This window comes from Balaenoptera acutorostrata, chromosome 16 (genome assembly GCF_949987535.1).
Source record: "Balaenoptera acutorostrata chromosome 16, mBalAcu1.1, whole genome shotgun sequence".
NCBI classification, from domain to species: domain Eukaryota; kingdom Metazoa; phylum Chordata; class Mammalia; order Artiodactyla; family Balaenopteridae; genus Balaenoptera; species Balaenoptera acutorostrata.
Genome location: NC_080079.1, coordinates 4500070 through 4786106, shown reverse-complemented (window position 1 = coordinate 4786106; position 286037 = coordinate 4500070). Strand labels below are relative to the sequence as shown.

Here is a 286037-nt window from a genome sequence, read left to right as displayed (position 1 = left end):
CACTCTAACATACCAGCAGCATCAGTCAGCGTCCTGGAGAGAGCCATGCAGGGCACTCAGAAAGATTGATCTGAAAACCATTAAAGGAAGGGACCGTTATGGAGGTGTGGGCTGCATTAAGGGACCACCAAGGAGGCTGAGGCCCCAGCAACTAGCAACAGGGGGAAGATAGAACCTTCCTGGGCCTGAAGAGCCCGGGAGAGAGTGGAATTAGCCGGGCCCCGGAGAGCCTGGTGGTGAAAGAGGGAGCGCAGAGGCCCCAGCAAGCACACAGAGGAAGGCATGCGTGCCACAAGTCTAAATATCTTCAAGTGATATATCCAGCTACCAAATTGTTAAATAAAACTTGTCTTATCCTCCTACCATGATAAATACATCTGCATAAAGACAAAATAGAAAAATATAAGTAAAGCTACAGTTGTATACGTCTAAAGCCAACAAAATACCAACAGTAACTAAATTTAATTACTATTACCCATTTCTGAGTATTCTGTTGATAGGCTAGCAATATATGGATGAATAGCAAAATGCCTACATAATCCATACATTTTTTTTTTTAAATAAATTTATTTATTTATTTATTTTTGGCTGTGTTGGGTCTTCGTTTCTGTGCGAGGGCTTTCTCTAGTTGCGGCGAGCGGGGGCCACTCTTCATCGCGGTGCGCGGGCCTCTCACTATCGCGGCCTCTCTTGTTGCGGAGCACAGGCTCCAGACGCGCAGGCTCAGTAGTTGTGGCTCACAGGCCCAGTTGCTCCGCGGCATGTGGGATCTTCCCAGACCAGGGCTCGAACCCGTGTCCCCTGCATTGGCAGGCGGATTCTCAACCACTGCACCACCAGGGAAGCCCCCATTTTTATATTCTTAATCCACAAGATCTATTTTCCATGGCTTCATTTTAGGAAAATCACAAATTATGTTTCATATTCAAGAGTTTTACATTATTTCTATTCTGTTGACAGTAATGCCAAATGAGACAACATTTCTGGAGTTACTGTAGTTCTTAGTTATGTCTTTTCTTAAGTTCAATTTGGAGACAGTTTGCCCTGCTGAGGCTGTAGCAGCTGGAATTGGCAATAAAATTTTAAGCAACGCTTAAATTCACAAATGAACCATAAAATTTACATATTGTATTCAAAAATTATAATGGGATCTCCTATGATAAATTATCCTTACTGAAAATAATAACTCACAATATGTTAAGCTTAGATAAATTATTCTCACTTATTAAGCAATTTCATGTATCTTAAACCAACATATAGATGTACTCAGTGTTAGTTTTTCCCTTCTCCTTCACATTTTTAAATGCTGGAATTCTATTTAAAAAAAAACTGAAATAGTAGTATGGAGCTCAGCTTGTTCAATTCTCTTTTTATTTGACATTATAGTTTTATTTACAGACTAAATAAATAATCATTTCAGGAATATTTTATAGAAATGTCTCCTTCATAATCATGCAAAATATTTATTTTTTTGTTCTAATTTTCTGATATGCATTTTGGAATGTCACTTTAGTTTGTATTTCACCTGCAGTTTCTTTCAATTTATTTTTTTCCTAAAAATTGTTAAAACATTTTTAATCCTTTAAAAAGTGAAAATAGCCAAACTATGATCTACTTGACCTTTTTTGGTGTAATTTTACTAACATGAGTAACAGCAAGCAACTGTTTATAACAAATAACTGTGAGCATCGCAAATTCAAAATTAATCTGATTTTTCATGACAGACCAGATTCTTTATTCAGGAATCTTCTGTTCTCATTCCTTAACTGTCCAGAGTGTCTCTTATCTCACCTAAATCAAAGCTAAGTGCTTTAACAGCATGTATTCAACATTCCATTGTGTGTCTAAAGTGGTTGCAAAGTCACATTTGACATGCGTTTTATCAAAATGTTCCAGCATGGGCAGATGCAGAAGATACCACTTAAGACCTTAGAATGGTCCCGAAGAATGGCGTGGCTTTGGCTAAGCTGAGGCCATGTCTCCTGGTGACGAATGTGTCAGTGGCTGCTGTGTGAGACCCACCAGAACCGAACATCAGAACAGGAGGAGAAGTCAGGAAGTGGTCCCCTGGCACCACCGGCGGCTGATGCTGCATTGTGCAAGGGTCTCCACACTGCTGCCCCCGAGAGGAAGGACTTGATGAGGAATTCATCTGACTTTTCTCTGACTTTTCTTGGTCGTGGTACAGCCGCCAGATCCAGACGGTGGAGGACCGGGCTACCTTTCACCATGGGAACTCAGGGGAGAGTTGTAGAGATGTCTCCTGGGGCCTGAAGGACTCAGTCACCGGACAGATGCTGGTGGGTATGCAAGTAGGGCAGGAAAAATCTTTTCCCTTTACCCTCCTAGGCTGGGGCCCCAGAGTCAAGCTGATCAGAGATGTTAACAAGGAAAAAAAACGTTTTAAGGGAGATCACAATGAAGAATATGGCTCTTGGAGATGGCCAGAAGATTGAGGTTTACCTACCATCTTAGGTTAAACAAAGAAAAAGGGGTCGGGCTTCTGGATGTGGAGGGAAGCCCTGGGAAGGGGAGGAAATGGGTGCCATTATGGGCTGCCTTGTGCAGACGCGAGTTTCTTGGGTGATGGATTTGTCTCCAGGGGTAGCTCTCCTCCTGGTGGGAGAAGCCTTCATAAGTGGAAATTTCCTTTACAAAAGGGGAAGTTTAACTCTATTTTTAGGCAGCTAGGGAGAGGTAAAGAGCTTTTCCTGCATCTGCCTATTCTCAATTGCCCTTAGCTCAAAATAATTGCTATGCCAAAGAGACACATTTTGGGTGGCGTGTTCCAGTACACTTCTCAAGTGAGAGGTGATCATTTGTTCCTTAGTACGTTGATGTGTATGCAAGTTTGTGACATGTGCCCTTGTGTTTGTACAGGGCCCGTGTCAAAGGAGCAGAGTCCCAGAGGGACCCACCACCTCCAGGGAAGCATCTGGCAGCAAGGGGGTAGAAATACCCTGTCCTCTCTCCCCCACAGAGGGGAGGTTGGCCTCCTGAGCACAGAGCAGGACAGAGAGAGTGGAAATAGATTAGGTGGCGGGGGGTGACAAACAGGGAACAATGACCCCATAGTGCTCATTGCTTGTTTCTGTTAGGGTCTTCTGACCTTCACATAATTACATTTTGTCTTTCTCAATTTAGGACAGCGTAAGAATGAATTTTTACATTCTTGTGGAATGAAGGAAAGTAAAGCAATTTCCTCAGACGGAGGATCCGACACCTGAGAGCTCTGAAGTGAGGGCTCTGCGTTTTAGAACACCTGGGGCGGAGCGGGGTACCACCAGAGGGTTGCCAGGGTAACAGCCCACAAGAGAAGAAGGAGAATTATTGCCGATAGAAGTTCATTGCCTTTGCAGCACCCTGGAACAGCCCCTAAGAGTTTTCACAGACTTCCTGTGGTGAACCGCTCAGAGTTCTACAAAAAAATCCCCCAAATTAGTCCCAGGACCTAACAGCACAAATGCAGAGGCGTGAGACAGTTTGGTTTTTCTCACAGAATATGCCTTGATGGAAAGGAAATTGAAGTCTTTTACTTTTGCATAATTTTGTAAATTATATGTACTTGCCAGTTTAGCCTAAATTAGTCTTTTCCTCACCCTGATCTCCATTTCATTTAAAAATAGTAATACTTGATGTGCAACTCTGGGTTTTTCAGACTGCTTGAGGCAAACAGGCTTGACTCTGTTGCCTAAACGTCTGGCTTGTAGAGTCCACAAATGGTTGTATAATCAGAGAGCATTATTTGTGGGTTTAAGTGGAAAAGAAATACCCGCCGGACTCATTGCTTCACATGGCTTTCACAGGCCTTTACGTTGATCCGAGGGGTGATTGCCAGGCTGCATGTTCATTCAGGGTTTTCAGTGTCTGAGGGAGTCAGCTGGGGAGAAATAGTCACCAGAGTGCTCAGGCCCCGAAAGGAGACCCCAAAGAGGCCCCAAACTAATGGGGTCTGCAGTGGGGCTCCACGCTGTGATGCCCCAGCGTTTGACCCTCCCCTGCTTTTTGTGGGTCTTGATTTTGTGTTCCCAGCAGAGTTGAGCACCCGCCGGGACAAAGCAGGGATTCCCTGCCCGTCTGGGACCTGTCCTGCCACTCAGCCAGGCAGACACCCGCCCCTGTCAGCAAGTTGCTGTGGGTGACAAGGACTCTGCCGCCAGAGGGAATCCTATTCTCTGTAACCCCCAAGGGCTCTTAAGCTGTCCACCTCCTCTCCGTGCAGCTCAGTTTCTATGGGTGTAAAATGAAGGGGCAGGACCACCATGACCTGCGTGGTCCAACGTGGTGGTCCCCAGCCACACATGGCTATTTAAAGAAGTTAAAATTAAATAAGAGCAAAAACTCATCTCTTCAGTTGCCCTGGCCACGTTTCCAGTGCTCGACAGCCACGTGTGGTTGGTGGACACGTATTGGACGGTGCAGACAATAGAACATTTCCATCACCGGCAAGAGCTCTGTGAGACAGCCCTGACCTAGAGGCCCCTGAGCGCGCCCCGCAGGGCTGGACCTCCACCCGCAGGCTGGGTGAGTTCCGCCCACCTCCTGCTTCCTCCTCATGGGGTGTGGCGGTGTGCAGGGAACTCCTTAGCGCCCGTGGTTCAGAGTAAGTATGAGTACCAGTGACCATTAGCTTTGTTATTGTTTGGCGTTCTCAGTGACGCTGCCCGTGAACAAAAACCCTCAGGAGACCTAGAAGAGGACATTTCACTGGACCAGAGAACGCCAGCCTGAGAGGGGAGACAGACACCCAGAAAAGCTACTGCCTGTGACGAGGAGAGCTAAGGGTTGGGGGGACCAGGGGAGACCACTGCTCACCAGCCTCGTGGGGGAAGAAGGGGGTGTGAGCAGATGCGGGGGGACAGAAGCAGGGGGGCAGTGATGCTCTTCAGACCTGGGGTCTTGTCCTCAGATGATGTTTGAGTGTGAAGTTACAACGGTTGTTGACCAATGAAAATTCTCTCACTTTCATGGGGCCATCCCAGCATCCATCAAGACAGCAGACCGCCTGGGTACCACAGACAGGCCCAGGCCCTGTGGTCCAGAAGAGGCCCTTGGGTTCCCAAAGCGAGCCCTAGTCTGGTGTCCATATGTGCTCGAAAAGCAGATCAGCCTCGCGAGCCAGACAACCTCATGTCCACTGGAGGCAGAATCGCAGAGGCCCAGAGAGCTGAGCCTGGATCCGTCTCTGCCTTCCTCCACCGCAGCCGCTCCAGAACGTGACCCTCAGGCCCAGCCTCTGTTGTAATTTCTCGCTTTCTTTCCCTTTCTCTCAAGCCCTAGCTGGCCTCAAAACGTCCTTTCCCACACTCATCGTGGCCTCTTCAGAGTCTGGAAGGGAGGGGAGCCCGGAAGCCCAGGTGGTCCATCCTTCCCCATCAGTACTGCTGCCTTCTGCCCCGTTGGTGCCAAGAGGAGTGCCCTGGGGGGGAGGTCAGTTTACATGCCAGGTTCCCAGGGCACGGGTACAGGAGACTCCCCCCGGGCCAGGGCTTCCAGAGAGGTACCGTCTCTCAGTCCCCAAGCAGAGGCAGTGCCGGCCACCTGGGAGCTGTAGATTTAGGAACCTTGATTCAACCTTTGCCTTCCCTCCGGCTGAAGCCTGAAACCCCATCTATTTGAGCTTTAGTTGTACAGCTTTAGAATGTGCTATCCTTGTGGTAGTTTTAAACTACGTCCACAGGTTTGCCAACACTATTCTCAACAGGTGGAGTCAAATCCCTTTCCCCTTGGGCACGGGCTAGACTTTGCCATTCGATTCTAATGAATAGAACATGGTGGATATGACTAGGCTATAAAAGACATCAAGGACTTTTCTTTAATTTTTATTTTATATTGGCGGGTAGTTGATTAATAATGTTGTGTTCATTTCAGGTGTACAGCAGCACATCTACTAAAACTGAAACAATACAGAGAAGATTAGCATGGCCCCTGCCCAAGAACTTTCTTTGTTTTCTGTTTTGGCTCCTTTGCTTGGGGGGAAGGGCAGCTGCCATGTTGTGAGGATGCTCAAGCGGTCTTTTGGGGCGCTCCACGTGGTCAGGGGCTGAGGCCTCTTGCCGGTGGCCACGTGAGGGCCTCATCTTAGATGTAGCTCCTCCAGCTGCAGTCCAGCCTGCGGACAGGTGACTATGGCCCCTGCCAGCCCCGGAAATCCCTGTGAGTCCTTGTAAAGCCCCTGAATTCTTGACTGCAACCTCAAAAGAGCCCCCAAGATAGAACCATCCAGCAAGCAATGGCCAAATTCCTGACCCACAGAAACAATGTGAGATCATAAATGCTTTCTGAGGTTTTAAGATGCTAAGTTGGAGGTCAGTAACTAACAGAGTGCTAAATTTAAAAAGAGAGCCTGATCAAAATCAGCCGAGAACATTCCTTTGAATATTTCTTAAGGGGGTGCCTCATTGGAAACTAACATGACATCCCTCTTCAGTAACTCGGCATGACCAGGGTCCCGCTCGAGACTGGGGCATCTGAGCGCTGGTTGAAGTAGTCGCCTTGTGTTTCAAGGTGCCGCCGCATTGGATAACTTTGCATCCACATCTTTAGGTGATAGGATCCTACTTCCCTGCTTCCAGGAGAGGCCTGCGGGCTCTCGGGTTGGATCACTGCCCACACTCACTCTGGAGCATGCACTTGGGAAGAACCATGGCGAGGGGCATTAATCGCAGGCTCTTTCTCTCTTAGGATGTTTTCTGACTGAACTCGTGTAAGTTGCATAAATTAAGGACTTGCTAGAGACTGCTCAAGTTTCATCTTAAAATGTATTTTTTAAAATAGATCTTTATTGGAGTATAACTGCTTCACAATACTGCGCTAGCCTCTGTCGCACAACAAAGTGAATCAGCGACATGCACTCATACATTTCCATATCCCCTCCCTCTTGAGCCTCTCTCCCACCCTCCCTATCCCACCCCTCTAGGTGGTCACAAAGCACCGAGCTGATCTCCCTGTGCTATGTGGCTGCTTCCCACTAGCTATCTATTTTACACTTGGTAGTGTATATATGTCCATGACACTCTCTCACTTCGTCCCAGCTTCCCCTTCCCCCCGTGTCCTCAAGCCCATTCTCTATGTCTATATCTTTATTCCTGTTCTGTTCATCAATGTATTTTAAATTGCAGTGAATACTGGGCTTAGCAATTCGCATGCCTCACTTCATGTTGACAGGTAGTTTTTCTTCAAAAAGAGAGTTGTAGAATATTTTCAGTTTCCTTTTGGCAGTTCTTAATGTAGTTTTGGGGCGGGGAGAAAACACTTCATTTTGTCTAACCTACTGTTGTCCTAAAGAACATGATTTGGAAAATAATGGTGTTGGATCCATAAACCTGGCAGCTTCCCTGAAGGTTGTGCTTTTTTATCAACTTGTATAGGCTTTAATGTAATGGATGGTACACTTAAAAAGCAAAGGGAAATTAAATTATGGACCCATAATTTGAAGATGGCCTGGGTAAGCTTTTCTTGTCTGAAAGTGGAAGCTGAGACGTAAGATGAGCCACTCCAGGTCACTTGGTGGTGGTTAATGCGGGGCTGAGATGGACACCCACCTCCTGGGTGCCCCTGGGGTGAGACTGGGGGGCTTCCCTAGGTGTCAGCTGACCCATCATCCCTGATGGGGGTGCCAGATAAATGCAGGATGCCAGGTTAAATGTGAATTTTTGATAAACAACAAACAATTTTAGTGTAAATATGTCCCATTTTTTATTTACCTAAAATTCAAATTTAATTTGGTTTCCTATTTTTATTTGCTCAGTGGGGCAACTCTACTGCCCGGGCCCTGGGTTAGCCAAGGCCTCCAGGGGCAAAAGTCTCCCCAGTCGAGCTGCTTGGGTTGTCAGGTTTCCACTGTCCTCTGTCCCCTGAATGAGGCACAGATGAGATCCAGACATTGGTCCACAGGAAGCAGAGACAAGGACAATATCTTCATGAAAGTGTTTAAGGAGATTCATGCCCTCCGTCCTCACGCCCACTCCCTCTGGTACTCAGCCTAGTAATTCTTTCTTTTTGAAAAAAAAATTTTATTGAAACATAGTTGATTTACAGTGTTGTGTTAGTTTCAGGTAGACAGCAAAGTGACTCAGTTATACATTTATATACATCTATTCTTTTTTTGATTCTCTTCCATTATAGGTTATTATAAGATATTGAGTATAGTTCCCTATGCCATACAGTAGGTCTCTGTTATCTATTTTACATATAGTGGTGTGTATATTTTAATCCCAAACTCCTAATTTATCCCTCCCTCCTTCCCGCTTTGGTAACCATAAGTTTGTTTTCTCTGTCTGTGAATCCATTTCTGTTTTGTAAATAAGTTCATTTGTACCACTTTTTTTTAGATTCCACATATAAATGATATCATATGATATTTGTCTTTAAACAAAAGTGGTTGCTTAATTCTTTCTCTAAACAACACAGATGCCTCAGCAACACCCAAGGTTCTCTGCAGGAGGCTCCCCCAGGGAGCGCAGAGCAGGCGTGTCTCTGCCTACCGGGCTCAGAGCTCTGCGGAGCTCATCCTGGCAGGGACAGGGGGCTGACCTCTCAGAAATCGTGGCCCTGAGTCACCTTCCAGGGACTGGGTGAGGGACCTCCTTAGAGAGAGGAGGCAGGTGCCAGCTGCCTGCCCACCTCCAGGAGGGGCCCTACGTCTGGCCACAGCCACGCTGATGGCCCACTTGACCTTGAGCCCCTGGAGAGAAGGAGCCATCTCTTTTGTGTCTTTGGGTCCTAGCACCCGGCACGATGCTTGGCAGGCCAGGGGGTCTGTGATTCGTGGCTAGGTGGTGGATAGATCAATGAGAAAGTCTCTGGCAATAGATCCGGGTCTCTTACCCCCCTCCTCACCCCACCCTCATTTGCACACCATGAAGTTCCATCTTCAAGGCCAGAACTGGTGGTTCTTTCCCCTCTGAATCTCTGGGGTCTAGTCCTCAAAGTGAGGACGCATCCCTGAGGGAGGGTTGATGGAGCTGCTCTGTGTGGCCTTTCTCTGCCTGTACAAGGCACCCGTCTCTGGCTTTGTGGAGGCCAAGAGAGACTCAGAACAGGCCGCCCAGTGTGGGAAGCCTGTCCACACTAGCTGTGTGATCCTGAGTGAATCCCGGACTCGGTTTCCCTCATCTTCCAGGGCGGCCTGTTTGGCGCTGACCTTTTACAGCTTTAGAGTCAACAGCAGCAGCGCCAGCAGCCGGAACACACGTGGCCCTCGGGGCCAGGTGGCTGCAAATAGGGCCGGGCTGCCACATCCCTGGGGATTGTGGGAGAGCCCACTGGCCTCCGAAGAGTGTGAAGGGGGGAGCCGTGTCCCGAGGCAAGCTCTCCCTCATTGATCAGGAAAGTGGTGTCAGGGGCTACGGAAATAGGCTGGGTGGGCTAGGCCCAGGGCTGAGGGCAGAGATGCGGGTCCTGGGAACCCAGCCAGGGGCTCCCTGAGCTCATGCATCTTCTGAAATCAACACTCCCTGTCACCATGTCCCAAAGAATCCCGAGGACCAGGTGGGGTGGAGGAGGGGGGCATGAGTCGGGGCAAAAGGCAGAGCCCCGAAGGCAAAGTCAGGGCAGCTTCTCCAAGAGGCATTTGATTAATCTTCCTAAAGACGCCAGCCGGCCACCTGCCCCTCAGGTAAACAGGACAAAAGACACCAGTGTCCCTTGAGACGTGTCAGATGGCTTGGAGTCAGCCCCATGGACGCCTGTCTGGGATACGTGGGGTCGTTTAACTTCCCATCACCAGTAACACACACACACACACACACACACACACACACACACACAGGTCTCTACACCAGTGGACCTCACTCTGGTGGTCTCGCCCCCAGGGACATGCAGCCATGTGTAGACATGTCCTTGGTTGTCACAGCTTTTAGGATAAGGAGGTAGTGCTACTGGCACTGAGTAGCGGTCAGGAATGCTGCTAAGTATCCTAGAATACACCGGACAGTCCCTGGACAGAGAATCATCAGGCCCAAAATGTCAGTCATGCTGGGGTTGAGAATCCCTGCTCTAAAATTATGAAGCTGCCTATAAACTTTTGCTAAAAAAGACTGGGGTTTCCAAGCAGCTTCCCTGGAAAGACCATGCCAAGTCTCTACAAATCATACATCTGCTATTAGCATCAGTTTATGTAGATACCCATAGAAAGATGTCTGTTTTTGATGAAGCTAGCCCTCTTTCTCAACCACTTTGTAAGTGAAGATTCTGTAGGGACACAGACACACACACACACACACACACACACACACACACACACACAGATCGAGATGCACAGCTCATTTTTTTTCTCCCAGTGGAAACCGTTAAGTCCAGACCCTTTGGCAATGCCGAGAGCAATTGCAGAGGCACATTTAAAGCCCTTAAAAACTGCCAGTAATTAAGGAAGCTAGAAAAATGCTCAGGAGGCATTCTTGTGAGGATGTAATTCCTTTCACCCTCACGTGCAGAATGGAAATACGAATGTGGAGCCCATTTTCTGTTTGGCATTCAAAATCTTTTCTTTGGGTTGAAACACTCAAACTTTAAAAGACGGATGAAAATGTAAAGACAATTGAAATGTCATTTGACAGATGGCAACATTTGTCTTTTCACTAATTTAGACTAATTTTTCACTGCAATTACACTCCACTGTCATGGAGATTCTTGCTGGGGTCACCTTGCTTTTAGTACAAATGAAGGACTCCAAGCAATTTTTGCACAAAGGAAAACATTCCACCTTCCTGGTTTGGGGACTTTGCTCCCTCATTTTCGTCTGAAAGCCTGAAGAAAAGCAAGATGAAGGGAGTGTACAATTTTCTCACCGCAGTGACAGTCATACTTTAAAATCATAAAAACCCATCATTTAATGTGGAAAAGTTTAAAGGAGAAATTCTTCTTCATTTCTGCAGGCTGGTGGTGTGAATTACAGGACAGAGCACACTTGAACTGACTCGTGCTGGTTACAACTGGTTTTCTGCTTAAAGGGATATAACAAAAAGGAGCCTCCAAACATTCTCGTTTTTCTTTTCTTTTCTTTTTTTTTTTTGTGCTAACAAGCTTTTCAAATTCTCAAGATAGCAGTCAAGAAGTCCTGATGAATCTGTCCTACTAAAATTATACAACAGATAGGTCCTTGGACACCAGCCTGAAGTAGTTTTTTAAGGGAAGAAACCTGCTCCTTCACTAGATGTTTTTCTCGGGGAACAGGCACTCAAAGCGGGCATCTGAGGAAAAGCTTCTTGTACGTTTTGTGACGGCAAGAGGTGCAGTAGCCATAAGACTGGGGCAAGTGGGATGGTTGGGATCCAGATGGAGTATGAACAGCTTCAACTCAAAGGGAAAACTCCAGTCCCCAGAGGTGCGGATCCGTGGGAGGGAGCTGCCTAGGTCTCAATTTAGGGAAATAGAGGACACAAGGAATCCACTGGTTTGCCAGAAGTTGACATTCAATAGGAAAAAGAAAAGTCAGCCCAGTTACACAGCCTCTGCAGGAGAGGATCACCTCCTGTGGCTCTCTCTGGACCACTCCCAGTGCCTGCTTCCCAGGCCGCCTTCCTTTGCGGGAGGATGCTGGCTTCTGCTTCAGTTTCAAAGCATCACTTATCCCACAGATCCTTAGCTCCCAGGTATTTGTATTAATTTCATAATGCTGAAAACCCTACCTTGTTCTTAAAAAGAAGGCGGTCACTGTGCTTTACTAAATAGTTTTTTATTAATCACAATGTCTCAGCAAGATTTGTCCTTTGGAGAGCATGCAATTTTCACTGTGTGCTTCCTATAACTTCCTTCTAGGATATATAAGCTATGATATTCTTAAATATAAATTTAAATGTTTTTAAATTTCTCTAGCCTCTCAATTTGTAATAGGAATGGACATTCATTTCCTAAAGATTAAAACAAGAAGCAGCGAGGAGTTATTGGGGCAAGAGGGAGAGTTTTCATTTCACTCCGTCAACAATCCCAACTTTTAGATAAAGGTGTTTCTTCTCAGCAAGCTCAGAAATCCCGTGAGGAATCACCATCAGAAGTTTCATTTTGTTTGTTTTGGGGGCTTCTAAAATCTCTTATACGAGGGCAGGGTAAGCTGGTGGCCCCGCTAGCTGGGTCTTCCTCCTGCGTTTGTGAAAGATCAAGGAAGACGGACGGGGCGGGTTTGGCTGGTCCCCTGTCAGGGTGATTTAAGGGACCTTGATGTGGCTTTCACCAGGCAGCCAGGTGAACCCAAAAGCCCAGGTCGATAAAGACATTGGCGCTGTCCCCAAGCTCTGCATCAGGAGCCATTTTTCTCTTAACCGCAGGGAACTGACACTTCATATCTGTGGAGAAACAGGCAGAAGCCATAGAATCAACCTGCTCAAGGTTCCAGGGCTGACAGGCAGCAGACCCAAGGCCAGGCTCAAAGCCCGGTCACAGGCCTGGACTTCCCAGCGTGGCCTCCTTCTCCACGCTTGGTTGTCACTGGGTGTCATTGTTCCGCAGGCAAGTCACTTGCTGCTGGGTAACCTGATCCGGGGAAGCCAGCTTTGGAAGCGGGAGGATGGTGACCGCGGGACCTCTTGAGGACCTCGTACACACTCAGCGGTGTCCGCAGGGAGAGCCCCTAGTCCAGGGTGACACACCTGGCAGCGGGAACTTGATTTCAGGTGTTCACTTGCTTTAATCCTGGTCTACTAAGACTTAGATGTTGAGTGATCTTTCTCTGCCTGCAACAGAAGTTTCCTCTTTCTGCTTTATGAACATGTGCTTTGGAAGAAGGAGAAAACATAGACCAGGAGCCCAAGATTAAAATTAATGTGATATTTGGAAATAGGTGCAGCCTGTATGATTAAGGTTTTCTGGGAGACACTGAAGTGACTTGCAAAACAAAGTGTGTGTGTGTGTGTGTGTGTGTGTGTGTGCGTGTGTGTGTGAGAGAGAGACAGTATGCCTGTATGTGTGCATGCGTGTGAGTGTGTGTGTGAGAGAGACAGTATGCCTGTATGTGTGCATGCGTGTGAGTGTGTGTGTGCGTGTCTAATTTTGAAAGCTTTGACCCTTTAGAGTGCTTTTCCAGGAAGGGTTTATCCCACAGCTGTTCCCTCCGTAAACCTGGAACGCAGGTGAGTATGTGGATGTTTAAGGAAGACTTGTGAGATGCCAGCAGAGTCCTGGGACAGAGTGCTGTCTTCGGTTTTGTGTCCTTCCTAGAACTGTGTAGCCAGGAGAGAGCACCTAACAGAGGGTGAGTGAACCAGTGGGTGAAGGAAAGATTTGTATAACGAGCGATGGATGTGATCCTTCCCTCTGAAGGACGTCGCAGCCTCTGTCCAGACCAGACAGCACAAGAAGAAGAGAGAGGGTCCACCTGTAACTGAGCGGGACCCTCCGGGGCCTTCCCAGGACAGACCCCCTCCATGTCATCTGCCTGCCTCTCATCTGTAGAAAAACTTTAGCCAAAGAATAAATGTAATCAGAGAAATGAGAAAATGCAGAAGCCCAGCAGAGACCCTCCTGCAAATTCTGCATAAGGTGCTTTCTCTTCCCTGAAGGTGAAAGAGAAGAACAGGGGTCCCAGGGCCATACCACGTGGTGGAGGTGAGCGGTCAACCTGGGGAGACCGCCTAGAGCCTGGAGACCCTGCGAGGGCAGAAGGAGTGCCTCCCCATCCCTGAGAACACCCTGCAAGGCATTTTGTCAACTTCCGGGGCCACCAGCTTCCCCTTCACCCCATCACCACCACCCCCGCCCCCCTGGTGTAGCATCTCCAAGTTCACCAGTTAGCCGAACAGCAGACTACTTCTCCCTCACAAACAGAATCTGGGGACTCAGCATTGTCTTTATTGCTCGACAGGCCGTGTGCTTGTTTAGTCTGTTCACAGGGGCGCTAAACCTGGGCTGGGGCTGCCTGGACTGACAGGGGAAGTGAGTCCCTGTCGGGGAGTCGGTTCCAGGCACCCAAGTCCCCCTCAGAAAAGGACAAAGCCCCAGGCTTCTCAACTCTCTGGGGGCCTTTTCATCCCTGTCATCTCCTGCTTAAATGAGGGGGCAGCAGAGGAAGAGATTAGCGGCTTTCCGTTTACAGGTAAACAGGGAGCGATCTCTATCGAGGCTGTCACTCAGCCTTTCTGCAGCAGCTCACCCGGCGCGGAAACTGATCTGGGGGATCTTCAGCTCTGTCTTTCCAGGACAGCCCGCTGGGCGTGAGAGCAGGCTCCCAGCACTGCGAGGGTCCTTGGGGGCTGCAGGGGGCCTCCCACTCGCCGCCCGACTCGGGGCTGCAGTGTCGGGGGCACTGCTTCCTGGGGCCCTTGGTGGAGAGGGTGTGTTTTGGGGGAGGGGGCCTCATGATTGTGGGCTCAGCTCTCAGCCCGGCCTCTTCTTGGGCTCTGGACGATCCTGGCCAAGGAATGTCTTCCCGCGTCTTCCTCCACCACCCGTCCCCAGACTGATGACTCCAGAAGCTGCAGCTAGACCATTCTCGGGGACCCCGGTGGCACAACCATCTTCCTCCTGGGTAGCCCATGTCCCAAATGCACCTGAACTCAGCATGTTCCACGGTGAACTCTCCCCCGCCATCCGGGACCTGCCCCTCCTTCAGCCACCCTCCGCCTTCCCCAGAGGCCACAAGGGCTTCCCTATCTCCCACTCCCTTCCAGCCCACCCCCAGAGCCCAGCAGTCCCATCTTCTTGTCTTGGCTAAACCATGGTCTTCCTTGCTGCCCCACATCCTTCCGTGGCTCAGACCCTCACCTGCTCTCCCAGCCCCACTGCCCCCTCCTGCTTGCTCCTCCCCCCGCCCTGGTCATCACTGAACAGTGGCCAGAGCATCTGCACAGAGGCCCAGATGCCCGTCTAAATAAACCACACTCACAGCCACCCCTCCCAGCTCAGACCCCACAGGACCTCATGCATTCAGGGCCGATCACAGAGGAATCCAGCCTCCACTTCTGCCTTCTCACTGCTCTCTTCCTCCAGGCTGATTTCCGGCCACCCTCCCCTACGTGGAGCCCCCAGAACCCAGCACAGTCCCTCACCTCAGGGGCTTCGTACCTGCTGCTTCTTCTACCTGCTTCTTCCCTAGCTGCCTGACTAGTTGCTACTGGCTTTCACATCACCTCTTCCAGGAAGCCTTCTCTGATATGCTCCTCCATCCCACCCCACCCCATCCCCTGAAAATGCTGCATTTTTGTCTTTTGTTCCCTAAAGGGTAGCAGGCACATTCTACCCAAGACTATGTTTGTCTCTGTTGGGGCTCACACACAGCAAATCTGTTGTTTCTTAGATTTGGAGTAAAGGAGTCCATCACCAGGTCTCAGGAAAAAAAATTCACCAGGGTTAATAGCACTGCAGCCCACAGGATAACTGTGTTTTAAATTAAACATCTTAAACAAATCGGGCATTTAAGAGGTTAGCTGTGACCCTGGTATAGCATATATGTGTATATGTGTGTGTTATACATTTGATTATACATTTACATGTATACAAAATTATTAATTTTATAGCCCATCTTTATTACATATATACCACATATACACATATATAACACACAATTTTACATACATAAAATTATGTGTCATGCATGTATGTAATAAGATGGGGTACCAGAGCTCTGACCTTGGAAAGCAAAGCTCTGTGGTTTTGTTTTACTTAACCTAACACCTATGTCCCTTTGCAGAGCATCTCTTAACCATGGGACTGGGTGACGTGCTATGTACATTCATCTCTTTTAGTTTCCACGTACTCTCCTCAAACCCCAGGTGCTCAGACAGCATTCCTTCAGCAACTGCTGGATTATATTTCACTCCACAAGAGATACTCTGCCTTTCTTTCCTCTAATAATTTTCGTTTAGGATCTACTTGGAACAAGAAACGGGGATGTACTGCCCCAGCTGGACCGTGTAGAACAGGCTGCCTGTCACCTGGAGCCATTGGTGGGTGGGGATCCTGAGAAGACAAAGCTCAGCCAGTGAACCCGGGGCCGGGAGGCAGTTTTGAAATAGTGCGCAAGCCCTGCCTCTGGCTACGTTTCTGGCTCCGTCCCCGCCGCTCACCCCACCCAGCACAGACCCGGTGCCCAGGGACACTCAGGCATCCTACCCCGCTGCCACCCATCCCCACTGTCAACCTCATGCGGAATCGCCATTGGTTGAGGGCGTCCTCCTGTATTGCACCCACTCTGCTGGACAGCAGGACGCCAAGACCAACAAGACCCCATACCTGTGCCCACCAGCCTGTGGGTAGAGGTGGGGTTGGGAGCTACAGGCCCTGAATGACAACACTGTCATGTGACAAGGGCACCCAGAGGTGCCAGGTGCCCTGGGAATCCTCGGGAGACCCCCTGGCCTGGCCTCTGCTCGCGCGTCTGAGAAGTGCGGTCTCTTCCATCCGACCCCAGCTGATGCTTCCTCCCTCTTAGGCTTTCCATCGGGGCACCTGCACAGCTCTCACCTCTCACCTTGGTCCTCCCTGCCCCATGCCGTAATGAGGACCTGGGGAGAAGGGATCCGCCATCCTCCCTTCAATCCGAGGGGCCAGGAGGTGGGCTCCAGAGCCCCCTTACCCACCCACCCCCACCAGCTGTGGAGCACAGATGGGAGCACTGGTGCCTGGGGGCTCCAAAGAGCTTGCCCAAGAGCCAAACAGCGAATGCGGTGTGGCCTGAACCAGACCCCCGTTCTTCTCCATCCTCCGTTCACTCGACAGCAGCCCTTGTGGGCACAACTGTGGTCCAGGGGCCATTTCGGGCACAGGTTTTAGAGCGGGAATGTGGAGACAGAGAATCAGACAAACCGGAAGATGAAGTGCTGGGGATGTGATGGAGGGGGTAACGGGCAGAGAGGGGGTGGGGATGTGATGCAGGGGGTAACGGGCAGAGAGGGGGTGGGGATGTGATGCAGGGGGTAACGGGCAGAGAAGGGGTGGGGATGTGATGCAGGGGGTAACGGGCAGAGAGGGGGTGGGGATGTGATGCAGGGGGTAACGGGCAGAGAGGGGGTGGGGATGTGATGCAGGGGGTAACGGGCAGAGAGGGGGTGGGGATGTGATGCAGGGGGTAACGGGCAGAGAAGGGGTGGGGATGTGATGGAGGGGGTAACGGGCAGAGAGGGGGTGGGGATGTGATGGAGGGGGTAATGGGCAGAGAGGGGGTGGGGATGTGATGGAGGGGGTAACGGGCAGAGAGGGGGTGGGGATGTGATGGAGGGGGTAACGGGCAGAGAGGGGGTGGGGATGTGATGCAGGGGGTAACGGGCAGAGAGGGGGTGGGGATGTGATGCAGGGGGTAACGGGCAGAGAGGGGGTGGGGAGGCAGTACCTGCTCAGAGGCCTGGGGGGAGAGAAGGACAGACCCGTGGGAGAGGGACGAGCACAGGGGAGAGCCGGCCGCAGCCCCTGCAGCGTCCGTCTGTCCTCACATCCCTCCCAGGACCTGCCCAGCAACCTCTGGGGTCCGCAGCAGGCGGATGCGATGCATATATGTCCTCTGAATCCCATGAAAAGTACAGAAAGTCAGTGCCGTTCCATGGCCTACGTCACAATAAGGTTCTCTACGTTACAGCAATACCGACTCCTCTGGGGTCCTTGTTTATAGAATTAACCTACCTGTGTTCACTCAAATAAATCATACATGGACATTTAACACCTAAAAGAAGGAAAGACACCAAAAAAAAATAAAAGAAGAAGAATCTACCTTCCTTCCTAGGGTTCTGTTTGAGAGAATGATAATCTTCAAGAGCTATAAATTTATGGGAAATTTCTATTGAGAAAGAATTTAAATGGAGTCTGTGAGAAATAATTTTTCAAGAAGAAGAAATGCGAGTTTTTCCCTCAGGCCAGGGGATGTTTCAACCCCGCCAAAGGCCATCCATCAGAGCCTATTAGGTGAAATGAATCTCCCCAAGCAGCTGTAATCCCATCAAAGGGGGAAAGGGTGGGAGGCAGCTGGTGTGACCGCCCCACCCCAGGTCTGGGAAGGAAGTCGTTTGTTCACAACGCAAACAAGTTTTCACTCTAGGAAGGATTAGCAAGACTCACGCTAACCCAACGCTCCCACTCACCCCCCAGAAGCTGCTCTGCTCTGTTCCAGAAAGACCGGCAATGCCTTTGAGAATATTTCACTCAGGGAAAATCCCCAGCGTCACGAGATTCTTCCTGATTGCTTTCCTTAAAAGAAAGGAATTAATTATAAACCGGAAGACACGTTGCCTTCCACTGCATCAGCCCTCAAGAGGGGCCAGGGCACAGGTACCCCCAGAGCCCTTGACGATCAATACCAAGTGAAAACTCGTTATAAAAATAAATTAGAAAACAACTCCTAAGCACTTGCTGTTGGGGGGCTGTTCTTCTTCTGCTCTTTAAAGCCCAATAAAACAATTAACTTTTACATCTCAGTTCCCACTGCTAGAGAGCTGGTTTCTCCAAGCAGCGCCCTGGGCCGCGCGAGCCTCTGTTAGAAAGAAGTGAGCCCTGCAGGGGGGCAGGGAGACAGCCACGGGCCACAGGCCACGGGCCACAGGCCATGGTCTGGCCGCTGTCCCCCGGACTCCCAGGGCTCTGCTGGCAGCGACTGCCCTTCACGGGAGGGCAGACGGTCAAGGTCCAGCTGTGGTCGCCATCCCTCAGGCAGAGAAGAAAGGAGTTTTTATAAATGTCACTACCTGAGATGGATGAAGTGAACACTCAGAACTGAGTGTGCACGTGACACCAAGTGCTCAGAGCACGCGGTTTCCAAGTTAATTCTCAGTGTGGTCTGTAAACCCCCGACCACTGCTCTGGGGCTGGGCCCTGTCACCTTCTGTCTGCAAGGCACCGTGGGACTTGGCCGGGCCGAGGATGCACCTCGGCTGGGCTGGTCGGCAGGGGGTGACTGCCAAAGCTCTGGGGGGCAGGGTGGTGGGCAGGCCCCACCGGTCCACGTGAAAGAGAAGGGGGGATCGGACGCAGCCTCCAGAGCGCCCCCAGCCCCAGGAGCACCCCGTGGGCTGAAGTGAAGTTCAGGGGGAGAGAGGAACAGGCACACAGGACTGGAGGGCCGCCCTGGCTGGGGTGCGACACTGGGGACTCAAGGGCAGTAGGGCCCAGGTGGCCGGGAGGAAGCAGGGGCTGAGGTCCTGTGAGGTGGGGCTGGGATGGCCCTGCGTGGGGTGGTGAGGGGGCCTGGGGCCGTGGGTGGGAGCAGGGCAGCGTGCAGGCAGGGCGAAGGCAGGACTGCTGCCGGGGCCCCCCAGGAGGGGTGGGTGGGAGAGGGGCGGGTAGGACGCACCTCCGAGATGCCTGTCTTGAAAATTATTTCATTGATTCATGTTTAATCCAATCAGCTTACTCTGTGCAAGAAGGAGTCCCAGCCCATCACAGTGGGCACCCGAGAGATGCAAATAAAATGCTGAGGGTGCACAGCAAAGGGGGCCCCAGAGGGCTTCTTGGAGGAGATGGCCTATTCTCAAGGTCTTGAACATACTGTGGAAGAATTAAGAATTAGATTGTCACAGGTACTGGGTGAGGTTAAGGGGAGGAGGGAAGGAGGGGCGTTTCCAACACTTGGAATCTACAAGGATGTAACAGGCATGGGATTTTAAAAGGATTTCAGCAAAAATCAACTGCACAGTGACACCCATTAATGGTGATGGAGACTCATCTCCAGGTTTCTGTTGCGGCAGTTGACCTTTCGCATCGTAGAGGAGTGACGTCAGTCTAACTGCTCAGTGGCTGTTGCCAACATGAGCCCCATCCGTCTCAGGATGCAGGGATCTGCATTTCCTCCCGGCTCCATCACCCAGCGCCCGCGTCCTATGCGCACTGGCCTGTGTTCTCTGGCCGGGGGAGACGGAGAGGAGGACCACACCACTCCCGGCTCTCCCGTTGTCCACCCCGGGAGCCGTGGTCCAAGGAGGGGCAGGACAACCATGTTAGAGGTTTGGGGTCGTTCCACATTTCTTACACAACTTTCTCTCATTAGTTATCTGCTGCTTTTGTCAGCCACCCATCATTTTCCAGACAAGAGGGGGCCTAAGGGGAGACACAGAAATCAGGAGAAGTGAACTGACCCACAGTTATGACGGATGTGGTCCGAGAGCACTTAGAATCCGTGAGCCCCGCTCTCCCTCTTGGCAAGCGCTCCTTCCCGCTGCAACAACACAGGATCTGCTCCCTCCAGCCCTGTGGGGATGGGACCCTGCCTGCCAGCATGCTCCCTCCCGCTCCGAGAAACCAGCCCTGGGTTACTGGCAAAGACAGCTAGAAAATGAACAAGGATCCAGCTTTAAAGACAAAACCAAACCAAAGGCCAAGCATTCCCAAAAAGGGTCAGTCAGCATTCACCGAGGTCCGCTTCATGGTGTGGGTGTTACACACACACACACACACACACACACACACACACAAGACTCTAATGTCAAATAAATTGGAGAGGGTGTCAGTTTAGCTGAAGGGACGGATTCCTTCGCTGTCTGACCTCCGACCTCTGGAAACTTTAGAGGGTAAATGTGACTCTGCAGGGGAGGACCAAGCAGAGCCCTCTTTGAAGGAGCCTCTTTGAGGACAAGGCATTTCCAAAATCACTGGGGCTGGGGCGACATCCAAGTAAAGGCAGGTGGGCTTCTGCTCCCCCATGGCTCACGTACCGGAATGGTCCCTTCCCCGGTTCGGACCCAGGCCCCGCTGGTGCCTCGACTCCTGCTGAGAGCTCAGGACCCCCTGCCAGTCCCGGGCGCTTGCTTCTCAGCGGCGCCGGCGGCCCAGGCTCCAGCCACGCACTCGCGGGCTTATACTGCCCTCTAGTGGTAGCGCCTTGAAAGGGCCGTGGGATGCCGAGGCGGGGTCCCGGGCCGCCCGGGGGCTGTAAGGATGTTGTCGTCCCGCCGTCTCTAATGCCTCCACAGTGAATCCATAGAGACTATCACCTGCTTATGCTCCACCTTTCAAAAAGATAAACATAATGATTTGACTCTAATAGAAAGCGGAGCTGCGAGAACTGAAAGTAAGTTACATGAGAGTGTTTCAGTGACTCACCAGAAACAGTTTCCAAATCGCCCGCTAGGAGGCAGTGTTGCTCCCACTGAGAACGGCAGAGCAGGGGCGACGCGAAATAGTCAGTTAAGGGCTTTGAGGGCAATAGGCTGTCCTCACAACCCCTCACCCTGCGGGGGCCTCACAGCAGCTGCGGGCGGTGCCTAACTCCCCGGGCACGGCTGTGCTTCCGTAAAACTGTGTCCGCAAAAGCAGGGGCCTGTCTGGACTTGGCCCACAAAAGGGAAGTCGTTTGCTGACCTCTGGCCTAGAGCTGCAGCTTACAGACGAGGAAACTCGGCGGGAGGGTCCCTGGTAGGGGCGGGGGGAGGAGGCAGAGAGTGGCCAAGGCCAGCAAGTGAGATCCTGACCCCGTGGGAGCAAAGCCAAGTTCCCTGAGCCTCCCCGCCGCCCTCCCCCCGAGTTTCCACGCTGTCCCTCAGCTGTGCGTGTGTGTGTGTGGGGGGGGGTGGGATGTGGATGGGAGGGTGCAGAGCTAATTACATCTGCAAGAATCCTATTTCCAAATAAGGTCACATGCGCAGGCACCGGGATGAGGACTTCCAACATCTCTTTCTGGGGGACAATTCAGCCCATAACAGTGGGGCTCTCGCCTGGATTGCCCGAGTGGATCTGGGGTTCCCTGGGCTCCGGCTCACCTGCAAACCGTGGCCTGAGATGCACCAGCCAATTTGTGCATCTCTGTTCCTGGATATAAAGGGTCCCTTAAAAAGCCGCTCTTTCTCACTATTATGGGCCAACTTTTGATAAGAAGCAAGTCAACATCAGTTAATAGGTAACACTGCGCTGAAGGCAAGGGCCACGTCTTGTCCATCTCCGTGTCTGCCCACGATACTTCGCAGATCCGGGGGGCCCCACAAAAGCCAGTGGGCAGGGCGGCTCGTCCGAGGTGCAGTGGCTGGTTTCTTAGGGTGAGCCACAGAGGGTTGCTGGGGCGGGAGTGGTCGGGGGCTGCCCGTGTCGGGCTTCTAGGAGAGTTTACCGGTTTGATTCATCCTTTTTTGGCAGATATTTCATGGCTCACAGCACGTCCATCTTCTCCATGATGAAGTGTGTGAAATGCAAAGGCTCTCAGCTCCTCTCTCTGTTTCTCCTCCTTTGCTGACAAAAACCATAAGATGTTCAAGGCTTCTTGGAAGATTTGTGACATTCGCAGGTCCGGCAGGTGAGAATTAGTTGGGTTCTACTTAAGAAACCTAGATCGTCTGCTCGAGCTGTTCAGAATAGCAATTTTCACATTTTATAGAAGGATTTATAAAATCACCTTAGAACTGTAAAAATGTGTCCTGGAAAATACCAGAGATGTTTTGAGATTTCTGCGTGTAACATATTCACTGATAATGTTATTCATAATGTTCTCTTCATGGAAACAGATTAATGGGATCATTTGTGAGGTTTTACCAAAGAAGGTGGTTGGAAAAACAGGGAATGAAAAAGCAGGTTGCTAACACAGGGGTGGGACAATAGCATCCAGTTGGAGTCAGCTAGGACTTTTGACCTTGGGCAGCTCAATTTTGACCTTTTGGGCCTCAGTTTGCTCATCTGCCAAATGGGGTTAGTAATGGTTCAGTCTCCCAGAGCTTTTGTGGTGGTGACAATAAAAGATGCTTAGGGGCTATGGAAAAGTGACCTAAACCATGGACAGAAGGACAGAATCTGTGATTGTGGCTACCTTGGTGAGGGAGGAAGGGGAACAGAACCGGGGATGGGGTAGAAAGGAGGCTTCCATGGTCTTAGCAATTTTTTGTTTATTTCATGTAAAAATATTAGAAGTGAATGTAACAGACTTTTTAAATAGCTTTATGGAGATATAATTCACACACCATACAACACACCCATTGAAAATGTACAATTCAATGGTTTTTAGTATATTCACAGATAGGTGAAACGATCACCACAATTTTAGAACATTTTCACCATCTCAAAACGAAACCCTGAACCCTTGATCAGTCTCTCCTTGATCCTTGTGTCCCCCCTCCCAGCTCTAAGCACACTGATCTACTTTCTGTTTTTCCTGATCTCTCTATTCTGGACATCACATATGAATGGAATTCTGCAATATGTGGACTTTTGTGTCTGGATTCTTCACTGAGCATCGTGTTTTCAAGGCCCATTCATGTTGTAGCATATGCCAGTACTTCACTCCTCTCTGTGAATGACTAATATTCCACTGCATACTTACACCACATTTTGTTTATCTATTCGTCAGTGGATGGGCATTTGGATGGTTTCCACTTTTTGGCTATTATGAATGATGCTGCCATGAACATTCGTGTACAAATTTCATGTGGAAATGTGCTTTTAATTCCCTTGGGTGTATAGCTAGTACTGGAATTGCTGGGTCGTGTGTAACTCTGTTTACCTGTTCCAGCAGCTGCCAGACTGCTTTCCAAAGTGGCTGCACCACTGCACATCCCCACGAGCTGTACACGCGGGTTCTGAGTTCTCCACACCCTCAACCACGCTTACTGTTCTCTGCCTCTGATTCCGGCCAGGCTAGTGGGTGCAAAGTGGTGTCTCATTGTGGTTTGATTTGCATTTCTCTGAGAGCTGATGATTCTACCTGCCCCCTGAGCGCTGGCTCTTTGCTTTCTCTGGTTGAAAAGCATCAAAACATCACCGTGTGGGTGAAATTGGGCTCGTTGTGAACACTCTGAAGCGTAACTGGCAACTCTGCTCCCAACAGAAAGTCTCAGGCAAGGGAGCAGGTGTGCCAGTGGTTAGAAAAGGAGGCTGTTCGCCAATGGTGTCTGGTCTGCGTGTCCCTCGGAGGAACCGCGGGAGCCTCAGTAAATTCTCTCGTTCTCATCTGGGGCCAACAGGCTCTCCCCATTGACTCCCTTCCCTCCACCATCACCCTGGCTGTGGTGCTCCCTTAAAAATCATGGCTGTCGTTGCTTTGTGACCACCTAGAGGGGTGGGATAGGGAGGGTGGGAGGGAGGGAGATGCAAGAGGGAAGAGATATGGGAACATATGTATATGTATAACTGATTTACTTTGTTATAAAGCAGAAACTAACACACCATTGTAAAGCAATTATACGCCAATAAAGATGTTTAAAAAAAAAAAATCATGGCTGTCTTTTCTCACCTTCAGCGGATGGTGAACAAGATACGAAGTCTCCCATGAAGTTTCCATTAGATTCCCTCTCTTCACAGCTTGGGTCCCAGGCAGGGACAGCCCCGGGCTTTGTGCTCACAGCTCAGACGTGTGCCCTGCGAAAGGCCTCTTCAATCTCCGCATCTCCCGAGCCCGCGCTGACTCCTTCGAGAGGGACAAGTTGCTCCGTGGTGTCCTCTAAGCGACGGAGGCGAGCACGTGCCAGCCTGTGGATCCAGGGCATGGGCCTCCGACTGCCTGTCAGCACAGGGCTTCTTCCCCTTTGCTGGAATCCATCCTCCTCTGGAGGATACAAATCTGTCCTCCTCTCATATCTGCCCTTTCGCTGTCAGCATGCCTGACCCCAGATTAAGCCCAATCTCCCCACCCTCTTACCCACCCAAAGGCTACCTGCAACATCATGGTTAGGAACAAAAAATCTGCAGAACTGCCTTTTTCAAACCCTCATGAAAGACCCCAATGGACCTAATCAACATTTAGATGTAGGAGTGAGCCAGGGTCACGGAAGGCCTCCCGTCATGTGAATGAGGAAACCGAGGCCCAAAGAGGAAAAGCTGCAGCTCAAGGTCACACAGCTGGTTAGCTGGAAGTCCTCGGCTGGAGCCAAGCTCCCGATTGTGGGCTCATGCACCACCCGCACTCCCACCACATACAGGAGTGAGCAGTGGCCAACGTTAGCTCCCTGCTGCCTCCTCTTACCCCACTTGAGAGCCAGCACCCAATTCATTGCTTTCCTTTGTCCAGCGCTCTGCGGGGCTTATCACAAAACACAGTTACCTTTGAGAGGCCCGTCTGCTCAAGTTGACCATGCCCCCCATAGATGAATGGGTCTAAAAAGCCTGTCTTGGTCAGCTTAGGCTGCTATAATGAAATATCACATTCTGGGGGCGGCTTAAACAACAGACATTTATTTCTCACAGTTCTGGAGGCTGGAAAGTCCAAGATCAAGGTGCCTGCAGACTCAGTTCCTGATGGGGGCTCACTTCCTTGTTTCCAGAAAGCAACCTGCTCATGCGTCCTCATGTGGCCTTTCCTTGGTGCTCACGGAGGGACAGAGAGTTCTGCTGTCTCTTCATTTTTTTTTTTTAATTTTATTTATTTTTGGCTGCACTGGGTTTTTGTTGCTGTGTGCAGGCTTCCTCTAGTTGCAGTGAGCGAGGGCTACTCTTTGTTGTGGTGCGCGGGCTTCTCATTGCGGTGGCTTCTCTTGTTGCAGAGCACGGGCTCTAGGCACGCGGGCTTCAGGAGTTGTGGCTCGTGGGCTCTAGAGCACAGGCTCAGTAGTTGTGGCGCACGGGCTTAGCTGCTCCGCGGCATGTGGGATATTCCCGGGCCAGGGCTCGAACCCGAGTCCCCTTCATTGGCAGGCGGATTCTTAACCACTGCGCCACCAGGGAAGCCCCTCTCTTCATTTTCTTACAAGGGCCCCAACCCCATCAGGAGAGCCCCACGCTTATGACCTCATCTAAATCTGATCACCCTCAAAGGCCCACCTCCAAGTATCATCCCACTGGGGATTAGGGCTTCAACATAGGAACCTGGAGGGACACAGACATTCAGCCCACAACAGAACCTCACGCAAAGAATGTGGGAAACGTTCAAGGTCATCCTGGAATATACCTCTTGCCACTGGGGATTGTAGCAAATAAACATGGGAGGCCATTTACAGCTACAAATGCTACCAATAAACACTTGTAGCAGCCGTGGCCAGCATCTGCCCGACAATGACCAGTTTGGATCAGCTCTCACTCTGGGGATTCCCCTCTACAGCCGGGGTGGATGTCGTCTTTTTGCTCTCCCAGCTTTGCCGCTGGACTCAGACCCAGCAAGCTTTGCAACTCAGATTTTACCTTTTGTCTATGATTCTGACTACGACACTTAGACCTACTGACCTCGTGATCAATGGATTGATTTTCCCCATTTCCTGATCTCTGCCTTTGTAAAAAGAATGAAAGAAGGTTGGTCGTTATTTCTGAATATGAGTGTAATGCGTGCCAATTGTAGGAAATACAGGAGAATGTAAGAAAAAATAAAATCCACTGCCCCTCTGCACCTTGGGATACCCCCGTTAGCAGTAGAACTCCTGCCTTTTTCACACAATATTATGTGTACATATTTCCTTCTCAATCATCGTTTTCAGTTGCTTTATCACATCACATGATGTGGATATAATTACATTCTCCACATCTCCATCCCCTGTAACTGTCACTCTCCAGAGAAACAGAGTAAGACATGGCTGTCTTACTCTGTTAGTTGGGACCATGTTCTGAGGCTTTTTAAAGACACAGACTCTCACTTACATCTTGGAAACTGTCTTGGAATCCTAACCTTCCTTTTCAAATATCATTGCAGTAGAGTTCTGGGTTCTGGTCAAAACTATCTTCATCACAATAGTAAGATGTCATCTGCCTTTTGAACTGCGTTGGTACTTGCAATGGTGGGTAAAATTGCTTTGCACTTTAGCACAAATGAAGACACTCATCAAACTGCACCAGACATTACCATGCTCTTCACCACCATGTACTTGCAGTGGAGAAAAAAGCCAGTTCTAGTTAAGAACACCTCTGATTGAAATGAAAATATGCACACAGCATGTTTGCGGCATACCCAAGCACTGTGAGCGTCTCCAGGGAAAGCACTTGTGAGGTTGGTTGAAACGTGAGCTAAACTTACTGCCTCTTTCATGCAGTGCCATTTCTATTTGAAAGAATGACTGACAAACTATGGTTATTCAGGCCAGAGTATTTGGCAAACTTTTTCTCAAAAATGAATCAAGTGAGTCTGTCCCTTCAAGGAAAACAACTGACGGTATTTGTTGCCAAGGATAAAATTTGAGCTTTCAAGTAAAAGATTAGAATTCTGGAAAACTTGTATTTGCCATCCTGAGCTTCCCAGCTTCCCAGTCCTTCAAGACTTTTCTGATGAGATTGGTGGCAATATTAACAAATGTGAATTTTTGATGTTTATAATTAATGTGTCAACATTTGGAAGATCTGCCTAAGTCAGTGAACCAGTATTTTTCAAGTGATCAATATTTGATGCTACAAAATCATGCATGGTTAAATGATCCAGTCACAGTACAAAAGAGACCAATGCAAAGGATGCAATGTGTTAATGTAACAGAGAAGGAAAAATTCACTCCTATAGTTTCAGATTCCACGTGGCAACTGACCTTAAAGCAAAGACCCATAAAGGGCCATAAAACACTCCTCTCTGTTCTAACCATATCTCCATGTGAGGTTGAGTTTTCTTCAGCCAAACAACTGATGACAGATGGAAGACAGAAGCAGATGGGAGAATCTAGCCATCTTCTGTTAAGCCTGATATTTAAGAGATCCACAAAAATACAAAAGAATGCCACTCTTCTCACTAAATTATTTCTTGTTTTAAAAAATATAGTTATTTTTCTTTCAGATATGTTGTTCGTATTAACATGTAATGGATTTGTTGGGGTTTTTTAATAAATAAAAAATGATCATTGTGAAAACTTACCAGTTTTCATTTCTAATGTGGTAAATATCAGTACAGTCAGCCCACATAAACAAAAGCTCTTGAGGGTCCTCCAGCAATCTGTAGAGTGCAAAGGAGTCCCCCTGAGACCAAAGGTTTACGAACTCCTGATCTTTAGCCATGAGCATCTTAAATGCCATCCATCTCTATGACCCTCTGAAAAAGTGATGCATCATTTATCTTGCTATCAAAATTCTCTACAAGTTTTTATTTGATCGAACGAGTCCATGACAGCCAAGTTTTCATGGAGGCATTAAGCTAGATGTTTGCATTGAGCCGCACTGGGGGTGGCAGTTTATCAGGTGGAGTGGCATTAACTGACTTGGGTCAGAGTACAGCCAAAAAACCTTCCAAAGGCACTGCATTCACAGCAGGGTGTGAAACATGCGTGGGTTGGTACGCTCAGTAAAAAGCCACACAGTTCCCAGACACATGACCTCAGAGTTTCCTCAACAGTACACCACGAGCTCCTGGGCACTCATTTGTAAATAAAATATGGAGGAGTCTGGAAATTTGAACATTTTTTCAAAGATTTCTCATTCTGGAATATGAAGCGAATTTTTCTTATCCTATCAAGTGTACCTGATTGTCGTCATCATTCATTCATTGCCCTTTTTCCTGAGGTTCTTGTGTGTGCTATTTTTTTTTAAATTATTTTATTGAAACATAGTTAAATTTAAATGTTGTGTTAATTTCTGCTGTACAGCAAAGCAATTCAGTTATACATATATATACATTCTTTTCCAATATGGTTTATCACAGGATATTGAATATAGTTCCCTGTGCTAATACAGTAGGACCGTGTTGGTTATCCATCCTATATATAATAGTTTGCATCTGCTAACCCCAAACTCCCAATCCATCCCTCTCCCTCCTCCCCTCCCCATTAGCAACCACAATTCTGTCCTCTATGTCTGTGAGTCTGTTTCTGTTTCATAGATAAGTTCATTTGTGTCATATCTTAGATGCCACATATAAGTGATATCAGATGATATTTGCCCTCCTCTGTCTGACTTCCTTCACTTAGTATCATCATCTCTAGGTCCATCCATGTTGCTGCAGACGGCGTTATTTGACTTTTGTGAGGCAATTGCTGTAAGGAACGTTTCAACAACACTATACAGCAAAGTAAGACCCCTGCAGAGCAGGCTTGTTATACCCCTCCTGGAATATAATAGCAGCATTCGCAAAAACAAAATTTTTATAGGAACGGAAGTTCCCTGGGAAACACTTATCACATGTGTCCTGCATACTTGGAACCTTGACCTGTTCACATTTTGTGTTTATGTAAAGGTTTCTTTAAACAATAAACTGAATGAAATTAAGAAGAAAAAACCAAGAATTTAAAGGATCCTGAATCTTCCTCTACCCTTTTATTTCTTATTTTCAAATGAGGAAGCAGGGATTAGAAACCCTCGACTTCCTAGACCTGAGCTTCCCTTGCTTTCCGTGGAACCCGAGGGTTGGATTAGACCTCCCTAAGGTCACAGAATTCGGGTGGAGCAAAGGCCATGTCTTTCTCGGGAAACCTTCCCAGTTAGTCTAGGTTCACCTTCAAGACGCTCCCAAAGAGGTTCTGCTGGAAAGCCTCGTCAGGGTGGACTCAAGGTCTGTCTGTCCAGCTGGGTTCCCACCTTCTGCCACCCATCTTAAATAGACTTAGCGCTCAATAAATATTTGTTCACTGTGTATTCACTAAAACCTAAGTCTCAGCACATAAGCACGTGCTTTCTGCACTTCCTCACCAGCCTTCAACAGAATACTTAACCTCTGTTTAGCACAGTGATGGAGCCATCAAGAAGAGGTTAGTCGGGCTTCCCTGGTGGCGCAGTGGTTGAGAATCTGCCTGCCAATGCAGGGGACACAGGTTCGAGCCCTGGTCTGGGAAGATCCCACATGCTGCGGAGCAACTGGGCCTGTGAGCCACAACTACTGAGCCTGCGCATCTGGAGCCTGTGCTCCGCAAAAAGAGAGGCCGCGATAGTGAGAGGCCCGCGCACCGCGATGAAGAGTGGCCCCCACTTGCCACAACTAGAGAAAGCCCTCGCACAGAAACGAAGACCCAACACAGCCAAAAATAAATTAAAAAAAAAAAAAAAGCAAACGTCTTCATTAAAAAAAAAAAAAAAAAAAAAGAGGTTAGTCTGCCTTAAGTACATAAAGATAACACTCAGTGTGTAGTGTCTGGTGAACATAGTTAAACTTTTAAGCCAAAGGAGAATGATTCAGCACTTCAGGAATCCAGCCAACTTACCAGGAGGACACCTGATGGACGCCAAGGTCTAGTGCGTGGATGTGCTCTTGGGACATTTTACAACCCTTTGATACAGACACAAGGGGCCACCGTAAGATTATCGGCCCCCAGGGCACGTGCCCCACCCAAGACATGGCAGACAGTCTGCGCTGGCATCTCTGCTCAATGTCTCCCTTGCTGTGGGATTGTGGACACACCATTTAACCAGTGTAAGCCTCAGTCCTCATCTGTGAAATGAGTTAATTCTAAACCAGCACCTGCTTTTGCCAGGAGGATTCAATGGATTCTCGCCTGTAGAGCATTTAGGGGAAGCACACATTGAGAGACGGTGACGTTTGCTGTGACCACACTCTTCTCTGGAAGACCCACCATCTGTGCAGTGAATTAGAAAAGCAGAAACCCCTGCTTGCTTGCGGAAGGGACCGTTTTGTGGGCGTGCCCTGCTCCAGGACAGCCAGAGGGGCAGAGCATTCTACAAAGGGTCAAGGTTACAAATTATTAAGTCTACGCCTCTGGGTGAGGAGTGGGAGACAGAGGTAGGAGGGGTGTTCATTTTTAAAGTAGTTCATTTAAAAGGAATAGTCGTAAAATACAACGTATTTCTAGCTAAATTTTTGTTGTTTAACTAAACATGTAAACATTTTGAAAATGAAACCTTCATGGTCTGAAGCCTGTCACAAAGACAGATTCACTTTTCTTTTTTTGTAACTAGGACGTTGTCTGGAATTCTAAGTGATGCTCTAAGAATTTTCAGAGTCTGCGGGCAGCGTGACATCACAGAGCAGGAAGGGCGGGGAGAACAGCCTGGCCTGACCTTCCGTGCAGTCGCGTTCAGGGCATTTAATATTCCACAGACTCCCCAGGTCTCGGTTCCTCCTTGGGCTCGGCTTTAACAATCCAGTGACCCAGGTCACCATGAGCAACCTGGGCCTCGCTTTCTATTTTACGAAGCACAAAGTTCTTAGGTCACGGGGCGTTGCCTCATCTGAGTGTGTGTGGGAGGGTCATGTCGGGGGACCCCGCCCTCTCCAGCCCGGCTGAGGATTTATTTGAAACAAATTGGGTGCTTTTGCCTGAGCAAGCTGCTCTTCTGTGTTCTGAATGAACCAGATCCAGATCCACTGTTAGACACACAAGTGCGGTGAAATGTGCGGCTTAGCCCCACGGGCAATACCGCGAAGGCCATGCCTCCTCTCGGGCAGAGCTCACAGGCAGGGACCTTCTCCTCTGTCCCCTCGGTCCACCCTCAGCCGGATGCAGACAAATGTTTACGGAACCGAATCAAACATTAGTAAAAAAGAACAGGGGCCCGGAGACCTGTTTTTCGTGCTGCTTTGCTACTTGCCAGTTGTGGATACTTGGGCAAGTTTATTAGCCTCCCCAGGTTTAAGTTGTTTGTTGCTCATTTACAGAACAAAAGAATTATTAATGTGGTAGCTAAAGGGGCAACATTCTCTAGCTTTTAAAGTTGCCACCACCACGCTCTGCAGGCTCCCAGTTCTGTGAGGAGAGGGATGGCCATCAGTTATCAAGGCCCCGAGTTCTTTACATCCTTTATCACAGTTCATTCTCACATTGCTGAGAGCGAAGCCTGGTACTGTGATCCCATTTCACAGATGATGAGAATGAGGCTTGCTGAGATTAACTTCTCCACCCCAGGCAGCCTGACTGCAGACGTTCCCTGCTCAATCCCACACCGGTTGTCACTTCTATTATTTATTACTTATTTTTTCATCATGAGAAAAGCTCAGAGAAGGGGGGGACTGCTGGCTTCTTGCGGCTCCTATGAGATGTCAGAGCAGTGTACAAATGGAGCCTCCAACTGGGTCCTGTGTCCTGGGTCGGGGGGTGTTTGGGGGTGAGGACAGGGAATGAGACCCAGAGAGCAGACCGCAGCCCCGGCTGCTAAGGAGGCATCAGCCCTCCACGCCCCTGGCGGGGGGACCTATGTATCCAAGGCCCTCGGGGGGGATCTGGGTCCCAGGGTCAGGAGACCCCCGTGAGGCTCAGGGACCGAGGAGCCTGGCTTCTCTCCAAGCTGGAGTTTCAGAATCAGAAAGCCTCCTGACTCCTAGACATCCGGTCCCACACACGCCTGCTCTGTGTCCTGGTCCAGGCTGTAGAAAGACATCAGGTTAGACAGCTAAGAACCTGGCTTCAAGTCTGCACTCAGTGGCTGGTTTCAGTGAAAAAGAAGGATGCACTGTGGGTGGGCGATGGGCCGGCAGAGGGAGAACCTGTTCTGGAACTTTGCTTGGCACCTGCCTATGCTTTGCAGAACTGCAGGTTCCTAGGGCTTCCAAGAGGCCAATCAGAAGGCAGGAGGCTGCTGATACGTCTACCTGTATGGCTATGTGCCACGGGTACCAATCCTGTACGGCCACGTGGGGCTGGCTGCAGGATGGTTAATTAGACCCAGAGAAGTGGCATATCCAAGGAGACAACTCCCCCTGCCCTGCCTGGTCCACCGGCTTTGGTGAGATGATCAAATCAAATTGTAATGATGAAGGCGAAGCTTAACTGGGGGTTAAGGCCCCTGTCTGCCACCGTGCTTTGCAAGCATCAGCCCATTAGAGGAGCACCATCACTTTGACATTAGTGTAAAGTACGACTTTCCCTACAATCATTATCACAGACTCTATGTTCTTATAAAACTAAAGAGCATGATATTTTATATGGTAAACTAAGCTCATCATAACAGGACCACGTGGACTGGTTAGGGGTCATATCACGACCCTTGAAACATTCATATTTCATGGAACAGTTTGGACCCCTTCAAAATAGTGTTTCAAGTGGTTCCATCCATTACAAGAAAAGTAAGAGAATGCACATTTATTAGTAGTTTTTAGAACAGCAAATTACTATTCAACGGCACTTTTTTCCCTGAAAAAAAGTCAGTCCCCCTCCCTGCCCCACGGACATTCACTAAAAGACCCATCTCGGGGGCCAGGGCAGGAGGTCAGAGTTGGGTCGTGCCACATTGCCTGTAGTTGTGAATAGTCAGCAAGCCCTGTCCTCCCTTAAGAAGATTTCCACTGAACACACAGGCAGCTTCTTTACTTTCTACCTTCGGACGTAGTAAGAGAGCAAAGCTCTTCATGTCCCGAACTGTGAACTGTAGTTCCACTTACCTGATTTTCCCGTGTCTTAAATGGTTCCTCAAAGACCATTTGTGATATAAGGATTAAGATAGTTTGTCCCCTAAAGAAACCGAGCTCTGCTCCAATGCTGAGATGAGTAAACACAGTCTTCACCAGCTACAGAATCCTTCGTACTGATACAGGATGTGAGGGCAAATTTGTTTCCTCTTTGTTACTCATCCCTATTATCAAAATATGATATAAAATTCAAACTTCCAAAGAACATAAATGTTTTTAGCTTCAAAGAATTTAGAACAGTTTCACTGTGGGTAATCATATTTTTAATATGCTCAGTTTCACACTAAGTTGATTTATTAGAGTAATTTTGACTTTAGTAGGATTTGGCAGAGGGAGGTTATGGAGAACTGACCTTTCAAAGGATGAACACAGTTTTGTGACTAAGAACGGATTTCACACGGAATTAGTGACTGCTTTTTGAATGTCTGTCTTGACTGTTCAGTTGTGATCTCCGTGGGGGCAGGTACCTGGCTTAGCAAGGCATTAATCACATCGCAGGTATTCAGTGCATGTTTCTTGAATGAAAAATGTTATTTCTAAGACAGATTGTTAAAAAGTAATGGGTAAGAAGATGGTTAATCTCTGCCAGTTTCATAAAGGATGTATCTTTCTGTCCAAAGAGCTGCTGCTTTGTAAATTACACTAAGGGAATTCTGCTTCTTTTGGCTCTGGTTCCATCAAGACATGAAAGGTGATTATTTCAGAATTCTGTCAGTGTTCTGTCAAGCCCAAAAGATTCTCAAAGTGATTTTCCGGGAGAATATCCTACTGGCGAAGTAGGTCGAATCCATCTGGTGTCTTTTAAAATATTTCAGGTCACCCATTGTCCTCTCATGAGGCCATGAACTCGTTCCACCCACCTGTTCTTAGAAGGCAACCCATCACCTGTGCTGTGCACCTGCCCTGGCCCTGAATCAGGGTATGCCTGCAAGCCATAGAGCTGGAACCCATTTCTTAGCCTCTGGCTGGGCAGGAGTCTGCTGATGGGTGATACACTCCCACCTGACCATCTACACCTGTGTCGGTGACACTGCAGCAACTAAGCAGAGGGTTGGTTGATGGGGTTTTTAGAACTTACCACAATATGACATTTCTCTTTTGACTGAATTCACCACAATCTTTTTAAAGCAAAAATATATTTAACCTTCTTAGCATGAGGCTGTAGGGCTATAATTTTAATCTTTCCTTGATCTTCTTCCTTCCTAATCTTTTCCCTACAAAAAAACCCATCTTGGAAACTCAAAAATGAATATCAGCATTTCTAGTCACCATTGGGTTTAAGTTATATTGGCGGTTGAGGGTCCAGAGGACCAGGTCGTACACCCCTAAGTCTCTCCTTTTGCTTCCAACACCTGGTCTGGGAAAAACAAGTTCTGAATCTCTCTGTGCCTGGAAGTCTTCATTCATAGAGTGGAAGAAAAATGCGTGGTCTCTCCTGAATGAGATCATAGGTACCAAAGTGCTTTGAGCAACTCAAAGGGAAGATGTGTAACCCAAAGCTTTATTACCTAAGAGATTGAGACCCGGTCAGAAGGGTCCGTAGGCTCACAATCATTCTGCTGCTTTGAACACTACAAGGACTGGAGAGCTTTCTCTTTCATCTTCCCCACCCTCGTGGGAAGAATCCTTTTGCAAGGGTACATCAGTTATGAAGAACATAGTGTCATGAGATACAAAAACTGTCACGGAATGACAGTCAAACAGGGCTGCACTTTACCTGCAGACAAGCCAGCCAGTTACCACTAGGGGAGCCGGCACACAACAGAGTAGACCTAACCACCAAATGCGGGTACAGAGTTCAGAATAAAATTCCATCCCTTGGGGCATATTCCATGGGCTTTTTCTGCTCCTGCTTCCTCTGGTGTCTGGCCTTCTGGTAGAAGATGATGACGACCACGGTGACTACGTTTAGAAGAATGACGAGCAGAGAGAGCCAGAACGAGTATCCGTAACTGTGGGACGCTCCTCGGTGAGTGGCTGCCGGATAAAGTGGGTAGAGCCTCTGGGCCAGCTCTTCTGAGAGGTGATTGGACTGTGTGTTCCCCACAAAGAGCACCATGGTTATGAATATGGAGGATGCTGAAAGGAAGAAATAGTTTCATAGGTAACACGGTGATACATTTTTTAATGTCACTGTTTTCCTTTACCACACGTACTCTATGGGTACTCACTGAATATCTACACTGGGATTTACTCTCTTTTAAGCATTAGGGAGAATGTAAAAGAAATGAAAGACGCGAGCTAGATTCTAGGCTCCAAATGCTAAAGCTGGTGCAGGGCAGTTGCGGACAGGGACAAGCATTCAGCTCAAGTCCTTCCAGAAGGAGCTGCTCTGCCCACTTCCCTGGGCAATAGCAGGTGTGCTGAATGAGTGATGAATAAATGCTTGAACACGGGGGTCAACGGGGAAACTATCTAGAGAGGCCAGCGGAATGGGAAGGCCGAGGGAGGACAGATAGAAAAGGCAGCCCCAACAGAGACTCGTGGTGGATGATGAACTCAGAGCATTCGGGTCTGTGAGGCACAAGCTCATCTGACGGGGAGGGGTCCTGAGGGTCCTGAGCACTGGTTACAGAGGATGAGCCCACCTGGAGAGCCCTGAATGCCGGCTCGGGAGCTGGGATTTCATTCTACACACAACGGAGTACAGCATTTAACCAGGAAGGATCTCTTTACTAAACTCATTTTAGAAGAGCCTTTTAAATTGTTTACCTTCCCTTTTTTATTCTTCACAACGTCCTTCACTAGAGAGCATTCCTCCATTTTGACTTTGGAAAGCTCCTTTGGCCTAGTTACGGAGCGCAGCTCTGGAGTCAGAGAGAGCAGGGTTCAAGGGCTCCGGCTACTGGCCCTGGGAGACGAGCTTAGCATCCCCAAGCCTCAGCCCTCATCCTCCAAAGGGTGCGAGCTAGAGACACAAAGTAGATTCGTGGCTGCTTAGGACTGGGGATGGGCTGGGGTGGGGGGGGAGTTTCCTTTTGAGACCATGAAAATATTCTAGAATCAACTGTGGTGATGGTTGCACAGATCCGTGAACACACTAAAACCACTGAATGGCACAGGTTAAATAGGTGAACTGCATGGTATGTGAGTCATATCTCAATAAAACTGTTTAAAAAGGCGGGAGGAGGAAGGTCAGGACGCAGACATTCCAGACTCCTGATGCCACCGGCGCACCATCGGGTGGAGCAGGGCCTGAGCGCGCCGGGTGGCTGTCCGGGAATCCCCAGGACGGAGGTCCTCTGGGACCCAGGCTGCGTGACTCGTCATCTGCTGACATTTACCCAGAACTAGAAGGACATTTTGGCATCAAACTTGTCCTGATCGTAACCCACACCCAGGGAACGGCCCTCCAGAGGCCCTAATGAGAGGGCTTCTGCGTGAGGAGTTCTCACTCTCCGTGATGACGGTCTTTCATCCTCAACCTAATGGTTTTATTTTTTAATCATAAAAGGAGTGGGTACATACAAACCCCCTGCTCTCTGCGCTATGCGTCTCACACCCCTTAATTATCCTTCATTGTGCTCTTGGGAGGTTTCTAATGAAAGCTTAGTCATAAAGGGGTAGGATGGAAATGGGTTAAATGCTTTTTCCTGAAGTGGATGCTTTGATTTGAATTGGGAGAGGCCGTCAGGGACACGGATGCTGACCTGAGCCCCCTGAAAAGGGGCACGCCTCTCACAGCCTGTCGTCCGGCTTCTGGGACGGAAGATCCACTGGGCCTGGAGGGAGCCCCTGGTAGAAGGAGGAGCCCCTGAAGGCTCAGGACACTGGCTTCCCTCCCCAGCCTGTCCCCATCGGGCCGTGTGAGCTGCCGGGTTACGCTCTGCTCTCGGTTCCTGGGCTGAGGATCAAATGTGTTGGGACACACCGTCTGCAAGGTTCTCTCCGGCTCCATCGTCTCTCAGACTACAGTTCTATCCCCTGGGGTCAGGGTTGGGCCACGCCAGGCTGGGGTCAGAGGGCACAGGGGCCCGGGAGGTGATGCTGGTATTTTTCTCCTCAAAGCAGAATCCCAGGGCTCCCCTGGTGGTGCAGTGGTTAAGAATCCACCTGCCAACGCAGGGGACACGGTTCGAGCCCTGGCGTGGGAAGATCCCACATGCTGTGGAGCAACTAAGCCCGTGCGCCACAACTACTGAGCCTGCACTCTAGAGCCCGTGTGCCACAACTACTGAAGCCAGTGCTCCTAGAGCCCAAGTGCCACAACTACTGAGCCCGTGCACCACAACTACTGAAGCCCATGTGCCTAGAGCCCGTGCTCCGCAACAAGAGAAGCCACCGCAATGAGAAGCCCGTGCACCACAACTACTGAGCTTGCACTCTAGAGCTTATGAGCCACAACTACTGAGCACGCGAGCCACAACTACTGAAGCCCACTCGCCTAGAGCCCGTGCTCCACAAGAGAAGCCACTGCAATGAGAAGCCTGTGTACCTCAATGAAGAGTAGCCCTCGCTTGCTGCAACTAGAGAGAGCCTGCATGCAGCAACGAAGACCCAACACAGCCAAAAATAAATTTTTTAAAAAAGCAGAACCCCCTCCTGATCCTTCAGAAACAAACTAGCGAACCACTCCCTCTTCTTCCTTGCAGCCAAGGAGAGGGTTTCCAAGCCCAGCCTGGAGAGGGGTGTGTGGCCCTTCCCTCTGCCTCCAGGACCCCTGAGGGCAGCCTGACCCCTGCCCTCTCCCCACGGTGACCCAAGGCAAGGACACAGTGATGGCATCTCTGTGGCCAAAACCCTCTGCAGGTTGAGCCTCCCATGAACTGAGTTTTCATTAAGTTCTCCGACCAAACTCGGGGCCCAAGTCTGCCCTATCAAAGCTGGAGGCTGTGAGGGCCTTCAGAGGCAAAGCCAAATGCTGAACAGAGAGTCAAAGTCAAAGTCTCCGAGTGTGTTTCTGCCCAGCTCACAGCCTCTCTGTGTGTCAGAACTTGCCCCAAGCCTGGGAGGGAACATGGCGGGAGTTTGCTGCCTGGCAAACAATTTTTTGTTGTTAGAAGCAGGTGGGGACCAGGGTGAGGGAGGCTGCAGGCCCCATTTTCCATGTTTTCCTCCACAAACGTGCCCTGTGCAAAGCCAGCTTAGACTTGACCATGGAGAAAGAGGCTGAAAGCCTGGGGCTCCCTCCTGCCGAGATGGAGGGATGCGCTCCGAGCCCTGCAGGTGTAGATCGAGGAACGGGGCCCAGCTTTGTCCCGCTGGGCCCACATCGGACCTTCCCGTCTGGTCCAAGAGCCCGATGTTCCTCTCGGATCCATCCTCCCCAGCTCCCAGGTGGTCAGTCCTCTGCCAAGGGGCTCAGTCAGTGAATTCAACCCTGCCGGCCATGGAGCTTGCTCCAGAAATGGAGAAGGGCAATTCCAGTGAGAGTCAGATTTGGGGGGAAAAGTCATCTTTTCTCCTGGGGTTGCTGCATTGGTGATGGGCCAAGAAGGGCTGGCAGCCCTCTTGCCTTTAAGAGGACCAGCCCAGCTGCTTAATGATAGAGGGAACACTGGAGGAAAACAGAGTTCTGACGGTGCTGGCTGAGACCCTGGATCCAGCTGTACCTGAAGCCACAGTGTCCCTTAGCTTCTTAATCATATAAGCAAAAATTAAAATAATCTATTTTTTACCCTGGCAATGAGTGCCAATGAGTCTTGCCTTTGCTTTGGTTGACGGAGGTGAACTACCGTCCTAGAAACAGCTTGGGGCAAGGAACCTGGGCATTTGGATGAGGATCTCTGAGTTTGGAACCAATTCCCCCAGCTCCACTGTGAGCCAGGAAGCAGGAATACTCATTCAGCAGGACTGTTGTGACTGGCGCACAGCAGATGCCCTTTAAATTGGGGCATTTGTTTGTTTTTACCACTGGGTAATAAAAGCACAGAAAGAAAGGAAAGGGCTAGTCGTGTGTGGGTGTGGCTACACCAGCCTGACACCAAACGCTCAGAGCTGGGGGGTGAGCGTGCGACGTGGCCATGGTGCAGGCTTGCCCAGGGCAGCCCAAGTTTCCACCATTGTGGTGCACGATAGTTATGAACTGCGCTTGCTTGATCAGTGAGTTGCATGGCTCTCCCTTGTATCCATGCTGGGCTGGGACTGGCTCACACATCTCCTCAACCATTAGCTTGAAAAAGGCCGCAGTGGAAGTGTTGACACACTCGCACCAGCCAGGGCTGCAGCCAGGGCTTCCCTCCCGCGAGAGCCGCGTGTTCGTTCTCAGCACCGCTGGGAACCACAGCACAGGGGCCCCTCCTGCCACCTGCACCGGCCAGTGTGAGGACGGCCTCTCGGCAGGGGGACGGGAGAGAGCTGCTGCCCAGAGCCCCTCCTCTGAGGCTTCCTTACAGCCTAATATCCAGGGCACCTTTCTTTGTCCCTGAACATTCCTGGTCTGTGTTAAAAATGCACCACCGGCCTTCCTTGGTGGCGCAGTGGTTGAGAATCTGCCTGCCACTGCAGGGGACACGGGTTCGAGCCCTGGTCCGGGAAGATCCCACATGCCACGGAGCAGCTAAGCCCGTGCGCCACAACCACTGAGCCTGCGCTCTAGAGCCTGCGCTCCGCAACAAGAGAGGCCACTGCCATGAGAGGCCCGCGCACCACAACCAAGAGTAGCCCCTGTTCGCCGCAACTAGAGAAAGTCTGTGCGCAGCAACGAACACCCAACGCAGCCAAAAATAAAATTTTAAAAAAAATTTATAAAAATAAAGTAACTTATTAAAAAAAAAAATGCACCACCTGTGGCTTACACGCGATCACCTCCAGAGCCGTCTGGTTAGCAGGATGGGCTGCTTCTGATCCGATCTCGAGATCAGGTTCTCATGGTGGAGGGAGGGAAAGAGCAGGAGAAACCCGGCTGCCCGGCAGGGGCAACGAGGCTCCCACGTGACCGCGTCCCTGGGCAGACACAGTGGCCACAGAGTCCAGAGACCCAGAGAAAGTCCAAAACACTGTGACTCAAGCTGGGCCCCACTTCCCATCCCCCACCCCAATACCTTTCCCAGCAAACAAGTCACACAACCTAGCAGCACCGCCCAGCAACATCCGGGACTCACAGGTTGCCCACAAGAAGGGCATTGGCCCCAGATTCTCCAAAATGGCATTCTTGGTGGCTCTCTGTGCCACGCTCAGGTTTAGATTTTAAGCCAAGTTGACTGCTGTTCTATGGGGACAAGAAGGAGACTAAATAACACACATGCATGTGTGTTCACGTGTTGACTTCCACACATCACGTGGAGCCTCATTTGGAGTCAAGCACACGGCAGGAGCCCAGTGAATGTTTTGTGGATGCGTGTGTTTTTTGTTCAACTCCTTACGCCAGATACTCCAAAGCAAAGACTGGGTATGTCATATATTTTAACACCTAACACGCCTTCCTCACCTCACTCTGGTCTCTTACCTGGGCACCTAAAACAGAATTTTATTTCCAAAGATACTGAATAAATGCTGTAAGTTTACAAAAATAAACTTCAGCCCCCAGCACGCAACTCAGCACACAGGAGGCCCTCTTAACACCCATGGCTCGACCGTGACCGTGTGTGTCCACGTGTGTGAGAGGGAAGCAGGGGGACGGAGGCAGAGAGCACGTCGTCTCGGCCAATACTCACCGCTGAGTCCGCTCCAGGTGTACACCCCCATCGGTCCCAAGAACGTCTGATAGGGGTTGCTGACGGTGTTGTAGAAGGTGAACCCAGAGCTCAACAGTGAAGTCAACAAACTGAGGACCAGGAACAGGATGACCACCAAGTGCAGAGTCTTTGGGGAAGAATTGTTCAATGTCCCTAAAACTAAAGCAATGTTTGGTAAGCACGTGGCACCAAATGCAAAGACCAACTCTGGACCGGAGGGCAGGTCCACCCTCACGCACCCCATTCTACCTCCTTCCCCATTCTACCTCCTTCCCCATTCTACCCGCTTAGGCACTGGGGTTAGAAACTGTCAGTCTTTTCATAAAATTTGCATACTTCTTAAGTGTAGGGGAGCTCCAGACATGGATATGCACTTGTGTAACATGAAACACAGGTGCCCTGGGCCGTTTGCCATCAGTTCCTGCTTTTGCTGTTCTCCTCTTTCTAACCACCAGCAGGCAGCCTCCCCAGGCATCTGTTTCCTCCGCTCTGTCCTTTGTTTACAAAATGAGCAGACACCAGAGACGCGCTCTGCCCCCCACTTACCTGGAAACCCAGCCATGCGTTTATAAACATCTCCAAGAGCAGCCAGTGTGTTTTAGGCCCTTAGGAGATTGCCAGCACATTCAATAAAGTGTTTACCAAGAGGTTCTGTGAAAGTCACAGCGACAGAAGGAAAAAGGTAAATTGGGAAAAAGATTTCAGAGTTCTTGGTAATGTAGTAACACCATCACTGGGAATTACAAGGTGTTAGAACCATGATGGGGGTGGGAAAGAAAAAGTAAAAGCTTCCTTCTTTCCATTCTTGTTTTTCAGGTCCCCTGGGAGAGAGCAGGAGCCTCTCACATCTTCACCCCAGAGCAGCTTTAAAGAACAGAAACCAGAACGGCCATGGAAACCTTCTTGTTCCTCTGTGGATGGCGCATTTTCAAGAAAGGGGCCCTGGGAGCCAGAGGAGATCTGCAGCCTCCTCCTGAAACGTGTCCTGGCAGCAAGGAGTCCTCTCTTTGCAAGGTGGCCTTTTCCATCACTGCGTCTCCTTAGTCATTTAAAGGTTTTTCATTCTGCGTCTCTACAACATTTACCCTGGATCCTAATCCTCTTTTGGAGTGACGCAGAATCCACTCCCTCCTCTCCTGCCTGGAGCCTTTCCCAATATTTGAAAAGGGGTATAAACCCCAATGTGTTCTTCATAAGACGTGATTCTAAAGGTCCTGCCAGCCTGGTCCCGACTCCGCACACATTTAGTCTGACTTTACCTCCCTACCCGTGCTGGCCAGATGGGCTCAACTCTCCCGATAAGATGTGACGATACTTGTGCGGGGTCCATCCTCTCTCCATCTCTGAATACCCACATGTTATTAGTTCAGATGTTTTTCTTTTTAAATCAGCGGTACTTTGCGAGGGAGGTAAATTTCCTGTCATCGGACAGAGGGTGGGCATGAAAGAGATTTGGCCAGCAAATCTGCCTTCACACATCTGGACGTTGGGGATCTGGTTGTAAAGACCCTCGTGTGTGAGAGAATTCATCCCGATGGCCACATCACGTGGCCAAGCCCAGGGCTGGAAGTGTCTCCAGACAGAGCAGGGATAGAATGCCAAGAGCACAGGGCTGTCCAGCAGGCAGGAGGGTGTGGCCAGCAGACAAGAAAGGAGTCAGGAAAGACAAGGGGCGGGAGAAAAGAAATGTGGGTATGTCCTCCCGTGAGCACAGCTCCAGCCCTTCAAACCCCATGGGAGACCAGAGAGGACAGAAGAGGGAAATACCAGTTCAGCAACACAGAGGCCTTGAGTTCACCACTCAGTGAGACGGGCCTGGGTGCAAAGGTCAGCGCACACACGTCCAGTCTGCTCGTCCCTAGCAGTGCCCAGCCCTTGTCACTGTTTCTGTTATTAACCCATGGGAAGGGCTAAGTTCTCAGCTCAGCCCCCTCTGTTATGCACTCCAGGTAAGAACTCTGAAAGGCATTGATTAAACTGAGAATGCGGTCCTCTCTGCCACCCCCTGTTGCCTGCATGGGGATGGGTGGTGCCCAATGGGCCCCCTGCCCTCCGGGAAGCCGTCTGGGCTGGGACAGTTCCGAAGGCCCTGCCCTCAAGCCCGAGGCTCTAGCTCCTTTGCCTGGCTCACCCCGGAGATGCAGTGGTGAGGGCTTGGCATGGCTGTGATGTAGCACACACCTATTTTGCAGCTCGTGGAAGATGACACCAGAATAGGAGAAACAAGAAGCAGGACACACCTGTTCAGAGGTGCAGGGTCAAATGCTGCAGATGTTTCCAAACTTAGTCACCACCGGCAAGAACTGCTCCTGTTTGTACCACACTCCCACAGCCTCTGCCTGAGCATGAAGGAGGAAACTCCAGCATCGAATCAGAAGTTTGCTGGGGACTAAATGACCTCTGTCCTTAGCCAATAAGACAAAATTTGGATACTTAACTAGAAAATAAAAATTTCAGCGTGGGTAAAACGTCCTGTGTGCAAGGCACCAAATTGCCCTGGGGAAGCTTTCTTATTAAAAGCTGTAAATGGATGTTCATTTGCAAATGGTGAACATTCCACCTTTTCAGAGTATATTAGAAAGTGACAGTCAGGTTTGGCTTTCTTTTTGACTGTTGGTAAGATCTACTAGACATCAGTTCTCAAAAGGGAGTCCATTTGGAGTCTACTGACTCACACTTTTCTATGAATTAAGGTGACAATTTATCTTAATTTTAACTGCCATATTTCCAAATTCTATTTCGGCCTTCTGAATTCCCTGCCACACAGGTATGACAGCTATATCTCCCCTCCCCTTCCTGGCTCAGAACTCAGACAATGAAAGCTGGAAATTCAGTGAAAGTTGGCAAGAATGAAATCACAATCAACCCCCACAGCATCTGACAGCTGCTCTCTGCCTACAAAATTAGCAAATACATTCTGTTCTTTTTCCTTCCTTTGAGGGGTCAAGCATCGGAATCGAGAAAGCCACCTCACAATTGACAGTAATCGCTCGGATTCTGGCAGCCCCGGGGAAAGAGGCCACGGCTCCTGCAGCTGGGAGGCCGAAATGTACTGGGTGGTGGGCAGTGCACACATGGGGGTCATCCGGACATCCGGGCTTCCTGTGCCTGGACATTGATACTCAAGCCCCACTGGCCTTCTAGCTCTGCTTTTCAGGAAGTCCTTGGAAATTGAGGGAGAGCCGGTGGCTTTTTTGTGCGGAGGAATGGCCTCCACCCCCTCCTCAAGCACCTGGTCACCAGGGGGCCTGACCCAGTGGAGCTTCTCAGTCCCTGGACCACAGTGTATCCCTGGAAGGGCTCATTAACTCCATGGATCCCAGAGTGTGGCCTAGGAGCTCTCCCAGGACATCCCAGCTGATGGCTTCAGCCTCTAGGAAATTGACGAGGGTTGTCTCGGAAAGAAGGATGGGGGAAAGCTTTTTCTGCCCCTTTATACTCCACCTCCCAGTGTGGTCACGTCTCTGGGGACAAATGATATGTCGCTCCCACCCCGGGGGGAAAGTATGGGATATGTATGGGAGGACACTTAGGAGTAGTAAGAAGGGGTTTTTTGTAAATTCTGGAGATACAAACCTCATTTCTTCAGTTCAGTCATTCTTGCAGTTAATTGATTTTGGCAGCCGACTCACTTTCCTCATTATTTTTAGCTTGAGCCAATAGTACAACTTTGAGTTCCCCCAGAACAAAAGGGGTAGGTAGTGAAAAGAGAGTAGTGGGCAGGGGGAGGCACATTTGGGGTGAAACTCCCCCTTGTTCTCATAGTGACCTGCACACACCTTTGTCCTACAAGTAGTGCCGGCTGATGGATTTAACTGATGGGGTCGGGGTCTTTCTCTAGGAAGACTAAGTGGTGAGTCCACCCAGCTCTGTGCAGTTCCGCTTGGGATCCAAGCCCCTCACTCACATAGTAGCTGCTCAGGAAGGTTTTTTTGAACCAAAATTAAATATCCAGAATCTTTGGAGTAGCAAGGCAACGTGCTCACTGGTGGACACCTGGCACTTCTCATCTGGGTGTTGGACAAGCTGGGATGCCTCTGGATGCGGCTAGTAGAGCTCCTGGTGAGCCTGAGCTGCCCGAACAATCTAGCTACACCACGGAGAGTTCCCTCCCCAGGTTGGACTGATTCTTTTCCTCACCAATTGGCGTATTGTAGGCTGAATTATTTTGGCAAGTTGAACTCAGCCATCATCACTTCATTTCAAAATCTACAGCCCCAAATTGGCACCATGTGATAAATCCTATGTAGAAATATAGCAGAGCTTTGCAACATTCGTAACTCTTTGGAGATTTCAGTGTGACCTCATCCTAGCTAAGAAACTGACATGGTTAACTTCTCATACTAAAAGGCAATCCACCACGGCAGGGCAGGAAAGTGGCATTTATACGATGATTTTGTTGTACTGCCAATGGTTGGTTTCTGATTGGAAATGAGCCCGTGGGGTCCTAAAGAACCTGTCTCACTGCACGTTTGCAGTTCTGCTCCCGGGGGACCATGTCCACACACCTGCACCAGCTGAACCACCATCTACATTCGGGTTACGTGACTTTTCCCTCTCCAAGAAGACTGTTTGCAAGTGTTCCCAGTTCAACGACTGCTAAAACCATCAACACTGAAGACCCCCTGGGCTCTGAGGTGTCCCTAGACAATTTTAACGCCCTGCAATTGTGCAGCATCTCAGTGCCTGGGAGGTCGTTTATCTTCTACAGCCCCTGGGGTGACTGGATACGGTGACTTGAAGTTGCAATGTGGCTCTCTGGGGAAAAGAGTAAAAGTAGGAAAAAGAAAAAAGAGTAAAAATAGAGAGCCAGGCAAAGCAAATGCAAATATTTCACCTCCTCTGTGGGCCCACTGGGCTGCCCTGCCGCCTTCAGAGCTATCCTTGACCACAGCTGTCCCTGCCCTCCCAAAGCCACTGTGCTCACATCACTCCCATGGGGTTCTAGAACCAGGCGCTGACCCACCCGGGCCTCTTCGGCGCTTCTCTGGATGTAAGGAGTCAGGGATCTCATTGAAGCCAGTTATCTCAAATCGGAGCCAACTGGTTCCAAACAGACACTGTATGAAAATCAAAAAATTCACAGGCTGTTTTCTCGTATTTTAAAAATTTTACAAGTGTCTGGAAATTCAGGAAGTAGAACAAGTTTTGGTTTCGCAAATGCTATTCACAGAACTGAAAATGGGAGTGAATCTTTGAAAGTCTTCTTTTCTAGTCGCCGCAAAGAGAATATTCCTCATTTTCCTGAGGACCTGAGGCTGGTACCAGAGGAGATGTGTAACACTGCTAAAATACTGGGGGAGACGTTGCTTTTGCTAAGGTCTAAAAGGCAAATTTGTAATTTGGAAATATAATTATGTTGCTCTGGATTTAAGGAAATCATTTCATTAATAAAGTCACAAATTAGAGCTAGAACTTGGAGCTAATGTCAAAAGCTAATGTCCCACCATTATGCAGGGCATGAGGGCTAAACATTACATTTGTATAAGGCAGAAAATGATGTATGTTTATAAGGAAAGAGGTAATGACTGCATAATACCTGATAAAGCCTGTGTAGTGAGCTACACGCAGCACCCTTTGAAACAAAGTCCATTTAAGGTGGTAAACAAGTTACAAATTTGGTTTTAAATTTAGAAAACATAATGGTATATATTCAAACTTCAAATGCCAAACAAATAGCTAAATTCAACTTATCATTCTCAAGGAATTTTTGTTTTCCACCCATTAAGAGTAGGACATTAGTGTGTATGAAATCAGAAAAAAATTTAGGAATTCCTGTAAAATATTCGATTAATAGACTTAATGGAAATTTAATATCAATTCCAACAGCAATGAGATATTGGAGGTAAGACTGCAAATTCAAATCAGTGAAAGAAATGAACTTGAGATATAAGGATAAGAAATTGTCCATACTTTCCACTTTATTTTTTCCTTGCGTAGATGCCAGTAATGAAGTTCTGGACAGAGGTTCTTGCTCCAACTAAAAATCCATAGTCAATACAGTTAAAAATGTTCTCCCTACTGGCTGTAGAATACCATGTTGGTGCTCCATATTTTTACTTAACTATTTACCTATCAATACACTCTGTAGTACTGTTTAAGCATAGCCTCTGCTAGAATGATTTAGACTGTTTTGCTAATAGACACAACCAGAACCGAGGAAGCTGAAATAATGATTCAGTGAACTTTCAAAATTAAAAATATGCGTTCATATCTACAGCCCAGCTAAGTTCACAAGGAAATTACTTTTGAAGGGCTATTTGGCCCAAATACAGGATGGTATGAATCTTACCCAGTTAATTCAATCTCACTGTATCCATTCAAACGAGTTATGATTTACCTTCAAAATTTTTGTCTGATTCTGCAAGTCCATGATTCAATTCTTGAATACTCTTCCCACGAAAGAGTCCGTAGGTGATGATCACACTACCATTCGAAGAAGTGTCACTAATGCCAACTGTACTGCGGACCCATTCTTGAGTTGTAAGAATAGAACAAATTACGATGGAAGCCCCCAAGCTTGTGACAAAGCTGGATAAGAACATCAAACTTTTCGTTGCCGTAGGCATCTTCTCAGGAAAATAAGGATCCTAGGGTAAAAAAACAAAGATCTTTTTATAATATTTCTGGACCTTCTCATTTGGAGTCCAGTATTTAGAAATGGAGTCTAACACTTGCTTGTAAGATATAAAACGTTGCTCTCCATGAGGAAGGGTCATACTAATGAACGTTGGACTATGAACATGGTCATAAAGATTTACAGTAGCTGAACTTTGGTCTGGAGTAAGAGGTTGCTATGGTTACAGCCAACCAGCAGGAACAAGGGGGTAGGCATGGTCTTTCCAAGACTTCCTCAATCACAATTAATTTATAACTCTTTTTCAAGTGCCTTGGAATAAAGTTCAGCCTACCACATCAGGAGAGAACTAGAATTCCTAAATAATGAGGGAGCAAAGGATCCGCACCCCCCAAATGTTGCTGATTCTAGCAGCTGACAACACAGAGTCCCACCTACCAAGGTTAATGACTTGACCCTAACAAGTGTTCCAAAAGGAAACCCTAAGGAGATGAAGCCCTTGCTAAAGATACTGGAGAGTGAAAAGAGAAAAGTTGACACCTTATTTTTAGACCTTGATAAAGAAGTGCACCTTTCAAATTTCCTCTTTCAAATTGGATCACACCTGCACATTAATTTTTTTTTTAACATCTTTATTGGAGTATAATTGCTTTACAATGGTGTGTTAGTTTCTGCTTTATAACAAAAAAAAATCAGTTATGCATATACATATGTTCCCATATCTCTTCCCTCTAGCATCTCCCTTCCTCCCACCCTCCCTATCCCACCCCTCTAGGTGGTCACAAAGCACAGAGCTGATCTCCCTGTGCTATGCGGTTGCTTCCCACTAGCTATCTATTTTACGTTTGGTAGTGTATATATGTCCATGCCACTCTCTCACTTTGTCACAGCTTACCCTTCCCCCTCCCCATATCCTCAAGTCCATTCTCTAGTAGGTCTGTGTCTTTATTCCCGTCTTGCCACTAGGTTCTTCATGACTTTTTTTTTTTTCCCTTAGATTCCATATATATGTGTTAGCATACTGCATTTGTTTTTCTCTTTCTGACTTACTTCACTCTGTATGACAGACTCTAACTCCATCCACCTCATTACAAATACCTCCATTTCAGTTCTTTTTATGGCTGAGTAATATTCCACTGTACATATGTGCCACATCTTCTTTTTTTTTTTTTTTTTTCAAACATCTTTATTGAAGTATAATTGCCTTACAATAGTGTGTTAGCATCTGCTTTATAACAAAGTGAATCAGTTATACATATACAATATGTTCCCATTTCTCTTCCCTCTTGCATCTCCCTCCCTCCCACCCTCCCTATCCCACCCCTCTAGGTGGTCACAAAGCACAGAGCTGATCTCCCTGTGCTATGCGGTTGCTTCCCACTAGCTATCTATTTTACGTTTGGTAGTGTATATATGTCCATGCCACTCTCTCACTTTGTCACAGCTTACCCTTCCCCCTCCCCATATCCTCAAGTCCATTCTCTAGTAGGTCTGTGTCTTTATTCCCGTCTTGCCACTAGGTTCTTCATGACTTTTTTTTTTTTCCCTTAGATTCCATATATATGTGTTAGCATACTGCATTTGTTTTTCTCTTTCTGACTTACTTCACTCTGTATGACAGACTCTAACTCCATCCACCTCATTACAAATACCTCCATTTCATTTCTTTTTATGGCTGAGTAATATTCCATTGTATATATGTGCCACATCTTCTTTATCCATTCATCTGTCGATGGACATTTAGGTTGCTTCCATGTCCTGGCTATTGTAAATAGAGCTGCAATGAACAATTTGGTACATGACTCTTTTTGAATTATGGTTTTCTCAGGGTATATGCCCAGTAGTGGGATTGCTGGGTCGTATGGTAGTTCTATTTTTAGTTTTTTAAGGAACTTCCATACTGTTCTCCATAGTGGCTGTATCAATTTACATTCCCACCAACAGACACCTGCACATTATTTAAATTATAAGTTGAGAGGTTTCATCTCTCTTTCTCTTTAGTTCTCTGATGGAAGTGGTTCTGAACATTCCTGCTTTAAGTCTTTGTGACTCCATTCTCCCTGTTGAGTGGCGAATAGTTTGTAAATGATCATTTCTGGTCCTCAGAGAAAGTCCCCCATTTGGCAAGAAGATCATTTCTCGAGATAATAAATAGATATTCACAGCATATTATGTACACTTCTTTTTATTATATTCTTTATCTGGCTATAAAGTAATATTGTATATGCACATTTTCATCCTGTACTTTTCTTGGATAGCACTTAACTTACTTGCGGAATGAGTTGATAATGTCTGTCTTTCCCACTAGAATAACTAGACTATGGACCAGGAGGTGGACATGTTTGTTTGGGTCACCACTAGCCCCAGGGTCTGCCAAAGAGCCTGGCACAGCAGACACTCAGCAAATATTTGTTGAATGAGTTACCGGGGATATATGCACAAATACTCCACTATTGTGGACATTTATATTGCTCCAAACTTTAAATTATGATTGAAAAAGAACAATGCATGAACATCCTTCTAGATAAACCTGCATCCATATCTCTGAATATTTCCTTGCTTAGATTTCTAGATGGGAGTCAAAGCATGTGAACGTTTTCTGAAGCTGTTGCTATGCATTGCTAAGTTGCTCATCAGAAGAAGTTGTGCCAAGTTAACCACACACCCTTAACACAGTGAATGTGCATCTTTATCTTCACAGCGTTGCATATTATGGGGAAAACTAGTTTTTTCTACTTAAGTCTATTCATTTTAACTACATTTTTGGGGATAGGACAGAATTTCTGTAGTTATGTCCTTCTAGCCTTCTTCCAGTCTGAAAATAATTTTATATCATGATGCAAGCGTTATACATGCTCATTAGAAAAAATATCAAATGGAACTCACAGAAAAAAGGAAGAGAGCAAATATAATTTAAAAATTCATCCTAAAAGAAATAACTGTGTTCATATTTGGGCAATGACTTTTATACCCATATTCTTATGCCCATACACGTTTATATTAAAATCAAGTTCTACTCCGTGTTCTATTTCGTAATCGTCTGTTAAAAATCTCAACAGTTTGTCATAGGACTCCCTTTCATGCCAATACATCAGGTTTACCATTGTGTGAAGTAATCAGAATTTATTTATACATATCCTTCTTAGTGGCCATTTTAGTTTTAAGAGTTTTTTATATGGTACATTCTGCATGTAAGTCCTTTACTAGATATATGTTTTGCGACTATTTTCTCCCAGTCTCTGGCTTATCTTTTCATATTCTTTGTAGTATCTTTTGAAGAGAAAAATTTTCTAATTTGGATGAAGTCTAAGTACCAATTGTTTTCATTTTGTGGATTGTGCTTTAAATGTCATATTTAAGAAATCTTTGCCTAACCCAAGATTACAAAGGTATTTTTCTCCTATGCTCTCTTCTAGAAGTTTTATAATTTTAATTCTTACATTTACGGTTATTTGCTTATTTTGAGGTTTTTTTCTTAATATAGTATGAAGTAATGGCTGAGATTCATTCTTATACATGTGGGTATGCAATTGTTTAAGCTTGATTTCTTGAAAAGATTACCCTTTCCCTGATAGATTGTCTTGGCATGTGGCATCTTTGTTGAAAATCAGGTGACCACACTGTGTGGGTCTCTTTCTGGGTTCTCTATTACAAAGTCTTTCTTCCCAGCTCTGTGTCAACTCCAGGAACTGTTTGTCACACTGCTTTCCAGTGGCTCTTTTCCTGTGACCTCAGATGGCTTCCTCTCACCCTTTTGGACCAGCAACCAACCAAAGATTTGAGGGATCTCCCTGCAGACCTCTAGAGCTTGCCTGGGCAGCTATCTCTCTCCAAGACTCTGCACCACCAATTTTAGCCACTTTTGCTTCCCCAAACTCTGATCTCTTTCTCTTTGACTCCAGATGATTACTGGCTCTTCCTGGTTTCTTCTCTTGCACCATTGCCTGTGAATTCCTCCTTGGAAACTCCCTGGTGCAGTGGTCAGTAAAACTTCATTTTTTTCTTTTCTTTCAAGAATTAAAGTCCTATTCTGCCTGATGTCCAGTGTCTAGAAACCCTTTTTTTATATATATAATTTTCTGTTTTATTACTGGAGGGCCAATCTGGTCCCTGTTCCTCCATCAGGGTCAGAAGAAGCAGTCAGCTTTTATTCTTGAATGATAGTGTGGCTGCTAAATTTTCTTCCCCTCACAATTTTGTGCGTGTTACTCTGTTGTCTTTGGACATTGAATGTTGCTGTGGAAGAGTCTGAGGTCGGCTTTATTTCTTCTCTCTGATTGTGACTTTCTTATTCTGATAGCATAGTTATAAAAGCCTTTATTCATGAAATGCAGTAGCTGACCTGAATACATTTTGTAGAGATTGTTCTGTATCATTTTTTTTCTCATTCTTAGACTGTCTTTTCAATCTGTTCACTCAATTCATGGCAGATACATTTTTTCTGTATCATATTTCTGAATTGTGAGCCCCATTCGCTGAAATCTTACCTTGAGACACATCAGTCATTCTTGGGTTGGGTTATCTTTGACCTCCACATCCACCATCTCTCTCTAATTGATTTGGTCTCTTTACCTTCTTCCTCTGCACTCACCATAACTTTCCTCTGTGGGGATAACTAGTCTTTCAGTCAAGTCTTTTTCTAGCTTATGTATTTAATCTGAAATTGTGTGGTTTGGAGTTTCAGTTCGTCTCTATTGTTTTATTATCTCATTATTCATTTCTTATTTTAACAAATTCTTCTTATTATAAGTCTTTACATAGCATAATACATGCAGAGGAAACTGTTCATTGGATTGTGTTTTCCCAACCCCAGAGGGTTTACTCTGTCTTTCTTTCCTTTGGCTGTATGTTTACATAGTCCCCTTGGCATTTCTTTTTATCTTGCTTATGCTTAACCTGGGCAGTTCTGTCCAACCATTGCTTTGTTCTAATACATTGTGAGTGATTTCTGCTGATATTCTTCTTACCTTATCTGGGCTCACTTTGTCTTATCTTCACCAAGCTTCAGTTTTTGGCTGGATGACTTTCTTTCACTTTTTCCCCCCGAATGCATCCAGGAGGAAAGAATGTACAGAGCTTTGACAAAATACCTAAATCAAGTTGACTTAAGCTCACATACGTTTCAGGTAGGGGAAGTCCCATGCATAACCTGGTACAGGGCCTCAAACGAGGTCACCTGTCTTGTTCTCTTTCCTGGTTATGTTTCTTTTGGATCTGCTCCTGAGTTCATGGACTTTCATCCTTGTCGAGAACTTTTATCCTCTCAGCTTTAAGTTATTGCAAAAAACAATTATATGCCTCTACCCCAGAAATCTCTTGGCATTTTATTAGCTCTAAAGCTCTCACACACATACCTCCTAGAGTTGGGGGGAGGTGGTCTCGCTTTTGATTCATTTGAGTTTGGGGGGGCAGAATCTGTGATCTTGCTTCAAGTCAAGAACCTTTTCCAACTAGGTTTGGGAATCTCAGAGGGCTTGACATTGGGGACCGTCTCCCCCTCTGTTAAGAGTGAAAGATGTCCGGGGACTCCTCCAGGGGCAGGGGCTGCATGAAGTATGGGCTGAGATAGACAGAGCTGGGTGGGGCGGACAAAAGAAAAGTGATGTCAGAGCCTGTGGTATAGAGGCTGCTGCAAATAGAGCACAGTCCGGAACACAAAGACTTCATAGACTGGAGAACAAGACCAAAATCTGGGATGAAGTTCATGTCAGCTCCTGGGCAGTGGCCCTGGCTCCAGACTTCCCACAATTCCATCATTCCAGCTCCACCGGTGCCAGTTTTGACAGATGTGAATTTCCACCTCTAATTCCTTAATATTTTTTCTATATTCATATTTTTACAAATTAATTGACTATGATACTATCTCCATTAGCCTACTTGTAATAAAATCTCAGATGATGTACCAATATGAAAATAAATACATGAAAATAAATATGCAACTCATATATGAAGTTTAAAAATGGCCGTTTTGTACTGTCTACCATATACAATCATCTCTTCCTTCCTCCACAATATATCGTTACTAAAGGATTCTTGCTTTGGAAAGTGCTAGTCTAGCTGATAAAGCACTGGGACAAGCTGTTAGCTTTCTTGTTTATTTCTACAATTTGAGGCTGCTGATTTCTTCTTTTGTTTGTCATGTGGGTTATTAAAGGTTAACAATTTTTTTAAATCGCAATTATACATCTTACAGCACCTAGAACTCTAAAGAATATAACAGGATTTATTTTACTATTTTTAATTAATTCATGTACATTTTCATTTTTGTTATAAAATGTATGTAGACTGTGTGTACTTTGGGATCATTTTAATAGAGAAGCTGCCTAGACATATTCATAGTTTTCCATTAAAGAGGCAATTTAAAATTTTTAATTATTAATTTTTTAATTTTTTATTAAAGTATAGTTGATTTACAATGTTGTGTTAATTTCTGCTGTACAGCAAAGTGACTCAGTTATATACATATATATTCTTTTTCATATTCTTTTCCATTATGGTTTATTACAGGATATTGAATATGGTTCCCCGTGCTATACAGTAGGACCTTGTTGTTTATCCATCCTATATATAATAGTTTGCATCTGCTCATCCCAAACACCCAATCCATCCCTCCCCCACCCCCTCCCCACTGGCAACCACAAGTCTGTTCTCTATGTTTATGAGTCTGTTTCTGTTTTGTAGATAAGTTCATTGTGTAGTATTTTAGGTTCCATATGTAACTGATATCATATGGTATTTATCTTTCAAACAGGCAATCTTTTAATACATAAAAGCCTTTCTTAACATTGCAATACTTCCGGAAATTAAACATTTAAGAACTAAATTTCTATCCTGCTTTAATAGCTGATAAGAAATAGCTGTCTATCTCCTATTTACCAAGAGACTTTCCTTGGTATCTCAGTGCTGTATTATATTCTATTACCAACATTTTTCCTCAATTCCTGAAGCAAATCAAAAGTATACACAAGGCAAAACCTAGGTGGATACTAAACCATTCCACAAGTAATAATGTTCTGTGGATTACAGACACGAATTTCATAGTGGAAAATAAAGAAATTGTCATTTCATTCTGCCAGAAATCCACTGAAGGTCTTCAAGTTTCTCAAAGAAGTTGAGGAAAAAATACACTTTTGCCAAAGCATAAACATGATTTTTTGAGTGGGGAATAGGAGGGAATTCCATGCATCCCTCGAAGCAGATCTTAGAAGGTGCTGAATTGTTTTATTATCTGGCCTTCCAATGGTATTTACTCCAGTTTCTAGATGTCAGTTTACTTAAGGGGTTGAATCAAACTTTCTTAATCATATAAGAAGAGAAGTAATTAATGCTATTTGTCATTACAGGTGGAATGGTAACTGCACTCATACTCACATAGTGAAAACTTATCTCCAAAGAATCACTCACACACACACACACACACACACACACACACACACACACATATTGCTCATCTATTTTTAAAAAAACAACCTGGATCCAGTGACCAAGAATTCTATATTCACACATATACTCATATACTTGAAATGACATATGAATGACATATGAACAAGGATATTCCACATAGCTATTTTTGTATTAGAAAATGACTGGGAATAACCTATGTGGTCTACAACAGAAGCAGAGTTAAATACATTCTGGTGCAACCACATATTGACTCCAGAGGCTAAAATGAACGAAGTAGGTCTATAAGTACTAGTATGGAAAAATACCCATATCTTGCAATTTAGTTAACAGAAAATTCATATATATATATACATATGTTTGCAAATGCCTAATATTCCTCTGGAAGATTAGACAAGAAACTGGTAACTAACTTAGTCTCAAAAAAGGCGAACTGGTTGTCTGGGGAACAAGGAAGCAAGGAGACGTGTTTTTCATTATTTCACTTTTTTAACCTTTTTCATTTTGAGCCATGTATATGTGTTTCCTATTTTTTTTAAGTATAAAGTTAACTACTATTTAAATAACATAACCACATAACTTTACTAAACTAATTACAACTCTAAACAGCACATAACATAAAACTTGAATTGCCACACACACACACACACACACACACACATACACATGTATATTAGTTCATTCATTCAAAAATCATTCACTCTGCACCATTCAAGGTGCTTGATAGCGGCTAAAGATGCAAAAATGACTTAGACCAAGCCTTGGGGGAAGGCATCCATATAGATAATTACAAAACAATGCAATAAGTATTTAAAATAAATGTAGGAAATCCTGTGTTAGCCATGACAGAGTAAGGATATCAAACTTACCTTCCCGCCATATAAAAGTGTATAAAACTAGAAAGACACACATGGTAAAGTTTTTTCATTTTTGTTTTGTTTTGATCAATGGAAGGCTGTGATCCTTGAAAGAAAGGAAACATATGACATGATTACAACATTAACCCCAGCATTCTGCCTGGGAAGTTTTCTAAACTGCAGCACAGAGAAGTAAAGCCCAAAGAGACAGCAGCTTTGTGTCTGAGTAGAGGAACAGAAATCAAAGTTTGTGGCTACTGGGGAGGCTGGAATGTGTGAGACGGGGTGCCAAAGCAGAATAAATCTGTGCAGAAAAGAAGTTCTAGAGGTCTGCATAAGAGTTCCTGAAGTCTTCCATAGAATACTAACTTGTACATTATCAGGATGAAACTTCAGTGAAGTCTGTCATAAAACTGGGGCTACTCTCACCTATAAGAATTTCTACAGACTTATTCTAACAAAAGATCAACCAATCTAAACTCTCAGGAATGCTGCATCCTGCAAACGATAAAAAAAAAAAAAAAAAATTAGACCTGCAAAGGAGCAGGAAAATAATCAGGACAAAAAAACTCAATAGATGCACATTCAAAGATGACATAGATGTTAAAATTAGCCAAAAACTTAGAAGTGCTATAATGAATATATTCAAGGATTTAATGGAAAAGCTGAATACAATAAACAAACATATGAAGAAACTTGGCAGAGAAATAAAAATTAGTTTTAAAACAACCAAATAAAAATTCTATGACCTAAAAATACAATATCTGAATGAAAATTTCACTGGGTGGACTTCAGAGAAGATTAAGCTCTGTAAAAGAAAAGATTAGCAAGCTTAAATATATAGCAATAAAAACTAGGCAAACAAATACAGAGGGAAAAAATGGCTTAAAAGTTTAAAGAGCTTCAGTGACTTATGGGACAATATTAGATATACCATGTACATATAAATGAAGTCCCAGAAATGAGGGCAGGCAGAAAACATTTTTGAAGAAATAATGGCTGAAAAATTCCCAAATTTGATGAAAACTATAAACTGATATTATAAACTATATTATATACATTATGAGCCAAGAAGTACAACTAATCCCAAGTGTGATAGAGACAAAGAAAACTGGACTAAGACATATTTTAATCAAATTTTTTAAAAAACCAATGAGAAAATCTTCGAAGCAATGAGAGAAAAAAGATACATTACCTAAATTACTGATATAGGTAATAAAGCATGAACCTCAAAGAGGTTTTGCTGTGTGAAAGAAGCTAGAAATAAAAAAGTATATTCTGTACGATTCCATTTATACGAAGATCTAGATCAGGTTAAACTATCTATGGTAATAGACATCAGAACAGGTGCTGCCTTTAGCAGGACTGGGAGATTTTCTGGGAAGAGGCATGAGAGAACTTTTTGGGGTGATGTAAATGTTCAATATCTTGATAGATGCATTTGTCTTTATTTATTAAACTGTACATTTAGGATCTCTATAATACATGATATATTATTCAACAATGAAAAGTAATCCAAGAAAAAAAGGGTAAAGGAAAATTCCAGCAAAGGGTCTGTCCTCATGATTTCACTGGTTAGTAAATGTTAATACTTGGGCATAACTTGGGAAAAGAGGAGGGAGAAGGATAGATGGGTAATGTAAAAATGGAAAGTTCTGGATCCACTAGAGTTACTCATTCTGGCACATTCTAGAGATTGGAATAGCCATCCATCCTGAGTTTTCTCTATGTGGGGACAGGTCCTGAAATCAGTTTTCCTGGGCTTCCCTGGTGGCGCAGTGGATAAGAATCTGCCTGCCAATGCAGGGGACACGGGTTCGATCCCTGGTCCAGGAAGATCCCACATGCCGTGGAGCAACGAAGCCCGTGCGCCACAACTACTGAGCCTGCGTTCTAGAGCCCGTGAGCCGCAACTACTGAAGCCCGCGCACCTAGAGCCCGTGCTCCGCAACAAGAGAAGCCACTGCAATGAGAAGCCCACGCACCACAAGGAAGAGTAGCCCCCGCTCTCCGCAACTAGAGAAAGCCTGCGCGCAGCAATGAAGACCCAATGCAGCCAAAAATAAATAAGTAAATAAATAAATAAAAATTAAAGGAAAAAAAAATCAGTCTTCCTTCCTTGCCCTGCTCTGTAGCCAACAGTCACCAAGACCTTCTGATTTTATCTCCTAAATTTGAGCAATTTTATGTTAATGTTTCTGGACAATGTTTAAAAGCAAACTCTGATTTCTCTCTACATACCAATTTTGCCTTTTTTGCTTATTCTTCTAGAGACCATTTCTGTCCTCAGCATTTTAACTTTGATTGGCATCTGTTGAGCCCTTAAAGCATGATGGGCATTATCTGGGTTACTGCAGAGAAATCCAAAGGCCCGGTCCTCCAGTAAAATGGAAGACGAGACACATAACTACAGTTAACATTACCAGTCACAGGAAAACTGCCTCCAGCTGTGTTTTAAAGGAAAGGAGCTGCATGGCTTGGTGAAGAGGAGGAGGTGAGAGACAGGTGGGAGGATGGCGTATGTGAAACCGATGGTGGTTTAAACAGGAAGTGCGTCAGGGGCTAAAGAGGAAGCTGTGGAGGTAAGAAGGGCCATGTCCTGGGGTCATAAAAGATGAGAGTACGTAGGTGTTCAGGATGGCAAGAGGCTGCGGGTGGTCCTCAGAGCCTAGGAGGGGAATAAGGGAACTGATTCTGACGTCAGGAGGGGCCTGGAGCCCATGAGAGGTGGAGGGAAGATGGATGTGGAGGATCCAGGGGCTTCCGAATGGGAATCAGCACAACCCTGGATCGATGTCTCCGACAACACACTCTTGTACGACGATGATGAATGTCTTTAGACTTCAGAGCTTGAGGGATATTGCTTAATTCTGGGAAGAATCGCGGGGGTCCAGCAGAGAGGATCTCACCCGGAGAGAGGCATCATCTGCCCCTCATCATGTTCCCCAGCTGCTGACTTTCCAACAGCAGATGTCTGACAAGGGCAACTTGTTTCTCTCTTCTTGCATCACAGTCTCTGCCTCTGCAGCCCTGCAGGGTTAACAAGCAAAACTGTGCTCATCAGAGTTTGAAGTGATCGCCTCCTGTACAGAAGGCTGGCTCTGGAGGCCACCTCGCAGGGATATTGACAGCTGGCTGGAGTCACTGGGCTACCTAAGCCCCACCTGACCGGGGCTGTTCCCCCAGGGCGCGCTCAGGAGGGAGCCGCCCACCTGCTGGTCTCCAGGGTGACCGGCCTGCCTGGCGCTGGGGCTGGCGCCCCTCCTCTGTTCTGTCAGCCCACAGGCTTTTATTGGGCACCTCCTGGCTATCCTGTTGCGTCAGGAGCTGGAGATGGAGAGGTGATGGGGAGAGGCATAGCGTGGACTGTCTTGGAGCTCACAGCCCAGAGAGAAGGGGAAGGAGGGGGCCATGACTGACACCCTACAAGTGAATGCACCTGGTGAGAGAGGAGCCGAGGGGAGGGGCGCAGGGTGATTTTCCAGAGGCAGTCAGGAAGAAGGTGCAGGCCAGGTACCAAGGAGGGGAGTCTCAGGTGGGAAGAGCTGGGCTCTGACCCTGAGAGAAGGACCTGGGGGCTGGAGCCCAGGGAACGGGGTGAGGGGCTCAGGAGCAGCTGAGATGTCAGGCAGAGCCTCCCACGAGTTTGGATTTTATTCGGAACGGAGGTTTTTAAGCAGAGGGCTGGCAGGACCTGGTTCCATTTGTAGGGGTCCTCCTGGATGGTGTGCTTAGAATGGATTGCCTAAAAAACAGTGAGTCAGAAGTTGGCGGACCACTGCAGTCATCAGATGAAGGCAGTGGAGTGGGGAGGAGGGGCACATTCAAGAGGCGCTTTGGAGCTAGACAGGAAGTAGACGTAGGGATGGATTAGAGGTGGGAGGGCAGGTGGAGACAGGATGCCTGCCGAGAAGCAGAGTCAGAGCAAGAGTTGGGTCTGCCATGGTAGACAACCAGGAGGATCAGAGCCTGGAGGAGACCACCAGACGGGCTGTGCTTTTCTGGAGCTCCCTGCGTAGACATGGTATTTAAAGTCCTGGCGCTGGACGAGATCCCCCAGGGACAGCATGGACAGGGCAAGGCAAGAAAGCTGAGTTCAAGTTCTCCACTCTTTGAGCCCTCTTTACACCCTGTGGAAGGGAAGTTGCATTGTGGACGGTCTCAGCCAATAGGTGGCCATCCTCCTCAGCCTTTGGGGTCTACAGCTCTGTCCAGAACAGGTCCCAAGTGTCCCAGAAGGTGGTCTGCTGGCTACTGATACAAGGTGGGGTAACATACCCTGAATATCACCTTCTCACCATTGGCTCCTTCATTCACAAGCCATAATGAGTGAGGTCCCTGCAACAGGGATGCACTATCCTTCATGAGGGCGGGGGCCTTGGACCAACGTGGAGGGCACAGCAGGAAGGCTCAGAACCAAGATGAGACAACATGTATCCTTTCTGCCCTTCCCCATGGAATCTCCTTTACTCTGAAACCTCCCTAAATAGCTTATAAGAGTTCACCTGGAAAGCCGTCCCCCAGAACAGCCGGTCCAGACCCCTCTGGCAGTCGCTCTTCCTCCTGCGTGTGCTGGATATTGCCTTAACGACAAGTAAGCCCTTCTCAACATCCACCAAGTGGCCACCCTTATTCCCGCTTTACAGAGGAAGATACCAGCTCAGGAGATTTCCCGGCTCTCCCTGCTTCTCCGAACCAGAGGCAGTACAGGGTGCCTGCCCTCTGCTCTCCCCGACCGATTGCATGGCCCAGAGCTGGCGCCCAGCCACGCCGCTTCCTGGTGTCCAGGGCCAAGGCTGGGTAGCAAGGGCCTTTCCCGCTCGTAAAAGTGGCTGTCACACCCTGACCCCCTACATGATGCCTGGGTCCCGGCCAGGGTCTCCGCGTGGGGCTCCAGCCCGGGTTAACAACGTCCAGGCAGGCCGGGTCCCGGCCGGGCGCCGGCCATCCCTGCGGGGCGGAGCCGCGGCCTCAGGTGGGGCGGGCGCCGGGTGCGCTCCCCGCGCCGGACACCAGGCGTCGCCCCCGCTCCTCGCGGCGCCGGGCCCGCCCCCGCCCCCGCCGCGGAGCCCGAGCCGAGCGGCGCGGAGGAGCAGCGGGAGCGGCCGGACAAATTTCCTGCTCGGCTGCGGGCGGCGCGGGTGCGGCGGCGCCCGGACCCCGCGGCCTCCGCGCGTCCCCACGACCCTCCTGCGCGCCCGGCGGGGACGGCGGGGCGCCCCGGAGGGCGGCGGGCGGGCGCCCGGGAGATGCGGAGCCGCCGCGGCGGCGGCGGCGGGATCGGCGCGACCGGACCGGCGCCCCCGAGGTGAGTGCGCGCGGGTTGCGGGCCGGGGGCCGCGCGCCCGGGGCCCGAGGGCCGGAGCAGGCCGGGGACGCCGCCTCGGCCGCCGCCGCGGGAGGGGCCGCGCCGGGGTGCCGGGTCCCCGAGCCCGGTCCGTGCCGGCCCGCGGCGCGCCCGGCGCCAGCGTCAAGGGACCGCGCGACCCCGGCCCTCGGGCCCCGGGCCCCCCCAGCCCAACTTGGCGACCAGGTTGGCAGCTGTCGCGCTCCCTCTGGGTAAACGGACCGGAGGAGCGTGTGTGTCTGCGGGTGGCGACGGCGCTGGGGGGACGGCGACAGGGAGCACGCGTGTGAAAGCAGGCGAGACCCAGAGCGGGTGCCAAGCGGGTGTGTTGGGGGCTGCCGCACGCAGGGGGTCGAGACGAGACGGGCGCCTTTGGAGGAAGCGACTCCGAGTTGCACCAACTCCGGGAGGGGCGTGGGCTGCTGTCCAGGCGCCCCTTGCCTTCCCGGGGAGGGGAGCGGAGTGGGATGCCGCTGGGGGCTCAGAGATGCGGCAGGGAGTGCGGGGGACGCGGGCAGGCCCCGCTGGCCCAGGCCGGCCCGCGGCGTCAGCGGGGTGACCTGTCAGAGTTCCTGGGCCAGAGGGCAGCGCAACGCCAAGCCCGCGGGCTCCCCGGGACCATCTGGGAAAGGCCGGACAACCCCTAGGATGGAGAGGCATAGCCAAGCCCTGAGTGATTGTGCTGGACTTGACCTAAATTCCTTCCTGGCGTGGCAAACCCTTCTAGAAAGGTGAAACAATTATACTGGCAGAATTGTGATATCGATCTGTCTCGGAAGAGGACCTCTCTACCAGAGTTTCAACCCAGGAAACTCAAGGAAAGAGGAATCCGGCTCTGTGTGTGCTTGTATTCTAGAGTGAAAGGTAGTAGAACTGGATCAAAACTGGCAAAGGCTGGTCCCATGTTTCAGAAGTCCCTGGGCCCACGTCCAGCCAGCTCCTGACCCCCGGTGCCTCTTGACCCAGGGTCCCTGGAGGTCTTTGTGTCTGAAAGGTCAGTGAAATCCTGCCTCTGCAAAATAGACTCATGCCCATATAAACTGTGGCAGGGAGAGGGGATAAAGGGAGGGCCGTGCCTTTTCAGAATCAGAGCTCTCAGCCAAAGGAGGGTGTGAAAGGGTGGGTGCCGGTGGCCTAGGCTGGCTCCTGACTGCCATGGTCACACATCCTTCGTGGTATGGGGCAGAGCTCTGTGTGCGAATAGGACTGAGGTCTGGGCTTTCTGAACACAGGCTCTAAGCCTTCGGGGAGCAAAGGGCCAGGTGGTGACATGAAACAGGCCCTTCCCCGACGAGACACTGCCTCTGACCATGACCTCAGGGGCTGAGGTCTTTGTTCATCGGTGTTAGTGATGCCTGTGAACCAGCAACTGCCCCTCCCCTCCCCCCAAAATCCCCAGACTTTCCATGTGTCAGCGAGACCTAAGAGCTAGATTTGTCCCTGTAGAAGGCCAGGTCGTTAGATGGATCCAGACGGTTTTAGATTTAAAGCCATACCTACTTAGCGCCCCCAGCCAAGTGAGTTGTGGGCAGTGGTTGAGGAAGTTCACTTTACTGTCACTGTGAGGCCTCCCGGGGCCCCTGTGGAGGCACAGAGGGAATGCGAAGCGTTGTGGTCAGGTCCGCAAGCCCTGCACGGGGGCCACTTCTCACTGCTGTGGAGGGACACCTGGCCCCGAGATGGCCTGGGTCAGTGCCTCCAAGGAAGCCTGCAGAAGCCCCCCGGAGCTCTGTGTCCTCGTGCTTTACCCCTTCCCGTCCAGGGATGTGTGTGTGTGCAGATCATCCACCCCTGAGAGCGGCTGCAGCAGCCGTAGGATGGGGGTCCGGGGTCCGCAGAGGGGGCGTATTGAAGGTGGATGTGTGAGGGGTTGACAGCGCTCGATGGTTGGTTAGCAGTGAAGCTGGAATGTGAAGGTGGGTCTCCTTTGAACTGTGCCCCTGTTGGTCCACTGGTCTCTCCTCCTGCTGCCATCATCCCAGTCCAAGCCATCCCCCTTTTAGCAAAACCCCCTCCTTCCAGGTCAGAGGCACGTCCTAGCCCAGACCAGTCCTCTGCGATTCCCAGGCTCAGGTGCCCACTCTACCTTTCTTCTGGGATGTCAAATGCCCCCAACTCAACACGTCCCAAATCAGACTTGTGAACTCCCCTGACCCAGCCCAACACTTTCCTGATGTTTTCTTTATCCGTCTGATCACAGCAGCCTCCACCCTGCTGTGGAAAGACAGGCTGGATCGTTTCCCCGAGGACCATACTGTGTCCTCCGTGCCCAGCCAGGCAGGTACCTGACACGAGGCTCTGATAACTATCATTGGACGAATCGAAACATTTTAGGAGCGCATCTGCGGATGTAGGGGAGTTTGTGTCTCTTTAGGGGATGTCCGTTGTGGTTGATAGGCAGCCGCTCATTTTTATTTTGTTTAATGTAATTGAACTGGATCCTGGAGGGATAAGAGAGGTCTGTCTAGGGACCACATTGACAGTGCTTCTGGAGATGCCCGACATACTTGCTAAAATGACTGTCTGACCTGGACCAGAGCGACCCCAGATGACCTCCCAAGGAGGCGGGTTGGAGATCAGTCAGGAGCCCCATGGACGCCACCCTCCGTTCCTTTATTTGACATGTCTTTTTCATTTATAACGTTTGAGTTACACTTACAGAGGTTCTGCTGTCAAAACAAGAACAAATATATCCATTAGGATAAAGACTGGCCTTCTTAATATTTGATTATCACTAGGAAGAAACTGCGTGTTCCAAGATCGCCTTCAGCACTTCTCTTGGCGTGCCGTCTCCTAGTGAAGCGATGGCTCTGTGCTCCCTGAAGGCACCCCTATGCTTTCCGGAGTCTCAGGGATGGAGCCCGCCCAGCCCCCTACTCTGAATCTCCTTCCCCTTTATCTCCATCTTCGGGACTCCTACTCATACCTCAAGGCCCACTTCAAATGCCTGTCTCCACAAAGCCTTCCTAACCCCTCTCCATAAGAGATATCTCTCTTCCTTTTAGTTCTGCAGAAGGTTACCTGTCCTGAAGCAGCTATGAGAATCTATTTTGATTTCCAGTTGACTTGTTTATCTCCTCTCCCAGGTCATTTGTGTCTTCAGGGTGGAAGGTATGTCTCTGAGAGCCTGGACTTTGGGTTCAGGTATGGATTCAAATCCTGGTTCTGGTATGACCTTGGCTGAGTTTTTTAAGATTCATGCCTCAGTGTTCTCTCCTCTAGAATGGGAATGATAATCTCTACTTCACGGGACTGTTGTGAGAGTGACGGTTGACGCATATAAAGTACCAGGCACATGGCTGGCGCTCCGTAAATTGTGGTCATTAGTCCCCTCCAATACCCGAGGCTGTGTATTGCATGCAGTAAGAAACAGTGATGTTTGAATGAATAAATGAATAAGCTCAGAATCCACATGAGTAGATAGATACCTTTTGTGTGCCTTCCACAGTGCTAGATCAAATCAATACGGTGGGACATGCCAGTTAACTTTATTTTTCGCGTGATAATTTGAAAGATGATGTAAAATTTGCGTGATTAAGTATTTCAATCTGTGCTCCATGAACAAATCCATTCTTTAACACACGCCATTGACTCTTCAATGTTCGAATGATCTGGTAGGCGGAGATGCAGTGTTTTATGTGCATTAGCCTGGGTTCATGGGCTGGATTAAACCAGGCTGTGTGCCAGATGCAAGTGAGCCAAACCGGCATCGAGAAGTGGTGTGGTCTAGAACCAGCGTGGCCCCAGGGTCAAGAGAATGGCTTCTAGACTAGAAAACAAAGGCTATGCAACTGTGGACTGCCCCCCAAACCCTCAGAACTTCACTTTTCTTACCTCCAAAGAGAGACGTGTGGCACTGGGCCATCTCTGAGCCCCTCCTAACCCCAGTGTGCTGATCGATTTCACCCATCCACGCTGGTCCAGGCGGTGCTGCCGACCGCACGCCCGGCTGCATCCACAGCTGGGCGGCCTCCCGTTCCCGGTTCATCACAGGGGCCACATCCTCTCTGCGCCGGGTACCAGATCCACCCGGAGTAGGATTAGGCTCATGGGTGTATTCAGCATGGTGTTAGTTTTACATGCTGACCCCAGACATACCGAAAGGCTTTTTTTGGAGAGTTAACTTCTCACTGTTCTGTCACTTGGGTTTTTCTCCAAAAGCAGAGTGCTGGATAACATTCTAGATGGTTGCAATTTTAGATCAGCTGCACCGGAGGAAAACGGGTTTCCTTGAGTTTTACTAAATCCTCCAACAGATACGCAGGTGTACAGTTGTGGGGCTGGGGGAGCGTCTGCCGGATTCAGGCTGGGAGACCCCTAGTTTGGGGATTACCAAGCTGGCTTCCTTTTCTTCTCTCCGTCTGGCTGCCGTTCCGTTCCCCAAACCTTGTCCATCAAGGGCCGCCCCAGGTGTTCTACCTGGGGAGTTTTGATGTGGTTCGCAGCCTCTTTGAACTCACACGGCTCCCGGCCCAGAGCCAGAAATGTGAGCCTGATGTCTTTCTTTCAGTTGTGCAAATACTTCAAAGGAGTTGTCAAAGCTTACGAAATAAAAAAATGTTAGCAATATCTTTCAGAAAAACAAACATACCCTTTTATATTGATTCCCAGCGGAATAAGAAGCAAGTAAATATATTTTTTTTAACGTGTGTTTTTAAATAGGTTTCATATATAATCAAGAGTATGTTGGATGCGCGATCCAAAAAGGTGACAACGTTTTCTTTCTCCCTGAAACAAATATAAACTCCAGCAGGGGACAGAGGAGAGTTTGAAGGAAAAAAATGATCCTTGGTTATGTGCTAAAAACCTGAAGCGTTTTGGGCAGGTGTTTTGCTGTTCTGTGTATTGGGTGGGGAATGAAGAATTGATAGGAAAACTTGTCTGGACCCCAAGCCTGGGTTCCAGCAACGCTAAATATGATCTGGCAGAAAGGCTCATGCCGGAACGAGTGTTCAGCGTTCAGCCACGCTCCCCGGCAGGTGCACTCGCTGCGTCATCCTCTCCAGGGATGCTGGGTTGCTCGCCAGGTGCCTGGAGCTCACAGGGCACCCAGGCTTCCAAGAGAAGTGGAAAGTGGAGGAGTGGAGGGAGGGGAGGAAGTGACAGACCCGAGTGTGAGCTGTCTGTCCCGGGCGGTGGAGGAGGCTGTATGCATAGGGCTCTCCCAGCTGTGATTTTACTCTGTCTGAGAACCAGCAGTGGATCTAAGCCCCGGGCTTTGCTTTTCACTGGCAGGTGCCCAGCCCAGGACTCAGAGCACAGACTTTGGAGCAGAGGGATGGGGTCAGGCTGGGGCTCTTGACACTGAGGCTCTGGGCAAGTGACTTACTGTCTCCCAGTGTGATCCCTCCTCTTTCTGATGGGGACAATGACACTTCCCAAACAGGGCTGTTATGTGGATGGATTGAGGTCACGTATAGAGAGCACGGCCTCCTGCTTACCAGACGGTCACTGGTACAGCTATCATGTCCAGGAGTCCAGGGGCGACAGGACCGGCATCAAAGGCTCGAGATGATCTGAGCTCTGATTTCTGCTCAGCTACACTTGCTTTGTCCTCAAAGCAAGTCACTCCATTTCCATTCTGTAAACACAGGCAGTTTTGGTTATTAATGTCCTTAAATCTATTTGGTCATTTCCAGCTGAACGTTAGTCAACGATTTTTGTACTAGGGAGCAAATTACTTCCATTTTTCTTCTCAGCTAAGATTTTTGAATGTCCTGTCGCCTAGCTACTTGGTTACAATGTGTTATTCTGAGTGACCTTTGTACTCAGCCTTGTTATTTTGTTTCTGACCCCAAAAGGACTTGGCGTTTTCAGGCTGTGTCCCAGGGACGGTGCTTCCGTGGGTCTGCTCCGCTGAGTTCAGCAGACTTGGCCTTGACTCCTTTGTCAATACGCACGAGTGCCGGGGGTGGGAGCCCGCTGGGGCAGAGCCCGGCCAGTGCCACCTCCTGTCCCAGCAGGTACCCCGTTAAACCGTGGGAGCTCCGGCCTCCCTTTCTTCCTCTCTGGTTCAAAAGGCTGGCCTCAAAGGGGGACACCCACCTACATGATTTGATGTCACAGCCCTGGGGCCTCCCCTTCCTCACTCACCAGTCTGGCTGGTTTCTTGTCACGGGATAAAGCTTTTCTCTGGTCGTTTGAGATACGGCTCAGGAGGGGCTTTGAGGGCTTTGAGGACACCAGTGGTCAGTTTTTCCTACGTCACAATTTTTCCCAGGGCTGGCCTGCTCTTAGCCATTTTATACTAATCCACTTGTTACAAAACAGGGAGACTATCAAGATACTAAGCTTTTTATCTTCTAATGATTGTCATCTGAGGAGGCCTTCAAATTTTTCATTCCGGAATGGGAGCCCTGGATCCTAGTACCTGTAGGCAAGAGTTAAGGACCAAGGCATAGCCTGAGACGATTTCAGAGAGCAAGGGGGTGACCTGTTACTTCCATTAGGGCACGGAGCTAACAGACCCAAAGACACTGCATCTCAGAAGCAGAAGCTCTCTCAACAATTCCAGGGGAACAGGGGTAGGGAATCAGTATGAATTAACAAAAAGTCAGGATATTTGTATCCTTTTATGACATTCAGGGATTTACAGTAACTCAGTCTGGGCTCACAAAATGTTGCCTTAGGGCACTTGCTTTAATGACTAGAAAACACATAAATGCTCTTTCAAAGAGATTAAAATACTTCAGCTTCTTAAACATGTAAAAATAAACCCATCTTAGTTGCACTATGACATTGGCTAATCAAAAGAAACTCTCCTTTGCAACCACATTATTTCAAGTCATCTCAAAACCTGCCTGGTTACTAATAAAAGTATTCCTTGTAATGAACGCTTTTCTTCAGTAGGTGGTTTTTCTGGCTCTGAAAGTGGCCTTAGTTTTATAAACAGCCCAACATTTAAGTCCTGGACATCAAAATGCTTTGAAACAGTCACCCCGTCCTTCAAGTTCAAATACAGTTGGCTCAGCACTGTCTCCTCCTGAGCTTCTGGCAGCACTTCATTAAGTGCATCAGTAATTCAATAAATTACTTTTCGCCAGTGTTGCGAACATCAGCTAAAGTTCAGTCATCTATTGGAGATGGTATCAGTCTGCTCATTTAAATTCCTTTGAGCAAAGTCCTGATTTTGGCCCAACATAATGTAAAAATGCAAGAGCCAGAAATTTAATAATTTTGCACAGAATTGGGCCAAGCTAGGCCTATTCTTAGCCAGCCAGTGATATTCTTTCAAAGGATATTTCTTGGTTTTAATCAAATGTGGGTTGTATTTAAAAGAGTCTGTAAGGTCGTATAGAAGGGACAAATGGGGATTTAAACATTTATTGCGTATCTACGATATACTTGCACTGGGCTTAACACTGGTGTTACAAAAAGTCACAGTGCCTGTTCTATGGGTGCCCCACACCCATAGGAGGGCAAAATCCATCATTTCCAGGGCATATATAATGCAAAGGTGGATGCAGAGGTGGAACAGAGCCGTCAAGACGGGCATTTGAAGCAGGGGCCTGGAAGGGCTTCACCAAATAGAGCAGGCTTCGTTTTCAAGGATGTTTTCTTGGCAGCCAACAGGGCTAGAACATTCCAGACAGAGGGACCTCCGTGTGCTTGCCCAGCGGTGAAAAGTAGCGTGACTTATCTGAGGAACAGCGGGTATCTGAGTGCAGCTAAAGCACAGGGATGATGAGACTGGGACAAGACAGATGGAAAAGCTTGGGATTCTCCAGACACTTCTAAGAGTCTGGGTTCTGTGTGATGGCCCAGCAGTTCTCAACCTGTTTGAGCTCATGTCCTCCTTTGAGATTCTGAGGAAGACTATAGACTCATCCTTGCAGAAAAATGCATGTGTCTACAGTTCATTTGTTTTTACAGTTTCACGAGTCTTGCCTGACCAAGGCCCTGAGGTTTTTGGCTAGGAAGACTGCTTTGCACCTGGGCCAGAGGCAAGATTAAGGGACGATGATAAAACCAGATTGTAGGCTGAGTTGGAGGTGCCTTTGGCGGGGAGCCAGGGAACTTGGTGACTAGAGGCAGGTGATTCTACTAGGGAGAGTCTGCCCAACACGGCTTGAGGACAGTTTTCCATCTTGAAACTGGTAATGACAATGTTTGTGCATCACCCTGCTAACTGTTTATCTTTCTTTTTATGAGAAATTTGGTTACAGCGTACATTGTACGTGGGGGACTGGACAGTATTCCTAATAAAATAACATGAAATAGGTCATTTAATGGTGGCTGTTGTCATCAGAGAAGCCGGCTCAGAGGAACTGTGGTAGGAAGGGCTCATGAACCTGCGTGTGGCCACCGTTGGCCTCTGACAGGTATAGACTGGGAGTCACCCACTCTCTCCCTGCACCCAGGACTCTTGCCTTGCAGACCTCAGTCTAGCTTGCTGCATCACATTTTAAGTTTCCTGTTTAAGTGGAGAGAAGCCAGATTTGAAGCAATGACGTTTATTAAAGGAGTGGAACACAGCAGCTGGGGGAGAGGCTCAAAGAATCATGGTCACTTACGCAAACCAAATCTGAGGGGTGCTTAATGCAGCTGGCCCGCCCCAGCTGGTCAGCATCCTGGCAGATGTAAGAGAGGAAAGACGCTCACTTCCAAGAGCGAAGAAGGCCGACTGCCCCCGAGGAGGAGCTTCTGACAGAGGTTGAGTGCCTTTGCCGTTTTCTCAGCCAGCCGGAGTGAGAACCTTCCCTGTAGATTTCCACGAACTGGCCCAACTGGGAAACTCAAGTTCTGTCTTCCATGCCGGGGAAGGGGAGTTTTCCTGAGGGCTCCTTGGGCTGTAAAACACCCTTCAGAGTCACGGAGGTCAGGAATGATGGTGAGGCCCCCAGTTGCATTGCATTAAAGATTCATTTTCTCAGGACTTCCCTGGCGGTCCAGCGGTTAAGACTCCGCACTTCCACTGCCGGGGCCGTGGGTTCGATCCCTGGTCGGGGAACTAAGATCCTGCGTGCCGTGCAGCCAAAAAAAAAAAAATTCATTTTCTCCCTTCATTTTACAAGTGGAGCCAGGTCCAGGTACCTTTGTGTGCAGAACAGTGCCCAGGACGGACATACGACCTGGCTCAACACAACCATGGTTTTGTGCTCGGGAAACTGAATTCACTGCACACTAAAGAGGCACCCCTCCCACGGATTTTCATCAAATAAAAAAGAAAACACTTTTACTCATTTCTAGTTATTTTCTCAATAACCTTCCTCATTTGTTTTTAGGTAACTAGAAATACGTTTTCCGTAGAAGTCCTTCAGTTTACCAAAAACCAAAGCCAATTCTGTGAAATAATGTCATTTGCAGCTACATGGATGGACCTAGAGATTATCATACTAAGCGAAGTAAGTCAGAAAGAGAAAGACAAATATCATCTGATATCACTTATGTGTGGCATCTAAAATGTGACACAAATGAACTTATCCACGAAACAGAAACAGGCTGACAGACATAGAGAACAGACTGTGGTTGCCAAGGGTGGGTGGGGGTGGGGGAGGGATGGAGTGGGAGTTTGGGATTAGCAGATGCAAACTATTATATATAGAATGGATAAACAACAAGGTCCTAATGTATAGCACAGGGAACCATATTCAATATCCTGGGATAAACTGTAATGGAAAAGAAAATAAATGAATAAATACCAAAGCCAAGTCTACCTTTTTGCTTTAGACATTTTCTCTTTGAGAAGTTTGGGGGACCGTGTGAGCTCCCTGTTTAGAGTCTGAGGACAATGCCCGCCCTAGGTGAGCAGCCTGAGACTTGCCGGGGTCACAATGCCTGTTCCTGGTACCATGTCCTGACCCGGACTGAGCATCTTTTTTTTTTTTTTTTTTTTTTTTAATTAATTAATTTATTTATTTTGGGCTGCGTTGGGTCTTCGTTTCTGCGCAAGGGCTTTCTCTAGTTGCGGCGAGCGGGGGCCACTCTTCATCGCGGTGCGCGGGCCTCTCACTATCGCGGCCTCTCTTGTTGCAGAGCACAGGCTCCAGACGCGCAGGCTCAGTAGTTGTGGCTCACGGGCCTAGTTGCTCCACGGCTTGTGGGATCTTCCCAGACCAGGGCTCGAACCCGTGTTCCCTGTATTGGCAGGCAGATTCTCAACCACTGCGCCACCAGGGAAGCCCGTTTTTTTTTTTTTTTTTTTTTAATGTAACTTACTTTTTATTGAAAGTATCTTGCATTCGTGACTGATGCTTTCTGCGTTACATCACACATTTTAACATTAAAGGTTAAATTATTTTTACATGCAAGTAGTGTTTATGGGTTTCCCCACATAGGATTACTGATTATAGAAAGATGACACACCACATGGGTCAAGTGTCTTTTTTAATTGAAAAGCCAGCAAACTGTCTAATTCTATTTCCTCTCAAACCACAGACTGAGTAGTAACTGAGCCTCTAGCCAACATATTCAAAGCTGAGAGGATTAAAAATGCAAAAACACGTCTTCAGATCCAGTTAAGGGAGCCCTGCTACATACAGGCTAATCAATACCAGTGGAGTCCAGGAAGCTGGAAGACATTCTGATAACCCCCCTCTGATAACATTTACCTCAAGTAGCCTTTTTCCAGTTTCCAACTCATGAATAAAGATAATACGTTGTTAATTCTATTTCAGAAAAGTTTTTGCAAGTTGTTTTATTTACAATGCCAACTTTTAAAAGTCACTAAACTGAAGTTAACTGGACAGTAAACTAGGCAGAAATTGCTTTACAAAAAGAGGGAAAGCCCGAAATGCCACTTTCTATAGAGAACCCACAGTTCAGTTTTATTCAGAGCAAAGAAAAAAGAACTTTTGATCATACTAGAAGAAACTGAGCCATAAGTTTGCAGTCTGTACTGAAACGACACATGCAATGAGGACAACATTCTGCTAATACAACTGATTTGCTGCTGCATTTGTGGACTGTTTTTCTAATATCAACAATTATAAACAAAGCAGTGCGACTAGTATTTGGAACAATCGTTACAGTGTTACAGCATCAGACACAAAATTTCACTTCTCCTCACACCACTGGTTCTCTTTGCGTACCTGGGCTTCCTCTTCTTCAGTAAAATCATTTTTGATATTGAATGTCTTTCGAATCTCCTCAGGAGTTTTCCCCTTGATCATATTGGCAACAGTCTTGCAGGTAACATCAAGCAAACCTTTGATGTCTAAGTAGTTTGCTGCCAGTATCAGCTCAAAAAGTGCTCCTTGGGCTTCCCTGGTGGCGCAGTGGTTGAGAATCTGCCTGCCAATGCAGGGGACACGGGTTCGAGCCCTGGTCTGGGAAGATCCCACATGTCGTGGAGCAACTAAGCCCGTGAGCCACAACTACTGAGCCTGCGCGTCTGGAACCTGTGCTCCGCAACGAGAGGCCGCGATAGGGAGAGGCCCGCGCACCGCAATGAAGAGCGGCCCCCACTTGCCGCAGCTAGAGAAAGCCCTCGCACAGAAACGAAGACCCAACATAGCAATCAATCAATAAATCTTAAAAAAAAAAAAAAGTGCTCCTTGGTCAACTTTCAGGAATTCTTGATCCCAAGCAGGGATGTCATCTGTTCGCTTTCTTTGTTCTCATCATCCTCAGGAGGACAAGGATCAACCTTGTGGTGGGTGCACCACTGAATGACCTTTCTTAATATTGCTGCATTAACATTTGGCAAGGGGACTGGATCATCTCCTTCATCATCCATTCCCAGATCTTCCAACATGGTCTTAATCGTCACAGATTGTTTCACAGTTTCAACATCAACTTCAAATATCTCTCCATCAGAGCTCTGCAACTTAATTGAAGGCACGGTGTTAGGACTCAGGGAGATGGCGGGCCAGAGGCTGATGAGAGCAGGGCGGCGTCTGCAAAAAGAAAAACAGAAAAGCGGAGAACAAGGCCAACCAAGCATCCTTTTCCTGTTCTCACCACCCTGGTGGGCTGACCCCTTTATCCTCCCTCCTGTGTCTGACACCCTGTTCAGTTTTGGGGCTTCGGGAAATGGAGGCCCCTCATCTGCTTCCATCACACGAAAGCCTAGCTTATCTCTGTCTGTTTCGACAGGAGTTGAACGTTCCACCCTCGAGCAGAGTCAGGAGGTGAGGAGCTATGGCCTTGCTGCTGGGCCTCCATCTTGTGTCTGCTTGGCCTGAGTCTCGCCAGCCTGTTCCTCTGGGTGTGGTTTCGGCCCGGCCAGCTGCATCCAGGCGGCATTTTAGAAGGCAGTCACGTGTGTTTCTTGCACGTGGCATGCTTTTGTTTAGCAAATGATTTATCGTTTGTTATAGTAAAATGCACATCCTGATTGGGCAGGCTGTGCCGGGCAGAAATCAATGACATCAATCCTGGTTATTTTACTTTGCAGTGGATTTTTTTTGTTGTTTTGTTTTGTGTCAGCATAGCAGTGATTTGTGAGTGCTTTACAGAGATTATGCCTTCTTTAGTGACTGGCAGCTTGGAGATTGCAGCAGCCAGGCTCGATGTGCTGTGTCCATTTTCAGACCTGGCAGGCAGGGAGCGTGGCCATGCTTCCCAGAGTGACTTCTGAGCCGATGGCCTGAACGATGTTGGGTGGGAATTGCCTGGCTGTGTGGATGTAATGGGCTTGATTGATGGCAGCTATATGCATTGAAACGTGTGGAGTGATTGGTATCTGGTACCCTGGGACTCGACCCCTGTTGCCAATGATACGAGACATCGGTTAGGCGCCCATGAGGAGAGTCCCTTGGCCCCCCTGGAAAGGGGCAGCCCCTGGAGCCTGAGGGGGGCCTGCCTTCTGGGAGGAGCCCCTTGCTGCCTCCACTCTGAGTCTGGCTGAGGGTCCACTCTGTTCCCCACCCCCAGCCAGGGTACGTATCCCCAGGGAGCTGGTGGGTGTGCAGCTGCCCTGAGGTCACCACACTCCCCTCTGATCACCGGTGCTAGTTGGTGGGGGTCCCGGTGGCGGGGCAGAAGGAGCAGCTCCCATTACTGACGTGGCTGTAGCCTCCCGGGCCTGTCTGTGGGAGGGTCTGCTGGAGGGTCTGTACCTGGGTGTGGGCTGACCCTTCTTCCACGACTCCCCTGGCCTTCCCGGGGGGGCCCCAGTGCAGGGGAAGGTGTGATGTTGCCCCGCAGACTGGGAGAGGTGGGCTGTGTATTGTCAGGGGTCTGAGGGTGTCAGAGGTGGAGACACGGTTCATTCCACTCGGGTTCACAAGAGGCCTCCTTGACTTACGTAACCGAAGGTTCGGGAAGAGCGGGATCCAGTGGCTCAGCGTTGCCGTCAAGGTCCGCCGTCCTTGCCCCTTCGCCTGGACAGGCTCTTTTCCCAGCAGCCTTTCATTCCCCCAGGAGAGAGCCTTTCCAGCAGGTGCAGCCATAGGCTGCCAGGTGGGTCTCCTTGGCTCTGATGAGCCAGGCCTCGGCCACTTGCCGTCCCCAAAGCTTGCACCGTGGCCAGGGCTCACCCTCTTCTGACTGTCCAGGCTTGGGCCGCGTGTCCTGCCAGGGGTCGGGGGTGGAGCAGCTCCCTCCAGATCACCTTGGGGCGGGGTGGCTGGGGCCTTCTGCGGGGGGGAAGAGGCTGGACCACTCAGGGAGCAGGATGCGAGGACCCCTGGGCCTCCTGGGAAGGGTCTTGGAATCAGAGGAGGGACTTGGGCTCCATCTTGGGCTGGGGGAGGTGAAGGGGAGTTCTGAGGAAGGGGAGTGCTGATGGGGGAGGTGGCTGATGAGGGGTGGGCTGGGGGTCCAGGGGGCTCTCAGTGGTCGCCTCCAGTGGGCCGTGCATCAGGCAGGTCCCAGAGGGCAGGTCCCAGAGCATCCTTCATGCTGTGAGGTCGGCAGCTGCATTTTTCACAAAGCTCCCCAGGGAATCCCGATGTGTGGCCAGGTGGAAGACGTCAGGGGCTTTTTGCAGGGGCCCAGGAATGAGGTCAGGCCTCTCCACAGTGACAGAGGGCAGAGGGTGCCCCGGAGGTATAGGCGGCCCCGTGGCTGCCTGGGCAGGTGGAGAAGAGGCACCGATTCCTCGCAGGGCTGACAGCGGGATTGAGATGGTACCTGGTACCCATGGCTCTCAGGACTGAAATGTGACCGTCGTCGGGAGGGGGCCAGTCCTGAGTGCCTGCACCGAGGGAGACTTGTATCCCGGGCGAATCCCCTTTGTTTGTGCTCTGCTCCCCTTTCAGTCCGGCCGCTTCTGTCCTAAATGAGAGCTCTTGGATAGACTAACCCATGACGAGGTGTTAGGGACTCAGTCGGGGCCAGTTTCAAGCATTGCTTTTTATAAGACGACAGCTCGGGAAAGCTGAGGCCTAAACAGAATAAACGGTGGAGGGTGGGATTCCCAGCAGCGTGCTGGTGATGGTGGAGGCTCCTGCCCGCGGCCCTGAAGCCCCAGGAGACTTGTAGTTATGTACGTACGTCCATTCACTCGTGCGGTCAGCAAGTATGAACGGGAGCCCTACTCTGTGCTGGGCCTCCGGCGCTGAACAGAATCCACGGGTCCTGCCCTGCATCCTCTACCTGGCGCCTGGGCTTCCACGTCTGTCTGTCTGTCTGCCCCCAGGGTTCCCCTAAGAGGCCAGTGGCGCCCAGCTCAGCCTTGCTCTGGGGACCGTGCGTGGCGAGGGGGCCGCCCCGAGGTCCTGGTGTCATCCACGTGGGACTGAGAGGCTCTCCTGGGCCGGGAACCGTGCCCGCGTCCCTTCCCCGTGGATCCGGAGCGGCGTGTGTTCATTAGGGGCCCCGTTTCCACGTGGGTGTTGATGGCTGAGTGGCTGCCGCCCGGGACTGAAATGTTGCCAGCCTCTCTTTAAAGAGCCCATCTATCTTGTAGTGAATACAGACTCCTGCGACTCTCTTCCTAACCTTAACATTCAAAGGAGGTCGGACTCTAAGGCCAAAGTGGGCGGCAGGGCCACCCATTGGCTGTGGCCGGGCTTGTCCCCCCCAGGCTCCCCTCCTGCTCGCCACTTCCCCCCTCTGCTCTCTTGTGTTTCCCCAGTCTCAGCTCCACCCCTGGGGCTGCTTCTTCCAGAAGCCCAGGCCCCGCTGAGCTCAGCCTCCCGCGGTGGGGACACTCGCGCTGTGGAGTGAGGGCCCTGACCCCAGGCACCGGCCCCGCTGGTGGCAGTGGCCATGTCAGCGGCTGTGGCCTCGTGCCTCTGGCAGCTTTCCCGCCCGCTGCATGCCTGCCGACCAGTGGCCCCGAGAGCTGGCACTTCACCTTCAGAATGGCTGGCGTGCCGTTCTTTTGAAACGAGTAATAGCAAAGCTAGTTCAAGAAATGCCCATTGTTTCCTCCCTCCTATTGCCCAGTCTCCAAAAAATGAAAAGATCCGATTGCCTCATCACGTGAGGAGGCCAGGGGGACAGGCTTCCGGGAACAGGGGCCGCCCCAGGGGCTGCAGGAGAGACCCTGACTCAGGCCTGAGGAACCACAGATACCCAGGGCTAAGTGCTGCCAGCCTGGCAGAACTGAATAACAGAATGATTTTGCCCAGCTGCTCCTGATTCGAAAATCATTTTGGATTCGTTTTAAGGGCTCCATGGAGAGTTTCTACTTTGGGAAAAATTCTATCAAGATACCCTAGCATTGGAGTCACAGTCTTTCTTTAATGCAGTGTCCAAACCACACACATGTTACTTCTTGTTACCTCTGGCAGGATCTGGATGAACCTGGGATTGGAGCTGACCTTCAGGTGGGGTGCCCACTACCTTGCACTCATCTCCCGCCGCCTGATTTCTGGTCGGTGGGAGCTCAGCCCCTTAAACGAGCAGCGCGGATCCTGATGAAACCCGTGCGATCGCTGCACTGTCCGGCCTGTCTGGCAGGAACTATTTCCCTGCAGGAGGCCTAAGCTGGAAAATATCCATGACGAGTACAAGGAGTGTTTGTGTGGAGGTTTAAATGCTGTGTCAAAATGCATAAAAAATACAATTAACCACGGTGTGAGGTGGACCATGTCTCTGGGAAACTGAGTGTCTGAACAAATCAGAGGAGCACGTGACAACAAACTCTGAAGTGTTTTTATCGAGAAAGAGTTTGAGCTGGAAATGGGGTTGAGTTATAGGGTCACAGGCCTGCTTCTTCATCAGGAAGGACAAGGGGATGTTTTCAAGATGCGGGATTGGGCAGATGTGTGTTTGTCAGCAGGATTTTACCACTGGCCTACGGTCGGTATGTTCCTTTCTGCCCAACGTCCCTTCCTGTGTTCAGGGGGGTATTTAATGACCCAAGCAATAAAAACTGCAAGATTAACCAGGACAACGTGGGTGAAGTGTTCAGTAGGGTTCCATTTGGTCACAGAACATGGAAACATTGGCATGGACCCCCGTATCTTAGTGCTTTCATCTTTCCTAAAAACTACGGGTAATATATAATTTTTAAATCTAGAAGTTATCTAGTACCACTGTAGCTGAGCTCGCTAGAAAGTAGCTGCTTTAATGAATGAGCAAAGTGAGAAAACCTCAGCCCTCAGTACCATTTCTATTTTAAGCAGAGGCATTTGGAGGAGTCCCTGGGATACTTTGCAATGCACATTCCCAGGCACCGAAGAGGTTGCTCCGTGGACTAAGCAAATGCAGCCTTCGGCAGTTTTGTCTCAGCTCACCTGTCTGAAGCTAGTACGTCTGAGGCTTGGCTGATCCACTTCCATGGCTGCCAAGCTGATGTCGGCTGTGGGCAGGAGGCCTCAGTGCCTCCCCGTGTGGACACACATATCCATAGGACAGCGTGAGCATCCTTACGACTATCAGCTGGCTTCCCCCAGAGAGAGTGGTCCCAGAGGAAGCAAGGCAGAAGTTGCAGCATCTTAGCCTCAGAAGTCACAAGGTCTCTTCTGCAATATTCTACTGGGCACACAGGTTAGCCCCACTTATGCAGAGAAGGATGACCAGCCCTTTCCGCAGAGCAGGTGTTGGTGAGGAGCCTTCATTCGCTTATTATCCTGGGTGTATTAGTTGTGGCTTTTAGCTGTACACCACAGAACTGAGAAAAGAAACTGGACAGAAGGTTACTGAATAGTCCTTAGAATCAGATGGAAGACTGGAGAACCAGTTTCAGAAAAGGGGCAGGAACCCAGGAGGCTCACAGCCTGAACCACAGTCAAGGCCAGGCCACAGGAGGTTTCGATGAGGATGTGGCCTGTGGTCCGTGGCTGCTGGGTCTGCTGGACATCGCTGCCACTGGGCCCTCGCAGCTGTGGCCTCTGCAAGCAGCTCCAGAACAGCCCTGGATACACAACTCACCCGCAAGAGTCAGTCCTGGGTAGGATCGATTGTTGGAGCCTGTGTCGCCTCCCTGGCCAGAGTTTGGCTGCCGGTGCGTGGCAGGGAGGGCCAGGTAGGATCCTGCACTGGGAGGTGGAGAAAGTAGGACGAGAGTTGAGGCTGCTAAGGGCAGCCCCCAAACACAGGCATTCATGCTGCCTGGTTCGTACTGAACTCAAGAGCTATTTTTGTCTCCAAGTAAACCCAGTATTACATATTAATATATTCCTGAAAAGTTATGTTAATTTGAATCGTGGTTTATATACACTGGCTAAGCTTAATACCTTCTAGAAGTCTGTAGATAATCCTTTTGTAAAGCAGCTAATCCTTTTAGGGAACAAATAATCACTTCTTAACAATTTTTTTTAAGGTCAAGACTCTATATATTGTGTTTTCTCAAGGCAGAGTATGCAACTTTTAGGTTTCCTCCTTTGCTCATAGTGAGGAAATGTTACAGCTTTATAGATAACTGTTTGCAGCGTCTCGTGCTGTGTGAAAAAAAAAACACTGAGGTTTTTTTTTTTTCATTTTCTCCTTCTCTACTGTAATTGATTGTCTTCTGGAAGGAAGTAGAGGCTATTAAAATTTTTAAAGAGCTTGTTTTTATTTTGTTCTCACCCATGAGGCTGTTTTAATATGAGCATGTCTAGCCGTGAACGAGTAAAGAAACAAGCGTTTATAGTTGTTCTGTCTGGGAAGTCAGATTTGGAAAATTCACCTTTAATATTAGTTTTTTTCTCTCTGTGGGGAGCTTTCACATCACAGCAGGAATATTTGGTTCCATTTCCTAGAGCTGCTTTCACGTTTCCTGGTTAACTGAGTGCAGGAGCCTGGACAGCAGGGACGTGGGAAGCAAGACAGAGACATGGGCTCTGCTCCTTGTGGACTGGTCACAGGTTGCGTGTGTGCAGAGTAATCCTGGTGGTACAGGGGCAGGAGAACCAGCAGGTGGGGAACGGGAAGCAGCCGGGAAGCGGCTGTCGTGATCTAATAGGGAGACAAGAGAGACAGAGACAGAGAGAGACAGAGATGAGAGAGAGAGACACAGAGAGGCGAGAGTGAGACACAGAGACAGAGACAGAAAGAGAGAGACAGAGACAGAGAGAGACAGAGAGCTAGAGAGGCAGAGATGAGAGAGAGACACAGAGAGGCGAGAGTGAGACACAGAGAGAGAGACAGAGAGCTAGAGAGACAGAGATGAGAGAGACACACAGAGAAGCGAGAGTGAGACACAGAGAGACAGAGACAGAAAGAGAGAGAGACAGAAACAGAGAGCTAGAGAGACAGAGATGAGAGAGAGACACAGAGAGGCGAGAGTGAGACACAGAGAGACGGAGACAGAAAGAGAGAGACAGAGAGATACAGAGGGACTAATAACAGCTGCCATTCAGGGGCCTCCACGTGTCAGGCGTGCGCATAGCTCTTGTCTCTTTCTTCACGGAGTTACAGGAACAGGCGGGTTTACTGGAGTGGCCTCCGCCCCAGGGCAGGTCACACACCTCCAGGAAGGTGGCACGTGTGTTACTATGTCAGTAAGACTAATTCAGCTACCTTTTCCTCCAGTGTTGGAACCCGTAGGTGTCATTGGTTGACACTAAAGGAAATACTGACTTCTATTTTCAGAGGCCGTGTTATTAAAAAATACATTCCTTTAGCTACTGGAATCATACTCATTGTGACAGGATGCCCCCCTCTGAGAAGGCACAGGAGGACACAGCGGATTCACTTCGTGTGGCTGAATGTTCTTAAGCTGAATGTGTGTAAGATGTCAGGCCATCTTATGGTTGGCAAAACTGAGGCTTGGACAAGTGACGTGAGTTGTTCCAGGGCCATGTCCCTAGAAGGTGGCAGAGCTGGGCTTCCAACCGGGGTCTGTCCGCTTTCTAAGCAGGGCCTGTCGCCAGACCTGCACACTGGGTTGTGATGAGAAGAACAGCTTGGCGGGGATGGGCCTGGAAATCCAGGCAGCTTGTTTTGACCCTCTTGCTGCAATTCCAGACCATGATTCTGAGATGGCCACATCTCTGAATAAAACATGTGGCTAAAGAAAATACAATAAGTAACACTTGTGAGTGGATTATTTTGGTCCTTTATATCAGAATACAGGTGATTCTGATTCCGTGGTGGGACATAGAGTGAATTACTTTCCTGATTTAATTTTACTTTTAGGAATGAACAGTAATATCCATTTATCTGGTGCATTTTAATGTGTTATTTATTATGATTATTATATTACTATTATTATTTAAATGGATTTTTCCGTATTTTATATTGTATTTCGGTATAAAATACAAAAAGCACCATCATTTTTTGTCCAAGAAAATTAATGCACTCTGCAAAAACTATCAGAGGGAATATTGATTTCCTAGGTACGATAACCCCGGATTACTTTTTTTCTCAAGATTCGTAAATTGCATTAATGGTAGCCTTCAGATTTATAGTTAAAGCAAAACGTCAAAGAAGATTTATTTGGGATATTGGCTGTTTTTCACTCATTTCCCAACCATTCTCATGCAATATCTGAACAGACTTTAAAATTCCTTTCATTTAACAGAGAAACGATCCTCTGAGTTGCTCTTGTTTTGTTTATCCAATTGTCATCCTGTGCTGGCTTCCTGGCCTGCTCCCCCTTTCAGTAAATCGTGTTTGTTATTGACAAGTCTGTTTGTTTCCTTAGAGCTTGGAATTTCTGAGCGGGAAGGAAATAGTAGAAAACTTAGTGCAGATACAGCAATTCTCTCTTCTTAAATGCACATGTTACTATCCGTTTGTATTGATTCTATCCGGCCCCCTTTTGGAAGTTTTCCAGTGCCAATCCGTTCCCTTTTTTTACGTCTTTACTGGTTTTTCTCTGTGCGCCTAGAACCATTTGTTCTGGGTGTGTGACAGAGTTGCTGTGCTGGGTTAGACAGCATGCTCGTCTGATGCTGAATCCACCTACAAGGCTGAGTGAATAGGAAACATCCTACCCTCAGTACAGACTTGGAGGTGTATACTGGAAATGTGTATCTATCTTTGAAATAACATTTTGGAAAGCACAGTGTTAGGTAGATAAGGACTGCACCAATGTCACATCAGAAACAAAAATAATGGGACTTCCCTGGGAGTCCAGTGGTTAAGACTCCGTGCTTCCAATGCAGAGGGCGCGGGTTCGATCCCTGGTCGGGGAACTAAGATCCCACATGCCGTGTGGTGCGGCAAAAAAATTTTTAAAAAAAGAAAAGAAAAGAAAAAAAAAATCATAGCATTTGGTTTCATAGTGTTTTTTGTCCAGCCCAACTTTTATAGCTGAACGAAATGCTGAGAGCAGTGTTGGAGGTCAAGGTCACCATAAATCAGCTTTCACACTGGAGAACGAAAATTAACTGTATAGTCATGCAAAGTGACATGTCTGTTAAATACAGAGATTGTTGTGAATAGATTTATGCATTCAATTTGTTTGCAGTTGTCAAAAGCACATTAATTGTAAGCCCAATGACACTGTTTGCTGTTTCAAATCACTTTTAAATTACACATGTGCTACTTAATCTTAAAAGCAAAATTAAACCTTGGATTGGCATACATTTCAGGTTACAACATTAAGCCACTGTATTTGGGGGGAAGGAGTTTAATATGCATTGTAAAATAAAATTAGGAGGTGCCTTACATTCATGGTGGCTTATGTAATTAGATTCTGTCAACTGTAATTTTTCAGGTTAATTTCTTCCATGATGTGTGCTGTGTAAATAATAAAGTTATCAATCCCGATTCATGTTAAAATTATTATATAAATCCTTAGTATTAAAGCAATAAAGTATTTTAAGTAAATTACTTGGAAGTTTGAGTTGTATGGTAAATAGGTAAAATTGATTTTTTTTTTTAGAAGTAAGCAAAGATGGATATTTTATTTGTTTAACAAATACAGGTGTTTATTGAGTCTCTACCTGGGCCAGGTGCTGGGGACCCAAAGGTCAGGAAACCGTGGGCACCGCCCTCAAGAATCTGCTAATCTAACATGGTATTTCCAAAGGGTTCTCTGGGACATGTATCCCCTCCCCAAGTGCCATGTGTGGTCAGGTGCACTGAGAGCTATAGCTGCATCAGGTGCCACTTGAGAAGGTGTGAGGACACCAGCATTTCCAAACTGTTTTGGCCACAGAGACTCTTCTCCCCGTAACATCGCTGATCATGTTGGTCTGCACTAGGGGATTCTTAACCTGGGATTTCATGGGCGTCTATGGATAGAATTCAGAGGGTCTGGAAATTTAGATGGGGAAAAAATTTACACTTTATTTTCATATATCTGGCTTCCTTTGTCATCCTATATTCCTCATCCCTTAAAACACTTTTTTATGGTGGGAACAATATATATATATATATTTTACTTTATGATTAGTTTTTACTTATTTTTTTACTGAAGTCTAGTTGATTTACAATGTTGTGTTAGTTTCAGGTGTACAGCAAAGTGATTCAGTTATACATATATAATTATTGTTTTTCAGATTCTTTTCCCTTATAGGTTATTACACAATATTGAATAGAGTTCCCTGTGCTGTACAGTAGGTCCTTGTTGGTTATCTATTTTATATATAGTACTGTGATGTATATGTTTATCTCAAACTCCTAATTTATCCCTCCCCCCACCTTTCCTGTTTGGTAACCATAAATTTGTTATGTCTGTGGGTCTATTTCTATTTTGTATATAAGTTCATTTGTATCTTTTGTTTTAGATTCCACACATAAGTGATATCATATGATATTTGCCTTTCTCTGCCTGGCTTACTTCACTTAGGAACAATTAAAAACAATTTTTTTCAGCATTTAAAAGTCACTCTTTTTGGTGTCCAGCTCCATGAGTTTTGACAAGTGCATAGAGATGCGTCACCACCAGCACAATCAAGACACAGTCTTTGCCTCCCCAACTAAAACTACTCTTATGCTGTTCCTGTACAGTCAGACCCTCCAACTCCACCCCTAACTCCTGGCAGCGATTGATCTGTTCTCCATTCCTAGAGTGTTTGCCTTTTCTAGAATGTTCTATAAATAGAATCATACAATATGTAGCCTTTTGAGTCTGGCTTCTTTCACTTAGCATATGGGTTTAAGAATCATTCTTGCTGTGGTGTGTATCAATATTGCTGAGTAGTATTCCGTGTATGGAAGTACTCACTTGTGGTTAACCATTCTCCAGATGGGGAGAATTTGGGTTGTTTCCATTGGGGACACTTATGAATAAAATGGCTATAACATGTGCGTATAAGTTTCTGTGTGAATCTAGTTTCGTTACACTTGGATAAGTAAGTAGGATGGGGTTGCTGAATCACATGTATGTTTAACTTTATAAGAAACTTTCAAACTATTTTCCGCAGTGTTGTACTATTTGCTTTTCCATCAGCAGTGTTTGAGCGTTCCAGTTGCTCTGCATGCTTGCTAACATTTGCTGTTGTCTGTTGTTTACTTGTCTAATTTTGCCATTCTTATAGGTGAGTAGTAGTAGCTCATTGCAGTTTTAATTTTCATTTCCCTAATGACCAGTGGTTTTGAGCAACTTCTCCTGTGCTTATTTGCCAAACTGTACATCTTCTTTGGTAGTGTCTGTTCAAATAATTCGCCCATTAAAAATATTGGGTTGTTAGTCCGATATATTTTATTTTATTCAATTAAAAACATTATTCTGAGAATAAGCTTCACTAGATGGCCAAAGGGATCCATGTCACCAAAAAGATTAAGAACCCTTGGGAGACATACTAGCTTTAAAATATCTTCATTATTTACATTTTTGCATTTTCTTGTGGTAGAGCTACCTTGCTCAAAGACTGACTGCCACACCGTTTCCAAGGTAGTAGCTTGCACACAATAGAATACACGACCATGCCATCATTCTTTCTTTCTGTTCTGAGTACATTAAATAGGATTTCACAAAATCACTCTCAACTGTGGGCGGGATCCCCTATGCCTCCCTCCTCTTTGGTGAACTGTAAAGCATTTCTTCTGTTTTTATTTGTGAAATTCCTTAGCCATCCTTGATTCTTTACCCAAAAGGAAGGAATTCTAAATTGCAGGAAAAACGTGAACCAACATATTCCAGGAGAATGGTCCTATTCCACCTTTTAAGTTAAGACCTCTTTCTTAAGGCAGGACGCAAGTGTGTGTGTTTCATCACTGTTTGTGATTATCTCCGCGGCACTGCAGGCTGACATATTTTTCTGCCTTGATCTCTGTCTTTTTCATCACAACAGAACTCATCTCCCAGCAAAAATGTTTTTTTATCTAGTGGAGCTATTTTTTTAAAGCCTCTGTGGACTCTTTAAGTGGGCAGCTAAATACTGACTCAGTCTTATCTGAATCTACGGGTCAATATCATCTTCAGTGGCTAAAGTTTTTAGGAACCATATGCTTATTTATGATCAATATATCCGTTTTGTGGTTCTCCTAATAAGGAATATAAGGAAGATACAAGGTACAGAAATTTGTGCCAAAATCTTTTATTTTAATTCAATGAAAGGCCTTACGTAGGATTCTCTTCTTCCCCATTGGAAGGAAAAAAAAAATTGGAAAAGAAAAGTAAATGCACTGTATGTGCTGAAAATTTGGCAACACGCAAAAAATCGTGCCATGGTGAAGATCTCTGCCATGTGTTAGTTACTGCTTGAGAGTGAGTTTTAGTGATAAATAGATGCCCTATATTTTATATTTGGCACACTTAGCATATGCAAATATATATATGTTAAGTGCTTATCGTTTGGGAAATCGGAGACGTAAAAATACATTCTGACCTTCCAGCTGTGCACAATCCCTCTGGGAAAATGAAGAGCCACACAGGTAAAGGGACAAGGACAGTCACCACTGCAGTTTTTAGTGTCACTTCTCTGTTTTTCTCTTAGAGAAGGGAGGGTGGGAAAAGGCGCTTTTGCTCATTTGCACACGTGTGTGCCCACGGCCACTCTCCCACTCGTGCTTATCAGTTTCCTATTGCCGATGTGATAAGTTCCCACCAATTTAGCAGGTTAAAGCAATACCCACTTCTGATCCCACAGTTTCCATGGGTCAGGAGCCCAGGGCGCAGCTTCTCTCTGGCTGGTTCACTGCTTGGAGTCTCACAGGATGAGATCAGTGTGTCGGCAGGGCTGTACTCCTTGCTGGAGACTCTGGGGTGTGTCCGCTTCCAAGGTCATTTAGACGAGGTCCCCTTTCCATGCTGGCTGAAGGTGGAGGGTGGGCCTCAGGTTCTAGGGGCTCCTTGGCTCCTGGCCCCCTTCCCCCATCTCCAGAGCCAGCAGGGTGGGGGAAGTCCCTCCCCTGCTCCCACCATCTGTGCCCACCCTCTCTGCTCCTTTCCTGCCTTTAAGGGCTCGCATGACTGCACTGGACCCACCCGGATAATCCCGGATGCGCTCCCTATTGTAAAGTCGGCTGGTTAGGAACCGTAACCCCCCTGCCAAGTCCTTTCCGAGCAGCACCTAGACTAGTGTTTGATGGGTTGGAATCTGGGGGATATTTTTAGAATTCTGCCTCCCAGCCCCCTGCACGTGCACATTAACATCAAAATAACAAAATGTCAGGTTCTCCGGAGGGACTGTTGCAGCAAAGGGATTCGTTTCCCTTTCGGAGACAATATGTGCGGAGATAATTCTGTGATATTTACACATTCGGTGTTTACGCCTCGCAGATTTCATTATCATATCTTTAGGAATACTCTTTACATAAATTAAGATGATTTGTCTATTTCCTGAAAACATAGCAACATGCCACACATTCTGGATGAAAATGAGGGATTGTTTACATCATGGGCCAAATTAAACTCTGGGAGAATTCTGAAGTAGGATACATGGAAATGTGCTCAAATGTGTGGCATATTTTAGGTTTCCTAGGAATTTCCTTTCAAGTCTTATCGCAAATTAATATTACAAAGCTATTTAATTATAATATCATCTAATATCCTAATATGTATCTGAGGTCCCCTGGCATTTAACAGAGAAAGTAATCCTAAACACACATTGTTTTCCTACATGGGGTTGCCCAGGACAACCTCTATCACCTGGGAAGGACGGATCTACCCCATATGGTAGAGGACGGGGGCGGGGGTCAGAGAATTTGGATTCTGTTTTCTTCCCCCACCCCTCCTGGCTGGGCTATTTGGGGCAAGTTCTGTGTTCTCAAGCCTCAGTGTTAACCGTCTGGGAATAATAATCCTGACTAGACTTTAATGAAGTGACGTCTAAGAAAACAATTTGTGAATTAGGAAGAGTTAGACACCTACTAGTTAAGCAACCAAAGAGAGAGAGAACGCAAGTGATTGAAAGTCACTCAGCTTTCTTTCTCACACTCATTCTGACAGATTCTGGAACCAGTATAGAGGAGGTGGGGTTTCTCAAAGGAAGGCTCTTGGCAGGGGATAATCTTGGAATCAAAAACAAAAACGCTGGGGTTCGCCTTCCCTTTTTCTCAGCACTAGAGTGGGTTCATTGAGGGGAAGGGTACCAGGTCCGTCCTCAGCTCCCTGGTCTCCATGTCATTGCTTCCCTGTTGAGAGCCCGAGTGTGAAGCTCTTATGTTAAGAGGATATTCCTGTCCTTTAATGTGTTAGAATTTTACTTGCTTTGGAGAGAGAGTCACACACATTTGCCTTTTGGGACATGTCTTTGAAATCCATCCTCAAGAAGTAAGATACTGTCTGCAAACTGAGCTTGGCTATCTCTCCAAACTGAGAACCCTAATCTACTCCGTGGCTAGCCTGGGGATGGTTTGAGTTTCCCGGAATTCCGCATCTTTTCCCAGGGCTAAGCACGTCTGTAGGAAACGTGCTGGCCCTTCCTCACCTCCCTAGCTCAGCCTTGGTTTAGGAAACTCAGAAGCTGACGCCATGCAGCATGAACAAGACACCTCTGTCCCATGTTTGCTTTCATGGGGAAGGAGACACTTGTCCTCTAGGGACCCAGGCTCGGGAGGGAGCCAGGTGTCTCTGAGGCTGTGGCCCAGGGCAGCACCCGCTGGAGGCCTCCTTCTTTAGACCTGTGAGGAGGGGACTGCTCTGTCCTTCACTGGCAGCGCTGAGCGTGGGGCTGGCATCTGGGGCCCCGCGATGAGCATCCTTCCTGAGAGGGAATTTCCTGCCAGCCCTGCCCCCCTCCCCCCGCTGCCCTCCCCATCCCCGCCCCGGCCCCCATGTACCTCATGCAAACCCTCTAATTAGCGGGTGCCCCCATCTTCATCTGCCCTTCTCTCCTCCGGTTTCCATGGAGAGGCCGGCAGTAGGGACACGTGACTGACGGTGCCGCCCTTCCCCTGGAGCAGCGCTCTGGGTGCTGTCGGGGGGTGAGGCTCCCCTCCTCCTCCCCCCGCCCCTCCCCCACCCCCATACAAAGCTTTATGACACAGGCCCTGCCCCCCAAGCTGGTGCCTAAAACCTGCCGCTCTGTTCTTTGCTCCCAGTTCTGTCCCTGGGGATCCCCCCTTCTCCCACAGGACCCACCCCGTCTCCACCCAAGGGCACCTTTCTCTGACCCATTCTGCAGGGCACCCTGGCTTGGAGATGGGTCTAGCTCCCTGGCAGGGTCAGGCTGGAGGCGTTCGGGGGCTGTGGTCTCCCTGCAGTGCCCAAGACAGGGTCTCCTAAGAGTCCAGAGGGTCACAGAGACTTCCCGCAAGGGCCTCCTGGAAGGAGCACCTGGTGTCGGTCATTAAGCCTTGAAACCACATGATTTCTTACTCAGGCAGTAACCCTCCTCCTTGATGTGCAGGTGGCAGAGGCCTCTGAGCCTCAGGTATGCGGCCTCTGGGGCACACTGTCCTGGTGTGACAGAGCATTGTGTGTGTGTGTGTGTGTGTGTGTGTGTGAGGGGACGCTCTTTCCTCAGCTTCCCAGACTGCAGCCCAGCCCTTCACGTTTCACTGAACACAACCCACCTCTTATTTCTTACTTAAATTTGAAAATTACTCTCTGTAAGATAACCCAGGGGTATCTGATGTCATCTTTTAAATGGTGACAGTACTGTATCCTCCGTGATACTTAAAAACAATTTTACAAACCTCACCAATCACAGCACGGTAGAGGTGATCCCATAGTGAAGTTCATGTCAAGACTGTTTCATAAATGGGTACAGATTTGGGGTTTAGCTTTTTAAAAAATGTAGTTTGAAACGACATTATTTGAGCTGTTTATTCAATATTTGTGGTATTTAATTAATAGCGGCCAGTGTGTATATATGTACACACACACACACACACACACACACACACACACACACACATACATGTCTGAGTTTGCCTGGACCATTAACCCTATTGAAGAGATAACTGATTCTGACACCCAGGCGGTTGGGTGTCGTAACCCCCGAACTGCTCACTCAAATTGCTGACTGTGCGGAATCATTCCCTGGCTGATCTAGCTGCAATTAGCTGAGAATTTCTAATTCCAGTTCAGCTTAAAGATGACCAAGTGTTGTTGTCATCCTGTAAAAGGCATGAATAATGATTCTTGAAACAGTGAAGGCGGCCTGTGTAGGAAGTGACAGGGGTGTTGAGAGCTGAGACTCGTAATCCCTACATCTACGTCCTCCGCCCTCCATAGGCAATTCTGTTCTCCTGCAGACAGAACTCTGATATTTTTATTCCTGAAGAGGCTTGGCAAGCAAACACAATGCAAAAGTAAAGGTGCCGATTCCAGTGATCTGGCTGCAAAATGTTTATTAATGGGATTCAGGTTTTAAATATGTGATTTAAATTGTATTTATTCAGATGACAATGCCTTTTGAAAAAAAATCTGCATTTTTCCCCACCTCGGGAAGAAATCAAAGGCACTTTGTCATGAATCATTTGGCTAAAATGTCTCTCCAGCACCCTGTACAGTTCACTCATATCGGAATTGGTGAAAATCGGGTGATTTGCAACTCTGCACTTGCCCAAATTAAACCACGAGTGTAATTTGTAATTAGAATCCTGGACTTTCCGAGCTGAAAGGAGGTTCTAGCAGTTGCCCAACCAGGGATGGCATTTTGCTGATGAGGAAACAGAGGTCCCAGGGTCGTTTCTCACCTAGGTAGAATCAATATCTCAGTTGGGAAAAAAGGGGGAATTCCATGAGAATGCCTTTTTAAAAAAAATTGAAGTATAGTTGATTTACAATGTTGTGTTAGTTTCTGGTGTACAGCAAAGTGATTCAGTTATACATATATATATATATATTATTTACATATATATATATATTATTTTTCATATTCTTTTCCATTGTGGTTTATTACAAGATATTGAATATAGTTCCCTGTGTTATACAGTAGGTCCTTGTTGTTTATCCATTCTATATATAATAGTTTGGCATATGCCTTTTTAAAATAAGCTGCTTTTAAGTTTGTGTGTATACATACGTGCGTGGAAACTCCATGGCTCTTACTTACAGATATTAATAAAGATGTATGACTAATATTCAAGTAGATGATACTATCTCATATTCTTTTAAAAAAGCTTTCATTCCCCTATGTCTCCGAATAGCAGCCTAGTAGGGTGCAAAGCTGGTTAAAAGTCAGGAGCCCTGGTATACTCGCCGAGTCCCGCCATGACTGTTGTGTGCAAAATTGCTTTCGTGTTGGGCCTCAGTTTCTTCACTGTGAAGGGAATTGACAAACAAAATCTCTCAATGAAATAATAGGTGTGAACAAGCCAGCATGGCAGCCCCTTAATTAGGGGGGGTGTACCATCGAACTGGAATCCTCTAAGTTCTAATCATGGAGCACAGCTCAGTCATGACTAATTGTTGGTTAAATGGACATTTTTAAAGTGATCTTACACTTTCTTCAATCCAGAACATTTTTAGAGTTGATATTACTTTTTTGTTTTATATGTATAAGGTGTAGAACATGATTTGATATGTATACATTATGAAATGATGACCACAATCCAGCTAATTAACATACACCTCACCTCAAGTAATTACCTTTTGTGTGGTGAGAACACTTAAGATCTACTCTCTTAGCAAATTTTAAGTATACGATACAGTGTTATTAACTACAGTCACCATGCTGTGCATTAGATCCCTAGAACTTATTTATCTTATAACTGAAAGTTTCTATGAAACGACTTCTCCCCATTTCCCCACCCACAGTCCCTGGCAACCACCAGTCTACTATTCGCTTCTATGAATTTGACACTTTTTAGATTCCACATATAAGTGAGATCATACAGTATTTGTTTTTCTGTGTCTGACTTATTTCACTCAGCGTACTGCCTTCCAGTTTCACCCATGTTTTTGCAGACGGGAAGATTTCTGTCTTTTTTAAGGCTGAGTAGTATTCCATCATCTCTCTTTCTCTCTCTTTCTCTCTCTCTCTCTCTCTATATATATACATATATAATATATTTGCGTGTGTGTCTCACATTTTCTTTAACCATTTGTCCATCAATTGGCACTTAGTTTGTTTCCGTATCTTGGTCATAATGCTGCAGTGAACATGGAGGAGCAGATATGTCTTTGAGATAATGATTTCATTCCTGTTGGATATTTACCCAGAACTGGGGTTGCTAGATAGATACAACTTTTAAAATTTTTTCACAGCTTTATGATACATTTCACATGATATTACCTCTTAATATTCTTTTTTGCTACTGATGGGAAGTATGTAAATTGATAAAAATTAGTATCATTGCTTCTGCATTTGGAATTGGAAAAACAGAAACAGAGCCAGTCACCTTTGTCAAGGCATTATGTCCATCCTCAAGCCCCAAATATGTGCTCTCTGACCCTGCCTGGACCTGCACATCCCAGGGCGCTCCATGTTGATGTGAGTTAGGATGTCATGTTATCAGACCTTCCGTGAAGAACTCGAGGAACCCGACATGCAAAAGCCTACTACCGCAGAGGGATGTTTCCCTCTCTTGGAACAAAATTGTATGAATGCCTTTCTGAACAAAGGCTATGAACTAATCCCCATCGTTCATTATCTTTAAATAGCATAATAACATTCCAGTAAAATGCTTTTCCTGGTGTTTCGGCAAGTGAAATCACTTGCTTGTGCTTCACATTATAGCTTTTTCAGTAAAATATGACTTTTAGAACTTTTCACTCCTGCGAACAAAAGGGACTCATTCCATCAATTATAGACTTCTTCTCGGTATCTTTTTTGAAAAATTCTTTCATCTTTCTTTATTTTTCAAACATCCTAGCCTCCTGTAGCAAAAACACCCAGGACATGTTAAACTTTATCTTTGGAAGATGACTGCAGTGTGTGATTTTCCAAAAAAAGGAATCTTACATTTTAGGTCTAGTTATTCCAGAAAAAAAAAAAAAAAAAACAAGAAGAGGCCCAAGCGCAGAATTGTTTGTGATCACTGGCAATTGCAGCGCACATTTTGAAGGTTCAGCTGAGCACAGGTCACTGTATCTCCATGTAGGGGATACGAGGGGAGAGAAAGCATGGCCCGGCCCTCACTGGGATTCCAGTCCAGATAGGAAGGCAGTTCAGATACATGAAAAGTGGGAAGAACAACCATGGAGACGTATTCCACACAGCCAGGAAGGGGGCAGCTCCTGGAGGAGCAGAGAGAAGAGACGGACCCCAAAGGCGAGGCAGCTGGGAGCAGGCGACCGGGGTGGCGGGCACTGCAGCCCACCCAGGCTTCTGGTCTATCCCGTACACCCATCCCCAGAACATCTTTCTGAAAACTCTGCCCTGACCTTGGTGCTTCCTTGACTAAACACCCTGGAGGCTCCTGGTCATCTTCATGCAAGAATCCCATCTGCTTAGTCCCAGGGACAAGTTCCCTACCAGGCCCCACCTCCCGCCTCCCACCCCGCCGTCCCCCGGGCGCGCTCTGGTACTCAGAAGGGGCCCAGCGTGTGCTTGGGAATGGACAGATGAAGGGCTTCCCACGTGAGCCCGTGCAGAGCAGAACATCGGCCGGAAGGAGGCACTGAGCTGGCCAAGGCAGACATCTGTCCGTAGGCACTCCCGGAACAAGGCTGGCCGAGATGGGAAAGAGCAGTAGGGTTGGTGTAAACAGGAGGGCCTGCGGTGTCTGTGAGGTCAAGGTCAAGGTCAGGACCACTGAAAAGGCTGTGCTTGCACCAGGCTGTGGAGGGTGCACTGACTCTGAATGTCTCCAAATGTTAAAGTCAAGAACTTCAGATTAAACTTTCTTTCCAACTAGAATCTCCTTCTTCTCCATCCCCGGATTCCTGGACAGCCACCATTCAGCGGGAACAGCACAGATTTCCTGTGTGCCCATTCTGTTCTGTGCCCGCCCCGTAGCCGCAGGAGGGTCACAGGGCACAGGCCAGGCAGGTGTGGTCCAGGGACCGGCAGAGCCAGGCTGGGAGGAGCCAGGCCGCCCCACTCACAGGGGCCGCCCCACTCAGGTTCAGCCCAGTGCAGCCCGGGTGGGCACGTCTGATTTTTCAAGAGATGCTGGACATCTTTTTTGTGTGACATGCTACAATTTAAAAATGTGGACAGGGCTTCCCCGGTGGCGCAGTGATTAAGAATCCGCCTGCCAATGCAGGGGACACGGGTTCGATCCCTGGTCTGGGAAGATCCCACATGCCGCGGAGCACCTAAGCCCGTGCGCCACAACTACTGAGCCTGCGCTCTAGAGCCCTTGAGCCACAACTATTGAGCCCGCGTGCCACAACTCCTGAAGCCCACGTGCCTAGAGCCCGTGCTCCGCAACAAGAGAAGCCACCGCAGTGAGAAGACCGTGCACCGCACCGAAGAGTAGCCCCCGCTCACCGCAACTAGAGAAAGCCCGTGCGCAGCAACGAAGACCCAACTCAGCCAAAAATAAATAAATAAAATAAATAAATTAATTAAAAAAAATAAAATAAAAAATAAAAATGTGGACAACTGAATAAAATATTCTTTTACACCAGGTGAGCTAAACAGGCTGTTTCCCGCCTGCATTTGGTCTCTGGGCAGTCAGCTTTCCACCCCAACTGATGCATTCTTCATTCATTTCTTTACCTCCGGAAATCCATTCCTCTGCCCTTTCCACAATCTAACTCTGCCTCCTCCATCTTGCTAAAACCACTTGGGCCAAGTCCCCGTGGGCATCCTTGAAGGCTCTGCCTTTACATCCAGGCTCCTTTGGTTCGTGGACACAGGCCCGGGGGCCCTTACCTACAGACAGGTGATTTGCAGAGCGGGGAACAGGTAAGCTGGTAAGACAGCCCACTCCTCCCCCTGGGCCAAGTGCAGAGCCATGGCGAGACTGTGCACTGTGTCACCAGTGGGAAAAAAGGCAAAGGAAATGGGCAAAATGTTGACACTAATCTGCAAAGCTGAGTGTCTTTTTATGATATCTCACAGGGAGAAAGTAGGTCAGCATCCCCCAATGCAGGCCACTTCTCCTGCAGTCCAATCAAGAGTGTGTAGATGCTCCACTTGACATGCCAGGGATCAGCGTGCCAGAAGTAATGAGAGTGAGGGGAAATGAAAAGAGAGCCTCATGTTCCAGGAAGGCATTTTCAGGAAAGGGAACCAAGGAATCTCACTCTGTCTACTCACTAGCAGCTCAAGAGGCTGTAAAAACCACTAGGGATGGAAGAGAATTGGGGAAAAGAGGAAGTCAGGGGATTGGGTGCTGTGTATCTGCCTGTCTGAAGTGAAATTGTATAAAATAAAAATTTTTCTTTAAATTATATGATAGCTTTGATTTTAAAAATTGAATTAACTAACAAGCCCATGCCTTTGATAGGTCAACTTGATCGAATTCAATTTGACCCTTTGTCTTTAGACCTGAAAGCCAATGCATACAAAGTGTCCATCAATGGATGGATGAATAGATAAACAAAACAAAGTCTATCCATACAGTGGAGTATTATTCAGCCTTGAAAAGGAAGGAAGTTCCGACACAGCTGCAGCGGGGATGGACCTTGAGGGCACTGTGCTCAGTGAGATAAGCCAGAGAACAAATACTGTGTGATTCCCTTCAAGCGAGGTCGCTAGAATGTCAGATTCACAGAGATGGAAAGTAGAAGAGAGGTTCCCGGGGGCTGGGGGAGGGGAATGGGAGTTGTTTAATGGGTGTGGAGTTTGACTTTGGGAAAAATTCTGGAGATGCTAGTGGTGAAGGTTGCCCTGTGAACGGACTTAATGCCACTGAACTGTACACTCAAAAGGGGTTAAAATGGTAACTTTTATGTTAAGTATATGTTACCACAATTTTGAAAAGAATCCTGCAAGAGCAGGAACCTGAGGGTGGCGTCTCTGATCACAAGGCCAAGACGTCTTTGGGACTTGGAAGTCATTTTGATCACACAGGCCGGGATTCTTGAGTGATTTTCTTCTTCCCTCTTCGGTCTAACAGAAACCTCAATGATTTTTTTTTTTCTCAGTTTTATCCTTCTCTTGTTACTCTGCCAGGTATCACCACATCCTGTCCTAACGAAAACAATCAGGTTCTTTAAACTAGAAAGAGGTCTTTTAAGGAAACCTTCCCTATGTGTGCTATTCCAAACAAAATGTGGTCATGTCTCTATCAACTTTTGAGAAATGTATTATTTCTGAATACTGCAGTGGTATGTGCTCATCTCTAAAAATCGAGACCATATCAAGATGCTTACATTCTTTCTCCTGTCTAGTCTCGGCTCCTCTGGGACATCTGTATTGAGGAATAACGCCTTGCTGGTCCCTTCTTAGCCGCTCTCTCCCATTAGGCCCAAGGGCCCGGGGATCCCTCCGGTTCCGGCTGCGTTTCCATCGATTCCTGAAGTTCCCTGCCCTGTCTTCTCCCACACGGAAGGGCGGGCAGGGATTGGGAGCAGCCCACCTCCGAGTCCCCGTTTGGAGGACGCGCGGGGCAGGCCCCTCCCACACGGGGCCAGGCTGCCGGCACGCGAGGACCCCGACTGAGGCCCCAGGCATCCGGAGTCTTGCTGCCGGGAGTGGTCCGGAGGCCTCCCCGGCGGCGGCGGGAGAGCTGCACCCGCTATCGTTTTCTCAGGCAGATGGGGTTGGAGAGACTTGTACCACTTTATTCTGCAGTTGGCCAGCACTTGCCACATGGGTTTTGTCTGTCCTCCCATGTCTCCTAGTTCTGGGCGTTCCCAGCGCTCACATCTGCCAGAACAGAGCTGGGGAGGCCTGCTCTGCAGCAGCTGGGCAGGCGGACTGGCCTGGCGCTGACCGTGCCGGAGCTGGGCCTGCCTGCTGGCCTGGGCAGTGGGGCTGGGGGGCGGTGCGCACGTGGCAGGGCAGTGCTTCTCTGGCTGTAGACTTTGGGGAAGGAGGAGAAGGGATCCGCATGGGTACCGGGGCTGTCCCCGCAAGCTGGCGAGCTCAGCGCTGTGGAACTCACGAGCAGGCGAAGGTGTTCCCATCAGGGAAACACATCAGCCAGTGGATGGGGTGGAGGGCGGCAGCAGATCAGGGCCCTCCTGCTGGGAAGGCTGAGGTCCAGCGGGGCAGAGGGCCTGGTGGGGATTCAGGAACGAGACTGGGGGATAAAGCGGGACTTCGGATTAAGAGTAAAACCTTAGCTGCTGTGTCATAATGACAGTATGGTCACTATGAGGTCAGGGCCAGATGAGCAGCCCTGGGAGGTAGACATTGATTGGACGGGTAGATGGTAGGTGAGTGAATTACCCCTGGATGCATAGGTCGATGAAGCTAGAAAAGTAGCAAAGATCAGATCATGAAGGCCTTATAAGGAGCTTGAGGAAAGTCTGAAAGCCATTTACAGAGTGTAAGCAGGAGATCTGAGTATATGAAAAGTGCTGCTGGTTCCATGTGCATGAGAGGCTGATGGAAGCAAAGACCACTTGGAAGGTTGATGCAGTGAGAGATAATAGCGCCCTGCAGTTAGGTCAGTGACAACGGGATGGAGAAAGTGGGCCAATTCCACAAATTTCAGGAAGCACAATTCTCAGATAACAGTGCCTTAGATGTTTGGGGGAAGATTGGGAGACACCAGGATGACCCCCAGTTGATTAGACAGCTGGGGGGACAGCGGCACCTTCCACGGGGGCAGCAGGAAAGGGGGATGGTCAGGTTTGGGGAGAGGAAGGATTATGGTGACGGTCACAGTGCTGCAGACTTGGTGGCCTTGATCTTCCGGCAGCCGCCTCCTCTCCAGGACCCTGACGGCAGGCCCCGCATTGCCCTCGCTCCTTCCCTGCCTCCCCAGAGCCTAGCTCAGGGCGCTTGCAGGTGGGCTCCCTCGTGAATGTGGAGCTGGGATCAGACCATCTCTAAAAGCCTTCCCCTCTGATCTGTGCCACTCGTGTGACACGTCCGCGGGGCAGAGCGTGGTCACTTGAGGAGCTGGCGGGTCACCACGGAGAAGCCTCCGGGGCCAAGTGGCCGTGTCTGGCTGCCTGCCTCAAGCCCGGGCCGTGGGCCAGCCGGACTCTCGGCTCCTCGCCCCGAGGCCCCCGCCTCGCTCCCCGCTCTGGGCACCTGCGTGAGGAGGCCCCTTGCTCACGACAGTTGTCGCCAGCACCGAAGGCTGGGGTAGCTACTGTGGACCGAGCGTGTGCCTCTCCCTCCGCAAGAGCAGGGCTTGGCAGTTAACCGAAGACTCGCGGTCCCGACACATCCTCCGGGAAGTAGGTCCTGGGTGCCCAGGGCAGTCACAGAGGCCATCGAGGGTGACATGTTTGGGCTGAGCCGGGCTTTCCCTCAGAGCTCCGAGGGTGGAGGCCGTGACCATTTTGTTTTCCTGTCGGTGAGGCATTTCCTTCCCGAGATTCATCGCCCCCTCCTCGTGTGCTTGCACAGAAATGCATTGTCTGCTTTATCCGTCTTCCCTCCTGACCCCTGCGTTCTCCCCTGGCCCGACGCTGGAGTTGAAGAAGAGAGTGCGGTGGGTCACCTCTGGGGGCCACGTGCTGACCTGGGGTGTCTCCTCGGGCTTCTGAGAGAGGCCTGCTGTGCGGCGGCTTCACCTGGAGGTGAGGGCGGCCCCGATGGCTGGGACGGGGCAGGGAGAAGGCTGGAGAAGGACGTCAGACCCTGTGGGGAGGCTGGTGAGGTCTGACAGGCCAGGCGAGGCGTCTTCCTTCCAGGGTCGGGGGTGGGGCTTCTCCAACAGCCCGAGTTACACTGATGATTCATTGCTGTGACAGAAGAAAGAGGGAGCTCCTTGTTTCTCACCGTGATTCCAGGAATATGTTTGCTTCCCTCAGCACTTCTGAGACAGTCAGAGACGACTTCCAGGGTCCCCAGCTGACCTTCCAAACGAAGTAGTTGAGCTGCGCTTGGTGGGCTTCTCTTGTCAAGGTCCAGTTAGAAAGATGAGCCAGGACATGGAAGCAACCTAAGTGCCCATCGACAGAGGAGTGGATAAAGAAGATGTGGGACATCTACACAGTGCAACGCCGCTCAGCCATAAAAGGGAACAAAATAATGCCATTTGCAGCCACATGGATGGACCTAGAGATGATCATGCTAAGTGATACTGACTTACTAGTCAGACAGAGAAGGACAAGTGCCATACGATATCACTTACATGTGGAATCTAAAGCAAGATACAAATGAACTTATTGACAGAACAGAAACACACAGAGGCAGAAAACAGATTTAGGGTTACCAAAGGGGAAAGGAGTGGGGGGAGGGATAAATTAGGAGTTTGGGATTAGAAGATACAAACTACTATGTATAAAATAGATAATCGACAAGGACCTACTGTATAGCATAAGGAACTCTACTCAGTACTGTGTAATAACCTATGGGGGAAAAGAATCTGAAAAAGGATCAATATATATATATATGTATAACTGAATCACTTTGCTGTACACCTAAAGCTAACACAACACTGTAAATCAACTATACTCCAATATAAGAAGGTAAAAAAAGGAAAGATTCCACAAGCTCAGCTCATTCTGAGAAAACCCACACCATAACACTTTTATTTTTTGAACTTTCCTTATCTTGCTTCAAAGTAATTTCAATTTTCTCGATATCCTGTCCCAAAGATGCGGTAACATAGTTGGTGCTCTATGTTGGGAAAATTGTCCCTGGGGCAAATTGTAGTGGTGTGAATGAAATGATGGTTCTCCTCTAAATGATTCCATATTTATGTTAAAAGATAGATACGTAGAATGCATTGAAATCCTCAAGTGATTAAAAATAAATGTGTGTATCAATTTAGTTTCATTATCAAATTAAATAATTTATTTATTTGACGGGAGACTCTGCCACAGGGCCTAAACACAAAGAAAAAGACGTGTCAAAATTCATGGCGGATGAATGGCCATTTGTGCCTATATTGTTTGATGGGTACTGATCACCTCCTAAGTGACCAAACCTGCTCAAGGCCGTAGGAGGAAAGAGATGAAAAATCAGACTCTCTGCCCTCATTTCAGGGCCAGTGAGTAAGAACACGTGCACAAAGATGTTTACTGTGGCAAAAAATTAAATTAAATTACAAATATGAAGGCCCATCAATAGGGAAAGGTCGATAAAAGATTGTTTCCACTTCTGCATCATGGGCCAAAATGTTGCCCTTCAGAGGCGTGCGTTGGACCTCTAGGGGCTGACAGGGTGGGGTGCCTGCGACGCTTCATAAATGAGAAGAACAAGATACACCAATGTGTTGTCATCTCCCCAAAGCCTGCACCTGTGAGCACTTGTCTGACTCTAATTGTGGGCGAGGACAAAGGTGTGCAGGTTATTACGTATCTGTACCGGACCACATACACTCAGGAAAAGTCCCTGACTTTTAAAATTTGGTATACAAACTAAAACGGCCTTACCCTGTAACCGGGATGGGGAAAACATGGTTGGCGGTGGATCACCAAAGTTCAGTGTTCCTGGAGCTCAGGGGAATGATGTAGGGAAGGGTGGCATGTATGTAGAACATTTTTTTCATATGCTTGTCATCTGTATATTTCTTCCCTGAGGTATCTTTTTGGCTCTTTTGCCCAATTTTTAATCAGGCTGTTTATTTTCTTATTGTTGAGTTTCGAGAATTCTTTGTATATTATTGATAACAGTCCTTTATCAGGTATGCCTTTTGCAAATAGTTTCCCCCAGTGTGTGGCTTGTCTTCTCATTCTCTTGACACTGTCTTTCACAAAGCAGAAGTTTTTAATTTTAATGAAATCCAGATTATCAATTATTTCTTTAATGGATCATGCCTCCAGTGTTGCAGCTAAGAAGTCATCACCATACCCAAAGTCATCTAGATTTTCTCCTATGTTATCTTCTAGGAGTTTTATAGTTTTCAGTTTTACATTTAAGACTGTGACCTATTTGGAGTTAATTTTTGTGACGGGTGTAAGATCTGTGCCTACATTCATTTCTTTGCTTGTGGATGTCCAGTTGTTCAAGCACAATCTGTTGAAAAGACTGTCTTTGCTCTATTGTATTGCCTTTGTTCCTCTGTCAAAAATCAGTTGACTATATTGATGTGGGTCTCTTTGTGGGCTCTCTGATATGTTCCATTAATCCATTTGTCTGTTCTTCTGCCAATACCACATTGTCTTGATTACCATAGTTTTACAGTAAATCTTGAAGTCCAGGTAATGTCAGTCTTCCAGCTTTTCTTCTCTTTTAGTATTGTGCTGGCTCTTGTCAGTCTTTTGCTCCTCTCTATAAAAGTAGCATCAGTTTGTCAATATCCACAAATAATTTGCTTATATTTCAATTGGAACTGCATTGAATCAATAGATCAAGTTGCGAAGAACTAGCATCTTGACAATATTGAGTTTTCCTATACATGAACATGGAATATCTCTCTATTTATTTAGCTCTTCTTTGAGCTCATTCATCATAGTTTTGTAGTTTTCCTCATAGAGATTTTGAAATTTATTCTTTTGATTTATACCTATTTCATTTTGGGGGGTGCTGGTATAAACGGTATTGCGTTTGTAATTTCAAATTTCATTTGTTCATTGCTGGTATATAGAAGAGCAATGACTTTTTTTATATTAACTTTGTGTATTGCACCTTTGCTATAATTGCTTATTAGTTCCAGGAATTCTTTTTTTTCCCCACTGTCAATTCTTTCAGATTTTCTACATAAATAATTACTATTATCTGTGAACAAAAACAGTTTTACTTCTTATTCCCTTTCAGTATACCTTTTATTTCCTTTTCTTGTCTTATTGCATTAGCTAGGACTTCCAGTATGATGTTGAAAAAGAGTGATGAGAGGGGGCATCCTTGCCTTGTTCCTGATCTTAGTGGGAATGCTTCTAGTTTCTCACCATTAAGTATTGTTAGCTGTAGATTTTTTAGTAGATGTTCTTTATCAAGTTAAGGAAGTTCCCCTCTATTAGTTTGCTGAGAATTTTTATCATTTATGGGTGTTGTGTTTTGTCAGATGGTTTCTTTCTGTTTCAATTGATATGATCATGGGATGTTTCCTCTTTTGCCTGTTCATATGATGGATTACATTCATTGATTTTCAAATGTTGAACATACCTAGCCTTACATACCTAGGATAAATCCTACTTAGTCGTGGTATATAATTCTTTTTATACAGCGTTAGATTCTGTTTGCTGATATGTCATTGAGGATTTTTGTATCTGTGTTCATAAGGGATATGGGTCTGTGGTTTTCTTGTAATGTCTTTGTCTGTCTTTGGTATTAGGGTAATGCTGGCCTCATAGAATGAGTTAGGAAGTATTTCCTCTGCTTCAGTCTTTTGGACGACATCGTAAAGAGTTGGTACAATTTCTTAAATGTTTGGTAGAATATACCAATGACCCATCTGTGCCTGGTGCTTTCCGCTTTGGAAGGTTATTAATTATTGTCTCAATTCCTTTAATAGATACAGTCCTGTTCAACTGGTCTATTCCTTTATTTTTTAAAAAAGAGAAATCCAGGTTAATTACAGGTCAGGGCTTGAGGGGAGTGAAGTACAGTGCATGTGCATCCTAAAAGGCCGCCCACTTCATGCATACTCACTCATTCATCATTCATTTTCACATTCATTCATTTAACAGCCACCTACTGAACCTGTTTAATAGGAACAAACCCTGCGTCAAGATGACAGCCTAGGCATTTCTTAGGTCTTCCTCTTTTTCTTGAATTCCTTACCTTTTTTTGTTTCTAAAGTGTAACTGCACATCTTCAATAATTTAGATTTAATTAGTCTATATTTTGTAATAACCATTGAAATTAGCTTGATAAAAGGCAGTCTTCCTGAATTTGCAAACAAAGTGATTGCCAGGCAAGACAGAAGTGTTAAGTCCATTGCTGGGAAGATGTTTGTGCTTAAGCCACATGCTGTTCAAATGGAGTTCAGCACGTTCTCCGTAGGGGTTTAGGACATCGCTAGAGTCAGACCCACTTGGAGTGACCCTGGCTCAGCCACTTGCCAGGAGGGAGACCTAGGATAGTCTCCTTACCTCTTTAATCCTCCCTTCTCTCTTGTAAAATGCAAGTAATAATACCAACCTTGCAGGCCGCTTGTGAGGGTAGATGGAATAATGCTACAGAGCTTCTAGCCCGAGGCTTGGCAGGCTGCCAGTGGTAGCTCTTGTACTTATGAAAGGGAGGGGAGCTGTACTGAGGGGAGCTGTATGGAGATTCTCCTCGGTGCTGCAGGGGATGCGAAGCGCCTGTCCTCACAGAGAATACAGTTGCTCGGGAAGCTAGGACAGAGTGAAGGTTATTACTATAGAAGATGGAAAGTGATAAGAGATGAGGGGAAATGAATGCATGGCAGCAGCTGGTCAGAAAGAAGACCCCCTCCCCCGGTGTGGTCGAGGCTTGCTGGTGTGCGTGGTACCTGGTGGACTCAGGGTGCCTGGCACTGGATGGTCAGATGGTGGACTCTGAAGTGACCTTTGGAGGGCAAGGGGGGATGTGCATGGGAGAGCGGACCGTCCCCCACTGCAGCCCACAGCATCTACACTGTGCTCTGCACGGGGCAGACGCATAGCATGTGGGCACTGAGTTGGATTTCACAGAGAGAGAACAGTTTAAGGAAAAGCACAGAGGGGAGAGCCTCCACTGTTTGCTAAGAGCCATGATTTCCTATCTGCACATTTAAAAGCTCCTTTATCAACTTCTCCTGGCCTTGGGCCCTTGGATGATTTCCCTGCTATAACTTAGGCCTCGCAGGATTCATTCTTGTTCATCTGCATCCAGCTCCAGTCTCCTTGGGGTCGGGTCTCACTTGTGACTTCACCTGGTCCCCTCTGACCCTGAGCTCCTAGGGACACAGACGCGCACGCACACACACACACAGACACACACACACACACACACATCTTTTCACAGCTGTAGCTTTGTGTCCCTGCAGCCTGGAATGGGTCCAAGTCATGTTTGGACCCCTAACTCAATCAGTGTGTGAATTTACCATCACCCAGACCTTGCTGGAATTTTTGAGCCCATAGTTCCATTAGCCCCCAAATGTGAGACTTTTTCTTCTACGGGAACAGGTGGTTCCCACTGGCCCCTCCTCTTGGCTGTGAGCACACATTCAGATGATGCCAGCGACTCGGCTGGTCAAGGCAGAGCCTTGGGTTTAAGAGGGGCCTCTCCTCCTCCCCAACGTGTCCCGCATGTATATGGCCTTCTCCGGGGCATATAAGTGCTTTTTTCAGCTCCCACAAATGAAAACGATTAGACATTCAGCAAAATATCCCAGCTGCAGTCTAATTATTTCATATCATTATCAGTGACAGCCTCCGCTTTTTGGAGCTGGGATGGTGGGAGGGGAGTGGGAACAGTGTTGGCTTGTTGGGGAGCTGTTTGTAGGGCGCCCGGCGTGGAGAATTGAAAATGCTTCCTTAGAGGCCTCTCTCTGGGGCTGGGTGGGGCGAGGGTGTGTTTGGAAGGAGGGGGGAAGCTTGGTACAGGCCAACAGCAGCCTTGGCATTTCCCTCCGGGAAGATGCCCCTCTTCCTGCCCAGGACTGGGGACAGTGCAGCACGACAGTGATCAGGTGGGCAGGGGGGCTCTCCCAGGAGGCTGTGGGGTGGCCTGGCACCCGAGAACGAACGAGGCGGGCGCACAGGGTAGAGGCATCTTGACTGAGGCGGGCACCCCTTCATCGGGTGGCCGCCGTTTACAGCTGTGTGACCCTCTCCGCCGGCGTCTGTCCCTTCCCGCCCTTGGTAGTCGTGTGCGCCTTTGTGTGTTAATGTTCTCATTCCTGCCCTCCACCCCCAACGCCTCCTGACTGCAGGCAGCGCTGAGCAGGGCCAGGACCCTCTTGCTCACGTGCTGTGCCCAGGTGGGGCAGGTCCAGGCATGAGTGCGGGTACTTGGCAGGTGCTTGTGGAATGAATGAATGAATGAATGAATGAATGCATGAACGGATGAAAGAAGCCATGAAATACACCTCGGACGATGCCCTGGCATGTAATGACCACCCAGGAGATGCTCGCTCTGGTGGATGGGAGAGAGACTCGCACTTTCCTTCATGGATTACTGGGTGGTTTTAATTTCATTGAACAATGAACCTTCATTATCTTTCTTTTTTTTAAGTTTTAGGTGATGACAGGGAAACACAGTAAACATACAGTCGGTCCTCCTCGCCAGGGCCCGGGGTCAAGGGAAGTCTGGCCCCCCGGGGCACACGGCTCTGGCCCCCAGCAGGAGACGCTTCCCCCAGGTACTGCTCCTAAACCTGCAGGAAGGCTGACACCAGCGGAGCACAGGCCCCGTGCCTGGTCGTGTGTCCTTCTCAGAGAGAAAGGGAGGCCGGTCAGGGAGCCCAGGCCAAAGGGTCAGGTGACTTGTCTCTGCTCACCAGACAGTGAGCCCAGGTCCACTGCTACATCCTCTGCCTGCGGCTGCTCTACTTTTCCGGGCACAGACCCGCGCCCGGGAGTAGAGGGTCATCTGGAGGGGAGGGGTTGTGCCCTGATGCGCGGCGTCTGCGGGGCTGGGGACGGGCCGAGCCCACAGGCATCCCTGCAGTTCTCACCAGTACTTCCACGTCCCCTGCATCGTCATTTCACTGTCAGAACGAGACCCGTGCATTTTTCATCAGCTGCAGTCAAACAACTTTCAATGTTGATAGAACAAATGCCCCGTTCAAGGCACAGCAGTGGGTGCTCTGGGGCAGACATGGGAGGCTCTGTCTCTGGGATCCCTGCCCACCCCAGCGCCCAGGGGGGTGTGCGCTCAGGGTTAGCCTAAGCTCGACCATTTCATAGGTCCAGTCAGAGAGAGTGTTCTTGGCAAGTGTTTCCCTTACGTGGCTGGTTAGGATGGGTGAAGCTTTCATCACTGGGGTCAGTCCCACAGATGAAGGATTATCTTCCTGGCCTCAAAAGGACCTCAAAGCTTTATCCTAGGGAGTTCCCAGACACTCTCCCGTTCTCCCATCCATCCCCTCCGTCAGTATGTTCCAGGCCACTGCCTGAGCTCTCTCTGGGATCTCAAGCATTTACCACTGGGAGAAAGACAAGGTGTATTTGTGAAAAAGCAGTGCCTCATTTGGCTTAAGATCAGTTCAGGGTAAGCATGGGGATGAGTCAGAGGTGGTTTGGAAAAGTAATTTGCCAGCCTGATAATTTGAGACGTCCGTGGGGAGCCATAGAATGTTTTCGAGCAAGGTCATGGCATGGTCAGACCTGCCCCTTAAAAGATAACAACTGGCCAAGAGGAGAAGAGGCTTGGAGACTGTTTGGGACACTATTGCAGGAGGCTGTTCATCACACAAACAGACGTGTGTTAAACATGAATTACGTACCAAGGCTTGTGTCGAGCGCTGGGAGGATGAATTGGACATGGTGACGCCTCTGACTGAATCCAGACAAAAGCAGCCAGAGCTGAACTGAGACCAGAGGTGGTAGAGAACAGGTAGCTCTCAGCAGCCTCACAGGCGGTGGATGAAGCCGAGGATGCCCTGCGTGGGTTAGGAGTGCAGCAGTGGTTTTCTCTCGCCCCCCAGCCCAGGGCATTTGCTGGAGACGTGTTTGATTGTCATGACTGGAGAGGTGGGGGGAAGGGTGTTACTGGCGTTTAGTGGGTAGAGGCAGGGACGCTGCTAAACTACGATGCCCAGGACAGACCCTGTGACACAGGGTTATCTGGTCCAAAATGTCATCTTGCCAAAGCAGAGAACCTCCAGGCTAAGGTAATGTCTAGGTGGGTAGGAAGGGATCTTACCATCCCCAGAAACCAGGGCCTGGGAGAGGAGCTACGTTGGGGTCTCTGTATTGCCTAGTCAGGGTACTTTCAGATTCCTCTATGGAAGTGGAACTGTGCATCCAGAGACCTTGGCTGGGGAGGCCTGGGCTGAGAAACCTTGGCTGAGGCTGGAGGAAGGATGTGCCTGAGGAAGGGGGTCCATGGGGGACAGCCACTGAGGTGGCAGCTAGGCACCACCCCCACCGAGGCACGTGAAAGTCCAGATAACCCAGATACCCAGATACCGAGGGTCCTTCGCCTGCCCCTGAGGGGTGGGGGTGAGCAGACTCAGCCGAAGGCCTGTGGTGTGGGCCCTTTCTCCATGCGCTGGCTGGATGAGATGTCTGGAATGCTCTCTCCCACCACCCTTGCATCTAATTAACTCCCTCACCTCCTTTAGCTCTCAGCCAAGGTCGCTTCCTACAGGAAGGCCTCCCTGACTACTAGTCTGGGTCAGGTGCATCCTCTCAAAGAACTGTTTGTTAATGTAAACACATGATTCCCATCTGTCTCCCCCCGCCCCCTGTGAGCTGCCTGAGAGCCAGAGGGGCTTCTGAGTTGGCCCCTCGTGATATCTTCAGAGCCCAGCACATAGTAGGCACTCAGAAAATGTTTCATAAATAAGTGCACTTTGTGCTTGATAACTGAGAAAGAGTCTTCTTTGCATCACTCGTATGGCAAAATCGAGTTGACAAATCCAAAGTGGTCAAGGGGAGCGCTTCCAATCCTGGAGAGGTCTCCCCCCACCCCCGCCTTACCTAGAGGGGCAGCATGTGTGCCTGTGTGTGTGTGTGTGTGTGTGTGCAGAAGCCACTGGGCCGGGGGTGTTCTCCAGCAGCTTGAGGCCGCAGCACATGCTCACCTTCTGGGAAAGCCCGGGGCCCTGGGTACCAGGTCCTCTGCGAGAGAGAAGCAGCAGAGTCTGCTCCGGCCGAGGGTCTCCAGCCCCTGTGCCCCAGCTGCCTTGCCCTCTGTGCTGAGATGGAAAGATGGTTTCTCCCTCCTGGAGGAGAAAGCAGGCCCCGTACCTTCCATCTCTCTTATTGCTCATCCTTCGGTCCAGGGGTTCAGGCTTATTTTCATAAAGCAAGCATCAGGGTTAGTGCTGGCCCCCAGGTTTTAAAATCTTCCTCCCGGTGTTGTCTAGCCTCTTTCCTGTCGAGGCCACTCCTTGCAAAGCTAATTGCATTTGAAGTTGAACCCAGTGTAATTGCGGTCCATTACCTCCTCCTGGTTGGCAGGGTATCCTTTTCCTTTATTAAATTTAAACTTTTAGGGATTTATTTTTATAGGTGATACTTCTAGCCATCTATAAGAATTAATGAAATGCCTCTTTCCCGTGGCTAACAGTAGACAATTCTCAATTTTAAGGGAAAGATTTACTTCTTTATTTATAAACCTAAGTGCCACAGCAACCCTTTTCATATTCCAAGGGCGCTTGCATTACATGGCAATCCTTCCTGCAAAAACACAGGTTGGTAACATTCAGAAATATTATTGAATACTTCGGGGAATGCAAATTCTGTGCAAGTAATGATTTAACAAACAAACCCAAAAAGCACTCTGCACCGATGAATGCCATGAAGAGTTTCATTTTCAATAAGCACTTGCGGTCAGATGTCTAATTTTCAGAACACGGGCTCAGCAGCAATCTTGTAAATGTCGGCGTTTTGCTGGGAGATTGGCGAGTTCTCTGGATTGCAGGAAACTGCGGTCTGGGTGAGCGACAGGGTCCAGCCAGCCAGCCTTTCATGTCTTCTCCCACTGAAATGTCCTGGAAGCATTTGGGTTTTAAATGTCTCTTTCCCCAAATCTCATAAACCTATGAAGATCCTGCACTTGACTTGTGAAATTCAGTCCAAGATGGATTTCCTTAATAAGCATGTCACTACAACAATAAGTGAGTTTTACTTCTGAAGAGGCTTCTTTAATTTGAACTTCCATAACGATATTTTTATAATCATCAAATGGAAGGAAATAGATGCCGGCTCCCTTAATTTTTATCATTCTAAATGTCGCAGGAATGGCAAGGATGTTGAAAAGACAAAAGAAGTGCTTCAATTAGTAATTCCCATGGTAACTAATAGAGGTTGATCTTTTTTTTACCCTTTCTGTGGCTATTTTAAGTACTTAAATTGATTTACATCCCTGTGGAAATGTGAAAAAGCATGGATTGAGTTTGTCCACTCCGCTGGGAGTTTGGGAGTTTTTTTGTTATACACCATGTTCTTTTCATTCTTCCCTAGGTATTTGCAGTAGAAGGTAAGAGCCAGATCCCAATCAGAAATGTTTACATTTCCTTTAATTAGGAAGAAGTCACGATTTCCCTTTGTATTTCTTCCACTGTTTATATTAAAACATAAGTACATAACCAATTTCATTTTGTATATCTCTTAACAGTTTATATGAAAACATAAATATAAATGTGTTTTAGTGACCAGACATTAGATGATAAAACTGGCTTAATTTGAGCTGAGCAGGGGGACCCCCTTGTTGGGTACAGTGAGGGTCTGAGCCCAGAAACCTTGTCTCTGTCTGGTACCCACTGTGGAGCAGTTAGACCATGGCCGGCTTGGGGTTGGGCCTGTCTCTCGCCTTGTTCACTGGCTGTGAACCGCACCCCTGGACACTGAGGTCTCCTGTCTTTCCTCACTGGCCCCTTGGCCTGCACCGCCTGGCCCCTGGGTGCCTCTGCATGGTCGCTGGTCCACAGGTGGCCCCGGCTGCGTGCAGTGCCAGCTCCCACACCCACCGAACAGGGCAATGAGCAGGTGCGCCGGGTCTTCCCTACGCATCCAGACACCTGAACAAGTGGACGGGCGTTTCATCCTCATTTTAACACAAGGAGTGGAACTCAGCCGTCCAGGTGCTGCATCTTGGGTCGGCAGGGTTCGCTGTCTCTGGCTGGATGTCCATGTTCTGATAGGAACTGCTAGAAGGTTACCCATCATTTATGTTTTCAAGTGTGTCAGGAAACTGAAGGGAAGGTAGGACTAGGGGAGGTGTCTCAGGTATAATAACATCAACAGATATTACAGCCGAAATACACACAGAGGGAAACTTTTGGGAGAAGGTTGTGGTCCTGGTTATGATAAAAAGTCAGTATTTATGAAGCCTGTGGCCTGAGCCAGACACCGTAGAAGTTCCATTATGAACGTTACCCGGCACATGCCACATGTTTACAAGGTGGCCAGCCACTCAGTTTTCCAGGGAGTGAGGGGTTCACCGGCCCGTGGGATCTTCAGTGTAGAACAAGAAGGTCCGGGGCAAGGCTGGGCTAGTCGGTCACTACATTTCCGACTTCCCCAGGGTAAAGGGGGGCTCCCCTCATTTTGTAAATGGAAACCCCACAGCTCAGAAAGGGGAGCCTTTCTCCCCCGGCAGAAGGACAGATCCGAATCCATGTGCTTTGACCACAGCACTCGATCAGCCCCTGAAAGGCAATCCCTCCCACCACTGAAGGGTCAAGGTCATCCGTATGGTCAACATCATAAAAAGATTTACATGCAGATTGAAGATTCCTGTCGTTTTGAAAACAAAAGTCAGAAAGTCATTTCAAATAAAGTTCGTGCCTAAAGGTAAACAACTTTGTTCCATAAGAAATTAGGCTTCTGATGGCGAACAAGCAAACACGCCAAGGGCACAGTCAGGCCAGGGGTACTGTGCCCTTCGACCCTTTAAGCCTCTTGATGCTAACGGTCATCTGTCACCCTATTGGGTGAGGCGCAGGTAAAGTGAGGATATTTCTTAGTTGACCACATTTGCGAATTGCTTTTTGTTTTTTTAACGTCTTTATTGGAGTATAATTGCTTTACAGTGTTGTGTTAGTTTCTGCTTTATAACAAAGTGAATCAGCTATATGCATATGTATATCCCCATACCCCCTCCCTCTTGCATCTCCCTCCCACCCTCCCTATCCCACCCCTCTAGGTGGTCGCAAAGCACCGAGCTGATCTCCCTGTGCTATGCGGCTGCTTCCCACTAGCTATCTATTTTACATTTGGTAGTGTATATATGTCCATGCCACTCTCTCACTTCGTCCCAGCTTACCCTTCCCCCTTCCCATGTCCTCAACTCCATTCTCTATGTCAGTGGCTTTATTCCTGTCCTGCCCCTAGGTTCTTCATAACCATTTCTTTTTTTAGATTCCATATATATGTTAGCATACGGTATTTGTTTTTCTCTTTCTGACTTGCTTCACTCTGTAGGACAGACTCTAGGTCCACCCACCTCACTACAAATAACTCAATTTCGTTTCTTTTTATGGCTGAGTAATATTCCATTGTATATACATACCACATCTTCTTTATCCATTCATCTAAAGACACATTAGTTAATTTGTTTGCTTATTTATACAGGGTGAAAAGCAATACCAGCAATGATCCAAAATAGTAGCTCAAATTACTACTGTTGAGCGTCCTTCCCGACGTGGGTATACTCACAAAGCGAGCCGCTGAGTAACCAGCAGGGCCGAGGGACAACACGGGACCAGCTGCCACGCAAGCCTCCTGCTGCTTTATCCCCGCTTCCTCTCCTCCTTCCGGGGCAACCACTCTCCCTACTTCTAAGCCCTCCATTCGTTTGACTTGCTTTTGAACTTTATGTAAATAGAATCATAGAGTATGTAACACCTTTTTCTCATGTTTTGTGAAAACCTACGATGTGCAAGGCACTGCGCAGTTTCTCAGTGAGTCCCCATGACTTGGCTTTGACGGCATCCCAGTTGGCTCTTATGGACGCGTGTGTCCCTGTGTAGGTCACAGAGTCGTCTTAGCGGCCAGTCCTCAAAGGCCATGCTCACCGATGACCAGCTCACAGACTGTGTGTGTTCAGGAAGGCGTCGCCACCACGTGAATCGATGGTTCAGCATTCGGCATAACTGTGAATTCAGCAGAGTACTTTGGGCTCTGTGTTGCTGGGAAGGTTTCGGAATGTTGCAGTCACCTGCGCTCTGGGCTGGAGCCGACAAGTTGGGAGGAGGAAGAGTGGCAGCCGCTAGGGAGGGGTGGAGGAGGGAGGGGAGGAGCCTTCCGACGTCATCTTACAGGGCAGCTACCACAGACCTGATGTCCAGTGAAGGCACAGCCATCTCGACAGACGGTCCCCGGCCAGCCCCAGCTCTACCCAGCAAAACGTTCGCCCACCCTGGCCACCCACAGGGGTTGTCTCTAACAACCAGAGAGCTGTGGGTCAGAGGCCGGGGCGGGAAATGCCCATCGATTCCATCCTGGGGGCGGGCATTACCGTTGTGTCATCTTGGTAATCTGTGCTCTTTACCCCCAAGAAGGGTTTGGGGCAACTTAGGGAGGGAGGCTGCACTGTGTCAGGATGGTCGTAATTCGGTGGGTTTGGGTCTGCGTGCTGCCTTCACCTTGAGCTCCTGAGTCTGCGTCTCTAACTCTGTGTTTCTACCGTGTGAAGCTGGAATAATAACCAGGCAGTTGCAGGAATTCAGTTAAAAATATTTGGTGGAAGCACCCTGCACAAGTAGGCATTCCACAAATGCCAGCTCCCTTTCCCTGGAGGTAAGTTGTGATTGCAGTTGTACCTTAAATTCAGTCCTAAGCTTCCTGGCTGACATGGCAAAAACGGAAACACAATGGCTCGTATTGTTCTAGTCTGATTAAAAGAATGTTCCCAGTTTTTCAGGAAGCATCAACACTTTCCTGGTGCTGGATTCTAAGACAGCTTTATTTTGAAAGCCTGAGTCATTCAGTTGATGGTGTTTGCAACAATGATTTTTTTCCTCCAGGAGATGGAGAAATCCCCGTTCTATCTCCACAGCATGTATTAATCCCTTAATTTAAGAAATACTGATCTGAGGGTATAGTACTGAATTAAGTATGGAAAGCTAATACCTTGGCATAGGATTAAGTAAGTTCTGTTTCTCCATTTCTTTCACCATGGCTTTTTTGTGGAACCTTATGATAATAACATAAAGCAAAACAGCGTAAAGTTCGGAGGAACTAGAGGGGACCCTGGATTCACCCAGTGCTCTGGAGCTTTCCAGGGTCACCATGCGGGTGAAGGCGGTGACATCCGTACCCGCGCCCGGTGGTCTCTTGGTGTCAGCATCTGTACAGGAGCCAGTGGCACTAGGGGTCTGTAGAATCATAGCGAGTGTAAACTAGTTAGTCAAGACCGGAGTGAGCGGCCGCCACCGTCCTCAGCATTTGTGGACGCGCTGGTGCCTGTGGTGGGCTCTGCTCCCCGAGCTCACGGGCACCGGGTCCAGGGCAAGGAGCCTTGCAGAGGGAAGCGTGGGTGTCTCCCTCCCCTGCCCGGCAGCTCAAGAATTTGGATTCCTTTGCCCAAAACATTGCAGTTGAGTTCTTTGTTTTTCTCCTAGAGGAACTTACACACACACACACACACACACACACACACACACACAGAGAATAGTGTGTAACCAAGGTGTTTCCCTGGCCTGCAGTGGCCTGGGAGCCCACCACACACACATGCAGCCTCTGGACCAAGAGAGGCAGAGGCGAGGGGGCTGGGAAAGGTAGGGGCCACTGCACAGCGAGGTTCCTGGGGACCCTGTCCTCCCAGGGCCTCGAGAACAGAGCTGCTCTGTGACAGCGAGCGTGCCTTAGACCTCGGAGCTGACCAAGCCAGGGAAGGGCAGTGAGGGGCCTTATCACTGTAGCGACAGCTTTGCAGGTGAAAGGTCTGCATTTGCAGAATTAGCTGGAATCAGAGCTGCAGGCCTGGAGCGCCCTCCTCCTCCCGCCCAGGACCAGAGTCCAGATTCCTGTCCCTAGAGGCAGCCCATCTCCTCCCTCGTTGCCTGTCCCGGGGGGTTGGGGGGGACCCTTCCTTCACCACCGTTGACAACTCATCTGTTGTCGTTTTTTGTGTAACCCAAAGCATCTCATCAGATGCTTCAAACGTGGTTGGCATTCGAGGAATATCTGCTGGTCAGTTGATTACATGTTATAGCCACAGATGGAACGACCCTACAACCTCCTAAAAATACTTTATAAAATTATTATTCTAAACTCTGAAGCTTGAAAATTTTGACGATTCTTTCATTAATCCTACAGCAGTCTAGGTTTACTAATGGACTCTAAAGTTTTCATTACAGCTGCATTCATGAACGAGGTAACCTTATGTTTCCCTCCATGTTGAAGATTTTAGGTGGATAATATTCCTACTCAAGTCATAAGAACCATTTATTGGAGAGAGCCCATTTTGTTTTAATTATGAAAGATTAGTCATTTTAAAAATAACCCATCCCCCCAGGTGAAATTTATCTGGGGCTATTGGTTGGACAGAAAGGCTTCTCTGCCATTAAAATTAGTTGACACAGCAAAGTCAACTGGGTCATTATCCCGACCCATATCTGTGATGGAACCAGAGGGCTGCCTGTCTAACACACGGCAGCAAAGGCCGCTGTGTCCTTTGTCCCACGCAGAGGGCCTGCCTGTATGTCACACGGAACTGAAATGTTAGGGAAGATTTTTTTGTTGTTGTTTAGTTGGTACAGAGTTTGTTTTGCAAAATGAAAAAGTTCATCTTGCATATTGCACAACAATGTGAATATACTAAACACTACTGAACTGTACACTTGAAAGTGATTGAAATGATAAATTTTGTGTTATGTGTATTTTTTAAATTTTTATTTTATATTGAAGTATAGTTGATTAACAATGTTTTATTAGTTTCAGGTGTACAGCAAAGTGATTCAGTTATACATATACATGTATCGATTCTTTTTTGAATTCTTTTCCCATTTAGGTTATTACAGAATATTGAGCAGAGTTCCCTGTACTATACAGTAGGTCCTTGTGGGTTATCTATTTTATTTTTATTTTTATTTTTTAAAATTTTATTTATTTATTTATTTTTGGCTGTGTTGGGTCTTCGTTTCTGTGCGAGGGCTTCCTCTAGTTGCGGCGAGCGGGGGCCACTCTTCATCGCGGTGCGCGGGCCTCTCACCACCGTGGCCTCTCTTGTTGCGGAGCACAGGCTCCAGACGCGCAGGCTCAGTAGTTGTGGCTCACGGGCCCAGTTGCTCCGCGGCATGTGGGATCTTCCCAGACCAGGGCTTGAACCCGTGTTCCCTGCACTGGCAGGCGGATTCTCAACCACTGCGCCACCAGGGAAGCCCTGGGTTATCTATTTTAAATATAGCAGTGTGTATGTGTCAATCCCAAACTCCCCAATATGACCTGCGGTGTGAGCTTCGTTCATCGTGAGGGTTACACACCGTTGGACGTGGCGGTCACTGAGGCTGACACATTTGCACAGAGGGTCACCCAGACGCTCACAGCCTGCTGAGTCCACTGCACAGAAGGGCCCCGGTGGACCCTGGGCGAAGGATCAGGGAACTGCTGGGAACAGGGCTCTTAGAGTAACAGGCTTGGGGGGAGGGGGAGGTTTGTCCTCACTGAGGGATGTCACCATGTCTCAGAGCTTCTGTTCCCTCCTCGGTCATGGGGAGGGTCGTCCTTGGCCCTTGGCTCTAAGGGGAGGCTTCGGGGAGGAGGTGCCTGCCCAGGGCTTGACACGCAGCGCGGCCACGGGGTACACGAGCCCGTGCATGGCAGCCCGGCCTTGCTGTCCTCACGGTCACGGTGATTTCAGTTCTCAGATAGAATGACCAAATGGGTAAGGTGGGTCCCATCCAGCCCCGCCCTGGGTGCTTCTCCCTCACGAGGTGGTTCTGGGAGGGGCTCCCAAGAGCCCGTGGTTTCCAGTTTAGTTAAAGTGGAAGGGGGTTTGTTAGAAACTTGGCTGCTCTGGAGTGAGACTCCCAGCTCTCCGCTGGCCAAAGATACGGGCCAGGAGGGCAGGCGGCTCGCTCGGGCCAGGCGGGGATACCTGCTGGGGTGGCCCGCGGGCCGAGACAGGGTCTGTTCGATGCCCTTAGGTCCTGCCAAGTTCAGGCCTGCTCTTGAGCTCTGGGCAGTTTTCCCAAATTCAACTTCCAGAGCTTTTACCTTTTCAGAGACCCAGCTGTGTTTTAAATGAGCTGAACTTTCTTTGAATTTGCTCATGAACCATTGATCTGAGTTTGGGGTCAGGTGGGAAGGTGGTTCTTTGGTGCCCTTGGCTGCAACACATCACATTAAAGGCGGCCGTTTAAGGAAACGAGGGGGTTGTGCCTGAGGAGGCATCTCTGGAGTGTCCTTCCTCTGGTCGGCTGGGTCACGACTGCTTCCTCGGCCATGGCCCTGGGCACTGCTCTTCGTACGCAGCTTGTCTCCCAGGAAGTGATTCCTGGCCCGGGCATCAAAGCATCAGGATTCCCAAACGTTGGGGATATTATTGCCCAGGGGCGGGGAGCACATATCCAGCTGGATATTGCTTCAGGCCTGACCTCTTTCTGACCATGTGCAACTGGCTTCCAGGTCGTTGTGTGGATTAGAGAGGTCCCTGTACTGGGGGTGTCCAGCCTTGAGCCTGACAGGTCATCAGTGCCCCTCTGACCCCTGTGCACGTGGCCCCAGCCCACTGCCACCCCCAGGGGGTAAGCAGTGGCCCCTCTGTCCTGAGCCGCCCCTTACTTGGACCTTCCCCTCTCACCTTTACAGTTCACAAGCTCATTCACGCAACACCGTGTGCTTGGATCTTCCTCTGAAGCCGTCTGTGACCTCACGTCTAGAGGCCATTGAAGTACAGAGAGGATGTGGGACCTGCCCAAGGTCACCTAGGTAGGAAGGTCACCTGCCTTCCATGGCAGCAGTGGTGGGCCTGGCTTGGGGAGCAAACGCGCTGCTTTTCCCTCCCTCCCTCCCTCAGACTCGGGTCACAGGGCAGACCACCGGCCACACGTGAGGCCGGGGAGGGCCCTGGGGTCCCTGCTCCACTTCCAGCCTCTGGCATCTCCACGTTTACCCCAGTGCCAGGGACTGTGCAGATTGTTTGTGGAAGCAGCTCAAGTCCATTCATTTTCAGATGACTCCTTGAGTGGTAAAGGAAGAAAATCATTTTCTTTGAGAATCATGGGCACGCTGCCTGCCAGTGGAAGAGGAGGGCTGACCTTTCTAGGTAGACAAAAGAGAATGCCGTCAAACATGACACTTCTGTTGCAGTATATTGTTCCCGAATGGAGCACTGCATATTTGTGTTATAATGCTGTTTTTGTTTTCAGATGAATACTGCAGTTTTCTTACGTGTGGAGGAGGGAGGGATTCCTTACAAGTTCACAGGACTTTTCCTGTGGCGGGGCAGGGGGAAAACGGGCACCCCTCCTCAGCAACCACGCATATCAAGCCTGGAGACGTTTCTGTTAACAGCTCTGTGATGTATGAGTTCCCCGAAAGCTCACCTTCCATCATGAGCTCCCTGTCAAATGGCAACATTTAGTTTTTCCTCTTTAGGACCACACATTTAATGCTCAAGATGTTCTCTTTCCCCTCGTTGTTTTAAAACCAGCCTCTTCTCTGAGCATTTTCCACGGATCCTTAATAATGAATTAGTTTAGATGGTTCAGATCAGCCAGTTAAGGTGGGGAAAAAATCATAAAATGTTTGAGAGGTTCTGGGCAAAATAACTTGTTGATTAGTAGATCTCTTAGTTATCTGGCTTACTGGTTTTCAAAGTCTTTCTTGGAAGACTTTATTTCCAAGTTCGTTATTACTAACAAACTGCTCTGCTCTGGAGGCCATGTTCCTGAAAAAGAACTGCGCCATTTCCAAAAAGGTTTTCTCCTCTTCTTATGATGCTTATATATGTTCTTAGTCTCTCAGTGACATCCTCTGGGTGTCTGTGAGGGATTCCCATACACATCACTTCCTGGCAACTCTGAGGCTAGGACCCCGCCTCCAGGAATGGCAAACCTTCTATCTGGGTGCCCAGCTCAGGTCCAAGGTTACCTTGATTTCTTCCTTCCCTTTCTTTCCTCTTCACATCCATTCCCCAAGGCTGGTGGGCTCTTCCCCGCTTGATGTGTAAATAGCCACCTCCCCCCAGCTCCATCCCTACTGCCAGTGCCCTCAGGAGCTCCTCCCTGTCCCTCACCTGGACCCTCGGGGATCCACTGGCCACACTCAGCTCACCCCAGCCTTTGACCTCTCCACAGCCAGCACAGTGACCTTCCTTGCAGAGAGCAGAAAGGGATGTCCAGGCTGCCAGACTTCTGCAGCCCCCTCATGGCTACAACCCAAATCCAAATGCCTTTGCAGCTTCCCAGGCCCTGCCCATCTCACATTCCAGATCCGTATTAGTGACTCGCTGGGTATCTACAGAGTTCAGTGCTGGATCCTGTATGTGGGTTCACCTCATTTGTTAACCCAGCACAGTAGGGATTCTTATCCTTATTTTGCAGGGGAGGAAATGAAGGCTCAAAAAGGTTAAGTGACTTGTTCCAAGGTCAAAGCCAGGATTCAAATCATTTGCCATTTTTAGAATGTTCCATGAGCTCCCCAGCTTCCTAGCCTTTTTGTCATCTGCTTGGGGATCTTATTCTTGAGGAAGATGCCCTGACTTTGGCCAACACGGGTTAGGGGCTGCTGCTCCCATCTCTCACAGCCCCTGGACTACCGTGATCAGAACACTCACCCCTGCCTTTCAGTGATTTGTTGATAAACCTGTCATTGGACTCCGTTAGAGTAAAGACCCGGAGCTTCCATCCACGTACTTTTTTAATCTCTAAATTCTCAGCACTCGGCATGACTCTAGAACATAAGTAGACGCTCAGTGAACAGTAGACACTCAATGAACAGTAACATCTGATTTAAAGCACTTACTCATTCTTCCAACTAGTATTTTCTGAGTTTCTGGTAAGTGCACAGAACTGTGTATATAATAAAGAAGTTCAAGTTAGAGATAATAGGATTTCTGTTCAGAAAGCAGCAAACTAGCCACAGATTGTGGATATGGGGGTGAGTGTCTGCACCTTGCTTTTGTCATCTGCAAAATGTGGATTGTACCTGCCCACATCGTAGGGCAGCCGAGTCGGTGGCAAAGGTGGCCTGATCTCAATCCACCATCCTCTATATCCTGTTGTTATGAAGGTGGGGCTGGAAAAAGATGACACAGAGGGTGCAGCAGAGGACAGCTTTGTGCTCCTGGAGCAGCAGGAGGGATAAGACCAGGGTAGCCTGGTGGTTTGGACAAGAGGGCGGGACTTGAGTGGCACCTGGCAGGGGGGTGGGGAGCTTTCTGGGTCGGGGAACAGCATGAGGAAAGTGGTGATGTGGGGAAGACCTTGATGTGTCTGGAGGACAGTAAAACAGTTTCTGTGGGTGAGGAGCCTCTGGAAAGTTCCGCCGTGGACAATGTTGCGAGAAGCATGCTGTGGCTTTCAGAGGGGCTGCTGAAAGGGGAGCTTGGCGTTAGAAGTAGGAAGGGGACCCCCAAGTTGGAGGGTGCCTGGGTACCACGTGCTGCTCACTTGTGGCCTGTCCACATCCTGAGACTCTTCCCCGGGAACTTCCAGGCTCTGTTGAGCAATCCAGGGGGTTGTTTACCAACATACTCGACTTTTCTCATTGATGCCAATCTGATGAGCAGAAATGCGGTTGTCTTTATTCAGTAACAATAGTTATAATTATGTAATAATAATATTGCATCTCTTAATACTAGTGAAGTGGCACATTTTACTTGTCCCTTTGCCATTTGTATATGATTGTTGGTAACTGGCATTTTAATTAACAGCAACAATTGATATTTTAAAACTAAGCACATTGTAAGTTTCTTTTCGTTCTGGGTCCACGGGAACAATGATCCTCCTGAATAATTACTTAATGCCCTGGCTCATCCCTTGCACTGCCTTGGGGAATGTGGCTTTGCCCTTGGCCTCTGCAGCTTGCTGCTGTTTACAGCAGAGTGTAAGGATGATCACCAGCCAAGCCCGTCCTGAGTACCTTTCACAGTCTGAGCCCAGTGGGAGGAGTGAAACAGGCCTTGCTCTCAAGGAATGCCCCTCTGCAGCCCCATCCTGCAGAAGAGTAGGATGTCAGGTAAAGTGTGATCAAGGCTCTGGCACAGGCGAGCAGGGAGGCACAGGGCATGCAGAGTAGGCTGTTCTCTGGTCAGGTCTCACTCCCACCCTCAGCTGACTGTCTAGCCCACCTTCACCCCTGCCTCACCCAGTTGGAGACATTGAGGTGTGTTCGGGGGTGGTCACTGGGACTCCTTCATACTCTACTGGTTCCACGTTATACACACCTGGCCCCTAGCACCAACCTGGAGGGTAACTCGATTTTAGAGAATCACCTGGAAGGTAAGAACGGTCCTCAGACATTTTGGGGCAACAGAAAGTTTAGAATCACAGGATTTTGGGTACTCCTTCAGAGCTCGTGAAATTCATGCAAGGTCTGTGGATGCCTCCCTTGGGCCAGCACTGTTCTCAGCGTGTGGGATACTTCTCTCTAGTTTTACTAGGAAAAATCATGGCCCTGTGTATATATCATAAAATCACATCTCCAAGCATGTGAATCTACTAAAAACAGGCTGAGAAACCGACTGTGGTTTCTGATTTTTATACTAATGGTTAATGTGGGGATTTTTTTTGGTTTGTTTTTTAATAACAGCTTGATTGAGATATTCATCACATACCCCACAATTCACCTTTTAAAAGTGTACAATGTAATGTTTTTTAGTATGTTTTTCAAGTTGTGTATCCATTACCACAATCAATTTTAGAACATGTGCACCACCCCCAAAAGAAACCCTGTATCCTTAATCACTCTTCCTTCCCTCTACCCCTCCCCACAGCCTTAGGCAACCACTACTCTACTTTTTGACTCTGTACATTTGCCTTCTCTGAACATTTCATACAAATGGAATCTGGCCTTTTGTGATTAGCTTCTTTTACTTAGCACAATGTTTTCCAGGCTCAGCCATGTTACAGAGTGCATCAGAAGTTCATTCCTTTTTCTTACCAAGTAATAGTCCATTGTATGGATAAACTGTATTTTATTTATTTATTCATTTGTTGATAGACATTTGGGTTGGTTCCACTTTTTGGCTGTTATAAATAATGCAAGTTTGTGTGTGGATATGGGTTTCTACTTAGGAGTGGAATGGCTGGGTCCTGTGGTAACTCTGCGCTTAACCTTTCTCATACTGTTCTCCAAAGTGGCTCTATTACTTTACAATCCCACCAGCAGTGTATGAGGGTCATGGTATGCGTTTTGAAAGATAAAGTCTCATTTAACAAGGAGATCATAGTGTTCCAGCACCTGTCGTTCAGTCCCCTTTAAGAGCCTTTTAAAGGTTGTAGCCCATGGCTACAGTTCTCTTCTCTGTCTCAGGCCCCGTCCTCTGCTGATCCTAAAAGCTTGGAGGGAGTCTTGAGTATTTTCAGGTATAAAAGGAAGGCTGTGAGTTGAATGTGTTAGGAAACTAGGGTGAGGTGTCCTGGCCTCTGGTGGATGAGCTCTCCCGTTTTCCTCCTGCTCTCTGGTCCTTAGGAAGAACCACACCTGCTGTAAATTCTGTCTGTGGGTTTTTCTACAGTGTGTGGGACAGCGCTGTGCATACCTGGAGAACTTTGGTCCATAACAGGGATTCAGGGAACATTTTGTGAGTGACGCGCTGAAGGTAATGCTCTCACACTTGGACTTTCCAAAGTCGCCTTTCTTCCCCAAATCTGCATTGTTGCTTTAGAGCAGCTCTGAGGGTGGAGCAAACAGCTGTGCTCAGAGCCCCCAGGCCACCCAGAAGCCCCCTGCAGACAGTCCTGTTGGAGGGGGGCTGCTTCGTGTCTCTCTCTGCCCGAGGGACATCTCTGGTCACAGAGGATATCTGGCCTGCATGTGGCCCAGCCAGAATTTCTGGGGACCCCAGGAGCAACTCAACCAATGAGGGGTGGGCCATTAAGGGTTAATTTGTATTTCAGTCCTTTTATTCCAGGTAGAACTGACCAGCAGATGAGTGATTGGTCGTGGAGAAAAAGTAAAGCGATCAAATTAATCAATTGATCTTATTGCTCTGTAAACTGGAAAGTGATGCTGACATTTTATGTTTTTAGTAGAAAGTTGTGACCCAACCTGAGGAGGCTGGGTGCCCATCCTACAGACCAGGACCCTGAGGTCCACGGGCGCAGGGGAAAGAATGTGCCAGTGTTTTCTTGGGACCTGGCTGAGCGTGACTCAGTTTACTATGGTCCAGTGGGATGGGATGGGGGTACAAGAGCCAGCACGCAGGAAGCAAGAGGGCTGGGGCCAGGGTTTAGGGTGGGACCCTGCTTCATAAGAAGAGTGTGCAAAGTGAAGCAGGCTTGGTCACAGGCGTATAACTAAAAACGAGGGTGAAGGGGGAGCTGGCTCACACGTGACCCATAAGGAAGGGGCGGACCTCCAAGGAGGTGGCACGATTGAAGAAACATCACCTGCTGACAAGCCGAAGGGCTCCTGGGTTTCCTCTGTCGATGAGAAATGTCCGTTTGTCCACTACTGCAGAAGCGATAGAACCATCGTTTATGAGGCAGGATTGCCAGTACTCGTATGTTTCCAACAATAGCCACTTTTTTCCCTCTTGGAAGTTTGTTTTCATTTTTAATTGGAGTCTAGTTGATTTACAATGTTGTGTTAGTTTCTTTTGTAGAGCAAAGTGAATCAGTTATAATGTACATATATCCACTCTTTTTTAGATTCTTTTCCCATAAAGGTCTTTACGGAGTATTGAGTAGAGTTCCCTGTGCTATATAGTAGGTCCTTACTAGTTATTTATTTTATATCTAGTAGTGTGTGTATGTCAATTCCAATCTCCCAATTTATCTCTCCATTTTCCCGGCTGGTAACCATAAGTTTGTTTTCTATATTTGTGACTCTATTTCTGTTTTGTAAATAAGTTCATTTGTATCATTTTTTTTAGATTCCACATATAAGCAATATCATATGATATTTGTCTTTGTCTGACTTACTTCACCTAGTATGATCATCTCTAGGTCCATCCATGTTGCTGCAAATGGCATTTTTTGGTTCTTTTGTATGGCTGAGTAATATTCCATCGTATATATGTACCACATCTTCTTTATCCATTCCTCTGTAGATGGACATTCAGGTTGCTTCCATGTCTTAGCTATTGTAAATAGTGCTGCAGTGAACATTGGGGTGCATGTACCTTTTCAAATGAGAGTTTTCTCCAGATATATGCCCAGTAGTGGGATTGCTGGATCACATGGTAGCTCTATTTTTAGTTTTTTTTTTTTTTTTTTTAGTTTTAGTTTTTAAAAGAACCTCCACACTGTTCTCCATAGTGACTACACCCCTCTTGGAAGCTTTTGAGGGAAAGTGTGAAATCTGCACCCCTACCCCAACATTAGGAGACTTAAGGGCCCTGGGCAGTTTCCAAGGCAAAGATAACAAAGCAGAGGGGGAAGCTGGACCCCTGGTATTGGGACTGGATTTTACATGTGGGCGGGAGTGAGCATCCAGGGGGAGTCAAGGGCCCAGGGGCTGCATCTCGGTGGGACTAGGCCCGCTTTAGTCCTTTTGGGTTCCTCGAGGTGGGCTGGGTGGGGTGGGAGATCACGTGCCTTACATGTGGGAACAGGTGCATTTCAGGACTCCTGTTTCCCATCCTCTGAATCTTCTCACCTGCTTCTCGATGCTCAGAATCTCCTGCAGGGCTGTGAGCCCAGCTCTGCACAATGAGAGAGAAAGAACATCACTAAAGTAGCAGCTGGACACGTGCACACAGGAGGACATGTGCACACGAGAGGACAGTAAACCTGCCACCGAGCCTGGCTATGTGCTGAGTTAGAGGGAGGAGGGGAGGGGCCAGAGGAGCGAGCTGTGGATCTCATAGACCTGCCTTCCTCTTGCCCTCTGGGCCTGATAACCTCCCCCAGCGGAGGCTGAGCTGAGTGTGCTGTGGGTACCAGGCCCTGCTCAGATCCCTGGGTGGGCCTCACAGCAATAGGCCCACCTAGGGACATGCATAGACCCCACAGCCCAGAAAACCCCACAGCCCAGGCAAAGAGCCCTTGTGCCTTTTAAGTACTTAGTGCAGCTGGTTCCGTTTCCCAAGAACTCCAGGAGGCAAGGAAGCCTGTGCCCAGGCCCTGGAGAGGGATCCTTATGGCAAGTTACTTTATCTCTGGGCCTCAGTCTTCCCATCTGCAAAGTGGGTCTAAACCAGACTCTTCATCAGAGTATTGAGAGGATTCAGTGAGCACTTAGCAGGATGTCTGGCTAAGTGAGCACCTGGCAGGATACCTGTCTTCAGGGTCGATACTTTCTCCAGAGATGTTCACACCATCCCTGCCCTCAAGCACTGGAGCCCCCACGAAGAAGCTACTCATGGCGAAAACACTTTTTGAAAGGTGACAGTGACTAACTGCCACTATCTAAGAAGCGTTTGTGCCGAATGAGAGAGGTGGGCATGTGAGTTAATAACGCCCAAGCTGGGGGCAGGAGGACGAGCCCAGGGAGCCCTGGCACTGGGCAGGGGGCGGGCCATGTGCTTGACCCACACCTGCAACCTGCACAGATGGCCCGTGAGACGGGAGCCAGGATAGACCACGCTCCCCTCTGGGGCTTCAGAAGGGAACACAGAGAATCCATGTCCTGTGTTCCTGAATTCCATGGCAGTGACCATGGCACAGACAGACATGGAAGAGCGGAAACGAGCAGTCGCTGGTACTTGCAAAAATGGAGTCCCTGGAGTGCCAATTTGCATAGTTTCCTAGTCCACAGAGGGGACCCCCAACTGTGGGGTAGAGAGGTGCCCTTGTGTGCGCTTTGGGGGCTGGGGATTGTGCTTCAGAAAACACTCTCGAGAAGCAGGCAGCAATGCACGTGGATCTTCTGAGCAGCTGCCCATGAATAATTTTTAAAAGTTGCCACATATTTAGAAGCCCAGCTTGTTCGTCATAGATTCACAGAATGGGTGCCTGGGAAAATGGACTTCTTTTCAGCCTTGGCAACATCGTTTTAAGGACCCTCCCCCTTTTCCAGGGTGGACAAACGATTCTCCCAGACTGCTCATTATTCAGAGAGGTTCCCTTCCAGCCTTTCTTTCATGCATTAGAAAATACAGAAATTAACAGCTTTGCTGATGCCTGGAAGGTAAACAAGGAAACTGTGAGACTTGGCAGAGTGTGAGATCAGTGAGGGCCTGCAGGGATGATTCAGAGGCGTTTTGCATTCTCCCAATCCTTTGAATCAGCAGCAGGAAGCAGGGTGAACGTGGTCCTGCTTGGACACAGTGCTGAAGCAGCTATGGTTTCATCCATTTCCGCTGCCTTTGGTGGATGTGATGGGGTTTCAGTTGCTTTCCCACGTGTAGTGATTTTCCTGCTCGTTGGACCCCCAATCGTCCTAGTTGTTGTGCTTGAGTGTCACCATGACTGAGAGTGAATGACACTCCTGCTATTCCAAGGGCTCTGACCAGTGGATCAGGAGAAGCCGGTCTTGGGGAACACGGGAGCCCAGGACAGTGCCGCCGCGATGGAGGATCCTCACTCTGGGGTCTGATTATCCCAGGAAGATTACTTCACGTCTAGGGTCCATAGTGTCTAATTACGTGTGTTAGATTTTTATTTGTGTGGCCTTGCTTTTTAAGATTTTAACCCATCGTTAAAAGTTCACATTTTAGGTGCCCTGTACTTGTAGAAATACATATGTAAACATTTAAAAATAAAATGCAGTGGCTTCCCTGGTGGCGCAGTGGTTAAGAATCCGCCTGCCAGTGCAGGGGACACGGGTTCAAGCCCTGGTCCGGGAAGATCCCACATGCCGCGGAGCAACTAAGCCCGTGCACCACAACTACTGAGCCCACGAGCCACAACTACGGAAGCCCGTGCACCTAGAGCCTGTGCTCCACAACAAGTCACCGCAATGAGAAGCCCGCACACCACAACGACCCGCTCGCCACAACTAGAGAAAGCCCGCTCGCCACAACTAGAGAAAGCCTGCGCGCAGCAACGAAGACCCAACGCAGCCAAAAATAAATAAATAAAATTATATATTTAAAAAAAAGTAAAATGCAGATGAGCATCCCAAAAGTTTTAAAATGCTGCTGCCCATTTAAAAGAGAAGCTTGTAGATACACCCTCGGCAGCATACAATCCACCCACTCGAATGTTTACAATGCTTCAGGCCCAGGGTGTGTACAAAAGGCATTTTACTTTTGTCTGAGCTTGGAAAGATTACCAAGTTCTGTCCATCTCAGAGCTTGACAAGCAGAATAATTTTAATTTTTTCCTTGAATAGAGCAGTTCCGAGGGATTGATTCTAAATGGTGCAGTTTTATCCTCTGCTTAGCAAGGTCTGGATGCACAATAACGTCGCTGGGTCTTTCCATATCTTGTGAGCGATCAGGACCAGCCCTGCCGCGAGGCCACTTCCTGCGGGAGTGCCTGCCCCCCTGACCTCGCCTGCCCTCCCCGCCCCCAGGGTGGATTTCCCCTGCTCCGTGGCCTCGCTTGGCCTCTTTCCCAGGGTCTAGCTGGGCATCCTCCTGCCTTTGCTCCCTGGAAGCAGAGCGGCTGCCCCTGTAGGCCCCAGGGACAGACCTCCACACTTCCGTGGTCAGGAGGCCCAGGGCTTCTGTGAACCCAGCCGCTCCCATAGGGCTGTTTCTCCCCACAGGAAGTATGTGGCCAGCCTGGGCCTTTCTAGATCTTTCCGGCTCATAGACCACAGTGGAGCTCCTTCTAGGGTTAGAAGGGACTTCACGAAATTCTGCAGTATGCATGTCGCCCTGAACAGAAGGTCTTTTGTGGGCCCTCCTCCTGGCAGGCAGTGCCCCACACACTAGGAATGTAAAGAAAAGGAAGGCGGTCCCTGGAGGAATTACAGCTTCGCTGGGGGGATGGAGACAAGAAAAGAAAGAACAAGCAAACCAGAGGAAACCACACTGCAGGCTGGTCTCAGCATCCCTGCTGCCCTGCTTCCTTGCTCTGTGTGACACAGGTCAGGGAGCTCACCGAGCCTCAGTCTTCTCAGCCTTAAAATGGGTCTCATCTTGCCTCCTAGGATTGGCTGTGGGCTGTGGGTGAGATGCCACAGGAGCCACCAACGCACTCGACTGACCCAATGAATCAGTAGCTTCTCTCGTTTCCTTTTTTAGAGGACGGTGCTGTTCTAGTAAGACCAGGAGCCTTTCCAGCTGTGGTACTGCCCCTGCAAGCTCCTTAGTGACACGCCCCTCCGGAGGGACGTGGGTCTGTCCATGGGGACCAGCTTCCCCCACCCCCGCTTTTTAATGTGCTTATTTCACCATTTTAGCTATTTGCTCAATATTACAGTAGCCATCTGCAGGAGGACCTTGGGCTAAGGGAAGTGTTCATGTGATAAAGGCTGACTTCAGAGGATATTCTGGTTGCTTGATTTTTGCTCTAATTCTGCACTTTAGAGAAGCTGATGGTTGTGGTTTCATGTGAACATGTGTGAGCCCCGAGCCAATATAATCTGTGATCTGTTTGTAGAGCCCACTGTTTCATGTATTTTTGCTTTGCTTTAAAAATCACTTCAAAGTTTAATTCAAAATTATTAATCGGGCTCGTTTGGGATTTAGTCCACGGTGCTTTTACTCATTTAACCACCCGTTAACTGGTTTTTTTGCCTTGTGGTTTTTAGTCGGGTTTGACTCAAGGCTGCAGCCCTGCTTCTACCTATCGCTGGGTTTTGTTTTACATTAAAATGACTCAGCATTGCATTGGAAGGGAGTTTTGAGCATTTCTATGAATCCTCCTGAAGTATTAAGGGTACCTTGCACTCCTGGCTTGTCCCCATGCTTGGCCCCAGGCAAACATCACAAGTCACTCTTTCCAGCATCTTCCCAAGCTCTTGGGGGGGGGGGTTGGAAGGAGTGGACTCTTGTAATAAGTTATTTCTATGAAAAAGTGGTTCCCATACCCCCAATGATCCCCTGTCGCCCAACACTTAGTGCTCCCCTTACCCTCCCCCCGCTTGCTTTGGGTGATGCTGGGCTCCTTTGTACTCTGGGAACTCTGTGACTTTATATGCTACTCAACAGATTTGTCCTCCATTGCTTTTTTGTAGATTTGTGGAACTTTCTATGTCCAGAATCTTGTCATCTGAGCATAAAGAAAAAGTCCTATTTTTTTCTTTCCAATTTCTTTGTATTGTTTTCTTGCCTTAATCACATTGACTAGGACTTCCAGGACAAATACGAGTGGTGAGAGTGGGCGTCCTTGCCTTTGTCCCGATATTAGGGGGGAAGCATTCAGTCTTCCACTGTGAAGATCAAGGTTAGCTGTAAATTTGCCCAAGTAGATTTCAAGATTCCTCAGTATCAGAAGAACTAGTTAGTCTCCTTCTGTGGCTTCAAACCTGCTTCCCAGGTCAACTTTGTAATGAGTGCAACCACTTGTTATACTTGTGTGCTGTAGAGTATAGTCTTTGGTTTAACATATCTGTAGCCTGACCATGGCTGAGATAAGTAGTCTATTTGGTGGAAAACGCCGTGAACTGCATTACCTGTTAAAAATAGCGACATCAAAACATGATTCCACCGTGCAGCAGGGCAGAAGCGTGATAACGACGGTGCACGGTCTCCAGCCACGGGGTGATGAAGGCTCACAGCCCTGGTGTGAGGCTGCCTTACTGGCCACTCCCACAAGAGCAAGGTCATGTCTGTCACCTGAGCAGAATGGATAAACGAAAGGTGGTCCATCCATATAATGGGACAGTATCCATCCGTAGAAAGGAGTCAGTCCTGGTAACAGGCCACGACATGGGTGAACCTCAAAAACATACTAAGTGAAAGCAGCTAGTCACTAAAGGCCACATGCTATACAATCCCATTTATATGAAATTTCCAGAATCAGCAAATCCATATTGGAAACTAGATTAGTGGTTGCAGGGGCCAATGGGTGGGGAGAGGGTGGTCTGGGGGAGTCATGAGCTAATGGGCAGGAGGTTTCCTTTGGGATGATGAAAATGTGCTACAATTAGATGGTGAGAATGGTGGCAAAACTCTGTGACGGTGCTAAATACCATTGAATCGTATACTTTAAGCAGGTGGACTTTATGGGATGTAAATTATATCTCAGTAAAGGTGTTGAAAACCAAAAGAGCGTGAAAGCTAAATGAATGGGGAACGAGCAAGCTGGATACTGACTGAGCTGGAAAACTGGGGTGAAGCGGGGTGTCCTGTGTGGGTTTTAAGAGGCTGTGTCTTTGGGGAGCTGGGCTGAAGGGATGGCTGGGGGTGGGAGGGGACACTGTAGGTCACAGAAGGAGCCGCTAACAGATGCAACACCTTAGGGGCCAGAGGCTGACACTTCAGATCCAGGGCAGCCGCCGTGCTCCGCCATCAACCAGAGACTGTACAGGAGCGTTCGGGGCGGGACACTTTTGAAAGCTGATGATTGCAGCAAAAAGAAGTTATTATTACAGAGGTTAAAAAGCCTCAAGAAGACCCCAAATCATGAGGCAAAAACGGGCACATTCAACTAGTGCTGTAGAAAAAGCAGTGGCTAGAACGAGCACTTTCTTTTTTTAAAACCAGAAAACTGACCCTCTCTTTTTTTCTCTTTCTTTTTCAGACTATAGCCTTCGTTTTCCCTTGGTAAGTACAAAACTCTAAAAAACTTTTCTCTGATGTGTAGTTAACTAGCGAAAAAAAAAATGTTTGGGCTTTCAATGTTTGAGAAGTATTATCTTCTAGAGAAAGAAGGCCATATGGTCAGCGTGTTATATTTGAATTTTATGCCTTAACTGGCTTAAACAGGCTCATATCACACTTTTGGTTACATCATTTTTTTTTTTTTTGGCGTTTAGAATCTGGCTCAGCTGCTCAGAATCCTGAAATGTATTGTTGAGAACACAATTTCCACACGCCTTCCCCTCACTGACTTGTCCTTACTTTTGAAAGGGCCTCGCCTTATCGCAGCGGCACGCATTCGGGGACTGTTGGGAACACAGTGGCACATAATTGCATTGATGGTAATTGCTTCTTAAATTGATCTGCTGTGGGGAAAACTGCTGAAAAGGAGTTTTTCCAGATTGCACCTTTAGTGAAAAAGAAAACAAAACAGTGTTGGCATTCCATAATTTTTTACCTTTTTTTTTTTTTTTAATTTTTTACCTTTTGAGGCAATATTCCATGGCCTCCAGGTCCTAGTACTTAGTAAAAGAAACACCATCGCCTTTTTTGTGTTTGCTTAATCAACTTAATGCTGTCAAGTTTCCTAAGGAAATTGAGCAAAGACTATCTAAGAGCTTTTGAAGTAGCTGCAGCCTGTGGGCAGGTAACACATGATCTGCCCTGGTATGTGCGCCCCTCTTGTGAGTGAACCAGGATGTAGGCCGCTGGGACGTTGCATTTCTAAATGCATCACCTTATTTGAAATAACCTTGACTCTGTTCAGAATTAGTCTAAGGCTGATGGGTGGATTCTTTGGCCCCGCTGGCCCCTCTTTTCGGGGGTGTGCCTTTCACTTGGGCATCAGTGCTTGTGGTTATTCCTGGTGTGATCAAGGGCATTTTGGTTGTACAGACTGTCTCTCCTTATCTCAAAAAATGCTAAATATAGTCAAAGATGTATCAAGACAGAGAAGAGGAAAGCTTCCATTTCCTACCTACTCAACTAATTTTGCTGTCCATGTTCTTTATCCTATAATTATTGGATGTTGATGATTCTGAATCGCACACTTTACTTGGGCAAATGGTCACGGCGGGATCAAAGAGAAGGGTCATTACTGGAATAATATTAATGGGATGGAGACTTAATTAGAGGAAGTCTGCAATGCCTTCTTGCCTCAGAATCCCAAGCGAGAGGTATCGCTCGCTCGTGTGGGTTGGAGTGGATATTAAACCTGCTGCCATCAAAAGCAGTGGATCCTGCCCACACTGAAATTAAACATTTGAGGGCAGGCCCCGCAGACTCGTTTTCTTCTGAAATACAAGGCGCAGGTTATGATGCAGTAGAAGTGTCTGACCTTTGCTTCCCTCAGCTCTCGACTCAGCCCTGGCCCCTCCACACCCAGGTGCCATCCACCTGCTCTAGGATTTCCTGGCCTCTCGGAGGGTTGACCTGCTGCCTGGCCATGCCTGGGTCACTCTCACTTCAGCTGAGTGAGCCCATGACCTGTGCTTCCAGGGGCCCCTAGCCTCCACTGTCTCAAACCAGTCCCACGTTCAGAAGTTCATGCCCCGTCCAAAGGCAGCTGAGCCTGTGTCCCGGAGGTGACTTCCAACCTCTGGTTCCACCATACGTGCCTGGCAGCCACTAGCTTCAGGCAGCATCTCTTCCACCTGGTCCCATCCTTTGCCTCCTTTTCAATAGGAAAGTAAAGTAGTGCTTAGGGAGCTGTGAGTCCTTAGACTAAGAGCGTTTCTGATTTCCAGAGTCTTTCTCTTCCATGTGAGGAAAGTGTGTTGGAAGCATGAACTCCCCAACCGCGGCTACCTTAGGCGCTGCCTTTGTTTGGAATTGTAGGTCTTTTAGCCTATGGCAAGTTCATCGCCAAACATTTCAGACTCCTTCCAGAGGGTCAGGGTTTCAGCTAATAGAAAGGAATTTATTTTTAATTGGTGAGGTTGGAAACTTGCTTTTGAGTCAGTTAGAACTAAATAAATAGGTCACCTTGGGCAGATCGGGAGAGAGTAAATGCCCTGAGGTTGGGGACCACCCCAGGCCACCGTCCACACTCGGTGCAGTGGCTACAGAGGAGTGAACATGCCAGCGTCTCAGGTGTCAGCTCTTCCTAGGATTCTTGTGACCTTTAAGTGAAATAACCCAAAGCCTAAGCATTTAGTAAAACGGTTATTGTCTGCGTCCTCAGAAAATGATGAAAATTGTTTCCAGTGTTTAAAGAAGGCATTTAACTGGGTAGTGATGTATTCGCTGTATTATAATGGATATTTAAAGGCATTTCCTTATCTAGAAATAATCCCTGATTTTTCATTTAACAAAAGACACTCTGTGTTAATATTTGACTTTTAAAAAAAGTCAATTTTAAACTGGAGAAATAGGAGTCTTTTTAGTACAACCTCCCATTCTCGTATTTTTCTTCTTCTTTTTTTCAGTATCTAAAAATAGATTTGGGAAGTAATACTATAGCTTATATCGATCATCAGATACGACCAAAGTTCCCTCAACTGGGGAATGCCTGCAACTCTGTGGGTCTTGGTTGCATAGTGTTCAAAAAATGCAGTGGAATTTCAGAATTAAGAATATACGGAAGACACATAATTAAGGTTTAAATATTTTCTCCAGGCTCTTTGAGGTCTTACGTTGTTATACCAAAGCCTATCCACCAGTAAGTAAAATTAAATGATACTGCAGTTTGACGATTTCACTTTGGTTCATGGCAATACCCAAGGAGTAAAAGAAAACCAAATTAAAGTGCTAATGTTAAATAACAGTGACTTTAATTTTATAAGTAACTTAGAATATTTATTCACTAGCCTTGTCCTCTGTAACGATCCATGATTCCAACTCTATCAGTTTCAATACATGTGATTTTCCTCTTCTAAGTCATTTTTCTTCCTTGGTGTTCGTCTGAACAGTCCCCATGGTAGAAAGGAAAAAAATAAAGAATCTGAAGGTATTTAAATCAATTGCAGGGGCCTTGTTCTCCCAGGGTGGGGTGAATACTCCAAGCATCCTTTCTGCCCGTCTCAGCTGGGGTTGCATTTGTGTTGGCAGAACAGGTGTTCTGTGTCCTGTCCTGGTTTCTGAATCTGTAGGAAGAACAGAGAAGCATGATGGGCAGAGCACAGGAGATTTGAAAACTTTCTAAGAGATTTGATTCCCGTTTTTCCTTCCTTTGCCACGTTCTCGGGGTTTTATTAGCATGCATGGACTGCGCGGGTTTCCTATCCAAGCAAAAATGTGTTTCTCCCAACAACGAAGCAGTTATTCTCCCGCAAACTGAGAGTAGAAACTGACAGCCAGTTGGAAGAATGCCTTTGGATCTGATGGTGACAAACAGCTCAATCCCTCATTTATTTCCATTTCCATTTTCCCCCCAGGAAAGTTTCAACATTCTTCCAAGAAGTACCTCCTAAAAGCGTCCAATAAGTAAGCGTTTGTCATATAGCAAAGGCATGGATATCAAGCTGTCAGAGTTTCCATTTAGAGGAAATAGGAACATAGCTTTCCCATATAAACGTGTGGCTCATCTCTGAGCTCCCAGCAGACCCAGTTCAGAGCTGGAATTCTTCTAGAAATCCTGTTCCTGCTGACAGGAGAACATGGATTCTCTCAGGCCAGGATGGCTCCCCAGCGGTGTCCCCGTAGGACAAGAGGTAAAGGGAAACTGAAAGGGGAGCCTTTCTTGTCCCTTGGGATTTATGTCATGGTTTATTTTTATGTAATGTAATTCCTAAGGTATTTAAAAATTGGGTTAAAGAATATTATCAGGACGCATCCATTAAATGCAACATTGGCAAGCACTTTGGTTAACTTTGTGCAGCCCTGGGCAGGAAATCTGGTACTCATGCTTCAGGAAACTGTTTAATACACCACGGCTCGGCCAAGTGGTGCGTGGGGATGGTACAGAGGAACGGTCTGCTTTGGGGCTGCCAGGAAACCAACTAAGGCTCACTTTTTAGGAAAACAATCCCCAACTACTGTTGGGGCCCTGGGTTGCCTGGATGACACGTCAAAATCCCACCCATTTTAAGTTGGACATTTTCTATTTTTATAATCAAAACCACCCTCTTAACTTTCCTTAGCAACTAGATTTGTGAAGTGGCATTTTAGTTAAAAGTGATGCACTGAGAAAGTGGGAGGTACCTAGGCGGCCGGGCAGTGAGCTGGTTTTCCAGGAGCTGGTGTCTGGGTTCACGAGGGCGGGGCCAGCAGTCTGGGGGCAAGGTTGTCCCGTCTGTGTAGCTGACGTTGCAGGGACAGATGGCATCGTCAGCTGCAGATCTGTGCCGACTGCCTGGCTAAAGGCAGCGTTCACACTGGGGAAAGAAGACAAGATGTTTATAAAACGGTTGGGTGTGTGACTTACAGAGAACGTTCTCAGACCCATTGGGCCACAGAGTCAGGAAGGAGTCCTGCTACCACAGGGAAGGGTCAGGGACCTCGCCCCCAGCTGCAGTCCCATCCACGGGGGACGTCCCTGTGTGAATCGGGACATTCAGCCAGCAGGAGACTCGGTGCATTCTGTTCCAAAATTGCCAATTGGGGGTGACTTTTTAAAGACTGCTTATTGCGATGCAGAGTTTGCTATAAACTATTTAAAATGTTGGGAAAGGAAAGGTCCCTGTGGAATTGCTGAACAAAAATGTGTCACATAATGGATTCTCTGAGTAGCTTCTCTCCTTGTTTTGAATCGAAATGAACATAAGCTAAAACCAGAACTTGGATTTGTGTTATTTCATGATGGGGGCTGATGGAATTCTAACAACTTTTAAAAAATATGTTGACGGTATTCAACTGATTTCAAACAACTCTCCCAAGATTGATCTGCTCTCAGAAATGGTACAGATTTTGTGTTCAGGTGTTACATATATGTAAATATTTTTAAAGCTACCGTGTTGCTGCTGAGAAGTTAATTTTTTTTAAAAACGTCATGTTGGTGGAAATTATTATTTGCAAAAGCAGGACTTGATCTATTTCCTGTTTTGCCAGATAACGTTGTAAATGCCTTATGCTGAAAACCTAAATGGCATTGCCGATAACTCACGTGCAGTTCATTGTCTTCTTTGGGCCTCATTGACTCCTGGGCGCAGTCTAGGTGTGCGTTCTCACCTCCACCATAAAGATGGGGGGACGGAAACTTGGGCAGGCATGGAGGGGTGAGAGCACAGTGGGAAGGGGCTCACAGGTCCCCGTGTTCCCTGCACTGAGCCCAGGTTCCTCTCAAACCTAAAAACCAGTCAGCTCTCATGACCACCTCCAAAGGTAAGGTGCAGACCTGCCAAAAAAAAAAAAACCACAATGCATTTTCCATTATGGAAAATGTGATTTTTCTGTTATGAAAGTAGTAGAGCTCATTACTAACTAAGAACATATCCTGTGGATTCTGCAAACAGTTTTCTGGTAAATAATTATATTTGGGAACAGTTTTATGATCGCCTAAGTTGATCTTGGCCAGGGTTCCAAACTATTTCCTCATGTTATCTGCTGACCGAATCCAGTTTTCTAATCTCTTCCCACACTCTTGCCAGGCTTCCTTTCGGCGTGGCCAGTAGTCTGTCCATTCACTCGCCCAGCGTTTATCAGGTGTCTCCTGCAGGCTTATGACTGTGCCAGGTCTTGAAAAATGCAGCAGTAGATCCTAGTTCTGATTTCAGGAAATATTTCCTGCAGGGCCGATATCTGAGTCCTTTCTTTAGCAGTTCTGATTGTGTGTTCTGCGCAGTAGCCTAGAAGAGGATTGGTCAGAAATCAAGTTTAGTTCTAGAAAACTGAATGACTTGGACGTGTCCCTTCATGCCCTAAGTCACACCTTCTTTGTTTAAAACATAAAGAGCCCTGTAAGGATTTTTTAAAGGTCCCTTCATGACATAAAGTTCTGTGATCGAGGGCAATGCTTCTCTGGATTTTGAGTTAACAGCAGAAATGCCCCTCAGGTAACCACTGCTGCGTAACCTCCGTGTTTGGGGGCTGTCACCTTCATTGCCTTCCCTTCTGGGATGAAATTTGTACATTGTGATGTAAAGGTTTTATAATCTTTGCTTTGAAAAAGAAGCAGCTGTCTTGGTGCTTTCTCGTCCCTTCTCTCTCTTATTTGAATTTGCTCTCCTGCTGCCCTTCAAAAGAAGCAGGAACCTGTAAAAGAGTGTTTTATTCCTGGAAAACAATATTGGAAAAGCAATCTTCTTCTTTCTGTGATGTTGCTTACATATATGCAAAAGCTGGGAATCCGTGGGTTTTTTTTTTTTTTTTCCACACACACACAGTGTATTTTATTTTTACAAGAGATAAATAGACTGACACCAAGCATTGTACATGGATGACCACAACAAAAGCAACAATGATTGCAATTACCAAACATGAAACACACTTATACTATGTCATAATATTGACATTCAGTCCAGTAATCCTCCACTGTAACAGCTCCTTTACTTTGCAGTGAAAATTGATTTGTATATTCTTTTCCTCTGAGTCCTTGTGGGATTTTTTTTTTTTTAATTCAGACAGAAAGTCACAAAAATTATACTCATCCTCATCAGTTCACTCAGTCCCATGTAATTAATTTCTTTTTTTCATCTTGATCTTTTGTTAGCACTTTTATGAGTTCATCAGTTTTTCATTAGAGTTCTGAAAATGCTTATTCATTCAGTTCAGCAGTACAGTCAGTTACCAGAAACCTGTACTTGTCAGAGTCTTTTCCATGAATTTCTTGAAGATGAAACCCTTTTATAGGAACATATTTGCAAAATCATCAGAGTACACCCAGAACTGTCTGTAAATGACAAAAGACTTAAAAATGACCATGGTTAAAGATTTGATGAAAGTTCATAATAACGCAGTTGACAAGAAAATTAGTTATTTCTGAGATATACATTTTAAAGTAATAACTAGGATTATTACTTATAACATTATACCAGAACATATAAGATTTTTAGACGTTTCCTGTAATGTCTGAAACATTTATATTAACATATTTCCATACATATTTCCATACAAATACAAATATAAGATTTTTAGAAATTTCATGTAATGTCTGAAACATTTATATTAACATATTTCCATACATATTTCCATACAAATACAAATATAAGATTTTTAGAAATTTCATGTAATGTCTGAAACATTTATATTAACATATTTCCATACATATTTCCATACAACTACAAATATAAGATTTTTAGAAATTTCATGTAATGTCTGAAACATTTATATTAACATATTTCCATACATATTTCCATACAAATACAAATATAAGATTTTTAGAAATTTCATGTAATGTCTGAAACATTTATATTAACATATTTCCATACATATTTCCATACAAATACAAATATAAGATTTTTAGAAATTTCATGTAATGTCTGAAACATTTATATTAACATATTTCCATACATATTTCCATACACATATAAGATTTTTAGAAATTTCATGTAATGTCTGAAACATTTATATTAACATATTTCCATAAAAATAACCCAATGAAAGTTTAGTATTAGTTGTTTTGTTTGTTTTTTTATACTGCAGGTTCTTATTAGGCATCAGTTTTATACACATCAGTGTATACATGTCAATCCCAATCGCCCAAATCAGCACACCACCATCCCCACCTCATCGCAGTTTTCCCCCCTTGGTGTCCATATGTCCATTCTCTACATCTGTGTCTCAACTTCTGCCCTGCAAACTGGCTCATCTGTACCATTTTTCTAGGTTCCACATACATGCATTAATATACGATATTTGTTTTTCTCTTTCTGACTTACTTCACTCTGTATGACAGTCTCTAGATCCATCCACTTCTCAACAAATGACGCAATTTCGTTCCTTTTTATGGCTGAGTAATATTCCATTGTATATATGTACCACAACTTCTTTATCCATTCCTCTGTCGATGGGCATTTAGGTTGCTTCCATGACCTGGCTATTGTAAATAGTGCTGCAATGAACATTCGGGTGCACGTGTCTTTTTGAATTACGGTTTTCTCTGGGTATATGCCCAGTAGTGGGATTGCTGGGTCATATGGTAATTCTATTTTTAGTTTTTTAAGGAACCTCCATATTGTTCTCCATAGTGGCTGTATCAATTTACATTCCCACCAACAGTGCAAGAGGGTTCCCTTTTCTCCACACCCTCTCCAGCATTTGTTGTTTGTAGATTTTCTGATGATGCCCATTCTAACAGGAGTGAGGTGATACCTCATTGTAGTTTTGATTTGCATTTCTCTAATAATTAGTGATGTTGAGCATCTTTTCATGTGCTTCGTGGCTGTCTGTATGTCTTCTTTGGAGAAATGTCTATTTAGGTCTTCTGCCCATTTTTGGATTGGGGTGTTTGTTTCTTTGATATTGAGCTGAATGAGCTGTTTATATATTTTGGAGATTAATCCTTTGTCCGTTGATTCATTTGCAAATATTTTCTCCCATTCTGAGGGTTGTCTTTTCGTCTTGTTTATGGTTTCCTTTGCTGTGCAAAAGCTTTGAAGTTTCATTAGGTCCCACTTGTTTATTTTTGTTTTTATTTCCATTACTCTAGGAGGTGGATCGAAAAAGATCTTGCTGTGATTTATGTCAAAGAGTGTTCTTCCTATGTTTTCCTCTAAGAGTTTTATAGTGGCCAGTCTTATATTTAGGTCTCTAATCCATTTTGAGTTTATTTTTGTGTATGGTGTTAGGGAGTATTCTAATTTCATTCTTTTACATGTGGCTGTCCAGTTTTCCCAGCACCACTTATTGAAGAGACTGTCTTTTCTCCATTGTATATCTTTGCCTCCTTTGTCATAGATTAGTTGACCATAGGTGCGTGGGTTAATCTCTGGGCTTTCTATCTTGTTCCATTGATCTATGTTTCTGTTTTTGTGCCAGTACCATATTGTCTTGATTACTGTAGCTTTGTAGTATAGTCTGAAGTCAGGGAGTCTGATTCCTCCAGCTCCATTTTTTTGCCTCAAGACTGCTTTGGCTATTCGGGGTCTTTTGTGTCTCCATACAAATTTTAAGATGATTTGTTCTAGCTCCGTAAAAAATGCCATTGGTAATTTGATAGGGATTGCATTGAATCTGTAGATTGCTTTGGGTAGTATACTCATTTTCACAATGTTGATTCTTCCAATCCAAGAACATGGTATATCTCTCCATCTGTTGGTATCATCTTTAATTTCTTTCATCAGTGTCTTATAGTTTTCTGCATACAGGTCTTTTGTCTCCCTAGGTAGGTTTATTCCTAGGTATTTTATTCTTTTTGTTGCAATGGTAAATGGGAGTGTTTCCATAATTTCTCTTTCAGATTTTTCATCATTAGTGTATAGGAACGCAAGAGATTTCTGTGCATTAATTTTGTAACCTGCAACTTTACCATATTCATTAATCAGCTCTAGCAGTTTTCTGGTGGCAGTTTTAGGATTCTCTATGTATAGTATCATGTCATCCGCAAACAGTGACAGTTTTACTTCTTCTTTTCCAATTTGTATTCCTTTTATTTCTTTTTCTTCTCTGATTGCCGTGGCTAGGACTTCCAGAACTATGTTGAATAATAGTGGTGAAAGTGGACATCCTTGTCTCGTTCCTGATCTTAGAGGAAATGCTTTCAGTTTTTCACCATTGAGAATGATGTTTGCTGTGGGTTTGTCATATATGGCCTTTATTATGTTGAGGTAGGTTCCCTCTATGCCCACTTTCTGGAGAGTTTTTATCAGAAATGGGTGTTGAATTTTGTCAAAAGCTTTTTCTGCATCTATTGAGATGATCATATGGTTTTTCTTCTTCAATTTGTTAATATGGTGTATCACATTGATTGATTTGCGTATATTGAAGAATCCTTGCATCCCTGGGATAAATCCCACTTGATCGTGGTGTATGATCCTTTTAATGTGTTGTTGGATTCTGTTTGCTAGTATTTTGTTGAGGATTTTTGCATCTATATTCATCAGTGATATTGGTCTGTAATTTTCTTTTTTTGTAGTGTCTTTGTCTGGTTTTGGTATCAGGGTGATGGTGGCCTCATAGAATGAGTTTGGGAGAGTTCCTTCCTCTGCAATTTTTTGGAAGAGTTTGAGAAGGATGGGTGTTAGCTCTTCTCTAAATGTTTGATAGAATTCACCTGTGAAGCCATCTGGTCCTGGACTTTTGTTTGTTGGAAGATTTTTAATCACAGTTTCAATTTCATTACTTGTGATTGGTCTGTTGATATTTTCTGTTTCTTCCTGATTCAGTCTTGGAAGGTTATACCTTTCTAAGAATTTGTCCATTTCTTCCAGGTTGTCCAATTTATTGGCATAAAGTTGCTTGTAGTAGTCTCTTAGGATGTTTTGTATTTCTGCGGTGTCTGTTGTAACTTCTCCTTTTTCATTTCTGATTTTATTGATTTGAGTCCTCTCCCTCTTTTTCTTGATGAGTCTGGCTAATGGCTTATCAATTTTGTTTATCTTCTCAAAGAACCAACTTTTAGTTTTATTGATCTTTGCTATTGTTTTCTTTGTTTCTATTTCATTTATTTCTGCTCTGATCTTTATGATTTCTTTCCTTCTGCTAACTTTGGGTTTTGTTTGTTCTTCTTTCTCTAGTTTCTTTAGGTGTAATGTTAGATTGTTTACTTGAGATTTTTCTTGTTTCTTTAGGTAGGCTTGTATAGCTATAAACTTCCCTCTTAGAACCGCTTTTGCTGCATCCCATAGGTTTTGGGTCGTCGTGTTTTCATTGTCATTTGTCTCTAGGTATTTTTTTATTTCCTGTTTGATTTCTTCAGTGATCTCTTGGTTATTTAATAACGTATTGTTTAGCCTCCATGTGTTTGTCTTTTTTACGTTTTTTTCCCTGTAATTCATTTCTAATCTCATAGCGTTGTGGTCAGAAAAGATGCTTGATATGATTTCAATTTTCTTAAATTTACTGAGGCTTGATTTGTGACCCAAGATGTGATCTATCCTGGAGAATGTTCCGTGCGCACTTGAGAAGAACGTGTAATCTGCCGTTTTTGGATGGAATGTCCTATATATATCAATTAAATCAATCTGGTCTATTGTGTCATTTAAAGCTTCTGTTTCCTTATTTATTTTCATTTTGGATGATCTGTCCATTGGTGTAAGTGAGGTGTTAAAGTCCCCCACTATTATTGTGTTACTGTCGATTTCCTCTTTTATAGCTGTTAGCAGTTGCCTTATGTATTGAGGTGCTCCTATGTTGGGTGCATATATATTTATAATTGTTATGTCTTCTTCTTGGATTGATCCCTGGATCATTATGTAGTGTCCTTCCTTGTCTCTTGTAACATTCTTTATTTTAAAGTCTATTTTATCTGATATGAGTATAGCTACTCCAGCTTTCTTTTGATTTCCATTTGCATGGAATATCTTTTTCCATCCCCTCACTTTCAGTCTGTATGTGTCCCTAGGTCTGAGGTGGGTCTCTTGTAGACAGCATATATATGGGTCTTGTTTTTGTATCCATTCAGCCAGTCTATGTCTTTTGGTTGGGGCATTTAATCCATTCACGTTTAAGGTAATTATCGATATGTATGTTCCTATGACCATTTTCTTAATTGTCTTGGGTTTGTTTTTGTAGGTCCTTTTCTTCTCTTGTGTTTCCCACTTAGAGAAGTTCCTTTAGCATTTGTTGTAGAGCTGGTTTGGTGGTGCTGAATTCTCTTAGCTTTTGCTTGTCTGTAAAGCTTTTGATTTCTCCATCAAATCTAAATGAGATCCTTGCTGGGTAGAGTAATCTTGGTTGTAGGTTCTTCCCTTTCATCACTTTAAGTATTTCATGCCACTCCCTTCTGGCTTGCAGAGTTTCTGCTGAGAAATCAGCTGTTAACCTTATGGGAGTTCCCTTGTATGTTATTTGTCGTTTTTCCCTTGCTGCTTTCAGTAATTTTTCTTTGTCTTTAATTTTTGCCACTTTGATTACTATGTGTCTCGGCGTGTTTCTCCTTGGGTTTATTCTGTATGGGACTCTCTGCGCTTCCTGGACTTGGGTGGCTATTTCCTTTCCCATGTTAGGGAAGTTTTCGACTATAATCTCTTCAAATATTTTCTCTGGTCCTTTCTCTCTCTCTTCTCCTTCTGGGACCCCTATAATGCGAATGTTGTTGCGTTTAATGTTGTCCCAGAGGTCTCTTATGCTGTCTTCATTTCTTTTCATTCTTTTTTCTTTAGTCTGTTCTGCAGCAGTGAATTCCACCATTCTGTCTTCCAGGTCACTTATCCGTTCTTCTGCCTCAGTTATTCTGCTATTGATTCCTTCTAGTGTAGTTTTCATTTCAGTTATTGTATTGGTCATCTCTGTTTGTTTGTTCTTTAATTCTTCTAGGTCTTTGTTAATCATTTCTTGCATCTTCTCAATCTTTGCCTCCATTCTTATTCCGAGGTCCTGGATCATCTTCACTATCATTATTCTGAATTCTTTTTCTGGAAGGTTGCCTATCTCCACTTCATTTAGTTGTTTTTCTGGGGTTTTTTCTTGTTCCTTCATCTGGTACATAGCCCTCTGCCTTTTCATCTTCTCTGTCTTTCTGTAACTGTGGTTTTTGGTCCACAGGCTGCAGGATTGTAGTTTTTCTTGCTTCTGTTGTCTGCCCTCTGGTGGTTGAGGCTATCTAAGAGGCTTGATGGGAGGCTCTGGTGGTGGGTAGAGCTGACTGTTGCTGTGGCGGTCAGAGCTCAGTAAAACCTTAATCCACTTGACTGTTGATGGGTGGGGCTGGGTTCCCTCCCTGTTGCTGTGGCGATCAGAGCCCAGTAAAACCTTAATCCACTTGACTGTTGATGGGTGGGGCTGGGTTCCCTCCCTGTTGGTTGTTTTGCCTGAGGCAACCCAACACTGGAGCCTACCCGTGCTCTTTGGTGGGGTTAATGGCAGACTCTGGGAGGGCTCACGCCAAGGAGAACTTCCCAGGACCTCTGCTGCCAGTGTCCTTATCCCCACAGTGAAACAGAGCCACCACTCGCCTCTGCAGGAGACCCCCCAACACCAGCAAGTACGTCTGGTTCAGTCTCCCCCAGGGTCACTGCTCCTTCCCCTGGGTCCCGATGCACACATTACTTTGTGTGTGCCCTCCAAGAGTGGGGTCTCTGTTTCCCCCAGTCCTGTCACAGTCCTGCAATCAATTCCCACTAGACTTCAAAGTCTGATTCTCTAGGAATTCCTCCTCCCTTTGCCGGACCCCCAGGTTGGGAAGCCTGACGTGGGGCTCAGAACCTTCACTCCAGTGGGTGGACTTCTGTGGTATAAGTGTTCGCCAGTCTGTGAGTCACCCACCCAGCAGTTATGGGATTTGATTTTACTCTGATTGCGCCCCTCCTACCGTCTCACTGTGGCTTCTCCTCTGTCCTTGGACGTGGGGTGTCCTCCTTGGTGAAGTCCAGGGTCTTCCTGTCAATGATTGTCCAGCAGCCAGTTGTGATTCTGGTGCTCTCGCAAGAGGGAGTGAGAGCACGTCCTTCTACTCCGCCATCTTGGTTAATCTCCGATTACCATATTCTTAATTTGAATGTGCAAGTTCATTTTCTGCAAATCAGCTCAAGAAGAACTTCAGTTTTGTCTTACAGAAGGTGGGCAGATATCTCTTCACGTCCTTTGGGGGGTCAGAGAACGCTGCTTTTGATGTAAGACGATGGGAGAGAACGCCCGCCAGAGAAAGACTCAGGCCCGTGGGTTTTGATTTTAAAACTTAAGCAGAAACCTTAGTTAACAAAACAAAGGTCCTTTCTCCACTGTTTTGCAATCCACCCTGGCAAAGGGTTCTGGGAGCCTGCTATGGTGTATTTTACCTGAAGAACTGATGGACGGGGAAGGCGAGTTGCTTAATCTCATCAGGTACCATGGAAACCCCAGTACCACTCTGCTCCCCTCTTGTGCGAGTCCTCCAGAACAAATCCCGGCTGCAAAGTGTGTGTTGCTGAGGTGAAGCTGGAGATCCCGAGAGCACACAGTGTGAGCGTGATCAGATTCGGAGACGTCACTGTTTCCAGGATCTATTTTTGGCTTCCTTCCAATGTGAAGCCAACACCGACATTCTGTTGTGCTGTTTCCCGCTGTGGGTGGATTTATTTAATTTTTCATGAGTGATTCACTACCCATGGCTGTACGTTTTCCTCCTGTGCAGCTGAGGATTAAGTCATGTTTCCTTTGAAAAAGTATTTTTGATAGAATCTGAGTAACGTGGTACTCAGAGGGTTTGAGACTAAGGGACACAGTAGTGTCACTAAGACAAGGTGCTTCGCTTCCCCGGGCTCTTACGAAATGGTAGTGATGGTGTCACCCTGTGACTGGGATGTTCTCCACCAGAGGGGACCATGTCGTATCAAACAGCCAAAAACATCTCTCTCTATAAAAATGTTTTTGCAAGTTGTGTGATTTTTTTTAAACATTTTTTTTTCACGTTGCAACAAATCCATTCCACTTGGAACGCCACACGGTAGGATTCCCTAACAGAAAGCCTAGTAACAGAATCAGTTTCCATGCAGGTCCACGCTTTTTCCCCCGAGTGGCCTCTGTCTGCCCGGCTGGGTTCTAGGAACCCCTCTGTGTCCATCACCTTAAGTGGCAGTAGCTCTGGACAACAGAGCTGTTCTGCTCCCGTCTCAGGCTCACTCCTTGCCAAACTGCTTCCACTCAGCGGCATCTCAGCCCTGCTCCTTGAGATGCATGAGGAGTGAAGATCATCCGTCTTTACCATGAGGCACTCCCTCCTGGCCCGAGCACAGACCAGGGATCCTCCAGACAAGCAGTCCAGGCGCCTGCCCTGCACCCAGGGCTTCCAGCTTCGGATCTCCACAGTGCTGCCTGAGAAGATAGATGGGTGAGCACCAGGATGGCAAATGCAGGGACCAAAAAGGTCCGGAGGCAGCAGGAGATGGTACAGATCAGAGAAGAATAACAAAGGAAGATGGGGATGCGGTGGGAGGGCAGGTGGGCAGCTCCGTGGAGTCAGTCCAACCAAACAACACGACCAGGAAAGGAGCAGAGGAGGGGCCGGCCTAGGGGTCAGGAGGCTCGCCGTCTCTCTCAACTGGCTGGGTGGCTTTAATCAAGTCGCCCACCTCCTAAGAGCACTGTCTCCTTAATCGCCCACCTCTGGAAGGCTCCGGCATTCTTTCCATCCAAGATGGGACCCCAGGAAATAGCAAAGTTCCAGTACAACATTAATAGCACAAAAAGTCATCTGTGTTCTGGGTGAGGACACTGGAATGTGCAAGAGACCATGGCTGGGGTGTTGCTTTTCTTTAGGGACGATCTGCCTTTAACCAGCATCCTAGGTTCAGGCTCAGGGCTTCCCTGAGCTGTTTCCCTGCAAAAGAGACACCCCTTCATCAGGGTGGCTGTTCCCGGGCCTGGTAAAGCTCAGGAAAACCAGCTTCCCTGAGAGCCAAACTGCAGGCCTGGAGCAGGAACCTGCGGTGCTCCATCCGTATGTAGATGCACCACTGTCAGACCTTCAGGTACCACACCAGACATCCAAGTACCACTCCAGACATCCAGATACTGCACCAGACATCCAAGCACCACTCCAGACATCCAGATACTGCACCAGACATCCAAGCACCACTACAGACATCCAGATACTGTGCCAAAAATCCACACACCATGTCAGAAATCCAAATATTGTGTCGGAAACCCAAGTACCTGGTCAGAAAATCAAGAACCGTATCTGGGCATTTGTAATAATGGTACAAATGGGAGTCTTCATTTTCACCGGACCGTGGTGAGCCCTTTCTGAAATTCATTTTAGAGATTAAAAAATTTAACTTTTATTTCAGCTGGGCTATAACACTCCTTATAAAAATGTGTCTGTTGTATATATCACAATGTCCCTGGGGAATCTGAAGAAGAAGTTGAAATTGCCCCTAATCACAGAACCCAGTGGGCTTGACTGAGGGTGAACAGATGATCGAGGAAACGGTTCCTTGAAATTTCTACACCAGATTGTGGGAAAGTCAGAGAACCATATCGGTGGTGTCTGAGCAATCCTGGCGGTGCTCTCCAAAAATCCACAGGAAAGGGTTTCCTTCAAGGGTATGGTTAAAAGAGAATTAAATAGTAATCTTGAGGAATGAAAAGTCAAATTCAGAGAATGGTCTGATGACATAGGGCTGCCTGTTCAGCTTTAGAAAATGCATGTTTTAAAAAAACCTCCTGTTTTCTGCTTTTTCCCATGACTTATGTAATGTGTGACACTTAACGTGAAACTAATGCTTGATTGGATCCTTGCAGAGGGACAGAGAACAATCGATTTGGCCCCCATGGCTGACTGCGACATGTAGGGGCGTGTCAGCTCCTGGAGGACAGCAAATGTCCTAATTCAAATCCCCGGGGGTGGCCTGGCACCTAGCAGACCTCCGCGTACAGTGGATGAATGAGTAAATGAATGAATGGACTGAGGAAGACTGGGGAGTGAGGCAGTTAGCAGAAAGAAAACTGCATTTTGCCTTCTCCGCAGTGCCTGGGGCGGCACTTAGCAAGACCAGGGCCACCTACAGAAGATGCCAGATTGGTTGTTCAAAAAGCAGGAAAAAAGCTTTTTCCTTTCTTCTGTGGTCTCTCTCTGGACCTGCCAGAGTGTTTTATACCTTCCATTTAATGTCATGCTCCCTGGGGGTACGGGGATTCTCTCAGGCAGTATAGACCCTCAGAGACGCCTGGCACCTGCCCTGGAACTTGGCAGGTGGCGTTTGCGTATCAGGGGCCAAAAATGGACCTTTAGGAACCCGTCCTGGGAAGGAGGCAGAAGGTGTGAGTCGAGGCCCCAGGCCCCTGGCGGGATGCAAAATTGTTCCATCAGACTTCACTTGCCAAACTCAAATTCAGAGATAAAATTCTTCCAAGTTCAAGAAAGTGGCTGCAGCATTAAGCCCCAGGCCCTGAGCCCCTTCTGAGTCTCTGGTCTCAGACCCCGAAGCCAGCTCTGGTGTGAGAAATGGTGGTCAGAACACTGGAATGTTCCCCCGGGGCATTTTTCGATAAGGGATTTCACCGCCCCCCCCCCCCCCCCCCCGGGGACATGATCTGTTTCCAGCTAGATATTTACTTCTCCCTGCTTCCATCATTAGTTTCTGGAAAGGTCTCCCCCACCCCTGCCAGCGCTGCCAGCCCTCGGTATCCGACCCCCAATCCCGGGTGACTTTCTGCCACCCCGTTTCGATTTCTTTATATTGTTGTGGAAACACTCACCACTCTTTGGAGCGGCCATATTCATCCACTCTCTCGCCTTCTAGAATGTAGGCCCTGTGTGAACAGGGATCTTGTCCCTCTGTCCCAGCACGCAAGTGCTGGCACGTGAATGAATGAATATGCTTTAGTACTCCTTACACTGCTTTAGCTCCCTTTTGGAGCAAGAGGGATATAAATAAATAAATGAAGGCAACTAACACCCCCAAGAGTTCCGGTCAATCCCCCAGGATTTCCTCTGTCCGACACCAGACTGGCTTCAATGATTTCTTTCACAGGTGAGGCTGAGTTGGTTTTGTTTTACCTTGCGCCTGCATGGCAGATGTCAAATGGGCACGCTGGCACTTCTGGCCCACTTTTTGCCTGAACTCGGGGGAGAGCAGTGTTCCAGGTGCACGCTGGTCCCCAAACCAGGCCAGAACTACATGTTTCAGCTCCATTTGGGTTTTTAATGGCAGTTCTCTTACCAACCCCTCCACTCATCTTAGGCAGATTCCTAAGAGCTAAGGGGTATACTTTCCAATCAAAGCCACCTACGCGCCTTGAAATTCCTTGTCTTGAAAGGGATATGTTTTAGGTCAATCAATTAAAGGTGTAGTCTAACACGAGGACCTGTTATCCACCAAAGGTTTTATACACCAAGAAGAATGACCAAGGTTCAAGTCCAGCACATCACCGTGTAAAGGAGCTGGCAGAGCGCAGGGCTGAAGAGTGGGGAGTGACAGCTGGACCCAGCTCTCAGAGCAGCCCCAGGACCCAGGGAGAGAGGCGGGCAGGGCTAGGCACCTGGATTCGGAGAGCTCTCAGCGCCCGGCACCCCTAATTATCACCTTCCTACACCAAGCTGCCAGTCGCAGCCTTACCCTCTCAGTCCTGGGGAAAGAGGTGACCTGGATAACTGAAGAAAATACAAGGAGATTAGGTGAAAAAGACCTAAATGTGCGAAGTAAATCATGCTAGCCTGAACTGACCCTGCGGTGTGGTGTAGGATAGGATCTCGGAATTAACAGTGTGTTTTGTGTTATCCCTCAGGGGGTTTTGTCAGAACCCCCTGAATTTCAAGCAGGTAAGCTTTTAGCATTTATGCAGCCTACTGTCATAGAAGGAGTTACATTCAGAAGCCGAGTCTCACCACTTCGCTGTATTTTTAGAGAGTGAGAGCACCATCCCCTCCACGACCCACAGCCCTCCTAAGCCCTGCAGCCTGGACCTCCGACTCGGCTCTGTCACGTCCCAGAAGCTCCTGGCTGCAGGGGCCTCCTCCTCGCTGCCTGGGCTTCAGACACGTTGAGTAAAAGGCAAAGCACACCATCTCTCCAGGGAAATGGATGGAGCAAAATCAGGAAAACAAAAACAAGGAACCTGCCTATAGCCGAGTGGGTTGGTATATCTATCTCCTGAGTAGACTTGTGCCTCTCAAAATCTCCTTATCCTCAGAACTCAGAGCCCCTTAAGCCAGGAGCCATGCTTGGGCTTCTCCTCTCTGAGAAGGAAGACTTCAGATCTGTGTGGCTGGGGGTTGAATACTGGGGTCATCCTGGCTCCTGGGGAAGGGGTGCGGAGAGTTCTCTGCTCTGACGGAAGGTGGCACCACGGGATTGGTGCTGAGGGCAGAGCAATTCTTCCTGGCGTGTAAAACCTATGGTTGATAACAGGTTCTCATCTTAGACTGCATCTTCAATTCATTGATTTAAACATATCCCTTTTCAAGACACGGGATTTCAAGGCTGGTAGGTGGCTTTGCTTGGTGGGCATATCCCTTGAATCTTGAAACACATTGGAACTGGATGGAGATATTTTTCTCCCTTCTGAAGCAGAGGAGGTTAGCTCATGGTGACCCCCCTCCAGGAAGAGAGGGTGCAGCCCGGGGGCTTGCCAGAATGTGGGTGTTGCAGCCAGGAGGCCAAGTTCAATCACCAGGGGCTTCCTGACAACCAATGAGTCCTGTGCTTTGTAGGGCCTCCATGTAAAGGACTTAGGTCCCAGAGGCCCCTAAATTCTCGGGGTCTGTGGATCCAGAATAGCACCACAGAATTACTGGTACTCAGCTGATGGCCCAGAGCCTGCAGGCAGGGTTTGGAACTGGACGGTACCCAAGGCTTCTGTAGTTTCATAAATAGCTCCATGCAATAGATTGTTATAAACACCTATGCAAAACCCCTGTTTTCCAATGATGCTGCAATATTTGATTAATGCTTCTGGATGGCATCACAGGATGACTGAAGCAAGCACTGCTTGGAGTTGTGGTGAATTTGCTGAGCATGAGAGGAAAATTGTCAGGTCAGGAGCCTAATCATTCTTAACTTGTCTCATTTGGCATTCTGTCCGTGTTTACACTCAGGCTACACGTGCACACACACTGGGAAAAAAAAAAAATCCCAGACCACCTTGAACGAAATGGTTTTGACCTCTATTTCTAAAATGTGTGTTAGCATGAAACAGGGAGCTTTCTCTGAGGGTTCAGCAAGCAATCTACTCCACCTGCTTCTGTCTTAGCTGCCACCCTTGGGTGTTAGAGTGTCAGGTTTCTCTGGGAAAATTCATGTCATGGACATCTTGTTGCCAGCAAGCAGCACCATTCACTTTTCATTTCAAGATGATGTAAAGTCTCACATGTTATTCCCAGCGTGGATGTGGAGCAGTGAACGATGTCTAATTGTTTGGAAGGGAGAGAGCTCCTCTAAGAAGCTCCTCTAAGAAGCATGCCATGTCGGTAGCTTCCGTCGCTCTGCAACATTGTAACTTTACTTCTGTTTCACCAAAGGCAGTTAATTGGTTTGAAGACGCTCATGCATAGGATAGTAGAGAGAGGGGGACATCTCCAACCTGCCCTGCTAAAAACATTGCTTCCACCGTAGAAAAAAACCCCTAGGAAGAAGATTGGGGATGGGGCCAGGCTGCATGTTGCATACCAGGGGGCAGCATGTGGAGGGAGGTAGTGGTGCCCCCATTTCTCCTGCATTTTACTAACTTCAGATAAAGTCTATTCAAACTGCTCAGGATTCTAACCATACGAACTCCAGCTTAAGGATTTTTTTTTCAGAACATCAGCCCTGGAGGCTTCCCCAGGTTTTATAACTGTGGTGCCTCAATACGGAAGCCAAGTCAGTGGATCCCCTCCATTCAGCACACCTCCCAGCTCTCAGCGGCCGCCCTCCGCCTCATTTCGTGTCCAAGCTGAGCTCAGGAAGACCCTTCTTTCTCCTGAAGGAGGAATCAGAGAGGTGCAGAGATGGCTCAGATCACACACACTCAGGCTGAGAGCTCACAAACCCAGGCTGATGCACCCTGGCTGCCGGGAATCGCTCTGAATGTTACAGCCCTCCTTTCTTCCTTTCTTCCTCCCTCCCTCCCTCCCTCCTTTCTTCTTTTTTCCCTCCCTTCCTTCTCCCTCCCTTCCTTCCTTCCTTCCTCCCTTCCTTTCTTTCTTTTTTTCCAGTGCACAATGAAAAGGCACACAAAGCAGAAAAAAAGCGCTAAGGGTCTTAAAATATAAAGCTTGTTCCTTTCTTCCACAGTCTCTCTCAACTTGCCCTGGTGTTGTGTTTTTGCTATTTTTTTAATTAATTTTTTTATTGAAGTTTAGTTGATTTACAATGTGTTAATTTCTGCTGTACAAAGTGATTTAGTTATACATATATATACATTCTTTTTTTTTAAACATCTTTATTGGAGTATAATTGCTTTACAATGGTGTGTTAGTTGCTGCTGTGTAACAAAGTGAATCAGCTATACATATACATATATCCCCATATGTCCTCCCTCTTGCATCTCCCTCCCATCCTCCCTATCCCACCCCTCTAGGTGGACACCAAGCACCGAGCTGATCTCCCTGTGCTATGCAGCTGCTTCCCACTAGCTATCTATTTTACATTTAGTAGTGTATACATATATATATATACATTCTTTTTAAATATTCTTTTCCATTATGGTTTATCATAGTATATTGAATATAGTTCCCTGTGCTATACAGTAGGACCTTGCTGTTTATCCATTTAATTTAATTTATTTATTTATTTTGGGCTGCGTTGAGTCTTCGTTGCTGCGCGTGGGCTTTCTCTAGTTGCGGTGAGCAGGGGCTACTGTTTGCTGCGGTGCGCGGGCTTCTCATTGCGGTGGCTTCTCTTGTTGCGGAGCATGGGCTCTAGAGCGCAGGCTCAGTAGTTGTGGCACGTGGGCTCTAGAGCGCAGGCTCAGTAGTTGTGGCGCACGGGCTTAGTTGCTCCACAGCATGTGGGATGTTCCCGGACCAGGGATTGAACCCGTGTCCCCTGCATTGGCAGGAGGATTCTTAACCACTGCGCCACCAGGGAAGTCCCTATCCATTTTATATGTAATAGTTTGCATCTGTTAATCCCAAACTCCCATGCCATCCCTCCCCCACCCCCTCCCCCTCATTTCTTTATGAAGTGGGAGTTGTAAGAAGTGTGTCTATTCATCGTTGCAGCCTCGGTTTCTTAGGCCCCCACGGCATTCCTTCCTACGTGGAGAGAGTTCTCTTTCTGTCCCTAAAACAACAAGCTTCTCAGCTTTGAGCCTGGCCAATCTTAGTGTCATGGCAAAAAAAGAAATGGAAAAAGGCAAAAGAAAACAAACACCAAACAAATATAGTGTCGGAATTAAAAAAGACCAGAGTGCACAGGTAACATGAGTTCAACTCAGGTTAACTTAATGAATTTGGGCCAAACTTAGATTTGGCATTTTCCTTGAAGTTTGGCTTTGGTAAATGACCTACCTGCCTTTTCCAAAAAGTGACCTCTGAAATCCAATCCAGGTGATTTGATTTCTCCCCTTCCGATTAACATTGTGGTGTCAGGAGTCCAAGCTGGCTCTCAAGACCATTTGCAGTAGGAGGTAAGGACAGCTGACTGCTCACCCTGAGTGTCCAGATAAATTTTGTGTTTGCTCAGAAGGAAATGTGGTGAAGTCCGTGTGCTCCAAAGGAAGGCTCCCACCTGCCATTTTCCTGGCGATCTCCCATTTCCTTCCTCTGCTCTGGGGCTGTCACGGGGTGGACACCCCTCCCACAATCTGGAGTCAGGGCTAGAGCCTCAGAGAACCAGCATCTTTGAGTTCAAAGTGAGTTCCACACTTGAACGGTTCATGCTCAGGAAATCAGGGCTTAAAGACTGAAAAGTCAAATCAGTAATTTCATTTATTTAAGCTACACTTCACAGGTTAGAGACCTCAGGAATTACTAAATAAGTTCATGGATATGTATTTGTGTGCGGATGTGTGTCTACTAGTTACAAGTAAAAGCAAGACAGGAGATGCACAAATAGGAGCATTAAGCTGTTGCTTTAAAAATGAATATGGCAGAGGTTCAGTTAACATAAACTCCCAACAATAAAAATGTACAGTTCCTCATTTCTAGTCGTATTACTTTTGCCTTTTTTTTTTTTTTTTTGCATTCAATAAATATTTGTTGAGTACCAATGTAAGTAGATTCAGGCAACTAACTGCTTTGCATCTTTTTTTTTCCATTTTTTAAAATTTATTTTTTATTTTTTATTTTTTATTTATTTATTATTTATTTTTTATTGAAGTAAAGTTGATTTACAATGTTGTGTTAGTTTCAGGTGTACAGCAAAGTGATTAAGTTTTATATATATAATTCTTTTTCAGATTCTTTTCCATTATGGATTATTACAAGATGTTGAACATAGTTCCCTGTGTTATACAGTAGGTCCTTATTGTTTATTTTATATACAGTCATGTGATCTGTTCATCCCAAACTCCTTACTTTCGCTTTTTGAAAAGCATTTCTCAAGTCACTGGAAATAGTAAGAAATCTCTCCTTAAATTAACGAAGGGAAAAAAATAAGATATTTTTGGATGTTTCCTCTTGTTGTTTGAGATCTTGCTGCCCACGTGGGTGCTGGCACACACAGACACTTTCGGCCGTCCCCATTCATCACCACTGTGAGATGAAGATGAGTTCAATTAACTAAGTTTTACGCAGCCAGGTGTTTGTTTTCCGAAAAAAAACCCGTGCAGGGTGATACAAATGGTTTGATTTAAGTGTGTGGTGTGACTGCATGGGGAAGCAGTGGAACCCCGGCAGCGATACCGCAGCATCACCATGGCAACCGGTGGAAATAATGGCCCCCTTCGGGAATAAAAGAGATCTCAAATCCTGTTGCAGGCGAGTAGCATTGGCTGTCTGCCGTAGAGATGGTTTCTGATGATTGTTTCAGAAATTCCTTAATGAACGAGAAGTGGCGTTTTCAGAAAATGAATGGATTTACAGGCAACTAATGTGATCATGTAAGGCACCCAGGAAGGCAGGGTGGCGATTCATTCTGTGCACGCTGCTATTCCAGTAGCTGCTGGAAGCCTGGTCGCTGGCCCTGCCACACAGAACACGTGTGTAGGACCGTTGTCGACCTGTGCTTCTTTTATAGGCTTTCCACTTCTGTCTGGATTTTTGCTTTATTGGAGGCAGAAATAATTGGGATTTCAGTGAAAGAGTATATGACTATCTAGCACAGTCCTTGGCACATAGGAAGCACTCTGTAAACAGTACTTCACATCAAATTCTCAGGACGAAATGAAAGTGCCTGGGGCTGGTCGGAGGAATTGTAATATCGATAGTATTGACAACAACAGCAGCAGCAGAAGTGAGACGTAGCAAACCATCCTCTAGACATTGGGTGCTGCTTTGGTGCGTTTATGTCGGCGTTCCTTCCTGAAGATGTGCAACTGGCCAGACTTGTCTGTGCAGCCTTTTACCTCGTGCACTGATAACCACGTCCACGGGAAAGGCACTTTCTTTATGAAGGGGCCACATTTCCAGGGATACAGCTTGACCTGTAGAATGTGAAATAAAGAAGCTCTGTAAAAGAAAAAGATCTTCCACTTTAACGCAAGAGAAGTAGAACTTGGTGAGAACAAGCAGCCTTGGCAGCTTCCGTTTTTCGGATAACAGACTTGAGAGTAACGCTTGGGAGTCCGTTTCCCTTTTTATTTTAGGAAGTCCTCTAGAGAGAAAACAGAGGTCTTTCTGCTATAAGAAGTTCTCTTTTCAAAGCAGCATCATGCCTGAAATAGAATTTTCTCTAAGCTAAGTGGAAAGCTCTAGAATAAAAGATTTTTACCTTTAAAGCCTATTTGGGGGAAAGGCTCGCATCATACGTGTGTGATAGAGTTTTCCTGCACGTTTTCTTCACTTTCAGTTGTATTTCAGTTTAGTTTTGCCTTGAAAGAATTCGGGGGAAAGGATAACATTAGTGCTAATTTTTATTTGGAAACTAAATCTGAAGCATGCGGGACTCGTGATGGATCTTGCCATGTCTGTGCTTGCTCTCTGCGGGCTGTGAACCCCGCTCATCCTGGGCGCTGGGTGTTTTCCCTTCCTCTGCCTTTCCAAGCACAGTGCACCGGAGGGTTTTGATGACCCAGCTGGGACCGCCGACTGCAGCAGCCAGCAACCGGGTTGCCTTCCTTCCAGCAGCCAGACTGCTTCTCTGCCACCTTTCTTCCTGATTTATTTTAAACTTAAAAAAATAAAAGGAAAAAAGGACACTCCACCACTGCAAATTATAAATTTATTTGCAAGTGTTGATTTCAACTCGAGATGAGCCACCTCTCCTGACACTTTTTCCCCTGCTGGATTTTGGGCTCTGGTTTCTGATGACATAGTCTGGGTCCTGCAGCCACTAGCCTCAGAAGGAGAATTACAGAGGGAATACCCACGTAAATTATGTATTGCCCTTTGCATCAGTAGCCTGCTTGGAAATGTTCAAATTGTCAACCGGCGAGACTCCAGTGCTGTGGACATGGGTTTGAATGAGTTGATCACCTAGGGGCTGTTCAGAAAGCCGTGCTCTGTAAGTATCCGGGGATGCACAACACAGACGGGAAAAGGGATATCTGGAATGTTCTTTATGTCGCTGGTTTTGGTTGGGAGAAAAATGCATTTTCCAACAGCTTTTAAAATGTAATATCTAATGTTGCCTCTCACTGTTAATTTAAGAATGTCACAGCGGTTCTATTCTTGGTCAAGTTTGTGTGTGAGCTTATGCTACCAGTTTGTAAAATGTAATATCCGTGCAGGTGGTGGGTGAGCAGTTTTTACAAACGATTTTCGCAGATTTTATGTCTTCCTATGCGTTAAATTGCTATTTAACATATAAGTACTTTCTCTTTCACTTAAAATATAATATCTAAATGTTCTTTAAGCAAAGAGAACGTGCTTAAGATTTTGGACATGCATCTTTCAGCTAACGTGGAAATTATAAAGACATTTTAGGAAATATTTGACTTGAAAGCCGACTAACCAATTAAAAAATGGGAGAAAGAGATTTTTTTCTAGCTGTTTTCTTTCTTTCCTTCCTTCCTCCCTCCCTCTTTCTTTCCCTCTCTCTCTCTCCCTTCCTTCCTTCCTTTCTTTCAATTTCTCTTTCTTTCTTTCTCTCTCTTTCTTTCTTTCTCTCCCCTTCCTTCCCTCCTTCCTTCCTTCCCTCCTTCCTTCCTTCCCCCCTTCCTTCCTTCCTTCCTTCTTTTTCTCTCTCTGTCTCTCTCTCTTTCTTTTTCTTCCTGCCTTCTTTCTTTCTCTCTTTTTTCTCCCACTGCTGCAGTTAAGGCTGTATCATTTTGTAATGGCATCTGTTCTCACAGTGACTATGTTTGATAGATGCTCAAATTACTTTTCAATTGCTAATGCTGCTCTGTGGGTAACGCAGATACAACTCGCCTTTGAATTATTTTGGATACATATGGTGAGAACAGGCTTCCTGCTGAGAAAAAAATATTAGGTTGCTTCCTACGAGGTGGTTCATTTAATCAGTTTATCCTGGGACGTCAGTCTTTCCCGGCAAAGTAACGGGAGCCCTTCCAGGCTCTTGCACACTCCTGGAGGGATGGCCGTTCATCCCGGTGTTACCGTAAGGACCCCACCTGCTCACTCACTCGGGACCACGCCTCCGGAGGTGCCTGTGCCCGGTGGCCGGAAACTGCCATGCCAGGGCCGGCCTTCTCCCCGGGACGCCCGTTAGAAGGGCACCCTTGTGCATGTGGGCTCCCAGAAACATCATGAATGGGATCCACAGTTCACCTTAAATTTTGCTGTTTTTTTTTTTGTTTGCCCTGTGAGAGCACATCAGACTAGTTCATGTTAGAAAGTCCAGAGTGAAAAACTTCATAGCACTTTGCCTCTTATGTGAAAGTGCGTCCCTTACCTTCCAGCCAACTTAGGTGCCGTCTGGCTGTGCTTCACTAAAGAGAAGTGTGTGTGTGTGTGCGTGTGTGTGCTGTGTATGGGGCAGCACACAGAAAAGAGCAAGGGGCCACTTCTCTGGGAGTTGGAAGCTCAGAGCATCCAGTCATAAATTCCTGTTCTTTCGCACTGAGTGGCGTGGATTTTGGTGTCCTGGAAAGAGGCTCACGGTAAGGAAAACCTGAGCTGTTGTTCCCACAGTACCTTATCCCAGTCATGCGCAGGGTGAATTTTGTACCATTTTACTGCCTTTTGATGTGATTTAAATCCTCCTACTCGCAGTATGGCTTTGGGGGCTGTGAGGTGGCCTGGGGGTGGCCCCCGCTCTGTCCCCCGGATCCTGGGCCGGCTCAGGGCCCCGCTCCCCTAAGGAGCTGCCTTCGCAACACAGGCAAACGGTGCCTTCCGTTGCCTGCCCCTGGGGACCTCCCGGGGGGGCTGACGGGCTCTGGGGAGATAACGTATGGGAAAGTTCTCAGAACCAGGAACACACGGAGTGTGTGAGAGTCAGCCCCTCGTGGGTAGGGCCGCCACGCGGCAGCTTGATGTTCCTCTGGAATAAGGGGTCTAAGGGCTGAAGGGGTTATGGTCTCACCTGGTTTCCCCTCCCCCTGGCCCCCCTAAGTAAACGCCCTCCTTCATGTTGCAGAAAGAGCGCCCCTGCTGTCTGATGTCCGGAGGGCTGGCCACTGCCTCGGGACTTCAGTTACAGTCTGTGACCCCTGGGCAGGCACACTCCAGCCCTCGCCCCCTCCCTAATCCAGAGCCGTGTGTCTGCTGAGCGGAGAGCTGAGCTGTAACAGAGTGTGAATGTCCCCCCGCAGTGGACCGCACCCCTGTTTGCTTACCTGTGCTGCGGGGAAGCTGGGGGAGGGAGCCCATCCCGGGAACAGGTGATGAAGTTTCCTGTTTGCAGGAAGTTTGTGTAAAGGTGGCCCCCCGTGCAGGAGGGCTCCGGAGGGACCAGGGCAGAGAGAGAGTACTCTTCAGGAGGAAGCAGGAGTGGGGATCACTCGGCTTCCAGGGCCCCAGCGATTGGAAGGGGGGTGCGAGGAGGGAAAACGCCACGGTGGGCGGGTTGGCAGGAAAAGCGGACACCTCAGAACCCAGGAAGGCAGGGCTGAATCTGCTTTTGCTCATCTGCGTCTTCCCTGCTCCTGGCATCCTGCCTGGCACATAGCAGGTGTTCACGCAGTTGCTTCTACATCAATGAACGCGAGCTGGTGAACGAAGCAACATCAGTTGGTTTTGCAATATTTGGGGGCGATACGTCTTATGTGTGATGTGTTTTGTCTCCCTACAAACACGCATGCGTAGCTCCATAGTTTGAAGTGTGGAAAAGCGTTGGAGCCTTTGGATCAGAGGCTGCGTTGAAATCCTGCCCTGTTGCTTCCTTGCTTTGAGACTTCGGGAGTGACTTGACCTCTGGAAGGTAGTACCTTCCTCTTCAGTGGCTGAGGGACTGAGATGAGATGATTCTTGTAAAGCGCTCAGCAAACTGCCTGGCCCTGAGCAGGCTCTGTAGAGCATCACTATTATTGTTATTGTTTCTTCCTTCATATTCTCCTAATTGCACTGGGTAGCAGTCATTTGTACTTCTTTGGGAAACACATTTAAAAAGTCAGCCATGCTCGGGGAAAACAGACTTTCAAAAATGTTTTCTAACGCGTTAAAGAAAATATTTGCACCGTCGATTTTAAAAGCATGCTGTATGGTTTGCATTTCAGAACTGTACTCTGTTACCTTCATCTTGCTAATAGTGTAAAAAAAGAAAAAAGAAAGCAGCATAATACTGAAGGCAGTTTTTAAAAAGTCTAAAATAATCTTAAATAGCTGGAAGTTAAAAGTGCATTTTACTCCATCCGTTTATGGCCGTTCACACGCAGACATAAAGTGCTGGGGTTCTGCCAGGGTTTTAAAATTAGAGCAAAAGAAATGAGACCCAACTTAATTAGTATAAATGTTGCCGTGTGACTTCTAATAATGAGTGTAATTTGCAATGCATGCTCACCATGTAATTTAGCACAATGGGACCCACAGAATGTAGGACTAGTATTTAATCAAGAGAAATGATTAAAGCAGAAAGGGATGAAGTTTGGAGACTGGAATCCTGTGTAGAAGCCTTGCGTGCCCACTGGGATATTCCGCCTGTAGCACCATTTCTGACACCCCTTCCGGCCCCACCCCAGAGGAAGCTGTGTCAGCTACTGAGCTGTGTGACTCTGGCAAGTTACTCAGTGTTTCTGCGCCTCAGTTTCCTCATCTGTGAAGTGGGGACAACAGTGGTCCCAATCTCTTATTGTTGCCGTGGAGATTAAATGAGTGGACAATGGAAAGCCCTGGGTACGCAGCACTCAACCAATGTCTCGCGGACTCTCACTTTTGTGACTGTTATCATTCATGAGGATCTTGGATGCCAGGCTGGGGAGGGTGCCTTTTATCCCAAAGTACAGTATGGGGTGGTCCTGGGATGCTCTGTCTTTATTGAGGTAAAATTCACATCACCTAAAGCTAGCCATTTTAAAGAGTAAAATTCAGTGGCAGTTAGTACATTCACAATGTTGTGCAGCTATTGTGCCTACCTAGTTCAACACATTTTCATCACCCCAGAAGGAACCCTCTGTACCCCTTAAGCAGACAATCCCCATTTCCCCCCTCGCCCAAGTCCCTTGGGATCACGAATCTGCTTTCTGTCTCTATTGTTTGATGTATTCCGGTATTTCATAGAAAAATGAAATCAGACATTATGTGAGCTTTTTGTCTGGTCTCTTCACTTACCATTATGTTTTTGAGGGTCACCCAGGCTGTAGCAGGTGTCAGTGCTTCCTTGCTTTTCATAGCTGCTCTAATATCCCATTGTACGGACATGCCACAGTTCCATTTAGTTTGTCCATTCATCAGTTGATGGACATTTGGGTTGTCTTTTGCCTTCCGACTATTGTGAAGCATGTTGCTATGAAGAGTGGTGTACAAGTTATCGTACTCCTGTTTTAAGTTTTTTGGATATATACCTGGAGTGGAATTACTGGGGGTAGAGTAGTTCTGCGTTTAATTGTTGGAGGAATCCCCCAGACTGTTTTCCACAGCAGCTGCACCGTTTTGCGTTCCCACCAGCAGAGTATGATGTTCCTGGTCCTCCCCATCCTCGCCAACACTTGTTATTTTCTTTTTTTTTTTTTAAAGTCTGGTCATCTTAGTGGGCATGAGTGATATGTTATTGTGGTTTTGTTTCTGTTTACGTTCCCCTAACGATTAGTGATGTTGAACATCTTTTCATGTGCTTGTTGGTCATTTGTGTATCTTCTTTGGAGAAATATCTATTTAAGTCCTTTGTTTTTTAATTGGGTTATTTGTCTTTCTGTTCTTGAGCGGTAAGGGCCCTTCATATATTCTGGATACTAGATCCTTATCAGATACATAATTTGCAAATACTTTTTCCCATTCTGTAAGGTGTCTTTTCACTTTCTTGCTAGTGCCCTTTGATGCACAAAAGTCCTGAGATGGTTTTAGGTGGAGACAGAACATAGCAGTGAACAAGTCTGAACCATGAAGGGAGAAATTCTTCCCTTCTTCATCCCCTTCCAGGCTTTCTCATGCTCAAAGCGGGGAGAGGCTCAGTTTGATGCTACTGTGTCTTCAACACCTTCACACATCTTTTTAACAGAAAGAGAACAGGCTTTGGGCCAAGAGCCTTCCACAGGGCCAGTGTTTAGCAAGAATTTCTTCCCCTTCTCCACTGAGCTGATTGTTAAGATCATCACTATATATGGCTAGCGATGCTGGTTTTCCCATTTACGCTAATGACAAAGCGTTTCCTTTTAAAGCAGCCGCATAGCACAGGGAGATCAGCTCAGTGCTCTGTGACCACCTAGAGGGGTGGGATAGGGAGGGTGGGAGGGAGACGCAACAGGCAGGAGATATGGGAATATATGTATACGTATAGCTGATTCACTTTGTTATAAAGCAGAAACTAACACACCATTGTAAAGCAATTATACTCCAATAAAGATGTTAAAAATTAAAAAGAAGCATTTCCTTTTAAATACATGTATTTGGTTTTTTTAGGAAAATGAGTGAATGATGAGACAAAGCTTGTGATGGTGATGAGAGGATACAGATGCGTGGGAACTGCCTGAAGGTCCCTGGGCACAGATGAGGGGTGGGTGGGACCACCCATCTGGGGATGGGGTGCAGGGTGGACCGCAGGCACCAGGCTGACCAGGCATGGGAGGGCCACCTGGCTGCCACCACGGCCTCCCCGGGGTGTCCTGGGGTGTCTACCCGGCCCTGCTCCTCCTGGTTCCTCACTTAATCCTGATGACTGCCCGGTGTGGTGAAGAAGGTCTTGACCTTCAGGGTGAAGAGACAGAGCAAGCGAAAAGTGGGGAAGTCGACTGCGAGAAGAATGTGGAAGGTTGGGGACTGATGGATGTAGGGGATGAGCAGGAAGGAGGTCTGGAAGGATCTGGAAGGATCCCACAGCCAATGAAGGGGGAAGATGGGCAGACAGGGAACTAGAGGCATTTTAGAAACCTCTTCACAACTTTCTTAGCTCAGCTTCTGTATCCATTTCCTAGGGTTGCTGTAGGAAATGAACACAAACTCAGTCACTTAAACAATAGATATGATTCTCCCACAGTTTTGGAGGCTGGAACCCTGAAATCAAGGTGTCGGTAGGGCCCTGTTTCCTTTGAAGGCTCCAAGGGAGGTTCCTTCCTTGCCTCTTCCAGCTTTCATGGTTCCTGGTGATCCTTGGCGAGCCTTGACTTGTGGCTGCATCACTTCGATCTCTGCTTCCGTCTTCACATGGTGTTTTAGAAAAAGAAAACAGCCTTTCTTTCCTCCTATGTGTCTCCTTTATGTCTACACAGAACACTTCACTACTGACACGTATGGTCACAAGGCATGTGGAGGTTTTCCCCCACCAAGCAATTCTCTGTGATACCAGCTGGGCATCCTACAGTTTAACTGGACTCTAACATCATCTGGAAATAGCGTCAGATCCCACAGGTGAAAGGATCCCACCCACGAGACCGCTCCCCCTTCAAGTGCCAATCACAGGTCCAGGTGGTCACCCGTGCTTCTGACCGAACGGCTCTAAACTGAAGGTTCCCACAATCCCTTCCTCGGGTTCAATTAATTTGCTAGGGCAGCTCACAGAACTCAGGGAAACACATCTGCCAGTCTATTAAAGGATGCGATAAAGGATACAGATGAACAGCCAGATGAAGAGATACACAGGACAAGGTTTGGGAGGGTCCTGAGTGCAGGAGCTTCTGTGCCCATGGAGTTGGGGTGTGTCACCCTCCCTGTACATGGATGTGTTCACCCACCTGGAAGCCCTCCGAACCCTATACTATGGTGATTTTTATGGACTCTTCACCAGGCACGAGCAACCATTAACTCCATTTTCAGCCCCTCTCCCTTCTCAAGAGAATGGGGCGGGTGGGTAGGAGCGTGGGCAGAGCTGAAAACGTCAAGCTTCTAATCATGACTTGGTCTTTCTCCTGACCAGCCCCCATCCAGGAGCTCACCCAGAGTTGCCTCATTAGAGCAAAAGACATTCCCATCACCCAAGCCATTCAAAGCATTTTAGGAGCCCTGTGTCATGAACAGGGGTCAAAGATCAAATGTTAGAACAAAAGATGCTCCTGGTGTTCTTATCACTTAGGAAATTCCAAGGGTTTTAGGAGCTCTGTGCCAGGAGCCAGGAGGAAGATCAAATGTATATTGCATGTTATAAATCACAGTATCACATGTCCCTCTCTGTGTGTGTCTCTCCTCTTCTAATAAGGACACGACTCATTAGATTTAGGGCCCACCCTAATCCGTTACCACCTCATCTTAATGAATTACATCTGCAAAGACCCTGTTTCCAAATAGGTCACGTTCTGAGGTTCCAGGTAGACAGGAATTTGGGGGGACACAATTCAGCCCAGTATGGCATCTGTTGCAGGTTGGCTTCCTTTCCTTTTTCACTGCAGATCGTGGGAGTGGTAATGATCTTATTGGGTTTCCTAAGACCCAAGTGAGTCCCTGGACCTTCTCTCTGGAGCTCAGTTAGTGTCGGTACCCTCGGGGTCCCTGGGCATGATCTTACAGACCAAGGAGAAAGCAGACTCTCACAGGCAAAGGTAAATCCGAGCACAAGAATTTTACACACTTCTAGGAGCCCCTTAGGTACTTAACTAACTTTGACTTGAAAATCACTGCTTAATGTAAGTCTGTTTCCTCCTGTCTGAGCCAAAGAGAAGTCGGGAAGTATAGTCTTTCAAGCTTGCTGCATTTGTTACACAGCTTCTAGATACAAACCGGCCGTGGTGCAGTATTGATGCTCTGGCGATACAGAGTTGCGTCTTTATTGAAAACTTCCCTGCGTGGAGTCGGAAGACACCTGATCAGGACCCTTGTCCTTTCTTTCCATCTGGATGATTTTGCCAGACCTGGGATACAGCAGGAAGGCGATCAGCGGGCCTTTGGGTGGATAAAAAAAAAAGAAGGAAGTCTCCCCTGGGGAATTGAATGGCCCGCACCCCCGGGCCCCCATGACTGTGCCAAAGCCCCGTGAAAGGCTCGTTCACCAGAAAAAAGCCTTCTGGGGTGGCTCTGCCCTACAGCATTCTCCTCGTCATCGGCGTTCAAATAAAAGGATGCTCTTTGCTCAAAAGAGACTCCCCTCTGACACAGCCACGTCCAGTGTCCCTGTGCTTAAAGCGGCCAGCCTTTGCTTGACCTCAGCGTTTCTAAACACAGTTGAATAAACTCAAATTCTCAGGGCCTGTTTCCTATTTTCCTGTTACCTGACTTCCTAGCAGATTGGGACATCCATTTCCTTTGAGGTTTCTTTTCTTCCTTTTTTGGGGTAACAGAACAAGGAATCTCTCTCAAAGGACAAAGTTCTGTGATTCTATATTGATAAATATTTGAGGAGATGCAGCTGGTGTTTATAGAGATACCAGTTGGGGAAAATAAAGCTCAACTCAGGCTTTTTTTTTTTTTTCTTGGTAAACCTTTTGGCCATTTCATTCCCTCAATGAACAAATATTTATTAAGCACTTATCTTATGATGTAGGGCCATTTCCCAGGTATAATAGATAAAATGAAGTTTCTGAGTAGACCTGTTTGGAATCCCAAACCCACAAAATGCTAACATCAGTTAGTGCCAAAACAATTCATGGAGTTCCACGCCCCCCTTTGGTGTGGGGGGGTGGCGGAGTTAAAGTAAATATTTTCAGTGAATTTTTGGAATTTACAGAATGTGTGTCCATTTGTCTTGAAAGGAAATGCTTTTTAGTTTAGATGGAGTCCTGCGCTCCCCGTGCCTGTCCTGATAAAATCTTACAGTGTTTCAGAATACTTCCCAGGTCTGGTGAGCTCACTTTGACCTTGGAGACGTGGTTTTCTAAAGTCTGGTTGTTTGAGACTGCCTGGGCTTGAATTCAGGCTCTGCCATTTTATGGCTGTGTGGCCTTGGGCAGGTTACTTAACCTCTCTGGTCCTCAAAGTCCTCTGCCATAAGACAGGCACGATGAGTGCCTATACTGTGTCAGAGAGCTGCCATGAGGGTCAAGTGTGTTTATGTGTAAAGTGCATGGACCCATGTCTTGGGCCAGAGCAAGTGCCCTGTGATGTCACCATCACGATCAGCCTGAGCATCCTTACTTGACCCTCACCTGCACGGCTCACTGTGCTTCTGGAAATGGTTGTCTCTGAAATAAGGGCACAGGTTCTGTCTCGGTACCCAAGTGCTACGTGGCTGAACTTCCTACTCCCGGTGCTGACTTGGGGTGGAACTCAAAGCTTGGTGTCTCCCGCCGCACACAGGGCTCGCACTGGAGGTAGCAGGCAGCTCCCCCCAGGAAAGAAGTCTGCCCTCGCCTCCACCCAAGGGACAGCACAGCGGGCTCTGTGCCATGAGCACCTGCCCTGGGAACACTGCACAGCAGGGACGATGCATGGAGGCTTGTGGCGTCCAAGAGGCGTGCTGTCCAGGCGGGTCTCGGGCATCCTTGAGCGCCTGGGCAGAGCCATGCTTGCTAGATGCTGTGGTGGGTGGGTGAACCCCAGACATCTCACTGCCCCGGAACTGCCGGGCCCTTCTGGGGGTTTATGTCTCTGGGCCTGAACACTGAGGCCTCTCTTAGGTTTCCTTCCCCGACTCAGAACACCAGTCTGTAATAAGAGAAATAAAATGGATTCTGTTGCTTCTTGTTTAGTTGCCTTTGAGCTGAACATACTTTAAAGTGTTTATTCACATTCCAGAAAGGGTGTGAAAGGCTCTCTTCTTATCTTACAGACTCTCCCCCAAGTCTCGTGAGGTCATTGTTTTGCTCATTTTACAGACTCAGAGAGGGAAAGAGCTGGCCCAAGGCCACACAGCTAGAGAACCAGAGCTCAGGTTGCCCTGAACTGGTGGCCCAGGCTCTTTCCAGTGCTTTCCATGCTGCCGGAAGGGCAGCTGTGGTTTAAAGGATGCTGAAAGGAATGAAGTAATTTGGGATTTTAAAACTTGGAATTCTCCAATTCCCTAATTGTTTAAATGCTATTAATTAGATTGAGGGGGATTTTAGGCGATTTCTGTTGGGTCAGGTCTCATACGAAGACCTGTCTCCTGCCAGCCTGGTGACGTCACCTCCATCCGTCTCTCCTAGTCAGGTGGACACACAGTGGATCATCCAAGCCCTGATGCTTTGAGAGAGAAAGAGGACACTATGGAAAATTAGACTGGTGACGGGCATAGCTGAGACCATCCAAGGCAAGCAGGGCGTGTGGTCGCTCTGCTCACAGCAACAAGGGTCACTCACTCGGCAAATCCTCCTGGGCAGCCCCTGGGCGCCAGGCCCTCTGCTGGTCGGGAACCAGACCCACATCCCATCCTGGAAACCTGGCGGGTTTGGAGCACGTCTGCACACGTTGTTCACTCATGGCCTCGTCTGAGCCTCACACGGAGATGACACCCCACTTGACAGGCAGGCTCTCAGACAAAGTGGCAGGGCCGGGGGCTCCCGAGGCCAGCCCGGGCGGCAAGAGAGAGAAGGGCTCAGCTTGGTTCGGGAACTGACGTGTTCCCCTGGACTGAGGAATACACAGCTGCTCCCCCATCCTGGGGCACAGGTACCGTCACCACACCAGGCACAGGCAGTCCCCACCCTGTCCAGCTCCTGGCCTCCCCCCTCACACGGCCCCCTCTCCTTTCCTCCCTGCCCTCCCGGCCTCTTTTCCTCTCTCCATCGCTTTTCCCCCAAACCTAAATATCAAAGCAGTTGTCATCAGTCAGTTTATTAAATAACTGGTAACTGATCCATTAAATGGAAGCAAGCGATAGGCCAGCATGTTCTGGAAGTCTTCCGTCTTAATTAACTGCTACCTCTGCCCTTGTCCACTTTATTTGTACATACTTTGAGTTATAGTTTCCAGTATAATTAATTTTAACGTGTATGGAAGAATCGCCACGGTGGGAACAAAGCCAGTTTCCTGAACGTGGCATGCTGTCTGATTTATAGTCTCTCTCACTTCAGGCGAGGAAAGTCCGTTCAAGTGTTACATTTCTTAACTGAGGGAGAGGTAGAGTGTCCACGGATTATAAAATAGAATTCCAGGCTGGGAAATAGGTGTGAGGGTGCCCATTCAGGAGAATTCAGAGGCATCTCACAATGCTAGTTACTAATCCCTTCACTATAATGCATGGAGAAAAAGATTATTAGAGAACAAATAATGGTCCTGGCGTTTTTGGGGTTGCTGTGCGGCGCTGTGCAGGTACCAGAAGCCCCGTTTCTGGAGTGACCCTGGAAGGATGCTGGGTGGGTGAGAACCTGACTTTACAGGCGGTGGGAACATTATGGGTTGGGGTCTGGGAGCCCCGGGCAGGTGCGGGTGGGCTGGTCCCTGGCCTCCCCGCCTGCGCCACCTGCTGGTCATCTCTGCCATCGCGTTCGGGTTTGCAGCGACTGCGCATGCGTGAAGTCAGAGTCCCGCCCCCGCCAGCATTCTTGATGCTTCCAAATTCGGGTACAAGTTGAGCCCGTAAAATAAATTATAGAATTATAACACTTGAATCACTTGAAAGCTCCTTCTTGGACACTCCTATCCCTCTGGAATTCCGTGTTCTAACTCCACGCTCATTATTGTGTGTCTGTCTGTCCCATTAGGCTGTGAGCATCTTAGGGGCACCCTGCACCCCCGGAGGGTTGCACGCAGCTGTGGGTGCCTCGAACGTGCCGGCGCAAGGGCGGCACCCTGAACACGGGGGTTGTGTCTGTAGCTGCCCCCTCCCACCTGCTCAGAGCAGAACCTGGGCCGAGAGCTCACTTGCGTCCCCATGGGTCTTAACAGGCAGGCCCTGTGCCCCCAGACCACAGAGAAGGAACAAGGTTTCGGGGGCAAGAGACTTGGCCCGGGGTGACAGGTAGAGGAAACAGGCGTCAGGGCTCTTTGCACTAGACTGGCTGCCTTCTGGAGCCTCCCAGGGAGTCACAAAGGCAATTTTGGGACAATGAAATGCCCCGACGATAGTTGCCATCCTGGTCACTCAGAAGCCCAGCAGCTTCCTGGCCAATACGCCCAACTTCTCCTTGCCCTCTGCTCGTGAGAACAGATGCAGCATCCCCAGGACCCAACAGCTGAAATATCCGCTGCTACCTTCTTCTCTTGCTTTGCCAAAACCCCAGGTGGAGCTCCTGACCAAGGTAGGAACAGGGAGAGACTGCAGCCTCAGGAAGGAGCCCACCCATCAGCTTCTCCCGACAGCCATGCCGCTGACCGCCTGGGTTTCTGCTCAATTCAGGGGTCGCGATGGTGCACGTAGTACGTGCTAGGCAAGGTGGAGGCATGGTTTCCTGCCCACAGGAGCTTCCCAAAGTCAGGATTGGGGGGTTGGTCCCTGAGGCACCCACAGCACCCGGGACGTCTATATCGAAGGCAAGAGCAGAGTAGACTTTCAAGTGGTCTGGTGTGGTCACTCCCCACAACCCCACCTTGACCCACTGAAGTTCTTCTCAGGAGAGGGCTGGCCCCCGGTCAGAGTAGAAATCCCCTGAAGGCAACATCTCTGTCTAATCTTGTTGATTAACAAGGCCACCTCCTATGCGCTGTGTCCAGAAGACACTCAGTAAATATTTGTTGAATGAATAAACACGTAAACAAATCTCTATTACTGACTCCTGGTCGTACTCAAATCAGCATTTCTTTAAAAATTCATGAGTGCCATAATGTTTCCCAGAGTGAGAGCAAACCATTTTATGAAATAAGCATGAATTTTCTATTAAAGAGAAGAGTATCAATTTATTAATATTCCCAAAGGGTACCTTTTTTGGTTTACTGCTGTGCTGCTGTTATAATTTTCCATAATTATATGGTGTTGATGGTAGTTTACCGACAGAGCATCGATAACGAAAACTGTAACCCTGGAACTATTTTACTTAAAGTATTTAGCTTTACCAGATGGAAACTAATCAGTTAGCTGAGTGGAGGGTGGCAGAGAGAATAGACTCCCCCAAAACTGTAAGGAGGCGAAACACAGAATTGTCCTACGGATCTGAATTTGTGTGATCTAAACAAACAGCAGGTAGGCTGTCTATTAGAAAACCTGTCGGGATGATTTAGACATGGAGGGAGAGTCTGAATCCTGAGTGCCACTGGGGGCTGGTGGTAGAAAATATCTTGATAGAAGTCAACATTCAGGGGTAGAGCCTGTTGAGAAAAGCAATCCTGTAAACAGTCGCACATTATTAAGAGAAGGTGTTTAAAGAGCAGTCCCTGGGGCTTCCCTGGTGACGCAGTGGTTAAGAATCCGCCTGCCAATGCAGGGGACATGGGTTCGAGCCCTGGTCCGGGAAGATCCCACATGCCGCGGAGCCACTAAGCCCGTGCGCCACAACTACTGAGCCTGCGCTCTAGAGCCCATGTGCCGCAACTACTGAGCCCACGTGCCGCAACTACTGAAGCCCACCTGCCTAGAGCCTGTGCTCCACCACAAGAGAAGCCACCACGATGAGAAGCCCGGGCACCGCAAGGAAGAGTAACCCCCGCTCGCCGCAACTAGAGAAAGCCCGTGCGCAGCAGCAAAGACCCAACGCAGCCATAAATAAATAAACAGATATTTTACAAAAATTTAAAAATAAATAAATAAATAAAGGGAGGTCCATGACGGAGGTCTTGTTTATTTCGTTCACTGTTGTACAGTAGGTGCCAGTAAGTACTTGAATGAATGAATAGATGAATAAATGAAGCGACAGTTGACTTACTTAGATTAGACCCAAGGGACCTTGCTTCAGGCGTGAAGTGGGCCAGGCCTTCAGAAGGGACCCTGGCCGCCACCTCCCCTCCAGACACAAATAGTGTGTGTATCCACCATGGCTGAGGTGTCCAGGGAGATTCCAAAGCAGCTTCTTTGAGTTACGAAATATGGCGAGTTCTTTTCTTAGTTGCAATTTGCAGGCAAAATTTTCTTCCAAATAACCAGAGGTGCGGTTATAAATAATTCATGCACATTGTTTCCCAATTAACATTTTTCAGGAGATGCCGGCAGTTCTTTGAAGTCTTTCCTTCTTAAGGGACAGCGACCCACCCTGTTGGGCTGGGCCAAGCTCCTGCCCTAATTAGGCAGTTACACAAGAGACCTGGGCGAGGAGGGTGGATTTACTTTTAATAAAAGAGGATTAAAAACTGTGTATCTGCCTGGTATTAGAGAAGACCGAACCAAATTAAAACCCTCCCACAGCTGCGGATAGTCGTGGTCTGAAAAGGAAGTGTTTCGCTTGGAATTACTACAACTTCTTGCTTTGAGTCAGGAGAAAATTCAGGCTCCCCCAATCCCGATTTCAGAATCATTTGTTGGCGTTCTGAGCGAGAGTGCTGGGGATGGAGAGGCACCTTAAATCCGGACACCGGGCCCAGGGATCCCTTGGTCGAGTGGCACCCACAGGCTGTGTGATGAACGAGGTGGAGTGGGAGCCGTGTGGCACGCTGCCCAGCCAGGCTCCTGGTAAGGGACCAACTCACGCAGCCTAGCAGGAATTCAGGCCAGACCTGGTTTTCCCAAGAGAAGCCAGATCTCCAGGCTTTATGTAGACTCTCCCCCTTTTTAAATATTTCAAACTAATTTAAATCCTTTTAAGTCATCAGCATACACCTACTCCTTGAACCCAGCGATTCCACTTATAGGCATTCACTTCAAATGAATGAAAAACACTTGTCCACAAAAAGACTTGCACCCAAGTTCATAACAGCTTTGCTCATAATAGCAAAAAACTGGGAAACAACCCAAATGTGTATCAAGAGGAGAATGGGTAAGCAACATGTGGTAGTCATGCAGTGGAAAATTCTTCAGCAGTGAACAGGGGTGGACCTCTGACGCCCATGGCCATGAGGATGAGCCTTGGAAATCTGTTGAATTTACGAGGCTGAACACAAAAGAGTGTTGTGTTTCCATTTACAGGAGGTTCAAGAACAGGCAGAGCTAACCATCTCTGTAGATAGAAACCGGAATAGTGCGTGCTTCTTGGGGTGGGGGAAGAGTGGACAAGAAGGAAGTTTCTGGAAAAGTGGCCAGTGCCCTTCATGTTGACTGTACGGGGGGTATACATTTGTCAAAACTCATCAAACCATAGGCTAAAGGTCTGCATTTGACTGCATAGAATTATACCTTTAAAATTATATCTTTAAAAATAAAAGAAAAACTTTCAAAACCCAACGCACGTCAAACCTAGACTGTCCGTGGGTCACGCTGCGTCAGCAGGCTTGGGTTTGTGACTTCCGTGCTTCAGTGAATTTGTACCCCTTGAAGCATGCAGGTGGAGAAGCACATCCCTCACCAGCAGGTGTGATGTAAATGAGATGGGGGCGGGCGGGATGGGCGGGAGGGTGCCCCGCGCCAAATTGCTGCCCAACCCATGCAATGGCACTATTCTGAATTTATTGCTAGGATTTTGACTTTCCTTCAAATGCAGTTTAGAGGGAGGAGTTTGGCTGGCAGAGCAAGTGGGGAGGGGGCTCTAAACAGCCAGAGCCAGTGATCTACAGGGAGCAAGAAGGCTGGCGTGTTTGCTGGGTGGGGGGAGCGGAGGGGGGGCTGGAAGGGGAGATGGGGCCACCGCCCAAACCCCCCCGGCCGTCTGGCCTCAACCCTGAGGGCAGTGGGAGCTACTGAAGAGAAGGATGTGGCAGGATTTTTATTTATTTATTTATTTATTTATTTAGTTATTTATTTATTTATTTATTTATTTATGGCTGCGTTGGGTCTTCATTGCTGAAGTTGCTGAACGCGGGATCTCTCTAGTTGCAGAGAGCGGTGGCTTGTCTTGTTGTGGAGCACGGGCTCTAGGCACACGGGCTCAGTAGTTGTGGCGCACGGGCTTAGTTGCTCTGCGGCATGTGGGATCTTCCCGGACCAGGGCTCGAACCCGTGTCCCCTGCATTGGCAAGTGGATTCTTAACCACTGCGCCACCAGGGAAGCCCCATTTTCATTTGATGAAAATCGCGACCTTGGCAGCCTTGAAGGCCGGCTTCAGAGGGGCCCCTTCCTGCCTTCCCTGCGGGGCCCACAGGGACCGCACACAGATCTGGCCCCAGATTCGGTGGGCTTCTCATCCCCGCAACACACCCGCAGACCGGCTGCTGCTCTCGCCCGGCCCCCCCAGAATGAGAGTGCGTTCTGGACATTTTCAGAGAGCAAATGCCTGATGGAGGTGGATTCTGGAGGTGACGGGAGCTTTGGAGTGGGGAGCAGGAGAGGGACTTCTTAGATCCATGGCGTCCCGTCCGAAAATCTGAATCACTGTGCTTCTTGACTGGATGGGAAGCTCCGTTCATTCCCCGATGCTGCTTCCTGGGCTCCTGGTCGCATGCGCGTCTTCAGGGGCCTTTCAAACAGCAAACAGAGCCATCAGGCTGCACGGTGGCTTCTGGCTCCAAGTCAGACACGGTGCCTTCCTCTGCCAGCTCCCTGCCATCCTGCCTCTTGAATCTCTCATCTCGTGGTCCAGTCACAACAGGTCTTGTTCACGCAGCCAAAATCTATACTCGTGCGGCCTTGGCGATGCACATGTTTCTTCCTTTCCCAGAAGTTTAGTGGGACACGGTGGAGCTGGTGAGCCCCCCAGAAGACTGTGCTGTAATTGCCGTGTTTCCACCTCTCTGTCCCCCCCAGGCTCGTCCTGGGCCTTCAATAGGCCCCAAGTGCTGGGGAGCGAGCCCTCAGGCCAGGCTCTGCTCCATGTTCTTGCTTCTCTAAATGCTGCACGTCTAGGGTCTTCTGTAGGATTTGCCTTCGTAGCCAGAGCGTCAGCCTGGAGCACGGGTCTGCCGCTCTGTGACTCTTTGATGGTGTGTCCTGCTTAAGCCCGGCCCATCTGCTCTTTCGCTCATCTAGTCATTGCTCGGCAAATGAGTACCCACCGTGTGCCCTGGGATTGTCCCCAAGGCCCCCCTTGGACCGGGGTTTCAGACCAAAGCCAAGTTGGTGAATGGAGAGGAGGTGGGAAGGGGTGCTAGGGCAGGGTCCCGTGGGAGGTGCAGGGTGACAGCACCCATTGTGCCCCTCAAGGACCCCTGCCCCTCTGCGTGTGAGCTGTGAGGATGGACAGTCTGGCTTTGCCCAAACTCAGAGTGACGGTCCCTGTGCAGGGACCCTTGTTACAAGAAAGCACCAAGAGCCTCTCCAGGGAGCTCAGGATTCTCTCCCTGGGCTCCCAAAAGGCTTTGCTGGGAGGTGGAAGCCGTGTGTGTGTGTGCTTTGCAAGGGGCTACTGTGGGAATGAAAGGCAGAGAAATTATGCTCAAAGCCAGGAAAATTGATCGCTGGTAATTGATGGTGGGCCTTCTTACTGAAGTGTCAGAATTTAAGCAACCCAGTGATGTGCTTTAGATGCGACAAGGTGCACAGTTGTGCCTCAGAAAATCCTGACTTTGTTCTTGGCTCAAGGGTGACATCTTGCACTGATGCAAAGCCAAGTTTTTACTTGATTTTGATTTTGCTGATTGATCTCTTGACCCCAAATCCAGATATAATATCATCGGACCACAAATATAAGCAGTTTTTTCACTGAACTTCTGCCGTTTGGTTGCCAGCAACAGAAACCTCCTTAAGGACAGTTCAGTGTACAAAAGAAACTGCCTTAGTCTGACCGTGGGTCGGTATTTGGGTTTTAGAGCCTGGATGACTAGATAAATCTGGATCTAACCTCACCTCGGTTTATATTAGATAACAAAACGACACACTGGGCTTTGGAATGACAAAACGGCCAGTGGCTTCTGCGGATCACCTGGCCAGCTGGCCCGCCCCCTGGGCAGCCCTGCCTCCACCGTCCTCCAGGATTCCTACCAGCTGGTGCCTTTCCCTCCGGTGTCGTGTGGGTCGAACTACCAAGAGCACGACCCTGGACGAGCGCACAGCGCTGAGACTCCGGGTCCATCCTGAGGGGTCGGTGAGGGCGTCCAGCCTGGCGGCCACCGGCAGGGATGAACTTCACTGGGAGCCATGTGATTTGAGAGGCGTGGTTAAACCGTACCTCAGCCCTGCTCAACTCAAGGAGAGGGCATTTGTGCACAGGAGTGTAGAGGACCCAGGCGCTGAGACCCAACGTCTCGGGTGCAGGTGGCGTCCATCCTCCGGGTGCTGTGCTGGCGTGGAGGAGACTGTGGCCTCCTCGGCGGGGCCAGCGTCCGCATCCTGTGAGCCTTTGCAGCCAGAGCAAAAGCCCTGCGGGTTTGGGGGCTGCTCGCAGAATGGAGGCAGGCTGGATTTAATGGAAGTTAAAGTGCAGTGATCGGCTGGCGCCCTGTTCCACAGACACTTGCAGCCTCAGGGCGGCTTCTGCACCCCTTCTCCCGGGGCCACCTCCACCCTTCCCCAGGGAGTGGGTGCTCCGGAACGCACGCTGTTTCCAGAATTAGCCCAAGTAGAGCACTCGGAAGAAAGTCAAGCTACAGCACCCTCCAAAGCCAAGAGTCTGTCATTCAACGCTCCTGCCGGGACCCAGGGTCACCCAGCGATCTCTTCTGCTTGCACTGTGCCCAGGAGTCTGGCCACCATCCGTTACAGGACCTAGGTTGCCTGCTACAGAGGGGAAGAGAAAGGTCCAAAGACACCTTTAAAAATGCTCTTGGAGGGAAACAAAGAAGGAAAAAGATGATGCTGGAGTTCCAAGTTTCTTACTGGATCTTTTCCCTTTTGCTTCTCCTGAGGCTGCTTTTAGGTGAAGGATCACCATCTTCATTTGGCTTTTTTGTCGATTCTACATCTTTTTCCCAAGGGCTTTGATTTCCAGTGTAATCAGCCTCAGTTTTCAGGAACGATTGTAGAATGGGCATTTAGTTATTGATCCCTGGCCGAGCTCTGTGCCCAGGCGATCGGCATATTTGCTGAGTTAAATTAACCCAAGGCTGCAGCAAGGATATCTAAGCAATTAGATGGAGGGTGTTGGCTTACGGTCCCTGGAGGTAGGGATGGAAGCGTTGGTTTATTTACGGACCCTGTTTGAAGGATGTCACAAATTGATTTACTGACACAGCCTGGGTGAAAGTTGAGAGGAAGTCACAAGGTAGAGGAAGTGGTCTTACCTGATCACCCCCTCGGAGGTGTCCTGACCATGTTCTGAAGCCCCGGCGAACTCTTCACACGCCTCACTGAAAGCACAAGCCCCTCCTCCCTCAGCAGCACCTGGGCTCCCCAGGGGCACCCAGCACACCTGCTCCCTGCAGGTGCGCTTCTCGGGCAAGATCCTAGATGAGGGCCGAGTGAGAAAGCAGGGCAGGCTCACCAGACTCTTTGAAAATGGTGTCTGTGCCTCTGAGAATCTTCCTGCATCAGCAGGTGGATCCACATGGCCCTGATGGGTGTTCTTCTGGCTGTTAGTGAAATTCGGGTCCAGAAAAGGAGACATGGCAGCTTCAGAGTGTTGGGGGCCTGTCCTTCCCCGACCCCAAGCCGTCCCCACAGCAGAGGCCCAGGCTTCCCTTGGCCTCCTCCTGACAACATCCCTACAATGTTACTGGATGCTTTGCAAACTCTGCCCTCCCCCTGTGTAGCACCTCCCCGCCACGCTCCCCGCCCTCAGGAAATGCAAGACCCTGAGATGGCAGGACTCCCAGGAGTTCGCATTCAAGTTCAGAACAGGCAGCAGACGGGAAGGCACATGGATCAAAACCCACCCGCTGTAGGCACCAGCAGAGACCTCCAGGGCGCTGGGCTAGGGTGGAGAGAGCAGAGCTTCCCAGGGCAGGGGCAGGGGCAGGTGCAGGGCCCTGGAGGTGGGTGAGCTGCCCAAGTGGACGAGGGCACTGGTGGCATCTGCCCAGGAGAGTCGCGTGGACAGACCCGAAATGATGGCTCAGGTGGAAAGAAACCACCATCACTGAAGAGTCACCTTCAGTGAGATTGTAGTGCTTTGGGCTGTAGCACCAGGACATCTCCATGAATATTAAGGTACAATATGATGAGAACAAAAAATAATCCTAGTGCCTTTCCCAGGGAGTAAAGATCACCATTCATATTTGCTACACATAAATTGATAGCACCCTCCCCTAGGGCCATGGCGATTTCTGATTGAAAAAGTAACAAGAACTGAGAAGGCATTGGGGCAGGATCCTTGGTGTCTATTAATTGTTGTTTACTTATATCTGTAGAGATTAACTTTCTGTCTTCTGCGCATTTTTTTTCTGGCTCATAAATAGTTATTCTGCAATAATAATTTGGTTGGTTTTGGTGAGATCTAAAGACTATTCCAACAGAACTGTCTTGTCACTGCTGAGGTGGTAATTTTTAAGGAAGAAAGGATTCAGTGATGTTGTATCTTCTGTGAAATGACAATCCACTACTGCAAGTGTAGGAAAAATTAATTATTGGTAATTTGTGAAGCTCATGAACAGTTGATTGTGAGACATTGTTCACAATATTTGAGGTGAGGCAGCAGAACCTTCGTCTGTCATCTCTGGTGTTACGTAACTGCCACTCAGGATGAAGAGTTACACTTAGAGCTTTTCAGGGGTTTCTTCCTTTGTTCTTTTATGATAATAAGAAGGATGGTTTTCTTTTCAATAGGGAAAAAAACTTATGCAATAAAAGTCTAGTCGTACTTCATTCCTGTCTTATTTGGCCCCAACTGTGGAAACATGGTAAGTTTCATGTTCTCTAGTAGGTGACTGGTCGGTGGGCTCGTTGGTGTTTAAATACATTCAAGTACAGCTTTGGGGTCGGTGAAAATGTGCTTTGGAGAAGCTTCCTTGGATCTTTAGTTATCTGTCATTCTGTTGTCTCTACTGTAATGGAGAAAAACTTACTTCTTACAGAAGAAGCTCTTCACTTTTTCTTCATCTTCAAGAGGGCACGTTGCATAATTGGAACTTGCAACTTCTGTAGGAAATTGAAATTATCCCCTAACAGACTTACAGACACGCCTGTGTTCTTACGGGTCCTTCCTTGTGGCCCGGGGAGAGTGCTGCCATGTCCTCAGCCCCTCGCTGTGCTGATCTGCCCCAAGTATCAGGCCCTGTTCAGTTGGGCAGGCAGGGAATTCAGTGTGGACCAGTACATGAGAGGTTCAGATACACAGGGGCTTTACGTCCTCCTTGTGATTTTTCAGAATTCTTTGATGAAATCCATTTCAGCATATAATCCACAAGTGTGCACACAGGTCTTCAGCAGTGCATATAAAATAAAGCACAGAGATGAGTTATAAAGGACCTTTTACTCTTAGACGTAATGGACTTCCTGAATTCTTTGAAGAGCAGCTGCCACTCTGTTGCTGTGTCAGCATCAGCGGTAGTAGATTTGGTGGAATTCCCAGTGTGGACACTTTGCTTGGGATCCTCCGTCTGTTCCTTTGACGGGCCCCTGCTTTGCTCCGGGAAATGCCTTCTCCAGGTTCTAAGCCTCGCACTATAAGGAGGTAAGCTCAGCACACGGCCAGCTGAGGATGGAGTAATGGTAGGTTTATTGCCCCACTTTACAGACAAGTAAACTGAGACATCCACCCACAGCCACCTGCTTTCTCCCCCTGAATCTAATAACTTAAAGTTTCCAAGAGACCAGTCAAATTTGGGCAGAGGTTGAACTTCCAGGGCTCGTATTCCCCCACACTGTACACCCTCTTCTTCCAGAATGTATCCATTCATCCAACAAATCAAGTCTTGTTCTCGAATCATGTAAAGTTCAGTTTACAGGCACCAACTTGGGCGTGGAAGCCGGGTCCTCTGTGCCCTGTGCTTGCACGTTCCCTGCAGACCTGAGCCCCTCCACGCAGCCTCTCCCTGTGTACCTGAGCAATCTGTGCCCATTTACAGGCGGCTCCTGCACACCTGGTCTCCTTTGAGCCCCCAATCTCATGGACACAAGATAAGAAGAACGTGACACGAGGACAAGAGAGAGATTAAACTAAATGTCATGTACCCTCTGCCCTGCCATGGAGGACAGATTACCTACGTTTCAGGAAAAAGTTGAACGGCTAAAGATCCAAGTCCAATCACCATGTTAAATTCTACTGACTTTATTAAACAGAAAGGATTTCGTGTTGAGACTTTTACTTTAGACAGTCCTCAAACCAAGCCTGTGATGTTTGTAACAAAACTTCCAGTTCTGCTGGGAAAACTCCCACATTCCCAGGGAATCTCAGCTGAGGGTCTGGGCTGCCCTTGTCTGCGTCTGCCTGGGCTGGGCCAGGGGAGCTCAGGACCAAGGACTAGCCAGAGATCCACTTACTCGTGACTATGTTCATCACTAGCGTTGGTGTAGTGGAGTTTCCGGCCCCATGTCTGGAAGGGTCTGAATTGCCAGGACTTCAGTGAGACCCAGAATCTGGACAATCTGACCCGTTAGGTGAATGATCTGAGCTTGTGCTGTAGTTTTCTAAAGGAGAGTGAAAGTCAGTGTCACGGCAGACTAACTCCCAAACTGGACACGTGGAAATCTCCATTGCCATGACCACTGGAGGAGAAATGACGTCAATAGCCCTGCCCGGTCACAGCTACCACGGAGGAAGGACTTGCGCCCCATGGCGGGCAGGTCTTGGGGCCTGGGGGGGCCAGCCCTGCCGGTTCCCACGGCCTCGCAGCGATCAGCCCCTCCTCTGCCCGCCCCCTGCTTCTCCCAGATCTGTCTGACTCTTCCTTCCTAGTCTGTGTGACTTTCTTTTCTCCGGGAGCCTCTAGGCGTCAGTGGTCCCAGCGTTCACTCCATGCCCCATTTCTTCTTTCACTTTTGCTTTTCTCAGGTCCTTCAGCCATTGCCAAGGTCACCTGCCTGCTGGCAGCTCCCAAGCTCCACCTCCAGCCAGAGCTCCCTCGGAGCGTCACACCTGCCTGATGGACATCACCTGCCGGGGGGTCCACAGGGCTGCGAACTTGACCCTGAAGGCGCTGTCCTGCCCCTCCTCCAAACCAGCTCCTCCCCAAGGTCACTTTCTCCATAGAGCTCCTCTCTGTTCTCTGGGCTGTACTCCCCTCCTTCCAGCGAGTTACAGACCACAACCCTGACACCCTCTGGTAGGGGAACCAGATACAGCAAATTAAAACCAGCCAAAGGAAGCCCAGCGAAACCTGAGTTCTCAATAAACAGCGGATGAGTCTCAGTATAAGTATCCCCGTGAAATATGTGGGACATACTGATATCCGGGTGCTCCGTGTTTTATCTGGCAGCCCTACTTCCCAAATATTTCTCCAGTCATTCTGTGCATGCGTTTCCGATCCTTCCCATTTCTTGCCTGCATGCTGCTGCCTTCCAGAGACACTGAGCTCCACAGAGACATCAGGACCCTCTCCTCTCCCGTGTCCAAGGCTGTTAAACCTGGAAACCACCCAGCGTGGCTGTATCACTCCCTGCTCATGACTAGCAGTCCCAGCGGCCCTGAATTACTCATCATACCGGACCCATCATTTAGCCAAAGGGCCTCGCAGATAAAATATGTAAAAGTAAGTTGCTGCGTTGCGGCCGGCCTGCTGTCCCTCTGCTGTGGAATGTTCCACTCACGGCAACGTTTGCACTCTGCGTGGATTTGGAGGGTGCTGGCCTGCGGGGGTGCCTCTCACCTGCCCTGTGGCCGTGAGCTCTCTGGGCTTCCCCAGTGGTGGTAAATCGTGAACTCTGGGTTGGGCATGAATGGGCTGCAGGTGGGTGTGTGTCTACAGACAGGAGTGGGAACCGAGGGGCCCCGGCAAAGCAAGCCCCCAAAACTCCCAAGGGTGGAAAGGTCGGCAGACTGCTTTGCCGTAGCCTTAGTGACAGGGGGCACCCCAGGCAGCAGGGTGCCCGCAGCCCTGCACACGCCTTTTGCAACTCAGCATCTCCAGCGCCACCTCCCTGCACCCGCTACAAACCTCTCACCTGCCCACGCTGCCCGCAGCCTCAGAGCGCATCTTTACACTTTGGAAGCTGCCCTTCGGGAGCGCAGGGAAGTGGGGAGGCAGAGCCCTGCGCGGGGGAAAGCCGAGCCCCGCGTGCCGTGCGGTACACGGAGCAGAGCGTGTGCGCCCCGTGGGAGCGGGCGAGCGCCAGAGTCCCGCGCCGGGTGTGGGGACTGAAGGCCTCCGGGAGCTGGGATGGCCAGCCTGGGCCTGTCCCCTTGGTGTTCACAGGGGAGGGCAACTTCCTTTCCGGCTGTTTCTGGCCCCGCTGTTTCCCACACACCGCGTGTCTTCATGTCTCTGCCGTTTGTGGTTAGAACCGGCCTTGTTGGGACGCTGTCAGCTGCCCTCCAGGCCGGCCACCGAGGCCTTGGGAGGTGAGAGGCGGCACAGACCCGAGGAGCTGCCCTCACTTCTCACCCACACTGGTCCAGGATGGCTCTGCTCAGACCTTCCTGCCAGACAGCAGAGAGCCCCGGAGAACCTCAGAGACAGCACACGTGGCCCAAGCCCGGAGCCAGTGGGGCCGTGTCTGAGGGCTGACCCACACCCGTCCATCCGGGCTCCATTTCGAGGACCCAGTTGTCCTTGAATTAAACACATGGCTCATCTTCTCTCTGAGGTGAGAACTCTCAAAGTCCCTCCAGTCATTTCTCTGAGGATAGTGATGAAAAATAACCACGCAGAAAGTTTGGACAATAGATCGATGTGCTCATTGCTCCCAGTTTTCAGGATCTGCTTTTCTTTGTGAGGCCCGTGGACCTCGGTGAGCTTGAAGCAAACGTTCAATAGTGGAGAGCAGAGAGGCCCCTTTTGCTCCTAAAAGCAGGCAGCACTTTGTCTCCTAAATATATCACTTTGTCATTGAACAGCAAGATACATTTTCAGATGCTATTACATCAGCTGATTTTATTGTATCAATATTTCCCTCAATTAAAAGGAAGAGAATTTAGTTAGCTCTGCGGAAGGGCCATTTTTCCTAATGGATTGAGAACTCACGGCCTCAAGTTTGGAAAAAGACTGTGGTATCCATTATTCTGAGGCCAAGTAATGTCACCTAACGGTGACTGTGACATCTGCTTTCCTCACACCTGTCTCCCCAAGCTGCATCCTGTCACTCAGGACCCAGCCTCTCCTTGAGCTGAGTTCTCTAGTTCTCTTGTCTCGGGGATTCGCTGAGCCCAGGACGTGCCTCAGGCTGCAGACGGGGCACCCTCATTCCCCCAGTGCTCTCTGCCCTGACAGCCTGGGTGGTGACCAGCAGCTCACCCTCTGACCTCCCTGTCCTTGTCTGTCCAAGGCAGAGGTGGCGCCCGCCTCTCTGGGCGGCTGTCAGGGGAGGCTCAGACGAGGGGACCCTGGGGGACACGATGGGCGACGCAGGCCCTGCCTGGCCGAACTGCCCAGGCTTGCCTCCTCCATTTCCCCCTGGCTGTCTTTCCCCTTTTTCTCTCCTAACACATGGGCTTCTTTGCTAGTCTCCTTTTAATGATGTTTCAATGGTTTGACACTTAGACCTGTGCAGTTGCTTTTGTCCAAAAGCAATTAAGTTCCAACCTTCACCAGCTATGATAAAAAGCACTCTTTTGCATCTTTTCCTTTTTAACAAGCAAAGCCTTCTCTGAAAAGGCAGGATGGCTGTGGATACAGGGGGAACTTGCTAAGTCTGCACATTTTACTGTTTAAGGGGGTCTTACAGTTGTTATTGAAATCTGTCATCCGTGTAAGTATATTCACCCCTGAAGCTTGGGAAAGGTCTGGGTTTGTTTCTCCTTTACCTTGAAAATACATCTTTCTTCTTCTTTTTATTCTTCCCCAATGCATAGAAAAGTAATAATTTTGCCCCATGGGTAATACTGTCCTGATTTTCTAGAAAACAGGTGTGGTGGGATCAGGTACCAGATACCTAGATAATCAAGGCCCCAAGGCTCGTAGTGGTCCCTGCTTCCTCAAGGCTGTATCAGGAGGCTGGGAGGGGCTCAGCTCTGTGCCCGGCAGGCAGAAAGGGCTTGACTTGTCTTATTAGGGGTGATTTCAGAAAATTGGTGCTGCCCTGCCCTGTCTGTTTCCCAGGCGAGCAGTTGAGGAAACCCGCTGTCTGTCTGTGCTCCTGGCGGCTGTTTTCCAAGCACAGTCCTTTCTCAGGGGCCTGAGGGATGGAGGGATGCCCGGAGCCCCACGTTCATCTCTCACCGACCTGCTCGCCACGGGTGTCGCGCGGTAACCCCGACTGTAGGTGAACAGCAGTGCTTGTTGGTTTTCTGGGAACATTGAGGTCCCATGTGTGATCATCCTGGTTGAAGCTGCCTCTCTGCCCTCAGGATTTGTCAGCAGGCAGAAGTCTCGTCCCCCTGGCCTTCGCTGTGCTCCCTAGCCGGGAAGGGTGCGGGCAGCGTGTGCAGAACTGCAGGCCTGGGAGCGTGTGAAACTCTCCATCCGCGCATACAACCCGCCGCGCCTTGTGCACAGGTGGCCTTGAAGGGTCTGTAAAGCAGTTTGGGGTCACCTGAGAGGGGGCGTGGCAGACATTCTCAGCCGCGGTGTTCAGGCTCAGGGGAGGTGAGGGGCCGTTTTTGTCTGCAGTTAGATAAAGGATCTGCACTGCTCTGCCTGCCTCCAGGCCGGGGGGTTTCTGTGGAGCCCGGAGGCCTTGCCCCGGGAGGGCACACACGCTGCCACCCCGGGACCTGAGCCCACCGCCTGCCCAGGCGGAGTTGCCCACCCTGAGCTCTTCCATCTTCTCCTTCTCCAGCTGCCTCTGAAGGTCACTGTGACCGGCGTTCCCCAGGACAGATTGGGGAGCAGGGGACACAGTGCCCTTGGCCCTGGCTCTGCCCCGCCTGGGCAGGTGACAAGGGGCGTGGGCTGTGCCTAGCTGGGGAAGCTCGCACCCCTTCTGCTCCTGGCCCGCAGCTCCCAGCACAGCTGAGGGACCCGTCACTAAAGCCGAGGGGCACAAGGGAGAGAGGCCGTGTGTCCGGGTTGGGGCCGACTTTGGACTCTGATTATGGGCTGGCTAAGGCCCCTGCACAGCCAGGCTGGGTGCACGCACTTGGGCTCAGGGGCTGCCGGCACCTTGCCCCACCTACGTGCATTGGTGGTTCCTGGGCATCAGTGTGGCAACAGCCGGATCTGTCCAAGCTGCTTCTGAAGCTTGTTTGCAGAGAAATGGTTCTTTTGTGAGACAACAGGGAGCTTATCTCCCTCGACACAGACCATCCCAGGAGGGCACGACCTCCACAGGAGACAAACGGAAGGGACGAGGCGCAGACCTTCTTGACGAGGACCACGGAGTGAGTGAGCACCTGGGCTCCGGGCCAGCAGGCTCAGTTGTGGAAATAGCAGCTGCTTCCCCCGCCCCAGGCTGTGCCCACGGCCCTGGCTGCTTCCAGGGGGAGTGATGGGGAGGAGGTCTTCTTGGTAAATACCAGCAGTCACTTTGCTGAGTTTAAAGTCTCCCTGCGGCACGCGTGGTGCCCCGGTGGTTCTAATAACCGGCCCAGGCTGATGAGTTCACAAGGTTCACTCATAGTTATTATCTCGTTGGATCCTCTTGTTTTACTAATTGGGAAGGAAGGTCAGAGAGTCGAAGTGGCCTGGCAAAGACCTTCATCCTGGTGGGGGCGGGAGAGGAGAGAAAGAGAGAGGGTGAGAGCAACAGAGATACAGAGACAGAGAGACACTAAACGCAGCTGGGCCTTCAGTCCCAGTAGATGATGGGCAGGAGCCTGCTCTGCTTTGCCTCAGGGGTTTATTTCCTTCCACCACGTTCCCTGAGCATCTCCCCTGTGCCAGATGGACACACTCATGAGAGCAGCTCCGCCTTCAGGAAGCCCCGGGGCAGGAGTCATTCTGCCCCATGGAGTGAGCTTTACTGCAGTCCTGCTGGAAAGCTTTTCCTGGATGTCTTTAAGGTAACCATCCTCGGCGTTGCCAGGAGAGACCCTCGGTCTTCCTTACCCTGGGCAGGTCCTGGGGCTTCCTAAGGACCACGTTCTCTGCATGGGGGGGCCCTCCTGGCTCCTGCTGCCCCCCTGCTTCCTCCTCCCACTCCCCACCGTGGACCGGTTGACTCCTCATTGAGAAGACACCCCTCTCCCCAGGCGGCTTTTCAGACCTCCCTGGAGAGGGTAGGTGTCCCCGCCAGGTGCTGCCACCTCACCGTGTGTGGCCCCCTCGTGTGTGGCCCCCCTCGTGTGTGGCCCCCTCGTGTGTGGCCCCCTCGTGTGTGGCCCCCCTCCTGGCACGTCAGAGTTGCATTGTCATTATTTAGTTATTTCCTGTCTCCTGCTGAAACACGAGCCTTGAGGGAGGGAAGGCGGTGCTCGCTTTGTTCCGTTGTCTCTCCAGACTTTGGCAAACAGTCGACTCGGTAAATATCGCTGAAAGAGGAAAGAACGAATAAACAAATAATCAACCCAACAGATCGTTGCAGGTCTACAGGGTTCACGCAACCAGCCAGTAAACTCATGCCTTTGAAGTCAAACGTGTGTGTAAACCTAGCCACCGAGGTTTAGTCCACCCCTCCCCGTCTTTGGGCATCTCCACGTCTCATCCCAGGTGGGTGGAAGCAGCGTGGTCCGAGGTTCACCCAGCGGGGGTCACCCGGACCTTGGAATTGGCCACCTTCTCCTCTGTCATCCACACTCCTGAGTGGAGGGTCAGTGGAGACCCATTTATCACTATCCTTTCACTGAGTCCCAAGGCACTGCTGCATCAGCATCTACTTAGCAGCTGTTTTAGGAACTCTGTGCCTGAGGATGGTGGATGGAAGATGCAGGACATAATGCTCCGCAAAGCATGACTTTTCATTCAGATCAAACGGCTCTTCTTCGTTCATTTTGCTTGTTTTCAGCTCCAAGTGTCATTGTGCACTTACCAAAGGTGAAGTGATAGGTGTTAATGCTCCCATAGCAGACGAACCTCACAAACCATCAGACAAGGCCAGTTTGAGATCAGAGTCATTGTCAAATAGTGATTTTCAAACAGAAAATCAGTTAATTCCGATCTTAGTTCTGTGGTTTTTCCATTTCACGGAATCCAACCACAACTTGAAAATTGGCTCCGTCAAAGATAAGCACCTGATGTGATTGCTGATGTTACTGCAAATTTGATGAAAGAATTCAACATCTGTGATACAGTTATTTGTTTTGTAGGATAATATAAATGTTTGTGGTAAGTGTATCACCCTCAGAATTGATGGTGGTGTACAAATAATTTATAATTGTGTCCAAACCAACTGGATGTTCTGTCAGTTAAAATAGAAGCTGTAGATGTTAGACTTTATAAATGGTGATAGCTACAAGAGTAACTGAACTAAAAATGTACGGTAATGAAGCCGATGTTGAATTTTCTAAAATACTTCGGCTTATAGCATGCATTTTCCCTTCTCTGTTCAGTATCAGATTTCAGAAATGTTTAGGCTGTCAAAGAATTACTTTGTAAATCAATCTGAGTGTCCAAAGATGGTGAACTTTTCTCTAAATGAGACCCTAAATGTTGGCTTCGTTCTGTTATAAATTAGTTGGAAATATTTAATAGTAGCCATCAACAAATAGAACACCAAAAAACACAACCACAGAACAAAACAAAACCAAAAACTCTCAGCTTTGAGACTTTTATAGAATTACAAGTATTGAAAACATAGTTTATGAACAGGAAGACATTAAAATTTATTCCTACAAAAGCAAGGAAGGGATAAACAAATTAAGTGATGAGAGCTCACAAGATGCTATTTTGAAAAAAATTACAGGCAATTTCATGAAGAAATGTAAATATTAAGGATATTGAAGAATATATTAAAAAGTGAAACATACGAAGAACAGACAAGGCTAAGAAATTTATTGGAGCAGGTGAATATGTACTGCGAATAAATATTCTGTTCGTGTTTTTATTTTATTTTCATAAAGATAATTTTAAAAGGTTTTCCCCCCCAAATATTGTTGTCATGTGCATTGATACGTTAATTTTGTCATCTAGAATTTTTTCTTAAGTTTTAAAAATAGTTTTTGAACAGAACTCCTTAATAGTTTCCCATTTTAATAAGACCAAAATGCTCTTCAATAATTATTTTAGAAAGCGTCTAGCTTTAGTTGTTTTAGCCCCTCCTTCACTCTCAGAAGGGTCCTGATTTGGATGAGAATTTACAGGGCGCCCATTCTGAGGGCTCTAAGTGCAATGGCTTTAAATCTCCAGCATGATGGCTCCCAAATCCTCATCTGCTCCTTTGTGAAGGAGCCTCGTCTGTTTTATCAATGTAATCCAGAACAGAAGAACCTCCTGGGAGGGGCTGGAGCTGCAGAAGGAAAACACTACCCTCTTGGGGAAGCAGCGGGCAGTCTGGTTCGGTCTGCCAGGACACCCAGGGCTACTTGGAAAGGGCACTTCCAGGCCCCGCTGGGCAGGAGTGGTCAGCCAGCAGCCCCTCCTCAAAGACACCGGCTCAGGGAAGGCGCCAGCCCTCAAAGCGCTGAAGATCCCAATCGTCTGGGGTGGCTGAGACAGCACCCGGTCTGCTTGGGACACCCAACACCCAGAGGACTGTAACTCACACCGGGTGGTATGACCCCAGGGAGCAAGCATAGGTCTCAGACTTGCTGGACCTCAGAAGCTGATGGGACAAGTCAAGGAAGAGGGGAGAGGGGGTCGCGTGTGAGGGGAAGCTTGTGAGCCAGGGCTGGGGGGAGCGGGCAGGGGGCAGGAGAAGCCCCCTCCTGCTCTGGTTCCACCTCCATCTGCTTCTGTCCTCCTTCTGTCCCCCCGCTGCCACTGCCCGGTCTCCCGCCCAGCTCCCCTTCCCGTCCCTAAGCCAAGCACCCCATCCTCACCTGTCTCCCTCCCACTTACCCTTGGAGTGAACTCAAGCCCACCCCTCCCTTCCAGCCAAACCCCAGACCCCCCTCCTCTTGGTGGTCTCCACTAGAATGGCCCACAGCCCCCTGAAATACAACTTGTCGTCCCACTGCAAGGACAGCAGGACATTTCCTGTGGGATTTCGGTGAGGGTGGGTGAGGAACTTTATCTCAGAAGCTCAGCTAGCCTGTCACACGTCATAGGAGCCCCCCAAAGCAGAACCCCACTCCCCCGTCTCAGCTGATGAAGGATGTCCCCTCCCATCCACCTCCCAAGATGGAAATCCCAGCGCCTCTGACACCCCACTCTTCACCACGTCTAGCTGATTACCATCCACGTGGATTCCACCCTTGAAACCCCCCTCACATCCCGCCTCCCTTCCTTTCCCATGGTCCTGCTTTAGTCCAGACCTGCCCCATCTATTGCCTAGACCAGCACATATCAAATTATAACGCACATAGGAACCACCTAGGGACCTTCGACAGGGTGAGAGGTCTGGGTGGGACCTGGGATCCTGCATTCCTAACCAGCTCCCAGGAGAAGCCCATGCTCCAGGACCATCCTGGGGCAGCAAAGGCTAAATCACCCCCCCCCCATCTTAGCAGTGGCTCCTGATGGCTTCCGGTGCTCACTTGAAACTTTCATGGCGGTTCATTGGTCAGAGCCAAGGTTTTCAGCTTCAGTCTATGTAATACCCATCACTGCCCATATATTTGGATTTCAAACATCTGGAATCTGGAGTTAGGCCCAGGAATTGGCATCTTTGTTTAATGCCCCCAGTGGTTCTAATAATGTAGGTTTTGGGGGAGGGGGTTTGTTTTGGTTTGCGGGGTTTTATTTATTTATTTTTGGCTGCACCTCGAGGCTTGTGGGATCTTAGTTCCCCAACCACGGATTGAACCTGGGCCCCAACAGTGAAAGCACTGAGTCCTAACCACCGGACTGTGAGGGAACTCTGATAGTCTGGGTTGTTGATGGAAAATGAGCCTTTAACACCAAACCAAACGCTTTACCATGGCACTCAAGGGGCTTTCTCAACTCAGCCCCATCTTTCTGCCTTGCTCATCCCTGCTGCCTTCACGTACCAGAGGTCCAGCAGAACAAACCGTCCACTGTCTGGACAGTAGGTCGTGCCGTCGTCTCCCTCAAGCCTCTGTCCGTCGCCTCTGTGTCCTGGAGGGACTGCTTAGCCCTCCACCTCTGGGGAGCCTTGGTGACCTCCCAGGTGAATCACTGCCCCCATCTTCCTTCCTTGGTGCCGTGGCCACAAGTCTCCGGAGCGTGGGAGTGGGTGTCTTAGCGGTTACTGTTTCCCACTCGTCCTTCCAGCTCAGGGGAGCTGCTTTAGGGCCGGGACAGGACTGTATTCATCTTTGCATCTACAGGACCAAGCGGGCTGCCTGCCCCAGAGCCATTTCCTAAAGAATGGTATTAAAAAGGCATCAAATGGGGTTTAAAAAAAGACAGTTTTAATCAAATGTACAGCTGGCTGACTTTTTTTTTTTTTTATAGTTTTTTTTTAATACTTTATTTATTTATTTTATTTATTTATTTATGACTGTGTTGGGTCTCTTAGTTTTCGTGTGAGGGCTTTCTCTAGTTGCGGCAAGTGGGGGCCACTCTTCATCGCGGTGCGGGGGCCGCTCTTCATCGCGGTGCGCGGGCCTTTCACTATCGCGGCCCCTCCCGTTGCGGGGCACAGGCTCCAGACGCGCAGGCTCAGTAGTTGTGGCTCACGGGCCCAGTTGCTCCGTGGCATGTGGGATCTTCCCAGACCAGGGCTCGAACCCGTGTCCCCTGCATTGGCAGGCAGATTCTCAGCTGGCTGACTTTTGAAGGGTGTGAAAATTAAGTCTGCTTTTTTGGAAATAATCTGTTTTGATAATCTCAGTTTTGGAGAGCAGTGTGCTTCATGCCCCACAGTACTTCACATTCGGAGAGCACACAAGCACTGATTAAATACAAATCAAACTCAGTATAGATTTCATTACTGTTTGAAGCATCATTTTTGTACTGATTCGTGTCTGTGTTTATCAGGCAGCTTGTGCAGACCCTTTGAGGGTGAACGGCCAGGGACTGGCAAGTTGTCATTGGCCTCTTAAGTGCTAAGATTAAGGGACTCTAGGTGGTGGGCTGGGTTTGAATTCTGCAACGTTTAGTGCCCTCTGCTGGTCACACCGGGCAAATCACCTGCTGCTCCAGGAGGCCCTTGCAGACCTCATGGTGTCTGATTCCTGATAAGCTGGTCTTGTCTGGCCTCCCTTTAGATCGTTGAACATTTGGAAAGGAGGGCTTTTAAATTAATGCACGGGAGAGAAAAATGTTCCACCTAGGAATTCTGCCTCTCTGGGTTGTATTAAACCAATTAATACTTTCTAATCAATTACACTACAATTTACTCAAATATATTTTTTTAGTGATCTCATTTCATTTTCTCATTTTTATTGAAGTATAGTTAATTTACAATATTGTGTTAGTTTCAAGTGTACAGCAAAGTACAGCAAAGTGATTAAGTTATATATATATATTCTTATATATATGAGATTCAGTTTTATGTATAGTATATTTATATATTTTACATACACTTTTTTCAGATCCTTTTCCATTATAGGATATTACAAGATATTGGGTAGAGTTCCCTGTGCTATACAGTAGGTCCTTGTTGTTTACCTATTTTACATATAGTGGTATGTATCTGCTAATCCCAAATTCCTAATTTATCCCTCCCCACCTCCACTATCCCCTTTGGTAACCATGAGTTTGTTTTTTTATGTCTGTGAGTCTGTTTCTCTTTTGTAATAAGTTCATTTGTATCATTTTGTTAGATTCTACATATAAGTGATATCATGTGATATCTGTCTTTCTCTGTCTGGCTTACTTAATATGATAATCTCTAGAGCCATCCATGTTTCTGCAAATGGCATTATTTCCTTCTAAAAAGGAATAATATTCCATTGTATATATGTACTACATCTTTTTTTTTAATTTTTTTAAATTTTATTTATTTATTTATTTATTCATTTATGGCTGTGTTGGGTCTTCATTTCTGTGCGAGGGCTTTCTCTAGTTGCGGCAAGTGGGGGCCACTCTTCATCGCGGTGCGCAGGCCACTCACTATCGCGGCCTCTCTTGTTGCGGAGCACAGGCTCCAGATGCGCAGGCTCAGCAATTGTGGCTCACGGGCCTAGTCGCTCCATGGCATGTGGGATCTTCCCAGACCAGGGCTCGAACCCGTGTCCCCTGCATTGGCAGGCAGACTCTCAACCACTGCGCCACCAGGGAAGCCCTGTACTACATCTTCTTTATCCGTATATTAAGAGTATCATAACGGTGCTTAATAACAATTTTTGAATGCAGGGTATGCAGAGTGCCTGTCAGGGGTTGAGGGCTTTTGTCTCCAGTGGCCCAGGATTGGAATAGTGACTCCTGCATTTCCTCTGGACTGGATATGGACCAGTTCCCCCGTGGGGCCTCAGTTTCTCAGCCCTGGAGGGATTTCTGTGAGGGTGATACCCATAGAAAGGGTCTAGCACACAGTAGGTGCTCACAGAACAAGAGCTATTTTGCATGTATGGCTCACTTTGTAAATCTAAAATATATTTTGGAAACAAAAAAGAAGAAACTGAAAGTGTTGATCGTGACTGTGGTCGTTGTTCTGGGATAATTGTCATAATGTGCTCAGAATGGTTTCATTTTAATAGTGGTGATTGCTGGAAAATGATTGGGTTTTTTTGCGTTCATTCAGAGCCTTCTCTAATTACAAGTGTTTCTTGGCTTTGGTCCGTTCGTATTCCCGAGGGAGGCTTCTTGCAGGAAAGTGCCATCTGTAGGGCTGGGCGCCCAGGCTGACTGTGGACAGGGCTTGTGGATGGAAACGGAGGAGGGCGTCCGGGAGGGAGGGCACGCCTGCCTCATCAGCACCAGATCCCACCCGGCAGGTGCCGCTGCCCACCTTCAGTTGCAGGGAGCCCTCGGGGGGGGGGGGGTTTCTATACCACCGAGAGGTCACTGTCATGATTCCCAAGGGTTTATGGTGTCTTGCCAAAACGGAGCGCTGAGTAGGGGGTCCCAGGTGACCGCCTGCAGGTCTCCTGGGCGAAAGAGCCTTTTTCTGTGTCTAGCCGCGTTGCAGTCTGGGTTTGCCCAGCACGTCTGCCCATCCACCCAATAAATACTTCCCCCCATCCCCGAGGTGCCCAAGGCTCTGTCAGAGATGAGCTGACCATGGCCCCTCCTCCAGGAGGGGGCTTCCCTCTGCTTCCCCTGAGAGCTCAGACCGGAGCAGAGTCCAGATGCAAGGCCATCAGCCCGGAGTCGTGAAGGTTAAACGAGGTGATCCAGCAAAGCTGCCGGCAAAGTGCTTGGCTCAGAGGAGCAGTGACATGACGCCAGCTCTTCATCCCCAAGTCACTGTTCGCACCTCACGAGGCAGGGGACTGAGCTGAGCTTCACGACAGTTAATCAGGCTCCGGAGTGCGGGACAGGTGGACGGCCGGGGGCTGGAGATTTTGGGGGACCTTTTCCTGTAGCTCAGGTAGGAGGTACTCAAGGCTGGCACCCGGAATAAGGGCCGGGGTGTAGTTGTGGTTATGGCCGAGGGACAGCAAAGGGGGACTCTGTGCAGGTGGCTGGACCCCCCTTCCAGCCCCCCAGCCCTGTGACCACAGGCTACATGACCAAGGGCGCTGATGCATCTCTGGGCTGCTGTGATGCAACACAGAAATATTCCACTGTGTCACCACGGGCACAGCGAAATGTTCCTACACGTTCAACAAGTTACCGTCGTTGGCAATCCTCAAGTCATGGTGACCGGGCCTCTTGGAGGGTCTGTGAAGCTGCCTCTCAGAATCCCAGACCGCATGATGTTTTAAGAGTTTATTCTCCCCTGGCACCTCCAAGTCCTTGGCCTCCTCTCTCCCTCCCGAAACAGACAAACAAAAAAGGAAAGTAACCTGAACAGCAGGAGCTTTTATAACCTGAGGGTAGTTATGGAGTAACTAACCTGGCTTGTTCTAAGGTGAGGCTACTTCCCAAGTGCAGGTAGAAATCGTGCCAGTACAAAGACGTCTCCCCCTACTGCAGACTGACAAAGCCACACTCCCAAAAGGTCCCCACTGTCACCCCGATCCCCGGCCCACTGTTCTTCTTCCCGAGTCCTCTGTGTCTTCCCTGAGTTTCCCACCTCGGTGGAGGCTGGCCATCCCCAGGTGGGTGGTGGGCGAGTCCTCTGAGCCGGTCCTGCCTCTTCCAGGGTCGCCATGGAGCCCTTCTGTCCGCTCCTGCTGGCCAGTGTTAGCCTGCCCCTCGCCAAGGCTTTCAAGGGCAACGAGACCACCACCGCGCAGAGCAACTGGACCTCCACGACCGCAGGTAAGGGCCCCCCGCCTCTCCCTCCCTGCCCTCCCGCCCGCACTGCCCACTGCCGCTCCTCCTGATAACCTTGCGGGGTGATGGGCAGGTAAGTGGGAAGCGTGCTTCTGACATTGCACGCCTGTAGAGCAGGCTGGCTAGGAGAGCAGTTGCTCTGTATTTGACTGAAGCAAGGCTGAGCACTCAGGAGGCAGCGGACATAACCTCCCACCCCTGCCCTGGGCTGAGAGTCGGTGTCAGCTTGGTGGGGCGGAGGGCAGGATGGCCCCCCGTAGTGCTGAACCCAACTCAAACCAGCCCTGAACAAACATGGATGAGTCAGTAGGGGATATTTAAACGCTGGTGTGATAGTTGATGACATTCATTAAGAAATTAATATTTCCGGGCGAGATATTGGTATAGTAGTTAGGTTTATTTTAAGAAATGAGTCCGTACCTTTTAGAGACGCACACTTGAATATTGACAGCTGAAGCGCCAAGATGTCTAGGAGTGACTTGGAAAAGAATGAGTAGCGGGGCAGGCCACAGACGCACACAGTTGATCCGAGAATGTCAGGAGGCAGATACATGGGGGTTCGTTACTCTAGTCTCTCACTGTGTTTATACTTTGAAAGTTAAAAAGGAGAAAAGGAAAAAAGAATGCCTGATACATGAGGCAATACGGGTGGATCTCAGAAACATGCAAGGTGGCCAGACAGGGAAGAGCACATGTTGTATTTTCCATGTACGTGAAATGCCCGGGATAGGCAGACCCCTGGGGGCAGATCCCTGGGGGCAGATCCCTGGGGCAGATCCCTGGGGGCAGATCCCTGGGGCTGGGCGCAGGACGGGGAGTGACTACAGATGGGCAGGAGGGATCTTAGTGGGTTGATGGAGAAGTGGTGGTGATGGATTGTGGTGATGGCTGCACAACTCTGTGAATTTACTGAAAGGCATTGAATTGTATGCTTAAAATGGGTGTGTGTTTTTTTTTAAATTAATTAATTAATTAATTTATTTATTTTTGACTGTGTTGGGTCTTCGTTTCTGTGCGAGGGCTTTCTCCAGTTGCGGCGAGCGGGGGCCACTCTTCATCGCGGTGCGCGGGCCTCTCACTGTCACAACCTCTCCCGTGGCGGAGCACAGGCTCCAGACGCACAGGCTCAGTAGTTGTGGCTCACGGGCCCAGTTGCTCCGCGGCATGTGGGATCTTCCCAGACCAGAGCTCGAACCCACATACCCTGCATTGGCAGGCAGATTCTCAACCACTGCGCCACCAGGGAAGCCCCCAATGTGTGTGTTTTATAGCTTGGAAATTTTACCTCAATAAAACAATGTAAATGCAAAAGTGCAAAGTTAAAAGAAGAGGAGGAGAGGGAGGGAAGAGAAACAAGAGTAAATGCCCCCGAGTTGCACGCCTGGGTTCACATCTAGCTCTGCAGCTTAGTGGCTGAGTGACCTTGAGTAAGTCGCTGACCCTCTCTGTGCCTCAGTATCCCCGATTGTAGATGGCGGTGATAATAGTACCCACTTCTTAGCAGTGCTGTGAGGATTAAGAGAGATAACCACGCTGGGGTGTAGAGGACTCCTCAATGTTGGCCGTTTTTAGCGGGAGACTATGTCGTAGGTCATCCGGCCAGACTCTTAACCGAGAGTTGGCTGTTCAGTGTCTTTTGGTATCTCCTTCTTGGACATGTGCCTGATACAGAGGGAGGCCCAGCTGGGTGGGCTCCAGGTCCCCAAGGAGTTGATATGGATTTCCTGGGCACCCCCGTGCCTCCCTGGTAGACTTGTAGGCCTGTCTGTGTCTGCCAGCTCCATCCTACGGCAGAATCAGCAGGAGCCTGTAACCAGCAGGGGCTGGGCCTCCGCTCTGCGCCCAGGCCTGTTGCCGGTCCCCACCCCCATCCCCATCCCCTCCTTCCCCCAAGGCTCCCAGGCATAAAACTCAAGGAATTCTCTGATAGGGTATCACTTGGTGTATCGGTCAGGGTTCTTCAGAGAAACAGAATCAATAAGGTATATAATTATATCTATATCTATTATGAGGAATTGGCTCACATGATTGCAGAGGCTGGTAAGTCCAAAATCTGCAGAGCCAGTGTGCCAGTCTTCGTCTGGAAACTGCCAGTCTTCGGTTTCTGTCTGAAGACTGTCAGGCTGCTGTAGAAACAGGAGGAGTGATGCCCTGCTTGGAAGGCCGTCAGGCAGGAAGAATTCCCTCTTACTCACGGGAGGCTCCGGCTTTTTGTTCTGTTCAGACCTTCAACTGATTGCATGTGGCCCAACCCACAGTGCAGAGGGCAATCTGCTTTTCTCAGAATACCCACTCAAGTGCTGGCTCTCATCCAAATGGCCTCGCTATAGGCATACCCAGGTTATTCAGATATATTGACCAAATATCTGGGCACTTTGTGGCCAGTCAAGTTGACACATGAGATTAAGCCTCACAACTAACTCATCACAAACCTGCAGGAAAACAAAAATTATCAACTTCCCTCCAGGAAAAAGTTGGCCAAGGTGATTAGAGTTGACACCATTCAGCCTGGGGTCAAGAGTTCAGTCCCCATCCAGCCTGAGGGCTTTACATGATTTCCTAACCCTGGACAAACATCCTACTAAAGCCCCTAAGAGCAGGGAAAAGTGAGACTCCCTGCTGACCTAAGCCCCCAGCTAGGAGAGCCCTTCTAGTCTCCCGACCATCTTTTGCCCTGAGCAGCACCCTCTTCACATTGAAACCCCAGAGAAATTCAAAACCACGGAAGAGAAAGACCAGAAGCCCCAGCAAATAGAAACCGCGCTCATCATGCTGCCTCGTTTCAAGCCGGCCCTCTGGGAGCCAGGTCATTGGTGGAGCACTGCAGCCTGGGATGCTCAGGACAGTGCTTCCCTGGGGTGGGCGGCGAGGAGCTGGCCTCTGCTGGCCCAGTGCCCAACACCTGCGGGAACATTTAACAAAACATCCAACCAGGCAGAGTATCCTCTGCCCAAAAAGTAGGGAAGAAACGCTGCAGCTGTGTGAATGCACCTGCAGATGGCGCTGTGGTCACCGTCAGGGTGACGGGCTCCCCACTCCTGGGTTCACTTAAAAATAAAATGCTTGGCTGATAATTGGCTGTGGCTGTCAGGTGTCCTTACAGGAAGCGGGACGGTTGTGTGACCTGGTGCCCACCAGAACGAATGTGAAAGTCACCTGCTGCAGCCTCTGCAGGCTTGGCAGTGGCTGCTGGTCACTTCCAAGAGGGAAATCATCTGGCTCAGGGCCCCTGTTATGTGAGTAGATGGGCTCCTGTGGCCTAGAATTCCGGAGGACACCTGACCGACCGTGTGAGGTGCCCCTTGAAACTTCATCTGTTCCCACAAAGAAGGATGAAGCATCATTTGGGATGATCACAGCGCTTTGCCAGTGTGTTCCAAAATAACCGGAAATCATTTCATTTGCTCACCGAACAAAATGTATTAAATAATCATCAGGAGACATTATTTTACACAAGTAGTTGAAGGCAACTATCTATAAATTGTATAGCAAAATGTTATCGTCCAGATTATATGAAGGATTCCTAAACATTAACAAGAAACAAAAAAAGACAGTAGGAAAATGGTAAAAAATTTGACCAGGCAAAATATGAATGTCTAATCAAGTATGTTTGTGAATCATGAAAAGACGCCTAACCGTCTAGAAATTAGGGAAGTGCAAATTTAAATGGTATTATTTTACTTATCAGATTGACAGAAATTAAAAGAATTACTAATATCTGGGAGAAATAGGCTCCGTCGTACGCTCTAGGTGAGTGTAGAAGGTGGAAACATTGGAGGTTGGCAATTTGCAGTTTCGATTACAGTTTAACGTGTGTGGACAGAATACAAAGGGTCACACTTCCAGGAGCTCGCCTACAGAAACCCTTGTGAGATACACAGAGATGTCGACATGAGCTGCAGAATTGTAGGTAATAGTCAAAAAGTTGGAAACAACCTAAGTGTCCATCCAAATCTTGGTTTATCCAAAAAGTGGAAATTCAAGGGGCAGTTAAACAAAATGCAGAGGCTCCTGTGTGCTGACACTGAAACTCTCCAAGACAGACCACCCAACGAGAAAGGCAAGTTGCAAAGCTGCCAGATACCGTATTTCATCTGTTTTTTTTTTTTTCCCACATTTCACATCACTGTATCCTGAAGTGTGCCTTAATATCTTTTTTCCTTTCTTAGTGGTTCATAAAGTAATAGCACATCTTACGATCCGTGGAGTCTTAGATGTGATGAGAGAGTAGTTAGGACTCCAGTTATCAGAGAACCTGTAGGCTTATGAATGTAAACGTGTAGGGAAAATGTCAGGGCAGATACACCCCACGAGTTTAACAGCGTGTAACTCTGGGAACAAGAAGGGATGGCTCTTGCCCGTGACTGTTTTGTGTTTGGTCTGAACATTTTGCAGCAGGCCTGGATCCCTGTGTTGCTCCTATAGACCAGAACCCAGCAAAACACACAACGTACAGGGTGGGAGCAGGCTTGTAAAGCGCCCTCTGCTGGTAAACAGCAGGTCCTGCAGGGACCTTGCCCACACCCCCACCCCACCCCCCAACCAGAACACAGCTGCTCTGCCACCTTCTTCCCCTCCCTCCTCTTCTCTCCCACCCCTGCCCCAACGCTTCCCTCCCCCAGGGACCCCCAAGGCAGAGCAGGTCTGCACTGGAGGAACATCATCCAGTGCCCCCCTTACTACAAGAGGGGACCCCAGAAGGGGGGTCCCTTCATCAAGGCCTTACACAGAACTCTTTAGGGCTGAGGGGGGAACCAAGGGGCCTCCCCACCCACTGCTGCCCACCCTCACCTCACAGGGCCATCCAGCACAGCGGGCAATCCGCACAAGTTTAAGTGTGCAGGTGCGTGACTGAGGTCAGAACTCACACGGCAGCCCCCGACTTTCAAATTCCAGGACCAGATTCCACGTAAGCCGACACACACGTGTGCACACTTCTCAGGCGTGCATGGGCATAAATTTGCACAAACATCCAAACGCACCTGACTTGGAGCATTGGCTGCATAGAACTGGAGGAGATTTGGGGAGAACGCTGCTCCGAGTGGACCACCAGGGTACTCACCTCCAGGAGGGCCCCCCTTTGCTCCCCAACCCTGACCCTCAGCCCCACCCAGTCTGAGTCACATCTACGTGAAATGAAAACAGAAAGAGACTTGAATTTCCTCTTAGTCATCACCCTGACTTCCCTTCGGGAGCCCATTGGTGCCCGGGAACGCAGCCCAGCCTGCAGAGGGTTTTTCTGACCCACATTGGTTTTCAAAATTGTATTTGGGTTGAATTGCTTACCAATATTTAAAAATCAGATCATTTTTACGTAAAAATATAGATTTCTTCCTTCGGTAAATTGGAAGAACTGAGCACGCCACGTGCACCTCTCCTTGGCCCCCGTGGGCTGGGGCTAAGACGCGGCCAGCCCCGCAGACAGGGCATGGACACCCCGCCAGTTCCCTGAGCCCCACGGGGCCTGCTGGTCCTTGGCTGTTCCCGCCTGACCTCTGTCTTCCAGAACAGAGGCAGCTGCTGACAACTGACAGAGACCCTGAGCAGGGGAACACATTTGTCCCTGTGGCCCATCGCTTCTGTCCGGGCGCACGGCCCCTTTCTGGGGGCCTTGGGTCATTCAGCCCCGCTCCTTGAGGGCGTGCCGTGGAATTGCCCACGTCTGTAACTGCAGCCTTGACTCCGGGCAGCATGAGCGCGGAGGCTGGACCCTGGAGCCCCTGACGGCCCCAGGGGTGGGCTGTCTGTGATCCCGGTGCCCACCTGAAGCTCCCGGCAGGCCTGCACGCTCAGCTAGGCCCATCCCGCCCTCGGGCCTACGAGCTGGCCCGTCAGTCACTGCCAGGGTTAAGCTGAGCAAATGCAGAAGCGGGGAGTTCAACACGAGGGACGCCCCGGGAGAGCAGAAGGGCACCTGCCGGGCTCTGCGGCTGCATCCGGACGGGCAGGGATGGAGCTGAGGGGCGGTTATGAAGCGGACAGGCCCTCTCTGGGGCCGGGCCTAGCTCTGCCCCTTGGTAGCAGGCGTCTCCCCCATCAGTCTGGGCTTGAGCTGCTCCGAGGCCCTGGCGGGGTTCGGGGGTGCTCCAAGGCGCTGCAGGCAGGGAGGCCACAGGCAGGTCAGCCCCCAGGGTCGGGGAGGAGCGTCTGGCGCGGGAGGGGCTCCCGGGGAGGGACTAAGCAGCGCGCTCAGCCTGGCACCCCCGCCTCCCGGTGCAACCCCAGTGGTCTGTGGGCATCGCTAGCTCAGATGGGAGGGGCCTTGGGGCAGCCTGGAACGAGGGCGTCTCGTGGGCCGGCCAGGTTTACGGCGGCTGAGGTCACCTCGTCACCACTGTCCTCAGCGTGTAATACTTCTGCGTCTAGCATCGCTCAGGTCGGGAAGTCCTTCGTTTATTAGGAGCATAAGCACGGACCACCCACAGCGTGCCGGCGTCAGCGCAGGGCCCAGGCGGGGAGCTCCCGGCCCAGGGGTGAGAGGCCCGTCACACCTTTGGGATACGTGGGGAGGGGAGCAAGACGGGGGGCTGCGGGGCTGTGGAGCCCCCGCTGGGCTCAGGGGCCCCGCTGGTGCTTCTGTGACTCAAAGTGATGACGGTCCAGTCGTGACTTCCACTGAAACAGGGGTGAAGGCGGGCCCCCCTGGGCCTGTTCACCCCAGGAGAATAGGGCCTGTGCTAAAGGCACACAGAGCCCCTCTGGGATCCACTGGCGGGGAGCTGAGTGGGCTTTGGGGACGAGGGGCCTTTGAGGTCCTCCTTGGCGAGCGAGGACACTTTGGTGAGGAGGGGGCAGCAGGGCGGTCTGAGGAGACAGGAGCTGAGTCAGAGCACTGGGGGACGGGTGGGGTCTGAGGGTGGCGGCCCGGCCACCAGAGCCCCCTGGAATTCGGGCTTGCGGGCCAGGCCCTCGGCAGCCACAGGGTGGCCACGTTGGGTCCAGGGATGTGGGCCCTTCTGGTCCAGGAAAGACAGATGAAAGGGGAGCGGGGCTGGTGCCTGGGCACCAGCTTTCCTGTGGGCGGGTGAGGTCGGGAGTCACGGCTCTGGGAGGCCGGGTCACCACGCGACCCCGGGCCACTGTCCTGGGACAGAGCAGCAGGGCATCTGCACTCCCACCCTCCTCCACCTCCCGTTAGGGGCAGGGACAGGTGCCCCGGGACCTGGGGAAACAGGTCACACGGGGGTCTGGGCCTTCACTGCCCAGCAGCAGGGGGCCTTGGACACATCAGGTCACCAGACCCTCAGCTCAGGTTCTTCCTGGTGTCAACGCTGCTCATCTAAGTAGAGGGGCCTTTGTGGACCCAATGGACCAGGATGGTGGACTGAGTTGCAAACTGTAAAGTGGGGTTCTGGTATCCAGGAAGAAGGGCAGATGAAGGAGGGAGTTTGCAAACCGTAAAGTGGGGTTCTGGTGTCCAGGAAGAAGGGCAGATGAAGGAGGGAGTTTGCAAACCGTAAAGTGGGGTTCTGGTGTCCCAGAAGAAGGACCGCTGGGATGGGGGGGGGGACGAATTGGTGACCTGTAAAGCGGGGTCTGGCATCAGGGAAGAGGGGCTGGTGGGAGGGCCCTTTGCCAGCCGTGAGGTCTGGTGTTGGGAACCTTTCCGTGCCCAGCCCCCGCGCTCCCTTGTGCCTCGAGTCCCGACGGGGACCTGCTTCTGTCCCCCAGGCCCTCCGGCCCCTGGCGCGCCGCAGCCCCTGCTGGCCTGGTTGCTGCTGCCCGTGCTGCTCTGCCTGCTCCTCGCCGCCTACGTCTTCAGGTAGGAGCGTCGGGCGCTGACTCGCCCAGACCTGCTGGGGAGGAAGTGATGCGCGAGGCCGCGGCTGCAGATGAGCCGGCGGGGCTGGCCCGGCGGCAGAGGGCAGAGCGGGGGCAGGGCCAAGGGGCCAGGGCAGTGGCCCAGCCATGAGCGGCGGGGACAGCTTCTCCCGGCTCACCTGGTGGGTATCCCCAGGGCTCTGGGCTCTCGGCAAGCTCCCTGTGCTGACACCTAACGCGTCTGTGTCTCTCAGGTTCAGGAGGCAGAGGAAGGCAGTGGTCAGCTCCAATGACAAGAAGATGCCAAACGGAATCCTAGAAGAGCAAGGTAGGGGGCCGGGCCGGGCCGGGCCTGGGGGGGGTGGGCCGTGCCTTCCTAACACCTTAACACTTAAATGATGAACTCCTACGGCTTTGCAACGTTCATCTGGCTTTACCTGGTATCATGCCATCCTTTATAACCGGAGTTTCCCCGTTTCAGAGCTTGTGTCATTTTCTCTCCGGTGTGAAACAGACGTTTGAGGCATTTCAGTTTGTGGCTTTGGGGGAGACACTGTTCATATCCTGTCGTTTTTCCAGGATTTCAACATATAACATTTATCAGTAAGTCTTAGATCGTCCTAAGATGAGACAGGTGGGCTCATAATTTACAGTTCTCGAAAGGGCCCCCGTGGAATCCACAGTTTTCCGATCAGCTACAAGAAGGGGGTTGATGTACCAACGTGCTTATTAGCAGGGAGGCTCAGAGTAGCTCAGGGGGAATTTCCTACCTTTCTTTGAGGTTCCAAATTCAGCTACTGACTTGTAAATTCTGCTTACAAAGGCACATTCGTTTTCTTCCCATGCGTTGAGATGTCCAAGAAAGGTATGTGAGGCAGAGGCTTTTAAAAATATGGTTCACACCAGTGACTACAACTTCCTCAGTCAGCTTGCTGCCTGATTGTCCTGTGGTTTGGGGGAGCAGAGATGCCGTCAGACTTCAGATGACTTACAAAACCGACCCAGCACACGACAAAGAATATCAGCAGCAAAGGACCCCAGCCAGACCCGGGAGGGCAGTTTTGCCGTGCTGGGGGACCCGTGACCCTGGTACCATGATGACACGTGGCCTCCAGGCGCCACCTTCCTGTCCCCTTCTCCCTGCCCTGCATGTCCCAACAGCCCGGATGGGAGGAAGAGGTTGGGACTGGTTAGGCGGCTTGCTCATCCTAGAGTGTCTGTCTCAGGCGGAATGAGCCCTGGAGGGAGTTCTTGGCTGGCCTTCAGAACAGCTCTGCAGGTGGGGACAGGCCCTTCGGCAAGTGACAGCAAAGTAGTGTTGACCTTGTCGAGAACAGCAGCTCATTCCCTAGGAAGAGAAGCACATGCCAGGATGTTGCTTGCTGTCTCACTCTGAATTTGTGAAAGCAGTTTGTCCGGGGGACACCCTTGAAGTCTGGCCCTTCTCCTTTTCAGTGCCGCCAGCCCCTCCCCCCCCCGAAAAAAAAAACAAAAACCAGCAGTGGTTTCTCTTATTTCTCTTGGAGCTTATGGGGCTTGAGTAACCAGGACTAGTTGTTACAAAGAAGACAAGGCTGCGGGAGACTCGTACCGGAACTGATTCCCAGCCTGTTACCAATTTGCGCCCAGAAACCTATTGTTATTCTGCTGCATTTCAAACCTGGACAGTTGAGCTGGAGTGTGAAGCCACCTGAATCCCTTCAGGATCCCTTCAGGAAGGAGCAGGGCCTGGAGGGAAGGAGGGGTGGCTGGGTGGGTGAGTGAGCTGGGAAGAGGAGGCATCTCTGGGTGGTAAGAGCAGGGGACACCAGCCAGAGGGGCGTCCGTATGTCACTATGAGTGATCAGGGTGTGTTAAAAGAGACAGACTGGGCTTCCCTGGTGGTGCAGCGGTTGAGAGTCTGCCTGCCAACGCAGGGGACACGGGTTCGAGCCCTGGTCTGGGAAGATCCCACGTGCCGCGGAGCAACAAAGCCCGTGAGCCACAACTACTGAGCCTGCGCGTCTGGAGCCTGTGCTCCGCAACAAGAGAGGCCCCGATAGTGAGGGGCCTGCGCACCGCGATGAAGAGTGGCCCCCGCTCGCCACAACTAGAGAAAGCCCGCGCACAGAAACGAAGACCCAACACAGCCAAAAATAAATAAATAAATTAAAAAAAAAAAAAAAAAAAAGAGACAGACCTTGCATTCAGCTGCTCATGATCTGAGACGACCATCCCCCTCCAGCTGTGTCATTTCCCCAGGATCGGTGTCCGTCTGCCTGGTTAATGTCACCCATCTGGGAATATGGCCTAATAAGCCCTGTATTTCTGTTGATCCCACAGAGCAGCAAAGGGTGATGCTTCTTAGCAGGTCCCCCTCGGGGCCCAAGAAGTACTTTCCCATCCCCGTGGGGCACCTGGAGGAGGAGATCCGGGTCCGGTCGGCGGATGACTGCAAGAGGTTTCGGGAGGAGTTCAATGTGAGTTTGGGGCCCCTCTTTCTTGTCACGTGGAAGGGCGCTGGGACGTGGGATGTCGGGTTTCAGGATAAATTAGCCCAAAGGCTCAGAATGCTTGCATCCATCGAGACACCGTCCCAAAAACGGGGTTCCAGGGAAGCCTGGTTTCTGCCATGATGACCCTCATTCCCATTTATAAGGTGAGACGGTCGAGGAAGAGGTTCAGAACCTCCTTCCAGCTCAGACACCCCGAGTGCCGTGTTCTAAAATCAAGCGTGACGAAGACACCACTATCTCGGTAATGTGCAAGACCAGGGCCTGAGTGGACCACAGGATAACAATTTCACGCTGAGAGCAAAGGAGCCCCCAGGCCATCCTGCAGAACATCAACTAAACAGTCGAGGGGCTGCCTTGAGGGGACACTAGCTCTGCCTGGACAGCCCTTTGATTCTGCCCAAGTCAGTGTGTTCGTCCTGCTACCGCTGTTTTGGATGAACTTAGTGATGGCAACAGCTGAGATGAATTTGACGAACTGGTCCAGCCCGATGGTAGCAAACCGATCCTACTAACTATCGACAAAAATGCAAATGTACATTAATGACACCTCCCCTTGTGTTGCTGATTTTTTAATGTAATGTCCCATGAATTGTGTATCTGCTAGATAGACAGACGGATAGATGATAGATAGATAGATAGATAGATAGATAGATAGATAGACGGATAGATGATAGATAGATAGATAGACGGATAGATGATAGATAGATAGATAGATAGATAGACGGATAGATGATAGATAGACGGATAGATGATAGATAGATAGATGGATAGATGATAGATAGACGGATAGATGATAGATAGATAGACGGATAGATGATAGATAGATAGATAGATAGATAGATAGATAGATAGATAGATAGATAGATGACAGATAGTTACAGATGCTTGGATGCACAGGCAGACAGACAGGCACACCGGGATGTGTTGTCTCGGATTTGGCTGTCCAGTGTTTATCCCTGATCGTGTTTTGAGTTTTCTTGTATGCATCTTCCTCGTGTCGTATATAGCCGTGCACTGGTGTTGAGCTTGAAAGAGGACGGGTTTCCAGCAGGGGGGGCCACCTGGTCCTGGCCCCTGCCTGTGGCAACGCAGCCCCGCCCGGCCCATCAGTTCATCTCCTGGAAGCCACAGCTTCCATCATCTGTGAAGGGGCGGGGGTGGGAGGATGCCTTAATGACCTCACAGGTCAAATATGAGGCTCTGACTTCGTAGACAGCGAAGAGTTGTACCGTTGTGACATCTAAAGACAGCATGACTCCTGCTGCAGACAAGTGACTTTTCATCCAGAAGCAACGCAGGAGGGCACGGCAGGGTGATGGCACATTTAGACCCGTGCTTTTGTTTATTTTTTAACACAAGCCTCACCTGCCTTTCTCTTGCTTCCTTTTAATTGTTTCCAAATGTATCCCCTTTTTTTGGAAATTAGGTCATAGTGAAAGACAGCTCCAAGCAGTATTGTTTTGCAGTCTCTCAGCCTGTCAAGAGACGTTAATTCTCCATTTTCAAAATGACTATCCAAGTTGGCAGCTACAGGACCATTTCCCCCACGTCCATTCTTGTCCTATTTCCTCTTGTACTTGTATTTCTCCACGTGGAGGCTGGTGACCGGCCTTGCCGAGGGAGGGCTGAGTCAGAACTCGCTGGCTGTGCCACCACCTCAAAGGCGAGGGCCCGGGAAGAGGGTCGGGCAGGTAAGGCACTTGTCCCAGGTGCAAAATTGAAGGGGGCACCAAAACACTCTGTCATCTGGATAAATTCTATTTTCATGCAGCTTTTAAAAATAAATCAAAATTAATGCAAGCAATCCATGATGAACAAAACAGCACAACTGTAAATAAAGACAGGGTCACTCTGGTGTTTCCGGTTGCCCCAGGCTCCGACATGGCTTATCCCCACACTGTTGCCGATCCTGACGTTATTTAAAAGTTTGATATTTTGGTTATCATGGATTTTTTTTTTTTTTTTTGCATTTAGATTTGTTTAGATGTTGAATTTGAATGTGATTTTTCTTGATTCCTGGGTTTTGGGGTACTCCTTTCAGTTTTGCAACCAAAGCAAGTGCCTTGCTCTGCTCTCCCCACCCCCGCCACTGAGCAGCCTTCCCAGCTGCCCTCCTGCCCACGGCCTCCACTCAGGGAAGGGCCGGGAGAGAGGGTCGAGGGGTCGAGTCCAGCAGCATAGAGGCTGGTCCTGGCTCCAGGGGACCCAGGGCAGCTGCACGTCCCCCTGTGGACCCCAGTTTGCTCCTCTCTCAAGTGAAGGGCAGGCTCTACTGAGAGCATCGCAGCTGCCATGACCAGCCCGCTCTTGGCTCCACCGGTGGACACGCTTGAGATGGGCCCTCGACGCTCTCCCTCCTCTTTTCTCACCCTCTGTCCTGAGCTCCTCTCCCAGAAACTGTGCAGGGAGACGGATGAGCCTCAAAGTAGTCGAGCCAGATGAGTTGGGACTTGTGTGTGTGGCCAGTGGAAGCTGCCGTGAACTTGGTGAAGTAAAAGAGGGCCTGGCACTGGGATCCGTTCAGTGGGATGATCAAGGCGTGGATGCTGGAGATGGGTGGCCTGGGCGCCTGCCCCAGATTTGCTTCACCAGCCTGGAGGGCTCGGGCGACATGCTTAACGCCTGCCTCAGTGTCCTCGTCTATGAAATGAGGCCCTCCCATCCCCCATGGGAGTGTCTTAACACGTGAAAGAGGTAAGGTGTGTGCCCAGCTCAGCCCGGCGTCTGCACGAGGGGAGTCTGAGCTGCCGTCCTTCTCAGGACGACTTCTGTGAATGTCCGGTCTGCCGTCTCCACCCGCAATGGTAGAACGCTGACCTAGCAAAGTCTGTTCCAGGCCCCCGGTTAAGTCCCTGCAGGTGAGGAAAAGGCCCCCTCCAGACAGCTTCTTCCACGAGCCTCTGTCCCAGCAGGTTATTTTAAGCCCAGTGCCTAAAAATGTCACCTCAAACAAACAAACCAACAAACCCCCTTTAGCCAATTTACGTAACCGGACAATCAATCACAAGGTAGTTACCAGCCAATTGCTCCCTGCACGGCTCACTCGGGGCGCTGCAGGGGTTCCCCAGCTATGGCAGACCGCACCCGCCCCGCCCCAGAGCTCTCTTGTTAGCCCTGTGCCTTTGGAGCAGCTCAGACATGACTGACGGCAGGAGAAAGTGCTGGCCTGCTCTGTGTGGGCGGTCATTCTGTGTGCTTGGACATGGGGTGTAAGTTCGGGGCGCAGAGCACTTCGCCTCCACTGTGAACTTCTGTGCTGCCTGCCCACAGAGTCAGGATCATCTCCCCATCTCCGCGTTCCGCTCTCCGGTCGCTGCCGGGGCCACACGGCTGGGGGTGGCAGAGCCGGGGCCATCCTTACCACTCAGACCCCTCCAGCCACTCCTTCACCTTCCTCACCTTCAGAGGAAGAGGGAGGCTTCTTGGTTTTGTTTTTTTTTTAATTTATTAATTTTAATAGAATATTTTTTAGAGCAGATTTAGGTTTACAGAAAAATGGTGCAGAAAGTACCAAGTTCCCATATACCCCATCTTTCCCTGCACCGTTTCCCCAGCGATTAACGTCTTGTCTTGAGTGTGTTGCACCTGTCACAGCTGATGAGCCAGCATTGACTCGTTATTCCAAACTGAAGTCGGGGTTAGGGCTCCAGCGCTGCACATTCTGTGGGTTTCGACAAACGCACAACATCGTGCATCCCCCGCGATGGTCTCAGGCCTCATTTTTGTTTTCAGTGCTGGGGTCAGAAAAGCTTTGGGGTGAAAAAGAGAAGGCTCTAGAGTGTTGCTACAAATTTCACGCTGAGGTTTGATCAAGAAACTCAGTGTTAAGACAGCTCGATGAAGAGCCAAGAGCTCCGGGCGGAGGGGGTGCTGGTCTGGCGGAGAACTGCCCACCAGCCTTGCCCAGGTGCCCACCAGGCTGGCCTCCACACTGGCCCTGGAGCGCCTCTGCCTGTGGCCACTGGGTGTGGTTGGGAGAGAGGACATGGGCTGGCCGGGGCTGGGTCTGTGATGGAGAAACCTCCGACCCGGGAGAAGGGGGCTCTGGGCCCCCAGGGGCTGCAGACCCGACTCGGGGCCTTGGCTTTTATCCCAGGCTGTGCCTCGGTCTCCTGGGCACTTAGAGCCGGACGCAGGGAAGCCCTTGCTTGTCCCTACACTTAAGGAAGCGAGTGCCCTTCTCGTGGTCCAGGTGCCCTCCCACGGCCTGCTACGTGCTAGCCAGGTGACTCTGGACAATTCTGCAGCCACCCTGGGGTTCTCTTTCCTCATCTGCAAAACAGGAGTGATCCTAGTGTCACCTCATAATAGGTAAGCTGTGAAGGCAGGTGACCCAGCTCCTCCCTCAGTGCCTGGCACATTGTAAACACTCAATGGATATTAACACCAGTGACCCCTGGTTCATCTGATGGTCAGGCTGAATGTTGAAGGATGTGATTTGGGGGTTCAGAAGGCTCTTTCCCACTGTGCACTTCGAGGAGCCCCCCTGAGCATGGAGCTCCCCAGCAGCGAGCAAACAGGAAGACAGTTGGAGCTGACAAGAGCCGAGGGCCTCTGAGTAGTGGAAAGAACTAGAAGTCAGGACGCTGGGCTGACACCCGCTGTGTCACACGTCAGCTCTAGGGGCCTAGCTGAGCCCCTCTGCTCATTTTCCTCCTCTAAGACAAAGGGAGGGTTAGGGCGGTGCGTGCAGGTCCCCTGGGGAAGTGGGTAGCTGCTGTGCGGGCCTGGGGTGGCCTGAGGTCTGCGTTTTCAAGGAGCCCCCAGCTGCGCCTGTCCCACTGGTCCTCAGAGCACACCAAGCCCTCAGCAGGGGAGGGCTCGCGGGTGGTCCTTCGCCATCACTCTCCTCGTCCTTCAGCCCAGCATCTGGGTCCTTGCTCCCGGGTCAGAGCTCTGCTGTGGCCAGTGTCTACGTACTTGTGCAGGGCCTGCTCTGGACCAGGATCGTGAGTCCTGGGGGTTTGGTGGCCATGCACGGGCCAGCCCCTGCCTTAACGCACTTCGGGGTCCGGCTGTGGGTCGTCATGTTGTCTGCACCTCCGCTGGCCCCACTAGATGGCGGGCCCAAGGGGAGGCGGGCCTCTGTCTCCATCACGTCTCTGCCCGGTGCCGGCCCAGCGCCTGAGGCAGAGACTTCCACAGGCAGGAGCAGAGAGACGTGCCCAGCACTGGAGGTGCTCAGAGACCAGATTTCTTGATCCCTGCGCTCAGTAGGGAGGTGACGGCAACACGGTGTTGGATTCCTCACGTTTAGTGCTGACCCTGCGTTTTCTTCTAGTCACTGCCGTCTGGACACATACAAGGAACTTTTGAACTGGCCAATAAAGAAGAAAACAGAGAAAAAAACAGATACCCCAACATCCTTCCCAGTAAGATTTTACTTTTTTTGTGTGATGGGTGGCATCTTGACTAAACTCAGCCTTGCTTTGCAGCTACTGGAGACCCCGCCTGTGCAGGCAGCAGATGCTCCCTCCGGGGCTTGGAGATCAGGGCCTGGGTCGGCGCAGCGTCTCAGCCTTCGCAACGGGGAGTCTAGGTGTCTGTCTCCCACCCAGGACTTGGGTAGCCTGTGTCGCTCTGGGTCTGGCTGCCAAGCCTGTGTTCACTGTTGAGACCTGCGCTGCCTGGTCTATTTGCCCAAGAGGGGTGCCCCCTTGCAGCGGCTGGCAGGGCTCTTCCTATGGACCCAAATTGTGCCTGGGTCTCGGGCAGCTGGTGGCCCTGGGCATCTCCCGTTTTGGACGCAGTGCTCTTGCCACCAGCAACAAGGCTCCTGTACCAAGGACAGAAGTGACAGAATAAGAGAGCTGTCTGACATTGGCAGCTTTGTGGGAAGGCTTAGAAGTAACTGGATCTTTACCACCACAGCTAAAGGTGGCCATGGGCGGGGGAGGGTGGCCTCCAGGGGGTGGGGGACCAGGGACCAGACACATCTGTCCAGGGGCGTTGCTGGATGGGCTGCGCCTTGGCCTTGGTGCCAAGACAGACCCCCAGAGTTCCAAGCTGCCTTTGTAGAAGCTGGCCCGGGAGGTTTGCGACATCCTTCCTCCATCCTGGACCCTTCTGTTGGCTTTGCCATCGGGCTAACAGAAGGGCAGCCTCAAAAAACTCCAGGGAGTTCACGTTTGAACCCCAAACCAAGGCCTACCCCGTTCAGGGAACCTCCCTTCTCGGGCGGTGCTTCCGTGGGATGGAGCAAGCTGGCCTGTGCTGGCCCTCGGCATGTCGGCTCTTGGTTGCATTTTTAGGGTTAGAATTGAGTCCATCTTCTCTGTAGGTAGGAGAAGCTGTGGCCCGCCTCATCTCTGTGGTCTCTGGATTATCAGCACTTGATAGAAACAATTCTTTCCCATTTTGCGTGCACAGGATTTATTTGTGGTTTTGTTTGTTTGTTTATTTGTTTGGGTTTTTTTTGGTTTTTTGTGGGTTTTTTTGTGGGTTTTTCTGCAGCGCCCACCATGAACCTGGGTCAACTAAAACCAGAGAAATTAACTAAGTAGTCTTCCATCCAACACATATTTGCCAAGGGAGCACCAGGGAGACGGGTCAGGAGGCCACTGTGGTCACACAGCTGAGCTGAGAGGGTGGCTTGGACCAGGGTCCGGTTCTGGACACACTGCAATGATCACGTTGAGAGGACTTGCTGTTAGATTGGGTGAGGCTTATCGGAGGCAAGTTTCGCGGCTTGAATAGCTCAAGCGAAAGGAAAACCATGCAGGAGGTTGGGGATCTTTGGAATGTTTTTTGTCGAATAAAAATCAGGATATTTGGAAGTTAGCATCTAGTATTAGTTGAATTAACTAGCTTAATTAATTACTTCATGCATTGACTGCAGAACGTACGTGTGGAGGACTCACTGAGCGCCAAGCCCTTTCCTAGGTTCCTGGCCTGCATTCCTCTCCTTATCACTCACTGAACACTGTATCTTTTAAAACTAACGATTACATTGTTAATTAGGTAGTTTTGGTGGGAGCTCAACCGGGGGGAATTAGCGGCCAGGTGTAGGAATTACCTGCACCCACCACTGCTCCCAGATGTGATGGCCGGGGGAGTGGGCACCGCCTCCCCGGAGGATCACCAACGGGGACCAGCAGGACCGGCACAGCATCTCTAAGCCGTGTCCCGTACTATGGAAGGGAGTTGGCCTTTCCTGCATGTATGAAAATGTGGGTCCTGCCTCAGCCCCTCCTGGCCCAGGAGTGCCACGTCAGAGGTAATTGAGGGTGCTGGCCATCCCCACAGGCCCGCGGGACCTCTGCCAGGATGTGTGAGTGTTTCATGTTGGTGGGAGGATGCGTTTACGGAACAGTGGCCTGGAGATACACGGGGTGGGCCCTGGGGATGGCCAGCTGGGTGGCATCTGGCGTTTGGCAGCAGCCAGACACAGGAGAAGCGTATCTGATTAAACTGAGCAGTTGGCCAGAGATGCCCTGGGGCAGCTGGATCACGGGGGTATCGTGCAGGCGGTCCCAAGGCTGGGAGACCCTGCTCTTACTCAGGGTGGGGTCAGGGTCAAGGGGCGGGGGCCCAAGGCCCTCAGTCCGGTACACCTTCCCTGCCCCTCCCCCTCTTCCCCAAGCAGAGATTGGCTGTAAATGTATCAGATTTACGAGATGCCCCTGGGGCAGGAGCCCGATCCTGGATGTGGCTCTAGGGAGCTCTGAGGACAGAGGTCAAGATGCCGGGTGTGTTGACAGGCTGGATGTTCCAGGGGCTCCATGGCCGGTAGCAAGAGAGCGTCCTCTTTTCTGGAAAAAAGCGCCATTTTAGGAAATAGTGTTTTGAAAGAGAAGTGTGACTTTTTAGAGTAAAAAGACAGGAAGCTCTTAGAACTGCAAGATGCTAAATGTGACCAGAACGCTATTTTTAACCCCCTGCTTCCTATAGCTGCCTTCAAAAGGGTAAATTGGTCCAAATTCTGTTCAACTCGCTTTATACGTGTTCAGCCAGAGCTATTTCTGCCTCAGGGCCGTCAGCCCCCGAGCAGGAGGGTCTCATGGCCGAGCCTCTGTGGGCTGCGAGTTTGAGGTTGGACACCCTGACCGCCCCGTGTGGGCCGTGGTGACCCTGAGAGCCGCACCGGCCTGTGCTCGCTGGCGGCAGTGGTGCGGCGTCCACACAGCAGGTGTCTGAGGCCTCCCGCTCGCAGTCAACCCAGCTTCCTTCCATGTAAGTGGGAGACGTACAACCTGTGACTAGGAGGGGACAAAGCAGGGACCAGGACGCGGAACTATTCAATAATTAATGCAGTAAATACATATGAAGTACCCACCATGCGCTGTGCCCAGCGCAGCATAATAAACACAGAAGCAGCTTGATCCCCGGGCCCTGGGCTGAGTCTGGGCATCCTTCATATTTCTACTCCTGGGAGCGGCCGGCCGCTTACACACCAGCGGGGAGACCCAGGGCCGGGGTCACACCACCTGTAGGGACCCATGAAACCATCTAATTTCTTTTCGAATCAGAAGAAAATATATACCTAATCCAGCCTGGTTCACACTCATCTTTTTTTTTTTTTTTTTAATAAATTTATTTATTTATTTTATTTATTTTTGGCTGCGTTGGGTGTTTGTTGCTGCGCACAGACTTTCTCTAGTTATGGTGAGCAGGGGCTACTCTTGGTTGTGGTGCGTGGCCTTCTCATTGTGGTGGCTTCTCTTGTTGCAGAGCACGGGCTCTAGGCGCACGGGCTTCAGTAGTTGTGGCTCTCAGACTCCAGAGTGCAGGCTCAGTAGTTGTGGCTCACGGGCTTAGTTGCTCCGCGACATGTGGGATCTTCCTGGACCAGGGATCAAACCCATGTCCCCTGCATTGGCAGGCGGATTCTTAACCACTGCACAATCAGGGAAGCCCCTCACACTCATCTTTATACCAACTACTAATACAGTTGTAAAGTAAAATGTGTAATTTTTTTTTTTTTTGGAGAAAGGGGCCCCTGAAGGCAGAAGTGACATGGACCCACGTAGGTCACATAGGGCCCCAGTTGAAAACTCCTCCACATGTGTGTACACACAAATACATACCACAAGCATACGCATACACACCACAAACACACATATACACCACACTCACATAAATACAACACACACTACACACACTGTATACAAGACACACCACTATACACCCCACAAGTACACACACACCACACACACACACACACACCACACACACACACTCACACACAGCCCTCCCTGGTCGGCCCTCCCACGCTGGAAAACCGCTTGTAGCACAGGCCGGAATCTTCCAGGCAGTGGCCCATCCTGCCCAGTCGGTCCGTGTGAGTCTGGCTGACCTTCCTGCTCTGGGGCAGAGCTGAGTGTGAGGACTGGGGTCTGGAGTCCCAAACCCCGGAGCCTCGTGTCCATGTGTCCAGAGGCAGAACTGTGCTCCCCCTGGAAAGCCTGGGAGAATGGACCCCGGAAGTGGTCCTGAGGGCACCCGCACTGGTCAGTACTGGGGCCCGATTTGGGGTTCGGAGAATATTGCCATCACACTGTAGGGGCCCCGCACGTTCTGCTGTGTCTGCGTGATGGCTCAGCGGACCGACTCCTGGACCCTGAAATTCGTACCTCTCATCACCCCACAGGTTGTATCGAGCTCCTGTTTGGGGCCTGGCTTGTCCTCAGTGCTGAGGTACAACAGGTGCATCCCCGACCTCAGGACGCTGAGGATCTCGTGGGAATGTTTAAGGAGAATGTCCCTTCTGTCCTGTGATCGCCATGGTTACGTCCTTTGTAGTGTTTAATACTGTGCATGTGATTCCCTTGTCCTAATGTCATGGTTTTTGTGTTGGCTTTTTTTGCAGATGACCATTCCAGGGTGATTTTAAGCCAAGTGGACGGAACCCCATGTTCAGACTACATCAATGCTTCATACATAGATGTAAGTATGCCCAGCCCCCCACCCAGCATGACACTCACGTCTGGACCATTGTGGGTTGAGTGTAAATCATGACCGTTGGGCACGTTCTTCTCCGGGGCCACAGATGTATATTGTCACAACTTTCCTGAGCACAGTGGCCACAGTGGTCACAGCACAGAGAGCATGAAAGTGCTGGGCCTTTTGAATTAGTACCTGTGTCGGCAATTCGTTCTTAAGATGCAGATAAGCCCAAAGGATGTCCATTACAGAATTATTTGTATCACTGACCAAACAGAACAGAGGGGACCAGTTAAATAAATTGTGGTAAAATCATACACAATGGATTATTAAGAATCCATTTTAGTTGAACCTTAAAAGATCATTTAATAGAAATTTAAAATTATTATAAAAATTCAATACATACATATTAACCAATTAAAATATATATATATATATGTGTGTGTGTGTGTGTGTCTGTGTTTCTGCTTGTGTGTGTGTCTGGGAAGGTATTCACAGAAAAAATACTGGAGAGGGATATACAAAAAATAGCATGTTATTTCTGGAATTCCTGGCGAGTTTTCTTCGTACTTTTCTGTGTTTTCCAAATTCTCCATGATGGATACATGCTACTTTCCTAACAACAACAACAAAATCCTTCCACAACGATAATTTTGAAAGATTATAAATCTGATTTTATTTTTCTAGGGTTATAAAGAGAAGAATAAATTCATAGCAGCTCAAGGTAAGCTTTTCGTTAAGTTACTTTCTGAACGTGATTTTGGTAAAATGACGTGGAAGGCGATTGCTTCTTTATCCGGTACCAGCCATCCCGAGGGTTTACATTGGCTTTTTGTACGTATGTGCTGCTACATCGACATGGCTGATCAGAGACCGTCTGGCCTTTCCCTAAGCACAGAGTTCAAAGCTGTCATGAATCTCACACAGCCTTGCCGCTCACTGTGTCTGCTTCACTGGCCAGGAGTGTCCCATCCCCTGGGAGCTGGCCAGAAATGCAGCAGCTCAGGCCCCACCCCCCAACCTGCTGCTGTCCCTGAATTTGCATTTTGGCCAGCGTTCCCAGAGTTTGAGAAGCATTATACTGTGAGGTGAGGCAACTCCTCCTAGGAACAGGGCTTCAAAAGAGCAGGAGAGTTGGACCCCCTGAGAGCATATGCCCCCCGTCTGTGGTCAGGGCAGACAGACATGGAGCGTTTGGGGGCGTCTGTCACACAACAGGCATGTTAGATGTGCAGCCGCACGATGTGTATGTGCAGACAGACAGACAGACACACGATCTGTTTCCACACCTGCATGGTTTAAACCCAGATGCCCAGTGGTCTGGGTTGCCATTTCAGCCTGTCGATACTTGCGTTAGAAAACCTTGAATTTCTCTCGGCTGGCTGAGCTCTACGTGGCTTCCAAGTTGTCGGGTTTGGGGAGCAGCGGGGAAGGGAGTGAGTAGCTTTCCAGTTCAAGGCCATAACCACGAGGACGCTTTAGCCGTGAAAACAGCCCTTAACCCTTGCACGTAACCCTCTTTGTGATTTTGATTACTTTCAGTCCAGCATGTTGTCCATCTGCCCAGGGGTTGTCATCCCCAGGAGCCAGTGCGGTTGGGTGTCATTGGAGCTAAAACTAGGTTTCCTGGACGTCCTCACTCCTCAGCAAGAGTCTTTAGAGCCGTGGGTCCCAAAATGCAGTGTAGATCAAAATCTTAAATGCACATTCCCTGAAAAACAGGGAGATACACATACGCCCACAGTCCGTCAGGAATAGGCCCAGCTTTAAATGTTAGAAAACCTGACAAACACTAGCTGACACCAGTAGAAGTGTCTTTTTCGTTCTTATAAGCAGACATCCGGGGGAAGCAGCCCAGGGCTGGGGCGGCAGCTCAGGGCAGAGGGGCCTCTTTTATACCTCTCCACCCTCCGTAGTGTCATCCTCAGGGTCACAAAATGTCTTCTGCACCTCGAGGCCCCGTGTCCCTAATCAGGCAGGAAAGAGGGCAATGGGCAGAGGACTTTCTTCCAGGGACACTTTATCTTTTGTTCAGATCCCCTCCCCAGGGACTTCAGCCCACATCTCACTGGACGGCATTACTGGCTGTCAGGGCAGCCAGAAAATGAGATGTTTTCAGAGGAAGGGGGGTTAGACATGGTGTGCGGGTCAGTCAGCCTACAGTGTCTCTCTTTCACACACACACACACACACACACACACATACACACTCTGCTTCAGCAGTTCTGGATGGAGGGTCATATTCTGAGGCTTTGACAAGCACCCCAGTGGCCACAAACCACTTTGACAGGCAGCTTGAAACCCAGCTCCCATTTGAATAGCCTTTACGGCCCATGAAGATAATCACCCAACTGGGTCTTAGTTGGCTCCTGAGGATTTCCCAGCCCCAGCGGGATATCGGGGGGAGTGGTAGGACAGAATGGGGAGGCTGCCATCTACTCGGGTTCTGGGACCCTGTAGGGTGTGAAATGCACCAGCAGGCCCATCACCCCCTTCCTCAGGGCAGGTGGGGAGCAGCCGTCCCGGGGCCTGAAGGCCAGGGCAACAGGCCTGGGGCTCGCAGCGACCTCTCTTGTCTGACTTCGGGACCATCCTCTACCCACAGGCCCTAAACAGGAGACAGTGAATGACTTCTGGAGAATGATCTGGGAACAGAAGTCTGCAACCATCGTCATGTTGACGAACCTGAAAGAAAGAAAAGAGGTAAGCCCAGCCTCTGAGTCACCAGCACTTTCTTCTCAGCTGCTTGGCTGGGGGTTTGCTTGCCACTTCCTTTTCCTTTCTCTCCCCCCCACCCCCCGCTTGTCACTGCAGAAGAGAAGAAACACCCGGTGGCTCGCAGCATTTTTATTTTGAAATAAATTCTCTGTGTTCCAAGGATCTCACTGTCCTAGACTGTGATATAAAAATGATGCAGAGTTTTCTTCTTTCAGCTGAGGGTCACCTCTGGTAGGCTACCTCATGGTGGGAGCAATGGATTTTAATATAGAGATTTTTAGTATATTGGACATATAATGTGGTGAGCCTCAGACCATAAAAAAAATGATTTCCTGCTTATTATTCAGACCAGAGAAATGCATTTGAAAAAACAAGGCGTATTGAAGTAATATTGATTTGTCGCGTCAGTGTGTTTAATTAGCTGTTTCTAATTATGCTAATCACGTAATGCATGTACATTATAAGAACTTGAAGTCTCTAGGCTAAGCTGGTTCATTTCCTACGGGGACATTTCCTACGGGGACAGGTACACGTTGGCCTCTGTCTCCTGGACAGGCTGCCCCAGGTGGGGTGCATGCACTGAGCCGCCCGGCAGACCCCTCATGCAATTTCTATCCCCCTGACGGGGGCTGGCGCCAAACGGAGAGCACGTAAATGTAGATTATGTCAGGAGGTGACAGAAAATATAGAGGAGGGTAATGGGGACAGTGGTGGCCCGGGAGGGACGGGCCACCCGGAAGTCAAGGCCAGGCTGAAGGTGCAGAGACGCCGGGGAGTCACTCACTTTTTAGCCAAAGGGACACAGAACCCTGTAGGATAAACCGGAACACAGCATGATTGTGGCTCTGGAGGTGTGGAGGAGAGGAGGGGCGGCCCCCCTTGGGTCCTGGGCCAGGACCGGGGCAGGAGGGCTCGTTTAGGGGGTGATGGTGTCGCTGGGCCTCAAAGACTGGGCTGGTGGGGGGAGGGATTGCATCAGATGCAGCTGGAGAGAGGCACTGGGGCGAGGAGGTGTGTTTGCGAGGCCGGGAGCGATCTGCTGGACCAGAACCAGGATGCCCACGCGGGGGACAAAGCGGCTACAAACGCATCAGGGAACCGGGGCTGAACGTCGGGCTAAGACGGGTGGGCAGTGGAGGCCCTCGGCGGGTTTCTCAGCAGTAATCAGGGGCCTGTGCTTTAGGAAGTGAGCTCTCGCTCGCTCTCCAGAAGGAAGGAATTGGGAGCTGGAGGGACGGACGCTAGTGGCAGGGAGACTATTCTTCTCGCAGATTCCAGCGTGAGGGCCAGCACAGGGGTGGGCGCGAGCAGACCAAGAGGAAGACCCAGCCTGGCGGGAGACGTGTGTCCTGCTGGCCTCTTCCCAGGGTCTGTGCGTCCTGGCACTCGGCCAGGCACGGGCCCAGAGGCCCTGATTCCCCCGACCCCGCGCCCTGCGCTCCATCGTCACATCACGCACTGGCCTGGGGCTGGCTGGCCTGTCCCCAGCGAAGCCCAGGCAGCTTGGCTGGGCCGGGGCTGGAGGGCGGGGCTGCCTGTTGAGATGGAAGTGACAGGCCGTGGGGACCTCAGCTGGGCCCGGATGGGGAGGCCAGGCGGCAGGCGGGGCAGCTGGAGTGGCCGCCACCATCACTAATATGTTCCGCCCAAAAAAGCACCGGAAAAGGCTCCACCCACACTTTCCGGTAGGGGAGAGGAGAGGGGTTTTCTTTTGTTTTCCAGGGAGCTGGGACAGGGCTGGGGAGGGCCGGCCTTCTCTGTGTGAATCCTGCCCTGGCCTTCCTCTCTCACCGGAAAGGGGAGGAAGCAGGGGGTTCCCGGGCAGGGACACGGCCCCGGGGGGCAGGGCGGCTGTGCGGGAGGTGTCCCCACGCTCTGGGCAGGTGCTGCGGCAGGACCTGGCCCTAGAAGAGGAGGCTGACCTGGAGCCCCGTGTCCCCTGGGACCAGCTGTCCCCTGGGACCAGGCTTCTGGGGTCTTGTTTATAAACATGAGACACAAGGAGACCAGTGCAGAAGCGGCGGGACTCAGAAGACGCCCCCAGCTCCCCCATCAGTGATCCTGTTGCTACGTTACTTGACATTTTCCCTCCATCTTTCTCCGCAGAAAGATCCTACTGCATTTTTCTGTCTCTGTGACTCAGAGCTGGCCTGCTTCTGTGTCTTGATTTTCACCGTTTCAGATGAAATCATTTCTCAATAGAGTTCCCTGTTTCTTAATCGCTTACACTTCTGTTGTGGTCTCCCTGGCTTCAACATCCTGACTTGATGTTGCGAAATGTAGCTGCTCTGGCATCTCATGATCTGATGGGAGGGAGGGGACGGCACCCGACACGTAGACGGGAGCCATGTAGACGGGAGGCTGAGGGCGTGGAAACAGTGCACACACTGAGCCCTCTGGGGGCCTGAGAAACAGCCCTCGGGTCCCCGAGTGAGAGTTTGTCAAGGTGAGAATCTCTGGAGGGTCCCTAGGAAGCCAAGACTGTCCCGAACCAGGACCTTCAGGGCTTGGTTTCTCCTCGGGGTCCCTTGCGAGTCACCCGGGCCCGGGCCGTGGAGGGGAAGTTGTCTAGTGGGTGTCATCACACAAGCTCTGGGTGCTGGTGAATACCAGCTGACTCTTGTTTTATAAGATTATTAATCCCTTGTGACTCGACAGCTGTGCCCTGTGGGCAGTTTCCAGGGTAAACGGCTTGCTGACCCCAGGGCCTCTCCTGGGGCTGTGGAGCAGATGTCTCCCCCTTAGTCGGGCCTCATGCCTTCAGGTCCCCCTTGTAGGAGGACAACCTGGGATCAGGGGCCGGAGGCCCCATCCCCACCCTCTCGTGTGGCCCTCTGGTAGTTCTGGGGGAGGGAAGGCAAAGGAAGGGCCTCTCTGTGACCAGGTGCCCGCTCTGCAGATTCCCACATCGGCCTCCTCCCGGCTGGAGAAAAATTAGGAACGTTCAGCTGACCACAGGCTCATGACTCTCCAACAGAGGACGGGCGGGATGCAAATTTAGTTTGTCCTAAGTGCTGGGCAGGAAAAATGACCCACTGAATCCGACGGGCAGTGTTTGGGGAGCACGTGGTCCTCGGGGGCTCAGGGCAGCCCCTCCCAGGTGAGGCCACTTCTGCCCTGGTCCCCGGCTCTGCAGGGGCAGCTCAGCCAGACGGTTCGGTCGATGTGTGGGGTTAGTGAGTGGATGCGTGAATGAGACGTGAACTGGAAATGGTCCAATCCTGGTCTCAGCCCTGCCGTCCACCAGCTGTGTGGCCTCAGTTTCCCCGTTGATAAGATGGAAACACGCTTCCCCAGCTGAGGACTGTTTCACGGGAAGCTGGTGTGTGTGAGGCCTTGTGGCCATGGCCAGGGAGGGGGCAACGAGGTGCTCAAAGGTACCAGAAACAGACGTATTGTTTCTGTTCCATTGTTCCACGCAGGAGAAGTGCTATCAGTACTGGCCGGACCAGGGCTGCTGGACCTACGGAAGCATCCGGGTGTGCGTGGAGGACTGCGTGGTCCTGGTGGACTACACCGTCCGGAAGTTCTGCATTCAGTCCGTAAGCACCTGACATCCTGGGCTTTCTGGAGAAGCAGGGGAGAGAGTCGATACCCGTCTACATTTATAATAGGAAGAGCTTTGCCCGCGGCTCTCACGAGCGGAGGATGAGGCTGGAGGAAGTGCCGGGCGGGGATGCGGGACGGTCGTTAGTGGGCCCAGGCCGTGAGTCTACAGGGCAGATGGCAGACAGGTGCACGTGGGCCCTGAGTCAGTGCCGGATGTTCCTGGCTCCCAGGGACCTTGCTGGGTGGAGGAAGTCGAGTCAGTGGGAGGGTCATGGGGGTCCCCACTCAGTGACACAGTGTCATTTCACACGCTGGAATGGTGAGGTGAGTTTTTTTTAGCAGTTTCAAAATTATGTCTGAAACACCTCATTAGTTTTCCCACTGATTTCCTGCAGTCCTTCCTTCCCCGAAAGGATTTAAGGCAGTCTTCAATAAAGACACGTGTACGCAAGGCAGATGAAGTAGAGGTTTAAGAGATTTTTAAAAACCCAGAAAAAACAGAAGGTCGTATCATCAGGAATCAAAGGTAGAGTGAGGGGTGTAGTTAGATTACAAAATATGAGTCTGAGTTTCCGAGAAACCACAGCAAGAAAGGAAAGAGGATGAGCTTTATTGTTCTTACTATCCCCGGCCTGCCTGCCTCCCCAAAGCATACACATACACACACACACACACACACAACTTCGCAATACACCATATAACTTTCTGTGGCTTTGGGCAGAGAACCAAACTCCTGGGTTCTGGGTAATAAAAGAGAGAGGCTTTGAGGCAGGGGATGGGAGGGGTCTCCTGAGGGTAGGACAACCACATCTTTTCCCCGAAAATTAAGATGCTTATGAGAGTGAAAGCTTATGCTGTTGGTAGTTACACAGGCATAAAAGCTAAGCACACTGGGATGTAGCCTCCCTGCCTCCCAGCGGGGTCCATGAGCCCTGGGGCCGTCTGTAGGGATTTATCTAGCTGCCTGGGGCCTGGGCTGGCCTGGTCCTGGGACAGGTGACCATGGGTCCTGCTCTGCTGCCCCTGCTGCCATGGTGCTGTGTCCAGAGCCGGCAGTAAGGATCAGGGTCTCTCACTCTGGGGCGTCCAGCCTTCACTGATGGGCCCATCCCTGCACCCGTACCCATGGCTGCCCACACCTGGATGGCAGAGGGGGACCCCAAGCAAGCATTCTCAGAGCGTGATGTTGGGGAGGCATAGGGGCCGCCCCACCCGCTCACATCTCCGTGTATCCCCACAGCAGCTCCCCGACGGCTGCAAAGCCCCTCGGCTCGTCTGCCAGCTGCACTTCACCAGCTGGCCCGACTTCGGAGTGCCTTTCACCCCCATCGGGATGCTCAAGTTCCTGAAAAAAGTGAGGACACTCAACCCCACGCACGCCGGGCCCATAGTGGTCCACTGTAGGTACGTGCAGGGCCGGGGCCACGGGGCGGGCCCTCCAGGGAGGACTCAGGCCCTCGTGGGAAAATCAGCAGGGGACGGATAGCCGGGTGGGCAGAGGGGCAGCAGGGGCGACGTGAAAGCGCCTCCCAGATACTGGGTGCAGCTCAGAGAATCCCTCAGGGCAAGAGCTGGAGGGATATTCCCCATCCGGGGCGGCAGAGCCCTTTCCTCAATGCCACCAGGGGGTAAAGCCTAATGTCGGAATCAGACAAGAGCCGAGAGGCCTAGGTTGATGGTGGGGATGGAACTCTGCCATTCGCCGCCCCCCCCCTCCGCCGCCGGGGGCCCTCAGGTCACCTCAAGGAACAGAGATGGAAACCGCGCTTCTACAGGGCGTCCATTTAACCTCTCTCAGCAGAGGTTTCCGCGTCTGTAATGGGGAGGACAGCCTCGGAGGGGCTGGGACTCACCTCTGGGAGTGGGCTTTGCAGGATGCTGGGCGCTGCACCCATGTAAGTTGCTGCTGCTGTGGATACAGCCGCAGCAACTAAGGTGGTGGAAGGGCAGGTTATGAAATGATTGCTTTTCCCAGAGCATGTTCCCCTCTGCCTCTGCGTACCGGGAAATCCTCTGGTTGTTCTCACGCTGAGCTCCCCAAGCCATAGAGTCGGGCTCAAATCCACCCCCTCTGTAGCTCATGACTAAATGCCAGTTCGGCTTCGAACACGAAAATCGTGTTCATGGAAAGGCCTTGGACTTCTGGGTGGCCGGCTGGTGTGCGCATGTTTTGTTTTTTAAGACAAAGACACAAAGATGAGAACATTCCCCAGCCGTGCTCCTCATCCTTCGGCGGATGCACGGTCAGCGCCCGAAGGTGCCGGCCAGATCCTTTCTCTGCCCCAGCCCGGGGGCTTCTGCTGTGCCCCTCATTGCCCAGGCTGGGAGGTTTGGGGGTCGCTGGGGGGGAGCGCCTGGCATCCTGGCCGGGGATGGAATCCTGGATCTGCACCTGGGAGCTGAGCAACTACACATCAGGTGAGGTGACACCTGTAAGGGTCCCGTTACCTGGCCCTGCACGCTCCTCCCAGCAGCTGCATTGGAGGGGGTGGGACATGGTCTAGCCCCGCTTGGCCCCCTCAAGGGGGCAGCCCCTGTTCTCAGACGTCCTGGAAGCCAGAGTCTGCGTGCCGCTTCTGCTGAACACCCGTGTGGCAGGTTCGGAGCACCTGTGTCACTAGGTGCAGGTGCCTTTTGCCCCTGGCAGGGCTGTGATACTCAGAACGACCCTGTCTTTAACAGCTGGAAACCCAGTGTCCAGTCAGCGTGACACCCAGTGAGCAGGGCCCTTCCTCCGCAAGCCTGGACAGCCGGGCCACAGGCCTGAGTTCCTGCACGGGGATTTCTGAGAAACCCCGCAGAGATGCGGGGCCGCGTAGCCGAGTCAGTGGGGTCGACGCCGGCAGCTTGTCATCAGGGCGGAGAGTTTGAAGGGCCCTCCGCTGGAGAAGCGGCTGGCAGGGGGCTATGTGCTCAGTTCCCGTCAGCTTCAGGGGGCCACGGGCTGTGGTCTGGAGGGCAGGGGATGAGGAAGCAGCCTCTGTGTGGTGTCGGGGTGGCTGCAGGCAGCCGTTAGTTCTGTTCTCTTCTGATGCCTCTGGATCCACCGTGCGTGTGAAAACTCAGTATGCGGCCCTCCCCTGCTCCCCTCCCCCTCACCACAGGTGGCCCCCGGGCAGGTGCGTTTGCCTTTCATCTTGGTTTCGATCCTTGGCTCCCCTGTGGCTGTGAATCCCAGCCTTTGCCATTGAACACAGAAGTAGTCTTTCCGGGGTAATGCTTTATTTCCGTGCCGCCAATGCAGCTCCTGGCCCTCCCTGCTGCTCTGTGCTCTGCTTTGCCAGCGCGTTTCTGTGTGCGCGGAAGGGAAGCCCTTCTCTCTGGGTCTGTGCTTTCCCGCAGAGCTGAGTTCCCCTGCAGGCAGTTGGGTGGTCTGGGTGCTGCCTGGCAGCAGGTCACGTGGTGACAGCAGTTCCCACCAGGAGTTCAGGCCAGCCGGAGCCCCCCCCTGCCCCCAGAACAGGGAAGAGGCTCCCATGGGCTGGCAGCCTCCAGTCTCGGGGGGAGCGGACTAGACCTCCTCATTCCTCCAAGTTCATCTTCTCACGGGGTCTCCTGGGGCTCCAGAACGTGCACCGCCTGGGGGTGGGAGGTTTCGCGATTTCCTTCTCTCTCCCACACCCACCCTCAACATCTCCCCCTTAATCCCTTAAAAAGAACCCACTGCCTGCCCGGGGGCCCTGCAGAAACAGCAGGGAGGGCCTCTAGCTAGGGCTGTGAGCTCTGCACCAGCATGCAGAGCCCAGCAGGGAAGGAGTGCCTGGCCCGGGGCTTTTCCTCTTGGAACCAGCCTGGTCCCTTTCCCTGCTCCCAGGTGCTCCCCACCCTCTGCCCCGCGTGCACCTGGGCCTCCTGGGCTCTTGCAGCCTCAAGTCCGCTATTTCCTGGCCCTTACCACTGACCTGTTGGGTGGGGCGCCTTTAACTGGCTCTGCACCTGATGATTCTCTCTTACTTTGCCCTTGTAAAGAACCAAGGCTCCTGAAGGAGCCTCTCCTGTCTCGTCTGCTTCCCCTCCCCTCAGTGTGATGAGCGGGGAGTCCTTCCAAGGGCGAGGGCCTTCACTGTCTGTCCTAGCACCATTCTGGAGACGAATGGGCTGGGAAGAGCGGTACCACCCTCCCCCCAGAAAGAGGAACAGGGTGGGGGACTTCATTCATTAAGTTGTGAGCCTTTTCGTTTAAAAGATCACGTTGGCTGCAGGGGCCAGAGGGGGAAAGCCCCGTTCAGCCAACTAACCCGACACCCTGGGCTGCCACGTGCAGTTCTGGTTGACGCTGCACATATGAGTCTGGACCATTAGGGGTTTATTCGTCCAGCGGATGTTGGCTGAGTCCGTTTGTGTGCCCCCTGAGCCCTGGGTGTTGGGGAGACACATATGGACGGCCCGCACTGGCTGGTGGGCATCTAGATGAGACAGGTGGGGCGGCGGGTAGAGGATGTCCACAGACTGCTGTGGGGAGAGCACTGGGAAGGAAGGAAACCCGGACCCAGGAATGGAATCGGGCAGCTTCCCGAGGCGGGAGACCTCTCAGTGGAGCCCCTAAGGACCAGCTGGCCCCCGCCAGCCCGGAGGTGAGGGCTAGGATCCCAGACAGAGCCCCCATTTGCATGACCTTGGCTCCAGGGCCAGCAGACCTGACCTGGGGTTCTCCATTCTTATGAAGAGCCTGGAAAAGCCATATCAAGCATGACAATAAAAAAATCCAGTTACACAAGTGATAAGGAGAAGACGACATTGGGTAATAGAGGAAAAATTACCTGTACCACTCACCCGAGGCTTAGGACACAATTTCCAGGTAGAGGGAGAGATCTGAGGTCTTTTCACTAAGATTGTGGTGCCCTCTGGTGGCCTCGCCTGGACTTGCTCTTTATTAACCGAGGAAAGTTCGTGTTCAGGGATGAAGTGGAAGTCTCTGTGGAGGGCGGGGTGTCCTCCCGTCCAGGCTGCAGGCGTGTTCCGAGGCCCTGGCATTCATTTCGGGGAAATGTGACTCACGACTTGGCGTCTTTGTTTCTCCCCAAGCGCGGGCGTGGGCCGGACGGGCACCTTCATGGTGATCGATGCCATGATGGACATGATGCATGCCGAGCAAAAGGTGGACGTCTTTGATTTCGTGTCCAGAATCCGCAATCAGCGGCCTCAGATGGTTCAGACGGACGTGAGTAACACCCTCCTTGGGCCCAGTTGCCCGTCCTGGTGTGAGCGTCACACAGCAAACCCAGACGCCCCAGGGTGTGTGCCCTCCCCCCAAGACGGTGCACGCAGAGTGGTGCCCAGCAGGGAGAAGGTCCTCAGTCACGCCCGCTGTCACGCTGTCAAGGCCATAGATGGTGGTTATAAATGGCCATTAATCTGACTCTGCCCCCAAACCCCCTTCCCTTTACACAAAAGAGAAGAGAAGGGCCCCCGTGGAGCCCATCTGCGTCTCCCCACAGATGCAGTACACGTTCATCTACCAAGCCTTACTGGAGTACTACCTCTACGGGGACACCGAGCTGGACGTGTCCTCCCTGGAGAAGCACCTGCAGACGCTGCACGGCAGCGCCACCCACTTCGACAAGGTCGGGCTGGAGGAGGAGTTCAGGGTAGGTGCCGACTTAAGGGCCGCCATTTACACGAAGCTGCTTTCAGTTGCTCCCCCCCTTGATTGACCCCAGAAAAATCAGGGGAGCCGTCCTGCCCGTGACTTCCGAGGGAAGAATACTGGGGACTTTCAGAGCTTAGCAACCATCTGTGCAGGGGGCGTGTCGTGCATACACTTTTATTTCCCAAGACTCGGGAAATGTCTGCAGATGCAGACAGGTATTTCCACTGAGCAGGTGCCCTGGACGGTAGAGCTGTTAGAAGGCTGAGTGATCTCTCGGGAATGTCCGGGTTTTAACTGCACGGCTGTGTCCTCTTGGCCGCAGAAATTGACAAATGTCCGGATCATGAAGGAGAACATGAGGACAGGCAACCTGCCGGCCAACATGAAGAAGGCCAGGGTCATCCAGATCATCCCATGTAAGGCAGCCCGGGCCGCGGAGGGTAAACCCTTGAGGCAGGTGTGATCGGACTGGTACCCTCTGGCTAGAGGTGCTAAGAAGTCATGGCCCACCCACCCCTGTAAACCAGGGGTCAAAGGCAGGGTGCCCTCTGGGAGCTCTGTCAAGTGTGGGGAAGGCACAAGCGACCCAGACAGTCCTGTGGGTGTCAGGCGGGCAGCTTGTGACCTGGGCTTGGAGGCAGGAGAGGGAGGACTTCCTGGAAGCAGTGAGATCCTGGCCTGACTCAGTGCCTCCTGATTCTACATGTCATCCAGTTCTCCCCCGAGCCTGGGCAGAGGCACGGAGCCCCCTGTACACAGAGCGGGGGTCCTGGCCCAGGATGTGCAGCAGGACCAAACTCAGCTGAGACCTTCCAGGAAGAGGCCTGGGGACGGGCAAACCGTGGGCAGGGGGGCATCGGGCACTGGGCTGCCTGGGGTCTGGGGGGAGGGAGGGCCTGGGGGCCTGCAGGAGCATCAGAGGAACCATGGGGGGAAGGGGAGGGCATCCGCCTTGAGGGGAAGAGGAGCGCCTCGTCCAGACGTCCCCTCCACCTCCCCTCCTGGACTCAAGCTCGGGCAGGAGCGGGATCTCACGTGGACCTGCCCAGGCAGGCGGTGTGTGGGCTGAGCAAGTCCTCTTCAGCCTCAGACCCTAGGGTCTTAGTGGCTGTGATGTCCCCGGCCGGCTACCCCGGCTTGCCTGCCTGGCCACACTCCTTTTACTCTTTAAATTTACTTTAATGCTTACATTTTGGTAGGAATTACCTCAGCTTATGACAAATGAGAACGATAAGTGGATTACTTTAGAACTTTCCTGATAAAGCACAACTTCCCTGGGCCACTTGGACTAACCTATTTTAGAAAGTAAACCTTCCGATGAATTGACTTTTTTTAGTGATTTTATCCATAAGTTTTATGTCTCGGAAGCTCCTAGCAGCATGTTCAAGTTTGCAAGGCAGGATGGGGTTGGTTCTGACCCAGGGGATGCACTGCTTTGCAGATGACTTCAACCGCGTCATCCTTTCCATGAAAAGGGGCCAGGAGTACACGGATTACATCAACGCATCCTTTATAGATGTAAGTGCAGCGGCCCCGCCCTGCTTGCGTGCCTGGCGAGGACGCATGCTCTCTTCATCTGTAATCACAGAGACTCTTGATCAACTTGCTTTCACAATCAGAAAGGATGGACACGCCCACAGAGATCCAAACCATTTCATTAGCAGACACTTGCTTAAAGAAAATGAATAAGGAACTTTGGAAATAGAGGATGTAGGTGCGCTGCTAAATAATTTGCTATTTTTCCATTCTGCTTTTTAAAAAAATTTTATTAATTAATTAATTTATTTTTGGCTGCGTTGGGTCTTCGTTGCTGCACGCGGGCTTTCTCTAGTTGCGGCGAGCGGGGGCTCCTCTTCGTTGCGGTGCGCGGGCTTCTCATTGCGGTGGCTTCTCTTGTTGCGGAGCATGGGCTCTAGGCGCGCGGGCTTCAGTAGTTGTGGCACGCGGGCTCAGTAGTTGTGGCTCGCGGGCTCTAGAGCGCAGGCTCAGTAGTTGTGGCGCATGGGCTTAGTTGCTCCGCGGCCTGTGGGATCTTCCCGGACCAGGGCTCGAACCCGTGTCCCCTGCATTGGCAGGTGGATTCTTAACCACTGCGCCACCAGGGAAGCCCTCCATTCTGCTTCTAATACATAGTGACTTCCCTTTTACCTCTCTGTTGCACACCAGCCCTCTATCCGTGCTTGCACACGCTTTCTCTCGCATGTGCTGTGCGTGGACAGCACGATTGTGTTCAGGCCCGGTGTTAGGCTGCCTAGTGCACAGCAGAGTTAGCGGATGAATGGGCAGGAGAGAGCGTAGCAGCCCAGTCTGTGCGAGGATTTTTGTTGCAGATGAGAACGCTGTGCCAAGGGTCACTTGGGCCCGAGGGGAGGACCTGGGACTTGAACCCACTGCCTCTAACTCCATGCCCAGGCTCGCTGCCCCACTGCGATACTAACTTAGCTGTGACACATACAGACATGTTAGAATCAAAGCCAGCCCAAGCAAGGGGTTCATTATACCCACTCAGAGGTGACCTGGGGCTGAAGGGGGGCTGTCTAGCTTGGGCATCTTGACCTGTTTTCTGAGCATGTGCCAGCTGGGGCTTGGCTCAGGCCCTGGAAGCCTGGAGAGTACTGTCCCTCATGCGGCCCTGGGCTGTCCTACACTCACATGTCCCACGGTGGAAATGGGTTGGAAGGAAGTCGGACTTTAACCTCTGTTCCCATTTGAAGGGCTACCGGCAGAAGGACTACTTCATCGCCACCCAGGGGCCCCTGGCGCACACGGTGGAGGACTTCTGGAGGATGGTCTGGGAGTGGAAGTGCCACACGATCGTGATGCTGACCGAGGTCCAGGAGAGAGAGCAGGTCAGGGCGCCGCCCAGCCCACCTCTGGGGCCGTTAACACACACCAGGTGCAGCCCACCTGATGTGACTATCTGTCCCTTGCGAGTGTCCCACCCGCTGTCATCTGTGAGGCCAGGCCACAGCTACTGAGGAGAGAGAGAGGCTGGAAATGAAAAAGGTTTTATTTCATCACCATGCCCACCACAAGTTAACCATAACTACCCACTGGCTTTATTCTTAGCCTACATTTTATTTAACCTGCCTTGAAATTCTGCCATCTTGTGTTTGCCACAAATACAAATTTGGTCACAACCTGCTGAAGAAAAAGACATTTATTCACTTTTTTTTGGAACAGAAAGACATAGGTATTGATATATGTACCTAATTAATATAGTTCTGGTAAAATTGAATGAGTTAAATGTTTCTTTTTTCCCAAAGATCCATGCATGGCCTTCTTGTTTTTATTTAATAATGTAATAAACAGTCACGAACCCACCATCCAGCTGAAAAACCAAACTTTTGCCAATAATGTACATTTATCCAGATGCTCTCCCAAGAGGTAACCGCTATCCTGAATTTGTGTGTTTTTGATTTCTTTGCTTTTTAAAAACAGTTTTGTTGGGATATAATTCACATACCATACAATTCATCTTTCTAAAGCGTACAATTCAGTGGTTTTTAGTATATTCAGAGTTGTGCAACATCACTAATTCCAGATAATTTTCATCACCCCAAAAAGAAACCCCATACCCACAAAAAAATCACTTACCCACTTCCTCTCCCCAGTCCCTGCAACGACAAATCTACTTTCTGACTCTTTGGATTGGCCTCTTCTGGACATTTCCTATAAGTGGAATTATACATGTCTTTTGTGATTGAGCTCTTTCACTTAGCATAAATGTTGTCAGGGTTCATCCGTGAATCAGTTCCTCACTCTTTTTTATTTTTTATTGTATAAATATACCACATTTCATTTATTCATTCATTAGTTGATGGATATTTGCGTTGTTTTCACTCGGGGAATTATGAATAATGTTTTGAACATTCATGGACACGTTTTTACATGAATGTTAACTTTTCATTTCTCTTAGGTAGATACCTAGGGGTGGAATTGCTGGGCCATATCATGACTATATTGCAAACTCATATCACTTAACATTTGGAGGAACTGCCAGACTGCTTTCCAAGCAGCTGCCCCATTTTGCATTCCCACCAACAATGTACAAGGGTTCCATTTTCTCCCCATCCTCATCAACACTTATCATCATCTTTTCAATTAAAGCCACCCTAGAAGATGTGTTCTTAGCTTTTTAAAAAATCTTTTTATATCACGTGTGTGTATTCCTAAAGAGAAAACTGTTTAGTTTTGTCTGCTTTTGAACTTTATTCAAAAGTTGAGTTGGTTTTTCCACTCAAAATTATGCATTTGATATTCTCCTATGTTGCTGCCTATAACTGTGGCTCATTCATCGTTATTTCCTTATACTCCACGACACAAACTGTACATCCTGCATCCATTGACTTGTCCCTTCTTCTGTCATGGGCATCTGGGTTGATTCCATTCTGTTGTTTTACAAACAGTGCTGTGGGTACTTTCTTGTACGTGTCTCATGATGCACAAGGAATAGTAGGTTCCAAAGAGACAAAATGCTGCATTGGAGAGTGTGTGTGAAAGTTTGAATTTTCAGGACATTTCCTAATGGCTTTCCAAAGTGGTTGTGGTTTCCAAAGTGGTCAGTGGGTGAATATCATTCATCGACATCCCTAGGGTTGTCTGATGTCCTCATTTTTGATAATTAAATAGGTATAAATATCATCTCTTTGTGGCCTTGATTTGCACCTCTATGATCCCTGTGAGGTCAGACATCACTATGCATATTTATAGAAGACATGTTTTGTCTTATGCAAAGTGCTTGTTCATGCCTTTCACTCATTTTTTTAGTGGGTTGTTTGCCCTTTTCTTTTTGATTTATAGGATTTCTTTACGTATTCTTGGTACTGATCCCTTGTTGGTTTTACGTATTACAAATATTTCATCCCAGTTGATTGTCTGTCTTTTCATTCTCTTGATATTTTTGGATGACGCAGAGTTAATTTTATTATAATTTGATGTTGCAATCTGCTGTATCATGGTTGGTTCGCTCTTTGGGGCTCTTGTTTGTTAAACCTGTACCCCAAAATGAAAAGGTATTTTCTTCTTCTAAGGCTTTCACAGTTTTGTTTTTGACGTTAAGTCTGACCCTGTCTTGGTTTGTTTTTATTAAGGTTCAAGGCTACCATATATGGTAGGGCAAGTTCTATGCTGCCCAACTCCAGGAGGGGCTGAGGCATTCATATCCGCCCAGGTAGGGTGTGAGTCAAGGATCCAGTTCCCTTTTCCCATATGGAGAACTGATTTCCCAGCTCCATTTACTGACTAGTCTCTCCTCTGTGTCATGTCACTTCTGTTCTGTATCAAAGTTGCAAATACACGCATGTCTGTTTCTGGACTCTGCTCTGTTCCCTTGGTCAACAGGCACTGGTAGCATTCATATTCGTGTTTATAGGTTATTTTCTTGGTCAGGCAAAATACGGTAAATGGTTTGAGAGCAATTCTGCATCATATCGTCAAAACTGCTAGCAGCAAATTCTTTTTCTGTTATCCCCCAAGGATAAATGCTACCAGTACTGGCCGACAGAGGGCTCAGTGACTCATGGAGAAATAACGATCGAAATAAAGAGCGATACCCTTTCTGAAGCCATCAGTATACGAGACTTCCTGGTCACTTTCAATCAGGTATTGTTGCCAAAGCCCTTTGATCTCTTGTGGACATCACTCGGGGTCTGCTTGTCATTGTGCCAGAATGTCCTGCTCCTTCAGGCTTTTCCGGAGCCCCATGTTAGCTTAGTATCGACCGTCAGTGAGGACAGTAGGATGCTGAGTTATCAAGTGGCCGATCTCCCATGAGATTTGACCTCCGTGGTCCCCTGCCTCCTTGCTGGAGCACGGGGATGGCGGGGCAAAGTGGCCAACCCCGAGAGGCGTCCCACCGCCACCCGCTCCCCAGCAGCAATGACGGTGGCCGAGAGCAGGAGGAGTGAATGGATGAAGCCGCAGAGGCCTCTCTGGGCCTCTCTGCCATCCCCCCTCCCCACCGGGTCTTGGGCACTGCTCCCTGGCAAGAATGGGGACGCTGTGTATCAACTGGGGGTAAGATGACCCACCTATGGGATTTGATTCTGAGCTCAAGGCGGTCAGAACAGTGGAACCCAGCTTTGCCCAAAGACTTGTTCTCCTCCACGCGGGTCACCGGACGACCCAGGGCCGCTAGACTCAGAAACTGCCCATCTCCAGCCTTGAAGGAACGTGTAGGGTCCTAGCTTCTTTAAAAAAAGGGATGATTCCTGTTAGCTCAAGCAAAGCTGCCAAGGATCCCATAAAGGGGTCTGGTGGGCCCTGGGGACTCGGGGGTGCATCCTCTGAGTGTCCTGATCCCCACCCAGAAGGAGGCACTGCTGCCCTTCTGCTTGAGGGTGACCATGGCCTACAAACACCCTGACCGGGAGGCCAGCCAGTTGGGAGCTCTGCTGGCCGCCAGACACCGTGGCCCGAGTCCCCGGGAGGGCAGGGGGGCCTGCGGTGGGGCAGCACTGAGGCGCCCTTCCCGCCCGGCAGCCCCTGGCCCGCCAGGAGGAGCAGACCCGGGTCGTGCGACAGTTCCACTTCCACGGCTGGCCGGAGATCGGGATCCCCGCCGAGGGCAAAGGCATGATCGACCTCATTGCGGCCGTGCAGAAGCAGCAGCAGCAGACGGGCAACCACCCCATCACGGTGCACTGCAGGTGAGCGGCCCCTGGGGCCCCGGGCACCCCTGCTGCTGGGGCGAACGCAGACCCCACGCCCAGTTCACTGCTCCCAGCAGCACCATTTCCCTGGACAGTATCCTTCACCTTCCTCTTCGCACATAACATAAGGCAAATGCATAGGTGTCATCTCACCATACACGCAGAAGCATTTGGGCAGAAGGAGTCAGGAAATGCCTCAAACACACATTTCTTTGTGCTTTTTAAGTTGTCAAAAAAAAAAAAAAATTGCCAAGTACCGCTCAGACAAACCCTGAACTTGAGTCGTCTTCGTTTTGAAAGACCATCTGACTCTGGCTGGTGTGCCCACCCAGCACAGCAGGAGGCTCTTCTTGAGCTTCTCACGGATGTCCAGGTCCATAAGGAGGGTCCGCAGCTCCACGCCCTCCCTCTCAGCCCGGCTCCCGAGTTAGGCCCAAGGGCAGAGGGACACACTGGGGGGACCCCTGGATACAGCTAGGCGCCCCCAGCAAAGACTTTGAAAGACAGCATTACAGGGTAGAGGGTGAATCCGGCTGAATCTGGAGACATGCCAGCTCACCTTTTTTCTGGGCCAGGCCCCCCTGCTGGCAGGGACCTTGACCACCCTTGCAAAGCTCTTCCTCGCGTTTGGGGAGTTTAACCTTGGGGGTGCTGATTTGCCTCCAAAGCTGCACTTCTGTTCCTTTGTCTACATGTGTGGCTCCCATTTTTTTGCGACTGCCATTGGCACCGACCCACTTCGCCTTGTAGCTAATAACACCCAGCGTGGAGGGTTTGGGCGTCTTTCCTTGTCTGGGACCCGCCTGGCGCACTTCCGGCCTGGCCAGCAGGGGGAGCACACGCCTCGGTTTCCAGTCCCTGGTGCCTTCGTAGATGTCGTTTTGAGTTCCTTCTTGTTCCACCTCCCCAAACCCAGACTGAGCTTAACACGTGTTGGGCACCAGGGTTGCAAAGGTGAGGGAGACCCACAAGGTCATCCCACCTGTGGGAAGGCAGACGCAGGGAGAGTAACCATAGAGTCAGTCCACAGGTGGGATTCCAGGGCCCAGAGGGCAGCCGTGCATCCCCAGAGGGCTCCCTGGAAGAGGCCAGCCAAGCCCGCCTCCATTAGGTCTGGTCTACACAAGGAAGAAGGGAAATGGTTCCACCAGCTTAAAAACTTGTAACCGGTCCTGATTCAACTCATGTTGTAATTAGGCAAGTGTTTCAGGAATTTTATGTTTGCTGACTGTTAGTCCAAAGCTAACTATAAATGATCATTAAAAACCCAAGCTCCGATCGTTCCAGTCCTGACGTGTAGGGCTTGGCGGAGGCAGTGGGATTCTCATGCCCGTGGGTGAGTTGGAGTATCTCATCCAGCACGTTTTCTCTGCAGTGCTGGAGCTGGGCGTACAGGGACTTTCATAGCACTCAGCAACATTCTGGAACGGGTCAAAGCTGAGGGACTTCTAGACGTATTCCAAGCTGTGAAGAGTTTACGACTTCAGAGGCCACATATGGTGCAAACCCTGGTAAGAAACCATTTCCAGAGGAATCGAGAATGGTCTCGTGTTGAATTTGATGTATGTTTCATTGACGGAGTTCAAGTCCCCGGGGAAGGAGGCAGGTAAAGTTTCCAAGAAAAAGAGCTAAAGGTTTCAGTCAGCTCACAGTGAAGCTCTACAGACCCCCTTCTTCCCTTGCGTCTGGCTGGTGTCTGTCCCCCGGGCAGGACACGTGAGGAGGGGCACACCCATGACTTCAGATGATAAGACCCCTTGGACAGAAGCACAGATGATAGCAACCGTTATGTCAAAGTGAACTGTTCCTCCAGATTCCAGTGTACGTTTAAATATGTACCAAGTTCAAAAGTAGCAATGACATTTACAGTCCTGATTCCTGTCATCTATCTCCCACTGTTCGTTTGGACTCTTTTCCTTGGCTGGATCTCACTCAGCCTCCAGACGCTGCCCAGGGGCCTTGCTTAAGGAGTCCATGCAATGCACAGTTCCTTCTTAACATTCTCTTTCATTTCGTGGTGAAAACACACACTTTCTGGTTTTCAGAAGAGATGCCTCTTCACCAAATTTGGTGATTGTTCTGCAACAGCAAGGTCAGTTTTAAAGGCTGTTATAACCCGTCGTTTTCCCCAAGGCTTCTTATTTTAGCACTTGCCCTCCTGGCCCGGCCCACTCGTTCTCTGTGCTAACTGGATCCCGACTCAGGCACTTTCCTTTCCCTTCCGGGGGGGGCGCTGGGTGATCGGGTGGGAATCTTAGTAGCTGGAAGGGAGGACCCCTACCGTACATTCTTGGCTCTCCTGACAACGTCCCTGCAACCTCAGGACAGCAGTTTTCTGCCTCATCTTTTCTTCCCCTGGAAAGCCCAGCTCCTTCCCATGATGGCTGGACTGAGATTCCAGAACGGCCAGACAGGCTAACGTTTGGCCTCTTCCAACCCAAAAGCCTGTAGATTTTTGTTCAACAGGAATTTAGAGAAGAGGCTGAACCCAAGGTGTTGGGAAAGAAGAGGGAGGGGGCTGGGGAGCCGCCCTTGGTCCCGCTGCTTCCCCAGCTCCCATGTTCAATGGGCCAGCAAATGACCAGGGTCTGCAAGGAACCAGACTCTTTTTGGGTAGCTGTTGTTACTTGAACCTGCCTGCTGACCGTTGTGCACGTGTGGTTTTCCAAGACGCACAGTAGGCTCACTAAGAAAGCCCTGCCGTGGCCATTTTCCCCATCCCTTTCATTTCCTCTTTTGAGTGCCCGTTATGGGCCGTGTCACACAACCCGCTTTCTGGTCTGCTGTTAACCCACCACCTGGCTCTAGTCTCACCGCCTCAAAGAGCCACTGGGAGGTCGGGAGTCAGATGATGTCCAAGTGTTCTAGTAAGTTAACAGCCTTATACATATGCAACGCATTTTTCTTTTAAATTCTAGTAAAATTGATATAAAGCAATGCCCTTTTACAGTGTAAATTTAGGCTTAAAAATAATCTATATTTATATCTTATTTAACTTCTATAGATTATTTTCATTACATTATGAAGTTTGATGTTAAGTATGCTCATTTTTTTTCAGTTCAAAAGTGGTTGTTTTTAAGTTTAAATATGAAAACTAAAGATCTCTCACTCAGACTGTCCAAAATACACTAAGCTAAAGTTGAAACTGAACACTGACATTTTCTATGTAGAAAAACAGCTTTATTTGGAAATGTTCTTGTGCCTAAAAACTAAATTATATAACAGAAGCTGATACGCAGTAGGATACACAGTATTTCAATAACTGGTCAGACTTTTTTATATCTTCTCTTTAAAGTTTCTCCTAATTAAATTAGGCAAATTTTTTTTTCATATTATTTTAATGTGTTCTTGTTTTTCTTTTTCAGGAACAGTATGAATTCTGCTACAAAGTGGTACAAGATTTTATTGATATATTTTCTGATTATGCTAATTTCAAATGAAAATTCCTGCCTTAAAATATTTTTTAATTTAATGGTCAGTATATTTTGTAAAAGTCATGTTAATTTATTTCATAGTTGACATTAATATCCTCCTAATTTCTTTGTATATATTTTGTTATGCTTTAAAGGCCACCTGCTGTAAAGTTATTAAATCTTAAATACCCCTTTTAAAAACTGGAATAATGTATTAAGGTCAAATAATATTCCATAAAATATATATTTCTGCTAATATCAGTAAAAATATTTTAATTTTTCATTAGATTCATATCATTTCATTTCACACAGTCAGCACCTCTAAATGTTAAAAATCTTAATATGACAAGTGTGTTTATTTATGCAAGATACTAACCACAACTTCGTTAGAAAACAGTCGAGGCCTCAGAAATCGGTGGAAAATACATTTTCCTGACACTGACTTTACAGCCCTGAGCAGTGGCGGTTTTTTGAAAGCAAACTGTTTGTGAAGATACAGTGTAAATAGGGAATTCTGTAGTCCTCAGTCTCAGCCCACGTGGTTTATCTTTACCTTTTAAAGATCAAAGAAGACTTCACAACCTGAGTCCAAGTCTAAAACACACTGGAGTAGTCAGTGACTATATAGTAATACTTAAAAATGCATTTATTCAAGGCTGTATCGTGCCATCTTGGCCAGATGAGAAAAGATGTAAAGGCCAGCGGTCCAGTTCGCCCGGGCCTTGGGTCCGGCAAAACCAGTTATCAGAGCTTCAGTCCCACGGCGCTGGGCGCCACTTTCTGTCCGTCTGTCTGAGAATCACACCCACCGCACTTCTCACTCTCCCCTGCCCCCCCCGCCCCCGCCATTCTGCCCTGCTTGTCGTGAGCTGTGCCTCAAGGCATGACAAAAAGCCGCTTCCCATTCCAAAAGGTCAGATAGAGCATCTGACACGCACGGAAGCGAGGAGCTCCCGCCTGGTAGAAACAGTGGGACAGCCACAAGCAATTATGCTTTCGACTTTCTGAGAAGCATTTTGGTATTTAAAAATCTCTTGTAAAAGCTAAGACTGTTTGTAAGAAAAGAAATCTTAAAAAAATCTAGATTTATACAGTTTTTTTTAAAGTCCCACTCCTCGATATTTAATAAAAGAAAAAGAGAAATCCTTAATCTAAAGGCTAATTTATTTTTGAATGGTTACTAGTGAGACCTCTGACACTGGATAATAATGATCTCACTGCCAGACAGGATTGGCTTATGGGGCAAAAAAAAAGAGAAGGGATGAATGTAGAAAGGTTTGATTTAATGGCAGTGATCTGTCTGTGGCTGTTAGGTACCTAGCAGATGAGCACAATATAAAAAAAAGACATCTGAAAACATTTAACATGTGCATTTTTGGGTACACTTTTTGCTTTTTAAAAGAGAGGTGAATCTGAAGGCCTTTATTTGGTATTTCCACTGGTAACTGATTGCACAAAGGTAACCCAGGGTAAGTTACGTCCTAATAACAAGCCCACGGGTAATCAAGCTTCTGCCACTCCTCCGAGCCCCACCCAAGGGTCAGATGAGGTGCCCAGCTGGACGGACAAAAGCACAACTTTGTGAGCGCTGCCATGGCCACCAGCCTGCAGCCCTGGGCTTCACACACAGCTGAATGCGTCCCTCACCCTTCTGGGTTCAATGATTACGCATTTGGGTCGAAGAGAAAATGGAGGGAGCTTTGCAAGATGCACCTGGTGGCCCTGTTTGTTTTCATTGTTAAAGTCCCAAGCCCGAAGCCCTTCTTGACTAAAGGGGAAGAGAGAAAACTGAGCACCAAAGCCTAGAAACAGAGCCGGTGTTTGTGGTGAAGGCGACATATAGGGGTCATAGAGTCGAGGCGAGGCGCCTGGATTGGGGTCCAAATTTAGGAGCCTTTAATGAGAATCCTTCAGGCCCTTCAGTGGTCTTACTGGCATCTCTTGTCTTGAGATTAAGGTAGACCTTCTCGGGGAAGCGCCCCGTCTGTGTGTTCTTCTGCCCCCTTGGTGCATCCCCCTTGTCTGCTGAGGTTCCGCCCTTGTGGTTCTGAGAACAGAGCAGAAGCCACTGTCCCTGGGTTGCAGGACCCCCTCCGCCTTTGGGGCAGTACTTGCCTCGCAGTAGCTGCAGCCTCCTGGCCTCGGCCGTGGTCCCGGTTCAGACAGCCTTGGTGGGCGCTCCGGGACTTCTGTCCTCTCTGTCCCGCTGGGATAGGTTGACTCTTCCTCCCCTTCGGTCAAAGAAAGTCCATTGTACATAACAAAACAGCGCCAGGCTGGTAAAGTCATTTTTCTTTGCCAGTTTTCTCCATTGCATGCGGCTACATTCAAATGCCAAATAGCGATTAGAAGACTACCATTCTGATCTCCTTGCTGTATCGGTCACTGTGTGACTCACTTTACTGTTTCTCTCCATGTGCTCTACGAATGAAGAATGCATACCAGTGTTTTAAAAGGTATTTTTATGTGTTTTTAAAAACTTTTTAAAACGAGCCTGACACCTGTTTCAGCATTTGGAGTCATGCCCATGTTATTTTTTTAAATGTGTGATTACTGATACTTCTGTTATGTTTGTGTTAATTTATGTGCAATCTTTATAATATATGTATGTATTCCGGTTTCAACTCTCATTTTTTTCTTTTATTCCATTTATCATTTGATCTTGCTCTGATTATGATGCCAGTGAATGCTGCTGAATTCTTTGTATATGCAAATTGCAAGATCCAAAACATTCTGATGCAAGGATAAACCTTTACTTTGACTTCCAGCCTGCGTCTCTTTCTTCATTGAAATCTCCTTATCTCGTTCCTCTGCCTTAAATCCTTTTAGACAAGACATTCGTTAGGAGGGAAGCATTGATTGATGCAGACAATTTTAGGACTTGTAAAATTTAGCTCAGACATGGTATAGAAACAGCCCCCCGGGCGTGAGTGGGCATGATGGCCAGTGGGCTGGTCTTCAGAAGTCCTGAGTGGTGTGTGGCGCACGAGTCACAAGTGGCCCTGCAGAGGGCCCACGTCCCTCCTCGAGTCCAAACAGGGCTCCGAGCTCTGAGCAGTGGTTTCTCAAAATCTTCGAGGAAGGTGACCACATGCTCAAAGTCCACAGCCAGGTGGGGTCAGGAAGCCCTTCTAATGTCACTTCTCCTCCTAAAACCTAAACACCTATTAGGCCTCCCTTTACACACCTTGTGTCTCTGGTGATCCCAGCTCTCTTTTTCAGCTTCACCGCCCTTCCCCAGCTCACACCCCAGCTTCCTCTTTTAGATATTCTGGGCCTAATGTGGAAATCTAAACATATGCTTTTTATTATTGGTTGTATTTATTTAGTAAATTTTATAAGCCTTGTTATATTTGTTACAGATGTGATTAATTAGGATGAGGGCCTAGGAGTCGGGTGGGCCGTTAGGGTGGGTCCATTCTACTCCAGTATGAGGGTGCCTTTATGAGAAGAGGGAACTTGGACCCAGAGACACGTGCACAGGGAGAAGAACGTGTGAAAAGAAGGCAGGTGTTGGAGTGATGCTTCTGCAGACTGGGTAGCCCAGAGGCTGCCGGAGACCAGGGAGTGGGTTCTCTTTCACAGCCTCAGAAGGAAGCAACCTTGACTTGGCCTTCATGCCTGCAGGACTGGAGACAATAAGACTTGGTTGTTTGAACCATCTGGTTTGTGGCACTTTGTTAGGACGGCCTTAGCAGACCAACACCCTGCCCCCGCTCTGACCCTTACAGCCAAGGTTTCTGTTGTTGGATGTCCCCGAAAGAAGCCCTGAATCAAGCACGTGGGTGCAGGTGGCTAATGGGGAGGAGACCCCGGCACGTGCGAGTGAGGGAACAGGGTGGGAGGGGCAGCACAAAGACACCCCCCCCAGCACCCCCTGGGGACTCGACTCTGCAGTGATGCCCGAGGGCCTCCCCGAATCGCCCTCCCGAAGGACGGGACCCTGGAGCCCTGCCCCGCCACTACCCCCGGCCCAAGTTGGAGGTTTTCTCCAGCGGTGCTAGCCCCTGGTCTCAAAGGACGGTGCCACCCTGGCGACACAGGGAGATGCGTCTGTTGTACAAGTTCAAACCAAACAGAAAGAGTGTGTACGAACTTGGCCTTTCACTTGACTCCGCCACCTCAGTCCATTGGTAACTTTGGGGTACATCCTTCCAGACAGCTATCTGCAGATTTAAACCTGTACAGTTACATAAACACACGGACTCTTGCTTGTTTGTTTATAAAAACAACAGAGCCGAACTCCCAGTATATCATCAAATCCAGGATGACAAAATTGCCAAACCCACTTTGTTTTGCTGAGAAAGCAAACACACTGCCAATTATTTCTTGCAAAACACTGTCAGTTTTGAGATACATCCTGACGTTCAAGAGGTTAATATGTAAAAACCTTGTATCTTAGAAATGACAAAATGCACTACCTGCGGGCAGTTGTGTACATTGCCCCTTTGTCCCGCCTTAGGATCGGGCCATGTCAGCATATACACAGCTTTCTCATCCTGTCTAAAGGCTGCTTGGCATTCCTGGCATAAAGCTACTCTGATGGACATAAAATGTGGAGACTAACCCTTTGTTATTCATGTTATAAATATTTCCCTTCACTGCTTTATAAAAGACTGTCGTTGATGGCTATCTAACGTCCCTTGTCCAGGAAGCTTTGGGACTTACCAGCCCGTCGACAGGGTTGCTGGGTGGGTGGGTGATTCCGCCTGGCAGCAGGGCCCTCTGTGGCCCTTGCATGGCGGCACCCAATAAACGCATCAAACCAAACATTCATGCCTGTGGGATCACCGTGTAGACGCCAGGCGGGGCTTCGCGTGAACAAGTTCTGGGCACTTTCTGTCCCTCTGTGAAGAGCAATGTTGATGACATCCACGTGTCAGCACGGCGCTCTGTACCAGGAGAGGGGAGACTGCAGCCATGTCCGGGCGACGGCCCGAGCCCTGGGGGTCTGCACGGCACCGCAATCAGGGTCCCTCGGGCTGTGGCTGCAGCATCGCATCTGTGTCTGGGAAGATGGTCCCACCAGCTCTTCTAGAGGAATTGTCTAGGAAGCCCAGCAGATGGGCAGATCCCAGCCGCAGTGTCTTACATCGTTTTTAGTTCAGTAGCTGGACTTGACTTTATGGAGTGGACGTTTCCAATGTACTTTCCAGGACAACCCGGACACTTCCGCCCAGCGTGCCCGTCTGCTGAGGCCTGAATTCCTCGGTCTTGACTGTGTTTCAGACTCAGGATGGCCCTTCCTTCCTGCCTCAGCCCCTCCAGGTAGTAATGAACTTGACGCCCGGACACCTAAAAGCCTTTCTCTGCCCCTGACAGACTTCTTCCTGGGAACAAACCGACCCACCACGGGCTCCCACCCCCTGACTTGCCCGCAAGTTCACTCCCAGGATCTACTCACGTTAGGACAGCCAACCTCGGGGCAACACGCATCTTTGTTTGCTGACTCTGCGGCCCTGACCAAATCCCTGTCCCTGGACTCCCCACTTCTGTCCAGACGAATAGGACAGAGCCAGGGTTGTGGGGAGTCCCCTTCCCCGAATACAAGGGCTGTTCCTGCAGGACCAAAGTGGGCCTGCTGGCCAGGAGGGGAAGCAACTGTCTGGCCACGTCAGAGCTGGGGAAATGCAGACAGGAGGCCAAAGAGCCCACGCCGACCCCACCCCGTCTGCCACTCACTGTCTTGCTTTGGTTTGGTTTTCTTTCCCTTCCCTCCCTTTAATAAAAAATGCCGTGGGTTTTAAGATCATTTCATCCCAGACACCTCCTGCAGTGGTCACCAGGGTATAGAGACTTGTCCATCCATGGTCTGCCCTCCTGGATGGACAAAGCTTTGTCCTAGAGGGGGGCGTCTAGTTTTCACTGCACTACGTCCCACGAGGATGCACAGCAAGACCCCAGGATACAAAACGGGGGACTAACCCAGCCTGGGAAATGGGGATGGGGGTGAACGAGGCTTCTCTGAGGGAGTCTCACTGGAGCTGAGCTCGGGGCTGACGGGGATCATCTTGTGAAGCAGGAGGTGGGGAAAGTCCCAGGCAGAGAAAAGAGCAGGGTGTGTGTGTGTGTATGTGTTCATCTGCATGTATGAGTATGTGTGTGTGTGTATAAATGCATGAATGTGTATCCATGTGTATATGTGTGTAGGAATGGGTGTGGACCCATGTGTGTTTATGTATATGCATGTGTATGTGTGTAGGAATGGGTGTGGACCCATGTATATGTTTATATGCACGTGTATATGTGTGTAGGAAGGGGTGTGGACCCATGTATATGTTTATGTATATGCACGTGTATATGTGTGTAGGAATGGGTGTGGATCCATGTATATATTTATGTATATGCACGTGTATATGTGTGTAGGTCTATGTATGTGTGAGGGGGGTGGAGGGGTTTAACTAAGACAAGAGTTGGCTGGTACAGAATTAGAGCAAAAAAGTCAAGGAGAGATTGTGGCAGCCATATCACGGAAAAGCTTGGAGATGAAAAAGTAAAAATAGCTTCCATCGTGCTCGCCTCGGCAGCACATATACTAAAACTGGAACAATACAGAGAAGATTAGCATGGCTCCTGCGCAAGGGTGACACGCAAATTCGTGAAGCGTTCCATATTTTTTGTTATACGGAAGAAACTAACACAACATTGTAAAGCAATTTATACTCCAATAAAGATGTTAAAAAAAAAAAAAAGAATACCTTCCATTTACTGAGAACTTTCCATCAGAGGGATGTTACTCACTTGGAATCTGAGGCTCAGAGAAGGTACCAAACCACACAGCGAGTAGGTATTTATTTCTTGCACCCCATTCTGAAACACACAATTAGCCTGGCTAAATAATGGTGGTTAATATTTCTGACCCTTCACCCTCAAGAATGCTAAATAAAGGATGTGTCCTGTGGACGTGTGCTTTTGTAGACACTTGTTTGAATGACCTTTTCTAATCCAGCACCTACAACCCTGTAAAATAAAACCACTCTTATGCTCTTGATATGCTGTACTTACAAAGGCGAGAAAATATGCTCATATATTTCAGTGAGATTTTTGGTTAGAATTGAACCCTAAGAGATTTTTAATTAATTTTTATCCCATTCCCCAGGCATACAGCTAATTGAAATTTTTCTATACGTAAGGTTCATAATTATTACTAAATGTGAAGTGTTGGCAGAACAATTTCATCATGGAAAATTCCTATTTTACAATTTCTTGAATCTTGCCTACCTAAATGACACATGGATGACTCACACCTTCAAATAGAGCGCCTTTTCTAACGAGGGTTGCGCTTCCTAAAATACTCTCCCTTCTGCTTGCCAGAATTCCACCCCTTTCCGGCCCAGCTCTTTGAATGTCCCCTCCCTGCTTCATCCTCAACCCTCCTGCTGCCATCTGTCACTCACCCTCCCTTGAGATTTCAGACAACACTGTCTAAAACTGTATTACAGCAGCCAAAATAGCAAAAGCAAATACCACTGACTCAGCAGACACGCCTGGATTCATGTATTCGTTCAGCAAACATTTATTATTATGTGGACCTGGCTCCATGCCAGACACGGGGATTACAAGAGTAGACAGGCAGGGGCACCGATGTTACAGTTCACACTCTAGGGGACAGCGACCTTTTCTTATCTTCCATCCATACCTCCACCTGGCAAGGTAAGTGAATGGGGAGGACTCCATACAGGTGACTGGAGGGAAGGTGTGCTCATTTCTGATTTAGGGAACACAAAGGAGGACAAAGCAGGACAAAGCAGAACAGCAGTGTGATGGACGGCTCTGAAACTGAAGAAAGACAAAGTCCAGGCTTAAAACGAGATGTAGGAGCCATGGGCTCACGTGTAAGTGATTCAGAAATGGTGGGGAAAGAGCCTCACGCTCTGCGGCTGTCAGAAACGGCCGTTCTTTTGGGGGAAACGTTTGGGTTTGTGTTGCTCCCTGTCCAAGGTGACCTGCTGGGGACTAAGTCAGGCCAACAGGCGTGGTCAGAGGAAACACAGGTGAGAGCAGATTTGCAGAAAGCTCAGAACGTGTAAATGACATGAAAGCTCAGAGGGGTGCTACAGTTTGGAATCGAGGGGCACCCTGGCCGATGGCCCTAAGATTGAGTGAGGGGGGATCCCTTCTCAGATGAAAGCAGTCCCAGTTTAGACAAAGATACTTAACGTGAAAAAGGCAAGCTACCCGTCATTCCTCAGAGTCTCATCGTTACCCTGAAAATGGCATCACAAACTGTCCTCCAAATCACACATTTATTCCCTTAAGTGGTCAGGACACCAAGGAGAGGACAGTCCTGTACAGATGACCCACAGCCCTAGTGCCTGGACCCGAGGTCTCCCCAGTGTAAAGGTATATCTTGTAACTTTCATTTTTCTCTTCCTGTACCCACTCATTCATGTTTCCAGAGTGCCTGCCTGGTGTTGGGGATGCAGGATAGAAGCCCCGCCTTTCACATTCGGATGGAGGACACAGAAGGACACAGACACACACACAAGCATTTACAACACAGCGTGGCAAGTGCCTGAGCCCACGGCCAATGGGGGTTGACCGTGGAAATCACAAACTCCAGGGCTTCATCTCGCCAAGTTGAAGCCCACACCTTGGCAAACCCTCCCCCGCCCCTGCCCCCCACCCACCCAAGTTTTAAATTTTTATCAGTTTAGGAGACCCAGCGGTCTCCTTCATAACCTCCATATGGGGGTTTTGAATAAACTATTCAGAGTCAGAAAATTCCAAGCTTTCTTCCCTTAAACCTGCCCTCCCCTCCAGACAGCATTATTTACAGAATTCATTTTAAAATTTACGGCAAATATTGTACTACAACTTATCGCTAAACTAAATTCATTACATGTTTTTCCCTTTTAAACTTCTTGGCTATTTATCTTCACTGTCTCGATGACTTCTGGTTCTTATTTTCTTGACACCCACATTGTCATTTTCCTGTTTGGGAACAAAAATGTAACTCTTAAGTAATTTAAAAGAACAATTTTTGTAACCGACTCTGCAAAAACCCCGATCCTTTGTAGGTGTGATACAGGCCTTTAGTCCTAGAAAATTAATCTTGAGGTTGGAAATAAACTTTAAGATAGAGCCCATAAAAGTTGCCTTAAACTGTTTTTACTATTTAATTTTTTAAAGTTAAATATTGTGTCCTTTGATAGAAAGGTTTGTAAGCTATTTTTAAGTTAATACATCATAAAAAGAGAAAGAAAATTTCCACACAAATACATACATTTTCACTAATTTTCATAAATATCATTCAGGAAAAGTGAATTCAAATGTATAACCAGGCTGAAATCTTTTTTTTCTTTTATACGCAAAGACAATAATTTAAGACCTTTATTAACAGGTGCTTGCAGTTGGTTGACTGTTTTGAAAAAAATCAAGCTGTAAACTTTTATTACAAATAAAAAATGAGGTTCTTAAAAATCTCAACTTGACCAGATGTGAAATAAATTAAAAACCAGAAGACCCAAAAGATTTCGGCCTGGTATTTTTCTCAGGCCAAAACCTTTTGGGTCTTCTAAACAACTGATGTGTTTGAAGGGGACCGTCCCTCAATGCTACGTGAGTGTGAGTGGAGAGCGCATGTGGGACGGGACAAAGGACACCAGACTGCCTCCCGGGTGGGAACTCTTAACAGTACTACCCACCTAAACACACCTCCACCTGTTCTTCATCCCAGCTTGCCAAAGGGACGCCTTCGAAATCAGGCGTTACCCCTCTGGAAGTTTCATTCAATCTCTAACCAGAGACTGAAGACAGCTGCCTGGAATCTTAATACAGGGTATGCAATGAGCAATCAGAAAATACTAACTGGATAAATCCCTTTTTCTTCCTTTTTAAAAAATTTTTGGCCACGGCAAGCAGGATCTTAGTTCCCTGACCAGCGATTGAACCTGAGCCCCCTGCAGTGGAAGCTCGGAGTCTTAACCACTGGACCGCCAGGGAAGTCCCAACCCTTTTTTTCCCTGAATGATGACTTTATAATGTGAATTTACTATTCAAAGTGGAATCCCTAACCCAGATACACCTGAATATAGAGCCACAAAATGTGGTTTAGATTCATGCCTCTTACATTAGTCTAACCGGGAGCTGGCGGCATGTTATTACATATCATGTGTTGTGTCTGCTCTATTAACATGGGGCAAAAATTATATTGAAACGTTCTATGCACGTAAAAAAAGAGAAACAGGAAATTACTTGCCTTTTGAAGGCTGTTGGCACGTCTCCAGGCACCCCGGGTTACTCTCTGCTCGGATTCACCCTCCGAAGGGTTTCCTCGAGGGCGGAGAGTAATCTTTCTGGATCTCAAACCCTTGAAGTCTGAATATTCCGTTGCTTCTTTCTCTTCCTGCTTCTTCACGGGGATTTCCACCCTTTCCTGCCTTGCTGTCTCCTCTGTTGCATCAGGCAAAGGCTTCTGATTCTGCTTCCCAGATCTCAAGTGCCTCCTTCTCTCTTGAACTTTGCCCCCAGAGGTAGGAGTCTCGGCTCCATCTTCTGGGCTTTGTAGCTTCATCTCTTGGGAGGTCTTCGTGGACTTCTTCTCACTCCTCTTTATTTTCATCTTTCCTGCTGATATAAGAACCCCAGGTCTTTGCTCCTCTATATTGGTTTTAGTGGGGCGCCTGGTACGCAGGGACATTCCCTAAAAAAATTCAAAAGACATCCACAAAACGTCAAGAATGAGGAATACAAATCTTAAAACTCAACATGGAGAAAATCATTTGAAAGTGAACTCAAAGGGGAATTAATTGGAAAATTTCCCATTGGTTCATTTTCTAAGATGCCAGTAATCTAATCGAGTCAAGGGAGTGCCTGTCACTTTGTTCCAATGGAGAAATCACCATTTCTACTGATAAACCATAAGTAAGGAATTCAGTATAAATTCCAGTCACAATGTCTGAATGTCATATACGTCAGTCTGATTATAACAAGCGTTAAAAGGGTATTCCAGGAGAATGCCCCATTATTCAGGTAGTAAATGAATTCCTAATCCTTTAACAATCATTGATAGAGCAGGACAGGAAAATCTCAATTTCTGGAATCGAATTTACAAGCTTCTCTATCTGACAGCCCTGACAGTTATGGTCTTCCCAAGACACACGCCCCGTGTAAATTGTTCTAATTGTTTAAATACTGACGCAGATACTACTTCTACCCAGCACTCCAGGTCTCGGTGTCTGGAACAAGGCAGGACTGAATTGCCCACTTTTTCTCGGCACAAAGTTCCACACCTCTGAAGATGAACACAACTCAGTCACTTCCTGAGAAGTTCTTGGCAAAATGTGTAATAATAATTTTGACCAGTTATTTTCCCAAATTAGCCTATTCTCTCTAGAAATCCCCAAAGGATGCTTTACGAAGGTCTGCAGTTACTCACTGTGTTGAATGCGGACCCCGCGGGGAAAGGGTACCCACATATATATTCGGGTTATGTACAGTTTATAGCAAACGTTATACCAGAATGGAGAGCATCCACCCAAGATGACATGGTATGATTACATCACACGATTGCATCACCTTATTTGGAGCGTGCGCGTCTTCTCCTTGTGGATCCGTAGCTTTAGTTTTCACATCATTGTTGGGCAGGCTTCCCACAGGTTTAGTCCTTTGTGCCAAAATCCTCAGGCTTCTCTTCTTCACCCCCGAGGGTTTGGGGGGCTCCCGTCTCTCCCTGGGGGCTGTCCTCTGCTTCTTCTGGAGGGGCTTCTCTTCCTCAGGGTCCTGTGCAGCCATCGTGGGGCATAGTCTCTTCCTGCCCACAACCCTTGCATCTTCTCCCAGTTTCCTCTTGGGGGACGGGGAGATGCAGCTTTCACCTGGTGATTTTACAGGGTCTCTGCTGCCCACAGGGTCTCCCGTGAACCTTACTTTAGGGGCCCTGAGGACTCTTCGGGATATTTCTACAGGTCTTCTTCTGTCTGCTGCTTGCTTTGCGGCTCTCTTAACTCCAGAAGCATCGTTTCCCAGTTCCTTGACCTGATCTGGCTTTTGGAAGAGCTCTTTGAAACTGGCTGGATCTTCCAGGGGTTGGGCCTTTTCCTTAAATGTTCTTAGCCGACTCTTGACACAAATTACATTTTCTGCTGAGTCCAGGTTCTGCCTTGAAGTTTCCTTAAACACTTTGATATTGTTCTCATCACCTACTGGTTCTCTGTGCGTGGTTTCCCCTGCTGTTTGGATGGGCTCTCTGAGTACTGAGAGCTCTTCTAGGTCCACTTTTCCCGGTGGTGACTTGAGCTGCCTCTTTCTACTTGCTGGCCTGGTGACTAGTGCGGCTGGTGGAGACTGGCAGGGCACTGCAGTGATTTTAACATCACTCACTGGTTCTTTGGCCTGATCTGGCTTTTGGAAGAGCTCTTTGAAACTGCATGAGTCTTCCACGGGTTGGGTCTTTTCCTTAAATATTCTTAGCCGACTCCTGATGCCCGTTACATTTTCTGCAGGGTTGAGTTTCTGCCTTGAAGTTTCCTTCACCACTTTGCTGTCTTTTTCATCACATACAGGCTCTCTCTGCATATCCCCTGGTGTCTGTGTGGGCTTCCTGGGTGCTGACGGCTCTTCTACATCCACTTTCTCTGGCAGTGACTTGAGTTGCCTCTTTCTACTTGCTGGCCTGGTGACTGGTCCGGCTGGTGGAGATTGGCAGGGCACTGGAGCTATATTAACATCACTCACTGGTTCCTTGGCCTGACTTGGCTTTTGGAAGAGCTCGTTGAAACTGCCCGAGTCTTCCATAGGTTGAGCCTTTTCCTTCAATGTTCTTAGCCGACTCTTGACGCCAGTTACATTTTCTGCCAAGACCAATTTCTGCCTTGAATTTTCCTTAAACGCTTTGCTGTCTTTTTCATCACATACAGGCTCTCTCTGCATATCCCCTGGTGTCTGTGTGGGCTTCCTGGGCACTGAGGGCTCTTCTACATCCACTTTCCCTGGTGGTGACTTGAGCCGTCTCTTTCTACTTGTTCGCCTGGGGACTGGTTTGGCTGGTGGAGATTGGCAGGACAGTGGAGCGATTTTAACATCACTCATTGGTTCCTTGGCCTTATCTGGCTTTTGGAAGAGCTCCTTGAAACTGCACGAGTCTTCCAGGGGTTGAGCCTTTTCCTTAAATTTTCTTAGCCAACTCTTGACACCAATTACATTTTCTGCTGAGACCAGTTTCTGCCTTAAAGTCTCCTTAAACACTTTGATGTCATTTTCATCACCTACAGGTTTTGTGTGTGTGTGCATGGTTTCCCCTGGTGTCTGTGTGGGCTTCCTGAGCGCTGAGGGCTCTTCTACATCCACTTTCCCTGGTGGTGACTTGAGCCGTCTCTTTCTACCTGTTCGCCTGGTGACTGGCTCTACTGCTGGAGATTTATAGGGTATTGTGGTGGTTTTCTCATCAGTCATTGGTTCCTTTGCATGATCTGGGGTTTGGAAGAGCTCTTTGAAGCCAGCCAGGTCTTCCAGCGGTGGGGCTTTTTCCTTGGGTGTCTTTAGCCACCTCCTGCTTCCAGTTACATTTTCTGCAGGGTCCAGCTTTTCTTCTGGAGTTTCCTGAGACACTGCAATGCCTCTGTCACCACCCTCTGGTTCTCTGTGTGAGTGTGTGGCTTCTCCTGATGTTTGTGTGGGCTTCTTGAGTGCTGAGAGGTCTTCCTGCACAGCCACTTTCTGGGAAGGTGTCTTGAGATGTCTGGTCATGCTGGTTGATGTAACAGCTGGTTCTGGTGGTGGAGATTGGCAGAGCATTTGGGGGGTTCTGTCCTCAGTCATTGGTTCCTTGGCTTGATGTGGGGTTTGAAAGAGCTCTTTGAAGCCAGCCAGGTCTTCCAGGGGTGGGGCCTTTTCCTTGGGTGTCCCTAGCCACCTCTTGCTTTCAGTTACATTTTCTGCAGGGTCCAGTTTCTCTCCTGGAGTTTCCTGAGACACTGCAATGCCTCTGTCACCACCCTCTGGTTCTCTCTGTGAGTGTGTGGTTTCCCCTGGTGTTTGTTGAGGCTTCCTGAGAGCCGAGACATCTTCCTGTATATCCACTTTCTGGGAAGGTGTCTTGAGACGCCCCTTTCTACTTGGTGTGTTCACTGGTTCTGGTTGTGGAGATTGACAAGGTATGTTGGTGGGTTTGTCATCAGTCATTGGTTCCTTTGCATGATCTGGGGTTTGGAAGAGCTCTTTGAAGCCAGCCAGGTCTTCCAGCGGTGGGGCCTTTTCCTTGGGTGTTCTTGGCCACCTCTTACTTCCATTTACATTTTCTGATGAGTCCAGTTTCTGATTTGGAGTTTCCTGAAACAATATGATGCTTTTATCATCATCTACTGGTTCTCCCTCTGAGTGTCTAGTTTCCCCTGGTGACTGTGTCGTTCTGCATGCTGAGAGCTCTTTCTCTGTATCCGCTTTCCCCAGAGGTGTCTTGAGCCATCTCTTCATGTTGGTTGGTGTGACAATTAGCTGTGGTTGGGAGGACATGCAGAGCATTTTGGGAGTTTTGACAACAGCCCTTGGTTCCTTGGCATGATCTGGGGTTTGGAAGAGCTCTTTGAAACCTGCCAGGTCTTCTAGAGATTGGACCTTTTCCTTGGGTGTTCTTGGCGGCCTCTTGCTTCCATTTACATTTTCTGCTGAGTCCAGTTTCTGCTTTGGAGTTTCCTTAGATAATTTGATGCTTTTATCACCATCCGCTGGTTCTCTGTCTGAGTGCCTGGCTCCCCCTGGTGTCTGTGTGGGTTTCCTGAGTGCTGAGGGCTCTTCTACATCCACTTTCCCTGGCAGTGATCTGAGCCGTCTCTTTCTACCTGTTTGCCTGGTGACTGGTTCTACTACTGGAGATTTATAGGGTATTGTGGTGGTTTTCTCATTAGTCATTTGTTCCTCTGCATGATCTGGGGTTTGGAAGAGCTCTTTGAAGCCAACCAGGTCTTCCAGCGGTGGGGCCTTTTCCTTGGGTATCCTTGGCCACCTCTTGCTTCCAGTTACATTTTCTGCAGGGTCCAGCTTTTCTTCTGGAGTTCCCTGAGACACCGCAATGCCTCTGTCACCACCCTCTGGTTCTCTGTGTGAGTGTGTGGGCTTCCTGAGAGCCGAGAGGTCTCCCTGCACAGCCACTTTCTGGGAAGGTGTCTTGAGACATGTGGTCATGCTGGTTGATGTAACAACTGGTTCTGGTGGCAGAGATCGGCAGAGCACTTTGGGGGTTCTGTCCTCAGTCATTTGTTCCTCTGCATGATCTGGGGTTTGGAAGAGCTCTTTGAAGCCAACCAGGTCTTCCAGCAGTGGGGCCGTTTTCCTGGGTGTTCTTGGCTGCCTCGTGCTTCTAGTTACATTTTCTGCAGGGTCCAGTTTCTCTCCTGGAGCTTCCTGAGACACTGCAATGCCTCTGTCACCACCCTCTGGTTCTCTGTGTGAGTGTGTGGGCTTCCTGAGAGCTGAGAGGTCTTCCTGCACAGCCACTTTCTGGGAAGGTGTCTTGAGACGTCCCTTTCTACTTGGTGTGTTGACTGGTTCTAGCTGTGGAGACTGGCAGAGCATTTTGAAGATTCTGTCAGCAGTCATTGGTTCCACTGTGTGATTTGGTGTTTGGAAGAGCTCTTTGAAGCCAACCAGGTCTTCCAGCGATGGGGCCTTTTCCTTGGGTGTTCTTGGCCGCCTCTTGCTTCCAGTTACATTTTCTGCAGGGCCCAGCTTTTCTCCTGGAGTTTCCTGAGACACTGCAATGCCTCTGTCACCACCCTCTGGTTCTTTGTCTGACTGTCTGGTCTCCCCTGGTGTCTGGGTGGGCTTCCTGAGAGCCGAGACATCTTCCTGCACATCCACTTTCTGGGAAGGTGTCTTGAGCCATCTCTTGCTACTTGTTGGCATGTTGACTGCTTCTGCTGGTGGAGATTTATAGGGTATTGTGGTAGGTTTGTCATCAGTCATCGGTTGCTTTGCATGATCTGGGGTTTGGAAGAGCTCTTTGAAGCCAGCCAGGTCTTCCAGGGGTGGGGCCTTTTTCTTGGGTGTTCTTGGCCGCCTCTTGCTTCCAGTTACATTTTCTGCAGGGTCCAGTTTCTCTCCTGGAGCTTCCTGAGACACTGCAATGCCTCTGTCACCACCCTCTGGTTCTCTCTGTGAGTGTGTGGTTCCCCCTGGTGTTTGTTGAGGCTTCCTGAGAGCTGAGACATCTTCCTGCACATCCACTTTCTGGGAAGGTGTCTTCAGATGTCCCTTTCTATTTGGTGTGTTGACTGGTTCTAGCTGTGGAGATTGGCAGAGCATTTTGGGGGTTTTGTCATCAATCATGGGTTCCTTGGCATGATGTGGGGTTTGGAAGAGCTCTTTGAAGCCAGCCAGGTCTTCCAGAGGTGGAGCCTTTCCCTTGGGTGTCCTTGGCCGCCTCTCACTTCCAGCTACATTTCCCGCAGGGTCCAGTTTCTGCTTCGGAGTTTCCTTAAACAATTTGATGCTTTTTTCATCACCTGGTTCTCTGTGCATGGGCATGGTTTTCCCTGGTGTCTGTGTGAGCTTCCCGAGGGCTGAGGCATCTTCTACATCCACTTTCCAGGAAGGTGTCTTGAGCTGTGTGTTTGTCCTGGTGGGCGTGCCGACTGTTCCTGATCTGGGAGATTTACAGCGCATATTTGTGGCTTTGTTCTCTGCATCCACTGCTTCCTTGGCATGAGCTGGGGTCTGTAGGAGACTTGGGATGTCCAGCTGGTCTTCCTCAGGCTCTGGCTCCTGCAAGCTCTCGAGGGCGGTCAGGCCTGCTGCTAGTTCACACTTCAGCTCTGAAGCTCTTCTTGATCTCCTCACAGCTATCATCGTTTTGGAATTTTCTTTTGATTCCATGTTTTTTGTACATGTTTCACTTTCCTTCACGTCTCCCTCCAGCTTCTGCTCTGGTTGTGGTGTTTTCCTCAGACATCTTCCCAAGGCATTCTCAAGAGTGTCAGGTTTTGTGCCTTTGTTTTTACACTCTACACCTGGTGTCTGTGAGCTTCTGAGCTCCATGGACCTTCTAAACTTGTTTGCACTAGATGTTGTCTTTGGTGTCATTGCCACAGACGCTGGAGTTTTCATCTCAGCACCTGTTGTTTTATACACGTTCCTCGGAGTTTTCATAATACTTTCATTTATTTTAATACACTGGCGTCTTAAGGCAGGGCTTGCAGAACTTTGATCAGACAGCTCTTTTGGTGCATCTTGAGTCCCGGGGAACACATTCTGTCCTATAAGAAATTAACACATACATGATGAGTATATTCTGTGCACTGTATGTGCCAATGTGGTGTTTTAGCCTCATGAGGTATTATTTAAGGACCAATAACCCAGCCTCCCATCCACCTCAGGATATGAGGCTGCTTATGTGGCCATAAATCTGTCTGACATGAACCACACACAATTAAGAACAATGTTTTTAGGTGACACAGAGTGGGGTCATGCACAGGCAATGGTAAGGGTCTATGAGGATCAGATAAAAGAAAAACATTCCTTAACAAGGGTCACCTGAAGGCTGCCAGCCAGGTCTAGGTGAGCTGAACACAAACATTTTTTTCATCAAACGTGAGAAACAGCTGTTTCATCTGCTGGACCACCAATACAATAATATGGATTATACTTAGTACGCTAAGGGTCCATGTTACACAGGAAACATCAATTCTTTAGCGACAGGAAGCATCTTGAGTGTAGCACGCTGTCCCCTCTATGACAGAAACTCGGTGACCAGTGTAAACGAGAGAGAAACACACTCATATCTCACTCTCATCCTGCGGCAGGTGCCCAACCAGAGATTAATAGGAGTACCTGCGCGGTGCACACCTGCTGCCTTTCTCTTTGGTAACTGACAGCACTTTCACATTTGAGTAATTTACATATAGGTATGATGAGAGATCATTACACTTTCCTGCTTGTCAGCCTCTTTACTTATGCTAAGTGAAGAAGGCCACGTGTACACACGTAGTTTACAGTTAGTAAACAGGCATGCCTTTTCACGCAAGTCTCTGAAAGCCAGTGCTGGTTCAGCTGCTGACAGAAACCTCCCCTAAAAACAATGGGACAGGGAAGCTGGACGTGGTACTTTATCAGGAATATCTGTCGTAGAGAAATAAATAATACAGTAGCTGTTGTGAAAAAAGAAGACCATCTACAGTTTCCACTGAAAAGATCAAAGTGCCAGGGGAAGAAAAGGAAACCAACCAGAATTTTCTGAAGCGCACAGCAGAGGTTTTTCTCCTGAATGAGGTACTGGAAGCTCTTTTCCAAGCAAATCCTCTGACTTTGAAAAAGTGGAGGGACACAGGCTCACCCTTTGTGGTTTCTCTTTCACTGGAGTCTTGAACATTTCAGGCAGCCCTGTTACATGAAAATAGTGGAAAACAGTTAACAGACATACTGCTCACACCTGCAAACAAGCACGCCCGTCCTCACGTACAACAGAGGAAATGTCAGAAGGCAAATAACAGATCACGCCCTAGAACTTCTGGGAGACAGGGTCTCATGGGAGAGGTTGATGCATCAGCTGTGAACCCATTTTTTGAAGAGGGAAATGGGAAGTTAGCCGCATATATGGCCTCTTCTCTGGCCTTCCTTTTGGAAAGAAAATGGAATGAAGGAAGTCGGTGTCCACCCTCTTCTAGAGTAAACTCCAGCTGTGAGCCCTGGCCAGAGGACAGAGGCTGCCCTTCAGGGTCCCTCCCTCTCCATGCTTCCCCAAATCTAGGGCCCTCATGCTCCTTCGGTAAGTCCTAGGTTATGCCGTACTAGAGTTTATGTACAAATAAAATGTCCAAATTTTAAAAAGTGAGATAGGACTGCCCATTTTTAGTACTGTCAAGTAATCATATCACCATCTTTTCATTTTAACACCAAAAGGTAGTACTAACATAATCTCAGAAAACAAACAAGCAAACCCATCCAGTACTCTAAAGGGAAGATTTAAGTTTCTCAAACTCTCATTCTCCTCCTGTTCTCCTTACTTTTCTCATTCTGACATCAATGGACCAAAATGCTCTCTCAGTCTGGCAGCCGTCTGCAAATTGTGTTTGGGAAGCCTGTTCTGAAGGCACCCAAGCCAGGCAACTCACTTAAAAAGCTCATTCCTCTGCCACCGTTCAGGCCTTACTTAAAATATCCAAGATTTACTATTTCATCACATATTAATGTTTTGTCATAAGAGTACTAACACCGAGGGGTGGCCTTTGCTGAGTGTCTAGAAAAATGTTTTGAAGGAAGGCTGAGAAAATTTACCATCCCAGGTACTATTTAAACTTCTATTTATCTTATAAATATTTTTGAGAATTTGTCTTCAATGCTTTGTAACATATGTAGTAGTACACTCACACGTGTGCATAATTTGCAAGGATACACAGATACACATATATCTGCGTATTGGGTGGTATAAGCTCAAATTGTTTTTCACTCATGGAGCATGCTATCAGAACTCTGGCTGTCACTGTTCTACATTTTTATAGTTTGCTTTTAAAAAGCTAAATATGTTGATCCAAATGTGATTCTAATTGGAGGGTATCTTGCATGGGTTTTATAAGTGGTACAACAATTCTCCCATCTTAAAATCTGCCAGGAAATAAAAACAAGATTCCACCTAATGGATTCAAGTGTCACCTCCCTCCAGAAGTGCTCAGAATGGAAACTACTGGTCATACGATGTAGCATAACATCCCAAACCTAGGGCCCTGCCGTGGTTCTAATCCGGTACAAGTATCAGCAGCTCACATCACACTTTTACTGAAAATGGCAATACTGGCTCAACTATGAATGGCTCAAAGAAGCCTTTGCTTCACGAACCAGCTAAGCTACATGGAAGGAAAGGAAATCTTGAAGAAGCAAAATATCACTCAAACCAATTGCTCCACCCCTGGCAATTATAAGAGCAAGGCTGCTTTCTTCACCATAAAGCCCCTGTCAACGTCGTATACCTGTGCTGCTCTCCCAGGTAAAGATGTGCATTTCCTGCCATACCTGCTTCCTACAGGCCACGTGACCCCAAATCGTCAGGGACCTGGCCTTGTTCTCCAATCCAGCACCCTCTTCCTTGAATATCATGACCCTCCGAGTTGACTAGATTGTTGGTCCTCCTGTCCCATGCACAGCAGATAAACAAACATGATACCCACCCATGTGGACCCACACAGGAGGATGAAAGGGTTCTGGTTCCTAAGAGACATGGCTATGCTTTTACCTGAAAGATCTTCACTAAAGTCCATTGGTTTGTTGACCACGAAGTTGTTCAGCATCCTGTAGGGCCGAGCCGGCCCGTTCACTTTCTCGATGTGAGCTTTCCCTATTATTATGGTACAGGGAGAGTTTGCATGGCCTGTGCTAAATTGATTGTGAATGATGCCAGTCGGCTTCTGGAAAACAATCAGGAAATCAACAAAGCGTCAAAGCCTCAATCCACACTTAATGTATCCCTTAATCATATTATGTGTCAAAGAGCAATTCACATTGGAACACCTACCTTCGGAGTATTGGTTCTTCTTTGCCTTTTGCTCAGGGGTCTTGGAGGGCCACTTTAACCACACTTAATGTATCCCTTAATCATATTATGTGTCAAAGAGCAATTCACATTGGAACACTTACCTTCGGAGTATTGGTTCTTCTTTGCCTTTTGCTCAGGGGTCTTGGAGGGCCACGTTTAACAGCTTTGGTCTGGGTCTGCTTGGTACCAAGTTTTACCACGTCTGCCCACGATTTTGCCACTGTCACAGGGAAAAGATGTTGAGACTTTTCAAAACCGGCAGTAACGCAAAAATCAACCTTGAAACCTATCTGCTGATACAACACTAACCAACTAAATTGGCCTCAGAAGCGCCACTCCTTCTCTTGGAATAAATCATCTGTAAGATGCCATGCTGGCTTCGATCCAGGGAAGCTCTCTTGGAGGGCAGGTTGCCACTTTTTCTCCCTCCTCTCTTGGGAATATCTGTCTGATGTGGAGATTTGCTGTCGCTGGAGATGGAAGACGCCTTGGATAACCTACGGCATCGGTCGGGTGCATCTGGAGAAGCGGGAGCAGCGTTAGGAGCTGGAGATCTCGTGAATGCGTTCTGTGCAGTCACTTCCAGACAGACTTCTGAAGAATCTTCTTTCCCTGATGGCTGCAGCTGCTCCTGACAAGATTTAAATGTGCATAAGAAACCTTACCACAAATATAACTTCTCTGTAGGTTCAAGATGACGGAGTAGGATGTGCGCTCAATCCCTCTTGCGCGAGCACCGGAATCACAACTAACTGCTGAACAATCATCGACAGGAAGACACTGGAACTCACCAAAAAAGATACCCCACATCCAAAGACAAAGGAGAAGCCATAATGAGACAGTAGGAGGGGCGCAATCACAATAAAATCAAATCCCATAACCGCTGGGTGGGTGACTCACAAACTGGAGAACACTTATACCACAGAAGTCCACCCACTGGAGTGAAAGTTCTGAGCCCCACGTCAGGCTTCCAAACCTGGGGGTCCGGCAATGGGAGGAAGAATTCCTAGAGAATCAGACTTTGAAGGATAGTGGGATTTGATTACAGGATTTTGACAGGACTGGGGGAAACAGAGACTCCACTCTTGGAGGGCACACACAAAGTAGTGTGCACATCGGGACCCAGGGGAAGGAGCAGTGACCCCACAGGAGACTGAACCAGACCTACCTGCTAGTGTTGGAGGGTCTCCTGCAGAGGCGGGGGGTGGCTGTGGCTCACCATGGGGACAAGGACACTGGCAGCAGAAGTTCTGGGAAGTGCTCCTTGGCGTGAGCCCTCCCAGAGTCCGCCATTAGCCGCACCAAAGAGCCCAGGTAGGCTCCAGTGCTGGGTCGCCTCAGGCCAAACAACCAACAGGGAGGGAACCCAGCCCCACCCATCAGCAGACAAGCAGGTTAAAGTTTTACTGAGCTCTGCCCACCAGAGCAACAGTCAGCTCTACCCACCACCAGTCCCTCCCATCAGGAAACTTGCACAAGCCTCTTAGATAGCCACATCCACCAGAGGGCAGACAGCAGAAGCAAGAAGAACTACAATCCTGCAGCCTGTGGAACGAAAACCACATTCACAGAAAGATAGACAAAATGAAAAGGCAGAGGACTATGTACCAGGTGAAGGAACAAGATAAAACCCCAGGAAAACAACTAAATGAAGTGGAGATAGGCAACCTTCCAGAAAAGGAATTCAGAATAATGATAGTGAAGATGATCCAGGACCTGGGAAAAAGAATGGAGGCAAAGATCGAGAAGATGCAAGAAATGTTTAACAAAGACCTAGAAGAATTAAAGAACAAACAAACAGAGATGAACAATACAATAACTGAAATGAAAAATACACTAGAAGGAATCAATAGCAGAATAACTGAGACAGAAGAACGGATAAGTGACCTGGAAGACAGAATGGTGGAATTCAGTGCTGCGGAACAGAATAAAGAAAAAAGAATGAAAACAAATGAAGACAGCCTAAGAGACCTCTGGGACAACATTAAACGCAACAACATTTGCACTATAGGGGTCCCAGAAGAAGAGAGAGAGAAAGGACCAGAGAAAATATTTGAAGAGATTATAGTCGAAAACTTCCCTAACATGGGAAAGGAAATAGCCACCCAAGTCCAGGAAGCACAGAGAGTCCCATACAGGATAAACCCAAGGAGAAACACGCAGAGACACATAGTAATCAAATTGGCAAAAATTAAAGACAAAGAAAAATTACTGAAAGCAACAAGGGAAAAACGACAAATAACATACAAGGGAACTCCCTTAAGGTTAACAGCTGATTTATTAGCAGAAACTCTCCAAGCCAGAAGGGAGTGGCATGATATATTTAAAGTGATGAAAGGGAAGAAACTACAACCAAGATTACTCTACTTGGCAAGGATCTCATCCGGATTCGACAGAGAAATCAAAAGCTTTAAAGACAAGCAAAACTAAGAGAATTCAGTACCACCAGGCTTTCTATTTATTTTATATTGGAGTATAGGTGATTAACAATGTTGTTAGTGTCAGGTGTACAGCAAAGTGATTCAGTTATACATATATCTATTCTTTTTCAAATTCCTTTCCCATTTAGGTTTACAGAATTTTGAGCAGAGTTCCCTGTGCTACACAGCAGGTCCTTGTTGGTTATCTATTTTAAATATAGCCGTGTGTACCTGTCAATCCCAAACTGTTTAAATCTGGAAGCACCAAACTTTTCAACCAGTGTCTGGCAAGTATATGGTAGAGATGGGAGTCTATCTCTCTCACTTAAAAAAAAAAAGGGGGGGGGGAGAAAGCACCAAACAATTCTTAATTGGGGTATTTCAGGTGGAAAGATGAAAGGAACTTCCTCATGAGTGAGGCTCTTATCTAAGTCCAAGGAAACACCGTCCGTGGGAATTTAACCACCTTTGATCTGCATGGAAAGACAGCCACTCACTTCCAGGAGCCCATATAAAAGGAAAGGAAAGGAGACATACCTCACACGCCTGTTAGTGTGAAAGGAAATTAAAGACTTCCCAGGCCCTCTGATGAAGGCGAGCTGTGGGCCAACCCCTCTCTAGAGACCTAAGATCACAGCCTAGGGTAGGTGATGAAAAACTGTAAGGAGCTGATGATGAAAATCATGGGTGTGCTGCCATCCAAGATTTTTCTTTTCACCTTGTAATTCTAAAAGGGAAAAACACCAGAACCTTACGGTTCTGTGTCATGAGGCCTCCAGATTCTTTCCAAATGTATTTACTATAACCCTAGCATGACCACCTGGCCCTGGAAGTGTGGTCAGCAGGAGGCCTCTGCAGAGAAGGAAAGTCCTGAGGACCCACCTGTGCTCAGTCACCCTCGGGCCGTGGTTAGGAACCCAGGTGTTCATTTCCCAACACCCGCATGAATGAGCTCTCACAGAGACTTTTATGTTTTTACTTTGTTATTAGAAAGAAAAAGGTGTTCATTGTCATTCTACTAGTGTGAGGGGTTGGAAAGAATATGGACCAAGGATGTGCGCTATCATCAGACCCGAAGGGGGGACCAGTGGGTAAACTCACCTTGATGATTTTCTTCAGGACGGTTGGCGTGTGGGTGACCAGAGACCGTCTTTGCTTTGGTGTCTCTCCTCTTTTGAGAGGTGTGTTAGGAGGTAAGTTTTCATCGAATAATTCAGGTCTCAGGCGACCACCAAAGGAGACCCGCCTCCTCTTCAGGGACACCCCATCCATCTTATCTAGAGGAATGGGTACAGACGTAGAGAGGGCAAAGGAGAACTGTACCATAGGTGTGACTTGTTTCCTTTTACCATTAAAGACAAACCTACTGTAAACTCACTGAAACCTGGCACCTCACACACCTTTACTCTCCTGTGATGTTGACGAAGGTGATGCTGCTTCAAGAGCTCAGGAAAGATCCAGGACAAACCACTAAATGCCAAGTCCCAACCTGACAGGACAAGGACTTTCTTTAAACATTGACAAGTCCTGTGCGGACAGAGCTTAATAAAGGGAGTGGCCTGGAGCAGTGGCGCTCACTTTGGAGCTGGGGGATGATGGGGATGGGGCTTCAGCAGTGGCCTGAGAAAGCTTTTCCAAGAGACTCACACTTGGGTCTCACTCAGACCTACCCAGTGAGTAGAATTCGAGCTGGAAACTTCTCCTGGTGATATTGACAGATGGGCAATTCATGCGTCCCAAGCCCCACTATCCATCTTTGTGAACCACTTGTCAATATAAACCCTTGCCTAAGTGAGGCGCCCCGTTTGTAAGACTTGTGGGGACTCTGTGACTGATGTGCGTGGGTCTGCTTTCAGAGCCGCACACCCCTGCCCTGGGGGGCTCCCTGCAGAAGCAGAGCTGACAGCGGGGCACAGCATCAGAACACCGGGGGGCCCCCGAGGAGCGTGGGAGGCCCTGGAGCTACCACGCCTGCTCCATGGGTCACATCTCTGCCACCCACGGGGTGCCATGAGGTTACTGGTGTCCCCACTTGCAAAAGGAAGATAACAAAACTCCTGTCCCGTGGGCCCTCCTGCTGCCAGAATAGAGGATGGGAAATGAGTGTCTGAAAGGCACGTAAAAGAACACCTGGCACGTAAACCCATGGGGATGGGGCAGGTGTGTTCTAAGAGCCACCCCACATGAAAAGATTTCCAAGGGATTTCCACTGACTTATTCTAGAGGATCAAACTCATAGGATAAAAGAGCTTATAGTTCAGAATTAAACTCCTGTGAAAAGCAATTATGCTTATGCTTATTCTCCTTTGTTTTGTGGTAGACAGAAGAATCAAATATGTTTTTGGACCACCTTATCTCCTTAGACCCCCTGCTAATTCTTCCCTAATAACCAGCACGTCTTCTGGGTGGTTGGTTATCTGGGTCTTCACGCAAATCTATGAGTAGATGATGAACATGTGCCCTTATGTGCCTCACAGAGCTAATCATTCGTGAATGAAGGAAGGTCCCACTAATTCATATCTAGACATAAGGTAGGCGTAAAGTTGGGGGGGGAAATAAATTTACAGTTAAATAAACTTACTCGTGGAATCGCCGAAGCTGCTGACATCAGCTGAGCTGAGACCCGGTAACCCAGGGCACACCGGATCAGCTGCCACGCCCAGCTTCTCAGGCTTGTTGAGAAAATCGCTTTGAATCTTCCTTTCAACTTCAGGGACCAATGGAGCTGAAACTGTCTGATGCAGAATCTCTGTTTCTGTTGTCAGATCGTCAACATTTGTAGGAATCCTCTTCCTCTTTTTGGGGCAAAGTTTTTCCGGTGTATTTCCAAAACTCTCAACTTTCACGGGCGTTTGAATTCTCGTTAAGAACTTCCGAGGAGGAAACGTTTTATTATCTGCCCTGGAGCCTTCACTTTGATCTAGGTTCAGGGATGCACCACCACTGACAACACTCAGGTCTTCACTCCGCCGGCCCCGTGAGGGACTTTGTACGGGGGTCGTGGATTTCAGCATCGCTATCTCTGTGCAGAGGATGCTGGGACTCCTGGTCTCCCTGGGGGTCTGAAATGGCTCCTCATCACTCCTCTTTCCCTCAGTCTGGCTACTTCCTTGTTCTCCTGAAGCAGGGTCTGCCTTAATTTGGGGGCTTTGGCCCGATTTTGGTCTGGATTTAAGTGAGACCAGAGTCTCACTCTGTAAACCACCAGTGCTTTCTTTGTCTGTTGTGCAATGACTCTGTGATCCTGATTTTCTGCGATTCTGTAGAACATTGACTTTTCCTGATTTCACATCTAACTCCACCTTCATTGACTCATAAAGCTTCCTAAAGGGAGACTCATTTTGATCACTACCCTTAAGACACTTTATAGAGGAAAAAGCCTTCAATTCTCCATTACTGCTCCCCAATGTTACACTGGAATCTTCTTGAGAATCCCCAGCAGTGGGAGCTGTTGCATTTCTGCCGTTATCTCGGGGAAGTTCTGAGGGATGAACGCTGTTAGGTGTTTTCCCGGCAACAGGATCTCCTGAGCCACCTGAGACAGTACCAGCTCCTGTGACATTCTTCCCGTGCACCACAGGCCTTCCTGAAGCAGCTTCTTCCGTGAATTTTGAACGGGCAATGGAATCTTGAACTTTTCCATCTTGACAATGAGTTATGAAATAAGAAGCAGAAATTCGAGATTTTCTCAATGATTCACATGGGCAATATTCACATTTTAAAATTATTTCAAATTGTCTTAAAAACCTAGCCTTTCACTTAGCCTACAAATTTCTTAATGTCCAAAATGTATTATAATGGCATTCTGGTACTAGTTCCATGATGAAAATAAATAAATCACTTTAGCCTCCTATACCTCCTATAACCAACAGGAGACATCCAATGCTATCAATCTGCTCAGAATTGGGGGGACAACTGAGCATGACATTTCGTCTCTACATGGACCCTTCAACAAGCATATGGCATCCATACATCACTTGAGAAAAGTTAACTCAGGTGTCTGCCTATGTCTGTCCCTTCCTTACCACAAAGCTACATAGAGAACCAATCTTACAGGACCCCAGACAAAACCAAAAAAGCTACTAACCAGGGTTGGAAGGGAAGCTAGATCTTGAGACCCGACGCGAAGGCTCCTGTGAATTGGCAGATAAGAACAGCAATTTAGATGCCTTTTCAAATACCGACAGTCATATTTACTAAAATGTTCTTCCTGTTGATGACCTTCTCTACCCAACTGTTCTTAGAGAACTTTCAGAGACTTTGAGAAACGAGCCCAAGACATTGGGCTGGTACTCATAACACAAGCATTTCTCAGTTGATTTTTCAAAAATATAGTAATAGAATAGGAAACAAACTTGAAGATTAAAACTGCTTAAATTGAACCTCAGTGACTTTTTATAACTTCCTTGAACTTCTATGAAAGAAGAATCAAAGCTAAAAGTAAACATCATCCACACTCAGTACCTGGGAACCTACCAAGGGCACAGAACTATTGACTTTACACTGTTTTATCAAAAGTTGGCTACGGGACCTGTGGGTGAAGTGGGGCTCCACTTAGCGTGTGTGCTCATTGCTGGCAGATACTAAGTGTTTATCTCAAAGCCCAGAAGTTAAGGCAAAAGCGAAAACAATGCACCCAGAGGCCCTGTACCCTCAGAGCACGGGCTGGGATGCAGCCCTCCTGCTGGGCCGCCTTCACATTCCTTCCCAGGCAGCTTTTTAGTGGGTGAGGAACAACTACAGAATAACACAGATGTAAGATATAAAAGTCCAATATTGTTTCAAAGGAGGAAAAATAATATCCTCTGAATTATTAGGGGGGAAAATCACAAATATATCCAAAGGCAAATACTTTAACTTCTTTCTTTAATCAATTTCCGATTTCTTGGTATTGAATACGCTGCTTCTCAAACTTCCCATGTGAGGGCTCGGTTTCTAACTTCCGATCTGAAGTTGACAAAAGGAATCATATGACTGAACAATAAAAATGAATTAAAATTTAAAAATGTGTGCAAAATACAAGCCCATATTTTTTGTACTATAATATCCAATAGCCATAAAAATCACTGTCAAATAACATGTTCTAAGTATTCAACTTCAATATTTACATGATCACAATCCAGATAACGAACAGGTCATAGACCACTGGGACCTCTTATCTAACCCATAGTCCAGCTTTGTGGTTGGATTCCTTATACCTACTAACAAGTTAGAAGCTGGGTTGGTAGGTGGGTGGGATACCTCAAAAGCTAGCTTTCCCCCAAAGCTGATGAGCAGGGTTGACATTAAAGTTAGTCCTCTGGGGAAGCAAGGGCACACAGCAGGAGCAGGGAACTTCATATGCAGAGCCCACTGCTGATTTCAGGAGGATCTGTGCTAAGACTCTTAAGCCAGGGAATTCCAACCTGGTCAGAAGAGAATAGCTTGAGTAGCTTCATAAAAAGTAACAAGGATAAGACGTCTCAGTATTAACCCAGAACCTTCTAAGTCCTACTAAATCTCCCGGAATGGGCCCAGACTGCAATTTAATAAGGTGGGCCGTTTGGAATATGTTTTCTCCACTGATAAACACAGGGCAGTAACTCTCCTCCAGTGTCGTGGGTCATCTGTCTGTCAAAACTGGGACGCATCATTGGTACCTACAACTCTGATGTGATTATTTTGGATGAATAAAGACCGATGAGTACAATGGGACAAAAAATGAGCCGCCAGATCATGTGGTTCTAGAATCTGAGTTCTGCGTCAGCGTTGCCCTAGCCAAAGGTTTGCGAAATCATATTGTGAGATACTTTAGGAGACTTTGGGCCCAAAGTGTAACACCTAGTACTCTCATTTTGAATAAAAGAGGAAGGATAGTTTAAATTATCTTAATATACCTAAGTTTAACTTGTTTTACTACCTTAGTGACATTTTCCTACTATAACTGGTAAGTCGTTCTCCCTTGTGAGAAATCAGTGTCAAAGTGCATATAAATGATTTCATATCATCATGCAAAAGAATCAGAGCCCAAAGTTCCATAATATCCCCCATCACCTGTTCCCATCTTTGTCCTGGAAATTCAGGTGACTTGCTTCCATTCTGATGACTTTCATTTTCATACCTGAAGTGCACAGAATGACAGGCACATATTCAGATTAAAGATTTGTAACCAATGATAAAACTTCCACATCTGACTAATGTCCAAGGAGCAAGGAACAAAGATCAGGTTTTATTCAAGATATTACCTTATTCATGGAAAGAAATTAGGAAAGTGTTTTCACGCTAAAAACTTAGGTAAATTGGTTTCTTTCGGAACACCACGGTCAGAGGTTGGGACCAGAATTTCTGAACTCTGACTGTTCTGTAAGATTCAACAACTTCCCTGAGCACCTCCTGTGTTGGAACCAACTGCGCAAGAGAGCAAAACCCGGTGTCTGCTAGTTTTTGTTCATGGAAATCATCTGATGGCTTGGAAGGTCAACCAAGAAGCTGGGTGGCATCTGACACCTTTATCACTCTGTGTTGTCATTCACCACAGGGTAACCACAGAGCTATACTTTAAGATCACTATGATCTTTTCAGCTTCCCACTTACTCCATCTGTATCTGAACAAAGACAGGCACATTTTAGCAAGACGCAAAGATATTTAGCAAGAGACATGGTTGTTCTAATAGACCTCAGGTATCCATTCATAGAACAACCTTTTATAACACACACTGAACTCGGGTACCTCGGTGAGACAGCCTGATTCGAATTTAGATGCCACCTAAGTAAGCTCTGAAGCAGCCAAGCGTCTGGAATTGTTTCTCATGGTACCAGAGTTTTGAATCAAGCCCTTCTTCCTATGACCCATGTCCTAGTCTTTGTTGGAGGTATTTTGTCATCTCAACTAATCTTAATTTGAGCAGCATCTCATTTGGGGGACATATTTCTGTTCTCCATTCCTTATCAAATATTTCCTACCTAGAAATAATATTTATTTCTCTAGCCAATAAAAAATACCCTTTAAAAATGAAGGCAAATTCACAAAAAGCACAGAAAAAGAAACAACCAGGATATTCAAATTAGAAAATATCTATTTAATACAAATGAAGGCAGAAATGAAGATGGAGTTCCATTTGGCAGAATGGATGACAAAAATGATCCAACTATATCTGCCTACAAGAGACACAATTTAGAGTCAAAGACACAAACAAGATGAAAGGATAATGATGGGAAAAGATATACCATGCAAATAGTAACCAGAAGAGAGGTGGAGAGGCTGTACCGATACCAAACAAAATAGACTGTAAGATAAAAGTTATTCAGAGACACTGCACACTTTATAATGATAAAAGGGTCAATCCATCAAGATCAACCAGTTATAGACAAAAGTACACCTAACAGCTGGTTGCAAAAGATCATCTAAATCTTAAGGATTATGAAAGTTGAAAGCAATGTGATTAAAAAAAAACACAAAACTATAGTATGAAATCTCTTATCAAAAGCATTAATAAAGGGGGGGGGCTTCCCTGGTGGGGCAGTGGTTGAGAATCTGCCTGCCGATGCAGGAGACACGGGTTCAAGTCCTGGCCCGGGAAGATCCCACATGCGGCGGAGCAACTAGGCCCGTGAGCCACAACTACTGAGCCTGCGCGTCTGGAGCTCGTGCTCCGCATCAAGAGAGGCCACGACGGTGAGAGGCCCACGCACCACGATGAAGAGTGGCCCCCGCTCGCCGCAACTAGAGGAAGCCCTCGCACAGAAACGATGACCCAACACAGCCAAAAAATAAATAAATTAATTAATTAGTAATAATTTTAAAAAAGCATTATTAAAGGTACAGGACATTTCAGAATGATACATGATAGAGCTTCATCCGCCAAGAGGAGATAATTCTTAATTTAAACCCATAGTATGGCCTCAAAATATCGGAAGCAAAAAACTGACAAAGTTAAAAAACAAAAAGAAAAAAAAATCTTCAGTGCGTGATTTCAGCTTATCTGTCCAGGTAACTAAGAATCAGGGGAAAATTTTACTAGGATTCTAGAGTCAGGAATTTGAATCTGATGGACCTACACAGATAGAGCACTCCGCCCAGCAGCTGTGGAACACACATTTTTTCCAAACACCCAGGACAGATTAGTAAAAAATTAACCATATCTTATCATAAAAAGCAAGCTCTGACTCATTTCAGAAACTGGAAATTACTCAAATGTCCATCCAGAATGAATAAATTGTGTATAATTGTGTATGTAACTGTGGATATTATTTCAGTGAAATCTTTAAGCAGTGAGAAGGAACAAACTGGGATGAATCCATCCATCCCATCCATGCTATGAATCCCACAACCGTAAGAGCAGAACTCAGTTACTAATTTATGGAGTTTAATAAAGGCAGACAAAACCATAGCAGTTAGAGATGCATGCTTAGGTAGTAGAACTCTAAAGACTTTCATGCTATCAGAAAAGCCACATTAGTGGTTTACTTGGTGCGGGGAAGAAGTAATAATTAGAAGATGCATGAAAGACACTTCCAGAAATGCTCTGTTTATGACTTGGGTGGTGTATTAGTTCTATAACAAAATGCCACACCCCGGGTGGCTTAAACAAGAGAAATTTATTTTCTCACAGTTCCAGAGGCTGGAAGTCCAAGATCAAGGTGTCGGCAGGGTTGGCTTCCTCGGGGCCTCTCTCCTTGGCTCCGGCTGCCCTCCGCTGCCTCTTCGCATGGTCATCTCTCTGAACACCTGCTGCCCTGGCTTCTGTGTCCTAATCTCCTCTTCTTATAAGGACACCACTCGGATAGAATTAGGACCCAGCCTAATGGCCTCATTTTAACTTAATCATCTCTTTCAAGGTCCTATTTCCAAAGACAGCCACATTCCAGGAAGCTGGGGGTTAGGACTTCAACTTGGGAATTTAGGGAGAGCACAATTCGGTCCATGACGGGTGATGATCACAAGACTGGTCACTTCATGGTAAGTTGGGTCATACATCTCGTTTTGTAACTTTCTCTATGAGTGTATTTTACTTTAAAATAAAAAAAGTAAAATGAATGCAGTTTCACAACACTTGCAACCAAATGAAACTCCTTTAGGACCTGGCCACCTTGGCATAGTTACGTGCTCTCAAATCTTTGAGCTGGAGCACACAATAAACCTCACTTGCCATTCCTTCTAGATCCATATGAATTTAGATAAAGACTGTGTTGGGAATGGCAACCTCAAACATGTTGACATTCACCCGCATTAGAGAAGGATCACTGATGAACTGTGAGGCTAGTTTTTGGTGAATCAGAAGGTCGATTTATTTTCAGCCCATTTAATTCTTACCCACCTGAAAGACCGATCAACAACAGTTATCACATCTCCATGTTTTAGCTGTACAGGTTTATCAAAAGTAGATCCATTTACTTGTGTTGGATTTGTGGAACTGAAATTAAACAATATTGCCTACAAGTAGAAAAGAGAGGAAAACATGTAAACTAATAAATGGATAAAAAGTGAAAAGTTTTAAAAAACAGACTTCCAAAACCCCACTCACCTCCTGCTCATTGATTTCAATTTTGCAGTGTTGTTTGGACACTACGGGAAGCTGAATACGAATGTCACACTCGATGCCCCTTAATTCAAAAGAATAAAGACTTTTTAGGTTGCTGCAATTTAAAAAACTTACATCAGTGATTCAAAATAAAACAGCATCTGACTCTATGTTTGATCTGTAAATGTAATGACATAAAGGAAAGACAGACTGGGCAATGTAAATGATCTTTGCATTTTGCCCACAATTTTTATAAGTATTGTATAAGCAACTATTTTAAATCATTAAAACTTAGAGTACTTAAAAATAATTATAATGGAAAATATTAGAAAATTGAATTGCCTTTCACTAAAATATCTATGCTTATAAGATCCAACTAAAGGAGTATTTTACATCAGTTTGGAGAATACTTACTGTTTGTACTCTGTGCTTTTTTTTTTTTTCCTATAAAAAAGGTTTATGTATGTTTATTGGTAATGCTATGTATGTTTAAAGGTGTAATCATCACCAAAAGTGCTGTTATTTCATGCTAGGGCCTCTCCGTGTCTCAGTTTCTTCATATACAAAGAGGACTCCATTGGCAAACATTTCATGGTGTTCTTCAGAAAATTAAATGAGTTGCTCATGTCTGTCATTTGCTTGGCACACAGTAAATGCTCATAACTTGTGAGCTTTTTATTGTTTTAAAACTATATTATTGGGACTTCCCTGGTGGTGCAGTGGTTAAGAATCCGCCTGCCAATGCAGGGGACATGGGTTTGAGCCCTGGTCTGGGAAGATCCCACATGCCGCAGAGCAACTAAGCCCGTGCGCCACAACTACTGAGCCTGCGCTCTAGAGCCCGTGAGCCACAACTACTGAAGCCCGTGTGCCTAGAGCCCGTGCTCCACAACAAGAGAAGCTACCGCAAAGAGAAACCCATGCATGGCAACGAAGAGTAGCCCCCACTCGCCACAACTAGAGGAAACCCACATGCAGCAACGAAGACCCAACGCAGCCAAAAATAAATAAATAAATAAACCACATTATTAACTGACAGAGTCACAAGCCTCCTATCATTCCAGACACTAATCTACAAGCAACAACAAATTATCTAGATGCAACCTGTCTTTTTACAGAAAACTAACATCAGCAGGAAACAGCTGAAGGGAGAATTCCCAAACCCACACAGAAACTAATCAAAGATGCCCTTAGCAAGGCTCTTTGGGTCTCTGGTGTTCCTGTTACCATCCTGTGGTTTTACACGTTTGAACAGACTGTATGCCTCCTCTCTGTACTCAATACGAACCTCTGGAGTCTAAGAATATCCCTTCCTACCTGTATCATGACCAAACACTTACAAGTGGGTTTCTGGATTATAAAATCTCGCATAAAAATACACTTAATCACTACAGTATAATAACAGAATTACTGCTATTTGGTACCAAAATGTTTTGTTTCTTTTTTTTTTTTTAATTAATTTTACTTATTTATTTATTTATTTTTGGCTGTGTTGGTTCTTCGTTTCAGTGCGAGGGCTTTCTCTAGTTGTGGCAAGTGGGGGCCACTCTTCATCACGGTGCACGGGCCTCTCACCGTCGCGGCCTCTCTTGTTGAGGAGCACAGGCTCCAGACGTGCAGGCTCAGTAGTTGTGGCTCACGGGCCTAGTTGCTCCTCGGCATGTGGGATCTTCCCAGACCAGGGCTCGAACCCGCGTGCCCTGCATTGGCAGGCAGATTCTCAACCACTGCACCACCAGGGAAGCCTCAAAATGTTTTTTGTTTTTCCCTTTTGAAGAGAGAGCTATGGAAAGTGAACAGCTACTTTAAGCCAAAGAAGAGAATTTGATTTTTAGGTATCAGAGCATCCCAGCAAGAGAGAGAAAAAGACTATCTCATTAGAACTGAGAATCTGTTTGGCAGGAGACTGCCATCAGCAATCACTGTAGATCAATGGTTCTTAACCTTGGTGCTGTTGACATCTGGGGCCAGCTAGTTCTCTGTAGTGGGAGCTGTCCTGTGCATTGTAGGGTGTTTGGCAGCAACCCTGACCTCTGCTCCCTGACGCCAGTGGTGTGTGCCTCCCACACTGTGACATGAAAAAACTGTCTCCAGGCTTTGCCAAATAGCTCCTGGGGGGCAATACGGCTCTCAGTTGATAACCACTGCTGCATACTGATTCCAAACTCAGTTTTCCAGCTGATGTGATGACTGGACAACTGCCAGAGTGCTAAATAAATAGTGATCACCTCTCAGATGCCAGGCCCCATACCAGACACCGAGCACATAATTATTAACTCGACAGTCCCTGTCCTTGGGGAGCTTTGTAGTGAGGCAGACAAAGCACAGCCTCATCGCCGTGTGTGGGGTTAGGAAAGACAAGAGCAGGGCTCAGTAAAGTCTTCTTCTCAGGTAACATGGATCCTGTCTCTGAAAGTTGGAAAGCAGTCAGTCACGTAGGAGGGTAGAGAAATTCCCGAGATGAAAGTTCGAACTGGCTAAAAGCACCAAGGTGCGAAAGAGCTTGAAGTGTGGTGGAACATGGCAGGAGTGGGGCTGGTAGGAGGACGGGGTGCGGGTAGAAGGGGGTCAGGGTTCCACCACACAGGGTTCCACAGGGGGGGTAGCTTATCCATCACATGTTAGAAAAGGAGAGGGGGTGTGATTAGGCACCATTGTGCCTGTTACACTGGGACCAGATGTTACTGCCACCACCACCACCAAGGCAACAAAAGAGAAGTTCTCAAAACACAACCAGAAGGACTTTCCTTCCCACTTCCATTTTTCCAAAAAGACCAACAAGCCATACACAGATTCCTTCCTTCACTTGTTCAATAATATCCCCCAGCAGCCAAGGAATGCCCAGTTTGGAGAGATTTCAGATGAACACAGTGGCTTGCTAAAGACAGTCTGTGAAGTGAAGCAGGATTTGAGAATCCTTTACATTTTTCTCCAGTTATATTTTTATCAAATCAATTTAAAAATTTTTGTTTGACTGAAAAAGCACAACTGTGTAAACATTGTCTTCGAATTCTATCTCATAATAAACAACCAGTAGCATTGACAATACACAGGAAGTCCTGGGCAAACTCGAGGGCTGACTACTCCTAGAGCTGGGTATCTCGTCTGTTAATCTCTGATCAGTAATACTGAGGGTTTTTTTTAAGCTAAATTGTCTAAATTGTCCGCGGGTGGGCAGGGCTCACCTTCCAAACAAGCAGGTATGAAGGCTCAGTGGAAAGTGGGGGCCGTCGACCCCGCTCCTTTTGATGGTAACAAGGCGTCTCGTAGGACCCATTTTCTAAACAGGAATTGTGACTATAATCCGTACCGGAAGGTCAGGCATCAAAAGGTTTGCCGAAGCAGACTTACAAGCAATCCTTTGACTGCACTTTTACACGCCACTGAACAAAATAACAAAAATAAAACACACGGGGTGGGGGCGGGGGTGCGGGTTATTCTAAAGGCAAAGAGCTAAGAAGTCACTTGTAAGTGACCAACTGGGGTCGCGTGTACTATTCACCGCTGCCCCTGCCGCCCCGACCCACGCCTTACCTGACCCCGGTGGAAGCCCCAGCCAGGCCCGCGGCTGCGCCCACCACCCAGCGCCCCCCAGAGACCTGCGTCCAGGACGCCGCCCGCCAGGCTCTGGGCTCCCGGGAGTTCCCACCGAGACCCCACGCCAGAGCCCAGGACGAGCCGGGCCAAGGCCGCGCTCCGCCGCCGGTCCCCGCAGAGCCCCGAGTGGTCCACGCGGCCCCCGGCCCGGCCGGCTGCCCCCCCCCCCCCCGCCCCCGAAGCTCCCCGGCCGCGGCTCACCCAGGACGAGTCTCCCGGGGCGACACCAGTGGTTCCGCCGCTCGTCGGCGAGCAACCCGAGTCCGCACCGGGAGGGGCCGGCGACGCGTCCACCTCCGCCGCAGGGAGCGGGCCTCAGTCCTCCGGCCCGCCCCCACCTTCGCCGTGGCCCCCAGTCCCCGCTCCCCCCGCCCTCGCCCTCGCCCTCGCCGGTGGCCCGCTGGCCCTGCCCAGAGACGTCCCGGAGGTGCCCGGCGTTAGCGGCTCTGGCGCGGAAAGCCGCCGCCGCCGCGCCCTCCAGATTCAAATGATAACATCGATTCAAATTTGGCGCTAAGCGCTGCGATTGGGCGCAGGGGAGAGGAGGCAGACCAATGGGAATGGGGGGGCGGAGCAAGAGGGGACGGGCTCCGCGGGGCGGGGCGGACGGGCTCGGCCAGGCTGGCTCCGGTGCATCCGCGGAAGACGCCCACCTGAGGGTCATCAAATTCCACGGCACCGACGGGACTGAAATGCAACAGGGTCCCTCCGCCGCGAAACCCTTCTTGACTTCTTTTCTCTAAGGACCAAATACAATTGTACAGTTAACAGTGGTACATAATATGTTACTCATTGCTGGAAGGTTTGCAATTTTTTAAAATTCCTTTATCTTCCTAAAAATAACCAATTGTTGTAAGCAATTTCTTGTGTCTTTTCCCAGTTACACATGCATTATTCTCTTATAAAAACGCACGAAGACTATCATAATATACACATTGTTCTGTACTTTGTATTCTCTGCTTCACAAACTCCGAGGATATTAATATTGAGTACGTCTTCCTCCTTTCTTTCTTTTTGATGATGGCAAAGTATTCGGCTTTAGAAACCATAATTTATTTAATCTCTGCTATTGCCATACATATAGGTTTACAATGTTTTCCTCTTAGAAAAAATTCTTTAATTAATAAACCTGATGCACTACAAAATGGATGAATTGTAAAATAATTAGCCACAGAGTTCCTCCACGTGCGTGATGGGACAGGGGGAGGAGAGAGCTTCTGCAGGCCCTCGTGGTACGAAGTGAATTGGGGATGTCCGCCCTCCAGCTCACTCCACACCTTTGGAGCTTGGCCTTCCTTCATCGGGAGCTGCTGTTCTGGGGACCCGAGGGTCTCTTTGATCCTTGCAGGAGGTCCATGAGGTCAAAACCACCTTTGTAATAACAGACGGTCCTTGCCCTTTTCACTCATTTCTCGTGCGTGGAGAGTGGCATTTCCCCTGTGCAGAGCAGATGTGAGAATCCAGCTGTCTTTGACTAAATCAGGTATCACAGAGATTTGCTGTGATACCTGATTTAGTAAAATATATATTTTATATAAAATATAAAATAATGCTGCTCTTTTCACTAATTTGTTTTGGATAATAGAGGTATTTTTCGTTAAAAAAATATGTTTCTATGTGAAACATGAAATGGGTTCATCATTGCTTTAAAATGAATTGATAAACGAAATTTTAAAAAATATTCAGTTAATAACCTACATAAACAAAAACTCTTAGTGGTCCTCAGTGATTTTTAAGAGCGAAAAGGGACCCTGAGACCAAAAGTTGGGGCCTTTCTATTCCCGAGATACAACGCAGAGATAGATTGCCTACAGTTATGTGGGAAAGCACCTAGAAAAACAACGTGAATGTGTAGGATTCCCAACTCCTAATCCTCTGTGACAAAGCTGATGTGGGTTGGGTAGTGTAGATGCCTGGGTACTATTAACCTTCTGGGGGATTAGTTTCATTCCCTCACTTTTACACTGTCAAAGAAAGCTCATCCCCGATCAACCCCGTAAAATGCTACTTTGTCACTCTAATTACTGCTTGTTATCAGGGACTGTTCTGTGACTCTGTCGGGGCAGCCTAATTAGAACCAGGAGGTGCTAGATTTCCTGTCAAATAATCTTACAAGCCCTCCGCCACACATACGTTCAGTTCTCCAGAGAGAGCAGGGAATTCAAGGAAAGACTTCGGGGACTGCCGAAGTGGGGCGCTTTGATCTGTGGGAGGACCGCTCTTTAAACTGTTGATGATGCGCTTGAGCAGCGGTGTTTTCTGTTGAACTGGAGGCTTGGCCCACAGCCTAAGTTTCCAGTAAAGCCCAAGTCTCACTGCTGGGAGGAGCATCCGCGTTTGCAGGGCTGGCATCTGTCTGCACCGGGGCGCCTCTCCAGCACAATCAGGCTTTAACAGGACGCGGAATAAGGACCCTGTAGTTAAAGCACCGCCAGCCCCGATGGGCCGGAAAGGGCTTTCCAGGGAGTCTGTGGACCTGGGGCGTTTTCAGGGAATTCACTTTCAGACTCTCACAGTCCAGTCGCACTCGTGCCCTAAAATGATCAGCCCGAGAAAGTGTCTGGGGGTGGGGGAGGGGTGGTGTCCCTGCCCCTGGACCGCGCCTCCCGGCCATCCCCCCTCCCACTCTCACCTGCCAGAAACTCACTACCGGGCATTGCCCGGCACCCAATAAAGGGAAATTTCAGCAATTCCCTTAAAATCCACGCCCATTCGCCCAATTAGAGCGTGCACTTCCAATAAATTGAGTATATGTTTAATAAATATTTATCACATTTGAGACATTTCTGTTGTTTGGTCATCTCTGTTCCCATAAATAGTATCTTTTGTAATCCCGGACACCCGGTCCTCCTGGGGTGTAGAGGAGGGGCGAGGAGGGAGGCGCAGGGCCTGGACTTCCAGACGCCCCTCCTGGACCCTCCCCCCTCCCCCCTCCCCCCACAAGCTCAGTCTATCCGGGCAGGGTCTCATCCTGGCACCCCCGGGACCGCACGGGGCAGGTGCTCCGTCCGAGTCCACAGCATGTCTCGGGTCCCAGCCGCGCACCCTGGCCCCGGGACCCTTGGGCGGGCGGCTGCAGGTAGGGGTCGCGGAGTCCATCAGCAGCGCCCCTAGACTCGCAACTTCATTCCCCCTCCCCGTCTCTCACTCACCCTGCTCCTGGGCCAGCCCTTAAACTGTGGGTCTGGGACGAGAAAGGCGGCCCAGGGGTGGGGCTGGGGTCCTTCTGGAATGGATCGGGCGCGCTCTTCCCTCACGTTGGTCACGCGCCCTGCTGAGACCCTGGAGACCCCTAGAAGTCTGGTCACTGTCAGCTCCAGCCCCCATGCCCAGGCGCTGACCCGGCCCGGGCCACCCGCCTGGCTCCAACCTCCATCTCCGAAGCTGGACTTGCTTCCCGGGGCCCCAAACCGGGGTTCTCCTGGGCTCCCTGCTTCGGATCCCAATCTCCCCTCTCCCCAGTCAGAAGCAGGACTCCCCGGCCACTCCCCTTGGCCAGCATTCCACAGGTGCGGTGACCAGGTGGTCTGTGGGGTTGCCCCTCCCTGCCTTCCCAGCTTCTGTCCCCACTAGGTCCCCTGGGCCTTCCTTCCCAGCTCCTCTGGAAGGCTAACTCCACCTAGGTCCAAGCACACATGAGACCACACCTCCCCCTCCAAATTCCCTCATCGCTTTCCTAGTCTCTTAGTCCCAACTCTGAAGGTGATGTGATACAATCTTGCTGACCTCTGGGACCTCACCTCAGGACCCACTGTAGAGGACCAGATCACAGATCAGATCACAGTAGACAGAATGAGCTGCTGCAAACACACACTAGATCATGTGACTTCCTGCGTCACATCCTTCAGAGGTGGCTAATTGCCTTCAGAATTGAATACAAACTCCTGCCAGGACTTATGAGGCCACATGTGACCTGGGCCTCTGCCTCCTTGGTCAGTTTGATCCCAATCCACTTCCTGCTCAAGCCACCTGAGTTCTTCCTTCCCCAAAGATGCCCAGATCCTTCTAGCCTCAGGGCTGTTGATTCTGCCCATCTTCCCCGGTAACTCTTCACTGGGGGAGGAAGGGGAGCTGGGCTTTGCAGACAGGATGAACCACAACTAGCACAGGTAAAGAACCACCTGGAGAGGAGTCAACCTGGACGTCCCCTGACCAGTGAAGGCCTCCTCCAGCCAACCCTATGTGCCCTCCACCTCCCCTGTGTGCCCACGCGCGACTTAACAGCCTGGAGAAACAGGGAACAAGGACATTGACTTCTACTCTCTGAATTTAGAAAAAGAAACTGGGACAGAACGTGGCATCAGAAAACATGGGAAAAAAACAAATACCGTATGCTAATACATACATATGGAATCTAAAAAAAAATGGTTCTGATGAACCTAGGGGCAGGACAGGAATAAAGACAAAGACGTAGAGAATGGACTTGAGGACACGGGGAGGGGGAAGGGGAAGCTGGGACGAAGTGAGAGAGTAGCATGGACATATATACACTACCAAATGTGAAATAGATAGCTAGTGGGGAGCAGCTGCACAACACAGGGAGATGAGCTCGGTGGTGCTTTGTGACCACCTAGAGGGGTGGGGTAGGGAGGGTGGGAGGGAGAGGCAAGAGGGAGGGGATACGGGGATATATATATATACGTATAGCTGATTCACTTTGTTATACAGCAGAAACTAACACAACATTGTAAAGCAATTATACTCCAATATGTTAAAAAAAAGAAAACATGAAAGAAATTTTGGAAAACATTTTAAAATTTAAGATGCTAAAGGTATATGTTGCCATTATAGACTATTTGGAAAATATACAATGTAGAAGGAAGAAAAAGTTACCCCAAAATGCACACACACACACACACACACAAAGACCCAGTCATATTTTTGTCTGTCTACTGTTTATTTTGCATAACAAGCATTACATATCTGTGTATACACACACCATTTTATTTGGTATGCTTTCATTTAGCATTATAACATAAGCATTTTCTCATTCACTTTTGGTGAATATCACTTTGATAACTTTATTTTCCTGTGTTTGAACATTTAAGGTTTTCCCTAGCATTTTATTATTATAAATAATGTGCTGATGAACATCTTGGCAAAAACCTTGTTTTGACATAACTGATTATGTTCTTAGTTTAGATCTCCCCAAATCTAGTTTCTGGACGAAACAATATTTGCTCCTTATCATCTAACTGCTTGCTTTTCAAAGGCTTGTAACAATTTTTCTACTCAGTGAAATACTTGAGAATGCTTATTTTACCACCAGTTCTGTGCATTCACATTTTAAATTCTCTGCTAATTTGATTAGCCAAGGACGGAATATTGTTTCAATTTTAATTTTTTTATTTTTTTTTTAAATTTCTAATTTTTAAATTTTTATTGGAATAGAATTGATTTACAATGTTGTATTAGTTTCAGGTGTACAGTAAGGTGATCAGTTTCAGGTGTACACATATATTCTTTTTTAGATTCTTTTCCATTATAGGTTATTATAAGATATTGAGTATAATTCCCTCTGCTATACAGTAGGTCCTTGTTACTTATCTAGTTTTCAGTTTGAATTTTTAAACTACTGGTAAGGTTAAACACTTTTCTTTACCTTTCTAAAACTTTTCATCCTTTTTACTTTGGGGCAACAGTCTTTTTGTGCCATTTCCCTAAGTATCTTTAATGTCTTTGAGTTTTCCTTGTCAATTTATTTAACAAATATATAAATCCTTGTTCAGCGGAGTTAGCAGAATTTTAAAAGTCAGTCATAAAGCCAAAGAATATTTAAAGCCACTTGTTGGATTCCTTGGATCAACGTGTGTAAAGGATAAAACTCGCCAGCTCTCTGAGAACATTCTATGTATGGCTGACATATGTGGTGGGGGTAAGGAACAGATAGGCTCAAAAAAGCTACCTTCAAAGATGACCCAAAAGTCCACAGTGAAACTTCCAGAGTAGGTCACTTGAGTATAAAATGGGAAAATAAAACTAAAATAAGATTAGAAAGGACGTGGGGTCCTTGATCCCTGGATTCCTTGAAAGGACATTGGATTCCATGATCTCTGTCCAGGAATGGCTTCACTTCAGGTTGGAGCACTGGCATATCCACAGGCAGATGACAGTGCAGGGCTCTGCCAGCATATCTAGATCCCCAAAAGATGCTGAGTGAAATCACTGCTTCAAAGGGGAACTGACATAGAAGGAAACAATTTTACTGGAGAAGGTTATGACCTCTAGGTGTATGATATGTGAGTAGTTGAACTAGATAGGTAATTGATAATCTCTTATAAAAGATTATTCCTTCCACTGTCAAAGATTTGAGTAACTAACAATTTGAACCTTTCAATTCTGTGATCTTCATAATTCTTGGACCCCCAGGGCCAGACGGTGCCCCTGGAGAGAATCTCACAGACCCTCTTTCCTGGAGGTGAGGGGGGTGTCATTATTGAAACTCTCCTGGAACCACTTTTCAGTATGTGGTTCTTGCAAAATGAAAGGAAAGATCTATGAGTTTAGGTTTAGATATTTGAGTTGCTTGAGAACAGAATTTCAATACTCTAATAATTAGTTCAGACAAGTTTCTATCCTATAGTAATTGTGGTTTTTTTTTTACTGTAATAAAATCTTTAGAGATGATCAATGATTATTTATATGTTGTTATTAGAACATGATAGAATTCTAGGTGTATATCTATCATTGGGAAAGCCCTCATTACAGCCCTAACTAAAATTTTGCCTTTGAAACATTGGAAATTTCTGGGTAGGGAAAGGTAATTTTCCTTGAGAGTGACTCTCTTTCTCTTTTGCCAGTTTTAAAAAAATGTCCTTTACATATGTCCACTCATAAAGGAAGTTTTGCTGTGTAATGTATTGAAGAGTTCGTGATTGGCAAGGCTGAAATATTTACTTTACAAATACAGTACACTGACAAGCAACCAAGTTTCCAGACTCAATGGTTCCCACTGGGTGATAGACTCCAAATTGAGCAGGACAGGGACCCTAGGTACAAAGGTGAGAGAGGAACCATATACAAACCAGTGCATCAAGCAACCTGAAGAAAGTACAGGCCAATTTGGAACACTTATTGCTAAGAATAGAATAGGGACCCCTAGAAACTTGAAGCTAAAAAGTTATGAGTCCTAACCTCCTATATTAATACTGTAGGAAAACCCTGTCACCTAAGTAATAAAGAAATGAATTGCAATGGAACGTCCTAGACATTTATCATAACAAAAGAGAGAACAGTGAGGAGAATAATTTCCCTAGAGAACAAGGAAAGCATGCCAGGAAGATATAGGTTTACAAAGAGGCCTCAAGTATAGATGCTACAGAAAACTTGTCTTAAACATCCTTACTTGGGGTGATCAAGCTTCAAATAACCCAAAACTGAAGATACCTTTAGTAAGTTTCAGTGTTGAACATTAAATATAAATGTAAGTGCAGAACTAAGGCTACGTGATGGTTTTAAGCAAAATATCTTTTGTAGAGGGTATAAACTCCGACAATGTAGACATAATACAACAAATAGCGACTGGGGTGGGGTAGAGGTGAGGGTATATGGAAAAGAAAATAAGCTCTCTGATTGCCTTCTAGGTATGAACTGGAAGTAAAAGAATATTACTTCAAATTAAATATTGTGTCAGAGAAGGTTTTAGCTAATTATCAAGAAGGCTCATATTAAGAAACCAATGGGTTCAAAGAGAAGGGACAAAGATATTACATAAAGCTGTTAGTGTAAGTGTAGCCATTAGACCATAACTACAAACACTCTGAAATATCTAAACATACAGAAAAGAGAGACAGAGAATACAGATAACATAGTGAAAGACTACATAGCTATATCAGTATATATTTTAAAATATAACAAGATTGGTATCAAATACATCAAATAATTCAATAACTTTAAGTGGCCTATTCAAACAAAAAGATTTTAATATTTCTGTAAACTGCTATGGAATAATTGCCTCCAAATATTATCAAGTGTAAAAGATAAAGTGGGAAAAGTTGCATATAGCATGCTACGTTTATCTAAAAAATGGGCTTATGAATATATATGCATATTTGCTCTTACTAAAATGAAACAATATACATATAGTTTACATATGTATATATACATATATAATATTTATTATGATATACATAATATACATATAATGTGAAATACATATAATGTAAAAATGGAGGAGGGAGCACAGGGATAAAAGCTAGATTTCTCTGAACTTTCCTTCTTTGATAGATTTGACTCTTGAATCATATTAATATTTATATAAATATAAAACCAATTGAATCAAAGATATAGAAAACCCTAAAAGTAGAAATTAAAGTGAAACTAACATTCAGGCAGCAACAGAGTCACACAAAGAGCAATAATTTAAAGTCATTTAAAACACAATAATTGAATGGTGCATCCCTTGATAGCCATTCCCCAAGGATATAAATGAACTGAAAAATAATATCAAGCAGTTTTCAATAATTGCATTGGTAGTAATATTGATATCATTATTCTGAACTTATTATAATGGGAGAAAGCAAATAGGTAATTACATGAGTATCACTAGAGAGTTTTTCAGCCTAAGACAAAAGGATATAAATATGAAATCAAACAGTGAAGTGTTCTGTGGATACCCTGCAAAGGAGGGACCCTCCCCTCAAGTCTGATTTGTGTGTAGGGCCCGATGGTGCCGCCTCCATCCCCCAGAGGGTATGAAAGGCTCATGACTCAGATAACTGAGGTCTCCGGGGGAGCAGGGCAGGCCTCTCACCAGGTCTGAAATGGCTTGCGAGTGTGAGGAAAAGAACCTGGCTGGGGCTTTACTGTGGTCAGGAAGCGGGGCCGGCATGAGGGTAAGCTGGTGGCGGGGGCTTGCTGGTTTGAAGCAGGGAGCATCTGGCCCTTCTTATCAGCTCACTCAGACGTGGGGTCAGGCAGGGGAGGCGGGGGAGGGGAGGGAGGCAAGGGATGAGGCTTAAAAGCTGTCAGCAGTCAAACATCAAAAAGCAGAGTTGGATTCCTTGTTACAGTAAGTAGATTTTGAATTGGGAATGGCAGTACGAATTCATGGTATATATTTCTTTTAAAATGTGAAAGAGAAGACATATTTCCTGATATATTCCCAGAAAGACCTAGAACTTACCCAATAGTCATGAGTGTCCTTACTTCCTAGATTGTGGTCTCTCAATACTGTTTCCTACTAAAAAAAAACCAAGTTTCCCTATAGAAATGGTAAATCCTGTAACAGGTGCAAGATCTGAGCAGGATGACCCTAGAATGACTTGTCACACTGAAAAGCAAGGATGGGGATGGGACTTCCCTGGTGGCGCAGTGGTTAAGAATCCGCCTGCCAATGCAGGGGACACGGGTTCGAGCCCTGGTCCCGGAAGATCCCACGTGCCCACGGCAACTAAGCCCGTGCGCCACAACTACTGAGCCTGCGCTCTAGAGCCCGTGAGCCACAACTACTGAAGCCCACGTGCCTGGAGTCTGTGCTCTGCAACAAGAGAAGCCACCGCAGTGAGAAGCCCGCGCACCAGGACAAAGAGCAGCCCCCGCTGGATGCAACTAGAGAAAGCCCGCACGCAGCAACGAAGACCCAACACAGGCAAAGATAAATAAATAAAATAAACAAGTAAAAACCAAGGATGCCTCTCAGAGACTACTGGGGTCACGCCCAAAGGACCCAGGAGTCACTGTGAAGAGGCCCCCCGTGTCCCTAGTGGGGAAACTTTGATCTTCAGCTAAAAAAATATTGAATAACTACAGGGACTTGAAATGCACAAAATATATTTAAATTCCTCAAGTTCACAATGATTCCTTCAAAAAAAGAAAGAAAGAAAAGAAACTCACTGGCCACCTTCAAAAGACATAAGGAAACCTGTCCACTCTGGCAAAGCAAGGGAGAAGGTCAAGCTTCCATCTGCCTTTCTTCCAGGAGCTGTGCCTCAGAGCAAACACGCAGTTGATCAGGGAGAGTTTCTCTTTACAGATGCACTCAGTAAGTGATGGGAGAAGGGAAATTGTAAAAGAATGTCACCATTCTGCAAATCCTTCATGAAAAAATAAATCCAGGCAATGATCATCAAAGGCTACTCACATCACAGAAAGAGACTGAGCATTGAGTGCAAGCGGAGAGCAGTACACACCTGGACCTCCGAGTGGTCTGTGAAGAAATCAGCTGGAATGGGATTTGGCCTCCGAATGGAAATACCAGTGTCCAGGAAACACGAGGGAGAGGGGCAAGTAAGAGGCGGAGGTAGAATCCAGATGTGGGCAAGTCTGCAGGACAAGGAAGTGCTTTCTTCAGTATATGCAAGGAACAACAAAAACAAAAACAAAAACAAAACAAAACAGCAACAACAAAAAGAGGGCAAAGGAACCTATTTAAAGGAACAGATGAGAAGGTCTTGGACTTCAACTGTGATGGAGTAAACTGGTTTTAGACTCACCCTCCCACTTCAAACAATCGTAAAATGGAACAAAATATGTAAGGCACTCTCTGCGGGAACTGGGCCACACAGCCAGCTCAGGCTGGCATCCTTAAGAGAAGAAACCATGCAATTTGAGCCATGTGCCTCCTGGCCCTGATTTCTGTGTGGGTACAGGGAGGTGAGACCGAGTGGAGAGGAGGCATCTCCCCTTGTCGTGGGAGCAGAGACTGGAGACAGGGCTGCTGAGAAAGACGGGTTTGGCGGGCGTGATGCTGCAAGAGGAGGGGCTGTGTGCAGAAGGGCGGGCACGCCAACACCTCGGCTGAGGGTCCTTAGCCAGGGGCTGGACTTCCAAGTCCAGGGCAAGACTCTGCAAGGCCTGGCAGTCATTGGAAAAACAAATCTGTCCACCTAGATTTCTATATCCAAGGAAAATACCCTGCTTAAAAAAAGGGTGAAATAAAGACATTTTCAGATAAGCAGGAACCTAGAGAACTAGAACTCATTCCCAAAACACCAGGAAGTGCAATTTAAAACTACACGGAGATACCGTTACACACCCACCAGAAGGGTTAAAATTAAAAAGACAGAGAACTGCAAATGCAGGGGAGGCTGCAGAGCGCGATGGGTTCTCAGACATTGCTGTGGGCATGTAAGCGGCGTGACCAGGTTGGAAACTCTCAGGCAGATACTTATAAAGTCAAATATACATCTTTCCCATGACCCAGCAATTCCACTCCAAGGCATTTGCCAAAGAGAAATGAAAGCATATCGCCACAAAAGGACTTGTGTGAGCAGCTATATCCAAAACCTGGGAACAATCCAAATATCCATCAACAGGGAATGTCCTAAGAGGCTATGTTACAGTACAAGCTGTGTTATATTTACATGGTGAAATATGACAAAGGAATAAAAAATAATGAAGTCTTGGTACATAGGACATTGTGACTGAACCTCAAGGAACATATTACATTGGGTGAAAGAAGTTAGACACAGATGGGTACATGTTGTCTGCCCACTTATGTGATTTTCTAGAACGGCAAACCTCCTCTATGATAACAGAAGTACGATCAGTGGTTTCTGGTGGGCTGGGTGGGGGCAGGAGGGGACTTTCAGGGGTGATGGAAAGCTTTTACATTTGGATTGATATGTTGATCACGCAAGTGTTTATATCCGACCAAACTCTGAGAACTATACACTTGAGATTTGTACGGTTTTTGGTATGTGAAAAATTTTACCTGAATTCAAAAAGCATTTTAAAATCAAACGAAAGCAATTCACGGGCCTTTTTGGAATTGATTTGGAAAAATCCACTGCTAAGGACACACCCATGAGGCAGTGGAGAAACTGGGGCACTGAATGAGTATTTGATGATATTAAGGAAATATTTTTGGTGTGATAATAGTATTATTATTGTGAAAAAGGTATTGTTATGTGAGAAGAGTGCTGAGTTTTAGAGATACACACTACCTATTTATGGAGGAAGAAATAGGATATCTGGGATTTACTTCAAAATAAATCAGTGGAGGTGAGCGGTGGAAGTGTCCTGGGGGTAGGGATGACACCAGATGCCCATGTACAACAATTGTTGAAGCTGGGTGATAGGTACAGGGGGTTTGTTACGTTACTCTTACTGCCTCTCTGTATGTCAGGCCGGGGCCTGGACTTACCTCCTGGGACCTCGCAGCCTCAGTCCTGCTACGTCCCCAGCCGGCCTCCCGCGCAGCCCCGCCCCGCGCCCATCCCTTAAAGAAGTTTCTGTTAAAATGTTTAAAGTACAGTAAATGCTAGCGTTTCAAACAAAAATCCAGTTTTGGGACTTTTCTTGAAAGCAAAAAAAAAAAAAAAGCAGTCCACCCGCATCAGGCCCAGTCGCCTTCCGCCATCTGCTGGAGCCGAGTGACCGGAGCGCCACTGCTCCGAGGCGCTTCTGTTTGTCCCACCCGGAAGCGGAGGGGACCCGCCGGCCCGAGCCCACTAGGCCCCCGGAGCGCGAAGGCTGGGGCCGCAGCGCCATCTGGCGACGCAGCGGGGCCACTGCGCCCTTCGGGTAGAAACGCAGGCTCAGGTGCGGGAGCGCGGCGAGGTCAGCGCAGGCGCAGAACCGCGGCGCTGGGACTGGCGCTAACCACCCGCTAGGCCGCTGTTAGGAGACTTCGGAGGTAAGACAGTTCCATGCTTCCGTCTAGCGTTTGTGCTGAGGTCATTGCACTTCTCAGAGTTGTGCTGACCCAGGGGGAGTAGATACCGTAGCCGTGCCAACGCGTGGGTTGTGCCGTATCGCCCGGCAGGGTGGGCCCCGGAGACCCAGAGGGTCCAGTCTGCTCGGTTTCCTGGAATCACGGATCCTTCTCAAAGCAAACCCAAACTAAGTGCTGCCGGAATAGGACTGATGGGGATATAAACCGTTATCAGCTGAAAAGCTCTGAATTCAGTTAAGGGCAAGTCTGTTCCAAAATACGATGGGAGAAATGGCTTTAACTGTCTCATGAAGCCTTTGGATCAATATTGCAACATGGAGCTAATTCTTTTTTTTTTTTTTTAAACTTTGGGTTTATTTATTTATTTATGGCTGTGCTGGGTCTTCGTTTCTGTGCGAGGGCTTTCTCTAGTTGCGGCGAGCGGGGGCCACTCTTCATCGCGATGCGCGGGCCTCTCACTGCCGCGGCCTCTCTTGTTGCGGAGCACAGGCTCCAGACACGCAGGCTCAGTAATTGCGGCCCACGGGCCCAGCTTCTCCGCAGCATGTGGGATCCTCCCAGACCAGGGCTCGAACCCGTGTCCCCCACACTGGCAGGCAGACTCTCAACCACTGCGCCACCAGGGAAGCCCGGAGCTAATTCTTTTGAATCATTTACTACTGCTGTAATAATAACTTACTGTCTGAAAACTTTAACCTTTTGATATAAATTTACTAACTTGGAAACTTTAGACATATTGGCCCAATTAGCCATTATGTGTTTTAGGCATTTATTGTGTCCACTGAATGTCAGGCAGTGTGTTAAAAGGATGAATATGACATTCCATGTTGTCAATAGGCACCCAGCCTGCAGGGGAAAAATACCCGAGAGACTTACTGATAGGGTATGATGGGTGTGACACTTGGCTATAGCGGATCCTGAGTGTTCATAGGATTAGAATAGTGCGCCATCTAGAGGAAGATCTCAGTAGTCAGACTTAGCAGTAACCACCCGGAAGATGTCACATTGGAATATGGATAGGAATGAACCCCATGCTGGTTCAGTTCCACTTCTATGCTGTTGGGAATGTTCTTCAGGTAAACTCTGGAGAGAGCTTGAAGTGAGAGAGGTGTGCGGGAGGTTAGAATCTATCTTCCTGAGCTTACTGCGTGGACTGTTGAGTTAGTTAACATGATTATAATTTTTATCGAGGGTCCGCCCTATGTCAGGTGCTCTGCTAAGCACCGCAGGTTTCTCCTCTGCCCTAGTTACTCTGGTTATTCCCTCCAGCGGTAGGACCGTGTGAGGTCCTGGGGTGCAAAATTTAAGGAAGTGCTTGTGTTACCCAACGCAAGTTCCTGTGCCGGATGCCCAGTGAGGCCAAACAAACCGAAACATCGGGGTTTGGAGTAGACCATGCAAGGAAACAGGTGGCTCGTGCCCCAAAAGCCCCAAGATCCTTGAAGGGTTTCAGCAAAGCACTTTTAAAGGCAAGGTGAGGGAGGGACGGGGTGTGGTTGGTTGTTCGAGATTTCTTGGTGTGGGAATCCTTTGTTCTTACAGCTGTTCACGGAGGTCAGGTCACGATGTTCCTGTAAACCTGCAACAAGACAAATGCTATCCTCTGTTTTGCAACATTTTATCTCTATATGAATGGACTCTTAAAGGTCAGAGCCCTGAGAATAGGTTATCCTGTATATTTCAGGCTATAGACAACATTCTTGTACAAAAGGTGCAGAGCCAGCATGGCTAAACACAGGCAACAGAGCACAAAGTTTAAAGTAAAAGGAACAGATCCAACATGGAGTCAGAGTCATTCTTCCCTATTGCACTTGCTCTCAGAGGCTGACCCTCCACTTGCACGGCCCTGAGAGCCCCTCCTTAAATTCAGTGCCCCCCCCCCACCCCCTGCAGCCACATGTGTGCCTCTCTCATCTGGCCCTGGTTCCCATTTTCTGAATGAGGAAACAGAGAGGTTGATAATGCTTCTGCGATCACACAGCTTGGATGTTTCTGAGGTGGAACATGAATCCTATGGCTTTGTGTGACTCTGGCGTCCTTACACTTAACACCTAGGTTATGTGGTTTCTTCCTGTGGCTCTAGGAATCCCTGGCCATTTTTAAAAAAGATATCTCCACTGTTAGCAGCTTTACTTGATTACAAAGCAGTGGAGAAGGGCTCTGGGGTTCACCTCAGTGGGGAGCCCCGGGGGCCTGAGCTGGAGTCCCTGCTTGGATGGGAGCGGTGGGCTGGGACTTAGGTGCCATAGCCAAATGGCCACCTTAGGGCTGAGCGTACAACCCGACACGTGAAGACGTTGCTGAAATTCGGCCTCTGTACACCAGTGCCGGATTAAATCTCAGACACAGAGTTTTGGGTGAAGTAGAAGGAAGTAGCTTTATTGCTTTGCCGGGCAAAGGGGGCCACGGAGGGCTAATGCCTTTAAGACTGTGTGTCCCACGCTGGAGGGGGGCAGTGAGGAGCCTTATAGTGTTCAAGGAGCAGGGCGTGATCAGCTCGGGCACATTCTTCTGATTGGCTGGTGGTGAGGTCATCGAGAGTCACCATCATCCACCTTCTGGGGTCTGTGTGCTTGTGGGCAAGCATCCAGTTAACTTCTTCCACCTGGAGGGGGCTTCAGTATCTGCAAAACAGCTCAAAGGACATGGCTCAGAATAGTATCTATAGCCCTTGAGGAAGAACTACCGGTCCTTGACTTTGTTTAACGGCTAAAGTATTATTATTTTGTCTTGCTAGACTGTTTTCCTTTCTTTCTGTATTTTCTCACTTCTCTGATTACATTCATTCTTTAACTAAAGGTTTTTTTACAGACAAAAGGCAGGTGGAGGACAGGAGTGGGGGTCTGTTCTGGAAAGGCCTCACAGGGTCCTGCGTGGTTACAAAGGCTTCTGCAGCTGCCATGGGCGGGCCTGGTTGTGTACAGCAAGCCCGCCCTGTGGGGGACCGGCCCTCACTCTTCTCTCACCACCCCACTGAGGCCACACGTGCCTCTTGGCACTTGTCACAGACTGAAGCTCTATTTTGCATTGTCTCTTAATACAAACACTGATGCTGATCGTGTTGGAAGTCGTAGCAGTGTCTCCCATCTGTTGTGAGCCGGCCAGGACAGTCCCCTGTTTCCTGTGCTATCTCGTTATGCTTCGTGACAATCTCGTGGGAGAAGAATCATCCCCATTTGGGATAAAGAATATGTGGTACATGTATACAATGGAATATTAGTCAGCCAGAAAAAAGAATGAAATAATGCCATCTGCAGCAACATGGATGGACCCAGAGATTATCATACTGAGTGAAGTAAGTCAGGCAGAGAAAGACAAATACCATATGATATTGCTTATATATGGAATCTAAAATGACACAAATGAACTTATCTACAAAACAGAAATAGACTCACAGACATAGAGAACGGACTTGTGGTTGTCCGGGCTGGGATGGAGGAGGGATGGATTGGGAGTTTGGGATTAGCAGGTGCAAACTATTATATAGAGAATGGATAAACCACTAGGTCCTACTGTATAGCACAGCAGCCTATATTCAATATCCTGTGATAAACCACAGTGGAAAAGAATTTAAGAAAAGAATCATCCCTATTTGACAGATGGGGATCTGAGGCTTAGAGGGTGAAGTGACTTGGTTGGTGGCACACAAGTGGTCTGTGTCAGAGCAGGTGACACTCAGGTCTTTGTGTGATTCCACTGCTCCAGACGCCCTCTCTGCAGCCTCTCTGTGTGTAAAGGACTCTCTCCTCGTGCACTGGTAAGTGAAGGGGGTGGCCGCTGCCTCATCTGTTTTTTGTGGTGGGGATGACGCTCCACTAAGGCCTGTTCAGAGAGTGTGGACCAGGTGCTTAATGGTGTGGAAAGACCCAGAGGAAGTGCTGAGATAACCATGCTGCCGGCGAGAGAGATTAGGACCAAGGAGAAGCGGAGCCTCGGGCACCAGGGCTGTGCTGTCTGTTCTGGGGTCCGCCTGCCTCCGAGCCGACCCAGGGAAACCCGCTCTTTCATTGGCAGGACGTGGGCACCTAGAAACTCAGAACGGCTCACTTGGTACTTGTTTTAAAAATAACCGCATTCTTAAAATTTTGGAAATATTATTTTTTCACTAGCAATGTCTGCTTGTAATTGGATATTTATTCCAATGAGAAATAACGACTGGGTTCACTTCTAAAATGTTACAAAAGTGATACACATTCAGTTTATTTTCTCACATTCTGCATAATATCCGTTAAGTCTTCTTTTGGCATGAAAATGCATCTTCATGGGTCAGCAGCTGCTTTGGAGAGATGTGGACCTGGGTGTACCATCTTTCCTCACCCCTTATCACTGTGGTGACAACTTTCACAGGAGAGCAATAATAATACTGACTTTGGGGGTTTATTTTGAGAATGACATGAGATAAGATGTGTGAAATGGCTGTTATGGGCTGAATTGTGTCCCCCCAGATTCATACGTTGATGGAGTTCTAACTCCCAGTACCTCAGAATGTGATTGTATTTGAAGATAAGGTCTTTAAAGAGATAATTTATGTTAAAATGAGGTTACTAGGGTGGGTCCTAATCCAATATGCCTGGTGTCCTTATAGGAAGAGGAGATTAGGACACAGACACACACAGAGGGAGGACCAAGCGAGGACACAGGGAGAAGACGGCTGTCTACGAGCCGAGGAGAGATACTTCAGAGGAAGCCAGCCCTGACGACACCTTGATCTTGGCCTGCCAGCCTCCGGAACTGTAAGAAAATCCATTTCTGTTGTTTGCCCAGCCTGTGGTACTTCGTGATGGCAGCCCCAGCAGATTCCCACACCCGCTCTCCCAGGCCTAGTATATATCAGGCCCCCGGTAAGTCCTGATTTCTCTTTCCTCTTTATTGTCTTCTTTTGGGAGGCACCTGATTATTATTATTACTTTTTAATAACGGTCACCTTAATAGCAACAGTTTTTTTTCTTTTTTTGTTTTTTGTCAATATATTTTAATTGAAGTATAGTTGATTTACAATGTTGTGTTAATTTCTGCTTACAGCAAAGTGATTCAGTTATACATATATATACATTCTTTTAAAAAAATATTCTTTTCCTTTATGGTTTATTATAAGATATTGAATATAGTTCTCTGTGTTATACAGTAGGACCTTGCTGTTTATCCATTCTATATATAAAAACTTACATCTGCTAATCCCAACTTCCCACTCCATCCCTCCCCCAATCCCCACCCAATCCTTGGCAACCACCAGTCAGGTCTCTGTGTTCGTGATTCTGTTTCTCTTTCTGACTTACTTCACTTTGTATGATAATCAGTAGTTGCATCCGTGTTGCTGCATATGACGTTATTGCATTCTTTTTTATGGCTGAATAATATTCCATTGTGTGTGTGTGTGTGTATCACACCTTCTTTATCCATTCATCTGTCAATGGACATTTAGGTTGTTTCCATGTCTTGGGTATTGTGAATAGTGCTGCTGTGAACATAGGGGTGCATGTATCTTTTTGAATTATAGTATTGTCTGGACATATGCCCAAGAATGGGATTGCTGGATCATATGGTAATTCTATTTTTAGTTTTCTGAGGAACCTCCATACTGTTCTCCATAGTGGCTGCACCAATTTACATTCCCACCAACAGTGTAGGTGGGTTCCCTTTTCTCTACATCCCCTCCAGCATTTGTTATTTGGAGACTTTTTAATGATGGCCATTCTGACCCGTGTGAGGTGGTACCTTGTTGTAGTTTTGATTTGCATTTCTCTAATAACTAGCGATGTTGAACATCTTTTCATGGGGAGGCACCTGATTTTATTAATTCACTTTCTTGAGGTCGGGAATTGTGTCGTGCTCATTTTGGCTTTGGCAATGTCTAACACACTCAAGGTTTACAGCATGAGTGAATCCGGATGCTGTTTCTCAAAGTGTGTTCTGTGGCACAGAGTCCCAAAAGACTGCATTTGAAAAAGGGTCCCCTGGTCAGATGACTTTGGGAAACACTGTGATCCGGCTTGAGGAGGGGACATGGGATTCAGCGGGGAGGGGGCTACGTCTGTGGTCCCCAGGAGCCCACCGACAGGAGAGCAGAGGCCTTTCTTGTGGGTCTGTGACTCCTTGTTGCAGGGGGGAGCCTGTGGTGACTAACTCGACACTTGGCAATCACACGTGCGACTGAGATCGACTTGTGAAATAATGATTGCAGTCATCTAAGGAATCCGAAGATTAGCTTCAGTTGATGAAACTTGCAACTTGATGGAAAATTTTCCTAATAGCTTTTTAACCCTGGTTTGCAGGTATTTTCGCAATACCTACTCATGACCTTATTTATAACCTGGGCAATGTGTGTTTCTTACAGATGCAGGAACGTAACATGGGCTCCAGATGTTACGGAGCCATCACGTACATTTATTTCATAAAATATCACAGGGTTCACAAACCAAGATGATTTGATTTACATAAAGCAGGGTAACCCATTGTTTGTTTGAGGAGTTTGTTTCCTAGTTGAATTTTGGATCACCATGACCCGATGATGTCTTGCTGATGATGATGTCTTCCTGTTTATGGTGGGGAAACCCTACAGGCACAGCTTCACAACTCTACTGCCTTTAGCTTTCTAGGAGTGATTTACTTGCATTGCTCCTGTGTGTTATCTACCGTGGTCCAACATGGTCTAAGTTGACTTGGAATTCAGCAAGGCTTGAGTGCAGTTTCCCTTCTAAATGGGCCGTAGATCTATCCAGCTATCACTGTCAAAAAACTGTGCTCACAGACGTGTGTTGCTTTATGCTAATTACATTGTGTATGTTCTAATTAAACTACACATTTTTTTTTTTTTTAATTAGGGAAAGCCAGTAACTACCTCACACTCTCCAGCTTTACATTCTTTTACTTTAGAGGCAATTCATATTCCTGCTAGCACTCACTGCCTGTAGAGCTGTGGCCGGATAGGGA

At 48.3% G+C, this 286037-nt stretch overlaps 3 protein-coding genes, 1 long non-coding RNA gene, 1 other non-coding gene and 2 pseudogenes across 10 annotated transcripts in view; 4 read left to right on the top strand and 3 right to left on the bottom strand.

Annotated features, from left to right (window-relative positions):
• The first annotated feature begins 5858 nt into the window (after positions 1-5858).
• LOC114236616 (U6 spliceosomal RNA) lies at positions 5859-5972 on the top strand (annotated as a pseudogene).
• A 27281-nt stretch (positions 5973-33253) lies between these two features.
• CLRN3 (clarin 3) lies at positions 33254-47328 on the bottom strand. The gene is made up of 3 exons (XM_007173299.2): positions 46970-47328; positions 40609-40788; positions 33254-35092 (listed from the first exon to the last, which is right to left on the bottom strand). Exons 1-3 carry the CDS (start codon positions 47196-47198, stop codon positions 34812-34814), a joined length of 690 nt encoding a protein of 229 aa, XP_007173361.2. The 5' UTR covers positions 47199-47328; the 3' UTR covers positions 33254-34811.
• A 13377-nt stretch (positions 47329-60705) lies between these two features.
• On the top strand, positions 60706-233280 carry PTPRE (protein tyrosine phosphatase receptor type E). 5 transcript variants are annotated; one of them, XM_057530414.1, is made up of 21 exons: positions 60706-60772; positions 127460-127482; positions 188320-188438; positions 196125-196215; positions 196469-196542; positions 198537-198673; positions 203991-204081; positions 208518-208594; positions 209279-209315; positions 211196-211293; positions 214731-214850; positions 216101-216261; positions 219883-220018; positions 220296-220445; positions 220770-220863; positions 221889-221965; positions 223162-223296; positions 225926-226051; positions 226931-227097; positions 228476-228611; positions 230466-233280. In XM_057530414.1, exons 3-21 carry the CDS (start codon positions 188327-188329, stop codon positions 230538-230540), a joined length of 2094 nt encoding a protein of 697 aa, XP_057386397.1. In that variant the 5' UTR covers positions 60706-60772; positions 127460-127482; positions 188320-188326; the 3' UTR covers positions 230541-233280. The 5 variants fall into 5 exon arrangements, with proteins under 5 accessions (XP_057386397.1, XP_057386395.1, XP_057386396.1 ...); XM_057530412.1 differs by having other exon boundaries at positions 216098-216261; XM_057530413.1 differs by lacking the exons at positions 60706-60772; positions 127460-127482 and adding an exon at positions 150331-150348 and having other exon boundaries at positions 216098-216261.
• Positions 71494-73481, bottom strand: LOC103011314 (S-phase kinase-associated protein 1-like; annotated as a pseudogene).
• A 3744-nt stretch (positions 233281-237024) lies between the features above and the next one.
• Positions 237025-237131, top strand: LOC114236615 (U6 spliceosomal RNA). Its single transcript, XR_003622528.2, has one exon. It is a non-coding gene; the product is annotated as a U6 spliceosomal RNA (small nuclear RNA).
• Positions 237132-238005: 874 nt separating this feature from the next.
• MKI67 (marker of proliferation Ki-67) lies at positions 238006-266899 on the bottom strand. 2 transcript variants are annotated; one of them, XM_057530410.1, is made up of 15 exons: positions 266693-266899; positions 266080-266277; positions 262898-262976; positions 262691-262806; positions 259428-259494; positions 257482-257527; positions 255976-257037; positions 254496-254671; positions 251284-251605; positions 251076-251194; positions 250675-250846; positions 248673-248828; positions 242034-247705; positions 240715-241158; positions 238006-239447 (listed from the first exon to the last, which is right to left on the bottom strand). In XM_057530410.1, the coding sequence occupies exons 2-15, from the start codon at positions 266169-266171 to the stop codon at positions 239382-239384; spliced, it is 8589 nt and encodes a 2862-aa protein (XP_057386393.1). In that variant the 5' UTR covers positions 266172-266277; positions 266693-266899; the 3' UTR covers positions 238006-239381. The 2 variants fall into 2 exon arrangements, with proteins under 2 accessions (XP_057386393.1, XP_057386394.1); XM_057530411.1 differs by having other exon boundaries at positions 251284-251599.
• A 12104-nt stretch (positions 266900-279003) lies between these two features.
• The window catches only part of LOC130705003 (uncharacterized), a 138175-nt gene continuing 131141 nt past the window's right edge, over positions 279004-286037 (top strand). The window contains exons 1-2 of the long non-coding RNA XR_009005589.1: positions 279004-279068; positions 283693-283948. This is a non-coding gene — a long non-coding RNA (uncharacterized LOC130705003). The remainder of the gene's footprint in view (positions 279069-283692; positions 283949-286037) is intronic.

Bases quoted from the DNA above. Each gene is read 5' to 3' on its own strand.
- CLRN3 (XM_007173299.2), bottom strand. From the start codon at position 47,198: ATGCCTACGGCAACGAAAAGTTTGATGTTCTTATCCAGCTTTGTCACA. The intron at 40,789-46,969 runs GTAAATCATAAC...ACATTGCTTTAG, and splicing joins ATCAGACAAAAATTTTGAAG to TTTTAGGGACATTGAACAAT. The intron at 35,093-40,608 runs GTGAGTATTGGC...TCTTCCTTTCAG, and splicing joins CACCTGGAGCGGACTCAGCG to CATCCTCCATATTCATAACC.
- PTPRE (XM_057530412.1), top strand. From the start codon at position 188,327: ATGGAGCCCTTCTGTCCGCTCCTGCTGGCCAGTGTTAGCCTGCCCCTC. The intron at 196,543-198,536 runs GTAGGGGGCCGG...TTGATCCCACAG, and splicing joins CGGAATCCTAGAAGAGCAAG to AGCAGCAAAGGGTGATGCTT. The intron at 226,052-226,930 runs GTATTGTTGCCA...CCCGCCCGGCAG, and splicing joins TCCTGGTCACTTTCAATCAG to CCCCTGGCCCGCCAGGAGGA.
- MKI67 (XM_057530410.1), bottom strand. From the start codon at position 266,171: ATGGGTCCTACGAGACGCCTTGTTACCATCAAAAGGAGCGGGGTCGAC. The intron at 251,606-254,495 runs GTGAGTTTACCC...AAATCTTGTCAG, and splicing joins TCCTGAAGAAAATCATCAAG to GAGCAGCTGCAGCCATCAGG. The intron at 251,195-251,283 runs GTTAGTGTTGTA...TCCCTGTGACAG, and splicing joins TTCTGAGGCCAATTTAGTTG to TGGCAAAATCGTGGGCAGAC.